At 33.1% G+C, this 276,237-nt stretch overlaps 14 protein-coding genes and 2 non-coding genes across 24 annotated transcripts; 11 read left to right on the plus strand and 5 right to left on the minus strand.

Moving 5' to 3' along the window:
* The first annotated feature begins 1,066 nt into the window (after positions 1-1,066).
* LOC144844220 (uncharacterized) lies at positions 1,067-36,424 on the plus strand. Of its 2 annotated transcripts, none has more exons than XM_078701014.1 (26): positions 1,067-1,545; positions 10,193-10,312; positions 12,725-12,900; positions 13,122-13,194; positions 14,121-14,248; positions 14,436-14,539; positions 14,689-14,845; positions 15,443-15,537; positions 16,021-16,084; positions 16,613-16,798; positions 17,751-18,002; positions 18,716-18,956; positions 19,434-19,633; positions 19,875-20,017; positions 21,703-21,794; positions 22,238-22,570; positions 22,860-22,928; positions 23,285-23,401; positions 24,499-24,716; positions 25,441-25,562; positions 29,255-31,998; positions 33,114-33,189; positions 34,647-34,707; positions 34,981-35,058; positions 35,764-35,822; positions 36,059-36,424. In XM_078701014.1, exons 1-21 carry the CDS (start codon positions 1,242-1,244, stop codon positions 29,391-29,393), a joined length of 3,333 nt encoding a protein of 1,110 aa, XP_078557140.1. In that variant the 5' UTR covers positions 1,067-1,241; the 3' UTR covers positions 29,394-31,998; positions 33,114-33,189; positions 34,647-34,707; positions 34,981-35,058; positions 35,764-35,822; positions 36,059-36,424. The 2 variants fall into 2 exon arrangements, with proteins under 2 accessions (XP_078557140.1, XP_078557130.1); XM_078701004.1 differs by having other exon boundaries at positions 36,077-36,424.
* Positions 36,425-37,746: 1,322 nt separating this feature from the next.
* Positions 37,747-54,706, plus strand: LOC144844787 (uncharacterized). 2 transcript variants are annotated; one of them, XM_078701861.1, is made up of 10 exons: positions 37,747-37,762; positions 38,714-38,914; positions 39,095-39,154; positions 45,561-45,704; positions 45,921-45,992; positions 46,278-46,395; positions 47,298-47,431; positions 48,028-48,245; positions 49,986-50,168; positions 54,371-54,704. In XM_078701861.1, exons 3-10 carry the CDS (start codon positions 39,103-39,105, stop codon positions 54,575-54,577), a joined length of 1,128 nt encoding a protein of 375 aa, XP_078557987.1. In that variant the 5' UTR covers positions 37,747-37,762; positions 38,714-38,914; positions 39,095-39,102; the 3' UTR covers positions 54,578-54,704. The 2 variants fall into 2 exon arrangements, with proteins under 2 accessions (XP_078557987.1, XP_078557979.1); XM_078701853.1 differs by lacking the exons at positions 37,747-37,762; positions 38,714-38,914; positions 39,095-39,154 and adding exons at positions 44,020-44,259; positions 44,810-45,017 and having other exon boundaries at positions 54,371-54,706.
* Positions 54,707-57,981: 3,275 nt separating this feature from the next.
* Positions 57,982-73,366, minus strand: LOC144844230 (uncharacterized). Of its 3 annotated transcripts, none has more exons than XR_013612404.1 (5): positions 72,120-73,366; positions 65,164-65,299; positions 64,508-64,611; positions 60,176-62,594; positions 57,982-59,850 (listed from the first exon to the last, which is right to left on the minus strand). XR_013612404.1 is itself a non-coding variant. In XM_078701026.1 (4 exons), the coding sequence occupies exons 1-4, from the start codon at positions 72,990-72,992 to the stop codon at positions 62,082-62,084; spliced, it is 1,626 nt and encodes a 541-aa protein (XP_078557152.1). In that variant the 5' UTR covers positions 72,993-73,366; the 3' UTR covers positions 57,982-62,081. The 3 variants fall into 3 exon arrangements, 1 of the variants encoding a protein (XP_078557152.1); XR_013612403.1 differs by having other exon boundaries at positions 60,107-62,594; XM_078701026.1 differs by having other exon boundaries at positions 57,982-62,594.
* Positions 73,367-77,105: 3,739 nt separating this feature from the next.
* LOC144852607 (MAM domain-containing glycosylphosphatidylinositol anchor protein 2-like) lies at positions 77,106-84,661 on the plus strand. The gene is made up of 9 exons (XM_078710520.1): positions 77,106-77,160; positions 80,005-80,163; positions 80,828-81,114; positions 81,215-81,284; positions 81,473-81,538; positions 82,395-82,508; positions 83,097-83,210; positions 83,627-83,685; positions 84,238-84,661. Exons 1-9 carry the CDS (start codon positions 77,106-77,108, stop codon positions 84,289-84,291), a joined length of 978 nt encoding a protein of 325 aa, XP_078566646.1. The 3' UTR covers positions 84,292-84,661.
* Positions 84,662-85,950: 1,289 nt separating this feature from the next.
* LOC144844241 (zonadhesin-like) lies at positions 85,951-94,054 on the plus strand. Of its 2 annotated transcripts, XM_078701047.1 has the most exons (9): positions 85,951-86,162; positions 88,393-88,551; positions 88,942-89,228; positions 89,915-89,984; positions 90,277-90,390; positions 91,788-91,901; positions 92,490-92,603; positions 92,959-93,078; positions 93,631-94,054. In XM_078701047.1, exons 1-9 carry the CDS (start codon positions 86,102-86,104, stop codon positions 93,660-93,662), a joined length of 1,071 nt encoding a protein of 356 aa, XP_078557173.1. In that variant the 5' UTR covers positions 85,951-86,101; the 3' UTR covers positions 93,663-94,054. The 2 variants fall into 2 exon arrangements, with proteins under 2 accessions (XP_078557173.1, XP_078557182.1); XM_078701056.1 differs by lacking the exons at positions 85,951-86,162; positions 88,393-88,551 and adding an exon at positions 88,714-88,822.
* A 1,650-nt stretch (positions 94,055-95,704) lies between these two features.
* On the minus strand, positions 95,705-100,530 carry LOC144852622 (uncharacterized). The gene has a single exon (XM_078710545.1). It carries the CDS (start codon positions 100,349-100,351, stop codon positions 95,705-95,707), a length of 4,647 nt encoding a protein of 1,548 aa, XP_078566671.1. The 5' UTR covers positions 100,352-100,530.
* Positions 100,531-103,014: 2,484 nt separating this feature from the next.
* LOC144852630 (uncharacterized) lies at positions 103,015-121,799 on the plus strand. The gene is made up of 14 exons (XM_078710557.1): positions 103,015-103,075; positions 105,310-105,468; positions 105,859-106,145; positions 106,837-106,906; positions 107,206-107,319; positions 110,190-110,303; positions 110,489-110,602; positions 110,952-111,065; positions 111,759-111,872; positions 117,203-117,313; positions 117,494-117,766; positions 117,803-118,252; positions 119,133-119,235; positions 120,024-121,799. Exons 1-14 carry the CDS (start codon positions 103,015-103,017, stop codon positions 120,448-120,450), a joined length of 2,511 nt encoding a protein of 836 aa, XP_078566683.1. The 3' UTR covers positions 120,451-121,799.
* Positions 121,800-124,386: 2,587 nt separating this feature from the next.
* LOC144844251 (uncharacterized) lies at positions 124,387-134,907 on the minus strand. Of its 2 annotated transcripts, none has more exons than XM_078701079.1 (2): positions 126,186-126,202; positions 124,387-125,440 (listed from the first exon to the last, which is right to left on the minus strand). In XM_078701079.1, the coding sequence occupies exons 1-2, from the start codon at positions 126,200-126,202 to the stop codon at positions 125,101-125,103; spliced, it is 357 nt and encodes a 118-aa protein (XP_078557205.1). In that variant the 3' UTR covers positions 124,387-125,100. The 2 variants fall into 2 exon arrangements, with proteins under 2 accessions (XP_078557205.1, XP_078557196.1); XM_078701070.1 differs by lacking the exon at positions 126,186-126,202 and adding an exon at positions 134,799-134,907 and having other exon boundaries at positions 124,390-125,440.
* Positions 134,908-150,842: 15,935 nt separating this feature from the next.
* LOC144844920 (neuronal acetylcholine receptor subunit alpha-7-like) lies at positions 150,843-155,319 on the plus strand. The gene is made up of 4 exons (XM_078702033.1): positions 150,843-150,862; positions 151,237-151,343; positions 152,833-153,356; positions 154,253-155,319. The coding sequence occupies exons 1-4, from the start codon at positions 150,860-150,862 to the stop codon at positions 154,789-154,791; spliced, it is 1,173 nt and encodes a 390-aa protein (XP_078558159.1). The 5' UTR covers positions 150,843-150,859; the 3' UTR covers positions 154,792-155,319.
* A 96-nt stretch (positions 155,320-155,415) lies between these two features.
* On the minus strand, positions 155,416-177,423 carry LOC144844673 (2-oxoglutarate and iron-dependent oxygenase JMJD4-like). The gene is made up of 6 exons (XM_078701697.1): positions 177,082-177,423; positions 175,240-175,405; positions 172,936-173,076; positions 163,343-163,610; positions 157,912-158,055; positions 155,416-157,003 (listed from the first exon to the last, which is right to left on the minus strand). The coding sequence occupies exons 1-6, from the start codon at positions 177,296-177,298 to the stop codon at positions 156,308-156,310; spliced, it is 1,632 nt and encodes a 543-aa protein (XP_078557823.1). The 5' UTR covers positions 177,299-177,423; the 3' UTR covers positions 155,416-156,307.
* A 4,331-nt stretch (positions 177,424-181,754) lies between these two features.
* Positions 181,755-197,943, plus strand: LOC144844682 (nucleolar protein 58-like). The gene is made up of 14 exons (XM_078701710.1): positions 181,755-181,915; positions 185,397-185,473; positions 185,922-185,974; positions 186,485-186,609; positions 187,126-187,262; positions 187,877-187,941; positions 191,385-191,519; positions 192,777-192,922; positions 193,286-193,412; positions 193,833-193,996; positions 194,403-194,537; positions 194,854-195,121; positions 195,491-195,573; positions 197,167-197,943. The coding sequence occupies exons 1-14, from the start codon at positions 181,871-181,873 to the stop codon at positions 197,224-197,226; spliced, it is 1,620 nt and encodes a 539-aa protein (XP_078557836.1). The 5' UTR covers positions 181,755-181,870; the 3' UTR covers positions 197,227-197,943.
* LOC144854345 (small nucleolar RNA SNORD70) lies at positions 186,801-186,892 on the plus strand. Its single transcript, XR_013614570.1, has one exon. It is a non-coding gene; the product is annotated as a small nucleolar RNA SNORD70 (small nucleolar RNA).
* LOC144854339 (small nucleolar RNA SNORD70) lies at positions 192,530-192,619 on the plus strand. The gene has a single exon (XR_013614569.1). It is a non-coding gene; the product is annotated as a small nucleolar RNA SNORD70 (small nucleolar RNA).
* Positions 197,944-201,704: 3,761 nt separating the features above from the next.
* LOC144844502 (uncharacterized) lies at positions 201,705-210,602 on the minus strand. The gene is made up of 6 exons (XM_078701445.1): positions 210,470-210,602; positions 208,812-209,674; positions 208,385-208,642; positions 208,049-208,117; positions 205,290-207,182; positions 201,705-204,668 (listed from the first exon to the last, which is right to left on the minus strand). Exons 2-6 carry the CDS (start codon positions 209,627-209,629, stop codon positions 204,623-204,625), a joined length of 3,084 nt encoding a protein of 1,027 aa, XP_078557571.1. The 5' UTR covers positions 209,630-209,674; positions 210,470-210,602; the 3' UTR covers positions 201,705-204,622.
* Positions 210,603-214,955: 4,353 nt separating this feature from the next.
* On the plus strand, positions 214,956-245,616 carry LOC144844938 (nuclear receptor subfamily 1 group D member 2-like). 2 transcript variants are annotated; one of them, XM_078702056.1, is made up of 6 exons: positions 214,956-215,089; positions 236,848-236,955; positions 237,697-237,841; positions 238,160-238,371; positions 239,239-239,629; positions 242,063-245,616. In XM_078702056.1, the coding sequence occupies exons 2-6, from the start codon at positions 236,854-236,856 to the stop codon at positions 242,266-242,268; spliced, it is 1,056 nt and encodes a 351-aa protein (XP_078558182.1). In that variant the 5' UTR covers positions 214,956-215,089; positions 236,848-236,853; the 3' UTR covers positions 242,269-245,616. The 2 variants fall into 2 exon arrangements, with proteins under 2 accessions (XP_078558182.1, XP_078558189.1); XM_078702063.1 differs by lacking the exon at positions 214,956-215,089 and adding an exon at positions 224,404-224,532.
* Positions 245,617-250,052: 4,436 nt separating this feature from the next.
* Positions 250,053-265,300, plus strand: LOC144844966 (iron-sulfur cluster assembly factor IBA57, mitochondrial-like). Of its 2 annotated transcripts, none has more exons than XM_078702085.1 (8): positions 250,053-250,184; positions 256,137-256,486; positions 257,898-258,035; positions 258,976-259,135; positions 261,172-261,318; positions 262,342-262,441; positions 264,176-264,289; positions 264,837-265,300. In XM_078702085.1, the coding sequence occupies exons 2-8, from the start codon at positions 256,208-256,210 to the stop codon at positions 264,940-264,942; spliced, it is 1,044 nt and encodes a 347-aa protein (XP_078558211.1). In that variant the 5' UTR covers positions 250,053-250,184; positions 256,137-256,207; the 3' UTR covers positions 264,943-265,300. The 2 variants fall into 2 exon arrangements, with proteins under 2 accessions (XP_078558211.1, XP_078558219.1); XM_078702093.1 differs by lacking the exon at positions 250,053-250,184 and adding an exon at positions 252,860-252,877.
* The last annotated feature ends 10,937 nt before the right edge of the window (positions 265,301-276,237 follow it).

The following is a 276,237-nucleotide window of genomic DNA, read 5'->3' on the forward strand; positions in this document are numbered from 1 at the left end:
GAAGAACATATTTTATGTAGGCCTAGCTAGTGTAAATACAGTTCAGTCAGTGGTGGTAGCCAGCCCAGCAAGGTGAGTTATCTCAGCAGCTAGAGAGTTTGTAAGGAAGCCATTATACAGTAGCATGTACACTCTAGCTACATAGCTGTAGTAGGCCTAGGCCTTGATTAATTTTTATCCATTCATGCCGCATAACATAAAAAACAACTTTGAATTTGTCGTTACGGGTTGTATCCCGCCTATCATTTTTTTTAGATTTCAGATTTATTATGTGTCTAATCATTTCACGCCAGTCAATAAGATAAATAATATTAATATTATAAAATACTGTATATTTAAAAAACCCTAGCTTTTTATTGATTGATATTTATTTATACCTAATTGTAAAAATTTGTAATGGTAAATTCTAAACTTTAAAAAGAAACCTTTTAAATAGTTTTATTTACTGTACTATTAACTGTCCTAACTAAGTTTACACCTTTATGGTTTTTTAACTAGTTTTATAAAGTTTTAATTAATATTTTTTAACTAATTGTTTTATATTGTACTACTGTACGCCTATAGAAAATTTTAATGTATATATGGCGCATTTAATTTATGCTTTTATTGTTGTTAATATTGTTATTTAAGGGGACGAAATCTTTGAAACCAAACAAAGTGTTTCAATAAAAATGTTGGTTAAAAGTTTTAGTGTTAGACATTGCCCCTCAATCGTTTTATTGGAATGAGTCCCCTTTTCTCTTGAAAGGGACCCAAAAGAAGGGTTCTTCTGTAATTAATATGAATTATTGGCATTCGATTGAAAACACTACTAACTGACATACAGTATTTCTATTTTATTTTGAGTTAAATGAGTTTAAAAAAAAAACATTATACTACTGTACTCAACTAAAAATCCGATCAGATAAGCCATATTTTCCTTAACAAGAGGCCAGAAATACACACATTTACAAGCTTAATATATAATAAAATCAACATTTTCCATTTACAATTTATCATTTTTTCAGGATGTGTCGGTTTTTTTTCATCAGTTGCTGTCATACAACGTTCTCAGGATGACTAATGTACACATGCTTAGCTAACTACAGGAGATGCTCAAAACCAAAAGTTATATAATTGCTATATTTTTACAATGGTGAAATATTTAATCAATGAAATGCTATTCAAACTAACTACCAGGAGTTACCCTGTATATTGTTTTATCATCGTTGCTGTCTAATTCTGTATCTGTGGCAAGCAACATGAATGTCAGAACAGTATCATTGGAATCTATTGACATTTATCAGACCTCACCAGTACAGAAGAATGCAGACATCAACATCTGCAATGCATTCTGGCGACCAAGTCTCAAGTGCCATCCATTCCAATATGGAGACCAACTGGTTTCTTTTGAGTCGCTTTGGCCAGATGATGAGCGCCTTAAGGCCTTAGTGGAAGTGTTTAGGGAACCAGAGATGCGTGCGTTCCTGCCGGAATGCTGCAAACTGGTCACAAAATGCGGACCAACCAGGCTGCTTAAACAACTCGTTAAACAGAAAATTATAGGTAAGTAACTTCTCGTATCATTTAAAAAGTATATTAATACAGTAAAAAGCCCTGCGGGACCAAACAAAATGTCCCCTTAATAAAGATTCTCCTGAATAGGGTAAAGCCTATATTTTCCATCATTCGTTTCATGCCTTCATTCTTTGAATAAGAGTGTCCCAAAAGTGTATTCAGATAAAGATACCAAATAAGGTATATACAAATTGTTACATGGTACAATATGAACGTGTGAAAGCACTTCAAAGTTATACCTCGATGTAAAATCTTGGAGCGATTCGGAAATCTTTACATGCCAGCATGTTATGGCTAAATCGATCAGTCTACGCGATACACACATTTATCCTTCATATGAGTTTTTACAATGTGAAACCGTTCTACATAAACGATACCAAAACAAATCAGTTATTAAAACTGTACATGTTTCAGCAAGGCCTATATGTAAAGATTACATGAAACATCAATGTAACACAGTGGTGGTGCGCTGTATGCATATGTGAACGAATCTTCCTTGTAAATCATACGGTGACAAAACTACTGTGTGATTATCCTGGAAGATACTGTAACCATGTAACAATTTACATTTTGTACAATATGTGATACAGTATATGTGTGAATATTTTTGCTATTGACCCATATTGGAAATTATTTAAAACCTTTTTATCAAAGTTATCCAATAAAGATTATTTATAGTGTGAACCGTTTTAACATCTGTTTCTAAAGTTGACAGATTTAGAAGTGACTTTAATTTCCTGTTAGATGTCTGGTGACTATATATTTCATAATCTTTGAAATCCTTGTGAACAACAAGCCTACAAATATTACTTTCAGTTCAATATTATATCATTATTACTATATCATGTCTATTTTTAATAATTTGTAATATTTATTAATTTATTTATTTAAGTAAAGTTAAGAGATAAATTACTGAATTATAATACAAATTATACTTAGTATTAGTAAATAAAATGATGACAGTAGTACGTAGTAACGTTCCCACATGAGAGCGTAGTTGCAGACTAGTCCATTACGGTACAGGGCTGGTTCTAAGAACTTTTTGTATCTTAGCCCTCCCTCTGGAGAACATAGGCTATTGTCGGTTTATCCTGGTAAGCAGCACTCATTATCACTATTGGTTTCATGTAAATTCTGTACAAATAAGTCCTAAACAATTGTAAAATTTAGCAAGACTGTTTATGAAGAGTATAGAATACATCTCAGTCCATACAGCAGGGCCTACTGCACAGTAGAATGAAAGACTACTTTCAAAGGTAAAAAAAAGTGGATTCGGGAATAAAAAAAGTGGAATCGGGAACAAAAAATGTGGAATTTGGAACAAACAAAATTGAATTAGATCCAATGTATAGAAAAAAAACAAAATATAAATACTTTTCTTCTAGGCCATTTACAATTTCATTAGAGAAATAAAAAGTTATAATTTTTTATTGAGGAAGAGAAAAATAAGTGAAATATTAAAACTACCCTTTCTAAGCATGAGATAATTTCTTTTGTTGCGAAATTTGCCCTCATGTCGCTTTAATTCCCCAATGCTAACACTTTTCTTTTATCTTGAACTTAACCATTTGTATGTAATTCTTTTTTTATGGATCAGTACACAAAACATTTGTTAAGAGACGGTTTTTGTCTGACACATTCCATGTATCAAAGGTTTGATAAAAAGTTTATTACAGTACTGTACATTATATAATAATACAATCTTTTTGGTTCTTACAATGTTTTTCACTAAATAAAAAATAATATTTATAATTATTATAATACAAATTACAAATAATATTCAAAAGATTGAAATTACTATCAAGCAAAAGTTTAATTAGGCCAAAAAAAAAAAATTATTGTGTTGGCCACGTTTTGGGTAAATCCTAAAAATGGGTAGGTCGGTAGGAAAAGTTTTTTTTTTTTTTTTTTTTTTTTTTCAGACCAAAAATGTGTTGCCGGCAAAATAATAAACAATTTACACAATTGATACAAAAAGACTTTTAAACACTTTTCATAGCACCCTAGGCTCACGCTAGCTATAATTGTTTCAACAAAAGTTTAAAAAAGGTTTATTAAATAAACGTAGGCCTAGCTTTTGAAGGCAAAAATGCCTAGGCTAGCCCTACCCCTAGCTACCATTTTTAAAGCCAACAAAAACAATCAAGATCGAAATAAACTATTTCCGTGTTAATGCTACATTACGCAAGTTAACATTATTCTAGATGAAAAATATTGAGTTTTATATTGTTTTATCCATACGTAATTACACTGGCATTAAAGATATAACAATAACATTAAAATGTAGGCCGTTTTATGAGCCATATTTCGCCGATTTCTTATCGCGGGGAAATTCCCCACCACCAGCGACATCGATCGATCGATCGGGGTCCTCCTAAATACCAAGACCTACCAAGAACTACCAAGACCTACCAAGAACTACCAAGACCTGTCAATTTAAAGTGTTAATTTAACGAAATATGATATATATAGACTTCTAATAGCATTTCCAACAATAAAACCTTAATTTTAGCGCGATATAGACACCAAAAATGTTAAATAATCGACAAGCTTCGCGTTCGCGAAACGAACTGAGTTGATGCATACATTGCGTCACAAATGTCCGTATTGCGTCAACTAGTATGACCTACCAAGAACTACCAAGACCTGTCAATTTAAAGTGTTATTTTAACGAAATATGATATATATAGACTTCTAATAACATTTCCAACAATTAAACCTCAATTTCAGCGCGATATAGACACCAAAAATGTTACGAAAATGTTAAATAATCGACAAGCTTCGTGAAATGAACTGAGTTGTTGATGCATACATTGCGTCACAAATGTCCGTATTGCGTCAACTAGTATGGCTCACTGACACTCGACGCAGTTCTCCTGTCATAGGCCTACTGGGTCGTAGGCCTACATTTACCATTTTTGGTGTCTATATCGCGCTACAATTGAGGTGTTATTGTTTGAAAAGCTATTAGAAGTCTATATATATTATATTTCGTTAAAATAACACTTTAAATTGACAGGTCTTGGTAGTTCTTGGTAGGTCATACTAGTTGACGCAATACGGACATTTGTGACGCAATGTATGCATCAACTCAGTTCGTTTCGCGAACGCGAAGCTTGTCGATTATTTAACATTTTTGGTGTCTATATAGCGCTAAAATTTAGGTTTTATTGTTGGAAATGCTATTAGAAGTCTATATATATCATATTTCGTTAAATTAACACTTTAAATTGACAGGTCTTGGTAGGTCTTGGTAGTTCTTGGGGTTCAGGGACGATTCGGCCCTGAGACGATTCGGCCCGGGACTATTCGGCCCACTTTTGGTGGGACGATTCGGCCCACTTTTGGGCCGAAACATCCCACTTTGTGGGCCGAAACGTCTCACTTTAGACCAAATTCATATTCATTTTTTTTTTATTTATCAAGTTTTTAAAGGTGTTTAACAATCCGTATTTTATTGATATTGACAAAGTTGATATAATATATATAATAAATTACTAAAAAAACGTAATTTTATATTCAATTTATTACTTCGAAAACCTTGTTTATTTCGTGCATTCGCCAAGCGGCCAACAGAGGGCGTAACTTGTTTACATCGTTCGCGTGACTAAAAAATGATTATTTTCGACAATGTTTTCAAAATGTTTGCTTTATTGCATCTTTATCCCTAGTAGTGCTACCCCATAGTCTCTCTGAAAATAAAGTTTGGGGAAAAAAGCTTATTTTATGCTTATAAATGCTTATCAAAGCCGATAAATGTAAGTGTGCCGAATCGTCTCAGGGCCGAATCGTCCCGGGCCGAATAGTCCCGGGCCGAATCGTCCCAGGGCCGAATCGTCCCGGGCCGAATCGTCTCAGGGCCGAATCGTCCCGTTACCCATTCTTGGTAGGTCTTGGTATTTAGGAGGACCCATCGATCGAGGCTAGAGGTCCGGCTAGAAGCCTAGCGTGCATGCCGGAACGGATGGATTATCGCTATATAAATAACAAGTTTGAACAAAAGAGCTTACGACAATCTTAGGTACATTTTTATTAAACGTATATAGGCCTACTTGCTTGGCGAACCCATGCCTTTTAAATCATTTAACAAGTCCGTAATCAGATCGTAGTACTGTACAGTAAAACCAAAAAACACCGCATCAACAACCTCGTGCGATGTACGATCTGTTGTTCTTTTGCTGCTGCAGATCAACATTGGTAGAGTCCATTAATTATGAGGGTGTTTAAAAATGTTATAACTATTAAAAACCAGTCTCAACCACTGTGTAATCAAAGTGTTTATTTAATTTAAACTTGGATCCCCCAAAAATTAATAATCGCGTATTCCGGTTATCACGTGATGGATTCACGGTTGGTTGCACGCTTCTTTTTTACACGTCCGGCGGAGGTGAAATATGTTCGCCAATTTGGCTAATAAGACAATATTTTTTCACCATTTGGTTTCAAAATTGCTGTTTGGCTCAAAAAAAAAAAAAAAAAAAAAAAAAAAAAGCCGACCTTCATTTTCGGCAGTTTAGGGTCGGTCGGGCGTGGCCAACACAATAATTTTTTTTTTTGGCCTTATTATAACATAAATTATGTTTAAATTGCTAACATTATATTTGATATTATTAACTGCCTACGTTTGAAAAACATTTTGATGTAAAAAACTGTCAAAATACTGATGTCCTCTGTGATAAGTGATGTTTTGTTGTTGTTGACGCATTGTGATGAATAAAAAGTTTAATAATATTTTACCTGATTTTAACTTGTTTCTGGAAAGAAAAATATTTTAAGTTTAATTTTTATTTTAGTTTAAAAACCACTAAAGCAGAAAAACATTTACTTGACATCATTTTCATAAAACCCTACCTGGCGATACTGGGCCTACCAGGGTAAGATAGAATGACCATTTTATGTAACAATTGTAACAGTTAAAATTCTTATCTACTGTACTGTTTTACATGTAATGATACTATAGTAACTATGCACTGCATTCAGAGATTGCTTGATCCTGGTTCAAAGTACAGAATTTGATAAACAGCTACACTGTATGGCTAACGCTCACCTAAAAGACTACAATCTTTTGAATCTTTTCACATCCAAAGCGGTATATTCTCATGCCAAACTCTTTTCCCTGACAAATTCTTGAGGTTTTCACTTCAGCAAAACAGTTTCTGAAATGAATTAATTATCTATATATAAACTTACGTAAGGGTAAAATTCGGTAAATCGCGCGTTATTTCTAGAATGTTTACTTGATGGTATATAAAGTTGGTTCATACTTTCTATACTGATTTTAACCACCTGGTGTAACCCTGTTTACTAATTAAATTGAGTTCGATAATTAGTTATTGACAATTAAAACAAATTTAGGTTCAACGATTTGCCCCAAATGGGGTGTTTTCCGATCGTGGTATACACTGTCTAATGCGTGTCCATCTTGAAAAATACCTGCATACGAGGATAATTCGCATTTTCCTATCTCCTCCTACGATAATTGTTTTTAATGGCTGAAAACTGGTTGAACAGCTCGAGTACAGTATCATAATGTTGAATCCGATTTTCTTTAAAAAATACTATTTTGATAGATTTAATATACGTTTATACAAATGTATTGATTTGCAATGAATGGAACATTCTAAATTATTTGGTTTAACCATGCTTGCATACTGTACCTCCATGGTTTAACACAAGTACTGTTAGGTAAATTTATGGGCCCTTGGAGAATAAACATCAATAAATAGTATTGTAATGCTATACAATACTGTAAATAGGTATTAACCACTTTTGATCGCCATTTTAATCTCAAATTTCTTATTGTGTTTAGATATAATATAAATAAATATACAAATAAACTTTATTACTGTGAGTGTGGGTAGCCCCTACTTTTAGATTATAAACACATAATAATATAATACTTTATTACTGACAGTTGCTTCTCAACGTTTGTATTAATTAATAATTACAAAAAATATAAACGTTGTAGTGGTCGTTACATGTACTTTACTATGAGTACAGTATCATAATGTTGAATCCGATTTTCTTTAAAAAATACTATTTTGATAGATTTAATATACGTTTATACAAATGTATTGATTTGCAATGAATGGAACATTCTAAATTATTTGGTTTAACCATGCTTGCATACTGTACCTCCATGGTTTAACACAAGTACTGTAGGTAAATTTATGGGCCCTTGGAGAATAAACATCAATAAATAGTATTGTAATGCTATACAATACTGTAAATAGGTATTAACCACTTTTGATCGCCATTTTAATCTCAAATTTCTTATTGTGTTTAGATATAATATAAATAAATATACAAATAAACTTTATTACTGTGAGTGTGGGTAGCCCCTACTTTTAGATTATAAACACATAATAATATAATACTTTATTACTGACAGTTGCTTCTCAACGTTTGTATTAATTAATAATTACAAAAAATATAAACGTTGTAGTGGTCGTTACATGTACTTTACTATGACAGTGACAATTTTAACAGTTATTAATTCTTTAAATGTTTTACTCTATTTAGTGTTATATTATTTATAGGCCTATAAAAAATATTATGTTACTTAGTGGATAATAAAGAAATATAAAGAATAATTTAATATAAAGAATATATTAAAAAATTGTTCCTCTATGTATCTATCCTCATCCTCAACCCTAATGTTAGATACAAAACACAAATTGGGTTTGTTTAAATGAGTCTTAATCAAACATTTGGCTCATTTTGTGACAAGTTTCTCTTTTGGAAGTAATTCGCAGGGTGCTAATTTTGGCTGACTACATAAATCATCGTGTCTATTTATTTGTTTTTTGTATTAAAACGACAATGTTTTATTGTCATGCAGTACATACATTTGAAATCGGAAATTACTATGTATTCGAGAACTATCTGTGGACACGACCTAGATAATACGCAAGCGAAGCGAGCGTACCATATAGTAAGACAAATTTCAACTATTTGCTGTACAATGTCATGCACACCACCATCAATCAAATACTACATGCACACATGATTGAATTGAATGATAAAAATAATATAAAATTGTAATATATCCATACATAACATTAACAAAAATGTTACGGATGGACACTTAATTTAATTTTGACAGGGAGAGCCTACCAAAATAATTATAATTTGTATGTTTTTGTAATTTTATACTATGGTCAAATAACACTTTTTTATGACAGACGGACATAGCCATTTGGAACATTTGGGTTAAAATTATTTTTATTATTAAAGTGTTTTAACTTATATCTAATTTAAAGTCTTCATGAAATCTTCATATCCATCTGTCACGTACACTATGCACTGGAATGCAAAAAGTGCGCAGCAAAAAAGAACAGCACTCTGCATGTAAATTACAGATCACTGATCACGCTAGACACTGCACAATTTACAAGTAAAAAAAACAGTCGTTTGTGCCGCAGCAAGGTCTCATGACTATTAATAAATGGTGCCCAAAAACATAGTACACTTAATTATAATATTTTTATACTGTAGGTGTGTTTGGCACTTCCCAATACAGTTTTCTTCATCCTGTTTTGTAAGCCAATTTGAAAAACAACAACCTTGAAACGTGATAATAAATGTAGGTCAGTAATGGTAAAATTCATAAATATATTTATAGTAAATGCATCAGGAATCCCTGGACTCCATTTTGGATGTCCCTATTCAGAACAGGGACACTCTTCAGGGATATACCCTTCGTTAGAGGACACTTTCCTGATAACAAACAGAGCGAAATACAGTAATCCCCTATCTGGGACAATTTCTTCAAGTCCCAAGGAGTTGTTCTCTTAATTCAGACTTACTGATATAAGCAGAATTATTTGCATTACATTACCCTTTTTATTTCATCTTCATCTTGGAGAAACTATTAAAAACTAAACTTGGCTAATTTTTTGCCTAATAGTAATACCTTGTTATACAAACCACACGGTCCAATTATATGCTAATAACATATTAAAATCCAACCAACTACAGTATACAGTATATCTACACTAATACATTACTATAGTATTTTATAGTTTTAATAATAACTATGTTTTTGTAAAATACTCGGGAATCATGAGCTGATGACATCACACCATGTGTACTCAGAAAATAAGGATGTTTTCAAAAATCTGTAATCGTTTATCAATGTGTTTACTTTAAACTAATATTTGTAAATAATACAGTACTTAGAAATTGTGTTTCTTTACGAAATAATCAAGGATATTACCAATGTTGATGCTTGACCACAATTATAGGCAAAGGTCACTATATTTTTTACAATTTTTTTTATTTTACAATAATGAAATACTAACAAGTTGAGAGTAATTTGTCCTGTGGGATATTTGTTCATGGGATATTTTGTACGCAGGCAGGGCCGCAATTTTCACCATCCTACCCTTAATTTCCCTAAACAGCTTTTCATATTTTATATTAATCATATTTAAAGCCTCTTTGCCTCGTCTGTTTTTAAACGCTCACTCCTAAAGGGGCCTTCCAACGCTGGATAGTTGCATTGGACTGATCATGCTCTGAGGCCCTTGAGCTCTGGACCCCTTAGCAGCTACTGTTGTCCTGGATAGTGGTGGATATGGTACTGTAAAGTAAATTATCATTAAAAGTTCTATTATTTCTTTCTTTTTTAAAGATGTAAATCACAAACTGGATGGTTCAACGTTGCTGCATTTATCATGTCTGGCAGGAAACCACAAAGCAGTTTCTTTTCTTCAATCTGCAAATGCCTCCAACAAAAAAAAGGATAAAAATGGTAAATGCTCATTGCTTTATATTTCAGATGTTTGTCTCCTATATGTGCAACAATAATTAATGTAGTACTGTACATGGACCTCTGAGTGACGAGTTTGTAAAGAGAAATCGAGATTCCATATGGCGATTTTAAAAAAAGAATTTTTACACATGTGTAAAAATTTATAATATATTTGTATCTGATAAAGAAAAATTGAATCTCTTGAGACATAAATTCACTGGCACTTACAGGTTTGGAAACTTGCCAAAATGCATAAATATAATATTATTAAAAAATATAAAAGTGAAAATAAAACACATTTCCAAAGTGCATGGAGCTTTTCAATTGACTTATTCCTGGGACCTTTGTGCTCATCAGAAAATATATTTGAATGGTAAATATTAATTTGTACTTTTTTTGTTTTAACTTTAATGTTCGAAATACTCTCTAATACCTAAATCATAACTGGATAGCTATAGGCCGTGCTGTGTCTCGTGTTATTCTTTACTCCATGCCTAAATGTTCAACAGAAAAATACTCAATGAAAATACAATACTCAAATTTTTCTTTTAATAATTATATGATGCACTATTTAATTTAAAATCATTAAAAAAAGTTTTATAGAACAGAAAAGTTCCAAAATCGCGTATTGTATTAAGTGCTATACATACATCACATGTATACTTTCAAAACATCATGTGATGGTTTCTGTTGATTATCTACTTTTTGTTAAAAATATTGAAATTGAAAAAGAATAAACCTTATAATAGTGTTCTGGTGAAATATAGCTGATAACATCCAATTGGAACTGATCAATCCATAAGCTTGGTTCCTAGAACGCAATGACGTAAGCGCAATACAAGTAATTTGACTAATCATGACAGTTATCATTCATCGTATGAATCATGAAGCGATGGACTGGTTCAAATTAATTACTTTACATACTTACATTGCTTTAGCGGTAGTTTTTACTATCGATTAGATTCTTCAGGCCTCTACAGAGGTTGGTTTCGTACATGGATTACAACTCTATAGCACTAACCTAGGAAAAGATGACCGATTAATAACGATAGTGTACTATGCTTACAATATGAAAGTCTCAACGCTGTTGACCTCCAGTCATATTATATTTAGTCTTGCATACTGCTAGATTGTCACCCTGATTGGTGCTCAAAGTGGGTACTCAAAGTGTATATTAATCAAGTGTGATAATAATGTGACCTTGCTTAATACAAAATAATAGCAGTATATGTAGACACCCAGAAGATGAGTAGGAATGAGCCCCTTGCCTGGATCTTGAAATTTCAATGAAGGCATTATACACATAAACATTCTAATTTACTGCTGGAAATAATTAAAAGAGTAAACTATATCTAATTACATGTTATGAACAAAGGCATGACACCTAATAAGTAAGTAAGTAAATTCTATCCAGAGAGAACTTAGTTTTCAGAATAACAAACCTTCCTATATATTTCATATTGCCATTAAAGTCTAAATTTTTATAAAAAAGTTAAAATTAAAGTGTATACCAGGGGCGGATCGAGAACATTTTTTAGGTGGGGGTGGGGGGGGGGGGAGCCTTGCGAGCTGTGACTTTTTAGAGTAGTTTACAGTAGGTCATTTGATTCACTTTACGGGCACACAAATCTCGCCAATATTGGTATAAATTTTTAGTAAGAATTTGATAAGAGACTAAAAAAATATGATTAACCAAGTAGGTTAGGTTTATCTTCTCCGGTCTTTCCGTGAATTTGTAACGCAATTGTTTGAAGTAAATAATTGACAACAAAGTACGTCATTTTTTAGGAACATTAAAAATGAGAATACATCAGCAATGATAGGTCTAAAATTAAAGCAGCTTACCTGCCATAGGCATAATAACTATCTAGGCCTTTTGTTAAAATAAGAAAATAATGTAATTTGTAGCTGCTTTGTTTTATTTGGTTATGGCTCCATGTTGTCAACTCACGAGGAACAATACGGTGCCATGCGGTGAATGCGAATGCGGTTACTTAGAAACAGTAGATAAAAGAATCAGGCAGAACTGCTGCATATAATGTTTACATCAGATTTAACGCAAAGCGATACGCTAGAGCGTATTAACGCACGAGTGTAAGGTATATGCGGGCATCAGTACTATTAAATTGGTACATCATTTAACAATAACAACGTATATTGATTGTGCAATTTTTGTTTATACCTGGTTTGTGGGGGGGGGGGGGGGGGGGAGGGGGACTGTATACAGTAGCATGGTATCAACTTAGATCTTGAGTAACACCTGTAGTGAAGTCAACTGATACTGTTATGTATTTGTCAATGATGGCCATATGTCTTCAGAAGAAGAGTAACAGTAAAAGTTATTGTTTACCACTGATGACTATTATTAACTGTGATGTTTATTAACAACTATTACAATTATCAATATCACAGGTAATACGCCAGATCAAGTGTGTTTCTGCGCCCACACAAGAACATTTTTAGGAAAAAGTTACAGCACACCATCGAAGCTTCCTAAAAGAAAGCAATGTACAATGCAAGACCATAAAACCATATTTGAACTGGTTCGAACGCCAAAGAATGCAGATGATCTACTATTTAAATTACAGGTTTGCAAAGCACATAAATCATTTTGTGATTATTTATATGTACATTGATGAAAAAAGTTCAATGAGGCGAAGTTGAATAGGCTTTCAACTAAAAATCTATTATTCTTTTTAAAGCACACATGTGTTCTGTATTTAACTTGAATTTTGAATGCTATAAAGTCATGTAAACATTCAGTAATTATGATATTTTATTTATACTTCATTTACCATACATAACTTAGATGTTTCAGTTTGATGTAAATAATGAAAAAGATGCAAGAGGAGAATTGCTCATACATTACATAACGAGAGGAGGTAAGTGCTTCTTTATAAGAACACTCTTTATACAATACTGTATATTAGAATACTCTTATTTATAAAGAACACTCTTTTATGAGAACAATCTTTTATAATAACACTCTTTACAAGACCACTCATAATACAAGAATGCTCTTTATAACAGCATTTTCTTTTGTTAATAACAAACATTCGAAAAGTTTTTAGAAGAACAATCTTTTTAAGAACACTATAGAAGAACACTCTTAAATTTAACACTATTGAGATAACACATTTTATTAAAGAATGCTCTTAAAGTTATTACACTATTTGTAAGAACACTTTCACAAGAACAATCATTAGAAGAAACACTCTTTGCAAAAACACTCTTTATAAGAGAACATTTTTACATGAACACTCTTTAGAAGTACCATTTTTAGGACAATTTTTAGAAGAACATCCTTTACAAGAACACTCCTTGCAAGCTAGACGAAACATTTTTATATAGATAGATATAGAATATTTTTAAGAACACTCTTAAAGAGTAGACTTTTTTACAAGAAAACTCTTTAGAAGGACAAACTTTAGAGGAACAATCATTACAAGAACACTCTTTATAAGAGAACACAATTAAAGAGAACACTCTTTTTACAAGATCACTCTTAATACAAGAACAGTCTTTACAAGACACTCTTTAAAAGAACAACCTTTAGAATGACAACGTTTAGAAGGACAATCTTTAGAAGAACAATCTTGATGAACACTCTTTAGAAGCACATTTTTTAGAAGAACACTGATGCTTTTTTTACAGTTGGTGTATATTTATTTTAGTGTTGAAGGCTAATTGAATATTGAATATCTGTATAAACGAGTATTGCTAAATGAAATATAATTCAGGAGTGGGTAAACATAAATCGCCAATCACCAATCTCAATATAATTGATGTATTGAATTCTTTTTCGTAGGTTTACCACAAATAGGTTTATTAATCTGTATTGTAAATTTACTTGGTGCAAATGTGGAATCTGTTAACAGCAAAGGACTTACACCACTCTGTCTGGCAGCCAAGTTGGGCCTAGAAGTTGTTATGGAGGTAAATGTTTATAAAAGAAAAAGGCTATACTATTATGTTACGTTTCAGATCAAAGCAATTGGATGGTGGAGGATAAAGATTTGACTTAGTCACCATTAGATTGCTATGGCCCTACATATTTCTTTTCAGTTTTAATAAAATAGATGAGATTTGTTCTATTTAATAAAAGTTAATAATTTTCTTCCAGATTTTGATTTGCGTCCTTGGTGCAAACCCAAATGCATACAACCCGATTACTAAATGGACTCCTCTCCACTACGCTGCCAAGTACAATCATATAGACATCATAAGGTTTGTTGTATATGTTTTAACACTATACAGTACCTCCAATCTCTAATCAGGGGACAACGCTATTAAGGAGACACTTTGTTGATCCTCAGGTGTCCCCTTTTCAATCTATTGTACAATAAATATAATTCAACAATGTTTTTCTGTTACAGTTGTCTTTTGAGAAGGGGTGCTGACATGAACTTAGAGTGCGGGTTTGGTTATCGTTGTGATGATATAGCATCCAGCTTAGGTCACGATGAATGTAGAGATCTCATTGAGACAATGAGGCAAAACAGAGTTGAAGAGATTTCTAAAATTGCTAAAACGGTAAGTAAATTCTGGTACCTATTTATTACTGTAGTACAAAGTTTATAATTTATGCGCAAGTTAATATTTTGTATAGCTTAATTACTCCCTCCATTTGTTAACTGTTCTGATATTTTGAGCAAGTGAGTGGCGAGGGGTTAAGACAGTGGAACCGTAATATGTAATCATGTTAACATCAGCAAGGGTTCGGAGGCTCACTTGCTCCATGGTGGTAAAACCAGTCTTCTCGGATAAGGACTATATAAACTGTAGGTCGAATGTACAGTTCTAGCTCATGTACACTTTAACCTATTACATCTTCCTTTAGGGGTTACACACACAGCCACTGTCACACACAGCTACTGGGCCTTCTGAGAGACTTTGATTGAAGAGGTCACCCAGATGGAAAAAACAAACCCTTGCTTTTTATTATGTTTCTGAACAATTTAGGTCATAGGTCTAAATCCTAGTGACACCATCATTATTTTTATAAGAAAATTTTTTTCTCAACAAATACATATGGATATACATTTACAGTATGTATTTTACTAATTCAAAATCTACCTGTTTTTGTTTTGACTGTATTTGAAATTGATAATAAATGTTACCTATTTATAGGGTAATCTATGCGCACAGCATATTCAACGCTCTGATCTCTTTAATATTGATGAAGATGGAAACACACTGATCATGGCTGCAGCACTTGCTAACAGGTAAACATCTCAACTGTTTCTATAATCCTTTTTGGTCTTTTAGCGCTGTCAGACATTAGTAACATTATTTTAAAAAATCAGGATGTTCAGACACATTTCTTTACCAATATCCTGGTTGATACATTATGAGAATGCTCCCTGATTCACTATGCATTACATAGTACAGCTAAATGTTTTATAACAACCAGGAGGTACAAAATACTAATAACTTACTGTGTAATGTTACACTGTGTAATGTTACACTGCCAAGAAGTACTATAATAGAAACAATATTTTGGAGAAAGGTTAAATTTAAATTTGGCAAAAGTATGGTTTGTATGTCCTTGTTTTATAATAATAATTTTCTTATAATAATACGCTCTCAGTTTCTTCTCTTTATCTTTGCTATTCCTGGATAAATTGTCTGCAAAGTGTATTTTTATACCTGCATGTTTCATTTGGTTTGTACACATCAATTGTAATTTACTGTTGTTTGTGTCATAGATCAGATAATCTGACCATTCTTCTTAAGATGAGACATTGCCCCATTGATGCTCAACATGTTAAAGTAAGTTGACACTTTAGTATAATTTCAATTCAGTATCAAATCACCACCATCATTTTCACTATCCTAATCATCACCACAAAACACATCAGCATCAGATCATCATCATCATACCACTAACATCATTACCATCACCATACCACCAACCTCATCAATATCACCATGCCGCCACCGTCTCACCTTCACCATATCACCATCATTGTCATCATATCACCATTCCATCACCATACCACCATCATCACCATACCACAATCATAATCACCATACCACCATTATCATCACTTTCATAATCACCATACCACCATCATTATCACCATCATAATCACCATACCACCATCATCATACCACCATACCACCACCATCCTAAACATTATCATCACAACAAGCAACAACATTATCAACAATACCATCATTATTGTCATCATCATAACACTTCTGTTGTCATCATCACCATAAACACCATCATCATCATTGTCACCATCATCATTATAATAATTCCTGTACTATGTTCTATATTTTGCTTATTTGTAGACTGGCCGAACAGCTCTTACAATAGCAACAGTTAACAATTGTCGCAATGCAATTCAGACGTTACTGCACTACAATGCCAATCCAGTCATCAAAGACGTGAATGGGATGACACCTTTACAGTATGCTTGCAAACTACAACATCTTGAAATTGCAACCGTCCTTGCCACAGAGACTAGAGGCCTTACAGTATGTCAATTTTTACATTTATATAAAGCCATCATAATTGGGTGTTATACCTGAGAATCGAAAAAAAAAAAACATTTTTATGAATTTCTTCTTTCAGGAGGAAATCTGGAGTGAATCTACATAAATTCAGACTGCTTAAAATATACTCTCCTGTCATTGTATTTCTATCTCTGAATTTTTTCAAACCATTTTTCCAATTTTTGGTCCCTCTTAAGTTTTTTATCTTTCTCTAGTGGTGGTTTATGGTTTGGACAAATTCCCATTAAATTAAATACAAAAATGATTGTTCGTAGATAAATCCAAGTACCTTGCTGTTTTTGGTTTTAAGTGTACAATAAGATTAAGAAGTAAACATAAAAGCATTTGTAATATAAGCCTTTCCAGCCCTCTGGATGCCACAAACTCCCTGTCATGGAATTCTGCCTACAGCCCTTTTAACAGAAGAAACAGCTTTTTTAACAATGTTAGATCTTGTTTTCTGTATCAAATTATTGAAAACTTGTGAAAAAATATATGTTTCACTTTACACAATGGGTTGTAGAAATTGTTACTCACTATTGGTACTTTTAATAAAGAGGATCTGGATGCAAATTGTTTAATATATCTAGTACCAGGTCAGGCAGGAAACTTGCTGTTTCTATTGAATATCAGAATCCAAAACATATTTTGTTGTCCTGGATGGAGTTTGCTATTTCACTTTCATCAAAGTTATTGTTCCTATCAAATGTATATATGCTGGCAGACTATCCAAAGTAATTTTTTATTTTCTATTTTAATCTTGGCATTTATGATATATGGTTTTTTTTTTTTGGATTATATATTTATTTATACAGTATTTTTGAACAGATAAAGTTCCTGCCCTGTTTGTATCATTTCACTGTTGCCTAGTTGTCTCTCCAGTAGTTTAATAGTATCTCTATGATTATAAATGTTAAATCGTCATTCTTTTCAGGGTTTGCAACAGATTTTGTCATATCCATTAAATGAAGAAGTTAAAGATCTGCTTATCGTGATTCGACAGCGTAGGCAGACAGAAATTGTCAATCCAACTTTATTTGAATGCGCCATCACAGGTGATGTTAAACGCCTATTTTGCACATTGGAAGAAGGAGATAATGTTAACCCTATCACAGGCTCAGGGGACTGGCCAATGTACATGGCCTGTGGCAACGGTCACCTTGAAGTGGTCAAATTATTACATGAGGTAGTGTACACTTAAATTATGTTTGTTGGTAATGTTGTAGTATGAGTAATTGTTTTTAATTGATCTGGTATTGTTAATGTATTTATATAGTGCATTCTACAAAAAAATGTTGTCTCAATGCGCTGTGGTTCTTTAAAGTGCACATGAGCATTTTGTGTATACTGGACCTACTCGATCTGGCCACCAGAACCAAAGAGCAAGTTAGCCTTGGACCCTTGTAATAAGACTATGGATTACGGTTCCTACTGTCTTAATCGCTCGACCATCACTCCTGATATAGAGGATCTTAATAAATAAGATAGACTCCCGATCTCAAGACAAAACAGCATTGTATCCAAATCTAAACAATGTTGTCTCTTACCACACAATCTTAGTAACAAAAACATACCTGATCACACACGCAATAGTGGAATTGAGAGCCACATTGTATGAATATGCACATATCTTTGATGTCAAAATCATTTTGTTAATTTCTTGATGTATATTTCAAATTCTTGAGACACAAATTACAATTACAATATTATGAATAGAAAATGGTTGACCAGATCAGAAGTTGTTTGTCTAACCAATAGAAGTCTGGGTAGCAATGCTTGATTTTAACAGCACAATGTTTCTCAGCCGATCTTCTTGCTTTTCTTGATTCTGTAGTTCATACTTCAAATGTTGAAATTTCCACCCACTCACTCTGAACTTTATTCATAATTGTTTAATAGAATGGTGGGGACATATCTAGTCAGCATCCAACAACTAAATCCACAGTGCTTCACGTAGCATGTGCAAGAGGTTTAGTAGACATAGTCAAGTATTTGATTGAATTTTGTGGTGATGATCGTAACTTGGGCCTAACACCGAGCCAAGATAGTCAATCGAGCCAAGGTACCACATGGGATAAGTTAGACATTGATGCAGTCAACAAACAGGGTTTAACTGCATTACAGATTTCGGCCTCAAAGGGTAGGTGATGTCATTCATGATTTTCTTTTAAACATAGCCTAAACTCTATCTACACTATCAAATCTTATGTAACAATAAATGAATATAATATAGATATGATGATGTCATATCACTACCATATTTGGGCACATTACACTTGTTTTGTAGTTTCCCACAAAAACATAAACAATTCAAGTTAATAAAATCAAACTTTGAATAGCCCACTTTGTATTTAATCACGTTGTCCACTTTTGGAAAAAAAAACACAAAATAGTTATTAGAATTGTAAAAAATGAAGTTAATGATAAATGTAAACATTCTGTTGTCAAATGGGCTTCTAGTTGACTTTTCCCCCTTTAAAATTAAGGTTTTATCAGATCATATTTTTTAGTCGAAGTGAATAACTGTTATGTGACATTAAAATAACTTATTCAATTAAACATCTAAAACAATTATTACATCTTTAATGCTCTTATATAAATTGAATTGTTTTTTTAGGTTACAGTAGATTAGTTAGAAAACTTTTTCAAAGAGGCGCAAGTTCTGCAGTCCTGGATTTACGCGGAAAACTTTACACGTGCCGAGAGTTTGAAGGTGTTCAAGTATTGATCGAGACGCACAGAAAAAACAGAACAGATAGAATTATGTTAGCAATTAAGGTGGACAAGAAACTCAAAGAGCTAAGGAAATTATGGCAGGTATGATATTGAAATCATTAAAAATAATATAATTATTTAGAAAATGTGCTCGACTTATTAAAAAGAATGACTCATCAAAACAAATTTGATAGATACTGTACTACTGTATATTATAACACACCTTCTACTGTATATATTTCTTTGAGAGAACCTAAACAAGCTATTATTATGGTCATGCTATTATTTGTGCTGAATTAATAATACTTTTCTTTGTTAAATATATGTTTTAATTTTTCATTAGGGAAAATTTGATCATAATCTTCGTGATCGTAGTGGCAATACCCCTTTGATGGTTGCTTGTTTGTATGGAAAACTTGAAGCCTTAAAATTCTTATTAAAGACTGGAATACAATTCCTAGAAGAGAATGCAGAGGATTTTGAAAGGTATCAGTATTTTAACAGCTTTCATTAAAGATCCCAATTCATTCACACTATATATGCGAGTGAGTGGCTGAACGGAAGACAGTGGGACCGTAAGCAGTGGCATAATGACTATGAACTCTCACTGGCTAAACCTAGAGGCTTGAACAGCCCCAATGCAACTACCCAGCATTTGAGGGATCCTTAGGAGTGCTAAACCAGGGGCCTTTGCCCCATGTGTTACGTCATCCACTGACCGTACAGTAAGTCATCATTAGATGCACATCCTTCAGGTGACAGTGGGTTCCCTGCTTTTGGGACTCCCTAGACGGCATACCAAATGAATACAATAAAATGATTAAGTTTAGTATTGTCACTTCATTTAAATTGCATCATATTTAGTGGATGTTTTTCAATCTCGGTCTCTATTCTGAAAATCATTTGTAGTACTAGAAAGTATCGCTTGTTTTAACACATATTCTTGTAATGCATATTAAGTAAACAGATTTGAAACTTGGAGTTGAGAACAACTAATAAACCATTCTCTTAAAATCACTAGTACAAGAAACAAGATATATTTGTTGTCACTTTTGGAAATACAAAAGTAAAATTCTTTTTTCTCATGCTAAAACAGATGATAAAAACAGACAAAAATTGAAACAAGTTAAACATTAGGTATTGCACAAGGAATCATTATTAATCATCTGACCCTTTAATACTTCAGAATCAACTCAATATCAATCTAAACAAAATTATAGAATGGTTTGACCATAATCAACTCACACTAAATCTTAATAAGACCAAGCTTATGGTTTTCAGCACAAATCAGAAAACGGCAACATTTAAGAATATATCTTTACTTCATAATAACGACACTATTGAAAGAGTATTTAGGTGTCATTTTTGATCCTCAACTAAATTGGAAGGAACATATAGACAAAATGTCTTGTAAAATAGCTAAACGTATCGGTGTGATTCGTCGTATTAAGATGTATCTTCCTATGTATACTTTAAAAATGTTAGCAAATGCTTTAATTATTCCATTATTTGATTATTGTTGCTGTGTTTGGTCCAATTGTAACATAAGTTTTTCAGATTCTCTTCAGGTTTTAATCAAAAGATTAGGTAGAATATTGTTATCTGTAGACAAGTACTCTTGGATGGAGTAGACTTACAGAAAAATGGAATGAAAATATTCTTATAATGCTATTTAAATGTTTAAAAGAAATAGCTCCAAGATACTTAACAATATTATTTCAATTTACTGTAGATAACCATAATAAATGCACTCGCTCCCAAAGTAATAATGACTTATATTACTTATTTATTATGGAATAACTCTCAAGGTAAAAGAACTTTTGTTTATAGATCAACAAAACTATGGAATTCTCTACCAAATAACATAAAATCAGAACTCCATAATATGTCTTTGGCAACTTTTATATCTTCACTATAGAAAACATATATGAATTAACCTTTTTGCCTTCACAATTGTAAATAGTTTTATATCTCTTTTCTTTCTTTTTGTTTTTCTTTTATATTTTATTTTTTGTTATAAATATGTTTACTGAACCACTTTGGAAATCAGTACATTTGTATTGAAAGTGTATTTCAGTTTAAAGAAAGAACAAATAAAAGCTATAAATAATTATAAATATATACTGAGTTGTGAGTGAAGTTTATAATGTTATTTTCCTTGTAAAATGTAGGTCAATGCAGGTGGATCGTTTTTCTGACAGTGACTCGGGAACGTTTGTTGAATCCACTCCAGGTGTTCCAGCACGTTCACCCTACTTATTTGGTTAGTTTACAATTTCTGAATTCAGATGTTATTATTTAACTTTGATATGTGAGAAAATTCATTATTTTTTTCAAATTAGTTTTAAAAATGGTTTGGGCTATACGATTTATTACTATTAACACTGATTCATACGATAGAAAATGTAGTAGTAAAGTAAAGTAAGTAGAAAGAAAGAGTGTTCATAAACTGAGCAAAATACTTGGCAAAATGCAGTGAGCAACAGAGGGTATGCTATTTATTATTTCAGCATATATTGAAGACTGGGAAAGATACTGTATTGTCCCAGGGTAGTTACCCCACTCCCCAAATTTGTATTTATTACTAAATTCAAAAACAACCAAAATCTAAATTCTTCATTCAGATTTGTTTGTCCCATTTTGTGTTCAAAGTTCATTACTGGGATAATTTTCTAATTTAGTTTATTTTATTTTTTGCTTTAAAAGATACCAGTTATGGTGAAACATCAAACACAGACTTTAGTGATCATGAAACCAAAGAAACCTTCTTTGAGCAAGGCCCACTGTTTACCAGTACACAAACCGTCTCTCACGAACACTTACGAGGAAGTTTCTATAATATTGCTGGCCCATTATCTAGAATTCACGAAGGAACATCATCTACCTTTACTTCAAATAGGCCGCTTGCTCAGAGGAGGAGGAGGAACGGCTCAAGCCAGAAACCTTACATGACGGATACTGAGCTCCTATTTGAACAGTCGGCAGACCATACGCAAGTCACCTCTCAAGATATTTATGAGAGGCTTGCGACCCCAACTGGTAAGAGAAAAAAACTGCTAAAGTAACATTAGTAACCATGAAGGAAAAATAATATAATAATAAACTGATATTTTGTCCTCCTATACTGTGGCATTGTTTCACTCCAACATTATTCATAATAATTCCCATCTGACTAATTTTAAGTTCCTCTACCTACCTACAGTATTTATAATAATTGTCAGATGATTAGCTTTAAATGAAGGCTACCCAGTAAAAAAACTAAATGGAAAATTAACATTGTCACACAGAGAGTTTACTTAAATTCTTTATCTGTTGTATCTATATTTAGGTTCTATGTATCAACCTTCTCCAGCATCTGTTAGAACAGCTTCTGCATATGGAAGAAACTTTAGACAAGGTAAAAGCACATGTCATAATTACAGGGACCGATAAATGATGCTGTCAAAGGGTTCCTTAACATGGTTTAGTGTGGGGCTGGGGGTTTCATTGGGGTGGGGTTAGTGTGGGATCCACCTCTTTCCCATCTAATGAAATATTTTTTTAGAAAGGCTAAATATGTATTTCAATTAACTAGAATTCTCACCTGACATTTCTAATTGCTGTTTTTTTTTTACTAACCAAAAACAAATAGTACAATGTTTCTGTTTCATGCAACTTTTCTTTTGCATTTGAATAAAGAAAAAAGTATTAATAATACATAATGTAGTAGTCATTCAGCTTTGATCCTTTTACATGTTGTTTCTTTTAAACCAGGATTTGCTCCTAGCATTGGAAATCAGAGTGTAGTGGGAGGATTTCAAGGAAGTGTAGCAGATAACTTAAGTGAGATGTACTTTGGAATAACACAGAATGGGCCTGGCATATACCAAGGTATAAGATTTATGTTTTTATTTCCAATTGTTTTGAACATCATACTAATGATAATCTTTATTTGACTCATTAAAAAGATTAATTCGGTTGGTATTCCAAATAAAATATAATAGTTAATTATATCTCAACCGTAATAATAATGGTAAATAACGATTATTTTATTTACCTGACGTTTCGCCAACTATCAGTTGCCAAAAAGCCAACTGATAGTTGGCGAAACGTCAGGTAAATAAAATAATCGTTATTTACCATTATTATTACGGTTGAGATATAATTAACTATTCTATTTTAATCTTTATTTGGTTTATATTTTCAAAGAGTACAATGAACCAGTCGCTTATGAGTTGTAGATATCATTTCATGCATAATTATGACTGATGATATTATCATGACAATGTCAATTGAATTGTTATCTCATTTATTCTTTTTTATTCCATTCTCATATTGTTATGGATGATAATATTTTCTTTCCGGAAAATTATCATGTAAAAAAAAATTATCAAACATAGGATATGATAAACAAAATTGAATTTAACCCTAGCAATCAGCTTGGTGGATTAGAAGCTAGACAAGACTAGTGGTCTCTATTGGCAAAAATTTAATTTTCAATTGTGATATTCAATTCTCATGTTAAAAAAATTAAACGTGGGATACCAAACTTTGTCGTATGAGGTTCATTTTTTCAAGTTTAGGATGTATTGTCCACCAAGAACATGAAAAAAAGATTAAGAAAAAATAAGACAGTTTTAATAAAGTAAATCACTAAAAAAAATTACTTATAAAAGTCAAAATTAACAGTGGAGACAACATATCTTTAAGAAATGATATGATATTACCTTTAACCTCTTCTGAAATTATATAGCTGTCGACTTATGTGCTTTTTATGTTAGTGAATTCTTTGCAATATTATATTCTGCTAGCGTATCAACTAATTCTTCTGAATTTTGTTATAGTTTTATTTTATTATTGGAACTTAACTCACTGAATAATAGAAGCAAATTAAAGCTTCTTTTGTAATGAAAATATAAAATAAAAAGAAATGTCTGAATGAAACGTAATATACCACTATTAAATTAGTAATGTTGGCAAAATCTTAGGCAGTATGGTCAATCATTTATGTGCAAGAAACTTACAAGAAGGTTCAACATGTGTGCATCGTGCCGTTGAATGTGCGGATCAGAAACGTGGTCTTAAGTCTCTTGAGTTGCTTCTGGACACAGACAAACTGGTGGCAAACATCCAGAATAATGCTGGTCTAACTCCTTTACATCTGGCATGTCAACTCGAAAGGCGACTGATTGTCAAAAAGTTAATTGTAAGTATGTTTTGATCAAGTCAACTAAGGCAGAGCTGTCCCACACCGTAGCCATAAAATCAGCACAGGTTCATGGCTATTCTCAACCATACAGTTCTGGTAGTAGAACTAATTGTGTTCTCAAATAAGGATTTAAAATGATGTAGGTCCTGTGTGTACATCTAGCTTGTGTGTACTTTAATAAACCCAGTGCATCCTCCAGAGAAGTAAGGTGTATCACCCCAGCCCACACCCTTGTCCAGCCCCTGTTATTGTAGACATATGAATTAGCACCGTTTGTTGGCAGATCGACACAAAGAGAATCTTAGGGTAGATGAAAGTAGTTTAAGTTTAAGTTGTGTTTAAGTTTAAGTTTAGTTTAAGTTGTATCACAGCCCAGTTAACCTGAAAGGTTATTTCCTTAAATGTCTACCAACATTTCTATGTCCTTCTATGTGGGGTAGGACCATCCTAAAACATTCATGAGGTTAGCCCTACAAAGTATTTAATTACTTAAAATACAGGAGGTGGTTCATTATTATTGGTAATCAGATTTAGAGCTAATTGTTTTTTATGGTTAATTACAGCAATTACAGCTGTAGCGATGTATCTTTAGGCTATGGTTGTTTTTGGTTGTCAATAAACAAGCACTTTCGTGGTCATCGTTTTTTCCAAAGTGATATACTAAACATAAGTAAACTAATTGAAATATTCTATTATCTGTCTCTTCATTTTACCTCCATAGAAACTTCGCTACGTAGACTTAGACTTAAGAACTCTAGATGGAAGCTTGCCAGAAGATCTTACCACTAATCCTAAGATCCAAAAGTTGGTTTACAGTGCCAGAGAAGAACAAGATTTCCATAGGTAAATATTAGCCACAACATAACAATCATTCCAATTTACAATTTATGTGAGAGCATTTTGTATGAAAGAATTAATTGTATTAAAAGAGAAAATGTTTGGTTATTGTACCAGGGACGACTGGTTATACACATTTGAGCTATTCCACGCATCTATACACATGGTGTATCAAATTACCGCAATTGTACTGAGAAAGTTTTAAAGTACATTTGAAAATTAAATTATCCACCTTCTTGTATCCAATGTCATGACTACAACAATGTTAGAAATTCTCACTTTTCACTGCTTATGCTGCTTTTGTTCGATTGTATAGTGTATCAAAATTGCTGGAATTGTACTGGGAAGGTTTTAAACTACATTTGAAAATTGTTCTTCTTACCTTCTTGGATCTAATAATGGTTGTCAAAATGGCATCTGAAATGGCCCACTTGTCACCACGGATGTTGAGAAGGTTTACTACATTTGAATAGCTTAGTCTTTCCTAGTATTTCATAATTTTAATGTTAATGTTTATTCTCAAGCATTCAGTAACTACAAAGAATCTGGAGATAACCAGTTTAATGTAAAAAATAATGGGTTGTGAAATAGGACAATTGGTGTATACCTTTAATTTGGTCAACATACCTTTTTAGGTCCATCAATTGTATGTTCAGTGCATTGGGAAAACTATGAGAAAAAAACTTGTTTTTTCAATCTGTGTGTGTTTCCAATGCACATCAGCATTCATTACAATTTTGTAGGACAAAACATCAGCTGGATTTTAGGATAGCTCTCTGTCGCAAAGCTATTACCTTAATACAACTATGTAACACACAAATCGATGAAATCTCACATAACTTACAAATGAAGGGAAAGAAACTTACCTAATGGGGGACCTAAACTTTGATCTAAACTCATATGAAACAAACATCAATGTCAGAATACATGTTGACAGCCTACTATCCAACTCATTCATTCCGCTCATAAACAAACCAACACGTATCACTAACCAATCAGCTACATTACTAGACAACATATTTACTAACTCTATATCCACCCAATCAATAAAATCCGGAATTTAAATATCAGACTTATCAGATCACTTTCCAGTATTTTGTATAAACAAGATAGAAATATTTAAAACAACAGAGAAACAAAAATATATTTTTAAACGACAAAACACAATACAATGTTCACAAACTTTTAGAACAGAACTCCTGAATGAGCAATGGGAAGATACCCTAACGTATTCAAATGCTAATGAGGCATACCATTCATTTGCAAATAAATTAACTGCTACAATAGACAGGTGTTTCCCACTTAAACAAGTTAGAATAAAAACAGATAAGTTAAGATCACCGTGGATGACTAGTGGTATACAAAAATCTATCCTAACAAAACAAAAATTGTATAAAAGATACAAAACGAAACCAACACACAATAATAAATTAAAATACAACTGATTCCGAAACTGTCTAACAACAACTATTAGAAATAGGAAAATAGAATATTATGACAATGAAATCAAAAGAAACGGTAATAATGTAAAAAATACATGGAAAGTAATAAATAAAATATTATGTAGAAATAGAAAAATAAATATTCCAAATCATATTAAGATGTACACTCAAACATATAGCACGTCTACTGACATAGCAAATGCTTTTAACACATACTTTGTTAATATTGGTTATGAAATGGCAAGAAATATTGGAAGTAGTCAGAACAGCCACAGAATGTACGGCTGTCACTGAACATGATATTATGAAATATATAAGTAAATTAGATAAGAATAAGTCATGTGGTCATGATGATATAATGATAAAATAGATTGTAAGTAATTATGACCTACTTTCAAAACCAATTGCTCATATTGTTAACAAATCACTGGAGAGTGGTATATTTCCAGATCAATTAAAAATAGCAAAAACTGTGCCTGTGTATAAAAAGGTTAATAAAGATGAGGTTAGCAATTACAGACCGATATCTTACCATGTCTATCTCAGATCTATGAGAGGGTAGTATACGATCAAACAATGTCATTTTTACTTAAACATAATATACTTAGCAAGTCGCAATATGGGTTTAGGGAGGGACACTCAACCGAACAAGCACTTCTTCAAACAATAGACACATTGACCAAAGCAATTGATAATAAAAAAATCGTAATACTGTAGGGGTCTTTCTAGATCTGTCAAAAGCATTTGACTCTATGAATCATGACATATTGCTTGATAAACTAAGGTATTATGGTGAGGCATTGCTCTAGAATGGTTTGTAAGCTACTTAAGTAATAGGAAACAGTATGTAGAAATCTGATTACACAGAGATAACACACGGAGTGCCCCAGAGTTCGATATTGGGGCCGTTATTGTTTCTATTGTATGTTAATGATATGCCTGGTGTATGTACGCAAACAGAAACAATAATGTTCGCAGATGACACCAACGTTTTCTTAGAACATGATGATATTGATACTGCATTTAATATAATGAATAATGAAATACATCGTCTAAGTATGTGGTTCAAAGCAAACATGCTTACTGTAAATGTAACAAAAACGAAATACATATTGTTTAAAGGCAAAACTAAACCAATTGATATTGGCCTAAATAAGCTCAAAATAAACGATGATGTACTAGAACGTGTAGAAAGCATACGATTTCTTGGTATTGAATTGGACCTAATCCGGACGTTCTCGTATTATGTACATGGCATAGCCACCAAAATTTCTATTATGATTGGTTCCCTAAATAAACTTTTTAATAAAAATCCTTCCCTATAAAGTCTTATTAACTATATACAACTCACTGATCTTACCAAATATATCATATTGTATAACAGTCTGAGAAAACTACTGATGCCAAAAATATGAAACGTATCCATGTACTTCAAAAAAAGGCTTTAAGAATTATATGTAAAACAAACTACTACCATCCATCTTTACCATACCACTATTTATTAAAACTAATTCCCTTACCGTTTATGATCTATATAAAAAATGTGTTTCACTTTTTATGTTTAAATACAATAAAAATCAACTGCCATCAAATTTTCATTCTTTTTTTTCAAACATATGACTCTATTCATGTACATGATACGAGAAACAATAAAAATTTGTATATCATCAAAAAGAACACAAACCTGGGACAAAGGGGAATATCTTATGAAGGGCCAAGAATATGGAACAATATTAGTAACGAAATTAGAATGAGTAATAATTTGTATAATTTCAAAAGGAAAATTAAAATTGTATATATTATTGAATACAGGAACAATGTAAATAGGTGTTTATGTTATGAAAATTGTTTAATTTGTAATCGCATATAACTGAATTATCAATTGTTTTTTTTATAATAATTAATATCAATATTTTAAAACGTTAAAGTTTAAGTTGTTTCACTATTGAGATGGGCGCCCAAATTTAAGCTTGCTTGCTGTGGCGTCCCTTTTCCACTTACCAACTTCTTTTCTTGCATTATATTATTTATGTTCATTATCAGTTGTATATTTACAGTATTATGCTACTCTGTATTTTGCTTTATTATTTGTGGAAATAAATATTATTATTATTATTAATATAAACACTGCCATAGAAATCCACTCTTCAGTAATAGAGTATCGTTGATATTTTCTTACAATCAATAACCGACTCAACTCAAGAATGTATTTTTTATACAACATTTTTGAATTTACTTCATTTTCACTTTGTCTAGGTCCACAACATCAACTTTGACAGGAGGGATAAAGGCACCATCACAGGCAGCTAGCACAATAGGACCGTCGAGTATTGATTTTGATAAGTTATTCGATCTCTATGAAAAACATAAAAGTGAACTCACCTACCCTAATTGAGATGTTATTTGATACAGTACTTAAATGTTAATCATATTATGTTATTTTCCCCATCCTTTTGAAATATTAGATAAAAAGTGAATTTTCAAGACACACGCTGACATTGATAGCACAGCAATACATTACTTTTCTACTTAAAAATGTTTTTTTTTTTTACTGTACTTACTTACTTTATACTTACTCTACTTACTTATTTACTTACTCTCCCATCCACTCACTCCTCTACTTACACACTTACTTACGTACAGTACTTACACGTACATGAAAATTAAATTAATTATTATTTTTTCAATTTTATATTTTTGTATATATCACTGATGAAGGGCTAGTGTTGCCCGAAAGCTCTGCTAACTTTTCTGGCTGTTTACTTTATCGTTTTGATTTAGCTTTTCGCTTTTTTTTTATTTGTATCTCCATTGAGATCCAGCCACTGATACCCACAGCATTGTCATTTTTTTCAGTAATTTGCCTTTGGATTTATATATATATATATATATCTTTAAGTACTTTATAGCAGGTTAAAATGCTTATAACATGTTAATTGTTTACATATCTACCTTCAATATAATTTGTATATAATTAATTTATTCAGTACACGTTTAGTATATTTACTCATAGACTATTCATCAATATGTTAAAAATAATTTAATTATTATCGCGTGTCACATACTAAAGGGTTACACTATTGTGTATATCGGTGGTATTTATATTGTGTCGTTATGACGTCACAAATATATCGATTTTCCTAAAACCAATAGGCATGGTCTGTTATATAGCTATTATTGCAACAACAAATAATGAAACTGAAGCATCTTGCCTAAGGATACAATCAATATGGTACAAACAGGCTCGAAACCCACCTCTCGCATGCTAGCCCGATTACCATTCACACTTTGTTCTTTAGACTAAAGCACCCGATATTCCCAGACGATCGGCCTACCATCATTCCCCAGATCTATACTGGGCCCAGTGTTGCTTAACTTGGGTGGTGGTGGTGGTAGTGTTGGTGATCTGAGGAGACCTGGTGTTTGCGCATGTTATAGCTGTATAATTCACTGAATTCTACCTTTTAGTTGTCATTATTGATGTCTTGTCTTTTCTTGTGATGTCTTTAGTAAATCCAGTTTTTTTTATAATACTACATCTACTGTCCTTATGTCGCAAACTAAATTTAATTTAGTAGGTTGATTGATTTTTTTATGTGATGTATTAATTCTCGTTATCATTTGTCCATGTTTTTTATTCATGCTTAATTAAAATTGACTACTGTCCTAGTTTGCCACACAATCAATTTAATTTAATTTGAGTGTTGTTTAGTTTTATGAATATAGATAACAAGGACGTTTATATTTAGAAATGTTGTGTTATAGGAAATCAATATATCTAATAATTAAATTTACTAAAGATTATCTGGAATACAGTATAGACAATACAGTGCAAATGGAATATAGAGTTAAATTGCTCATTGTCGAAGCGGATCTAGAATTTATAAGGAGCCAAATATGAACATAAACATGAGTTTAGAAAACGTCTGTACTTACGCACTTTGTAATATTACAATCGCACCAGTTGTGAAAAATATTGTTGACAGTTTGTTGTTGCACTTTGTAATGGATATCGTTATACAAACTGTTATTACAAAGTGCGATAACTGTTATTACAAAGTGCGATAACTGTTATTACAAAGTGCGATAACTGTTATTACAAAGTGCGATAACTGTTATTACAAAATGCGATAACTGTTATTACAAAGTGCGATAACTGTTATTACAAAGTGCGATAACTGTCATTACAAAGTGCGATAACTGTTATTACAAAGTGCGATAACTGTTATTACAAAGTTCGATAACTGTTATTACAAAGTGCGATAACTGTTATTACAAAGTGCGATAACTTTTATTATTAATCGCACCACTTGTGAAAAATATTGTTGACAGTTTGTTGTTGCACTTTGTAATGGATATCGTTATACAAACTGTTATTACAAAGTGCGATAACTGTTATTACAAAGTGCGATAACTGTTATTACAAAGTGCGATAACTGTCATTACAAAGTCCGATAAATATTATTACAAAGTGCGATAACTGTTATTACAAAGTGCGATAATTATTATTACAAAGGGCGATAACTGTTATTACAATATTACAAAGTGCGATAATTATTATTATTACAAAGTGCGATAACTGTCATTACAAAGTCCGATAAATATTATTACAAAGTGCGATAAAGTATGTTGATTGGTGCGGTTTGTTTGTTTGTTTGTTTGTCATCACTCTAGCGCTCACAGTTTTGATTCAAATGACTCCAAATTACTACCAGACATGTCACCTGGTGCAAAGACGACACTGCCCAATTTTGGTTAAAATCCGGACTACGGTTCCAATTCTCACCCGATTCTCGTACTGTTTATGTCTAACAACAAGAAACTGCTGTGCTGTTCCATGTCAAGCGACCATAACAGGCCCATCCATATCACGCATGTGTCACTGTTGCATGTCCCAGTACTGTACTACTGTAAAACTTCATTCATCTAACGTGAAATTGTCCGCCGGCAACCAGACTGAATGCCAATTGATATTATTAATTGTTACCATTATCATTTTTGTAAATATATTGTAATATCAGTTACATGGACATTTCATTTACAATTTAATTAAATGCATTATTATATTTTTGTACTTGCCTGACATATTATTTATTATCTATTAATTTTTTATTGACAGATTAAAAGTGATATTTTATTTTTAAAATCGCGTATCAAAAGGTCATCTTTTGACATAAATTAAAAATAATACTTACGTATAAACTATTTAAATTAAGTATAAAAAATATCAAGTGATGCATTATCCTGCCTATAATATTATATAAGCTTAGTTATATTAAAACTTAATTATATAGTAGATACTGTATATTATATCGATGTAAAACTGTGTTAACAAGTTGTCGCGCCTGCTGGCCGGATGGCCAACCAGCTACCACATATTACGTACGTGCCGTGTGCACCTAGACCAATTGCTGAATTGAATCGGTCTGGTCAATTCGTCCCTCATTCGTATGAATGTTGTTAGTTAGGATCTATCTGGTTGATCAATTCCCACTTGGTTTTCTTTGTCCCTTAAAATTCTATTAGATGTACATTAAATATTGAATAAACTGACCATCTAGTAGTAGGTTATGATAGGCCTCTAGAATCCCCTCTAGGTAGTCTACTAGCCTAGGCTAGTACTACTATACTACTACTCTAGGCTAGGCCTTGTTGTTTAGGTAGGCCAGGCCTAGCCTACTACTAGACCCTCTAGCCTACCACCACATAGGCCCTATGCCATAGCCTCAAGAAGGTTAGTAGGAAGGATGCTGGTCAACCCGTAACCATGCCAACTCGTACCCAAATTGGTCAATTTGTACTCAATTCGGCTAACCCGTACCCATGCAAACCCGTACTACCTAATTATTTGGCTTACTCGTAACGGATCCTATTAAACCTATGCCTAGTGGGGGATAGCCGGTTGTCAAACTATTAATCGGGTTCACAGATGATGAGGGTCATTTCAAGACGATCAGGACAAACTAATGTACTTTTAGGACGTTTGGGCCGCAAATTTGTTTTTTTAATGGGAAAAGACAATCGGTGATCGGTTCATTCATAATAACAACATTTTATAAAACAGATGAATTTGTACTACTGTATTAAACAAATTTGCACTTTTTTTTCCCCTCAGTTTTGAAAAATAGGTCAAATGATGTTCTACGTAACGCAGTACTCAACTAAATTGAAGATTGCAAATGTAAAATTAGGTAAAAAATGAATATTATTATTATAACGATAAACTTAAGTTTTATATCTCTTTATTATCCATGGCATGTTAAAAAGTAGGTATAAGAACTCAATATAAAACAGTTGATCATGGAATATTGGTTATTTAAAATATTGAAAAAGATTTTCAAACCAGAATATAAAACAACCAAGCCCAGCTAAACATTAGAACTATCAGACCCAACGGTAAGACTATTGTGCCCAACGCCTATGACTGACCCAAAACTGAAGATGATGGGCCGGCAGGCCCACAGTTCATGTGGTGCAGATTTTAATAATGTACATTTTTTTCGATGTTTGGACTGTGGTCCAAAAGTATATTTCAGCCAGTCAAAAAAAAAAAAATTTTATGTTCTTGAAATTTGTAAAGTAAGTAAAAATCATTCACAAGTTATGACAGTTTTACTGTTTTTCCCCACTGTCCAGGTTTACACTTGCCAAACTTTCGTGTTGGCTGATGTCTGATGTCAACTATCTTGTTTAATTATAAGCCAGCAAATTTGATTCACATAATCTGACCGGATATTTTTGATTTAATATTTAAATGTATGAAACATTTGTTAGACCTACCAACTTACTTGCTGCTAAGGCTTTCTGCTAAACTTTTTGAGGTTACAGTTATGTTTAACACGCAAAAAATACACAGATTACGTGTAATGAAAATCTGAAAAAAGGTAATCTGAAAAAAAGGCTAGTAGAAGAATCATAAATTTAGCCGATACCGTGTTGATGTGTTCTCAGGCTATAGTTTGACCTCTTGTTAAACAGTAATTATTGACAGTTAATATATGGTAGGGTTGATGTGTAGTTTTTAAAACAAATCGCGGGAAGGCTTTATTGAATTTGCGTCTTATAAAATACTGTATTGTTATGAATATTATACAAGCATAGGCCTAGTGAGTATAAAATTTCGCTAAAATGCTTTGAAAACTAGGCAGGCTATGGCTGTTAAGCTAGCCCCCCAATAAGCTAGCCCTAGCCAAATAATAATTTTAATACTAAGCAAAACATGTTGGTTAAAACTTAGCATTATGGTTTTGCTACAATTATTAAGTGTATGTTGAAAAACTTATGGACGAAAAACGCTCCATTATGAAAATCAAAATGGCGAAATGCTTGAAATCATGAAATTGCAAAAATTTAGTGCCATGAAAATAAAAGATTTTACAGTATATCATTGTAACTGTACACTGAGTTTTATTTTATATTAGTACAGTGCCAGTACAACTTTTTGTACATGCCATGTAACTAACAAAATGATTAGATGGTTTGTCAACAAGCTATAAATTGCTGGGTTTTTAATACTAGTTGCATTGTCAGTACAACTTGTTGAAGATAAAATACTAGCTCTAAAATACTAGTCTACTAGCTGTCTATTTTAGACTTCATAGTTTACACATGTCTTAATTAGGCATTATCATTTTGTTTCTGTCCACAGTTTGTTCCTATTGAACTTGCAGCATTTCCAGAGAAATATCATGAGGATGTTGATATTAAAAGTAAGTTGTGATTTTACTAAACAGCCATGTACAGCCCAATTTGCCTCTATTCACTGTTTGTGCTTTGTAGTTTTATATTAGTTGCATTGCCAGTACAACTTGATGTTGGCCTACATAGCATATCAACTAACATAATATCATTAGATGATTTGTGTACTAGCTGTCTATTTTAACTTGATAATTTAACCATCGACCTATAAATTAATCTAATTTATAGGTCCATGATTTAACTATGAAATATGTCCTAATCAGTCATTGCGCTTCTATCCACAGGTTGTCATGCATGCTATTGGACTTGCAAAATTTTCCCATAGAAATGTCATGAGGATGTTGATATTGTGCACATTAAAAGTAAGTTATGAGTCTACAGCACAGTCTAGTTTAAAGCCAAATTATTCACTTTGTGGTATTGTGCACAGTCAGGTAGACAGCCCAATTTGCCTCTATTCAATGTTTGTGCTGTGTAGTTGTATTGGTATTGATGCCAGTGTTTTCTATTCGTTGCATTGCCAGTGCAACTTGCTGTACATATTAACTAACATAATGATTACATGGTTTGTCTACTAGCTGTCGATTTTAAGTTTCTTGGACTCTGTTTTTAATCCTTTTTGGTTTTTTTCAATGTAATTAATAAAGAACCTACTTATGTTTTAGACCTGATTTGTTGCAATAAGGATATTTCTAATAGTGTTAATTGTAATGATGACATTTTTAATTCTTATCATTCTTCTTTAACCGTACTTATACATAGTTTTTGCTCATCTTAAGTCCAAAGAAAAATCCTTAAATTCAAGAAGAAGTATCTTACTGATTCTGTATTACTGCTCGTGCAAATTTCAAAAAACTTTGTAGGAGCAAGTACTACTCTTACTTACAAGCACTTGCTAATGAAATGAAAAATAACAACAACAAATTTTGGTCTTGGATGAAGAAGTCTTATAAATCTAATTACTCTTAACCGTCAGCCTTAAATCTTGGAGGTACTTCTGTTTTTAAGCTGAGATGCTTAACAAAAGGCTGATATGTTTAACAATTATTTTCAATCAATCTTTAAAGCTACAGTAGTGGTCCATATGAAATATTAGAGGATGAGGATATTTTTGTGCAGATTAAAAGTAAGTCTACAATACAGCCTAGTACAAAGCCAGATTTTCCCCTATCCACTGTTTGTGTTAATGTGTAGTTACACTTGTATTCATTTCTGTGTTTTTATTTAGTTGCAATGGCAACATTGTACATGGCATATTACACAATTTAATAGTTGGTTTGTTTAACATTAACATTTTTACTCATCCTTATATGTTATGTTGTATGTTATTAATGAGTTGTTTCGGTGATCATGTAATTACAGTTGTATTTATTGTTACAGGATAAAATACAGGATCGTGTGAATACATAAACAGACATATGAAGAAATAGGGTTTGAGGATGAAATGACACTGTTAGGACCATCACCCGTCCAAGACAGAATTTAGCACCTAAAAATATTCCTTAATTATGAAAAAGCATTATCAAATAAACATTTAAAAATAAATATCAAATAATTTTAGTTGTATGTGATATTTTAGTGTGACAAAGAAATTACTGTTAATAAAAGATGTTTTAGATATTTATAGTACAAATTAGTATTTTGTTTTATTTAACAGTACAATAAATTACATGTCTTGTTGTTACTATTGGTTTATATGGTATTGCAATAAAATGTATACATACAACACTCCTAATTTCCTAGTTTCTTCTTGAGAGTATATTTTGCAACAGAGCATTATTAAAGGCCTACTTTTAGTAATGTTCACTTTGTTCATAATACACATGTACCAATTGATGGAAGTTGCACATATTATGCGAAATAATAATTGTTATAATAATCATTATTAGTCATGTTACTGTTAAATATTCCACTAAAAGGCTGAAATGAAGAAATTTAGTTCATGAAAAATGTTGTGACGTCATCATAATGGCCACTCGAATATTCATTCATTCATATTCACATTTATTTCAACAAATGGGTTCCACCCACTTTTTTTTTCTTAAGTGCCCTTTTCACACAGAGACCATCAGCGAAATTGCTAGTAAATGCCTAACTCATGAGAATTATGGCCAATTCTCCTAGCCAGCAGACTTTTTTTCATCTAATAGGTAGACTTAAATATATTTTTTCTTCAGTTGCTTGCATTTGCCCCTTTTTAAAGAAAAAAAACTGGCTACGGGTGCACTTGCCATGTAGGGTGTTACTGGTTTTGATAACATCCTCTTCCCATGTACCCGTATTTATGTGTAATTAATAAAATGATATTAAGTAGTTCATTTAGATGTGTAGTAGCTACACCTGAAAGAGTCAATTTCAATCAACTAAGTTTAATACATTTTAAAATAAGGCATTAGACCTAATAATAGTAACATTATTTTAAAGAAAAATACTCTGTCTCCGTAAAAAAAAAGTTTGTGTCACTTCAAGTTGTAAGATTTGCCTTCACCTATTATTAATGTAAAAGAATAATACTGTGTCATTCTTTTTGTTGTACATTATTAATAGGAGCATTTTCACTAAATGAGTTCAAGTTGCATATGTGTTCATAGGCATCATATTTTGAAACTACAAATGGTCCAAACAATCTAAAATCTTAGTAAATTACCCAATTTTTCTACCAAAGATGAACAAATACATATAAAATGCTTGTACCAGATTTGAACAAAATTGCAAATGATTAAGTATTTTTCCGCGATAGTTTTTGAATGCTGTTTTACAGTGTTTTATTATTAGTCCAAATAATAAATTTCAATTACCAATACAAATCTAACTTTCCAATATAATTGTATTACAATTTTGGAATTAAATGCTGTTTTATGTGTGGAACAAACTTACACTATTAAATATTAAGTGTGTGTAATAATTAGTCATTAATTAGCTATTATTTGACATTTATTTTTTCGTTATTTAAAATCTACGCGAAAAAATCGGAGAGGACGCTGTTTTGCTGGTAAATAGATTAGGTTAGTGTGTGTGTTATTCTTCCGCTCGAGTATTCTTTAACTCACAGACTTCATCGCACAGGTACGGAGCTCCCAATTATTTTTGTATTCTTATACTACAGGAAAGGTTATTCCATTTTGCTAAAGGAACCTTTAATTAATACAATATGTTTATTTATTTTCAATTCATTCAATCAAGGAAGGAAACTAACGTCTAAAAAAATAAAGTATGAAACATAATGAATTAAAATAATAAGTACTTCCAATATGAGAAAATGTATTATCAATGTGTAAAATATCTAGCAATGCATGCCTTAATAGTAAATTGACGAGTCTCACTAAATATTGTAGGCTAGCTAGAGTGGTGGTTCAGTGTATGGAACCGGGAAGAGATTCGCTCTAGCCGCGTATGCTTATTAGTCACTCCGCGAGAGAGGTCGGCCTACGGGTAGGCCTTGGTCTTCTTTAATGGGGGCCTAGCTCGTGTCTACCAGAGTGCCTCGGCGGGCTCTACCTTCTACCTATACCCAGTAGAAGGCAAGGCCGATGCTAGACAAGACAATTTTTAAATAGGGAAGTTACTAGTAGTTCCATTTATTTCTAGTTTAATAAATCAAATAATGTACACTTATACTACCTAAACAAAAACAAATTATGAAATGTGATGAAATGAAATAATAGTTACTGTTACAGGAAAATATGTTATCGACGATGGAGTAATAAAATATCAACAATAAATTGACGAGTCTCTGGCCAGCAACTAACTAACTAACTCTTATACTTACAGCAAAGTTGTCTCAAAGAAAGCTTGAGTTGAAATAATTTCTTTGAATACTAAAAACAGGACCTAATGATGAAGGCTGCCTAGCCTACTACATACTACTAGCACTAGTATGCGCTATACAAATTTAAAACCATCCATTATATTATATTCTATACCTGTACGACCACTGTAAAAGCCATGTTACAGTTTATGAAATGTTTAATATTAATAAACAAAAATTTACTGTCCGTCTCAATTTCTACATTGCAGTCAACGGAAGATGGTAGCAGCCAATATTATTAAGCATCTTTATTAGTGTATCAAATCAAATTTCTCAATACTGTACTATACTAGAAGGTCTCTTGAAAAACTTGGAATGGTTTAGCACCACTCGCAGGAGAGCGGCATGATTTAGAGGTACAGTACCACCAAAGCAAAGCAATTTTTATCAGTTCACATCATTTGTGTGTGGTAAGTAGCTTCTCAGAGATTATACCTTAATTTCTCATCCTAAAAAGTACTTATTACACTTAACAACAAATTCTGTGAGAAATATATATATATTTTGTTTGCTGCATGGTAACATTAAAAGCTAATTTTATTGTATCATTACTAAAATATCTAATGCAGTGACGTATTTATATTTTTCAGCTACAGATATGGACAATTTATGTAAAAGTGTGGGTGTACCCATCAATGAGAATAAACCAGGTAATGTGTTTGTATATGTAGAGTAACATATATGTAGAATAACATATACATAACTGTACAATAGCATCATCCAAATCAATCTACTATAAAACCAATGCATCTTTCGGATAGGTAGAATCAGTTATTGGTGTGCCACCACCCTTTACCAAATCAGTCAATAATGAAATATTTGGCCCTTTTGTAAATTGTGAAGTTGATCAACAATAAAATAATCTGGTCATTGTTATTGATATGAGCATTAATTTTTTTATTGATGTCTGGGCTCATGTACATTAATAATTTGACTTCATCAGGCTGGGTGAGTTGGTATGATTGCTGCACATTAATACTCGCAAAAGCCTGTGTAATTAACTCATATAGTCATAGTGTATGTAATATTTTTAAATCCTTATTGTATATAACTGTATGTAAATGGTATTTTAAATGAATAACTATCTAGAACAATTAAACTTGGCTTGTTGTACATCCTATTACTGTATTCTTCTCGTCTAGCGCGTTTACCAGTGGCATATTCTGTATACTGGAAATTCTTCCTTTATATGGTAGCCGAACAAGTGTACCATCATAAAATTACCTGTTATGGCTGACTGACTGCAGTTTGGTGTTAGTGTAAATGTTGTTGATAATTAATTAAAGCAAACAAGTCAAATACATTATTAGTGCTTTAATATAGTTTAATTTCACGGATCGCAACATGTATTAAATTTTATTTCAGTTGGTTACTAATTAACATATTTAATAAAAAACAAAAGATACTATTGTAAAGTAAATGATCAAATCAAAATTAATAAAATAATATTTATTATGTATAGTCAATCAATTAAAATCTTTTGAAATTATATTATAGAGGTAAAACATTTTGCATAAACATTGTGTAAATGTACATTTATAGTTGCATTATTATTATACATTAAAATATAGGTCCGATATCATTTGGGTAATGGAATGTACACACAATTGAGATACTATGGGGAACTACATATTTTTATTGAGTACAGTCTCCCCTAACTTTATGAACGTAAAATAATTCATAGTTAATATTTTTACTTGAAAAAGCATTTTTAATTTTTAAGGGTGCTATTTTGTTACAATTGTAACTTCTATGCTTTGGCAGTGTCACTCTAGATTTAAAAAAGATTTGCACACATGGACAATACATAAAGTTAAAGTTGTACAAGATATTTGTTCAATCATATACGAACCAAGTACCATATTATATTTGATATGAAACAACAAACAACTTTCTATTTTGTATTTGCATTATTAATATGTGACATTAATGGTGACTTTTTCTAACCCCAGTTAAAACTTCATTTTTGAAAATAAACAAACCAAACTTGGCATAGAACGACCCTACTGTCTAATATTTTTGTGCACAATGTACAGTACATCTGAATAATGGTGGACATCATTTCAACAAATTTGTTCTATCCTCTTTTATTGTATTTGAATCACTTCGATTTCCACAATGAATCATGTATTTCTTCAAATAACTGTAAAAAATATTATTAAATCACATTATTAGTTGATAATAGGGTTAGTGTAACTACTGTATGTGCAAATCATTATCTGATGACATTGCCCAGATCCAAGTAGTAGTATCAAATTCTAGGAGGTACGAGGGTGGGAAAAATTCATGACGATATCTTTTATTTCTGAAAGCACAGCTACAACCATCTGGAAATAGAAATGTTTTAAATTTAAATACAGAACTGTAAGCCTACTGTATTTGGTTTGAAACATACGTACAAATATAAATTTAATCACACTAACCAATTAGATGTTTTTTTAAAAAAAATTGTTATCTAGAAGAATACGAAATCCTAAAGTCTATCATAGGATTTATAGATCGACCACAGAAGAGCGAGAAAAATGCCGTGAAGTGGGTAGAGGGTCCCATTTCAAGAAATAATAAATGTTTTACATAGCATTCAACTTTACTTGGATACGCATCAGCTGTCATGGATATGAGTTGGTATGGGTACGGGACGGGGTTGACCGGACATATTTAGTAGTTTAGTGCTGTAGTTTGTAGCAAAAATGTAGTTAAACATCATTAGTTTAATTTTATCTCAAGAAGACCGGGAAATGGATGATACTACTGGGCCTAGCCATGCCATAGGTGGATCGCCATTGGTTAGCCTAGCTAAGGGGGTGGGGGAGGGGATACTGGCTCACCCGTACCATAACAAACTCGTACCATAACAAACTCGTACCCATGCCACTCTTACCCATGCCAAATTGTATATATTTTGGTCAGTTCATACCCGAATCGAACATTATACTACTAGGCATTTAGCATTTAATTAAACTTGGGTATGAATCATATATAAAATGTGTTAGGGTATAATGAGGCCTGGCCTCATAGAGCAATCAGCTAGAGCATCCTGAGGCGGATGCATGGGTAAATAATCACGGCTAGCCTAGCCTACTAGATAGGTCTAGCTAGGCCTACTACAGGCCACCACTAGGCTAGGCCTAGCTTACATATATTTATATATACTTTTATATCTATATTTATTTATACTTATCTTGGCACAAAACTGCACGGTCTCCTTAGGCAGGCTAGAAAGGGTTGACATACGATCGGTCGGGTCGGTTCAAGCATGGTTCAAGAGGGTCCTCCAAGTTATAATTATTGATAGGGGGGCTTGGTATTTAGGAGGACTCGTCCAAGGCGATATCGGACCCATTTTAGAGACGATCAGGTCAACCCGTACCAAATTTGGCGAACTTGTACAGACATTTCGCTAACTAATTCTTGGTGGAAAATCATCGACATTTTTACTGAAATATCCTGATAGTTTGCTTAAACAGAAATCTAAATCCTAGAATTGCATACACTGTTCGAAACATACACAAATCTAGGGCCTTGGCCTCCTAGTTTAACCCAGGTCTATAATAATGTTCACCAATCACGAGCGAGTTCCATTGTTTGGTTGGGCCTACGACTCGACTCTGGTTGCCGGCGGACAATTTCACATTAGATGAATGAAGTTTTACAGTAGTACAGTACTGGGACATGCAACAGTGACACATGCGTGATATGGACGGGCCTGTTATGGTCGCTTGACATGAAACAGCGCAGCAGTTTCTTGTTGTTAGACATGAACCGTACGAGAATCGGGTGCAATTCTGGACTACTTTTAAAAATTATCAAAAGCCGGTGAGCAGTCTTAAATTAACAAGTAAACTTAAATTGCATTTTCTCGAGAACTACTTGTCCAAAAAACTTCATTTTTGTACAAGAGGCAAGAGTTATAATTTGCGATTTGTAATTTTAAAACTTAATTAGATTTAATATAGAGGTTTTTTGATGCGAGTAGTTTACAAAACCTATTTCTTTTCAAATTCACCCGTGTGTTTTTCGCGTTGCTGTTCTATTGTTAGCCGACTGAAGCTATTGTTCGTTTAAAGGCTGGTTACATAACCTGTACACCAAACACGTATACACATGATTGTAGTGAAATTAGCCTAAATCACACAGCATAAGACACACACTTTTGGTGAAAATTGGGTCAATTTCAGGAGGCCAATTTTGATTTGGCCAAGTATCGCGCTATGCGCGAGGGCTAGTTTGTTTGTTAGCAGGATTACTCAAAAAGTAATTACAAGATCTTTACTAAAATGAATATACAGATAGATATGTGGTCAAGGACCATTCCATTAAATTGTGGGACCATTTGGGACCATGGTCCCAATTCTGGACCACTTTTTAATATACTTTTCAGACCTGCTAGTGTTAAAAGATAGGACAGAATTTTTCAAAAGCCGGCGAGCAGTCTTAAAGTGACAAATAAACTTAAATTGCATTTTCTCTCGAGAACTACCTGTCCAAAAAATTTACAAGAGGCAAGAGTTATAATTTGTGATTTGTAACTTTAAAACATAATTTGATTTAATGTACACGTTTTTTGATGCGAGTAGTTTAAAAAACCTATTTCTTTTCAAATTCACTCGTTTGATTTTCGCGTTGCTGTTCTATTGTTAGTCAACTGAAGCTATTGTTAATTGAAAGACTTGTTACATAACCATTACACCAAACTCGCATACACACATGCTTGTAGTGAAATTAGCCTAAATCACAAACAGCATTAAGACGCACACAAATATATATATATTTTTTTTTACCGGAGAAATCATATGTAGGAGGTATGCACTCTCGGAGTGGCTTTCTAGTTTCTGATGTATTCATAATTTGTTTAAAAATATGTGTATTTTCGTTAAATTATTTTGATGGGATGGAAAGGAAGGGAGTGAACTCGCATCAGGCGGTCTCTGGTTTCAAACAATACCACCACCAAAATCGATCATTTTTTATTGACTTTATTTTTCAAAGTCTGAATACATAATTTAATGGTGGCTCATCGTTGAATTTATATTGCAGCAATTCTTTGGTATGCTACCTGGCGTTTCAATCAATAGTTAAATTTGAAATATATATATAGTTATTGATTTTGATTGAGTGTGCATGGTTGTGCATGCATAATTCCAACACAACTATTTTCTATTTTGTATTGAATTACTTTTTTCAATTGCGGTATTTGTAAAATATCATCGCGGTCTTCAAAGCAGTCGACATTGTATTCCTCTTCTCTGTTCCTTCCTCGCTCTCGGTCAAACAATGTAACAAAACACACAATTAAAACAATAGGCCTAAGATATCGATACTTTATTGGGAGTAAGCATACTGTGTATGCATTTTCTTAGCACGGCTTATATTGTGTGCGCGGCGCGTACATTAGAGGCTAATTTTTATCAAAAACACGCGTGCGCCTGGTTACGAAGACGGTTGTTATCGTTACGCGCTCTACACATACAATACATTCCTCAAACACCTGCATGCGATAACGTCTAGCAATGGGCCCTCGTTAGAAGGATGTCTAAAGATTATACCTATTAAATCATTTAGTGTCTTGGAATATCTATTGATGTCTTCAGAAGGCACCCAACGAAGAGGAGCTGTGTTTCTGCATGCTAATCAGGTTGAGCAGACAAGAATGAGTGATTCTCCGAAAGGATCAGTAAATGTCGATACACCTAATCGACAAAATTCTTTTGTCAAATCCAACGTCAAACGAAAAATGTCCTTAAAGAACGCCAAGGTTTGTGCATGAAATGTTTCAATGGCGTATTTGAAGATTAAAAAGCACAGAGCTTTATTTTATGGGGGATAATCACATAAACAGGGCCCGGGAGAGACGCATATTAATTTATGCCAACAATATTTTTTAAAGAAATGTTAAACGACTTGAATTTAATATGCGATCAAACGCTAAATTTGTATATGTAATCACTTGTATTGTGTTGTATCACAATTACGCACATTTTGTGTATTTTTGTCTTCCCTGTTATTTAAGCACTTTTTATGGTTATTTAGTTATAAAATCGCAACAACAGCCTAGGCCTAACCCCTCTTTCTTTGGGGCACCCATACAGAATGATCGAGGGGAAATAGGCCTATGTTTTAATCCCTATTGAATGGACACCCATATCAATGGGACACTTTCTTGTGTCCTTCGTTTGTGCATATTGTTCTTTTATAATCTTATCTTTCAAATCATAATTCTGATTACCATTTATTTGGTTTGTCTTCATCTTTAACGTGGATATTACGCAGTTTACTTCTTTGATCACAATTGGTGTTTCTAATAGGCCAACCGCCGCCGCACCAGTATCAGTATATATGCTCACGAACTCAACCGAGGACGTCGCATGAGCACCAGTGGTGGTGGTCGACGGAAAAGCGTTTCTCCGTTTGGAACGCCAACTGCTGCCTCAGGACATCGACGTCGAGGAAGTGTACAGGCACCAAAACAGAAAAAATTAGAAGAGCCTTCCCTCACCAGCAAGCAAATTGAAGGTTAGATATTGGAAGTCGATAGACTTAAGGCAAACTCTCGTCCGAGAAAGTTCTCCTGACGACCTAAAAACTACGCCCGACGCTACACTATCTCAAGATGACTCGTCTCGTCAGGAATCAACTCAGACAGCACCGACGAGTCAAGACATTTCGTCGGGCCTCGTCGTACGATGCTGTCTGAGTTGGCCTTTACTACTATCAAGCTTTATATCATATCTACTTAATAATGTAAATCTGTAGCGTAACTGAATTGCACACAGGCGTGAAGGACAAACACAATTTCTTCTTCCTAAAGGTTTCTTCGTGTCGTAAATATCTGAACCAAACAGCGTTATTCGTCTATAAAAAACTACATGGTTGAAAATAAACCAATACACCGGCGTAACCCCTACTCAATCTTAACATGAGAAGCCATTGCCTAAATTAAACAAAACGATCTCTGTTGTTAAAATTAACTTTACTTTACTGCAGTTTAGATGACTAAAGAAAAGACTTGAACTATTTCAATATATTTCAAATTACTCTCTTCTTATCTTCATACAGCTTTCCAGGAAGTATTTGATTTGTTCGATACTAATGGCGAAGGATCTATCGACGCAGATGAGCTGCATTCTGCACTAGCATCGGTAGATATCTACATCTCACATAAGGAAATCGAAGATGTTCTTTCCCAAATTGATGTCGACGGTAAGATAATGAAACATTGTCGTATAAAAATAAACATTTTGTATTGAGAATATCGATAAATAGCGGATCGGAATCGTTATACCGTAGATTATGGTTTTATATTATAGTATATATTAATACAAATACGATGAAAATTCAATTATTTATTGAATTAATTGATATCTTAAAATCAGACAAATAAAGGCTTTTTAATTAATGATTTTTTTGTTTTTGTAGGTAACGGAGAAATTGACTTTCAGGAGTTTCTTACATTGATGACCAATACAGAAAAATTTCTGGAAATGTTTGGTAAGGTTACAATAAATTGACTAACTAATTAATCAAAGCGGCCTTATCAAGAGTGAATTGCTAGCAAGGTTTGGCAACCCTTTGCAAACACCCTCCCTACCTCAATCCTGGTTGACATATCCACTGACACCATCCTCACTAGGAGCATTTCCTAAATATAAAAAAGGTTCTTGATTCCCGTATCTGTTTTTACTGTAATAGATACGTAAACTTATAATTAAAAAAATATAGGCCCTATATGTTAATTGTTGACTGAAATGTAATGTCATCGTTTATTTTTAAAAGCCGCTCAGAATGACGAGGAACTGCCGAAGCAAGACTCTGGTCAAGAGCATCTTCTCTTTGATGCACTGACACAATTTATGAAGAAGTCTGCTCTTAAACAGATGGATGAGCTTGTCGGGTAAAAAAAATAATATCTTCTTTCTGTGATTGCTTTTTTTTTGTAACCTTACACGACCACATCTATTTGTAATAATTTATTCATCTACACCTTTAACATTCCTCCATATATTCTCTCATCATGTCATCCATACGTACTGTCCAGTATGGCATACTATACTGTAATGGTAAGGGATATCGTACACTCGTGTGTGAGAGGCATATATTAGGACCCGTCTGCGTAATGCTTCATCCTAGTTAGATACACTTGTCCCAACTACTCCAAGTTTATCATTCTTCGCCGACAACATAATGCATTGCTATTTTTGCAGCTTGAGTTAGTCAAGTTGACAAGTTAACCTAGTATAAAAGAAATATCGTTTTTTTAAATCAATCATCTTTTCTTCTAAATCATTATATACACAACTCATAACGCATATTCATCCATTCTTAATACTATCCATTCATTCATTCTTCATCTCATTCGTTTGGGCTTTCACATTCTTAAACATGATCATTGATTTAAATGTAATCGCTGATGACCGTCAAAGAAATGGAAGTGAATGGTAAAACGGGGAAATGAACGGGTGATTATGGCCGGTTAAATTCCTATATTTCACAGTATCGGGTTATGGGTTTTTGATAGCTTAGTTCATCCGATTCTCAGTACTGTATCTATTTCCCAGTATCATAGGAAATGGCAGCATCACATATCACATAGTATCATAGATCATCAACCTACCATAGGCCTACATGGTACAGGCACCATGTCATGGAGATGGTATCTGGATACAGCACTGATAATCGGTATATATTTCCCTTTCCTGAATCTAGTATTAAAAACAAACATACTAGATGACGTTGTTGGTGTTATTGAAATGATCATATTGATAATTGCATTTCTTAAACGTTTTCTTTATTTAGCTATTTCCATAAGAAATACAAAAGAATGAATGCGCCACACGTTGTGAGTCACTACGCGGCCGGTGCACGATTAATAGGCCTGACAGAGAAACAGTTGCAGGAGCATTTAGACAGAATCCGACAAAGCAATCGAGGTAAATTATTGATATTAATAAAAATGTGCCCGCCTTATAATTGGAATTTACGTCATATACGGTAGTAGAAAGAAAACATTGAATTTCCGACACTAATATAATCGATTAAAATTACGCCATTGCCATCAATAAATAGAATTTTAACGAGTGCCTTTGTATAGTGTATAGTGCCTTCAATTCAAATACTGAAACCCGTCCTGTTCTCAGGGTTCTCATTGGTCGACGTCTACACAAAGCATTGTTATTGATTCTTCCTCTATTTAAATTGATGTCATCACTCGAGTATTACAATTTCACTTTTAAATGTTAACCACGAATTAAAGTACAAAAGAATAATATATAATGATAAAACTACTTTTATGATATTATGTAGCAGGCTTTTAAACAAATTGCTCAGCTCGATATGAACGTAGAAAAGAAAATGAATAACGTAAAATGTTAATGAAATCCGGTTGTCATTATGTGCCGGAGAAATTACAATTTTCGGTCGATGTATTTTGTCCAATACGTGATTCATTAATAGGCATATTAATCTTTACTATATAATTCATGTATTATGCAGTAATTGAAAAAAAAAACACCTTTTTTTTACACAGATAACAACTACCATAGTCCTTATGCCGAGCCGCTTTACTTATTGCATTCATTGAAAACGGCCCGACGCGCGGTCACCAAGAAAGAAAAGCCAATCGCAACGGATTTGCCTAAAGGTCGAACCGGTAAGATTCGATTGATATTCAATATGCATCGATCCAGAGAATCGCTCCAGAAAGAGGAAGAACAGGAAAATAAGAAGGAAGCTGTTGAATCAACGGTAACTATTGAATTGTATCTCCGTATAATGGCGGCTGACCTGACCTTTCAGATATGATAATACAATATTCAATGAGCGCTTAAAACACCTTACCGATACTGATGGTCAGACCCGCGATTTCTGAAACGGAAGAAAACTAATAATACACCGGGCCCATCACACGTACCCTCGAAACAACGGGAATTTTTAGTCTAGTTCCTTGACCTTAGATTCTTCTTCCCTACTGTATCAAGTATGTTAAATTCTCTTAGTGGTGGTTATGCTTTACATGGCTTATTGTTATCTTTGGTCACAGTTTTGCTTTATTTTACTTCTACAAATAAGCGTTATAGGTATACCGAATTCATTCGCACGAATTAGCGTACCTTCGACGAGTAAATCCACTACTGGTTCATACATAACCCGCCCTCCCGTCAACACACCTCCTCAATTCCACCTCTAAATTGGAAACAAGTCCGACTGGTGGACTGCGCCTAAAAACATCCCATATTGAAGGATAACTTGAACATTATGAAGTTATTTTTGCAAGCATTTTGCCAAGTAGTAATTAGGCCCCGACTCTTGAACATTGATTGATCTGTTTATTTGTTGGTGAATCAGAGCGCTACTATCGTCTATCCAAGATTATACTCATGGCATACTCAATCATAATACAAGTCTAATTGTACTTTATGAAATAGTTCCCGTTTAATAGCCCAACGTTGTTCATTTTAAAATAAATCAATTTTTGTAGTATAATACGGTAAGTGTAAGTATGACGTCATTCGATTGATAATAATATTAATAATGGTAGTCTCAGATTTACCAAAACATGTCACTCGAGACATATCGATATTTTCAATTAACCTTATTAAAATGTGTTATTATTAGATCGTCATCCATACGATAATGGTAATTTACAGCAAACCACTATAATTTATTGTATTCTTGTTATGACCCCTCATACGAAGTTACAACTTATTACCACCATCTCTAGTAGAAGTAGTGATCACCTTTTGGCAGTGATCAATAGTGCTAGTCACTTCTTGCACAGGCAGTGGCAGTATAGGAACTACTTTTTCACACAGTGGGCGGTGGCTACCTCAAGTATTTAAGCAGTGCCATATCTTTTGTATAGACAGTGATGATTTTTAGGACGTCATGCATATGTCAGCTTTTGCTGTTTTTTAAGTAACCCTCATTAGACAATAGATGGACTTCGCTAATGACATCATGGAGACCGATGGATGGGAGTAGAAATAGAGGAAGACAAAGAGTGAGATGGCGAGATGAAATAGACAAGTATTGGGGTACAGTGCAGTGGCAGGGAGCAGCTAGAGATCGTGCACTGTGGCAGAAACATGCTGAGGCTTTCGTCCAGCAATGGACTGACAACGGCTGATGATGATGATGATTAAACAAAGCTTAATAATAAAGAAACAGAAATAAAGGATGGTTACTTTCTTCTTATAGACAGTGGCGGCCACCGCTTATGAACAGTGTAGTGGCCATTTCATGTATAGGCAGTGGTGGCCATTTCTTGTATGGCAGTGGCCACAATCAAAATGTGCGATGTGCCCAAATATGGTAGTGATATGACATCATCGTGTCCGTGTATTGGCACATCACTTTTTTTTTGTCACATGAAGTTTGATAGTGTAGACAGAGCTTTACGAATTTCCCTCAAACTATTCGCGTATGTTGTAAAGTTTTAAACAATTTATAACATTAATATCTTACTTATTGTCTTTATTTTAATAGCATTCCAAATTGAATTCAAGTGTAATTAACAATCCAAACGCCTTAGCAGGAGGAGGCGAGCTTCACACACCTCGTTTAGGATGGGTTAGCCACAGGGCTAAAAGTATTGCTGAACGACTTATATTCTTAGGAAAGAAAAATACTGCCTTAACAATGGAAGATCTGCCAAAAATCCGTAAAAATGTAAGTACGATTTATTCTAAACATTGTAATTAAATTTACTTTTATTTATTAACAAAATTACAATCTAATTACAAGTACAGTGCAAGATCGGTTACCCCTATTTTTTACGTCGTTGCGTTGCGTCAATGTAACACCGTCGTCTAGTGGCCCGTACCGATATCATTATTAACAATGTTCATTATTAACAATGTTCATACTGTCCCTGGTTAATACAATGTACGATCTTGGGTTTCTTAATGTCAGCCTCAGAAATAAGTTTTTAAGATTAAATTATGTTCACAAAATTCGCTATAACTTTAATACACCTTCTTTTCTTAAGGATAACTTTTTGTTAATTTCTGATCATCATAACCATTTCACCAGGGGTACAACATTTAATTTTGTCACTCCTAAGGCTACTGGCGTTAATGATTCGACTTTTTATTTCTTAGGTATCCGTGACTGGAACAGGCTCCCCAATTCACTCAAATCAATACAAAATAATGCAACCTTCAAAATAAAACTTAAAGAATATTTTAATAATGAACAGCTTGGAATATCAGTTTAATTAAGTTATTTTTTAATATTGTTTTTTGATGTTATCTTGTCTTATATGTATTTTCTTGTTTTTCCAATTTTACTGCGTCCAACTTAATGATATATTGTACTAGGCCCAACCACTCACCTTTTCAGTTAATACGGATTGGACCCCATTGGAAATAAGTTTATTTGTCGACTTAATGGGTTATCCTGGTTTTCTTTTTGTACATTGTATATTTTAACTTTTGTGTATGAATATCGAATAAAATAAATCAACCAATCAATCAGTCTCGTAACGCCGTCGTCTAGTGGCCCGTACCGATGTAAACCACACAATCGATTATAAACACGAACTTTGTAGTTCGTTGCTATGTATATCGATATACAAATGAGTGTCAAATTAGGGTTAGAAATATTGTAGATGGATTAATTAATAATATAATTATAGAATTTACAGTCAACATTATCAATAGTTAATTAAAAGTTAACATAGAAGATGATTTACCTCTAAAAATAGATATCGACTATTTTAAATTACGGTAATAAAACAACAAATTAACTTTTTTCTAATCGAATATTATTTTTATGATATTAATGTCAGTCTATGAAAAGTTAGTTCCATTACAATTTGTTTTATGTACCCAAAAATCCGGGCGATTTCCGCTAAACGGCACGAAATCACCAAAAAACAGCTATTTTTTGAAAGTTTTTTCAATGTAACTTTGTTATTAATTGACCGATTTTTATGGCTGTTTCGACATTGTAATGCCTAATTAAGTACCTACAATGTCATGTTTTTTTTAATTTAAAAAAACCTAAAACGTCGTCGGCATTGATTTTTAAAGTTAGACGATTTGAAAATTGCCCTGTGTTAAAGAATAGGCTTGTTTTGCAAATTTGTTGAGATCTTTACAAAAACGTTCATAACGTTTGACCTAGTTATCCAATGATATTGGCTGTTCCACCATGCAAAAGCTAATCAATCAAGCTTTCTAATGACCTAAATTAAAATTTGATTGGTTCAGATACTTCGTCGGCACAGCCCCTTTTTTGAAGCAGTGTTTTAGTTTGTCAGTGACCGGCTAGTGTTAAAGGATAGGCGAACATTTTCGAAGTCGACAAAGCTTTCCTTAACAGTCAGAACGTAACGTTAAAACTAAAATTACAGTTGCTGAAAAACTACTTATCCAAAACGCTTAATTTTTTCACGAAAGTTAAGAGTTATTATCCCTTATTTGTAATATGTAAATATATTTAAGATTAGGGTACAGGATTTTTTACATAAATAGTTTTAAAACACTTGGTTTATTTGAAAACCACCAGCGTGGTTTTGCCGTATTGGCGGACTCGTCCATTTTACTAATAGGACAAGGATTGTAGCACATATAAAACGTTGAATTTGACCTATGTGGTTTCCATTTCTGTTTTCTAATGTAAAATTAATATTATATTATTAGTATCTCTATGTAATATATTATATATTCATATTGTACTAGTTAGCATACATACTGTTATACTGCACTTTGTTTTGATGATTTTTCAACACAGGGAGTTGGTATACCCTTAGTTCTACTAAAATTATTATTACTTTTATTTGTTTGTGCAATATTTGAAGATTGCTATAAAAATAGAAATAATTTAAATATAATATATTTAACAGATTAAGTGTACGCACTATGCCTATGGAACAGATTACCTATTGGGCGTAGTTCAGTATGACACATCTGATGTTCTATTATTACCTTCTGTATCAGCCTCCGCCCTTTTGGGATTTTTTTCTATACAATACTTATTGTTAATGTACCATAGTTATTTTAAGGGGAATAGTCTCCTAATAAATAGTTCTTAACACTCTAACATTGTTCTTTTGTACCTATTGTATTGCTTTGTTTTCTTGTATTAAAAACTTGTGTTAACTGTCTGAAAGTTACCTCCTAGCAAAGTGGGACGACCCAACATGCTTCATTACCCACCACTGTATTAGGGAGCAGATTGAGATCAACTGATAAGAACCCAACGCACTAAAATTAAATAGGCCAAAAAAACAAAACAAATTGTAATGATACCCTGCAGTATACAGTGTTTATCATCATCTTTTCAAAACATTTCAAAAAAACTATAAATGCTCCCGTATACGAGTGCAATTGTAATCTGAAGGAGATTTGTACCACTGTAATGGGTGGGGGGAGGTGGGGGGGGGTGGTGGTGTATAACCTGCGAGTTGCAGCCTACTCGGCCGAATTGCGCATACCACAACTGCCATCAAACGGCGCCCGTTCGTCTGTCCACAACGACAGTGGCTGAATGGACCAATACACCCGGGGAACCTCCTACTCTTCCGAAAGATGTACTGGGTTCTTTAAAGTGCACACGAGCCAGATGAACATGTCAACTGTCTACTTCCAACTAAACTTTCTTGCAGCTTTATAAAAAAGAATAGTATTCATACCCATAAAACTAGATCCTCCTGTAACCTTCACCATCCCCCTACCAAATTAACATTAATGCAACATAATATCCGTTATAGTGGCACCAAATTATTTAATGATCTCCCCGACGAAATTAAAATGGCACTTTAAAAAAAATATTTTCTTTTAAACTTAAACAAATTCTACTCCATAAATAACTTATAATAATAAATAATAAAAGAATATATTTATTCTAGTTTTTCTGTGCTTCCATAGTATTTTATTATTATTAACTTGTCGTTGTCTTGTTTTACTTGTTTGTTTGTCTTGTTTTGTTTCTGTTTGTTCAAACTTCAATATGACTACAACTTCTTAACTGGCTACCCGTCACAAGTTTTTTTGGAGGGAGTCCTCCAAATGTTATTACTTTCTGGGTTTTGCCTCTTAATTATTTATATTTAAATTGTTATTTTGTTTACTTTGAAAGATAATAAATAAATCTTATTATGAATGAAAAAAGATGTGTACACTAGACTTCCAGTTATAGACTTATAGACTTATCCGAGAAGACTATTCTGTAATAACTCATTCCTTTTTTTTATCCCTAACTTAATTGCCATAAGGCCAACAAATATTGTTATTGACTACGTTTTGGGTAAATTAAAATTATTCAAATGACTATGGCAACTAATGTTATAATTATCAACAAGTTACGAGTGATAGGCCTAATATTATTAACTCTGTATTTGAGAATACATAGGAAGGAGTTTTATCCCTCCATGGTATAATTATGACCCGTGAAATTTTCGAATAACTCATGCCATAAGATTGTACTTAACTGGCTACACCGTACTCAACTCTTAACCTTTTAAGTATGGTGTCAATCATCCAACCAAAACAACAAATATTATTGAAGTCACATTTTACTGTACATCCATAAAGGAATGGAATAAACTTCCAAGTGTTTTTAAAAGCATATTTTTTGGTAAAACAGCATTCATCGACCCAAGGGAAAGTTTTACTAACTATGGTTTTATTTCTCTTGAATTCTACATTTTTATTACAATTTTTATTACTGTTTAATTTCAGGACCCAACGTAAATAAACCGGTGTGATGAAATGAATGTATTTTCTCATGATTTTCTACTTTTTATTGTTTGATTACAGTTGTAGACCATTGTAACTATGGTTTGCGGCTCCCTGTCTTTAACAGCTCGGCCATTTGACTCGACTGAATTTGTAAACTATTATTGTTTATTTTTCATTTATTTTCAGATCCAGCATGCTACGAAGGCTTTTAATAAAGAAATGAGTGACGCGAAAGCGCAGGAAACCATTAAATATTGGCGTAAATTAAAGCCAAATCACATAAACTCAAAACTGCTTCAGACCCGTTTCCAGAAAGTTTTCTGTGCATATTCATCCGCTGTCCGCTACGGATACAGTTGTCAACCAAAAGAGATTCCATATAAAATGCATTAATTAATACTTGTATTATGACAATATAGATTATGTAAATATTATTATGTAAATTAATAAATTATGATGGGCATATAAAGTAAGAATTTATATTATTCAAATGAATAAAAATTATATCAATATATAGTTGTATCAACTAAATTGGTTGTTAAGAATGTTATTTTTTTTAAATTATAATAATAAAATTATTTTTATACATTTTTAATCAAATTTCGCCAAACAACTGAAACCCTTTCTACAATTTCTGTTATTGCTATTTTCCTTAGTTCATATTATTTTCTTTACCCGAAGTACTTTAAATAACGAGTACTTTAACCACACAATTAATTTTTTAATCGAAATTCAAACGTATTTAAATGGATGACAACACTTCAGTAACAATAAAATAAATTGGTAATAATAAATGTTATTGTTATATTTTTCTCTGCGCCAATTCTGTAATTGTAACGCAATTAAAATGATAACTCGTCGCCATGGATTGTCCATGGCTATTTCTGCAATTAATGTTTGTTATGGTTACAAGTTATTTCAATATTATTGTGTAACTATACATTATAATAATGATTTAAATTGCGGGAATTAGGCAGTGCTAACAAGCCTTTGCATTCATTACAAAGATCATAGTCTCATAATTTAGTACCTTCATTTTATATAAAGTTTAGGGAAAGTAAGTTATAATTTTATATCGAAAATAAGCTTTATCAATTATAAGACGATGTTTTTAAACTAAATTAATGCGTACTTTATTTACAACATATCTGGCTTGTTACACTAACATCATGAAGCATACCACAGGACTCTCCCGTACTCGCAATGAACCACGAGTACAAAATCTTCCTCCCTATTAATGTATGCCCGTTTATGCATACGCCATAACGGATTGTACACCATCACATACAAAAAATCCTAAATAGACCACTTATTATTTTAACAACGAATATGGAGTGTGATATTTTTCATCCATCGGTATAATAATGTCATGTGTTGAAAGATTAACCGTTCTATTCAAAGAGGCCAAGTAACATAATACAAAAGTGTCGCGCACATTGTATGTCTCACTTAGCATCAAAAGTGTCGTATGTTGTACGTCGCACTTAGCATCAAAAGTGTCGCACTTTGTACGTCGCACTTAGCATCAAAAGTGTCACACTTTGTACGTCGCACTTAGCATCAAAAGTGTCGCACTTTGTATGTCGCACTTAGTATCAAAAGTGTCACACTTTGTATGTCGCACTTAGCATCAAAAGTGTCGCACTTTGTATGTTGCACTTAGTATCAAAAGTGTCACACTTTGTATGTCGCACTTAGCATCAAAAGTGTCACACTTTGTATGTCGCACTTAGTATCAAAAGTGTCACACTTTGTATGTCGCACTTAGTATCAAAAGTGTCACACTTTGTATGTCGCACTTAGCATCAAAAGTGTCACACTTTGTATGTCGCACTTAGCATCAAAAGTGTCGCATTTTGTACGTCGCACTTAGCATCAAAAGTGTCACACTTTGTACGTCGCACTTAACATCAAAAGTGTCACACTTTGTACGTCGCACTTAGCATCAAAAGTGTCGCGCACATTGTATGTCGCACTTAGCATCAAAAGTGTCACACTTTGTACGTCGCACTTAGCATCAAAAGTGTCGCGCACATTGTATGTCGCACTTAGCATCAAAAGTGTCGCGCACATTGTATGTCGCACTTAGCATCAAAAGTGTCGCGCACATTGTATGTCGCACTTAGCATCAAAAGTGTCACACTTTGTACGTCGCACTTAGCATCAAAAGTGTCGCGCACATTGTATGTCGCACTTAGCATCAAAAGTGTCGCGCACATTGTATGTCGCACTTAGCATCAAAAGTGTCGCGCGCATTGTATGTCGCACTTAGCATCAAAAGTGTCGCACTTTGTATGTCGCACTTAGCATCAAAAGTGTCGCACTTTGTATGTCGCACTTATCATCAAAAGTGTCTCACTTTGTAATAAACAAGTTGTCAGTGTCTTTAAATATGTTTTGTCTTTATAGCTGCCATTTTTTTAGAAAAATCCTTGCACAACAGGTGGATTTTATTATCTAAAAAAATTGCCATATTGATGTAAAAATTTAATTATTATACCATAGTAAGCAGTTATGTAGACCTACAAACATTTTTCCATTTTAAAAAAATCTTTGCTTATATTGAAATATAGACTTTTAACAATATGTTTAGGTAATATGCGCAGAACACATTAATCTGCGCATGTCAATTATAATAATAATAATCCGTTAAGTAAACAAATTAATATAAAAAAATATTAATATCGAGAAGTAATAAAATACAGTAAAAACTGTATAAAATTGCTTGGTAAATTGTAGCTCATGTCAATGAATTCTACTAAAAATGGAAAATTAATATTGTGTATAATATGCATGTGGCGGGGAGTTTATTTGAGGAAATAAATAAAGGCCCCTATGAGACTATGAGACGCTCTGCGCATGTCAATTATGATAATAGTAGTCCGTTATGCCAAGAAACAAAACGTTCAACATTTAGCAATTTCTTCAAAAATATCCCTGTACTATTAGTAGACATACAGGGATTTTTCTGGCCAAAACACAGACTTCTTAAAGTATGTTGACGTAATATGCGCAGAACACATATATGATTTGCGCATGTCAATTATGATATAGTAACCACTTATGTCAAAAAATAAAAGGGTCGAAATTTGGCAATTTTTAAAAAATGAAAATAAAAATGTTTACATGGCCATGTTGAGGTAACACGCGCAGACTACATTAGTATTCCATTTGTATAATATACTATACGCCTAATACAGGGAATTTCTGTTAACAAAAATGGTCATATTGTTGAAGTAACATGCGCATGTCGCATTATATTATAATATAGTAACCATTTATGTCAACAAAATAAAAGGATCGAAATATTTAGGTAGCATATTATTCGATTATGCACATGTCCATTATGATACAATAATAACACGTAGGCCTATGTCAAAAATTAAAAAGTCGAAATTTGACCATTAAAATAAATATTATGATAGTACAGGAATTGTTTTTTTCCTTTAAAAAATGGCCATATTGCGCAGACAATATTATTCGATTAAAGTAAAAATATGGATAAAATTACTATGCGATAATATTTGCATATTGTGTCATTATCTTGAAACGAGTTACAGTATGTCGGAAAACTAGCCCGTTTAATGTAAGCGATTTTGTCCAAAAATGACAAAATTCATTCGATTACTATATAATTTTAAGATTATATAGTAACGAGTTATGGCGAAAATAAAAAGGTCGAAATTTGCCCGTTTTTTTCAATTTTGCTTTCAGAAGTAGTGATATCGTCCGTAATATCTCCGCTCTGGGTGTACTGTACGTAAACATCCATCCAAATTAATAACAACGAATAACAGTTTAAATTGTAAACACGTTTATTTGCACGTAAACGTCTACTCTGTCTTACTGCATAGATTTATGTTATCATTATAACGTCATTGTTTCATTATCTATCAAGTTTACAAATCGCTGAAACACACACTAGCCAAGCATACTGAACATTATTTGTTTAAAACGCAGTAGTAGCTAAATCTATTTTCAAATAAATTAGCGATGACTAATATCTATAATATGGGCCGCATCAACGACATATTGTTGCATGTCTCAGATTGCGCCCCATACTGGTGGACATATAAACCACTCAAACCATCAATCAACTGTATCTATACTGTTGTGACAATAATGTTTTATCTTATCGTAATAAATATAATATATCATAAATAATATAAAATTAATGAAATTCTCGTCGTTGTAAAATAAAATCTAATAACACAGATATGTTATAAATATAATTATATAGGACATATGACATTATATAGGACATATGACATTATATAGGACATATGACATTATATAGGACATATGACATTATATAGTACATATGACATTATATAGGACATATGACATTATATAGGACATATGACCAACTTATAATTATGTCGTGTCGTCAAATAATATCATTGTATTTAAAAAAAAAATATATATAACTAAATACTGTATTTATAAGTGATATACAAAACGTTACAAAAACATTATTTTGATTTTTACACATAAAGTAAAAATTATCAGAACTAAGTTATATACACATTTTTTTTTATTGAATGATCTCTTCCTCCTGGAACAAATTAATTATTTCTCTTTCTCCCAAATTTCGAGTTAATCAATAATAAAAGATAGTTTTAGTCCTAAACCTCGATCGCACTGAACTTAATTTGGTCAAATTAACCGATTAAATAAACCAACTCCAATAGAAAAAAGTGAATTTCAATTTAGAGGTGAGGGTGGGGCGACCCTGAACAACACCATACTGCTTATGTGTTAGGCCCTATATGTTAATCATTGTGTAGGCCTACATCATGAAATACACGGTCCGGTAACATAGTGCTAACTTGCACATTTTTTTTTTTTTTTTGCAATTCATTGCTAATTTACACAACATAACAAAAGCGTTATTCATATTATATATATATATATAACAAAAACAGTTTAATAACAGGATGATAAACTACCTCTAACGTTTACCTTTTATCACCATGGTTACTCTTATAAACAGCCGATTGCATAAAATCTTGACTTAAATTTGGAAAAGGATATTAAAGAATTTTTATTTCATTTCTCTGATAATGGTCGCCTAATTACTTTATATAACGTTTTGTTACATCATTAAATTCGACTTTAACTAACATTATGTCTAGTACGGTACTCTTCAGTAGCACGCACAATTAGTGTACATTTTTCATAAGGCCTACGTGAATTTACATACTGATTCTAGAGAATTATATAATTCCACGATAATCTACAGAATTCCCTGTAAGGTGTAGGTTTACATGATCGGAATATCTCAGAAACTCCACCTTTATTTAAATGTTCACATTATAAATTGCCCAATGATAATATTGAACCAGGAAACAGATAAGAATACTTCTAACTTTAGTCACACACAGGTGGCGTCAAGAGTACCCAATACCACTGAGAGGTTTACTGTTTGCGTGGTATGTTAGCACACATGTGACGTCAAATCGTAACCACGCCAAGGCTTCCGTTAGCATGGTATAGGCGACTAAACGTAACGCAACCTACGCAACATAAGAAAATGCCCTTCCAATAATTGTGTATTGTTCCTCTTGTGATTACGCAATACAGCGCTTTGCGTCTTTACGTCGCTGCGTTACGTTGCGTTCTAGTGGGAACCACACCTAACCAATACCGCACAGATGATTACCGTTCTAAAGCTTGGTTCCCACTTGCGACGCAACGTAACGCAACATAAGCAAATGCCCTTCCAATAATTGTGTTTTCCCCCGCCTGCGTGAAATCAAACTTGCGATTTCTGCAGCACTGTTGCGTCGTCGGTTCCCACTTGTGATTACGCAATACATCACTTGGCGTCAATACGTCTCTGCGTTGCGCTCTAGTGGGAGCCACGCTTAAGGCGTCAAAGAGTAACAAATACCGCACAGATGTTTACCGTTAGCGGTACACCTGACGCCACGCATATGGCGTCAAAGCGTAACCAATATCGCACAGATGTTTACCGTTAGCTTTGTATACCTTACGCCACACATATGGCGTCAAAGCGTAACCAATACCGCACAGATGTTTACCGTTAGCATTGTACACCTGACGCCACACATATGGCGTCAAAGCGTAACCAATATCGCACAGATGTTTACCGTTAGCATTGTACACCTGACGCCACACATATGGCGTCAAAGCGTAACCAATACCGCACAGATGTTTACCGTTAGCATTGTACACCTGACGCCACACATATGGCGTCAAAGCGTAACCAATACCGCACAGATGTTTACCGTTAGCATTGTACACCTGACGCCACACATATGGCGTCAAAGCGTAACCAATACCGCATAGATGTTTACCGTTAGCATTGTACACCTGACGCCACACATATAGCGTCAAAGCGTAACCAATACCGCACAGATGTTTACCGTTAGCATTGTACACCTGACGCCACACATATGGCGTCAAAGCGTAACCAATACCGCATAGATGTTCATCATTAGCATGGTATGTCACACCTGACGAAACAAATGCAATAATAGAAACCGTGAACAGAATTATTAACAACAATATTTCATTGAATTAAATCTTAAAACTAATTATTAATAATAATAATAATAATACCATATTTTGGTTATACTGTCACACTACCATAACCAATATTATTTACTAAATTATTGAACGGATAATAAAAGCATTCAGTTCCTTTAACGGATTGAAAAAATATAAAAATAGCTATAAGGTGAAGCAATGTACTAATATTATAATGCAGTTTGTTATTTCTTTTTTAGATTATCGATCAGCCAATATGACAAAGCGTTCCCTGACGACAATAATGATTAATTCGTAATATATATTGCACAACGAAGAGAACGGTAAGCTAGAACAACGTAATTGGTCCTAAAGACCAAATACAAAATGGCTAATAATAAGAAATAAGTATTGTATATTTTATTATAAAAATACAGATATTATTTAAATATTAACATATATAGTTTATCGACAGTTACACCTCATCCATCCATCATAGTATATACATTCATAAACAGAAATATATTAAATTAACCAATGAATTAGTCAAGAAATCCGGAGGTGGGCCTTATACACACGCACGCCAAGAAAATCTATTAGCGCCTTGCTTAGCATCAAACAAATATTGCTTTAAAAACACCCCGCAAAATAATAAGAAAGTGTTCAGCGCTTGAAATTCAAATTACAAATATCTGGAGGGTAAATTTGCCTGATATTCCTACCATGTAATGTTTAACTATATTGACATAAACATTTAGCTAAACAAACATGGAGACACATTTCTAATCTATTCACCAATTACTTAGGACGGGGACACATTTTAAGAATTCCCCATATTTAAATGAATACCACTTTAAAGAAGGAAATATTTTACTTAAGTGTGATTGGAAAGTACGACCAAATGTGCATGACAACTAAAAAAGGCCCACGCCATTTTGAGTGCTCATACTGTTCATGATCACACAGAAAACCGGTGTGACGCATACGTAGTTTGGTATTGTGGCAGGTTGAATACTTTTTGTATTTGTTGTCAATGTTAGCGCCTTTGGCACTTCTGTTGGATGTGTGTGCTTTATAAATAATCTTAGCTGTGGTACTGCAAACCATCTTCTTCATCTTTATTAGGTGTAAAATACAACTTAAGCAATAATAAAAATGAACACTGTTAAATAGGCCTACATATTAATAAATTTTAACGCCTTTCAGTGCTTTTGTGAGTTGCATAAAAGTTATTTTTTTCTGCATTTTGATCGGAAGCTAACACTCCGTATGAATTTGATTTATGATAAAACACATTGTAAAATCAAATATTTCTACAATTTGTACATATTTATCTGTAATATTATAACTCTAACACAAATTAATTTTTTGTCTAAAATACTTTTTAACGTAGTTTTGTTAATTATTAATCTTGCATATTTTTGTCAATATTTTCTACTTCTTTGTCTAATTCCTCATCAGAAAAGTCGTCGAGTTCATCAAGAACGTCATCATCTTCGTTGTCCGCTTTCACACTGTCCTTCTTTTCACTTGCCATACTGGATTCATCATCACCTTTCTCATTTTTCTCAAAATTGTTTTTCTCTTGTAAACTTTCCTTTTCTTCTTTATTGTCTTCGATGTTTTCTTCTTCTGTCGATTTTTGTTTTTCTTCTTCATTTTTCTCATTATTGTTAGTTACCAGTTGTTTTTGTTGTTGTTTCTTCTTTTCTTCTTTTGCTTTCTTTTTCTCTTCTTTTTCTTTCGCTTTCTTTTCTTTCTTTTCTTGTTTCTTTTTCTCCTTTTCTAAACGTTTCTTCTCTTTTTCTTCATCGTCGTCATCATCGCCTACTCCAAGGTTTTCGATCTTGAGATCAGAGCAGTCCCAGATTCGAACCTCTCCATCATGGGATGCCGTATATAAACGCTTGTCAATAATCTGAATAACCAAATAAATATATTCAGTCAATTTTTAAATGCATGGCAACATTTTATAATGTTTTTATTAGTGTCAATATAAGTTTTGGTTTTTAATAACGTAAGTTTAGCATGCAAATATGACTTTTCTATACTGATTTTCCTTTAAGAAATCATTTATTTAAAGCTACACAAATTACAAAGAATAGATAAAGAATAACTGTTAAAGAATAGATGGATTGATGGATAGATTGATAAATCGCTAGACTGATTGAAATATCGATGTATGGACTGAGTGTTGAATTAAAGGGTGGATTGATATACAGTATCAATGGATTGAAATATCAATGTATGGACTAAGTGTTGAATTAAAGGGTGGATTGATATATCAATGGATTGAAATATCGATGTATGGACTGAGTGTTGAATTAACGAGTGGATAGATATATCAATGAATTGAAATATCGATGTATAGACTGAGTGTGGAATTAATGACGGACTGATAATATAGATGGATTGATTTGATACCAATGGATGGATTGGTGAATTGATATATTGTATTAACATAATTATCGATAGAAGGATTGATGGGTGGATGGACTGATTTTTTGAATAAAAGATTGATCAAAATATAGAGGATCGATTAATAAATTAATTGATATCACGACGAATATATTTATAAAAGCATTATGGTCAAAACAAATATAAAAAGTATTATAATTATTATTGCAGCCGAGGTCAAATTTCATTATGAAGAGCCTGTTATTCATATAGAGTACAAAAGAGATGTAGAGGACTTCTTAGTTGCCAAGGAAAATAATTTGCCGCTTTTGTCGTGCACTCAGCTTGTTAATGCGTCGCCATATATTACAATCGTAAACGAGAAAAAATACCCTTTGAAATAATGCATTTCCTATTATAAAATAGGCTAAGTTCAATCAATTAAAATAATGTTGAATTGCGTCCACCTATAATATTTCCAAAATAATTATAATTTGTAGATATATTGTATTGATGATATCGATTAATATGATGATGATTCTGCTGATAACGATGATAATTTCTTTTTATCTTCTCTGTACGATGAATTTAAAAATGACAATATAAAAAAATTAATAAAAATATTGTTTTTAACAAAAGAATTTGGAAAATTTTTTAAAAATGTTAAAAATATATCAATTTTATTAAATATGAAAACCAAAAAATACAGGATTTGAAAGATTTAATCTATCTAATATAATGATAACAAAATAAAGATTAGAATAAAATAAAAACAGGTATCTAGAAAATTCAGATCTAGAAAACTCAGATCTCGGAGTTTTCTAGACACCTAATAAAAGCATCAGAAAAATAAATTTTGCTTTGAACCGACACTTAATTATATCCTTCGTATTTGATTGGTTAATTTCGTATCACGTGCAGGTGTTATTTAAGTTTATTGTATGATGGAAAAGTAATTGTGTTATAAAACAAATAATATGCATAGTGAATGTTCAACGAAATACAAAACATTAATTGTTATTTTATATTAGAACTGCTAACTAATTTAAACATTTACAGTATTCAATTAATCCGTCGATTCCATCTTGCATCAAATTTTGAAGGCTAGGCCATAAAAAAGGAAGATCTCCGATTTTTGCCGAGAAGTGGACCGCGCAGACACATGCATGGTATGGGCAACGGTCACCAGCACCATGTTCCTTAACATTCTAAAATCGTTATTGATTTTTCTTAAAAAGTTTCCATGTAATAGAAACATTAAAATAGCACTGTTCCCGTGTAATTAGAACTTATACTCTCATCATGTGATACGAAATTAACCAATCAAATGACAAGGATAATCAGGTGTTTTATAATAACTTATATTTTTACCATTTCAATTGTTTCAAAGTTGAAAATGTGTTTTGTGTCTTTTGTAAAGTAATATTTACTCACCGCTATAGCATTGATGGCGAATTCATGACCCTTGAAAGTGCGTTTTAACGTCCCTGATTTAGCATCGAACACCCTGGCTTGATTGTCTCCACTTCCGGTGTAAACTATATTAAATTCATAAGAAAAAAAACATATTGCACTTTAGCACATATTGAACGTGGTATTAAATGCGTGTAGAAGATAATGAACGTTGATAATGAATTATGTTAGTAGAGGTTTTATGTCTGTTTGTTGTAAATGAATAAAATAATGCATAACGTGTTCACCAGACACGTATTAACAAATTCTACGCATGCTCAGATACATCGAGATTTCTAAAGTATGGCTGTACAACCATAATCAAAGTTGAGGGTTCGATTAAGAGAAGATTAGCAATAAAGTGTACTGAACTTATCACTTTACAAAATCTTGCAAGCATTTGCAAGTTTATTACTTGCTTTGTATGCATTTTGTTTGTTAAAATCGATGTATTGTTGACTTCACGAACGCTTAATACAATCTCGAGTTATTAGTATCTTCAATATGGGCCGATATAGTAAATAGCACGCCCTCTGTCGTCTTGCATTTTACCACGTATTTTGCTCAATTTCCGAGCACTTTTGATTTATATAATAATATTATTATTTCTAGGTTTATTTCATGTAATACTGACTTACATAAACCATCGTAAAACTTGATAGCGCTAACAGTGTGTTTATGACCAATGTATGTACGTGTGCAGTCGCCAAATTCTGTCACCCAACATTTGGCGAACTGGTCAGAACTCCCTGAATACATCAGCTTACTAAATACCTGAAAAACAGAAAGAAACAGAATGTTGCAAAGTAATTTCATGTATTTACATTGATATAAAGCTGCAATATTAATAACAAATAAATCTAACAAATGTAAAGTTAGTTATTATACTTTACTGAAGATAATCGAACATAATAAACTAACTAAACAAATTAATTTATATAATGATTGGTAATATCTGGAACGTTTTTGCCAAAAGCAAAATCCTGTTGCGAGAATTCATGCGATAATATGAGTCAGAATTTAAACAGTGTGAACACTATGTAATTAAGCCACATTATCTCACATACATAGGATTTTCTCCATTTAAAACATTTTAAATATGTCATTCTTTAAATTTTTTTATAATTTTATTTTATCTTTACCCTAGAGTGACCACAAGTAACAATCTACAGGGTTGAAATACATAGAAATATAAACAATCATTAAATATACAAATTAGTAAAAAGACGATAAAACAAATTAGATGGACGAAAAATGAATATGCATATATAAGCGCCGTCGTGACGCCTCGTTGTCATTTTGTAAAACGAGCGCCGTGAATCAATACTTCTTGTTACGCTTTCCTTTAAGCCAGACACTGAAATAACTACCTTATTACCAGACGCAATTGAGCCTAATAAACAGAATAGCGTGATTGTCTTGTGGTTTTTACTACCCATACTCAAATAGATATGATGCAGACCAATAAGCCCATATAGTAAATGAATTACTGCAGATGAATACGCACCGCAGCAATTTGAACACTGTAGTCCGTAGTATCTGCACATTTATCATGCAGGTCTGGTGCGCAATAATTATTAATAATATAATTATTAATTATTGCAGAAATGTCATCTGTGCTAAAGATGCACTGTTTCTCTTACTGTAAAATCAGCCTCCAGACTGATGTGGCAATCCGTTTCAAAATGCAGAACAACGGGTACTCTATAGGCAACATTAGGTCTTTTGAAGAGGAGATCAACATGTCGCAAAAACAAAAAAACATCAACTTCTTAAAGGAGGTGAATTCAGGATCCGAGAGCGGTTGCCGAGCATGAAAACTACCAAGCTCCATAAATGTTAATACATCAAGTCTTCATTATTAATTAAAAAATGATTTTTTAATTGAATGCTTAAAGCAATAATGTACTAATTAATTTCATTTGGTAGGCCTAAGTTTGACCAATAATAGATATATTATTTATTTCTTTAGATTGAATGATTATTGTCATTTCTATGGTCTGCATGTTTTTATTCCCGATTATTTTTAGCGATGATGAAATGATAAAGGTGAATTATGAAATAGTGTAATATTTCCTATATTTTAGCCATGACTCCATTCATTAATATTGCTATTTTAATTCTGTGATTTACAAAGTTAGTCCTAAAACTATGCGTTTTGATTTTATTGATCTACGATCTACGGCAAGAACAACAAAAACTTGAGGAGGACAAGAAACAAGAAACCAGTTTAGAAATTCATCTATTAAAGGTTACATAATCATTCACAAATCAATCACGTACACTGAAATTAAAACAATTCACCACCTTCCAATAAATATATTTTGTATTCAACGTTTCTTTCATTTCCTTCAAAGTAACATTTGCATTAAAAACATGTACAATGACTTTGTTGTAGGCCTATACCAGTTTCTGCCTATAGCAGTAATGCTGCATAGATATTATGTACGAAAACAAAAAATAACAATCTTTCACAAAATAGATTCACGTATGGTAAAACACAAACGAGCTGCAATATGTACTGGATCGATACTAAATTCAATCGTGAACGCAGTAGGTGGACGTAACTTCGTAAGCAAAACCCAATTGAAATGAAAAAAAGATCAATTACTCAAGAAACGAGATCGCTCTGAATCTAAGTTCTACAATGTTCTTTGATTGAAAGTAATCGCACAAACCGTATCGTAAATTGACATAAGTTTATAATTACAAATCAATTTATTATAATTTGCCCTTGGCATAATGGCCAAACTCCATTGTTGTTAATTTGGTAACAAAAATATACACACTCAAATAATATGTTATCAATTTGTAAGGATTGATGTAATTTATCTTGATCGTAAATTTAACAAACAAAAAAGGTTTATAAAGATATTGATTTGGGCGCTTAATGGAATGTGACACATTCTGACCAGTGATGACCATGACAACAGTTGAATTAGTGAATTGATGTAGAAAATATTACAAATGTAAATTTTTTTACATTTTTTTTTAATATGCCATTGTAATATAGTTATCCACTTTGACCAAAAATTGGATCGAAAAAAAAAATGTATTTACCTGAAAAAACTGTAATTTAAAGCGAAAATGGTCAAATTGGCTGCCAGCCTATGGATTTTTTATTGAATTTAACCATTTATTTTATCATTTTATAAGTGAAAATATTTTTTTTTCTACGGAAGTAATTAAAATTACAAAATAACATATTCGAAGTTTGTATTAAATAATCTTCATTTTTCATGTTTTGGGGGGACAATACATTTTAACGTTTATGAGTAGGTATAAGGTAAATAACTGAGCCTTAGCGAAAGTTATTTTATAAAATATATCTCTAAATTGATGTTTTCTAAATTTCTATACATTCGATAAACTTAGTAATATAAACAATTCATTTTATTCTAAATCATCTTCTTAAAGTCGTTTATTAAAACTAGTATTATAATCATTTTTTATTATCTGATTTTTAAAGTTTCTTTATTGCTCCTATTTTGATTAGGCCTAATATCCTTTAATTATTACGGTATTGCTATTTTTTCTGTATAAGCCTTGTGAGTAGAATCGTCGTACCTACAAACTTCTGTATTGAACATTTGTGGTTGTGTCTACAACATCAAACAAAAGTTATGGTTGTTAAAGATGTAACAGCCTAATAAGCCAGCATTTAGTCGATCAACCCCATTTCTAAGGCTCAATTTACACAGCAGAGTGGTAACGGTAGGCGAAACAAAATGAATCCATGTTATTTCTTATGACCATTCTACGTGAGACAATCACGCGGTTTTCCGCTTATCGTTACCGCTCATCTGTAAATTGGCCATTAAGCATACCAGAAAGGTGCCCGATAGATTGCTGTACGTCTTCAACCTTATTTGTGACTTATTATTATATGCTTTTCATACGAGAGCAAACATGGTCAACCCTGTTGGTCGATCAAATTACGGGATTTATTGATAGACGACATTGTTTATCTTCATGCAGAGTAATTTTATATTTTATTTTTGGTTAGATGGTAGTATATTCAATTTAATGAGGTGTAAAGAAGTTAACGTAGATTGTAGGTTTAACCCATAGAACCCATGAGTAAACAAGATTTCGCCAATATAATAAAGCCTCTCACTGCGAAACCCTCTTTTAAGCAACTAACTCACACATTAGCGTTTATGAAGACCACCTCGTAAACGTGGAGACGTTATTGAATATATATTTATATATATTCACATTTTCAGCATAGATCGGAATCGATCGTGTAGGTAATTATGCATGCGTTTCCTACCGATTGTTTAACGATCAAATTGAAACATGATAATATACAAACAGACAAAAGTTTCCATAGTGAATATATTTTCTATCAACAAATATCATAATGATTATGAAAATTTCATTGTCCTTTTAAATTCTAATTAGGTTGTGATCAATACAATTATCACCGGTCGTGATGGCCATGGTATGTTCAATAATATATTTTGAAAGTTAAAAAGCTGTTAAACACACCACTAGCAACCGCAGTATTTTGTATAATAGTTCATTGTTAAAGCACATACAAACAAGGTTATTAATACGGTGTATAATATAAATATAAATTAAAGTAAAATCAGGATCGTAAAAGTGTCCAAAGTACTTGATAATAATAGTAAAAGTTAATTATGGCATATAAAAATGGGCGATAAACTTGTAGTGGAGCTTTTAGCTTAGGTTCAATCCTGACCTACAGTAGTGCCAGGGTTGCCTGGTCCCTACGGCTCAAATGAGAATAAAATATATAATAGCTGTTTATCCATCCTGTAATCGGCGAGTTACTCGGCAATGGCAAAATTGTTAAATACATAAAAAGCTTGTTCTTAAACGAACGAACAAACTAAAATTGTCAAATGATGAGAAGATACAAATTGAAAGGACACATACTAAGACTTTTGATGGATACTTCGGCGAAACTAGCTCTAATTTTTACGGAAAGCTAAAAGACAAGTTGGCAGACCAAAAAACTAATTGGATAGGAAACATAAACAAAGAAATAAATGTAAATATAATTTGCAAAATCAAACTAGCAAATGAAATTAGAAAAATGTTCGTTTTTAATTGATTTAAAACTATGAATATGAAGAAATTGATAGATTTGAGCAGAAAGAGAATCATGGACATGATTAGCGAACGTAATGTCTACCAAAGACGAATAGCGTAATAGATGATGATGAAAACTGTTCAAAGCACTTAAAACTAATAGTGAATTTCACAACGTTGTAGTCTTTGGATCCACTTATATGACATTAGAATTCCTAATTAGTTATAGTATTATTTCTATATGTATATGCTGAGAACAAACTGAATCAATGTTTTGAGAAAAATTATTCTCCAAGTATTTCTGTAGTAAATTGTGGATTTGTAAAAATTAAATAAATGCACAAGATAAACTAATATATAAAGATGTAATATGATTGAAAAATACAGATTAAGAATATAGATGTGTCCTTCTCCAGACAAAATAATTGTTTAATGGATTTAATGGCCTTCGTTATCAACGTCAATAAAATAATCTGGTTAGTGACAATACAGACAAGCCAGCACATTATGATTATCTATAACACACCTGAATGTACACGTCCGCTCGGTATTACTATTGCACATTAAAGATTCCATTCAATGGTTACACAGCAGCTTCTTTTTCTGAAGAATTTTTTAATCTATGACTTTTGTAATCCGTAGCCACTCGTGATTCTCCTTGGTAAACTTCATGGGATGATGTAGTGTGTCCAGCAGGTACTTGTTTACTTGCTTTGATAGCATTTGCATATTGGGGATAGCTATTAACATAATCTAATTTGCATATTAATTGACAGGTTTAGTAAAGGGAACGGGTGGCATATTTTATGTCTAGTTTCTATGTGATGTTGCAATTACCTTAATGAATTATGTAATCATGAACAAACAACTAAATATAAAAATAAGAAACTAAAGCTACCAAAACTGCTGGCATTTCTTAATAATATTAAGTGGTTTCGGTTTTCTTTAAATTTGAATTATATGTTATTTATGTTGATATCCACCGTGATTTTGGCCAATTAGGCTTATATTATTCCACGATATGTTACACTTTTAGTTACAGTATAATTAATTTGTGTTTATAGGTGGCAACAAGTTTGTACGAGTATTGCTTTTCTAAATCTCCTTCCACTACGCTGTTATTTTGTTCTATTCTATATATATTTTAAATGGAGAATAAACTGAAACTGAAAAATGAAAATATTTGTGTTTATAATAACATAAAAATAAAATAAAATAAAAACACATTTTTTATTTAATACAGGGCGCATACTTCGCTATTTATGCTATATTTTTCTGTTTTTTAGCCAGGTGTATTACAAACTGCAAATATTCCATTCATATTGCGGAACAATTTACGTTGCGCATAACAAAAAGGATAAAAGGTCTACAATAGGAGAGATCCAAATTACAACATTTGAGAATACTGTTGTATAAAAACAACTCTAATGGAAATTCCAGAAATAATCATTACGGAGAATGTCAACATCTGATTCAAACTCGAAATTATATTTAAAATATTGTTTGTAGAGGATAGGCCTATATAAAAACGAAGTAGACCGATAACGGAATAAAAGCATTGTCACATTATAAGACCAATTTACACAGACGAGCGGTAACGGCGAGCGGTAACGGCGAGCGGTAAGCGGAAAAAGAACAAGGCCATATACATGGCTGCAGTCGCGTGCGCAAATTTGAGTTAGTGTTTACCGACCGACCGACCGACCGACTACCGACCGACCAACCCATCGACCGACATAGTGAGCTATAGAGTTGCGTTTGCACGCGACTAAAAATCAAGAATCTATGTTATTTCTAATGATCATTTAGACAAAACGCGGAGCGGACGGGCGAAAACAAACCAACTCAGGATAAATACAGATTCAATGCGAGACAAGCTACGCTTTTTTCACTCGTCTCTGAGTAAATTGGCCTTAAATTGGATAATGATATTATATTGTGGATTAGCTTTGCGTCAGGGAGTTGGCCAGATGTTTGCCATACTCTGACGTGTTGTACTTTATACTAAGTAAATTAAGAAGACTTAGTAATTCTGTGGTGGTGAGACTCGCTGATGGCTCCCTGACGCAAAGCTACAATTACCATCCTGTTGATGCAGTACTCGCTGCTTACTTGGGCTCGAATCTAACCGCACTGTATCCAAACAAGGTGGTTAATATGTTTACTATAATGCAGTACAATGAATAATACATCTATAAACGACAATTAACCAAACATTTGTCAAACATCAATAATTTTATGGTTGTGAAAACAATGATGCATATAATGGAAACTATCTTAGTTTAAACAATTGTAGTTATAGCAACGAAAACGTTGGTGTTTGAATAAGAAAAATTGAAATTATGAAAGCAACATTATATGTATACTAATATATTTTGTGATATGGACAAAGAAAGATCTGTAAGCAAACATATGACGGTGTATTAAGTAATCATGATAAAAGTATATTGATGATGAACGATGTTATTATGACAATTTCTTAAACTTGTTATGTCTTGGTGTATTCATATAGAAGAGACTGCAAAAATTAGATTACCTGTATGCATAGTACGGATCCTTGGTGCCCCTCGAATGTTTTGTATATCTCACCAGTATAGATATTCCAACTTTTTATTGTATAGTCCGTACTTCCAGTATACAATACTGAACCAGCTGGGTCAGAATTTAAACACAATACTGCTCCTTTATGACCTTTGAATGTAGCCAAACAATCTCCAGAGTCCATGCTCCACGATTTGGCTAGGCCGTCAGCTGCCCCAGTGATCAAAATGTCTTTGTTGCTTTCGATGTCCACAACGTCATCATTAAGGGCATCTTCGGCGGGAATGTACATCATGGGAGTAACACCTCTGCGATGACCTCGGAAAATGTGCAACAGTTCACCATCGTCCGGGTCCCAACACATCGCCGTTCTGTCGTACGAACTTGTGAATAGAAAATCCCCTGTACATATGAGACGATTTATAGGGGCACCATGACCCTCAATAACCACTTGACATTCGCCTGATTTTACTGACCATTTTCGCACTGTCTTATCGGCACTACCTGTATACGCACTTCCTTCTAAAATTTGACAACATGTAACATATGCTTTATGTCCTTTAAGTGTGTGATGAAGCTTAACTTGTTCTACTGACCACACTCGGGCTGTATGGTCCTCACTACCGGTAATAACATATTTTTTATCATCGCTTACACCCATGCAATTTATTCCTTTCTGGTGTCCAGTAAGAGTTTTTATTAAATATGTTTTCTCCTTTTTCTTCTTTTTCTTCTTTCCAGTTTTTTCATCAATCACCTCTTCTTCTTCATCACTTCCATCATCGCCGTTTTTCTTTTTCTTTATATCTGCTCTCTCCTTCTCCTCTTTTTCAATTTGTTTCATTTTCTTTGATGAACCGCTTCCCATTTTAGATTCGTCGTCTGCTCCGCAGGAAAAATAGTTTCGTGCATATGCCAGCGTTGGTTATTTCTATCAATATATACGTGCTCTATTTGAAAAATGTAGGCGAGATTTTCGTCTTAGTTTATAAGCAAACAGTTGAACTTATCCGTAGCAATAAACCGCCATTATTCAATTTACTGCAACAACAAAATAATATACTTTAATTATCAAACAGTAAATATATCCAACAGTATAATCTAAAATAAAATGTTAATGTTTTTCTCGCGTTTTCTTGTTGTTACGTTGGTCTTCTTAGCGTTCACACTCGACTAGGAGAAGACAAACATATTTACGTCAGTGTTGAAAGAAACATCGCTCGATACATCCTCAATCGAATACCATACCATACCAACCCTTCACAACAAACACAAAAGAAGAATATATATTATGAATATTCATTAGTTCAGCTACAAGACCCGTATGAAGATTTGAAATTAGAAATCGCTCAAGTAGCAATGAACAATGGAAGATTGCTACAGGATGCGACCGGCTGAATTGCCCGTGAAGCCTAATCGATAAGTGAATGATGACGAATACTAGGCCTAACAAGAGTTTTAGGAGTTCATTAAGAAATGCCAAACCATTTTACTGCATATAACACAAGTAACAATGCATGCAGATAGAAATCGAGTTGGATAAAATTGGATCGTACTTATCATGCGAACAATATAATAGCAGCATTTCTTTATTGATCGCTAACTCTAATTGGCATAACGTTCTTTATCAATATCTCTCAATTTACTAATTTACATACTACTTGTTGACAGTCAGTTTGTAGCGCAAAGCATAATTGCCTTTGTTTGTAGTATTTTTCTTAACTGGTACATAATATTTTAATGAGAATGTGCGTAACGGCGAACCAGGAGTGCGGATAAGCCGATAACGCAAGCTATTTGACTTTGTAAGTGAAATTGGATAATTATAACAGGGCAGTCATACTTGAATTATTTTTCTAAATGTGATTGCCGGTTTAATTATTCGTGATAAGTACAGTATCCTTTGAACTGGTACTAATCGACCTACTTTTACCATAATTATTTAAAAGTAGCCGTCATGTAATTTGAGTCTGAAATCGCCCCTCAACATGGATTTCTACAACCTAGAAGTAGACGCAACTTAAGAAACTAAAGCTTGGTCTACTAGCTAGGACACAACGCAAGGACGTAAAGGCACCGTTGGTAATTTGAAAAATCACGACCCGATGGATCATCCAAACTTTCGCTTGTGATTGGTCAACTTGCTTGCGTTGCGCTTACGTAATTGCGTTACGCCCTAGTGGAAACAAAGCTTAATATCATTACAAGTGATACATTATTCGTAATTTCTGTTTTTGATGAACGCGACAAGGGAGCAACATCTATAGCTTACAACTGCCAGAACACGTCGCGGAATTTCAAACGTTTCTAATTCAGTACGAATACTCCTTTCAATTAGGCCTGCAATCTAAATTCTCTATCTCATATGTTATAACACCTAAATAAATTCATGTAATTTGATTGACTGTGGGTCACATGGCGTGCAATAGTACGCACAATTCAACGGTCGTTCAATAGTACTTTTTTCGCGTACGTAAACAAATCTTTTCTCGTTTGGAAAATATAATATGTTTTTTATACTATTACTTTTGAAATACAACAACGCCGCCTATTTTGTACTTTCGCCGCAAATATTGAGTGTGATGACTGGTAAAAGTACATTTTTGGAGAGATATAATGTACCAATTTAGACAAAAAAGCATTTAAATTAGCTTTTGATCGTTTGTATGATTTTGATTAAATAATAGGAAAATCTCTACAAGATGTAAAATCGTTGGAAAAAAACAGAATTATGCTAGATGAGTTCCAGTTGCCTGTCGAAGTTTCGTAATGGTATCGCTGCCTTTCTAGCCTAGCTAGGCCTGTTAGTATTAGGCTTGGCCTAGGATCGTTTGGTCGTTTATAAAATCCAAATAAATATAATATTTAATATATTATTAAAAACCAAATAAAATGTTACTGTTACTAATGTGAATAAAATGTCTTTTATCCAATCTAATTCAAATGACAGGAATGTATTTATATTTTATATAAAACAAACAATTAATGTTTTATATTCGTGTAATGGTAACAATAATGAAACGAGGTGAATGATGAAACTATTGCATCTCGCATAACACTCAATCTCCTTACCACAATACTATACAAGAATGATATGCCATTATATGTATTATTAATTAAAGGACTGACGCATATTATTATAGGCTAGTATTTTTTGGCCAAGCTCTACCTTTTTGTTGATTTTTTATTTAATCCTATTTACTTTCTATAGGCCTAATAACATACGGTACAGAAACACACACATACACCCACCCATCCTCACACATATTTATGAATCATTAAAATATTATGAATAATATACAGTCATGTTTGAAGTTATGCTATCTATATATAAGTTATGCTTAATTCTGCCGACATAGGCGAGCACAATGGAAAAACTTCGGGTCAAATCTCTGCCTTGGATACATACCTCATCTATCTCAGATGTACCGCGAAACGTAGATTTGATAACATCAGTTCTCACTATTACGATATTGTTCCATATATTTCTATCTTAGAAAGATATTATAAAGGGTTTTGAAAACAAACTTCCTGATTTCATTGGTACATTTTCAACCGTGCGCGGTAGAAGTAATTTCCGGGTTCACGGTGAGTTTTACGGGTTCACTTTGCAACTCCTGGTTTCAATTAAGTTGGTCGTTGGTGGCCATTTTAGATTTTGTTTATTTTCGGACCGTGCGTGTGAAGGGGTCAATAGTTATCAGAATAAAAATTATACTGCAAATTAATAAAGATCAAATTAAATATATTCATAAAGCATCGGAGTATATTGTTGTTGGGAATAGTATATACAATTACATCGGGAGAACTAATGATAAGACCCATTGTTTTAAATCGGGGGAAACACCGATATCCGAGTTGTTGAGGCTCAGAATAACGGTGGGCTATCACGGTCCCGTTAGGACCCTGGGATACTTCTTCCAATGTTGCAAGCCGTCTAAAACGTCTTCCTTATTGGGACGAAACGGCCCACTGTGTCGCGGAAGTTAGTTTCAAAAGATGTTTAAACTAAATAATGTATTAATTATACGAATTAGGATTAGTATTTATTTGAATAAACGCCCAACACCTTCCCAATAAAACATCACTTAAATCATGGAGAAATAAGTTAACTTATTTCTCCATGCTTAAATAATCGCTGTATATTCACAATATTGTATTATATTTATAACACAATTATATTGTAGTAGAATTCATCGGACTGTTATATGCAATTTACCAAGCATTTGTTTTCTTTTTTACCACTGTTCATATATATTAGAGGATTTTATTTGATTATAAATGTTACCATATTATTAAAACTAACCAATTTATCGTATCCCATCGCCTCCCCACCTCCGCCCTATAAGGGCCCTACCAAAACCGTCCAAGCGAGCCAGAACGTCCTTCTAACACCTTTTTTACCCGAGTCATTATCATTCCGAGAACCATCGTCTACACTTCCTAGAGGGGGAGCGAGAGAATCGAGCTAACACTCTGGTATAATAAATATAAATAAATGAGTTTATTGTTGTGGTTTTGTCGTGGTACTCTTAAATAGTATAGACCTACAAATAATAAATATTTATGAGTGGAATGGTACAAATAATATAATGAGTGGAATGGTACAAATAATATAATGAGTGGAATGGTACAAATAATATAATAAGTGGAATGGTACAAATAATAGTGGAAATATAACCTTTCACCATGACGTGTTGGTACAGATATACTTACAGGAAATGTTCGTAATTGTTCTTTATATAACGAAGTTAATTTAGTGTGCTGGCATTTTCCTTTGTTTGCTGCGCATGCGTCGCATGAAGCGATTCACACTACAAAAATTAATAAAAACTGTTGACTGAATACCACTTCCCGATCTCTTTAGAGATATGTGTACTTTAAAGCAGTAGGCCTATTATGCGTGATAAGTAAAGAAAAGCTTAATTGTGATTATTTTTAAACACTATTTTATTGTTTTTACAAACCGAGAAGATTAATAATGGAAAGGAAAGTGTTGTTTGTGGTTCAATATTTATTGGTTTCATCATCAAAAGGTAAGTTAATAGTTCAATCAAAGATTGTTTTTTAGATCTAATTTAAGATCACAAACTATATTTAATGTAAAAATAATACTATATGGTCCTATTGCGATAACTTTTTTCGTCTTTAAACGGTTAAAAATGTGAAAAATAAGTCGATTCTAATAATTATAGCGGCCCGCTATAAATCCCAAAATGCATTGCGCGCGGATTGATATTTTTGTTTTTCACCTGTAATTCGCCCACTTTTCGATCGATCGTGAGGCCAAAACAAATGGAAGACTCCTAACTTTTCAGCGAAAATACCGGGTTTTCCCCAATTTGTATCAACGGAGTCTGGCAAAAATAGAAAGACAATTAATGCAGCAACTATACAACGTCAGGCTAGGTATATAGCTAGCGTACGATGTTCGTACGTTACCGATGTTTACCATCTAGGCCTACAAAACTAAGCCTAGCTAGGCTAGGCCTAAGAACGTCCACGAGAGGTCGATCGCCGCGAGCTACTTAGGTAGTGCATTGTTTCTCACTTTTTATCATAATTTACCATAAAACGTACATTTAAGACAAGGAATGACATGGTTTAATGTTTTTAAAGTGATATATATGTATTATTTTCCAAAAAAACGTCCAAAATTGCAGGGAAGGGGTCTTTAATAATAGCAATGACCTTTATATCGGTGGCACACATCAATTAATGGTGCATCAATTTTACAAAATAAAAAAGATGAACGAAAAATTACATTATAGAAAAGAAAAACAAAGTTCTAAATACTAATACATAGCATCAAAACAATATATAAGTTAATTAATTACAGATGCTAAGATTAATACATTAAATTATGAAATACAATAAAATCATGTTGATAATTAAATTTCATCTTGTAAAAGTTTATTCGATATGCTAGTCTAGTACAAGCATGTATCGGCTCTCATCTTGATTTGGTAGGTGTAGAAATGGTCAAATCACCGCAAAGTAAGCCTGGGTAAACCATTTCATTTTCTGGTGGTTGGTGGGGAGGGGACTGGGCGGTACAAACAGTTATTTACATGAGCATTTCCACCACAGTACAGTGGCAATTAAACTCCTTTTTACAGACATCCCATACATTTGTTTTTGTCTTGTGTGGGTTCGTCCCACTTTTATTATGATACTCTGTTATAGAGAGTGTTAAAGAGTCGCTATCCAATCGAGCTTGAACAATACCATGAAAGTCCCGGTGGTCTAATGGTTAGGACACCTGCATATCAGGCAGAAGGTTCCGGGTTCGAATCTCGGTTTCTCATTCTCACAGATTTCTTTATCGTTTCAAATTAATTAAATTTCAGTATATCACCGGCCGGTTTAGAATTCATGTTCTAATATTTTGTTTTCTCTCATTTATATGATCAGTGTTTAAAAGTAGGTCCAATAAATTAATATAACTTATACTGTATATAAATAAGATGATTGATTTCGATGTTAAAACCACATTTGCCTTCATTTACATTTAAAAAAAACCAATTAATTAAAATATATAAATGGTCACTATTCTATTCTGTTTGTGTTCGGGTAGAGAGGCTATAATAAACTCAGGAGAGGAATATAGAGTACCTTCCCATTTCACCAAGACAAAAATAGTGAGATGAATGCAAAAGTTTGAAAATAATAATATAATAATATAATAAATTATTATTCGATACAACTGGAATTACTAAAACAGGAAAGATATTTGTTCACAAGAAGCTAATGTTACAAGGACAATTGTAAAGCACGAATCTATTATTTTATTATTTATCAACTATTCATTCGGTTGTTTAGTTTAATCGTTGAAACCATAAGAGGTGCATCTGTTGATTCTAGTCGATCAAACATTTTAAATTGTTAGATTTTTACACTGACTGGCTTCGAGCTTCGGGATGTAATTAAGCATAGCAGATTGAACATTAACATCCTCATATTATTACTAGTCATAGCCGAACCTGATGACCGTAGTAACAACAATGCATTTTTTGAATATTGTCATTTCTTTTAAGTTTCTCTTAAAGTTTATGGCCTCTAATTTTTACATCGGATATTCTTCCTGAATCCAATAATAATGCTTTATTTCCAAGTTGAGGAAAAATTAGTTATTGTTAATGTACCAGGCTATAACATAATGGATACCAATTATACTGAATGAATGAGTAAGTAAGAACAAGACCAAGCTTTATTTGCGTTTTGTGATTTCGGTTCACTGGTATGCCACATAAGGTACCGTGTGCAACCTTGCACTAGGTTGTATTTTGCTACATTTGTAGATGTGGAAGTGTTTTGTTACTGTAATATTCATCATGGCTATCAAAGTGGCCGGGGAACACCAAACATTCCTAATAAACGTACCTCTCAACCGTGTCACATTGGGTTAGGGGTTGAAAACTGTTACTCTAATAGTCCGAATTCCTGACCCGTCAAAATATCCTGTCTCACTAACAAACAAAATCAATACAACAATTTGTTGGTTTATCGGTAATAAATTTCGTAGCTAAAGATAAATAATCAAGTTCACATAAAGTCAGCTTAGTTTGGTATAGACGTTTTCAAAATTAATTGATAATGATTAAAACATTTTGAATATCTGGTGAACTAGAAGTTGGGTGGAACAGTGGGGCCTAACATAAAAAAAGCGAGTCAATCTCGCCGAAAGCGGGACAGGTGTATGCTACAGTTGTCATAGCTAGAAAGTGTAATTGATTTAATACTATTGATGATTATTAAGGTACAGTATAACATCACCATACATTGATTTAACATTTAAAGTAGAAATTTAAAACAGAAAGTAAAAGCATGAACAACAATCGATTATTTTGTCCCTTTAAAAAACAGTTTTGTTTTTAAAGTGGTTGGTGATGTAACGTGTGATTTCGGACAGGACAACTGCGGGTACACTGATGACCCGGAAGCTGATGTTGCCTGGTTTCGAAACTTTGGAACAAATGTTCTTCGATTCGGCGGGACGGAGACGGGTCCTACTGCGGACAATACACAATCGGTGGACTGTAAGTATCAGCTTATTCTTTAAATTAATCCTCATTGATGCCATAATGTATTGTTATTACATAGCTTATTATTAGCATAGCATCGTCTCTCCTTCCTCCCAAGGGGCATACGAGACTATAATGAAAGATTCCAAAGATAGGGGAATTTATTACGAATACACTATTTTTGTTATTATTATTATTATCACACTTATGTATTAGGCCTATAATTTCTCTTTTCTTTACGGCATTGTAATAAGACAGCAACACAATTTCCCAAGTTGGGATGAATAAAGTTTCCTTGTATCCTTGTATCCTTGTAATTTAAATACGAGAAAGTGATTGAAATTGAAACTTGACTACCTCTCCAATGATCTAAAACGTAATATTTTCCTTGCATTTCTACAGTAATTTTCACTGAAGAGGTAAGATAAGAGGAGAACAATATCAATAAAACAATAAACCTATGCCGACTAATACACATTTTATCTTGGCTATGTAATAACATAAAATATTGCCTTTTCTACCGGTGTAATAACAACAATTGATAATACCGGTGTACTATAATACCGGTATAATATAAAATGTTACTTCTTTAAGGACTATATTTTCCATCTGCAAATCTTCAACATAAGCGTCTGCTAGACGTGGAAACATTAGTAGCAATATTCAATTTTACTTACAGCACCTCCATTCTACATGGTATTTATGGACATACCAGGTAGTCAGGATTTAACTACAGGGAACACAGGCCGTCTTATCTCACCTTGCTATTCAATACCCAACTCCCTAGAAATGACTTTTTACTACCACATGTACGGGGCTGATATGTGTACTCTCAGAGTATACGTTGTTCGCTGTGAGGTCACTAGCTTTAGTGGCGCTCAATTTACAAAATCGGGGAACCAAGGCGACCAGTGGAATGAAGGAACGATTAGTTATGATGTATCAGGTATAGAAGGTGACATTAAGGTAATGTACTGTTACAATACACATCGCACAAAATAATAAATGAACCGATAAATTATTCAAGTATTGATAATATTTTTTAATGTTTAATTTTAATGTTTAGATTGTGTTTGAGGCGATACGAGGTGCATCTGTTACTAGTGTTATCGCTCTTGATGACATAGCGATTGTTGGTACGTTTTACTGTTTTAAATAGTTTACAACTAATGTTTGTGGAATGAACAAAACAAGCTGATACATACGGTAAAAACCGATTGAACTGTGAAACACAACATTTTACCAATCCCGCCGCGTCCATGATGATCACGATAACGTTAACCAATGTATATACAGTAGTGTACTAATTTTATTTTCATAACAGATGACGATGATTGTGTTGATATCGTATGCCAGAATGAAGGTGTTTGTGTTGACAACTTCCACTCAAGTAAGACCTAAGTTTTTTCCATTATATGACATTGGATTTCAAAAATCTATCTCTCCACCGCCCCTCTCTCTTTTCCCGGTAATTATTTCTCGAAACAAATAAGAAAGGGTATATTTTCCATTACGTGCAGTTGTTTCAAGAGAATTCCAACAACTCCACCAATCGTATAACTAATTAAGGTTTTATCAAGAACTTTGGCTGATGCATTATTAAAAAAATAAATCAATATGATATTACAATGTTACAGAGAGCTAACTTGCGGTTTGGACGTGATTTTGCTACAATATCAATGTCCGGTCAAGATTTGTTTTACGAAAAATCAACTCTTTCGCAAAGTCATTTTAAGTTTTAAGGCAACTAAAGCGTTTCTAAATTTTGATTGATTGAGCTTGAAGATTATAATGTGTAGTCTGTGTAGAGACAGAGGTGAGGTCTTCAAAATAAATTGGGATATAATAGCTTTATAATTTGTTCACTCTGGCATTGAGTTTGTAAATACCGTGACTCTGTTTGAAATACGAATACGAATATGAATCATTTTTATTATATATTATATAATAATATTGATAAGTTTAACAATCATACAATATTGGACACATAGACAAAACAGAAGCAAAAAGTAGATTACATACACAAACACTTAAGTACAACAATTAGAGCAATTACCTAATCGTTTAAGCAGGATTACCACACATCAATCACATAACTGATGTTTGTTGATATCTGAATTTCTGTAAGTTGGTTAAATAGGAGTGGTGTTGGCTTATTGTATACAGCTGCATACGTTACACATTATTAACAGTGTGCATGTAAAAAAAAGACAATAATTTACGTGATCCGTGATATTATCTTTTAGATACTGATGAATGTGTAAGTGCACCTTGTATTAATGGCGGTGCTTGTACGGATCTGGTTAATAAGTATGAATGCGCATGCGTAGGAGGATATGGAGGCACCACATGCGAAATAGGTTAGTTAAACCTACTATCATAGCCATAGATTGTAGTCCTACAATTTAATCCAACGTCCGTTCCGCAACCTAATTAGGAATTCTCGCCCAACATTGCGTATTTGAGTCACAGGACGCCGGAAATGGTACGCTCGCACGTAAAAATCATGATGAATGTCACATATAATTGGCCGGAAATGATACTCTAATAATAGCGTACTCGCAATTGGCAAAACGCGATTAAGGATAATATTTGCGTTCAATGCTAACGTCAAGGGGTTCTCCCGAACCATAACAAGTTCCCCTGGCTAGGGCCTGAATAACATCACTATGAGTGTAACTTATATATACTTTAACAACTAGTTTCTAACATATCAACATACAGCGATCAATTAAAAACAAACATGTGCATCGCTTAACTATTCAAAAACCAATCATGCATAACAAATTGGTTACCAGCTCTGGAGCAGTATGAGTGAGAGACTAGCTCTTGACTGAAGTGATTAGTGTACGTACAAGAGGTTTTAATCATGAATAATTCATGATCTCTTATTTTAACGCGTATAACAAAGTATGTCATATTGAAATAACTTGAAATCACTCTACTAGATATTGATGAGTGCGCCTCTGTTCCATGTGTAAATGGTGGTGTTTGTATCGATGACGTCAACATGTTCAGTTGTGAATGCTTGGAAGGATATGATGGACTAATTTGTCAAAATGGTAAATACAATACACTATACTATTACTACAATACATTATTACAGACGCTTACCTATATTCAAAGGTATACATTAACGAAATCATCGTGAAAAACATAGTTGCTGACGTCTGAAATCTTTATCTTTCATAATTTATCAAATTATCATAATATATAATAAAGACGACATTTTATTGTTACAAGAGTGCAAACGTACTATTGATTACATTTTAGTTTCTGTAATTTTACTTTGTGCACCAGTTAGAATGTATTTACTAAACAAAGATCAGTGGTGTTATCTAGATTCTAGGGACTGGTTCCTTGTTTAGGGACCACTGCATAATCATTATAGATAATGAAAAAAACACACATACTTAGATTTTACAGACTCAGTGTGTGATCGAGAATGCAAAAACAACGGTACTTGTATATTTAATAGTGATTCGACAATGGGATGTTCGTGTCCCCGTGGGTTTTCTGGACCAGATTGCAACAAAAGTAAGTTCAACTCGTATTCAGTTCAAACTTCACGATTGGTTGTTTATTAATACATACCGTAACCGTATATTCAACTCGGATTCATCGGCAAGTTACATTTCACAATATATATGTATAATATGCCTATATATTCATTTTTTTCTTCTTTTTTTTTATTGTGATTTTGTAAATGTTATTTTTTTGTAATGCTGCAGACAGTATATTTTTCTGTATTAGTATCAATTGTTGTGCTACTGTAATAATGTTGCTTTATTTTTTAGCAATCATTCCTTTTATTCAATTCAACTTTATTTCAAAAAAACTTTCCATACGAAAAATACAATAAAAAAAGAGAAAGAAATACAAAGCATTATGTGACAAACGTCCTAGAAAAGATCTTTTGACATATAGAACCTCTCTCCACTTAAAATACATTTTGGAATCAAACAATAAATATTCCTATTTATCTTCTTTCTAAAGTTTTGTATAGATAATATGTTTCCAGCAACTTTCATACTTTGATTATGTACACAATATTTACCATTGTTTTATTGTATTACTTTCTGTTTAAAGGTAAGAGATACTGTAATTGCGGTGACCTTTGATGTTGCTCTAATCAAGAATTAGAACTTCCTGTATAGAAAATATAATTGATGTAACCATATAACAACCTCTACAACCAGAATCAAAAACCAATGTAAATGCAGGGCTACAAAATAACATGATGTTTTCACTCTGTGTAGCATAGTTCTTAGAAGATTTACTTTAAATTGGAAAGAAGTCTGATCTTGCTGATGAGGAAATGCGGCGTTTGGAAACACTATAGACCTAGTAGAGATACGTTGGTTATAAAAGTGAATTGTAATAGACCGTTTTAAAGGTTATCAAAACTAATGAATTAAAAGCTATGAAAATGTTTGTACCTACAGTAGGTAGTCTGAGCAACTGAATATATGTATTCATTTGATTGTTTATTTTAGAAAAAAGTATTTAATAAAATAATAATAATATTAACAAATGATATCTCTTTGTTTTTTTATTATTGACTTTTGGTCAGATCAAGTAATTATTCAGTTCTGTTCGATTTATGTCAATGCAGCTCTCATACATCTAGAAATATATTGATTTGATAATTGAAGCAATGCAATAAATCACTAACACAATGTCATGTGGGTGAGATGTAGGGTGTTTACCCACTTTGTTTCCTTTTATTAGTAGACCTGGCCACATATAGACGCGTAATCAAAAGCCTAAGCATACCGGTCGAGTAGGATAAGGTAATTATAGCTGCTAACCCTGGCTTATCCAACATAGATTGGTGCAGATCCATGAAGAAACTAGAAGCGCCCTCAAGTTGACGAATTTTTGCATGGTTTGCTTATTTTAGCATGGTTTGCGTATTTTGCAAAAATATAGCGCCCTCAATTCGCCTATTTTGATTTGCGAATTTTGGCAAAGCACAGCACCTTCAATTTTGGCAATTTATTTTCCGTATTTTAGCATGATGCTCACCAACCCCACTCGGATAAATAGATAAGCATACATTTTTACTACGTAAAACAAGAGTAATTCGAAAAGTTTTCATTCGAGAACTATTCGATAAACATTTATGCTGTCTTTGATAAACATAATATATTTTTAATCCAATCAGATGACGTCATGATCAATACGAACAAGAAAAATGTTATATAGTCACGATATTATTGATCTTACTACCATGACGTCATTTGATTGGACGTGTGAAAATATTATTTTCATCAAAGGCAGCATAATTATGTTTATCCTATAGTTCTAGGATGAAAACTGTTCAATTTCTTTTGTCTTAGTGTTATCGTTGATGAGACAGAATTAATTAATAGTGGACCTAATTAATCTTCTTTGTTAAGAAATTAAAAGATAGCTGACCCATTTTGTAACTAAACCCAACCCTCTTATAAATCTCTCTCTCCAATATGGATGATGTTATATTACCAGCAATTTAAGATTGAAATATTCACATGTGTTCTCAGTTATTTGAGCATTTAACTACCCACATACATTGCAAAAAGCATTCTTTACACAAGTTTCAGAATTGTTATGGGAAAACTTCTAGTTGACGTAATGGATGTAAGAGGGCGGTGTATTAATCATCTATGCATGGAATGAAACAATCACAGACAGCGCTGTATGAATTCGATACCATCGATTATGACTAGAATTAGGCTCGTGACGTAAAGATCGATTTTCACACTTTTTGTTCAACTTTCTATTGCAAATCATACATTGTTGTTGGGAAATTGTATCAGATAAACCTGTGATTACTGCGTTTCGTTAATTTTGTGATATTCTGCACAATTTTCAATATTTCTAAATGTGTGTTTTCAGCAGATGTCGTTGATAATTAGAACATTTGAGTTATTGTATACATTAAAAAAAATGAAAAGTTCGTAGTGTAACAATGAAGAGAGGTAACATAGTTCGGTTAGTGGTTCTATGTCTGTTCTTATCGTCACCAGAAGGTAGGCTAAATAAATTATTCTCTATTTTACTGCAGCAGGTTTCCGACTACTTTTAATAGAAATATAATCATAATTCAATAAATTCCCACATATATGTTTTTTTTTAAAATAAATTCTAAAATTAGAATGAGTTATTGAACATATAAATAATTGTATTATTTCAAATGAGTGCATGAATAAGAACAATAACACATTATTATATGTAGGGGCCTATTATGTTGATCTTTTTAGTCCGTATTTTTGAGAGATTAAGAAAAAGATCAAACGGTATTTTAACGGTAAATAAGAACAAAAAGTAGATGAAAAGAAAAGTGAATAAAATATTATCATTTTAAGATATTTTTTTTCTTTTAAAAAGTTTGTTTTTTAGAATCGTTTTACTAAAAGTTTAAACTGCAATAATTTAGTCTCGGAGTAACACAAGTATTATTATTTTTAAATCAAAAGGTAAATTACAATGATGTGAGTATCGGTGGCTGGGTCTTAATGAAAATACAATAAGAAAAAGATAAATCAAAACAATATAGTTGAACAGCCAGAAAGAAATCATTGCAGAGCGTTCAGATAAATCTAATCTCTCCTTCTGAGGGTTCTTAGAGAACAGTTTATAAGGTATGCATGAGCTGCCCGAGTGGATTCGAATTGAAAAGAAAGTATTACTATTATCACAATTGTTTGCTACTCTATGGTATTTTAACGGTAAATGGTAACACAATGTAGATTCAATAAACTATTATCAAAGTAATAAAATACCATCTCTCTAAATATCTTTTGAAGATTTTATATACATTTTATTATTTAGTGAATTATATTTATGTCTTGTTAGACTCTATTGTTATGAGGGTCCCTATGATCAGCTTCGCCTGAATGGACCATCCACATAAATATTGTTGGATACGAAATGAATGAATACATAAATTAAATTAATCGATTGAATCGTTGTTGTTACACGCCCATTGCCATGGCTAACGCTTGATACCGTTTTCTGTATACGACAATATGCGTATAACAAAAAAGTAAAAATATACTCTGGTGAATTTGTTTGTGGTGATTCTTTCATTCAATTATTTTCTGTAGCTAAGGCATTTGACTGCACCACTGTTATGCCAGTATCATTTTTGGTTACATTTCTTATCTAATAACTGTATTACATATTAAAATATCACTAGTGTAGTATTAAACTTGGAGAGAGCATAAAAAAACTTAAAAACTAACATAACTACTTAAATTAAATGCAGCTTATTTTTTGTAAGAGTAAGTTTTTAAAAAAGTATTGGTTTTCACCTTGACAAGGTAATTTTAAACAAAATCTATTCTTTTATTTTTTTTATTTATTCGGTAAATATGCTGAGTGGGCCAGTTTCATGTCACATCAGTCATTCAATCTGACCAAGAATTGGATCGAAAACAAAATATTGACTTTATAAAACCGTAATTAAAAACCGGTTTCTAATTCAATCTAACTGTTTTTTTCTTTTTTAATAAACATAATAATTTTTGTGAAAGTTCAATGATAAGTGAAAGTTTGATTTTATCCATCTTATTTTTTTACCTCTTGAATGATATTATTTGTTTATTCTCAAAATTTGCTTATTTATTAAAGCTAAGTCGAAAGAACCAAATAAACATTGTTTAAACAAGTTGACAACACGTGACCTGTCGCCACCCGCTCATCCGCCCAGATTACGCGGTCAATATTTCATATAAGCTTATATGTATTATGTTTTGCTAACGAGCCGTAATATGTACAAGATTGTATTCGATAGAAATCGATATGTAATACATATATACAATAAAACTAAATACGTGTATTGATTATCACAATAGAAAACGTGTATCATTCTAAGTATGTGATAAAAACTTGAATGACGCATATAGTACGGTATGAATTGTGTAATAATCATAGAGGTATTATACAATTAGTGAATCAACTAGAGGCGAAAAGGATATGGACTCCTCGAAATGAAATGAATAATTATAAATATCATGAAACCCATATAAGGTACCCTAAATTCTTATAAAACCAAAGCATGCAAAAGTAGAATATTCCAATCAAAAGACACGAATTGTAATCAACGTTACTATTTTTCATAGAATGTGGACATACGTACATTTTTTGTAGTTCATTAACTATTGTCCAGAGAATTTCCATTTTGACGGTGGCAATCATCTTGAATAAAATGGAAAGTCAACAATGTTTCTACCATTTATCAAATATGTTTCATTTAAGTTTGTGGTGATGTAACGTGTGATTTCGGACTGGACAACTGCGGGTACACTGATGACCCGGAAGCTGATGTTGCCTGGTTTCGAAACTTTGGAACAAATGTTCTTAGATTCGGCGGGACAGAGACGGGTCCTACTGCGGACAATACACAATCGGTGGACTGTAAGTAGGCCTACTAGATTATTTATCAAATAAATACAATTCATCATTAGCCTCATTATAATTTAAGCAGTTAATAAGACATCTAAATACACCCTAGCCTTTGATTCGTTGGTTACATATCACCTGGTATTATGATTGTTTCGTTCCATTCAATGGAAAAGCGAAGACAGTAGGGAGATATCACACTTTCTATATTTGTGCAAAGCAAACGGACGCAAGTGGAAAGCGGCGCGTCATTGCTGAATTTAAATGGTGGTAACATTTAAAGTAGGTAAATGCAAAGGATGTCGTGTGGCAAATAGAATTATGCGGCGGCAAATAAAGAGTATCGTATTTGTGTAATGTAGTATTTTGATTATTAGGAATTATTTTCATTAATTTTATTTACAGCACCCCCATTCTACATGGTATTTATGGACATACCAGATAGTCAGGATTTAACAGAAGGGAACACGGGCCGTATTGTCTCACCTTGCTATTCAATACCCAACTCCCTAGAAATGACTTTTTACTACCACATGTACGGGGCTGATATGGGTACTCTCAGAGTATACGTTGTTCGCTGTGAGGTCACTAGCTTTAGTGGCCCTCAATTTACAAGATCGGGGAACCAAGGCGACCAGTGGAATGAAGGAACGATTAGTTATGATGTATCAGGTATAGAAGGTGACATTAAGGTAATGTACTGTTACAAATAAAAACTGTACAAAATAATAACTCTATTTTGTGTTATTCTTGCCATTTTGTTGGTTGATATTATATCACGTGTCGTTCTATATTAGTTTTATAGTACGATGAAAGCTCTATTAAATGTTAAATTACAGGTCCTATTGAACGTAATGTTTTTTTTAAATATTTTGATAATTTTGCCCAACGGGAAGGCTGCTGGACGTTCGAAACCCGACATGCAATGGGCGCCGTCCAAAATTAGAGCGCTTTCTATCCTTCATTGAGTTAAATTGCAACAAGTGAATTACTGTAAGAATAACATCTTCAGATGGTAATGTTTTGCATTCATTGAAAGCATGGCTGTCCTACTAGGGCTTCGCCATGTTAAATCCCAATCCTCATTTTGTATACTACTATAATTGATAAACTTAATGTAATTTAAGACGATAATGCAATTTTTAAATAGTTATACTTTTTTTACTTTTTATCTTGTATTTTATCTGTTTAGTTCTGCACGTTTTAAATTGTTGCAATATTGTTGTTTTAATCTACTAAGCAAAGTGAATTTCCATTTTTATGGACAAATAAAATTTCTTGAATCTTGAATCTTGAAACTTGTATGCATATCGATTATTGAATACTGGGTTAAACATTTAGTTCTTGGTAAATTGATATATATTTTTTAAATGTTTAGATTGTGTTTGAGGCGATACGAGGTTCATCTATTACTAGTGTTATCGCTATTGATGACATTGCGATTACCGGTGAGTTTGATCATCCTTTTTATTTCAATCATTTAAAATTTAGAAAGTATATTTTTCCCCCATCAATAGACCGACGTAGCAGACAATAATTCTTCCAAAACCCATACTGGCAAAAGTGTGACACGCACTGCTACCCATAATAATGTTGCAAACACTGTCAGTAATAATCATTGAATTGTTTTATCTTTTTGGAGTTTGTTAATGTGGTATTTTAGTTCAAGTTTAGGTAACCACCGATTCATCTCGGTAACACAATAACACTAACCAAAATGTCTTTTTACTTCGAATAAAGACGACGATGATTGTGTTGATATCGTATGCCAGAATGAAGGTGTTTGTGTTGACAACTTCCACTCATGGTCCTGTACGTGTGGGGACGGTTATGAAGGAACTAATTGTGAAACAAGTAAGAACTAAGTTTTTCTCATTTTGTTAGTTAATGTTTGAAACTTTTGTTAAAATATCTCACATGGCAGAGGATTTTTTTTCCAATACTGCAGTATTTACAGTACATCTAATAAACATCAATCGCTTTGGTGATTGTGAGGTACTTTCTACGATGCTTCACATGTCATGACTCTGACTATGCAAAACTACAAACATTCAATATCAAGATTTTTTCACACGTCAAAGAGTAGATTATAAGACTTTGCGTGACTGGATATTAGTGTCAAACTCTATCATCTACACAATAAAACTTTATGTTTAAAGTCAAGTCAAGTCAAGTCAAGTATCATTTATTATCATTTGTTTTTAGGAAAAAAACATAGAAATTCTGTTTGCTCTGTTGGCGGAGCACAATATCCAACGGACACAACACGAACTCAAAAACAAAAACATTACAAAAAAGTGTCTACATCATGTTTAAGGCTCTAATAGATCCTGGAAAGAAACTATTTGTAAATCGTGCCTTATTGGCCTTAATAGAACGAAATCGCCGACCGCTGCGCATCAACTGGAACATACTAGAGGCCGGATGAAATTGATCATCTTTGATAGCCACTGCCATAAACAAATATGATGTGCCCATTATAAGACACGATGATGTCATATCAATACCATATTTGGGCACATTACACCTTTTTTGTCAAACCAATTTGATAGTGTAGACAGCGCTTTATACTACTACTGTTATGTTATGAAATCTGCAAGCGTCATCATGATTGTGATTTTGTAAAGCGAGGGACGGTGTTACTTGTGATTTTGAAGCCTCCAATATGCATCCCATGATATGGATGAACGTCAATTAGCCTTCCTTTCTGACTATGTAGACTACAACTACCAAACAAATCAACCGCTGGTGATTTTGAAGTCTGCAAGATGCATTCCATGATCATCTCAATACTTTACCTTTCTTTCTGACTATGTACTACAAAAAATATTAATCGAACTACTGGTTATTGGAAAATGTAAGATGTACGTCGTATCTTAATATAATAAAAGAATAAACATTAATATTATACTTCCACTAAAATAATTCACATATCATGTTATTTTTCTCCTAATACGTACGAAGGTTTGTAAAATCGCCATAAAATATCAATCGAATTACTGGTGATTGGGAGGTCTCAAATATCGCATCCTGATATGAATGAACGTTCCACTATAAAACTGATTGTGTAACAGCTACATTACGTTAGGATTGCGTGTTTCATTTTAATGTAGAACGATACACATTAACCGTATTTGATGACTGCCGTTTAATGGTTTCTCCAAAATTGTTTTAAGATTGTAAGGAACTATCAATGTTCGATACTGTGAAATCCTAAAGTATAACATGTTGTGTGTGATATTATCTTTTAGATACTGATGAATGTGTAAGTGCACCTTGTATTAATGGCGGTGCTTGTACGGATCTGGTTAATAAGTATGAATGCGCATGCGTAGGAGGATATGGAGGCACCACATGCGAAATAGGTTAGTTAAACCTACTATCATAGCCATAGATTGTAGTCCTACAATTTAATCCAACGTCCGTTCCGCAACCTAATTAGGAATTCTCGCCCAACATTGCGTATTTGAGTCACAGGACGCCGGAAATGGTACGCTCGCACGTAAAAATCATGATGAATGTCACATATAATTGGCCGGAAATGATACTCTAATAATAGGGTACTCGCAATTGGCAAAACGCGATTAAGGATAATATTTGCGTTCAATGCTAACGTCAAGGGGTTCTCCCGAACCATAACAAGTTCCCCTGGCTAGGGCCTGAATAACATCACTATGAGTGTAACTTATATATACTTTAACAACTAGTTTCTAACATATCAACATACAGCGATCAATTAAAAACAAACATGTGCATCGCTTAACTATTCAAAAACCAATCATGCATAACAAATTGGTTACCAGCTCTGGAACAGTATGAGTGAGAGACTAGCTCTTGACTGAAGTGATTAGTGTACGTACAAGAGGTTTTAATCATGAATAATTCATGATCTCTTATTTTAACGCGTATAACAAAGTATGTCATATTGAAATAACTTGAAATCACTCTACTAGATATTGATGAGTGCGCCTCTGTTCCATGTGTAAATGGTGGTGTTTGTATCGATGACGTCAACATGTTCAGTTGTGAATGCTTGGAAGGATATGATGGACTAATTTGTCAAAATGGTAAATACAATACACTATACTATTACTACAATACATTATTACAGACGCTTACCTATATTCAAAGGTATACATTAACGAAATCATCGTGAAAAACATAGTTGCTGACGTCTGAAATCTTTATCTTTCATAATTTATCAAATTATCATAATATATAATAAAGACGACATTTTATTGTTACAAGAGTGCAAACGTACTATTGATTACATTTTAGTTTCTGTAATTTTACTTTGTGCACCAGTTAGAATGTATTTACTAAACAAAGATCAGTGGTGTTATCTAGATTCTAGGGACTGGTTCCTTGTTTAGGGACCACTGCATAATCATTATAGATAATGAAAAAAACACACATACTTAGATTTTACAGACTCAGTGTGTGATCGAGAATGCAAAAACAACGGTACTTGTATATTTAATAGTGATTCGACAATGGGATGTTCGTGTCCCCGTGGGTTTTCTGGACCAGATTGCAACAAAAGTAAGTTCAACTCGTATTCAGTTCAAACTTCACGATTGGTTGTTTATTAATACATACCGTAACCGTATATTCAACTCGGATTCATCGGCAAGTTACATTTCACAATATATATGTATAATATGCCTATATATTCATTTTTTTCTTCTTTTTTTTTATTGTGATTTTGTAAATGTTATTTTTTTGTAATGCTGCAGACAGTATATTTTTCTGTATTAGTCTCAATTGTTGTGCTACTGTAATAATGTTGCTTTATTTTTTAGCAATCATTCCTTTTATTCAATTCAACTTTATTTCAAAAAAACTTTCCATACGAAAAATACAATAAAAAAAGAGAAAGAAATACAAAGCATTATTTGACAAACGTCCTAGAAAAGATCTTTTGACATATAGAACCTCTCTCCACTTAAAATACATTTTGGAATCAAACAATAAATATTCCTATTTATCTTCTTTCTAAAGTTTTGTATAGATAATATGTTTCCAGCAACTTTCATTCTTTGATTATGTACACAATATTTACCATTGTTTTATTGTATTACTTTCTGTTTAAAGGTAAGAGATACTGTAATTGCGGTGACCTTTGATGTTGCTCTAATCAAGAATTAGAACTTCCTGTATAGAAAATATAATTGATGTAACCATATAACAACCTCTACAACCAGAATCAAAAACCAATGTAAATGCAGGGCTACAAAATAACATGATGTTTTCACTCTGTGTAGCATAGTTCTTAGAAGATTTACTTTAAATTGGAAAGAAGTCTGATCTTGCTGATGAGGAAATGCGGCGTTTGGAAACACTATAGACCTAGTAGAGATACGTTGGTTATAAAAGTGAATTGTAATAGACCGTTTTAAAGGTTATCAAAACTAATGAATTAAAAGCTATGAAAATGTTTGTACCTACAGTAGGTAGTCTGAGCAACTGAATATATGTATTCATTTGATTGTTTATTTTAGAAAAAAGTATTTAATAAAATAATAATAATATTAACAAATGATATCTCTTTGTTTTTTTATTATTGACTTTTGGTCAGATCAAGTAATTATTCAGTTCTGTTCGATTTATGTCAATGCAGCTCTCATACATCTAGAAATATATTGATTTGATAATTGAAGCAATGCAATAAATCACTAACACAATGTCATGTGGGTAAGATGTAGGGTGTTTACCCACTTTGTTTCCTTTTATTAGTAGACCTGGCCACATATAGACGCGTAATCAAAAGCCTAAGCATACCGGTTGTCACACAGCCGCAATTACGGCTCTTTCGGACATGTAATTGCTGGTAACCAACGATGAACAACGGTAAATAGCCACAACTGTACACATATAAATGTAACAAGTAAAATTTAATAATAATCTTTGACAACCAATTCTTTCTTTTATAATTCAAACCCCCAAAAAAAAAAACCCAAAAAAAAAACCCAACCAATTCTCAAACAATGATACCGTATTCCTATTCCCCACAACCTTTATGCAATTCCCCAAATTTCCCAATCCTTCCAAACAAAATATCAACAATCTTCTTATTTTTAAATAAATCCCCGAAACCCCCCTTTCAAATACAATAATATCACAAGATGAATAATTAAACAATAATAAATGTCCACAATATCGTTCCTTCTTGCCTTCTCTCCTACGCTGACACAAAACAAATTAGAAAGATAAAAGTTAAAACGATTCTGCAAATAAACAACTCCCACGCCTCTGCTCCCGTTCTGCTTGTATTATATTATCAATTATAATTCTTCCTATTTTCTGACATATAAATAAATCAAATATAAAGTTAAAATGTTTCTTGATGTCGTTCTGCCCTGCAATCCGCTCCCCGACCAATTATTTCTTCCTCCTTTTCCCCGTAAAATAATATCAGTATCAATCCAGTTACTCTTCAATATTTCCAAACAATTCTTTACATGCAACAACTTCTGCTGTTTCCAACAGTTATTTCTTCCGTCAATTTACATTCACAATTTAAATTAATCCTCAGTAATCTCAACAATTAACAGTTCTACATTTAAGTACAGCCTTATAGTATTACTTCCAACTCACAATTTATTAACTTCATGTATATCACTTTATTTCCTTTCTGCTTCAGCTCTATGTCACCATAATTATCTCCAACTCACAATTTATTAACTTCATGTATATCTCTTTATTTCCTTTCTGCTTCAGCTCTATATCACCATAATTCAATTACTTCTTCTCCTGTACGTCTTAGTTTCTCATATCAATATTCACCTATCCCTTTCTGGCTTAACATAACATAGCCCTCCTTCTCTGTCTCCTCTCAATTTCCATCTACCTCAAAATTCCCTCAATTATCCACATATCACCACCTCATCCTTCTCCACCAATCAGCAACTCACACACTAACTTAACTCTTATACCTCTCCTCCAATCAGCAAACACCACACAATCCTTCTCTGCAACACAAAAACTCTGCTCCACTGGCTTCACACAATAGCTTCCTAAAACAAAAGAAAGGTTCAAATAGTGAAAACAAAAGGAAAAGTAAGAATGACTTGCAAAATATATACACAACTTTATGTCACTTGTGACATTTACTCCCCTCTAAAAGAATAATGTATCAACATTTTCTCCATACCGTGACGGGTCCTATTTACACTCGACTTAAATAATCAGCTCCTACATTTTCACTGCCTTTAATCGCCTCTATTCGGAACTTGTACGGTTGTAGAGCCAGGGCCCATCTCATAATTCGCCCATTGGACAATTTCGCTCTGTGCATAAACACAAGCGGCTGGTGATCAGTTTCCAACGTGAAGTTTCGTCCATATAAATAAGACTCAAATTTTCGTACACTCCATACAATGGCTAAGCATTCTTTTTCCATCACTGAATATGCTTTTTCTCGAGGAAGCAGTTTCTTGCTAGCGTACGCCACGGGAAACTTCACGTCACCATACTGCTGCATTAGAACCGCTCCCACTCCATATTCGGACGCATCTGTTCTCAAAATAAAATCTTTGTTTAAATTAGGAAGGCATAAAATTGGAGTACTGTTTAATTTTTCCTTAAGTTTAACAAACGCACTTTCCTGGGCCTTCTCCCAACATATTCGGTTAGGTTCCCGATTCTTCGTTTTGTCGGTTAATGGACAAGCAATCACAGAGTAATTAGGAATGAACTTTCTATAGTAGTTGGTCATCCCAAGGAATGACCGGAGTTGTTTCTTTGTTTCTGGTTGTTTGGCTGACAAGATGCTTTGTCTCTTCTCCACTCGAGGTTGAACATGTCCTTTCCCTACCACATGGCCAAGAAACTCGATTGTTTCATAACCAATGAAACATTTGCTTGGTCGAGCAGTTAGATTGGCCCTGCGGAGACGTCCAAACAATTCAGACAAACATTTCATATGTTGATCCCAAGAAGCTGTGTGAATTAGAATGTCATCAATATAATTAAGTGTATTATCCATCCCTTTGAGTAATTTTCTCATGATACGACTGAAAGTAGCCGGTGCATTGACTAAGCCGAACGGCATGACATTAAATTGAAACAAACCATCTGGTGTTAGAAAGGCTGTTAAAGGTTTTGACGCTTCATCCATGGGAACTTGCCAATACCCTTTACTTAAATCTATCTTAGTAAAATAATGATCATGGGCCAACTTTGTGAACAGTTCCTCTTGGTCCGGAATCGGTTCGGCGTCAAAAACTGTAACCTGATTAAGTTTTCGAAAGTCCACGCAGAATCGATTTGACCCATCCGGTTTCTTTACCAATACTATTGGAGAGGCAAACGGTGCCCCTGAAGGCTCCACTACACCCAGATTTAACATCATATTTACCTCATCCTTAATGGTACCTCGCAACGCATGTGGAAGTGGATAGGGCTTGGAACGGATTGCATCGTCAGTTTCCAGCTTGATTTCATGCTGCCCAAGTGTAGTCTTACCCGGTAAATCCGTCAGTACATCTTTGTAGTTTCCGATAAGTCGGTGCACCTCATGCTTTAGTGTATCATCCAGGCTTTCGTTGATGTGGATGTCGGCTGTTGTTTCTTTTGCTAGTAGAGGGTGGAGCTGTAAAAGATTCTCATTAGATAGATGATAATTTTGGTTATTTGTAAATGTTTCATTAGGTTCGCATTCAATAACAGCGGTGCTAGCTAATTCAAGGATACCAGAAGGCTCGGATACCCCTAAGGCAGCACTAATGTCTGCGGTTCGCTCATAATACTTTTTCAAGAGATTGGCGTGAAATATTTTGAATTTCCCGTTAAGGTCAATTTGGTAGTCTAGATACCCAAATTTCTTTACAACCTTAAAAGGACCTTTCCATTGAAGCAATAGTTTGTTTTTGTCTGTGGGTAATAAAAGTAGTACCTTATCCCCAACCTCAAATTCCCGGGACTTACTCTTTTTGTCATAATATTGTTTGTACCTGACCTTAGATTTTTGTAGATTCTTCTGAGCCATCTGACAGGTTTCATGTAGTCGTTCCCGTAAATCCATAACGTACTGGTAGGTGGTTTTTGTTTCTGGTGTTTCGATTTCTTCGGTCCACAATTCCCTTAGGATGGACATGGGTCCTCGTACGGTACGGCCATATAACAGTTCAAAAGGAGAAAACCCTAAACTTTCTTGTGAAGATTCCCTAACCGCAAAAAGTAGTGGGTCAATGTAACGATCCCAATCAGTAGGCCTTTCTGCACACATACGTTTCAGCATTTGTTTGAGTGTTCCATTGAACCGTTCGACCAAACCATTACAAGCTGGGTGATATAGAGATGTCATTACCTGACGTATAGACAACAACTTACTAACTTGCCTCATGACTTCAGATGTAAATTGTGATCCCCTATCGGTAAGCATTTCTTTCGGGATACCAAGTCTAGAGAAAACACCAACCAAGGCCTCAGCAACCCGTTCAGCTTCAATATTTGGTAGAGGCACTGCCTCTGAATAACGAGTAGCAAAATCTATTATTGTGAGTATATAACGATTACGACCTTTAGACATGGGGAAAATGGGACCAACTATATCAACGGCAATCCGTTCAAACGGCACCTCGATCAAAGGCATGCTTCCTAGAGGCACTTTCGTAACTCTACCTTTTTGTACAGTTCTCTGACAAATGTCACAGGATCGACAATATCGAGTAATATCTGCAGTTACCCCAGGCCACCAAAATGTTGTCAACACTTTATCTGTCGTCTTTTTTACCCCTTGGTGTCCTCCTAATAAGGTTTCATGGGCTTGGCGCATTACCTGGCGTCGATAGTCAGCTGGCACTACTAGTTGGGTAAACTTATCCCCGTGTTCAATATTAGGAGAGGAAAATTGCCTATATAATAGGTCTTTATGATAAATAAACCTAGCCTCGGCTTGTTTGTTACTCACAGTTGTAGTTTGTTTCTCTGCAAGATCCTTGAATTTTGCAAGGCTGATATCTTGTTGCTGGGCGGTTTTCATAATTCCCGCTGTGATGATTTGCTTGTGTATTTCTGTAGTTTTAAGTGTTCTGAATGGTTTATCCATAGTGTTAGCTTGAGACCGGGTAACAACAGAACATCCTTGAAGATTTCGCTCTGTCCATGTGGGATCTGGATTTCCTGGTGCTCGTACTCCTGCAATATTACCTAATATCAAGTCATAAATAGGGTTGTTCATACATAGTGCATACGTCTTTCCTGAAAAAAATGGAGTATTAACATGTATTAATGCAACCGGTAAGTTGCGGACCGTGCCATCAATCAGCACACAGGTTTTCTCCTTACCAGTAAGTTGTTCGGCTGATACAAGATCTTTCTTCACAACCACCCCACTACAGCCACTGTCACGAAGAACAGAGACGCAGCGTGACCCAACACAACCTGTATAAACGGGCATTTTACTAATTGAATTATTTAGAGCCGCTGTCATAATTGGAAGACAGTGCCCACATTGAAGAGTGACCTTATCACCATCATTATTGATACAACATTGATTTAAAGACTCTGACATTTTCGTAACCATACTGGCACCCACATCGGGAATTTCTTCTTTGGCTTTACATTCGTGTTGTTTTGTACATTTCTGGCAATCAGACTCTGTTTGTGGTGAAGTAGACAACCCAGCGCAACTGTTGGCGTCCTGTCTACAATTTCTGGCAATATGTCCTGTTTTTAAGCATCGGTAACATTTTGGAGGAGAGTTTGGCTTATGCATAGTTGAGGCTCTGCAATTTCTAGCTAGGTGACCTACACGATGACATATAAAACAAGTTGGACTACGGAAACTAGAAGGGCTTTGTGATGAGGATGTACTGGGAACATTATTAGAGGAGAGTTGAGGAGAATTTTGCTCTTTTTGTTTAAACTCTATTGGTTTACCAAATAATCCCCCACGAGCTTCCAAATATTGCTCCGCAATTTCAGCCATCGCTTGTATCGTTTTCGGTTGACGTTCCCTTAGGAACAGAGCTAGGTCCTTCCCACACCCATCGGTAAACTGCTCTCGCAGCAATAAATCTTTTAACCCCTGAAAGGTTTTTTCCCCCTCTGCTAGGTCAATCCACCTATCAAGATAATTGCTTATCCTCGCAGCAAATTGCGGGCCGCTTTCTCCGTATTCGGGCTTAGCTGTTCGTAACTTATGTCGAAATCCATCGGCGGTTAACTGAAACCGTTTTAGAAGAGCCAATTTCAACAGTTTGTAATCGTTAGCTTCAGCTGACGACAACCTGGAATAAACCTCGAGAGCCTTCCCAGTTAGTAGGGCACTTAAGTTAACCGGCCACTCAATTTCTTTCCACTCCTGACTAGTCGCATACCGTTCAAACCTTTTCAGATAGGCATCTAGGTCATCTGTTCGATCATGGAAAGGGGGTAATTTAGGTTTACTGGCCTTAACCCGTGACTCAGGATTGGGTAATACTCTACCACCCGGCCGTGCCCGATTCTTTTCTTGTTCTAATTGGATTTCTAACCTTCGCATTTCTATAAGATAGGCCTGATTCTCAGCTTCTTTCGCCCTTTCGTTTTCTCTCTCTTTTTCTTCACTCGCTCTTTTTCTCTCTGCTTCGTCCCTCTCTAATACCTCTCTTCTCTCTCTCTCTTCCTTCTCTAGTGCCTCTCTTCTCTCTCTCTCTTCCCTGTCTCTGTTTCGCTCCATTTCTTCTCTCTCCCTGTTTCTCTCTTCTCTCTCTAGTGCTCTCTCTTCTCTCTCTCTGGCAGCTTCCTCTCTCTTTTCCACAAACTCTCTTAATTCCACTCCATCTAACCCCAACGCTTTTCCTGCGTCAACAATTTTAGTGAGATCCATTTCTTAAGGAAAAAAAAAATATATATATATATATAAGTATCCAATATAAGTATACAGTATGCCAATAATATGGCAAATAGACAATCCAAGAATCACGTACAATTGTTTCATCTACCAATGTTCACGCTAGGTTACAAAGTTTCCCGGACGAGCCCCCATAAATGTCACACAGCCGCAATTACGGCTCTTTCGGACATGTAATTGCTGGTAACCAACGATGAACAACGGTAAATAGCCACAACTGTACACATATAAATGTAACAAGTAAAATTTAATAATAATCTTTGACAACCAATTCTTTCTTTTATAATTCAAACCCCCAAAAAAAAAACCCCACAAAAAAACCCCAACCAATTCTCAAACAATGATACCGTATTCCTATTCCCCACAACCTTTATGCAATTCCCCAAATTTCCCAATCCTTCCAAACAAAATATCAACAATCTTCTTATTTTTAAATAAATCCCCGAAACCCCCCTTTCAAATACAATAATATCACAAGATGAATAATTAAACAATAATAAATGTCCACAATATCGTTCCTTCTTGCCTTCTCTCCTACGCTGACACAAAACAAATTAGAAAGATAAAAGTTAAAACGATTCTGCAAATAAACAACTCCCACGCCTCTGCTCCCGTTCTGCTTGTATTATATTATCAATTATAATTCTTCCTATTTTCTGACATATAAATAAATCAAATATAAAGTTAAAATGTTTCTTGATGTCGTTCTGCCCTGCAATCCGCTCCCCGACCAATTATTTCTTCCTCCTTTTCCCCGTAAAATAATATCAGTATCAATCCAGTTACTCTTCAATATTTCCAAACAATTCTTTACATGCAACAACTTCTGCTGTTTCCAACAGTTATTTCTTCCGTCAATTTACATTCACAATTTAAATTAATCCTCAGTAATCTCAACAATTAACAGTTCTACATTTAAGTACAGCCTTATAGTATTACTTCCAACTCACAATTTATTAACTTCATGTATATCACTTTATTTCCTTTCTGCTTCAGCTCTATGTCACCATAATTATCTCCAACTCACAATTTATTAACTTCATGTATATCTCTTTATTTCCTTTCTGCTTCAGCTCTATATCACCATAATTCAATTACTTCTTCTCCTGTACGTCTTAGTTTCTCATATCAATATTCACCTATCCCTTTCTGGCTTAACATAACATAGCCCTCCTTCTCTGTCTCCTCTCAATTTCCATCTACCTCAAAATTCCCTCAATTATCCACATATCACCACCTCATCCTTCTCCACCAATCAGCAACTCACACACTAACTTAACTCTTATACCTCTCCTCCAATCAGCAAACACCACACAATCCTTCTCTGCAACACAAAAACTCTGCTCCACTGGCTTCACACAATAGCTTCCAAAAACAAAAGAAAGGTTCAAATAGTGAAAACAAAAGGAAAAGTAAGAATGACTTGCAAAATATATACACAACTTTATGTCACTTGTGACACCGGTCGAGTAGGATAAGGTAATTATAGCTGCTAACCCTGGCTTATCCAACATAGATTGGTGCAGATCCATGAAGAAACTAGAAGCGCCCTCAAGTTGACGAATTTTTGCATGGTTTGCTTATTTTAGCATGGTTTGCGTATTTTGCAAAAATATAGCGCCCTCAATTCGCCTATTTTGATTTGCGAATTTTGGCAAAGCACAGCACCTTCAATTTTGGCAATTTATTTTCCGTATTTTAGCATGATGCTCACCAACCCCACTCCGATAAATAGATAAGCATACATTTTTACTACGTAAAACAAGAGTAATTCGAAAAGTTTTCATTCGAGAACTATTCGATAAACATTTATGCTGTCTTTGATAAACATAATATATTTTTAATCCAATCAGATGACGTCATGATCAATACGAACAAGAAAAATGTTATATAGTCACGATATTATTGATCTTACTACCATGACGTCATTTGATTGGACGTGTGAAAATATTATTTTCATCAAAGGCAGCATAATTATGTTTATCCTATAGTTCTAGGATGAAAACTGTTCAATTTCTTTTGTCTTAGTGTTATCGTTGATGAGACAGAATTAATTAATAGTGGACCTAATTAATCTTCTTTGTTAAGAAATTAAAAGATAGCTGACCCATTTTGTAACTAAACCCAACCCTCTTATAAATCTCTCTCTCCAATATGGATGATGTTATATTACCAGCAATTTAAGATTGAAATATTCACATGTGTTCTCAGTTATTTGAGCATTTAACTACCCACATACATTGCAAAAAGCATTCTTTACACAAGTTTCAGAATTGTTATGGGAAAACTTCTAGTTGACGTAATGGATGTAAGAGGGCGGTGTATTAATCATCTATGCATGGAATGAAACAATCACAGACAGCGCTGTATGAATTCGATACCATCGATTATGACTAGAATTAGGCTCGTGACGTAAAGATCGATTTTCACACTTTTTGTTCAACTTTCTATTGCAAATCATACATTGTTGTTGGGAAATTGTATCAGATAAACCTGTGATTACTGCGTTTCGTTAATTTTGTGATATTCTGCACAATTTTCAATATTTCTAAATGTGTGTTTTCAGCAGATGTCGTTGATAATTAGAACATTTGAGTTATTGTATACATTAAAAAAAATGAAAAGTTCGTAGTGTAACAATGAAGAGAGGTAACATAGTTCGGTTAGTGGTTCTATGTCTGTTCTTATCGTCGCCAGAAGGTAGGCTAAATAAATTATTCTCTATTTTACTGCAGCAGGTTTCCGACTACTTTTAATAGAAATATAATCATAATTCAATAAATTCCCACATATATGTTTTTTTTTAAAATAAATTCTAAAATTAGAATGAGTTATTGAACATATAAATAATTGTATTATTTCAAATGAGTGCATGAATAAGAACAATAACACATTATTATATGTAGGGGCCTATTATGTTGATCTTTTTAGTCCGTATTTTTGAGAGATTAAGAAAAAGATCAAACGGTATTTTAACGGTAAATAAGAACAAAAAGTAGATGAAAAGAAAAGTGAATAAAATATTATCATTTTAAGATATTTTTTTTCTTTTAAAAAGTTTGTTTTTTAGAATCGTTTTACTAAAAGTTTAAACTGCAATAATTTAGTCTCGGAGTAACACAAGTATTATTATTTTTAAATCAAAAGGTAAATTACAATGATGTGAGTATCGGTGGCTGGGTCTTAATGAAAATACAATAAGAAAAAGATAAATCAAAATAATATAGTTGAACAGCCAGAAAGAAATCATTGCAGAGCGTTCAGATAAATCTAATCTCTCCTTCTGAGGGTTCTTAGAGAACAGTTTATAAGGTATGCATGAGCTGCCCGAGTGGATTCGAATTGAAAAGAAAGTATTACTATTATCACAATTGTTTGCTACTCTATGGTATTTTAACGGTAAATGGTAACACAATGTAGATTCAATAAACTATTATCAAAGTAATAAAATACCATCTCTCTAAATATCTTTTGAAGATTTTATATACATTTTATTATTTAGTGAATTATATTTATGTCTTGTTAGACTCTATTGTTATGAGGGTCCCTATGATCAGCTTCGCCTGAATGGACCATCCACATAAATATTGTTGGATACGAAATGAATGAATACATAAATTAAATTAATCGATTGAATCGTTGTTGTTACACGCCCATTGCCATGGCTAACGCTTGATACCGTTTTCTGTATACGACAATATGCGTATAACAAAAAAGTAAAAATATACTCTGGTGAATTTGTTTGTGGTGATTCTTTCATTCAATTATTTTCTGTAGCTAAGGCATTTGACTGCACCACTGTTATGCCAGTATCATTTTTGGTTACATTTCTTATCTAATAACTGTATTACATATTAAAATATCACTAGTGTAGTATTAAACTTGGAGAGAGCATAAAAAAACTTAAAAACTAACATAACTACTTAAATTAAATGCAGCTTATTTTTTGTAAGAGTAAGTTTTTAAAAAAGTATTGGTTTTCACCTTGACAAGGTAATTTTAAACAAAATCTATTCTTTTATTTTTTTTTATTTATTCGGTAAATATGCTGAGTGGGCCAGTTTCATGTCACATCAGTCATTCAATCTGACCAAGAATTGGATCGAAAACAAAATATTGACTTTATAAAACCGTAATTAAAAACCGGTTTCTAATTCAATCTAACTGTTTTTTTCTTTTTTAATAAACATAATAATTTTTGTGAAAGTTCAATGATAAGTGAAAGTTTGATTTTATCCATCTTATTTTTTACCTCTTAAAAAAATGATATTATTTGTTTATTCTCAAAATTTGCTTATTTATTAAAGCTAAGTCGAAAGAACCAAATAAACATTGTTTAAACAAGTTGACAACACGTGACCTGTCGCCACCCGCTCATCCGCCCAGATTACGCGGTCAATATTTCATATAAGCTTATATGTATTATGTTTTGCTAACGAGCCGTAATATGTACAAGATTGTATTCGATAGAAATCGATATGTAATACATATATACAATAAAACTAAATACGTGTATTGATTATCACAATAGAAAACGTGTATCATTCTAAGTATGTGATAAAAACTTGAATGACGCATATAGTACGGTATGAATTGTGTAATAATCATAGAGGTATTATACAATTAGTGAATCAACTAGAGGCGAAAAGGATATGGACTCCTCGAAATGAAATGAATAATTATAAATATCATGAAACCCATATAAGGTACCCTAAATTCTTATAAAACCAAAGCATGCAAAAGTAGAATATTCCAATCAAAAGACACGAATTGTAATCAACGTTACTATTTTTCATAGAATGTGGACATACGTACATTTTTTGTAGTTCATTAACTATTGTCCAGAGAATTTCCATTTTGACGGTGGCAATCATCTTGAATAAAATGGAAAGTCAACAATGTTTCTACCATTTATCAAATATGTTTCATTTAAGTTTGTGGTGATGTAACGTGTGATTTCGGACTGGACAACTGCGGGTACACTGATGACCCGGAAGCTGATGTTGCCTGGTTTCGAAACTTTGGAACAAATGTTCTTAGATTCGGCGGGACAGAGACGGGTCCTACTGCGGACAATACACAATCGGTGGACTGTAAGTAGGCCTACTAGATTATTTATCAAATAAATACAATTCATCATTAGCCTCATTATAATTTAAGCAGTTAATAAGACATCTAAATACACCCTAGCCTTTGATTCGTTGGTTACATATCACCTGGTATTATGATTGTTTCGTTCCATTCAATGGAAAAGCGAAGACAGTAGGGAGATATCACACTTTCTATATTTGTGCAAAGCAAACGGACGCAAGTGGAAAGCGGCGCGTCATTGCTGAATTTAAATGGTGGTAACATTTAAAGTAGGTAAATGCAAAGGATGTCGTGTGGCAAATAGAATTATGCGGCGGCAAATAAAGAGTATCGTATTTGTGTAATGTAGTATTTTGATTATTAGGAATTATTTTCATTAATTTTATTTACAGCACCCCCATTCTACATGGTATTTATGGACATACCAGATAGTCAGGATTTAACAGAAGGGAACACGGGCCGTATTGTCTCACCTTGCTATTCAATACCCAACTCCCTAGAAATGACTTTTTACTACCACATGTACGGGGCTGATATGGGTACTCTCAGAGTATACGTTGTTCGCTGTGAGGTCACTAGCTTTAGTGGCCCTCAATTTACAAGATCGGGGAACCAAGGCGACCAGTGGAATGAAGGAACGATTAGTTATGATGTATCAGGTATAGAAGGTGACATTAAGGTAATGTACTGTTACAAATAAAAACTGTACAAAATAATAACTCTATTTTGTGTTATTCTTGCCATTTTGTTGGTTGATATTATATCACGTGTCGTTCTATATTAGTTTTATAGTACGATGAAAGCTCTATTAAATGTTAAATTACAGGTCCTATTGAACGTAATGTTTTTTTAAATATTTTGATAATTTTGCCCAACGGGAAGGCTGCTGGACGTTCGAAACCCGACATGCAATGGGCGCCGTCCAAAATTAGAGCGCTTTCTATCCTTCATTGAGTTAAATTGCAACAAGTGAATTACTGTAAGAATAACATCTTCAGATGGTAATGTTTTGCATTCATTGAAAGCATGGCTGTCCTATAACTAGGGCTTCGCCATGTTAAATCCCAATCCTCATTTTGTATACTACTATAATTGATAAACTTAATGTAATGTAAGACGATAATGCAATTTTTAAATAGTTTTACATTTTTAACTTTTTATCTTGTATTTTATCTGTTTAGTTCTGCACGTTTTAAATTGTTGCAATATTGTTGTTTTAATCTACCAAGCAAAGTGAATTTCCATTTTTATGGACAAATAAAATTTCTTGAATCTTGAATCTTGAAACTTGTATGCATATCGATTATTGAATACTGGGTTAAACATTTAGTTCTTGGTAAATTGATATATATATTACTTTAAATGTTTAGATTGTGTTTGAGGCGATACGAGGTTCATCTATTACTAGTGTTATCGCTATTGATGACATTGCGATTACCGGTGAGTTTGATCATCCTTTTTATTTCAATCATTTAAAATTTAGAAAGTATATTTTTCCCCCATCAATAGACCGACGTAGCAGACAATAATTCTTCCAAAACCCATACTGGGTTTTAGCAAAAGTGTGACACGCACTGCTACCCATAATAATGTTGCAAACACTGTCAGTAATAATCATTGAATTGTTTTATCTTTTTGGAGTTTGTTAATGTGGTATTTTAGTTCAAGTTTAGGTAACCACCGATTCATCTCGGTAACACAATAACACTAACCAAAATGTCTTTTTACTTCGAATAAAGACGACGATGATTGTGTTGATATCGTATGCCAGAATGAAGGTGTTTGTGTTGACAACTTCCACTCATGGTCCTGTACGTGTGGGGACGGTTATGAAGGAACTAATTGTGAAACAAGTAAGAACTAAGTTTTTCTCATTTTGTTAGTTAATGTTTGAAACTTTTGTTAAAATATCTCACATGGCAGAGGATTTTTTTTTCCAATACTGCAGTATTTACAGTACATCTAATAAACATCAATCGCTTTGGTGATTGTGAGGTACTTTCTACGATGCTTCACATGTCATGACTCTGACTATGCAAAACTACAAACATTCAATATCAAGATTTTTTCACACGTCAAAGAGTAGATTATAAGACTTTGCGTGACTGGATATTAGTGTCAAACTCTATCATCTACACAATAAAACTTTATGTTTAAAGTCAAGTCAAGTCAAGTCAAGTATCATTTATTAGGTTATATGCATTATCATGCATATAACCTCTTGATTCTGTCAAAATCTTTATTTGTTTATTTATTCTTTCCTTAGCACTATTTTGTCCGTGAATTATCTTGATATCAGTTTCATCTAGCTAGATCAATTTTTCAGAGTATATTCCTTATGGCCAGGAATCGATGTGGTTAAGTTTTCACGGTGCGCAATCAAACATTACGTGGTCTACGCGCGATTTAATGAAATCACGTTTGTAATCATATCTTCACAAGCATGAATCATTTTTAAACAAAATTTGGTACTCATAAATTTCAGGTCATATTTCATCATATGGCAATACAATTACGTGCGTAGCGCATATAACGCATGCGTACGCGCGCTTAAAATGTTCAAAATTGTCAGAATTTATTTTCGATGAAATTAGAGTACGTTTCAGGCAATTTTAAGCGTTTAAAAAATTACTATGAGTGCGCAGATTTTTGCACGCGCACTGCGCGTCAAACGTTAATGCGCACTTTTTTTGTCCGATTACTGTTGTATAACCTTTCTTTAATAATATCATCATATTTTATTCACTTTTCAACGCGAAACAGCGTTATACGAGCACGTCTAATGTGACAGTCTACGCACGTGTAAGTTAACAAAATGGTGAAAATATGCTAAATTTTAAAATTAATATATATCGTTAGAATGCTCGGGAACACCTATTTTTTATTTCATTTTCTTGAAGTGTATGTATCATATGTATGATTTATTATGAAATTAGGAGAAAAAAAGTTGATTAAGTCATCATTAATGGCATATTAAATTAAAAAAAATTAATTATGACAATCAATCAAATTATAACATTTTCTTAGGCCGAAATAACAAACTTAACATTAACTTTCTTCCTTAAGAAGTTCATATATTAAAGTTAAAAGTATATAGTTTGACAGTGCATCATTTTTTTAAATTTTTAAAGATGTCATCATAGTAAAACATTATAATTCATTGCGGTATGTAATAATCTATCTGCACCAAAGTGGCTACTGCATAGTAAATACACGGAGGAATCTTTCCATAACTTTAGTCAGTTGTGTATGGCTCGATGGTCTTTGCTCGTGTCTATGGCATTCAAGGTACCGAGATCGAGTGTCACCTTGGGAAACGAAATAAGATTTTTTTTTATTATCTGTATTGTTTGTTCAAATTTATTTCTTAGTGTATAGATTATACACATGATTTATAATGAAATCTAGATAAAAAGTAACTTATGTCTTTATTAATATATGTAACAACAAATGTGGTTTATGACATTATACGCAGAGGGATCTTTGATCGGATTGTGATACCGGCTATTGTATTCGCGTTAGCAAGGTCCTATCATATATTATAAATAATTAAAGATTCTGAGAAAAACAATCAATCAATATATCTTTAAAAAATCAATTATCTTTATTTAAATCAATGCATATAACCTATAATTCGTCATAGTGACGAATTAAATCTAGTTATCATTTGTTTTTAGGAAAAAAACATAGAAATTCTGTTTGCTCTGTTGGCGGAGCACAATATCCAACGGACACAACACGAACTCAAAAACAAAAACATTACAAAAAAGTGTCTACATCATGTTTAAGGCTCTAATAGATCCTGGAAAGAAACTATTTGTAAATCGTGCCTTATTGGCCTTAATAGAACGAAATCGCCGACCGCTGCGCATCAACTGGAACATACTAGAGGCCGGATGAAATTGATCATCTTTGATAGCCACTGCCATAAACAAATATGATGTGCCCATTATAAGACACGATGATGTCATATCAATACCATATTTGGGCACATTACACCTTTTTTGTCAAACCAATTTGATAGTGTAGACAGCGCTTTATACTACTACTGTTATGTTATGAAATCTGCAAGCTTCATCATGATTGTGATTTTGTAAAGCGAGGGACGGTGTTACTTGTGATTTTGAAGCCTCCAATATGCATCCCATGATATGGATGAACGTCAATTAGCCTTCCTTTCTGACTATGTAGACTACAACTACCAAACAAATCAACCGCTGGTGATTTTGAAGTCTGCAATATGCATTCCATGATCATCTCAATACTTTACCTTTCTTTCTGACTATGTACTACAAAAAATATTAATCGAACTACTGGTTATTGGAAAATGTAAGATGTACGTCGTATCTTAATATAATAAAAGAATAAACATTAATATTATACTTCCACTGAAATAATTCACATATCATGTTATTTTTCTCCTAATACGTACGAAGGTTTGTAAAATCGCCATAAAATATCAATCGAATTACTGGTGATTGGGAGGTCTCAAATATCGCATCCTGATATGAATGAACGTTCCACTATAAAACTGATTGTGTAACAGCTACATTACGTTAGGATTGCGTGTTTCATTTTAATGTAGAACGATACACATTAACCGTATTTGATGACTGCCGTTTAATGGTTTCTCCAAAATTGTTTTAAGATTGTAAGGAACTATCAATGTTCGATACTGTGAAATCCTAAAGTATAACATGTTGTGTGTGATATTCTCTTTTAGATACTGATGAATGTGTAAGTGCACCTTGTATTAATGGCGGTGCTTGTACGGATCTGGTTAATATGTATGAATGCACATGCGTAGGAGGATATGGAGGCACCACATGTGAAATAGGTTAGTTAAACGAGGGAAGAGTGAACTTCCCTAGTTGAACCTACTATTATATGTTGTAGGCCTACTATTTAATCTACATGGAAGTGCATTGTTATTCATAAATATGTAGTTGATTACTATGGTTAGATTTACGTTAATACTAAGTTTGTTGTAGCATTTTAAAATTTGCATTTGTTTAATTGTAGATGTGGATGATTGCGCAGCAACTCCTTGTCAAAACAGTGGCCAATGCTCTGACGCCCTCAACGGTTATAATTGCCAGTGCACGTCTGGTTATACAGGAAATGATTGTCAGATTGGTGCGTTAATTATTATAATTGCTTTGTTTGATTTTATCCCTTTAATGTTTTTTAGACAATGGAAAACTACTATGACTCATTTTCGCATGTAGTTTTTTTTCTGCAATATAAACTCATATACTGCAATAAGCATAATAGCCAAATATAACAATACTAACTTCATAAATTGTTAAGGTAATTAGGTGATAATCTGGTTTTATGAAAGTTTAAAATCTAAATAGCAGTACGCGGTTGGAGCGATTAGGATAGTGCACGAGTTTTAATTATAAATAATTCATGAGTTATCCTTATTTGAAAGTGTATAACCATAAGAATATCATATTTAATTACCTTGAAATCACTTTAATAGATATTGATGAGTGCGCATCTATTCCATGTGTAAATGGTGGTGTTTGTATCGATGATGTCAACATGTTCAGCTGTGAATGCTTGGAAGGATATGAAGGAATAATTTGTCAAAGCGGTAAACACATTTGATTCATTTGATAAATATTACGTACGCTTTTCTATAATCATAATTGTAATGTATACTTTAACGGAAAACTTTCTTGTTTAGCAGTTTTAAATTAAAAAAAATATAACACAAGCAGAAATAAATAAGTAAATAACCAAACAAACTAACCAAAAAAACTTAATAAAGAGACAAAGGAAATTAGGAAGGTACACATTTATCCCTGCTTGGTTTTATTTAATTTCAGAAACCTTTTAAAACTAAAGCAGTCAACTATTAATAGACTTTCAAAAAAATGCTACTGGGATGCGGTGTTCATAGAAAAAATACACATTCAACTTTCACCAACATTTTTCTTTCTAACCAATAGGCCTGTATTAAGAATTAGGTTTTCCGCAAATTAAAAAAACTTGTTTATTATTTCGCATTTATTTTATTTTTAGATAATTATTAACATAATTGTTTTCACATCATAACATTTGCTATTTTACAATAAAAAAATCTATTAAGGGGACACCTTAGGGACCCAAAGAAATTTCCTCTTAATAGGAATGTGCTAAATAAAACATGGCCGCGGTGTTAAAACATATACTATTCCCCCACACAGTATTACTATCTCTGACACTTATCCCTATAGATAGAATTTTGTGAAACCTAAATAAATTTATATTAATTATTACTAATTGTACACAACTTTTTCGACAGACGTTAATGAATGTGTATCATCTCCATGCCAAAACGGTGGAACCTGTGTTGATAATATAAACATGTTTGTTTGCGAATGTCCCGATGGTTTTTCAGGGTCGGTGTGTGAGATTGGTGAGAACAACCAGTCCCTTCCCAGAATCCATTCCACATCCCTTAACCCTTTGACCTATTCAATCTAATAAATGTTTTTACATATTTATGGAACAATCAAATTTTCCTGGTTCAACATTAAATATGTCAACATTTTAGAAATTATTTTAATTCTGTATTCCTTTTTTCATCTTACCCTCAATATATTTTGTTTGTAATGCTTTATTAAATATCTCAGTTTCTAATGTAATTTACCTGCTAAACCCTGCAGATTTGGTCAGACCAAAAATAAAGTTTATACAGAGATAAAAAAGATTTTTAGGTTTGCGCGTATTCCTTTTACTCGTCTGACCACAGAATGCTCTGACGTGTTTGATTGACATCGAGTAAATCGGCGGGGTTTTAGCAGAAAGATTTATGAATATTATGTTTTTCCTATCAGCATTTCTTTTTATGGAATATTATGATTGAAATTCTAAACGTTTATACTTTGATCCTTAGATTATATTTATTATTGAAATATTATCCTTCTTTTCTCGTGTAAAACGTTTAGACTTTGATGAGTGTGCATCATCGCCGTGCGCGAATAACGGCGTCTGCGCAGACGGAGCGAACAAGTATGCTTGCGCATGCCCAAATGGCATCGAAGGAGAAACTTGTGAAACGGGTGAGAAATGTAAAACAGTCTGGCGGCAAACGCATTTATGTATTTCCTTATTCTTATTTTGTTGTTTTAGTTTCTTGTCAACTGCAAGAAGTGATCATAATCAATTTATGGGCTTTTGTCATTATTATGTTATATACTTTGTCATATTTTGTCATATTGTTATTACCATAATATTAAAAAAACTGTTTAATTTTAATCGTTTGTGTAAATTGTAATAACTGTTTATTTTGTTGGGTATATACGTATGTAAGATACTTTGTTATATTAAAATAAACGTTCTCATGTTTAAAACTGCAAAAAATCTCGATATTTCGGTCAATTAACACCGTCTTGACATAAAAAGACGATGAACTCTTTCTTCAGATATTTATATATGACGCTTTTTATATTCTTTATGTTTTTGTAATTTAATCGCAAGCAATAATATGTATCCAGTTTGATTTATTTGTTTGTGTCATGTTTAACAAAGAGTAAGATATCCCTTGTGTTAGATACAGCATAATTATTATATACCAACTGTTCACCGTTCAATATGTTGCGGCAAGATACATTCATTCCCTCCTTGATTTATTCAGTGCTCAGTTGTTTGATTTATACTATGTTATGTTGGTTTTCGAACCGATATTTAGAAATTGACGAGTGTGCGTCATCTCCTTGCTTAAATAATGGAGCGTGTTCAGATCTTTTGAATGCGTTCTTCTGCGCATGTCCAGGAGGCTTCACGGGCGATCAATGTGAAACAGGTAAGGGTAAAGGGTAAACTAGTCTTTACTAGTCATAACTATATTATGAACCTATACTGAACTAATTATTATATAGATTGTGATAATACTTATTATGTAATTCAAATTGTAAATTTACTGTATTACATTAGGTAGGCCTGAATTGCTTATATTACATAGCCTATGTAAATACGTGAACGTGATTGGTTGAAACTGCGTCACATGACTACCGCTGCGAGGATCGTAAATCGTATATATCCTCGAGAACGATGATATTGACCGATTAATTTTCGCGTAATTATCGTGTCCCCTGTCATTAAACATATACATTCTCGAGTTCGATGATATTGACTGTGTAATTTTCGTGTGGCAACACTCGCGTTTGCCGATAAATAAACAAAAGTCATCTACTGGATTTGAACTCGGGTGGAATTGTCACTCCATCGCAAGACAACGCTTCCACCGTTGCGCCACGCAGCTTGCTTGAAGAAATTATTCATCTAAACTATTTAAACTATGCATACATAGCGCCCTCATTTGTTATTAGTCCTCCCTAAATGTGATGAAACACCGTTTGTGATTGGTCAATACTCACGGTAGTAACCTAGTAACTAGTACGCGCTGAACATCCGGAGATTCGGCTCCTCGCGAGAGAAGACGATGAATTGTTTATTCGGCCTACCTGATTATAATATTATTATTAATAGGCTTATTGATGGAAATTCTTCTGTTAATTTAAACGACCTAGGCCTAAGTGAATATTTTATTGCCAAGGAATCATTAATTAGTAATTATCTGTATATTATTCTTCGCAAGGTAAGGTGTCTTTCTAGGCAGGAGGCTTGTTTACATACAATACAAATACTATAGAATAGGAGGCCTAGCCTAGCTTCACCCAACCCAGCAGACTTGTTCTTGGCTATATAATATAACATATATCGCCTTTTATATCGGTAAAATATAAGATTTAACATCCCCTCGGGATGATATTATGTTCTCGGGGAATTATATATCCCTCAGCTGCCGCTTCGGGATATATATATTCCCTCGAACATAATATCATTCCCTCGGGGATGTCAAATCTTATATTTCACCTCTAAGCAGGCAATATCTGTATAATGTTTTGTGATTTTATTTTGCATTATTTTATTCATATTTAATGTGCTCGTAATTTATTCTCAGATATAAACGAATGTAATTCTGAACCATGTCAAAATAATGGCATTTGTAACAACGCAATAAACGAGTTTATATGCGCATGCGCAGATGGCTACCAGGGAGATACTTGTGAAATTGGTGAGAATTTAAGTATCTTTTACGCAACAATGCATCATTTTTGGCAAATAGTTTTTTTATTTGAACGCGATAACGTCCATCTTTGTTATCTTGATATTTCGAAATCAATAGTTATATGTTTCAGGAAAGGATATTATTGATGACGTCACAGGGATTAATACAATGTCGTGTTATCTGTATCTGCAATATGATCCGAACCGTTGTATAGCACGCCCTATGTTTTATTAATATCTCTCTGACCGCTGCTTTTGCTGTAATTTTTTCTCAAAAAGGAGACAACCAAGCACGGGCTACCATTTTTTATTTGCCACATAACAAGTCTTTCTTTTAGACATAAACGAATGTGAATCAGCGCCATGTTTAAATAATGGCGTTTGCAATGACGCAGTAAACAGGTTTATATGCACATGCGCAGATGGCTTCCAAGGCGGTACTTGTGAAGTTGGTGAGAAATTGGCCAATCTTCTTTTCTAACATAACGCAATGTGTGACATCATAGATTTCGTTAGGCCTACTAACATTATTAACTAGGTCCAATTCCTAATTCTGCTACTTTGCCATGTATTAATCTAAAACTAAACCTAATTCAGTATTTCCAAACACAGAGTGTGGCCTAATTGTAACTATTTTTACAATACGACTTAATAAGGGTATTATTTTATGCATAGACATAAACGAATGCGAGTCATCTCCATGCACAAATGACGGCGTATGTGCAGATGCAACAAACAGTTTCATATGCGCATGCGCAGATGGCTACATAGGTGAAACTTGTGAAGCTGGTAGTATAGCCTATCATATTAGTTCTGAAAAGAACTGTTGAGTTTCTCGACGTTTCGATCAATATGCTTTGATCATCCTCACTCCTGAGGACGATCAAAGCATATAGATCGAAACGTCGAGAAACTCAACAGTTCTTTTCAGAACTAATATACGTGGTGTACCGCAAACTTTATATCAAATTTGAATTCGCCATGCAAACCTTCAAACAATATATAGCCTATCATTTATTGTAAAAATAACATCTATAATCCATAACATGCATCACATTATATAGACACAAAATCATCCTGCCCATAACCGAGTAAAATTCCATAAAGTAGTGTCATGTCACAAGATTAGAGGCGTAATGACATCATCTAGTCATTATGTTAGATATGTTATTCATAGGCCTACATTATAGGTTATGATGTGATCAAACCAGTTATGTAATCAGATGTTTGTTTTTATCTATTAGGCTTACGATTTTAGACCAGATTATTTCTTGTTGAATAATAAGATTATTGCTTGTTCTTAGACATGAATGAATGCGACCCAGCGCCATGTTTAAACAATGGAGTCTGCACCGACGCAGTAAATGGTTTTATATGCACATGCGCAGATGGATACCAAGGAACATCATGTGAAATTGGTATGAGGCATAGATAAAGTTGCTTAATGTCTTATTCAGTAGAGTAGTGTAGTACCCATCACAACTACATCTTTTATCTGTATTCAGAATAGCAATTAGGTTGTTCCCAGTACGGTAGTGTTTCATGATAGTTTTGCCTTTTTTTTTACCCCGCCCTTCCTCATCACATAATTTAACTTTTCGATTTTACGACGCGCCAGTAGACTACGAAGCTTGTTCTCTGCACACATCGTCTGCACAGGATCATGCGTAGAATATGTGTTAGATTCTACAGCTGCGTGGTCTATTGGCTTAATAACATCAATTGATTTTTTTTCCCAAATCAAAGTTTTAGGCCTACATCACATTCATTATGAAACTAAAAGTGTAATGCTTATGCGATTAGACATGTAAGTCTACATGCAGTAAACGGGCTAACGTCATGTAAATGCGCAAACTAATACATAGGCCTACTGAATGCCAAGGTATAAATAGCGTTTGGTTACAATTTTACAATCAACTTTCAATAAATAACTATACGTATCATTGATTTTTCTCTTTTGACAAAAAAAGTTTCTTCTCATCAATCATAAACAGATTTATCTTGATCAGGGTTTTATAAATGAGTTTGAACCTTACCAACCTGACGTCACACAGGGACAGCTTCTGTAGAATAGGGAGATGCTATATGATGAGTCAAGTTGTTTCATTTGTCATTTTTCTAAATATTCGCTTGAGGTACCGGTATAAGTGCGTCTTTGGTTTGTATTTTACATTATGTAGAAAACATTAATATATTGTTTTTTTTAAACTTACCATTCAAATGCTTACAATCAACCCGTCACTCCCATGCTTAGTTACTGTAGTGGTATGGTGTTAATTGTATTTTCATTATTGAGCTTCTTATCTTTGTTGTTTTTATTAATGTCAATGTGTATGTATAAAGTAAAATGTTGTGTTTATCAGTAAACTTGGAAACAATTGCCGCCAGACATGTTATGCGGCCGGGAGTTCAATTAATCTGCAATAGAGAGGCCTAGGATATCAGTTACAGTATACCGCGTTGTCAAAACTAAATTAAATTCCTTGCAGTTTATGAGAGTAAAATTCGAGTGTTCAAACCGGAATAGCCTTATTAGGTCTACTAGCATGAAAATATTTTGGGCAAATTCGCGAGCATAGCCGGTCGGTTTCGCTCTTGCTTCATGTAAATGATAGTATAGGTATTAAACAAAACCATCTTTTGTATTAATGTAATGATATTATTCGAATCCAGATATAGACGACTGCCAGAGCCAACCATGCCTGAACGGTGAATGTATGGATGGTCTATTGAGCTTTACTTGTGATTGTCCAGACGGATTTACGGGTGTTACGTGTGAAACGTGTAGGTATATTTTAATTGTTATAATAACCTAACCTGCATACCTACCACAGTTTAATTATGTATTATATTATACCTACTTTATGCTTTACGAGCACATACGTACGGTAGACGTTACGACTGTACTGCATTCCATCTTAAACATTAAATGTTGTAGACTCAATTAATAAATCTATCATATAGTTGAAGACGGTAATGATGATGGTACTGATTCGGGTGATAGTACTGACGATGGTACAGATGACGGCACAGATGGTGGTACGGGTGACGGCACAGATGATGATACTGGTGACGGTACCGGTGACGGTACGGGCGACGGCACAAATGATGGTACGGGCGACGGCACAGTTGATGGAACAGGGGACGGTACCGGCGACGGTACTGACGACGGCACAGGTGATGGTACGGACGACGGTACAGATGGTGGTACGGGTGATGGTACAGATGATGGTACAGGTGATGGTACGGGCGACGGAACAGATGGTGGTACAGGTGACGGCACTGGTGATGGTACGGTTGATGGCACAGATGATGGAACAGTGGACGGTACCGGTGACGGTACGGGCGACGGCACAGATGATGGTACAGGTGATGGTACTGGCGACGGAACAGGTGATGGTACGGGCGGTGGTACAGATGATGGTACAGGGGATGGTACTGGTGACGGTACGGGCGACGGCGCAGAAGACGGTGCGGGCGACGGTACAGATGATGGTACTGGAGATGGAACGGGGGACGGCACGGATGATGGAGCAAGTGACGGAACAGATGACGGTACGGATAGTGGTACTGACGGTGATGGAACTGACGATGGTACAGATGACGGAACAGGTGGAGACGGTGGAGGTACAGACGATGACGGAGATGACGGAGAGGAAGGGAATGACACTAATCTCTATTCAAATTCAAGTAGTTTAACAAATACATCAAAAGAAGACAAGAGTAAGTTGAAATCAATTATAAACAATAAAAACTTTCTTAACATACAGTAAGGACATCATTTATTTAATTGGGCGATAACAATTCGCATATGTTTTTCGTTTTCCACTACAGTACGTAGCCGATTGTCGGTACTGCATTTACAGTACATAATTCCAACAGTACCGTAGGCAAATTATTTAATACAGTGTCACATTTGTATCATATGTGACGCCTGTACCATAGACAACAATTCTAACCATAACCTTATAGAGACATGTAATATTGTATTTTATATAACACCTAAATAAATTCCTGTCATTTGATTGGACGAATGTGGGTCACATGGCGTGCAATAGTACGCACTATTAAACAATCGTTTAATAGTACTTTTTTTTGTGTACGAAAAAAAAATCTTTTCGCGTTTGGAAAATATTTTTATTTTATACTATTGCTTTTGAAATACAACAGCGCCACCTATTGTGTACTTTTGCCGCGATTTGAATGTTATGACTGGTTTAGCGATGGGAGTACATTTTTGGAGAATTATATATGTACTAATTTAAATCAAAAAGTCATTTAACTTAGCTTTAGATCGTTTGTAGGATTTTGATTAATTAATGGGAACATCTCTACAAGACGTGGAATCGTTGGAAAACCCATAATTAGCCGAGATGAGTTCCAATTGTCTGTCGAAGTTTTGCCTTTCAGACAAGCTAGTACTACTACTAGGTCTAGCCCAGGCCTAGGCCTGTTAGTAATAGGCGTTTAGCCACTAACCCACTAGACGTAAGCAACCAGGGAAATTTCATAATTTAATATTTATCAAACCACAATGTATTCAAAGATTAGATTATTGTGAAATACTACTTTGCAATATTACCGAATATATATTTGATCTTAGGTGCAGCAGACTACCTATCTGTCATCATAGCAGGCTGTATTTTTGGAACACTACTAATAATAATAATACTTGCTTTTATTATGGCTTATCTGCGTCGTAAACGGTAAGTAAAAATGGCCGAACATCCTTTTAACTAATTATTTCTAAGAAAAAAGTTAACTTTACAAATACCAAATAACCAACTAAAGTTCATTTACACCAGTACATCTCCAAACTAGGCCTGTAGCAAAGCCTCTCCTTTGGTATATCATTAATGGTATACTTTACTTTACTTTACTTAACAAACATGTGGAAATAATATTTTAACACAACGACCACCAATACTATTCAGAAGACTCTCATATTTAAGAGAACATTTGTCCCGAATGTGTCCACTAAATGGGGGTTCTACTGTAGGCCTATCTTCCCCGATGTCTAAAGTTAGTATTTTATGGCCAACCTCTGTCGCGAACGACAATGTCAGAATAATGTAGGCTTACATTCATCCTAAATGATGGATGAAACTAAACCTGCCATATTTGTCCTATCATGGATCAGAGGCTTCGCTCATTCAGTGCCCACCATTACAAAGGGAAATGCATGTGCCAATACGTCTGAGACAGATACTAGATGCAGTGCTGTCATGAGAGTCAGCAATGATTTCGAATGCCTGATTGGACCCCAGCTCCATTTTATATACAGCACCAGATATTCCCAGGTATTCCAAGCTGTAACCGGGCCCAACGTTGCTTAACTTCGGTGATCAGGTGAGAACCGGTATTTCAACGTGGCAAGGCGTCTTAAAGTTATAGGTTCACCGTATATAACTACAAACTATAAACCATATAGTCATAATGTACGTGTTCGTCTTAAATAGTAAATATACTAACAAAGAAATATGTCGTGTAACAGGTACCAAAGGCAACGAGAAGACGCTTTATGGAACCAAGTGATGGGTAAAAATGTTAAAAATGGCGGATTATCTAATCCAGCAATGGAACCGCCACCACCGGCACCTGTACCAATAATTCCTCCATCAGCTCCACCAGCTATTCCTGCATCAGCACCAGTAGTTCCAATATCAACACCAGTACCAAGTGCACCACAGCCTTCTAAAGAGCCGACGCCGCCACAAGCATCACCTCCTGAAAAACCAGAGTCTCCTCCTAAAGAGCTTCCTAAAGAATCGTCTCCAATGGCAAAAGATCCACCTTCAGCTGAAAATGGCAAACCGCCAAATGTTGTTGAGAACAGCGAAGATCTAAAATTACCTGGAACAGGTGCTGATGAACCATTGGTAGACTTTAAAAAACTACCATGTTCAGAAGTGATTTCTTAAATTGTAAATCTCTAGTGGATAAATACAAAAACCAATAGTAATGAGACACTATGACGACTAGTATCTGAGTGTGCGTGAACTAAAAGGAAAATAGTCAGGAACAAAACAAAAAAAGAAGGGGGATGGGGTGGGGAATCGAGGTTTCAGATTTGAAGAAATGAAAAAAATAATAATCTAGCATTTTATTTGGGCCAAACCTTTTTGGTGGGAAATTTCCTTTCTCAAACAATAGTGTAAACACTATAGGCTTATACTTTTACAACTTCATATTACAGTCAATAGCGATGTCATGTAGCCTACCGCCCCTGGGTGACGTTACATCATTTTGCCGAATAGTAGTTAGCTTGAATGCTATGCTTCGAAATTCCACTAGGATAATAGAATAATAAACCTTAGATGTTTTATGGATCTTGGATTTTATGGATGCACAAATTGACTCCGCCTTCTCACATGTTCAGTAAGAATGTTAATACTCTATACAATTTCCAATTGCAGCATTAATTTTAAAAAAAACCGTTATGAACCCACTTTTATAGACTGTATAAATATACATTTGACAATTGGAATTACTAACATACCTATTTAGTTCAGCCGTACTGTACATACGAACGCACTTATTACTAATCGAGTGTAAAGAGGCTACTATTACAGGCTATACCTAAAAGCAACTTAGCTAGACTAAGTAGGCCTAGATTATAGTCTTTTATAGATGATCATAAAGCTTAAGTAAAATTACTTACCGATTTTGGCTAGATCTTTGGTAAACAAAAGCAAGGTTTTTAATTGTTTAAGTCAATCAATTAACATCTTATTCGAGGTTCGTGATCTCCAGAAGAACTTCCATGTTGACTAAATTGTGTACAGTAATTGGTTCCTACGATTGAACTTGGTCAATCACCACCTTTGGAGTTCATTTTAACTTTTACATTACTACATCCGATCGCAATGCGATGTATTTCCGAGTTTGATAAAATAATATTTTCAACTACTAAAATATGTACATAGGTTATATTACACTATGATTAATTATTGGTGATAAAGGGAGAATATAAAATGCCTTATCGATATTGTAGAGAATTTTATACAACAAACAAATTGATATTTGTAAATAATTATAAGGTGTTGTTTAAAATAAGTACAAACTGTTCTACGGGATCTGTGGTTCTATAAAAAATATGTTTCTGTATAAAATTGTAATTGAAAATAACAAATTAATAAAAAAAAATTACAAATTGCAGATTGTGCATTATTTATTGTGCATTACAGTACAAATTTAACTTAACATTATAGACGAAAAAGCAACATTATCATGGAATTTATATTGTCTATAATATAATAAAGAAGTATAACCAACGAGTCATACCATTTTCCCAACATTCTCAAATGTATCCTGTTCGATGAAAACAAGAAATGTCTACAATAAATTAGAAAAAAATATTTTAGAAGTTTAATTATAGTTGTTTTTCCATAAAGATCTGGTCTTGTGATATGTTGGGTTTGATCATCAGTACTCTCTGTATCACTTTAAAGTGTATAACATTATATTGTATAGTATAATGTCTTTATGATTTCTCTATGGCATGTCATAATATAATTAAAAGTGACATACTTGTCTAAATTTGACACAGCAATGTACTAGGCCGGTAAGTTGTCAGATGAACATTTCCATATATTAGCTGGTAATGGTATCGTATCAGAATAAAAACTTACTGATTACAACCTAGTGCTTGCAACTATCGGTTTCTAACTTCGTGTTGTTCTTTTGCATTGGTTGTATAGACATGAATTACAGTATGAAATATTAATCTTTGATATGGTATTTCTCAATAGAGCTAAAATGTGTGTGTATTCTGTCAACCATTAACCACGCCTTCTTAATGTTGTTACATTTTAATGAAACTCTAAACAATGGCGTTGTACATCCGGTCCAGAATCGTGTTTTCAATTCAATGTAAATTAAAAGAAAGAATTTTAGTGACATTAATCATCCTTTAAAAAAAGTAATAGCCCGATCCAAAGGCTTATATTTGTAATGCAAACGGTTATAATGTACTGTAACAATCTTACAGACTGCAGATAAGCCTGTGGTCGCAGAATAATATACTTCATAATGACTAACACATTTAAGATTACTAAAAAAATAACGAATAGGGTAAACTGGGGTAAGTGGTCCGGTGGGGCAGCCGGACCACTTTGCATTTAAACAGGATTATATCCCTCTATTGTTAAAGCAGAGAACACAATCAAATTTGCACAAACAAACAGATTTTGTTAGCTTTCGAATGAGGTATTGCATGCTGTGTTCCCGTTAAGAAAAATTGCTTAATTTTACAAAATATTGATTCTAAGTTAGATTTTATTTCATCTAAAATCAATCATTAGTATTTCTAGATTTGTGTGTTTTTAGTTCCTTTTATATTTGTACGATTTTAGCCTTATTTTTGGCCGATTCTAATAGTTTTTTCGTCCACTGTGTGTCGGGCATGTGTGGGCTTGCTTGCTGTTCATTTAACAAGGCCTAGGGGTAAGTTATATTTTCATAATTTTATTTTAAAATTAGGGTTAAGTTTCAAAATCATAGTTATTGACATTGTAAATGTTGTGTCTTCATATAAGTGACAGATTTTATTTTGATAATTTAAACGTAAATAATCGTGATATTAAAAAAAAAATAGTTTCCACACATTTTAATATAAATATAACAAAAATATAAATGCATTCCCTTAAGATTTAATGTTAATATTATTTCAAATTTTATGTAATATTTTGGTGGTAATTTATACATTTTCCGGCGCCATCTTGGATTAGGATTATTTTAGTGGAGTAATTTTAAATTTTATTTTAATTTTAGTTAAAAACATAAATTTAAACAGCCATGTATCTAGTTGTATTTTAGATACATATTTTTAACATAAAATTGTTTTGAAAATGATTTCAGATATTTTTTCAATTATTTAATTGTATTATAAATAAGGCGTCCCAGTTACCCCACGTTAGTGGGGTAGGTGGACCAGTATTAAATTCTTATATATGTGTATACATTTTCTATGTTTTTTCTTGAACACCAAGTGTTTTATCACAACAACAGTAGTTTACACATTACACATTTGATGAAATATAATTTGTTTTGGTTCTAAAAGTAATGTTTGGTAATTGAAAGTCAGTTTTTATTATCATATTACTTTTTAAATATTTTTTAATAATAATATTTTTCAATGTTATCTATAGTAATTGCAAGGGACAAAAATTCTTAGAAAAATGAAAGAGAAGAAAAAAGAAAATAAAAAGATCAAGAAAAAACAGACAAAAGATTGAAAAGACAAGAGCACATGGAAAAGAAAAAGAAAGAAAAAGGCGAAAAATGCAAAAACAGACCGACCCGTGTCTCCTGAAAATAATGATCCATCCGAATACTGTGGCCACTGCAATGGCTTTTATTGGGACGATAATGAAGATGATGATTGGTGGCAATGTATTGGAGGTTGTAGTTTATGGTTTCATGAATCTTGCACTGGGTTGTATGGAAAAAATAAAGAACTTGCTACGTATGTTTGTAATGTATGTCGAAATTAGGAAAAATTGTGAAATCGGCCAAAATAACAATCAAATGAATAATTTGAGTTCATCAATTGTTGGTTTGAGCACATATTAAAGTTAAACAATTGAAGTACTGATTAAAAGGTTCTTAAGTGAACACTAAAATGTTGTATATAGTGTGTTTTATTATGGTTTACTTTGAAAGTTAAAGCCGGTCCACTTACCCCAACTCGCTGGGGTATGTGGACCGATGACACACCCATAGTTACCTAACACCCCTCCCATAATGCATTACTCTATGAAATTTTTTTTTTTTTAATAATGTGCTAGGGTACCTGTTCTTGCATTGTGAGTAATTTCAAACATTTCCAGCTTAAATTATGGACATTCTGAATGAATAAATGCTTATGTGTCCCACTTACCCCAGTTTACCCTAATCACAGTTTTAATATTTGTTACACTAAATTTTAAAAAAAGACGTATATAGCATCGAATGGCTCTTCACTACCAAGAAGGAGATCATATTTTAAAAAAAAAATTTAAACGGAGAATGGATCTTGGTAAAAAATAGTTAAGAGTGTTTTAACCCCGCCACAACACAGTCCACAGTTTATACATTAATCACATTCATTTTTCAGTGACCATAAGAAAAGAAGATTTCTTGACAATGTTAACAAAGGAGTTGTTGAAAGAATGTCCAGGAATTTAGATGTACACAAAGCAGGCCTCCATCTGATGTTTCTTTATTCTGTTGATAGTCCGTAATTGTTTAAAAGATATTTCCATCTCCATTAATAACTCTTGATCCATCTTGGTAAAATTAAATGACGTTGCACCAACACTAAATATAATAACTATCGTAAATGATAACGTTTTTTCAAGGTGTCATACTTAAGCAAAGGCAACGTGTTGCTTAAATAACAGCAATGTTAAACTAGCCAATTAAAAGTGCCATTCATGTGCATTTGTGTATTGGTCAGGACAAAAGAATACGCTGACGTCAACAATACTCAGAATAGTAATGCGATTTTTTTTGTTTTATTCAAACAGTTATTTATGTGTAAAATTCTATCTTTTTTTTCAGGGAAGTATCATATTATAACAAATTTATCTTCATAAATGATCGTCATCTAATAAATCAACCCATGCGTTTTCTGGTGATCGCTTTCCAAACATCATTCCCATGCCGTAATCGTCAAGGCCTGGATCACGGATCTGTTTTGGTCCGACTATCTGGTCTTTTATCGCGGCTACATCCATTGTTCCACTGTTTTGTGCGTCTCTGGCTTGGTGAATCGTTGCAACTACCGCCATTTCTATGTTATGTTTTAGCTCGGAGATAATGTCGAATTGTTTTCTGGTGTGTACCTTTGGTAAAGGTGATGAAAACACATTATTGCTGATTAGCCCAATACTGACTACCACCAGGATTGTGAACTCTGCTTTAACCATTCTGAAATCAAAGTAAAATATATACTGTAAGATCAGTACTTGAGCAATTACTACTTTTCGAAACGCCAACTGGTGTACTAACACAAAAACCAACCAAGCTAGGTCAGGTCAGTTGATGTGTGGTAGTCGCTTGGACCTAGACACCATCAAACATGTGTCGAGGTAAGAGACAAACGTCCTATTATCTCCACATGCGCATAATGAACTAAACATGACGTAGACGTAAATCGAAAGCTTCCTTTGTATATTGGTTTCTAATTCTAAAGAAAAATGGATCAACTCTAAAGCTGAAAATAATTAATACAAAACGGTAAAAGATAATTTCCATAATCGCGATTCCTTTTTGGTTCCTTTACTGTTATGTTTAAATGATACCCTTGCTATAATTAACTAGCAAATATACCTCAGACGGGTTTTCACGAGATAATAACGTTTTTTTGTTATTGTTTTGCACTTTCATTTCCAAGTATGTATGTATGCGAAACTCAAGTAAGTTTGGACAATATGTAATGTCAGAAATGTAATGATCGATGTCCTTCATTGAAAGATTTCAACTCTACAAATTCAAATTAAGTTTTTGTTACATTTTATGTAAATTGTAATTAATTATCGTTAAGGGACTGATACTATCAATTTCAAGCACATGTATACGATCTAGTGTAAGTGTTATGTAATCATTTCAGCTGTGAAACAATTAGTTTTTCGCTACTACTGTCTTTCTCCATGATAAATACTTACGAATACACTTAATATTTGACAACATTGAGAACAGCAGGGACACATACTGGAAATTGTCTGTTTACCTAGTTAATTAAACCATTGAGGAAATATAGTATATATTTCCTCCATGATTGAACTAGTTCAATAAAAATAATATTGTAATAATTTCTTTGTTGCAGTGATAATCTAGTGTTTTTTTTTGTCTTTTATGGGCTCGTCCCACTTTTATTTCAGTTTACAATACAAATTATTTTAATATATACAAGTTCACTATAATAAGGCATATAATATGTGTATTCTCTTGTATTATTAAAATTAAAAACAAAGGTCATGCTCTCCATTTTTTTTCTTGTCACATGCAAGTGACGCGTACATATTTCTGATTATTGGTAAAACGTGTTTTTTTAATGACATATATATATATATATGTTTAAAAATAAATTTAAAAAAAATTTACAATTATTAAAAACATTTACTTATGACTACAATATAATATATACAGACATGTTGAATATTGCGGATTTCATATATTATTAAAATTGTCTAAAAATATAATCAAGGGTTACATTTAAAATCACTTGAAATAAAAAAGGGCTACACATTTATATTAAAACTTATACAGCATATGTCAAACTAATATAAAATACAATTGTAAAACGTAGGGAGAGAGATTTTCCATTTCTGATCAGCAGTATAAAAGTTATACGAATACTCATTATTTATGAGGTTTATAATTTCATTTTTAAATAGACTCCAAATATTTGCAGATTCTTTTCTGTCGTTTGTAGTTCTTTATTTATTATATTATGGAGGATTTATATATACAAAAAGTAAAAACTGAAATTAATTCGTTTACAAGTTTGTTTGTTGTTCCCAAAATTACATTAACCCACTTTAGGAAGTCTTGCTGATAATCTAGTGTTTATGTAATTATTTTACATTTGTCTAAAACGATGATATTTTATTTTTTATTTTATTCGATAAACTAACAGCGATAACAGCATTAAAAATTATCCTTATTATCAACAAATTCTTATAATATTCCTATTTTATAAAAGTTAAAAGAATAATTTTTCATAAATAATACATTGAATTTTTATATTACATAATAGTTTTACGTTTTAATAAATTGATATCGGCGTCTTGCTGAGTCGTACAAACCATTTACAAACTTGTTTGTGAATGTAGGCCTACTGGTCAGGTGAAGTGATTCCCTCAGCGGCGCGGGAACGATTTTTTAAGTGGGGTAAGGAGTGTATCCTTGATTTTTTTTAATAGCGATGGGGCTTAGGCACCAAATATTTTGGCAAATCACACCCTTAGATGGTCGGAAATGGTACTCTTGCACAACAAATTAATGATAATTTACTAATAATTAATCAATTTATCTGGTTCCGAATTACCAATTGTGTATGCATTTGTTTGGTTCAACAAAAAGTAATAACTTTCCTGATAATTCACTAGTCTAGTTGGCTCTGGATCCGTCCCGTAGTTCTTTGATATATTTAAATTATATTATTTTTGTGTTCCCTTTAAATGTCATCTTAATTTCAAATTATATAATATCAATAAAGTAATATTGTTTACTTAAGTGTGCCAGTTATTCAGCACTGAAGAAAACAAAATTTTAACACAAAGCTCACGGTTGTACACTATCAACGAACACTATGTGACAAAAGCATGTGATGTGCACATTTGACTTGGTCATATCACTACCATATTTGGGCACTGGTTTGGTAGTGTGAACAGAGCTTAAAGATTACACTTTCAAATCTATCGCCAAATAATATGTCGTTACTTCTCAGACGCCGATATCAATTTCTTTAAAAAATAATATATTATTGCTACGGTGTACTCACAATAAATTTGCTGAAAATAAATGTCAGTTTTATCTACTTTCTACAAATATATAGTGTGGTTTTTTTTAAACTGAGAGAGATAAGAAAATGTACACAGAATGTCTGGATCTGTCTCAGAAAACGTTTACTATGGTTTTACGTTGTTTAGTATTCCTTTGCGAGCGCCATCGGGCATTTCGATTTTTTGTTTCTAACAAACTTTCATTTTAAGTATTACATGACATTTAGAAAAAAAAACATGACATATGTCAAAACTATAATTTAATGAATTGCATATGCTATAGCTCCCGTGAAAAACCGTTCGTTGAATATGCCACTTTTACAATACTGTATTCATTCACTTTAACCAAAAATTGGATTAAAACAAATTATAAACCGGTAACTTAAAAAAATGTAAATTAAACTGGAAGTCAAGTCGATTTTAACTGATAAGCGAAATAATTTTATTTTTCATTTTTTTGGGACAATACATCATTAAAGAATGTTAGTTTGTTCAATTGTTTCGTTAAATTGTAAAAGTATTTCTCTATGAATAGCGTTCATTCATTGATTATTAATCTCATACTCAGATAAAAATACTAGGGCTACATTTGACTGAGGTATCGAAAACCAAGTACATTTTTTAAATGAACATACAGTAGAACCCTTTGGAACATCATAAATAGGAATACACGTATTAGGAGACTTTTTTCGGAATGTGGTTTGAGTTCTTTGCTATCCGGAAAAAAACAAGGTAGAAGCAGTTGCTCGTAATTAATAGGCTACAGTAAGTAATTTTAAACCCGGAGGTACTCTTTAAATGGCGTTTAAATATTTACATACACTTTGTTGTCAGAATAGCAGTCTGTGTAAAAGTACACCATAAAGATGTTGAAAACTAAACATTCCCTCACAGTTAACAAGCACTCAGGAAGTGAATTGATTCATCAGTTGCACTAATCGTATGCCTAATTAATAAAAAGTCTCCAAGCATTTCAAACAGCACATGTTGAAAATATTTACGTTACGTCGGACAGATAATCGGTCACAATTTATTGTCGTTGGGACATTTATTCATATAAATCAAACCGTGATGTTGAAATGGTTCAAAGTCTGAACTGCGAATGATAATCATCAAACGCATTGATCTACTCTGCTACGCAATGATTTTAGACGTCTAGATGTGATTGATTGAGCTTTATCAATAAAGCGGCTTCGGTGTCATATTTATATTACCGTGTCCAAATTTAACACTTAAGTATGATATTTGAATTCTAAAATGCCTGCATACAAATATATATATATATATATATGCATAATGTATGTAGAAACATTATCAATCAATCTAATTATAACCAATGAAGCTCTGTCTACAAACTAGTTTGACAATAAAAGTTAATGTGCCCAATATGGTAGTGATATGACATCATCATGTCCATATATGGGTGCATCACATTTTTTTGTCACATAAAGTTGGATAGTGTAGACTAGTTTAATTCTATTAAGTGTTTACACTATTTCTATTATATGGACATGATGATGTCAAATCACTACCACATTTGGGCATATCACTACCATATTGGGCACATCACACTTTTTTTTCAAACTGTCTTCTGCCTATTAAAAAAATCCCTGTTAGTTCAATATTTCTTGTTGATTACCGATTCAATTCACCCCTTAATTATGTATTTGAGGTACACATGGCGGTAGACGTCACCGGTCTAACATTTCTCGTAGGTAGGTGTTAAGCAAGAAATTGTTATTCGTTATTTATTTTAAAAGTATCCATCGTATTTGTGTTTATCGTATTAGAAAATGGAAATAAATGAGTAGATGCTGCATGTATCAATCAATCATTGTTTTGTCCGATTATCTCTAATAAATGTTTGCTTATACATCTTCATTAAAATTATATCATTAAACCGGTTTGGCACAGGACTAGGTAAAGTTCGATAGTTAAACAGTACAATCATCACATACTACCTGTATACGAGTATAAATATACATGAATTAATAATTACACAATAATTACCAGTCAATTAGTCTTTAGTTCTACCCTATCTGTTGAGGAAAAGACAAAGGGTTTAAATTCAACGTTAAGGCGAACTTAGATTTAGACCAGCGTTAAGGTGAACTTAGATTTAGACCAGCGTCAAGGCGAAAAATGCACCAAAAGAATTTCACCCTAAATGCATAATTAGTAAGTATGTAATTATACAATTGGAAACTAAAAGAAAATTATAATATCATAATACCATTTATAAGTCGGACGTAATAACATTTACAATTTATTTTCTTTTTTGCCGACTTCAGACTAAACTGTTCTTATTTTGTTTGTATAATACAGGTAATTTTACACACCTTACTGTGCGTATTATGAGTGACCTTTTACATAGTTATTTATAAAACATGTATTTATCCCCTGATTTATTTTTATCCTACATAGATATATAGATTTTGTTATTGCCTTAAATGTGTAGGCCTAATCTGTATTAAGGACAATTACATAGAATAGATGGTCGCTACGCTCACGTACCATCTAGGTCGTGCCCACAGGTGACAGATGGTTCTAGAATACACAGTAATTTCAGCATAAAAAAACTGGCGATTTCAAATGTACGTACCACAGGACTATAATACATGTCGTTTGCAGGAACGAATAAATAGACACGGTTTATGTAGTCAACTAAAATTAGCACCATGAGAATTCCTTGAGTCAAATTTAAACAAACCCAATTTGTGTTTTTTATGTAACATTAGGGTTGAGGGATGGTGAAGAGGATGGGTGCAAAGAGGAACCATTTTAAAATATATATTTGTTTTATGTTTTATAAATAATATACCACTAAACACAGTAAAACATTTGCGATATAATACTTTGTTGAAACTGTCACTGTCATAGTCGATTGAAATAGTAAAGTACATGTAACGATACATCACTACGACGTTTATATTTTTTGTAATTATTAATTAATACAATTAACGTTGAGAAGAAACTGTCAGTAATAAAGTTTATTTGTATAATTATGTGCTTAAACAGTACCCACACTCACAGTACAGTACACACTCATTTGCGCTTCAAGTGGCGACAAAAAGTGGTTTATGTATTTAGTGTTAAAGGTTTTAAGTTTATCCCCCAAGGGACCATACATTTACTTGTGTTATACCAAATAATTATACTGGGACACTGAGGGATTGGAATGTTCCATTCATCGCCATGCAATACGTTTGTATAAACGTATATTAAATCTATCAAAAAAGTATGTTCTTAAGAAAATCAGATTGTCTTCAACATTATGATGAATTTTCGTAGAAGGAGATAGGAAAATGCGAATCATCCTCGTATTATTGTGTGTGGGTATTGTTCAGCATCTAGGCCTACACGATCGGAAAACACCCCTATTTGGGGCAAATCGTTAAACCTAAATTCGTTTTAATCGTCAATAAATAATTATCTAATTCAACGTAATTATAATAAGTAAAGGGTTACATTAGGTGGTTAAAATCAGTGCCGAACGTATGAACCAACTTTATATACCATCGAGTAATACAAATTCTAGAAGTAACGCGCGATTTACCAAATTTTGCCCTTACGTAAATGTATGTATAGATAAGCAATGACGGTAAACGGCAAACGAAAAATATATCTATGTTATTTCTTATGACCATTTATACACAAAACGCGGGGGAGAACGGACGGGCGGTGGGACTTTCAGTTACCGTTACCTCTCGTCTGTGTAAATTGGCCTTTAGTATAAAAACAAAGATGTACTGGATAACAATGCTATTTTACCGGTAGGTGGCTGCTAAATATTCGATCACGTTGTAAAAAAATCACTTATCCATCACCTGCTGTGTATTTACTTGCCTTTAATTAGTAACAAGATGAAGTAAGCCGATTAAGTACATGATTAAACACAACCATTGCATGCTAGGCTAATGCTTATGCGTGTAAAAATTGATGTATCCAACCTGCCAGGTTCTACCATTCAATTAGATATTGATAGTTCTTTACCTAAAATTAACTTGATGTACAGTAGTACTGCTAAGCAACCAACTTTAGTCGATTATGTAAACAAATTTGTACTAACATTACGAAACACGAGCAGATTTCTTACTTTTGCCTTTAGTGCGTGAATGTGTAATCAAACATGGTTGTCATAGTAATCAAAATCATTACCAGATCTATTCGTACTCTTGCCAATTTTAAATACCAGTATGGAATTTCAAGTTCGGTGGTGTTGCAAAAAGTTGAAATATGGGAAAGTTAACCATAATTGTTCTCCTATCTTTTGCATTTCATTGTTCGAAATATTTGCGTGGTAAAACTTATATTGTCCTTCGTTGTTTTACGAGAATGGATCCCACAACAGGGGTGTCATCTGAACAGGGATGCCCAAATGGAGAGGTTGTATCGTATGTATGAATTACTAGCTTGGTCTTTGTACAATGGAATATAAATACAGTAGATTCTTTTAAGAGGAAATTTCGGCACCCGACAAACTGTCCTCATTAACATGGGCTGGCCATTAGTAAACACAAGTTTCCCTCATTCGTTTTACGGGAAAGTATTCCATTAATAAGGATGTCCCAAAGGCGCTCTCTAACTGTTTATACAGCAGTCATATATCTGGCTCCTGTGTACTTTGGAGAATTCATCTTTCGGAGTAGGATGTTACCCCAGTTTACTGGTCCATCTCGGGCCCGTGTTGGTAGAACCAGTCTTCTCAGAAAGGACTTAAAACTGGTTCACCAAGTCTATATATCTGGCTCATGTGTACTTTAAAGAATTTACCCTTCGGAGTATCTTTCGGAGTAGGGTGTTACTGGTATATCTCAGCCTTTATCGTTCTGTACAAACGAATGAACGCTGTTTGACACGAATGGATTCGTGGGGGAGAGGAAAGCTGATGTTGTGTCGTTCACACCTGTGCGCACACTGGGTTGGCCCAGTAGGCTGCGAGTCACATTATTCCTTCACATTTACATTTATGGCTTTGTATACGCATGTTTTTTTTTGCGCCGGAATGCTAATGATTTATTTTGATATTCCGATTATTCCGTAATAGTAATAACGGTAAAATAATTGAATCAAATAAGCTATGCGCTTAATAATTATAAATACCAATAAATATTAGAAAACAGAATGCAATTTGTCAACGATTAAACAAGAAGTTCGAATAAAACCGTAAAATATTGCTTTTCTATTAATAGATATGTGCACTTAAAAACAATTTGCAAATATCGTATTTTCGTATATCATTACGTCATTAATAATGATAATTTCTAAATAAATTTCTGGCAGAAATAATATTTTCCAGAACAATATGGGTTTATTAAAAAAATATTCATATTTAATCTAATGAAATCTATAAAAATAAAAAGGATAGGATAATGGCATCGCAAATGCCAATATTCAATAATGGCCTATATTAACTAACTTCTGTGTACTTTGCCTATCAACATTACCGGTATATTCTGTATCAATTTTATCAATGATTTGATTCCTGTTAAACGTTATTATGTGGTGTATTATGTTACGGCTAAGGCATCACATGTGATACATATACTACACTGCATTATATAATTTGCCTAGATTCTAGATACATTATAAATACGGTATCAGCAACTATACTGAAATACTGTAATGTTTAGAGGAGATAGTTTGTCTAAAATGATTAATGTATCAATATGTAACAATACACATCTGAGAGATAAATCTATTAGCGCTACTCTTGGCATTGCAAAACTTTATATCTTTTCTAAATGTTTACTCGGAATGCATACCGGTTTAACGAGTAACCTCATATTAAAATTAACAAGCCATTATATATAATTTTCATTATTATCTAAAGTATTTTATAAAAGCTACATTTGATATGGTTTCTTAAATACTGTTTTAGAGTACTGTTGGCCTACTCATTAAGAACGTTCCAACTTCTAAACAAATTAGCAATACATTTTGTTCAAAAGTCAAAATGCTTTTAAACACTTTATATTTAACCAACTGTTACACAGCAAGTTCCTGTTAATATTTTAGGAAATATTAATACGCCCTACATACTTATTGCAACCACGTAATGTAGACTAATGTACAGAAATAAACTATTACCATTTAGTGAGTATGCTTTTAGTTTAACTGGGATTAATTTGAAACGTTAGCATGTCAATGCTCCGTGTTTTACAAAGCATTATTTTATAATTGTATATTTTATTAGATTTCGTCTATGGAATGTTATCAAGTAAAATATAATTGTCGAAACTGAGCCTGTGATTTTGTTTGCTCTTTTCAGCCGATTAATTTTGGGAGAAATTTACAAGGTTTATATATAATAATATTTCATTTGTTATATACATGTTAATTATCCTTATATGGTAATTTTAAATAGTCTAAATTGAAGGTGACGTCCGTCTCCAGTGTCTTTAAAAATGTAGGTGGCGCTGAATGTAATTTAGAAAAAAGTTCTGCAGAATTTGGAAAATGTTCAGGCTACTATATACTACTATAGTATAATACTATATGTCGTGTGGTAATGTCAACATATTGATTCTAATACTTAAGTTGATTCATTCACTTTAGAAACTTTGTACCGTACTGTCAGCGTATAATATTCAATATACACAATAAAAAGCGCCGTACACATTTTTACAGTAAATTTCCTTGATTAAAATCAATAGGCTAAAATTTAAAAACTAAAAAAAAAAAGAATAATTTGTCTAATAACTAAAAGATAATAATACTGTAGCTTCCTTAGGCAAAGCTACCCCACAATCTGTTTGAGAAAGAAATAACGTTCTTACCTCTCTGTGTAATTTTTGCTGCGGCGAACAATTACCGTCCAAACTATCTTGTCGTCTCGTTTCAATGTTTGTGAATATCAATCGTCGATATCATTTGTTGCGTGAGTGACTTACGGGTTCTCTTAATTCATCGAACATCGACGAAGCCTTATTTATACTCCGAGTCTGGAGAATTAGATTTGCCAATCGTTCGCTCATGACGTCATCATGTTACCAATCATTTGTTAAAAGTAGGATCTTGGACAAGTCAACAACTGATTAGTATGGCAAGCCAAGAATGTCAAAATACCACTGCCACTTGAAGATAACACATCTTTCACGCAAACTGATTCGACAAAAGGTGCGTTCCATGCTGATGGAGTATCACTGCTGCATTGAACGGTATAAGAAGGCGTGTTAGTTTAATGTGATTTTGATGTGAATACGTCAACTTCCACGCAACTTTTCCATTAAAATATAAGAGGATCGTATAAAGCAGGTTTTAGGTCATTTATTTTGCATCAAATTAACAATGTGATCGTGTAAATAGTCCTCGAGATTCAAATGATGCTATCGCGCTTGTTGCTAGGATCTCAAGAGTTTTAACCAGGAATGGAAATTGACTCAATTAATTACTAATAATTAAACATGTATTATAGCTTTGGAATAATTTTTACGAGAACTTAATAACAGTAATTTTAATGATAATTTTGGAGTTAGATAATGGACATTGTTCTACCTCAATAGTTGTGAGCTCAAACAAGATATAGGGCCTATAGGACCGGGACAAATCAATACTACGTCTAGTATTTCATTTAGAACACAATTTTGTCAAAGACTAATAATAACTCATTTTGATGTTTAGTTTTCGATAAAAATGTGTGTATACTCTTAAATTACTGATTTCATATAATTTAGACATATTAATAATTCCAGGGATTTATTTCATTAGTATGTAATTTTGTTTAAAGTTTTGCTTTCTCTATTGTTCAGCAGAAATGATATACGTAATTTAACTTTTATTTATAGACCAAAACAATTTTGTCTTTATTGTCTATTATGTATATAGGCCTATAAGAAAGAAAGACAATAAAGATTGTTATTATATAATAAAGTAATGTTTTGGTGGAACACATAATCCTGATGATGTCATTACATTTTCATAAAAGCGTAACAGTTGCGCTTAATGTTTTTTTTTCTATAGACGACAGAGCGTTTTGTAAAGTAAAGTATCGCGTATTTTACTCTTACGATAGAGGATAGAGTTCATTTACTTGCATTTGATAACTAATATTCTTTCTGTTGACTAAAACAAAAGTAGAACATTTTTCGTATAATATATGTTGCAATAATTCAAGAAATTAAACGGTTGACGTTTTTTATTTGATGTAAGTTGTAAATATGAACATAACTGAGGTTTCCGTAATACCACGCAGGCGCAGATCGATATGTTTATCAAATGGGCGGAACTTGCGCGTTGCATGTTGGGATATATCGTTAAGGTTTACGTAATTCGTTCAAAAACACCCTATTTAAACCTCCTTAATTATATTTAATATACATTACAATACACACCATGACAAACACTGTCACCTCATGCACTTATCCGCGTACAGTATTACTTAGGCCCAGAGGTTATACATTATAAAGAATGTTTGATAATCAATGAGTCTGAGACGACGTATTGCTTTCATTATATAAATGTAAATTTTAATGATTAATTGTGTTAATATAATTGCACAAAAACAAGGTCATGGAAGTGTACTTTTTAAAGCATAGTGTGTGATAGTTAATTTACCTCAAATGTATAATATAACGTAATAGCATTTCGCACTGTGACACTACAAATAAAGAGTGTTGGCCTATTAGCTTACAAAATTGGAAACATTACAAAATTATATTCCAAATTCCAATATCTGAATATAAAAAAAATAAAGTAAAATTATTTTGGAAAATTTACATTTAGATTAGTGAATATAATGTCGTAAGATCAAGTAATACGATCACATCACCACATTGATTGTTATTCCTGGTTATAATGTTTAATTCAGCAGATACATACACTTGCTATAGGCAAATTGTCTCCATACCCTATAGAAAAAAAATAACTTCTACGATAAAACTTTGTCACAACAGCAGAAATCCGTTATGTGATATGGTTGTTTAGGTACTTGAGTTGAGAATATCAATATATTGTGGGTGGGAGAGGGTTTGTGGTGAAATGTTTTATGATTCACTACTCTTTATAATGCACTCCTCCTCAATCCCTTAATCCATACGTTCATTCAACAGTTTTACACAATCTTGAAAATGTAACAAATCAGTTCATCAATTTGAATTTAAGATGCGAACACTGACTGGAAACCTAGATTTACACAGCAAACTAAATCGGCGTACGTGACTAGGCAAAAGGTCTTAGTAGTTTACTCGGCACCACAAGTAATATTTGGTAATTAAATTCAAATGACTGGAATTATTAACAATTGGTATTAAAGTGTTGACACGATTAGCAATTACAAAGAGGTAGCGATTTTGTAATATGTACTGAATTTTGGAATAATCAACTGAAGCACGGTAACAATTTAGTAATTCAATGAGATTAATTAATCACTAAAAGTGTACTAAAGGAATTTGATAACCAAAGCTACTTTATATACATACCATACGACGTTTCTTAGTACAATATGAGGTTTTTGCATTATAATATGTAACATGCATTCCAATTATTGTTTATTTCACTCCCTTCACTTAACCTCTTACTGAGCCCGGAATCGGTAAGATAGTCGGAGACAGTGCCGGGTTACGTTAAGTTTTTCGACTCACATACGTTTCGAACAGAATCTGGAATGAGAGTTAAGTGAACGGCTTTATTCCAAACACTACATCCCGTTTTTATCCGGCCACCTTGCTTAGAGTGAACCTTTTTTGCCTTTTGTGAGGTTCAAACACCTTTATTTCTATTTCAAAACATAATTTTGTTATAATCCTTTTGATAAATAACTTTCTTTGCAATCGAATTGTTGTTTTTGTATATATATTTAAATATGTTATTGTTTTATTAGTAAAAAGAAACACATTTAAGAACGTGATCATAAATTGCATTGATTTCATTGTCCACTGAGACGCTATTATTTTTATTTTTATTGAGTGGGTTTAAACTTGAATGACTATATTATTCTTAGATGTTTTTAATGTATCAAATAATAGTGACCTTTGGTCAACAAGAAACATGTTTTTTATGGTATGTTAAGATTGGATTTTAAAAATATACGTTTAGGCCTAAGTTTCGTGGATGTGATGACGTAGGCTTGAGTTTTTCCACATCCACGCACGCGTAAACATGTAATCTCATTAAACGTGATGCTGCTACGCGCTACAACATATCTAATTCCATAAACAATTCGGACTCTTGCAATAATTTCATCGAATACATTTCAACAGATTTTCTCACTAACAAACGGAAGCGTGCGTTGTTGACCAATCGAGCGGGAAACGCGGATTTTTTACGGTTTTTTGAATAATGACACTCAATATTGACAACATACGACTCAATAGACATCATTCATGCATAGGAATATGGTACGGATTCTACGTTTCCCTTTCCTGGTTCAATTCTATTGTGGTATATATCTATCTATCAAACAGTCGTAAAAATAGGTTGCTTGCTTCAAAGATTACAAGTTAAAATAACAATCAACAAGATGACAACGCTTCGTGTCCGCCGGAAGCTTAGCATATACGGCCGAAATGATTGACATTTTAAAAACAGTACACATGATTTCAATCAGCAATGTGCCTACTTCGATGATGCAATTAAAGTAAACACTATTACTTTCCTGCAAATAATGTAATTATAAGAGTGTGACGTCATCAATATGCAGGCAATCAAAGTGGTTGTAAAGTCGCACATTTTATCCATAATGTTCTTTCAGTCGGATCGTTCTTTCATCCATTTTCTCTGTATTATTGTTCAAATGATATCAGACCAAATTTGCATTTCATCCAAAGTTTTGAAAAAATGTTTCAACATATTTATTTCTTAGCAATAATGGCGACGATCACATCCTATAATTGAGATTTTGTGTAACGCGGGGATTTAAAATGTAGGCTACCTTTGAAAACTAAATTTCAAGAAATTATGCATTAATATGAAAGTCAAGCCAGGTGTATGCACAATGTGGTCGCATTGTTGACATACTTGGTGTTATATTATTTAAAGATAAATCTGTGTAATATCGCTCACATTAAACAATTGAGTTTATAACACACATGATTAGATTTTTGTCATTAGATTGGAGGATTAATGGGTCACATGATATCCAATACACTTCTCCAATGAATCCTTACGTCATCAAGAATGCAATTTCGTTACATGCGAGTTGAATTTCGTTATATGTCTGTTGCGTGTGCCGTCTGTGATTGTTCTACTCCGTGCTCACTTTTCAATTGGCTGGTCTAATTGTTTTAGCGAATTAATTAAACAAATAATTAATGTTTTTATATTCGTGCAATGGAACAAATAACTTAACGAGGCGAGGAAGATGAAATGCTCTATTTTCACTCCAAATTATTTGTACAATTGTAAATTCATTATTTGTTGTATATTGCTATATAAAGATAGGTAGTGTATTTTGATTGATTAATTTCGCATCACGTGCTGTTCAGTATAAGTTCTATTGCACAGTAAAGTTCTATTTAATGGTTCTATTGCACGTTCAGCATTTTTATATATTTTGTTAATGTTTCGCAACTGTTGCACAATAAAAAATCGACTGTGTGCGCAGTGTGCGCTGTCTATAACACTGTTCTACTCCACGGCCTACTGTATACAATTATATTATGATTGTGGCTTTTATTACAGCCATGAAGGTGTGAATATCACTTACAGAGTGATTGAATAAAATAATACCACAATTAATCTTAATTGAACATTATAACTTGCCCAAATGCTCCAATTAATGTACTGCCTGTCGTGTAAACCATTGGATACATTAGTTTACATTATCATGTATTCGAATTTGATAACATTATTATTGTAAATGAATCAGTAGTGATTTGTATCATGTTTGGTATCTTGATGTTTTGACGCACCTTTCATAGTATTGAATGTTAATGATGTATTATGTAGTGGTGTATTATGTGAATAAAGGATTATTATGTTTTTATACTCAGTTATCAAAAGTACGGCGAATAAAAAGTTCAAATAGGACTGCCTTTTAAATAGTGCTACGAAGATGATGTAGGCCTACTCACGAGATGGAATTATCAATATTTTAAACATAGTTGAAAATTACGTACTTAAGTGAAAAAATGAGGATTAATTTATCAAACCAGGTATTATTATTTTGAAAATCATTTGTTAAGTTTGTTTATTACAACATAATATTTATATTATTTGACTTTTTAGTAGCAGTAGTGTTAATGATTATCACCGAAAGGTGTGCAGAACAGTTGTAAATAATTAAAAATGTGCGTAAACGAGAAACAACGTTTACGTCAAAAGAATATTGTGAAAGGATGTAGTCGGTCATTCTCGGATGGCTATTACGTGACGCGAATGATAATTCTCCGACTATATTCAATTGATAGCTCTTACAGTGGAGGAACGAGAACAAGCATTAATGTTGAACATCAATGATATAAAACAATCTCCGACTACAAATAGATTATATGTAAACAATCAGCAGTCATGTTTTTATCGATTGATAAAGACAACAACTAGAAATATAATAAAATACATTAGCTTAATCAAAATGTAATCAGAAGTGTAAAACGACACCACTAAAGCTTGGTATCCCACTATCTAGGACGCAACGCAACCACGTAACGGCAACGCAAGATAGTGAGCAAGAAGCAAGAAGATGGAACGATAAAGTAAAACAGCCAGAAACAAGGCCAACAGTCATAAGTCGCGTGCTCTCAGAAAAAAATGAACTTTCAAAAAGTAATGTACTTTAAAACTTTTCTGTACATCAAAACAGTTCAAAAAGTACAGAAAAGCGATCAAACGCATAGTGATACCGGACTGACAGACAGACCGACAGACAGACCGACAGACCGACCGACATAGTGAACTATAGAGTCGCGTCCACGCGACTAGAAAGTAGCAGAGCTTTTGGGCAACACTTCATCATTACAAGTGAGCGTACTTGGACAAAGTAGATAGTATAATAAGCAGACAAGCGATGCCTGAGTGAACTAAAAGAAATAAAAACAAAGGAGGCACAGGCTGGTGAATAGAGGGTGGAGAGAGTAAAAGTATTAAATAAAGAAGATGGCTTGGTATATATAAACAATTTTGAAATAGAACTTTAAAAATATAAATCGACTGCCTCAGGAATTTATTGCCGCGTCCAATAGCGCTACTTAGGCCTATAAAAAAAAAACTGTCAATTAACAACGGAGTCAATTCTGTAATGAGAAAGTGGCCTAATGGAGTGGAGGCTTATAACTCGACGGATAAATACTAATATATAACTTGCCATAGGCCAATAAAATGTATTTTATTTTTGAATCAATGTACGTATAAACATTTTGTCTACATTTATATCATTTCTAAAGCTTACATTAAGCTCACTGACTGTTTTCATGTAAATATATTGTATACATAGCAGCTTTCAATATAAACACCCATATTATATTCATTGCCTCTTAATTATTTATATTTCAATTGTTTACTTTGAAAGAGAAAGAAATAAATGTTATTATTATGAATGAACAGAAACGCTGGATTAAAATTAAAGTTAATAGCGTATGAGAATCCTGTGAATTATTCGGCTCGGTTTTGTCTTTTTAGTGTTTTCCAATTTGTATTTCTTTGGTCGTTCATATGCCATCGTTTAATACTGGAATAAAACGATAGCTATAATAGTTTAATGATTTTTTTCTTTAATAATAAAACTCCCGATAAAAAAAAAATGCTTTAAAAAAAATTATTGCTCAATGTCAATAAAACATAAAAACAATTCAGAATATTATTTTTTAAAATGCCTATTTGCAGGTAAATGTGGATAAAAATAATATTATATTGAGCTAATTGAAACAAATGCTATACAAATAATAAATCCTCAGACAAAGTGAAAGGATAAGGGTAACGTGTAGTTATTATTAGCCTTGAGAAATATTAAGATCATTGCGGATAATGTCATTACACATTTATTTTTAAAAGAATCTATACCGTAAATAAAAAAGGATTATAATGTTTTGTTCTAGTTTGGAAGTTCATAAGCTTTCGTTCAAAATTATAGGCCTACATACATTTAACTTTCTCGATAACACACTTCATAAGGTTATTCTACTTTTAAACAAAACAAAAAAAGAGAGAAAAACGTAGGGTAGCTTAAGCCGCTGAAAAATCAATAAGATGTATCAATAAATTAATTTTCGTCTCAATAAGATATATACAATAACAAGTTAAAATAAACAATTTTCTAATTGGTAACAAGCACAACTATATTAACAGAACGGTATAACGTGGCAGGGAGATGAATGTACTCACATGAATATGAATTTTTATTGCGGGAATGGCACGTGCATGGAGGAATAATTAAACGCATTCCTTCATGGTACGACGAGTGCGCCATTTTTAGAGCATATCGATTAATGGTACGTGACAAGTAAAACAATTTATTTACGCATTTACCATGTTAAATGAATGGTACTTTAATATTAAGAATCATTAACCCATGGCCCGCTTGCGTCATGGGAGATATGTAATGGGTTTACAACATAGGTATAAAATAATTCCCACGGCGCAGCAAAATAATAGTATTTTTTCTCTCTTTCGTGGCGTGAAAACCACTTTTGTTAATGTCATAGAATAATAATATTGAGCTATTTTCATATTATTTCGAATTTTTATCTTATAGCTATTTTCTAATGTTTTCTGTCATTTATATAGTTTGATAAAACAAATATCATCATTAATATTTACATTTTTTAATTTTGTATAATATTTCAATATAATATTCCATATTATCTACTTTTTAAAAATTATTTTCTTATATTTTTCAATACTATTATAAACATATCAAAAGTAAAGGCAAAATAATAGTTGACATAATAATTAATTTGATATTATTGCATACCTTATTCGTGGATCGAACAGTCAATGAAAAGCCATCCGGGCACTGACCCGATGTCTACCATAGACAAATAGCAAAACAGATTGTAATTATTCTTTATTTTTTCTAAAATTTTCTAAATTACACACACAGCACTAAAATTATAGGATTTTAAATTATGAATTTTGTGTCTTTTGCATGCAGTTTTTTTATACATAAATGTCACATCCCCAAAAGAGTAAAACAGACAACAAAATATAGCTTTTTACTTACTTATACACGTAATACGGTAATCAAACTAGTTCCTATTAGTGATACAATCTGTATCAACATTATCAGTCTGATTTGTTTTATTATGGCAGTTTAACATTTTTTAATACATTTTAAAATTGAAATTCTGATGAAAGCATTGTTAACGTCTTGTAACACCTTTGTAAATCATTCATGTAATGACTTTTATAGCCTAGTCGGTTTACTTTAAAATTTGTAAATAAGACATGATTGTATTGCTAGCTTTAAAATAAAACAATTGGTGAAAATGAAAATTCAATATCTTGCATCTTAACACGTGTATCATACTTATGTCAGTCTTACTCAATCGATAGATTAGATTGTAGACGGCAATATAGGGGGCAGATTAATAGATAACAATCGAACCTAATGTAAATTTGTTTCACACAGTCATGAGCAAGTGAACTTAAACATTTAGAAGGAATGAGAACATCATGTGGTACATTCTGTCATATTATTGTTATGCGTGTTTGATGTGTTTCCTATTATACTGTTTGTTGTGATTGTCTATGCTGTTTATGGGCTATTCTTGGTTTCTAATATTTAATGTACACTATTGCTTGTATTCGTATTGTCAGGGAAGAGTTAAATTACATGGAAAACCAGGGAAGAGTAAAATTATAAATGTAATGTAACTCTTCCCAGATATTGTATTGTAATCTTATGTTGAAACCGAATAAAATAAAATCAAATCATTATCATTAGGATTGTACACCGATTTAATCACTCCCCTAATAAGAGAAAATTATAAGCTTAAACATATCATTACAAAGTGGTTTTTTTTCAACGAGTAGAGTTGTTTTGTCAGAGGAATAAATCCTGAATTTTAAGCCTATGATTATTGGTAGCGATTCGTCTTAACCACCCTCAATAGATGCCTCAATATCAAAACCGGAAAAAAAGGTCTTCAACTTTCACCTGGAAGAGATACTGTTTTAGTTTCAAACATCACAATTCAATTAACTGTCCAATATCAATAATTGTAATTGTTAATTAATTATATTATACCAACAGAGTGACCGGTGGTCACAAGAAAATACTTGTAAATTAGCACGTTCGGGATAGAGTTCATTAAAACGCGCACTCTCTAGGGATAAAGAAACGCTTTAGGAAAATCCTTGCTAGGCTTTGCTAAAGTCTCGCTGTATAAACATCTTCATTAGGTTACATAGACGTGTGATCAAACACAAGCTATAAATCCTATTACGAATACTTTATCGCAATTTTAATGACAAATGTACACAGCTATACTTTCAATAATGGTGTAGAATAACGGCTTTGTATTTGTTTGATTACAGAATGAATAGTTTTCAAATAAACACTGTAAACCTAACCCATCTAAATAGACTATCAATCACAGACATTATATGATTTTGTTACGTATGCGCGATTACGGTACGTATCCTAAAATCTACTGTACTTAATATCAAGGTCTAGCAACTCAGTTTGATCATAGACCTATTATTAATATGATTATTACTGTAATGATTATATAAAAGTGCACTCTGAAATTTATAAAGATTTGTATATCAAGATCAGTGTTTACATAATAAAACAATAGCTGTAATATAAATATATATTATAATATCATAGAAAATATTTTGAACGCCTCTTACAATACTCCTAATGTAAGTAGCCTATATGTATATCTGAACAAATTTAAGTTAGGCCTAAATGTGTATTATTTATCGTCAATTAGATATACGACTATAGCTTTTTCACTGTGGGCAAAATCGTGCATACTTGGTCTAGGCCTACACATATTTTCTGTCTGTAACACATATTTTCTTTCAATCGAATCTGCCTGAAAAACTTTTAGAAAATTGAACTAGTGCTTGAAATTATAAATCCGACATAATTTAGCTGTAGAACATTGAGAAGGTGTATCCTAAGCATAGGGAAATCAGCGCCCCCAAGCGGTTTATTATGATTTTATACCTAACTCGATAGACGTCTGTTTGCCATTTCCCTCTATTACGCCATAGTTGAGAAGACATCTGACTATTAATTCTCTGACGCAAAAACTAATTATACTCTTGCATAGGCGTATATTCCACTACGCAAAAATGAATATTTCAAAGAGAAAATAACATTCGTAATTATCCAACGTAAATAGTGCATGCTGTTTGTTGATTATACTACGCGCTGTACACAATTTACCCAATACTCAAACACTAGACCTATAACTAATTGTAGGTCCATGCTTACATATTTTTATATAAATACAATGTCCAAATATACGCCACGCTGCTTCATAGTATTAACAATATTATCATAATCATGAACAGGTTAACAATTGAATCAAATCAAAGACACAGTTATTCTCTTCATTCTTAGTAATGTACAATTTTTTTTAAATGTATTTCTTACTTTACAAAGAAATAGTAATATAAAAAAATCAGATAAGAAAGGATAAAAGCAAACTATGGTGGCATCCTCCGTTATGGGTGATTAATTAATAGAATGACGTAATTAATAAACGGCATAAATACGGAGAACGATTGGTACTCGTTGTACATTGCGCCGTTACGGGAGGGCAGTGTACGTTATGCTAGTGTAACAAAGCATATGTTTAATTTTTAATTTAGCCGATTGTCGTTGTTTTTAGAAGATTATTGACCGACATCATAATACTGCATGTTTTATTGATACAAGGCAATCAAACAACAGGATACTACGCTTTCCTAGATCAAACAGAAATGTTTGGCGCCTGATACGATTATGCTCCTTGGTAAATTGGCTTCCACAAAATGTCATTAGGATCTACGTGACTGGTAGTACCAAAACGGTATCATCCATAATAAAATTCAAAACCCTTCCCAATTAATGCCTATCTTGGCAAGCGAGCTCAGCGTCTTTTGTTTATTACCGTACCTTTAATGATGCTAGACATACTTTATACTCATTATTGAAAAATTGATTTAAAGACTGTTATATGTGTTATTGATTGATATTGAATTATGACGCATAAAACTACGTGATGTAATGTAATGTTGTTCGATTTATATAGCGCTTATACAATCAAAAGATTGTCTCAAAGCGCTGAGAGAAAAAACAGAAAGAAATTACAAAGAAAAAAGATGGGTTTTTAAGAGTGTTTTGAAAACTATGATAGATACTGGAACTGTTGGTTTAAAAGTTTTATTTATTTATTTATTTATTTAACTTTTCACTAACTCTGTTAGTGAAGGATCGGGACCAACATGTGGTAAACACCTCTAAAAACGGTCCAGTCTCAATTGCACAGTGGCTGTGTGTGGCAGTGGCTGTGTTTGTGTGGACTAGTACACCAGGGTAACCCCTACTCGCCTCGAAAGATGTACTAGGTTCTTTAAAGTGCACATATGCTATGTTTACACTGGACATACGGTTTATAGTCCTTATCCGAGAAGACTCGTTCTACCACCAGAACCAGTGAGCTTCGAACCCTTGCCGATGTTATGGCTACGTAATTACGGTTCCACTGTCTTAACCGCTCGGCCACTCACTCTTAAATCCTTTACATGTGCAATTTTGCTTTGACATACTCGTGCACAATTAACACACCATGTAGAATGTTCTGCATACCTTAAAATTTAAAAATGCCCACACTAGCAATTGCTAATCTCAAGAGTTAAGAGGTATGAATGTTTGTGGTAGAAAATGTAACATGTCGACGCAACAATTTTACTAATGAAACTCGCTAATTAACTAGGCCGAATGTTCCGGATATTGAACACTTCTAGTCGAATCCCTCAAGTCCTGTTGTGGTCAATGGATAATGGGAGCTACGGTTATTTCTAATGCTCCTACATGTACATACATGATCAATAAAAACAGACAGACGTAAAGAATGTAAAAATATTCTACTTAATAGCGGCTTAAAAACTTTATATTTCCGCCATAATACCAAGTGTCTGTTTTACTTACTTAGTTTTGGTGACACACTCTCGGAGTATAGTAAAGAGCAGTATACACCGGCATTGGATTTGGGATAGGAACTGTTCGAACATAAACGTAAGCCTACTCAACCTTAGGCGAATACCTTACCCTTCAGACAACAGAGAGGAAATCACAGCCAAACCGACTGAGGCTGGAAAGATTTTTAGCTGGTGACGTAGATGGCCTCGTAGCACTACTACTAGGTCTACTACCAGGCACTACAAATAAATTCTCGTATACAAAACTACAGCCTAGCCATAATATGAAATACAACCACAATTCATGGATTGCACGCCACTGCACAAAATTAATTTAAAATATAAAAATAGCATGTTGATAATATTTTAAAATACTTAAAACTACAGTCGTAAGAAAATGATGAACTTTCCGTAGATAAAATTAATGACAAATTCTCGACGCATACACGTTATTAGAGCACTCCGACTGCGCATACGATTTATTCATGGCGACGCATGCGCAACAAACAAATGCAAGGATGGAACAATACATTAAATTCCGTTATGTAAAAAAAAACCAATTCATGACAATTCCTGTAGGCCTATCTCTTGTCTGACAGTTGACACGTCACACTATACATTGCAGTGAAGGGAGATGTCCTATCACTGGTCATTTCCATATCAAATTTACGCCGAAATTGTGTTTCTTTATTTGTTTTGGCCCTATTTAAAAATGTAATTTTTTTCGGGTGTGACGTCACTTACAACAATGGCCACCAAATAAGGATACGCATATCAAATCACGTCATAGTTATTTTAAGACAACGAAGAAGCAACTGGAACGAATACTACTTTCAATTACAAGCTAAGTAATAAACATGATAGGCCTGATTCTGATTTAGGTGTAGTATAGTAGATACAAAAATTACGACATTATGTATGTATTATTTATTTAACAAAAAACATGAGGCAGCATTGTCTGGCATTATTGCCAGAATTTCTGTCTCTCATTCCTTATATTCGTCCAGAACTCATTAATAAACCCTACAGGCATCATCGTGACGTGGTCGTCTAACAAATCCCCATCTAATCAGACACCTCACAAACATTACCCACTATCCAAGAGCACAACTTGTCACATTAACCTCATAGCATAACTTCCGTACATTAGTCACAATTTTGTAACAATTTATTGTGTAGGCCTACTAGGACCACCACTAAAATGTCGTTTTCATGACCGCCCGCCTATTAGGCCTATATAATTCTAAATTCTGAATATCGCACCCCACCATCATCAAGTTCCGTTTAAACTCAGTTTCGTTGTTGATATTTACATATGTAGTACCAATTGTAGTAGTAGTACCACCAACTATGTACATTTTAAAAACTAGTCCTACAATTATGAAGGGTTTAACGGTCGGTAACGAAACTTCTACGCTTCCCTGCACAGCAGCATTGTTTGTCATCAATCGAAGATGTCTTCCGTATCGTGAAAAAGGCCTATGCATTTATATGTTGCAATTGCGTTCAGATTGAAGTCATGAGATCACATGGTCGGAAAAATAGTTGCCTTATTATAGCCCAGCATTTTCTATTTAAGTCATTATAATATCCTGATTTACTTTGAGTTTGTTCAGGTTTTGTAAGGTAGGTCTATCTGTGACATTTTTATTATGATTTTAGGCCTATAGACATATTGACATAGATCAACTTTATTCGTGAAAATTGTAACATAATTTTTTGAAAATCGTCTTCCTTGGAAAGATAGGATATTAAAATATATTGTAAATAATTTTATATGACGTTTAAAATACTTCTAAAATACATTTAAAAATACGATAAAACATACAAATATTGCAACATTTAACAAACTGCTCGAAATAAATGTGGGTATTGTGTTTTGAACAAAAGATAATTTAAAACGTGAATTGTTTAATTTCAGTCGTCTAATTCTCCCTGATATATATAAAAAACATTAATTTTGTAATGAATGAGAACGCTGCGCGAGTGGACTGGAATAAAAGAAAGGAAGTAGTACATGCCATGTATATTGTAATATAAATATACATAGCATCTGCATACTATACTATACTACGAGTAAAAGATAACTAGATCTTCTGGTTACATTGGTAGAGCTAGATAATATGTAGGCCTATCACAAATAAAAATAAACTTGGTTACTTCATGGTACTTTATTGACTACAAATTTGTTTCGTATACTAGCTATGCTTTGCTAGCATACGAAACAAATTTGTAGTCAATAAAGTACCATAAAGTAACCAAGTTTATTTTTATTTTGTGATACTATACTATAATACTATATTATAGTATGTGTAGACTGTGAATTCACTTCTAGCATCCTCGTACGCCTCTTTAATTGTTTTTGTTCTTTTAGTCATTGAGAAGAAGTATATATAAAATACCCAACTATGCCAAATTGCTTGAATGTGGTGTCTTTGCAAATACTTATAACGTTTCTACTTGTAACGGCACTTCTACAAAATACCGGTACGTTTTTATGTTTTCATCATCGGTAATACACTCACTGTAGTAGCGATATTTCCATTTAGTTGGGAGACAGAACGCGAATTGAAGTTATACATTTTACAAGGTTAGGGCAAAGCCAACATATTTCTCTGGGTTAGGGAAAACAACAAATAATTTTTCTCCGTATAGGTCGATGTAAAAAAATATATATTATTTGATTGTATTCACCATAGCACTAAAATGACAATTTTTATAATGATAAACAAATATTTTTATTTGTTTTATTGTTTTGTATATCTTTTGTTCAAATTTTATATTTCAAATATTGTAATTTAAATTTGATAAAAAGGGCCCATGGTTATCAGTCCCTTCAAAAGAACTAGAAGGGACACCCTTTGTAAATAATGTTGAAAAAAAAAATATATATATATATATATAATATTTCAATAATGGTATCTGTAACGTTTATTATGTTAGTATTGGTCTGTAAATTATTTCTACTTTTGTATTAAAAAGCGTTATTAGACTAGTTAAATATTTTATAATAAATAGATTTATCTATGTTTTGAATTTTTTAAATTATTGCATAACTTTCACTAAAAGTTGTATGTCTTCCATGAATGTTTGAAAACAATTTTATCTTTAGTAAATGGCGAGACGAGCGTGCACGTCGTGAATAATTCGAGTAAAACGGCACAGCTTACAGAAGAGCTTGCTGAAACATATCCTAAACCCCCAACAACCCGTCCAGTACTTAACACTGATAATATCACCGAGATTGCGTTTACTTTTGTGTTAACTCATATTATTGAACTGGTGAGTACCATATACAAAAAGACAATGTTTTATTGACACTCCTGAATGTATCCTATTGGATAAATTCGTCTCATCATATGGTAGTCTATATTGTTTTGACAGTGCTGATTTTTTTTTACACAGAATAATAATAAAAATATAAAATCTATGTTATTCCTTATGATTATTTATACACAACGCGGAGCCGACGGGTGGTTTCCGCTCAGGACAGATACAGATTCTACGCGGGACAATCTAATATAGCCTAAGCGGTTTTCCGCTTACCGTTACCTCTCGTCTGTGTAAATTGGCCTTAATTATGTAGGCCTATACGTTTTTACACATTTTTGCTCTAACGCTTCACTTGCACCCAATCCCAATGTAGCTTTGTTTTGAGTTGCAAAAAGATCAATGCATTATGTACCAAGTAATGTCTCTCGTTTTACAAGATTTCACTTGTGCCACAACCTCCAATAACAGTTAAAACAACAATTACATTACGATACATAATTGTGACTTATTGTAGGATTATGCAAACCAAATCCTTGAATCGTCTGGGTGGATTACTATGGTAAGTTTCGAGAAATTTAGCTTCTAAACCTCTCTTTAGCAAATGTCATAATAAGTGCACAATAAGTTTCAGTTCCATGAGTGATTATGCAAAAAAGTTGTCTTTAAATATCTTATCAAAGGTTCACCAAACAAGAGCAGAGCCTGTACACTTTTGGATATAGAACTTAAAAAAATAAAATTAACAAAAAACTAGTAGACTAGTAAAAAATGTGACATCATCTAGCTAGTAAGTATTCAGCATACTCAGATTACCCTAACAAATGTGTTGCCAACGTTGAGCATATGACTTGCCGCTTGCATCGATATTTTCAATTTGTGTGCCTTGTCTAAAATGCATATTCCCACAATTGTATTAATTTTGCGTAAACGTAGATTTGGACAGACGAATTCATTGCCTGGAACCTAACCGAAACGGGAGTTGAATGCCTACAACTGCCACAGAGTACAATCTGGACACCCGATATTGTACTTCTAAAAAAGTATGTACAGTTACTAAGGCATAGTTAAAATAATGTCACAATTGTTTTTCTTTGGGATACTGCATGAGACAGGACACTTGTTTTCTTCTTTCACAGGATCCTCAATAATGCCTTAATTATACTACTATATATATATTATTATTATTTTGCCATTATTGAAACTTAAAAAAAAGAAACAGAAAATAACTAATAAAAAGATAGGAAGTTATGCGGATTCTAGTCATAGGCAAGAGATCATATTAATATAATTATAAACGCCTTATCGTTGTAGTGCCATCATAAAAGAAATCTTTGAGAGATATAATTTAAAACAAAAAGAATATTTAATGGAGGTACTCAATTTACATAACGTATTATCTAATCACGCTTTTATTTCAGAAATCGTCTTAAGATAATCGTAACGAGAATTGTTCAGTTAAATAATCTATCGGCTAGATATAATAGCAAAAATGGGATTGATGTAGGCCGAATGCGCCTGTATGCACACAGACTTAGCCAATGTAATACACAATGGTTTATATATTTCCGGAGAATGTGTGTTTAATTCTTATAATTTCTATTCAACAAAATAATATATCTTCCATATGTTATTCCTTGCAGTACTGTACACCATGTGATTCCTATAGGGAAGTAAATTAGAGTTGAGAATGTTGTTATACTACAACCGAAACTATACGACTAGGAATTGTTCTGTCTTGTCATTTGCGTAACAAGCCGAGTTGGCACGTTCGTTTACAAATCAAGAGTCATAATGCAATAAGAATATATACTTTTTGATACTTATACTGTACATTATTCTGAACGAAGCGAAACTTATAGTATTTTCAGCATTTTTAATTTTATTAAAGATATATTTCCTCCAAAAACATTATAAACGAAGACTCATAAAATCAGTATTTGAAAGTTATTAATTTCCATAGAAAAACGGGGAAAAATGATTTCACTAACTATTTTGTGAAACTAATTCAAATATCCAAAAATTAATATAAATACAATTAAAAAATGGAAAATGACAAAAAAACTATATGCTGAATGCCAAGAAGCATAAAAAACTCGCGAAGAGAAATTGCACAGAATCATTAAGAAGTTTGGGAAGGAAGGGGATAGCACTGTTGGCATATCGTTCAGTTTGAGCGGGTGGGGTGGGGGTGTTGGAATAAGGAATTCGTTGGGTTTTCTAAGACCCTTACCGTGGGTACGAGAATTGATTCTTTAAATGTATTGGAACGGACGCATCGCTGTGCAAATTTTTGTATTGTATTGTATTCTTCTCGTATCAGGTTAGTAATATTAATCTGATGGGTGTTTCATCATTGAATTGTTATTTGAAAACTACAAAAAAGAATGTCGCAACTTTATTTTATTTCTTTTTAGAAATCACATGATGTAGCCTAAATTCTATTTTAATGTTTTTTTTCGCCATACAAACAATATCGTTTTGTTATATGCTAAAATAATGTTATTTTAATTTTTTTTTATTATAAATTAGTACAGACAAAGATCACAGGTATTTCATGGAAAGTGTTCCTGTTAAAGTATGCTACAACGGCAGCGTTAGCCTTTCAAGCATAACTTTATTTAGAACATATTGTCATATTGACATCGAAAATTATCCTGAAGATAGTCAAACATGTTTATTGGAATTTATTTCCTCGACACTTGATGAAAGCCAAGTAGACTTTGAGCCGATTGAAGCTAAGTGTAAATTTGTTGGCGATGGAATTTGGGAATTGGTCAGCTTTACAGGAAATCGATCCGACTATAATTATTCATCTACTTTATATGCATCGTCAAACTTTTCGATCACATTACACCGACGAGGCCAATTTCAAAAAACCTTTTATATTTTTCCATACTATCTTTGTTCATTTCTGATGCCCTTTATGTTTCTTATACCGTACGATTCTGCAGGAAGATTAGATTATGGAATAACTGTACTTCTTGCGCAGATTGTCTTTCAACAGCTAATCGTCTTGTCTCTGCCTCCAGTAGCAGATAAAAGTCCAAAAATTGGTAATTTTCATTAACTTCGATACAAAAATATAGCTTAAGATAAGTTTTGTCTTGCCATTAATATGCCCGTATGTATAAGAGCGCATTTCGTTTCGACGACGCGGTCAGACTACTACAAATTTACAGAGCGTGATGGCGTCAGCAAATTGCTGTTCGTTTTTCAGGCGTGGACTACGACGGCACCGTATACCCACGCGTTTGGATATCTTCAGATGACCGTAGTCTCTTCTTAGCTCATAAGAAGAGACTACCTGTTATTTGAAGATCACCAAACGCGTGGGTATAGGCCTACTGTGTTGTCATACTCTACGCCACCGAAAAACGAAAACGTTGCAGGAATACGCGAACAGCAATTTGCCTAGCTATAGCTAGTCTTTAATACGTAACGTAGACTTATTATTTGTAGACCCAAATGTCCGGCTATCTTCAATCATGCAATTATTTTCATATAATACAAATTCTAAAAAATACATAAATCAAATAGAGTACGAAACGAAACAATATAAATAAAGGGAGGATTTAATTATAAAGGCCTAACTGACTTAACTAAAAAGTATACGTTATTTTAAAATTAATTCATAATATAGGGTCTAATAAAAATTTAAAAACACTTTGCGCAATACTGTTTTCCTAAGCCTTGCATTGTTTTACGAAACGTAGCTTTCTCTTTCTAAGATTTCATGTGATTTTTAACTGCAGCGTAATCGGGACATTTCACGCTATTCAGATTTCTGCCAGGGCTTATTATGTTGTTATAGACTGGCCACGTCGTCAGAAAAGGTGCCTACATGTTAATATACTGAATTGAAATGAGTTAAAATGACGTCATTTTATTGTCTCCCTAAACACAAAATCTTTTCGTTTTATTTATCTGAAGTATTTTTCTTGTTCGATAGGACAATTTTTTTTAGCAGTCATCGCGATTAGCGTGTTATGTCTCATAATTGATGTAATAAACGAACGTGTTTCAGAGACGATGATGAAGAATGAGAAGGATGATAGACTACTACAGAATCGACTACATGAACAATTAGATAAACAACTAGCACTAAATCAACAACTACGGCAACAACTAGATAAATTGGAAACACAGCAGCAACTAAACCTACATAGACAACTAAATCAACAACTAGCACTAAATGAACCAGAACAGCAACAAGCAGAATTACAAGAACAGCAACAAGCAGAATTAGAAGAACAGCAACAAGCAGAATTACAAGAACAGCAACAAGCAGAATTAGAAGAACAGCAACAAGCAGAATTAGAAGAACAGCAACTAGAACAAGTACAACTACTCCAACAACCTATATCAGAACCGAAACAGCTACCAGTTTGGTGTTCAACAAATAAATCCTTAATTTTTGACATAGGAATGTTTGTTCTGGTATTTGTAATCATTTTCATATTACTATTAGTACTGTGTATAAATAAATAAATAAATAAATAAATAATAGTATCTAAAAAGGGCCAATCTGGGGAAAAAAAATTAGAAACAAGTGTTTTGTATTATATGAGGTCTATATATCCACACTAAGTTCCAGCTCATCTGGCCTGGGGAAAGCCGCCATTTTGGATTTTCAAAATGGCCGACATAAAATACAGGCTTTGCTTATCTTCTTTTCTATATCATGTATGTAAGTGATTTTGGTGGCAACGTTTATGTTTTGAGAGTCAAGGAATCAAGATACAGCATTTTGAAGTTCACCTAATGGCCGCCAGTTTGTTTTTTTAAAATGGCCGCCTTAAAATACAGATGTGTGCCCATATCTCAGTTTCTACAGCATGTATAGACCTGATTTTGGTGGAAAAATGTAGGTTTTGAGGGTCAAGGAATATAAATACAGAATTAATTTAAGCTCATCCAATGGTCGACATTTAAAAAATCAAAATGGCTGCCCAAAAAAAACATGAACTTTACATTATATTTCCACTGTTCCTATATGAGACATACATCTTAACTTAATTTGAAAATGTAATACTTTTTCAATTTTTTTGGTATTTTTGACAATAAAGAGATGCATTTCAAACAATGCAACAGCGTTACAAAATATAGGCCTATGCTATGTAAATATTAATTAAAATTTAAATATTGATGGACATAATTGATCTATTAAAAATAAAAAATTAAAAATCAATATTTAATCATTAACTTAGTTAATTCATTGAGATATTACAGTGAACTATAATTCATTTCCTGAATTGATTTATATGCTTATGTATTTAATTACTCTAAGTGTATGTTAATTAATATCATACTTTTTTATGGCCCAATCTAGGCCTTTTGTCAAACATTTATGAAAAAAATACATTAGAGTCTGGTCTCTTAATATTCACCTTACAGTTAAAAATGTATTGTTTACAATGTAGAATAAAACTCATGTTTACTGGGTTATAGGTATCTTGTGCTTTACCAAAAACAACTCTTCCTTTGAGAGGACAAACTGTCTCCCAAAGAATAGTTGTTCGCAATCTAAAATAAAACTTGAGGTTACATTGTATGACCAAAATAAGTGTTCTATTGTCTCTATTTCTGTGTGGCATATATATACCCAAGTAGTATTAGTACCCAATTGACGGTGCGAAAACCAAAATTAAAAGTACTTTATCTTGGCCTCGGTAACAGTACGAAATGGAGTCACAAATATATTTGTCCAATTTCCTTGCATGATTTTAAAACGTTGACAATATGATTAATAAGTTTATATTTGAAGAAAATTGGAAACTGTGATATTCTGTAGTAATAATTCGTTGAACAATATAAATTCGATTACTAAGTTTCAAATAGGAAACGAATGTCACAACGATTTGTTAAACAAGGTACGTACAGCTATCCTTTTAGACAGCAATTAAACAAACAATAACAACTAAAATGATCGTTTAAAGGAAGTTTAAGAATAGTACAATCCTAAAAGCAGTCATTGAAAAATATTAAGAAATTACACCACTTTGATTTATAAACGTAAGCTTAATCCCGAATGTTCTACCTTTGCGAGTATACTTTTTACTTTATCCAAAATCTCGACTGGATATACAATCAATCTCTCAAGTTTGACAAACTTAAACTCTGGTTCCATTAAAAGCTTATCCATAACATTTTTCAATCTTAGTAGATCAAACAGAAGGTGACGCCGATCGTTTGACAGTAAACATCGTCTCGGATCAATCTTAGAAGTCATCTCGCAATCAACTTCATCATTAGAACGTTTATATGTAATTCTACAACCGTGACCTTTATTCATTTCTAACTTCAAAATGTTCTCTTCTTCCGCTTTCAGTAATCTGTCAGGAGAATTACTTCTGAAAATAATCGATTTCTGTGATTGATTTTCCGAGTAAAAACCGCCGTCGTTTGCTTGAATATTTTTATCAAAAACTTTCAAATCTGAATTGTTCTCAGGAGAAACGTCACCAGAATGGTTCTCTATGGGGCGGTTCACTTGTAAATAATGCTTAGTTTGTATGTCATCTTCATCAATAAAGTTTTCGTGTTGATCTATTTTATATTCAGGGTTGACAGCTGACTTAGGCATACTCGATTCATGTTGCGTCACGATTTCTAAAATTAATCGCATTCTTGGTGTCGCGATAGTTGTGAGAAAGTTAAAGAATTCTGCATAATCAATTGCAGTATTGGCTTTCATTATAAGCTACAAAACAATAAATAGATACAGTTGTCATTACAATTTATGACTGATGATTCAATAAAACATTAGGCATATGTCATGTCATTGCAACGGCCTATTTCATGTGTGCACCACATGCACACATTCCCTTAAATTAAAAAGAGATTTTAAGGGTAAGTGATTCCCTTATTCCAAGTGTGAATGGTGAATACGGCCACACGCATGCGTGTAATATAGGGGAACATGAGATTATTACAAAGATAGTAATTGTTTTCAGATTGTGCAATCGAAACGAAATACTGCAATCCAGAATCCGGTATACTTTGAACGAGAGATTTTCGGGGAATTCCCATGCAGTATTACGTACGATATTAGTATATTCTTAAATCCATTGTGACGATACTTTCAAAATAATTATTACTAACAAAACTTGTATTTATATATTGTATTGTTTCTTTTTTACGAAATTTTCTTTTCTAAAAGCATGGTTCGGCAAGAAATAGTATTTTAGTGTGTTTAGGACATCTATAATCAGGTTCACTTTATTTTCAGCACATTTTAGATAAACACACTAGCAAATAATGTAGGAATGGGAGTATGCAAGTCGTTCGTATGTCGTATGGACAACACTTTGTAATCCCACAATGAACCTAATGGATTCTCTATTTAAGTTACTTAATTTTTACGACCTACATTAATTCTCACATGTTGTATAATAGATTAGCTTTATCGTGGTCTATCACATAACATGGCTTGAAATTCTCCTTGCTTGACACATCAGATACAAAATTTAAAAAAAAATCCAAAATGATCAATATAAAAAATAGACAAAATACTGACAGTACATTACAATAAAAATAAGGTAAACATACAAATGCAGCATAATCATTATAATAAAAGGGTGAAAATAAAATAATATTGTGAATCTATACCTGGCACTGTTCGTCCCATTCATCCATGTCTTTGCAGTCGTCAATGGATCGTTGTACCGCTAACAGTTCGCTTTTCAAAAATTCCCAGACTATATTGACATTGCAGCCGTTAAACCAGTTGTGATTGATCGATATTGTATCTTCCTAAAATATTAAATGTTATCATTTTATTATAAATGTTTTGTCATATAGAATAGTAGAACCTTTGTTTATACTATTAATTCTTATATAACATATTAGATATTGTCCACATAAAAAAACATTTACATTTTTGTTGTTTTGTTGAATATGACATTTTTCACATAATGGTTATCCACAAATTGCATATAAAAAAAATTACATGAAAAAGGTGTTATTTCAAGCAAAATAGTCAAATTATCTGTCAGACAATGTTTTTTATGCGCTAGTTTGTCTTATTATAAGTGAAATCTTTATTTTTTGTTGTTTTTTTTATACGGAAGTGAAATTTTCTACTAAAAATGGAAATATTGCATATATAATATTCAAAGTCTAATTTCATTAATCTTCATTTTCATGTTTTTGGGGGACAATAAATCGTTAAAATAAATAAATGTATTGTTATCATGGAGCATATTGTTGTTCAAAGTATGGCAAGGTTTGGGGAAAAAAATTAAAAGACCGAACAGTGAAATACATTATACGTTTTTTTTATATATTCATGTTTACTTTGGCCATTAGCAAGTATTGAGATAAGTAACATTCGCCTAGCCTGTACATTACTAGACATCCATACAATACATTATTGTGTTTATCTTGTGGTAGATTAACGTAATAAAACGTTAATGCTATCATAGTAAATGTTTACTACTACTAGGGGAATATAGTACTCATCTGACGGTATACAGCATGTCATGCGTAGTAATTACACATTATATTTAGCTTTTATACTGTATGAATGTACGTAAGTGGTTCAATGCTTTCCCACACCGTAACGTCTTGAAAAATATGTCGGAGTTCTTTGTGACGGTATGCCTAATTCACCTGTAAAGCTTGGTCCAATACAACGCAAGGGGTTTGTCCAATGGCAAACGACAGTTCGAATAATTCATCGCTTGTGATTGGTCAAATAACTTTGCATTATACATCCTAAGGTATGACAGACTCAGAAGAAGTTTAAAAAAAAAATATTTCTATCATCCTGTTTGCAGACATTTCAAATTAGATTTCCAGAAGCAAAAATATGAAACTGATCGCATCGACTTATTGACAGGGTTATACATAATAATACATTACATTAATAAAATTAAGTAAATTGTAACTTTATAATGTGCTAAAAAGGAACATTTTGACACATCATATTTTATCATTATGGTTGTTGAGAGGGTATACGTGAATTATATTCAAGGCACGGTAGTTCGATGTGAACATGCCGGTAACGAGACAGGCATTCGGCATTTTGCAGGAACGCCTGTGATAAATGACGTATGAATCTCTCTACTAACCTTCTATTTTTCGAAGGCATTTGTGCTCTGAAATATGGCCTGGCCATTTATTAAAAAGCATACTATTATACATTTATAAATAGATAAAATAGCTTCGGATATCGGCCTAATTATTGTGAAAAACATATCATGAAAGGAATCATGAAAAGAAAATGATTTTTATGAATAGGCACCTATTATGGAAATGAGAATAACAAAGGTGTGTGAGACAACAAAGATCAGAAGAATGAGCAATCCGCGATTTTTGCTTGGAAATTTGTAGAACTACTTTTATGGGTGCTCGACCTCACACGAGTGGATGTATACACAGACTAAAGAAGAATTGATTTAAATAGATACATGTAACATTATGATAATATATTGTGCAATTACATAACAGAACACCCCTACCACCATGCTAAATTAGTTCACAAATAAAGGCTTAACAGCAACAACAAAAATCAACGATGCGTTACCAGCATGGTCTATTCCTTGTCATTGCCTACATACTATCTATGTTAAATTTAATTTTTTTTTTACCAGAAATCAGTTAAATATTGAAACATTATATTACACCTAATAAATCCCTATTATTTGATTGAATGATTGTGGGTCACATGGCGTGAAATAGTACGCACTATTGAACGGTCGTTCAATAGTACTTTTGTTCGTGTACGAAAAAAAAATCTTTTCTAGTCACCTATTTTTTACTTCCGCCGCGAAGATTTAATGTTATTACTGGTTTCGCGATGGAAAAAGTACATTAATTTGGAGAGATATATCTACTAATTTTAAACCAAAAAGGCATTTAAATTAGATTTAGATCGTTTGTATGATTTTTATTATTAATGGAAAGATATCTATAAGACGTGGAATTGTTGGGGGAAAAAACAGAATTAGCCTAGCAGATGAGTTCCAATTGCCTGTAATAGTATCGCTGCCTTTCTAGCCTAGCTAGACCTGTTAGTATTAGGCTAGGCCTAGGATTGTTTGGTCGACTATTTACATAATTAACACTACAGTGGGTGTGTTTATAAAATTCAAATCAATATAATATTTAATATATTATTAAAAACCAAATGTTACTTTTTCAATCAATGTTTATGAGTTTAATGGTACAACTAATGGTATTTGGTGAATGATGAAAGGTTATATTTCAACATTCACCTCATGTCATTATTTGTACCATTACACTAATAAACATTCATTATTTGTATATTATTCAACTATCCTTCGTGAAAACGTGTCAACAACAACGCGCCCGGTAGTTGACGCGAACAGTTTTTTTAGTAAATAAATTGTGTAAAACGAATAATTAAATATCTCAATAGCAATAAACATGATGTTAGCATGTAGTTAAATAAACCTTTCCGGTTGTCCGGGCTTAGATTATTATGACGAACACAAAAAGATACCCGTAGAAAACATTAATGTTGCATGCAGGAAAATCGTGGATTGCTCATTCTCCTGATATATACGCTTTGGCGATTCCCACAAGAGAGAAAAAAGTACAATTTTAGTTTGATAATATTGTACGGTACGTAATACCTCAAATAAAGCAATGTATTTAATACAGAAGCTAAATAATAAAGAAAATAGGTTTAGAATACGGGTTTTCTTTTTTAAAAAAGGAAAAGAAACTAACATAATGTAAAATTGGATCTGCCGGGTACCGCAGTAAAATTGTCTTATTATTTATTGCCGACCTATTGGCAAAATAGTCTTATTGTAAACGAGTGAAAATTCTTCACGTTGTTTAGAGTGAAACTCCATAATAGGGCAATTTGTGACAGTAGTTAAAATGGTCAGAAATGATGCAAACGCTTGAAGTAGGCCTACTAACATTCAGTGCTCAAATGACACAGATAAAAACGAATACGAAACTTATTTATACGAGAGGTTATTGACCGGGAGCTTCTGTTGCTGCTAAGAACTTCAAAAACATAGTGCATTGGATGAGTTGATTCCTGTATAATTGAAAGTGTTTCTCTTATTTTAAAAAAATGGATTCAATTGAGCTTTGCTAAATTCCAATAATACGTGAAGGACAGTACGTTGGAATGTGGTCCCGGTAAACATGTCACATAGTGCAAGGTTTAACTTCAACAGATTTAAGAAAAGAGTGACATAGTTAACCAGTGACATTTTGTAAGAGTGGACCTTACGCGCACTCCTCGAATACAAATCATTCTAAAAGTCTAAAAAAAGTATTTAACATATATTAATATTTGTGGCTTCTCTCTACAATTTCAATTTACTCAAAGAGTATTGCATAGGCCTATAAACTATACAGACTGGTATGTTTTATAATTAATATCTGTGAAAAGGGACAACTAAGTAAAAAAAAATGTAATGCAGTGTGTTCTAATTGTCTTATATTAAAACTTCAATGTTGTTACGAGTTATTTGTCAACAAGGACTAGTAATTTTAATTAAACTTTGTAACAAATTCATTCTTGATTTATATTTATTGACTGGAAAGGCTGTAAAGAAAAGGTGATTTTCTTTAACACGTAAACTATGCGAGGTGTTAATATTGATGGATGTAACATCAATCCTGAATTTATTGATTTTAAACCTTTAATTATCTATCATGTTATCCTCATCTACTGTCAGTAAGCGCAAACATGCAAATTAACTTGTCTATAGCAATAAGCGAATACTACTTCACAAGACGTTATGTATCTGTCTCTTCACCTATCCATTGGTTAATCAATGAATGATTTGTTCATATATACGTTATCATCAAAGTTCATCGTTTGCTAATTACCACAGCTCAGTCATCGTATAGTAAATGTAATCATTGCTCAATCATGTAATCAATTAAACATTTCTTTTCTTGTAATTTTTTTAGTATTCAAAGTCTACTAGATGGAAATTAGTAAGCACAGTGTTTTTTTAACTGTATACGCTAGCTAGGTTTAGTCAATTTAGCCGACGACTCGGTTAAGTCTATACCAGTGCGATCGAGGCTTTAGACTTCCGACGCACGTATTCTTAAATCAAACATAAGTTAGTATTTTTCAAGTCCTATTTCGAACTAGGACTACAGGTCACTTTCAGAATACGAGCGTTAAATTTAAAAACATTTCAATACAAAACGCAATCATGTGTTTGATGTGTAAACATTGCTGAACTTATTCTTGTCGAGTGAAATTTCCTTTTTGGACTTTTAAATATCACATAGGAAGATAAAGACTCGATCCTGAAAAAAATGTCCTGATTTACTAACATTTTCTAGTATTCTAGTAACATTTTCTAGTATTCAAGTAACATTTTCTAGTATTCAAGTAACATTTTCTAGTATTCAAGTAACATTTTCTACTATTCAAGTAACATTTTCTAGTATTCAAGTAACTTTTTCTAGTATTTTTAAATACTAGAAAAAGTTACTTGAATACTTAAAAGTAACATTTTCTAGTATTCAAGTAACTTTTTCTAGTATTCTAGTAACATTTTCTAGTATTCAAGTAACATTTTCTAGTATTCAAGTAACATTTTCTAGTATTCTAGTAACATTTTCTAGTATTCTAGTAACATTTTCTAGTATTCAAGTAACATTTTCTAGTATTCAAGTAAAATTTTCTAGTATTCAAGTAACATTTTCTAGTATTCAAGTAACTTTTTCTAGTATTCAAGTAACATTTTCTAGTATTCAAGTAACTTTTTCTAGTATTCTAGTAACATTTTCTAGTATTCAAGTAACATTTTCTAGTATTCTAGTAAAAAGTATACCATTTATTAATTTTAAGAACAAGAAGAAAAATAGATTCGTCTTAATAGGTTTGTTTTAATTACGTGCCTAAAAGTGATTAATGGCCGAACGGTTCTATATGAGGAGCTTTGTTTCTTTGTTTTATGACCTATTACAGTAGGAGGGATGTTTTAACTCTAAGGGCAAAATATATGCAGGACCATCCTGTCAAGGGGACATTGGTTCTGGTGGGTAGAACATCACACAATTTCTACGAGCTTGAACAATTACTTACTAAATTGAACACTTGGTGATGCCAACCACTTGGAATGAATATTACTTCCCCGGCTCTCTGAATCACTTCAATGCACTGCTTCAGTTGAGAAAATTTTGGAAACTTTGTCTTGTCATTCATTTCAGATGAAGTGACATCAAATGGTAGGTTGCCATACTTATCCCTGAGAAATTCCTCTTCGCCAGGAGGATAAATGAGCCAACGTTTACTGCCACAAATATTAGCCGACCAACTGAAAGATCGGAACACATCCGCATGCAACGGAGTCCTGAATTCAAAACACAAATTTTAAGTCAATAAAAAGTACCCAATTTCCATTTTGGAGAAACTTTATTTTGTCACATCTCAATCGTACAGGGCTATTTGAACACTCTGAAAAAATGCTCTGTACTGGAGCATTTTGGCCCACATGTAGGTCTTCAGCAGTCCATATTCCCAACATTTCCGCACATCACTCACTCCCAAACATGATTACCCTGAGATGGATGAATATTCACAATCTAATCCCAAACATTCAATCAGCCTCAATAGTTAACAACATCTTTGTTTACATTGTTCGGTCCTCCGCGCCATTTCAAAACTTCTAGGCCCTAATTTTTCTTTGATGAACAACTTTAGTACTGGACTAAACCTGGAATTTTGTCCAGGGCTATCTTAAAACGGTATTCTTCTAAAAGAGAACTATCTTTATTCTGGACTAAACCTTGGATCTTGTTCAGGGGACTATATAAATGGTATTCTATGTTTAGTCTGGAATAAATGGCTGCACTTAACCCGTACTAAAATCACCAAAAGACTACCACCGAAATCGTACCGGTACTGAGATTTTTAGTGTATCACTAATTATTTACTATTACTATTAGAGGTAGGGTCCGATGCACCCAATCCTTGCGAAGTTGGTAATTAAACTTCTCAGAATGTTAATGTTTTTAATGATTTATGCCGTGTTGCCTATAACACAACATTTATTTAACCAATCAAATACGTAATAGAAAAATAAAGTGCGCATTATCAATCATTATCACAATTTTTCTTTCAGGTCAAATGTTAAAAATTGTCAATTTTATTTAATAATTATCTGATTTGAATGCGATAATTATCGGTTAATTTTTCTATAGGAATATAATATATAGGAACTTTATGGGTTAATTTTCGCCTGCGGAGAGAAACACGGCCATAGATAATATTTTTTTGTCCAATTTTAATGATTGATTGCAGGATCTCAATTAAAATACGTTAGTGCAAATTCTATGATTGTTTAGGTTGTTTTTGTGGAAGATGTGGTACTTTGAATTTGTTTTCTTTTGTATGTTTTGTAGGCCTACTGAAATAAAAGAAATGAATGAACAATTGCAATCAAAGTTTTTTTTGTGCTACATTTGAATCGTTGTTTGCATTATGTATTGTTCAATTCTGATAGCTAAATCAAAGTCAAATCCAAAAAAAATTTACGAACTATAATGTCGCCTGAACTCTAATAAAGATATGGCTTGTCAATCCGCGGGATTTTGCCAGAGCGCGTAATATATTTCAAAGGGAATTATGGGATTGCAATACGCGTGCGTTTCATTGTGCGATTTCATTTCGAACATTTTAAAGATATTCACGCTCATGTTCACCAAAGGAAAGAGGAAGAAATCATTATTTATTAAAATAATACATTTTAAGAAAAAGCAAAAAATAGACAACTGAGCCAAAATGATTAAAAGAAAAATATTTCCATCTTACGACGGCGTTCAAAGAAGGTGGTATAGTCCCATAATTTGCGCGGCAAGTGCGTGTTCTATCTATGCTTAGCAACACATTGTTGTAGCGACAGTCATGGTCATCAACTCATTCACTTCATGAAATTCAAAAGGTTAGTATCACTAACAAAATTCTCTATAATTTAACATATTTTTTGCCGGTTATTTTGCAAAATCGACTTCAGAATGTGCAAACCAAACGTTTAAATATAATGGCATCTTAAATTTAGGCTTACCCCGGTCCATTTTGATGTAAACGATACTTCATTGCATGCTATTGTGACGACAACTACTACTAGACTACCCCTGAATACTACTCTCGGGGACACCTACGTCTTAATAATAATAATAACTGGTACTTGATATAGCGCATTATGCTGAAAGCCTCAATGCGCTTTACATAGACGGAAAAATGTTGAAAATTAAAAATTCAAAAGGTGGGTTTTGAGGAGAGATTTGAAGACACTGGTGGAAGTTGCCTGACGGATTTCAATAGGCAACGCATTCCAAAGAGAAATGGATGCCGAAGAAAATGAACGATTTCCATAAAACTTAGTGGAAGGATGAAATAATAATATATGGGCAAGAAGAGACTTAGATCCTGATCCCAGAGACCGCTTAGGAACATAAGGTTAAATAAGTTCAGAAATGAACTTAGATGAAGAATTATGAAGAGCTTTGAAAACAAATAGCAGGATCTTGAAGGTAATTCTTTGTGTCACCGGAAGCCAATGAAGTTGTCTCAGCACAGGTGTGATATGTTGCCTTATGGGGCTTTGAACGACCAATCGGGCAGCTGTGTTCTGCACTCACTGAAATTTAGAGATATCATTTGCTGGTAAGCTATAAAGAAATGAGTTACAACAGTCTAGCCTTGATGTAAAAAAGGCGTAAACAAGAATCTCAGTTGATCTTGAATCCAGTCCTTCCCAGATTCAGATTCAGATTCAGATTCGATTTATTAAGTCATTCATACAAAAGTATAATGATAATTGTTTTCTTGGCAGAAAAAACACAAGCAAAACAATACATACATAATATTTACATTCGTGATCAACTTGGAACTAACAACAACAACAACAACAACAAATGATCAGCAATAAAAAATACAACAGACCTAATGACCTATCTTTGAAACTCACTGTTGTATAGTCTAATAGCGCTAGGTAAGAATGAAAATTTATGTCTATTTGTTTTTACTGAAATTGTTGTTAATCTTCCAGATCTGGTAACTACTAACGTATTGTTGAGAATATGAGATTCATCAGCTAAAATACTATTTAATTTAGATATCATTCCATCATTACACATTTGTGTGATACCTTTAATTTCGACACCAGTAATTTTGCTTGCATTCCTAACTATTCTGTTTAACTTACTCAAATTTTTCTTTGTTAGACCATTTACCCAAGTAACACAGCAAAAGTTTAAAACAGATTGAATAAAACTTTGATAAAAAAGAAATAAAGAATCACGGCCTATATTATATTGTTTCAACTTCCTTAAGGAATACAGTCGTTGAACACCTTTAGCATACACTTTCCCCTATGTACCTGATTGGACATACTAAACGTTGAATCCATGACAACTCCAAGGTTTCTACAGGATGACGAAGGTTGAATGAAAGAATTACCAATCTTAACAGATGCAGTCCAACAGACAGGCTTAGCATAATTATCTTCCTTTAGGATAGTCTAAGGAAAGTATTCACATAGGCTTAGCATAAACTACAACGCTATATGAAGAATGTTTCCAGAGCATGCAGAACCCTCAACTAAGTAAAACCTGAACACTCAACTAAGTAAAACCTGAACACTCAACTAAGTAAAACCTGAACACTCAACTAAGTAAAACCTGAACACTCAACTAAGTAAAACCTGAACCCTCAACTATATAAAACCTGAACACTCAACTAAGTAAAACCTGAACACTCAACTAAGTAAAACCTGAACACTCAACTATGTAAAACCTGAACACTCAACTAAGTAAAACCTGAACACTCAACTAAGTAAAACCTGAACACACAACTAAGTAAAACCTGAACACTCAACTAAGTAAAACCTGAACCCTCAACTAAGTAAAACCTGAACACTCAACTAAGTAAAACCGGAACACTCAACTAAGTAAAACCTAAACACTCAACTAAGTAAAACCTGAACCCTCAACTAAGTAAAACCTGAACCCTCAACTAAGTAAAACCTGAACCCTCAACTAAGTAAAACCTGAACACTCAACTAAGTAAAACCTGAACACTCAACTAAGTAAAACCTGAACACTCAACTAAGTAAAACCTGAACACTCAACTAAGTAAAACCTGAACACTCAACTAAGTAAAACCTGAACACTCAACTAAGTAAAACCTGAACACTCAACTAAGTAAAACCTGAACACTCAACTAAGTAAAACCGGAACACTCAACTAAGTAAAACCTGAACACTCAACTAAGTAAAACCTGAACACTCAACTAAGTAAAACCTGAACACTCAACTAAGTAAAACCTGAACCCTCAACTATATAAAACCTGAACACTCAACTAAGTAAAACCTGAACACTCAACTAAGTAAAACCTGAACACTCAACTATGTAAAACCTGAACACACAACTAAGTAAAACCTGAACACTCAACTAAGTAAAACCTGAACCCTCAACTAAGTAAAACCTAAACACTCAACTAAGTAAAACCTGAACCCTCAACTAAGTAAAACCTGAACCCTCAACTAAGTAAAACCTGAACCCTCAACTAAGTAAAACCTGAACACTCAACTAAGTAAAACCTGAACACTCAACTAAGTAAAACCTGAACACTCAACTAAGTAAAACCTGAACACTCAACTAAGTAAAACCTGAACACTCAACTAAGTAAAACCTGAACACTCAACTAAGTAAAACCTGAACACTCAACTAAGTAAAACCGGAACACTCAACTAAGTAAAACCTGAACACTCAACTAAGTAAAACCTGAACACTCAACTAAGTAAAGTCATAACCATGTGATAGTTATACTGGTTAGTAGTCCTGTGGGCCAGTTGTACCAAGGGGAGAGTAATTGTCATTATAATTATGCATCATTTTATTTTCATATTATTTGCATTTATTATAGAAATTTCAAGTTCAATAAGTAATGAGAAAACTGATTTTTAGTACATTTTAAAGTTATTATTTATTTTCATGATCATCAAACTATTATACAAAATATTATTTTCATGTACCATTTGACCATTTATATATATTGTTCTAGATTATACCCAAATTAAAAATATATATAAAAGAAGCAAAAAACGTAATTATATATAAAATACAAATTATTACTATGGTATGTAAACATTTATAATGACAATTAATAAAGATATTAAGTTAAAACACCTTTATCTAAACACTGGGTATTTAATCAACAGACTCTCTCATATACTTATACTTTCTTGAAAAAATATTTTCGATGTTGTTGTTTCGTAAAACATGATACTGATAGTTCCTACAACTACATGCTACCAGGTTTTGCATGCGGCACTAACCATCAATCGAAAGTGCTTCTCCATAAACGCAATCAACTCTATTCCAGCTCTAATGCAGCCAATTGTTGTTGAGGGATGGTATTCGCAAAAGCTGTACTGAAAACCCATTGTGCTATTCACAAACACCAGATGATCAACGTGTCTTCCAATGGCATTGAAGAATGGTTCCTTGGAAACTCTCAACGATTCTTCACTTCCGATTGGTTTGAAGACCCGATCACACAAAGTCCGTATGTCATTAGTGGCAAAAATATCGAGATAGTTCTCTCTCAACGACAAGCTGTTACAGGGGCCTCTACAATACAATGATGCGCTTCAGACAGGAGAACAAGCCACTGTAAACCAACAAGATACAAATTATATGGAATATCAATGAGGCCAATGGTGATCTGAAGAAAGACACGGATGAATAATGTTTCGTTGAGCGAAAGTATTATCAACAATATCAAAGATATGAGGTAAATAATAGTCGAAGTCTAAGACAGTTGCTGGGTACGGAACCACTGAGGGTAGTGGCGCCAGCGGAAAATGCAAACAAGATGCTGGAGAGATTAAATGAGAGGTATGGCAGTAAGACAAAGTTGGTAGACGCTATTGTACTGTAGGAGATCTGGTCAAAAGGAAGGAGAAGCAAGGAAATTAGTAGAGTTGATTGACGTTGTGGAGAGTAGCCTCAGATGTTTAGAAAAGGACGGATTGTATTTCGTCGATGGATACGGTATATGCACAACGTGAATAAAAACATCCGAGACGACCACAGATTGGGAGGAGGAGACAAAAAGAAGAGCATAGAATATACTATGGAAATTTAAAAGGACAAGCCAGAGCACTGCTAAATCACAGAAGACTTCCGTTTTCAGCACTAGCGTAGCACCAGCTCCAACACAATGGGGCTCGCCATAAGACAGGAGAATGCAAAGTTTATCAATCTTGGAAAGTAGAGGAAAGAATCAATCTATTGAAAGACAGACGAGACACGGAGTATTCAAGTGTCGGGACAAGCAGGCAGGCATGTTTAGAATCATTGACCATACCAAGATGCTATCAACCATCCAAGTTTGGGAAAGTGGCGAATTGCATTGCTCTTCTTTGTGCTTGGAAAATCAGTCGCACCGCTCAAAAAATTACCATTCCCCGAATGGAATTGACTGGAATGGACTGGACTTTGTACTATAATAGAACAAGAATTAGAACTCAATGTGGACTGTGCTCGGATACATTTCAAATGAAAGTACTGTGCCAATAGAGTTAATTTAATCAGGGAGGCCACAAAACCAATTCAATGGAGGTATGTTGAATCTAAAGTTAATCCAGCAGATGTAGCTAGCTTCCAGGGGCACTAATCCTAACTTCATGCTTTAGTGTCCTGATTTTCTTTGGCGAAACGAGATGGATTGGCCCAAACGAATTACGGAACTGCCTTTAGATGAATCTGAACCTAAAGTTAAATCAGTATTTCTTACCAGTTGCCATCTAGACGAACAGCCAATTACTAAGTTGATTTATTTCTACTCATCGTGGTTCAAATTGATAAAAGCAGTAGCTTATTATTTTGATGAAGGCCTTTTCTTTTCTTCGCAACAAGACGAAATATACTCAGCTGATTGTTGCAAATTTGAATAAATCAGAGAACTTTATACTTCAACACTTCCAACAAATAATAATATTGCTCAGCTCGGAGAATTATACCCAGTGAACATACGCTAGGTATAAAGTGTGACTAAGAGAACGAAGTGAGTTAAGCTATGTGACAACAATACCCATGGACCAGAAGACACTTGTCCGTAATGAGTTCGGTAATGACCCAATGGGGTTAATGTCACCAGTTCCAGTACTACCAGCAAAAAGACATTTTTCAAAGATAGCATAGAAAGATATCTCATTTGTAAAAAGAATTTTTGAATCCACAAAGTGATAGAATGAGCTGTAACTAGGTTGTTAGGGACTTGCTGAAGTTGCAAATCCAAGAGATCTTTGGTACACATTTGATCCAAAGTTACCTATTCCAAGGTTGGAATTGATCATTGTGAAGGTTGGTTTAAAGAGTGCCGACAAGTGCAAGACATCATGTGTGCCATGTACTATGACATTGGCCGACTTTCTTAATCTTAGTTTCAGCGTTTAATTAATTAATAGGCGGCCTAGTATTAAATGTGTACAACTTGTAAGGAATGTTAACATCTACTGGACAACTTAATCATGCCTGATCATCTCTTGATGTTGGATTCCATCTTACCAACAAATCTTCCAATGAAAGCAGCGGAAGATTTATACTCATTACAGGTAAACTTTTTAACTTTTCCATCAATGATATTATTTATAAATCTTGAAAATAAACCAGAAGATGACACTGAAAAAGGTTCCAGCTTCGGCGAAGTATCGTTAAATCGACTAGATTCTTCAGATAGCCTTCCTGTTGGGGCAAATCTAAGCAATTGATGAACAAGTATTTAGTTACACTTGAAGAGAAAGCAGAATGTCCTTTTATGTACAGAATTTGCAAGAAAGCTTTATTAAAATCAAGAAAAAGAATCGTCATCCAGTATGTTGGACATCCAAAGCGTTTTGAGTTTGTGACTCTATTTAAAGCCATCTAATCTAAAGACTCACAACAGATTGAAATTTTACATACTGCCAACACTTTACTCGTGCTTAAATGACATACAAAGACTCCATTTAAAGAATGGCTATCACAAAATACCACAGAATGGAGATTTAATCTCTCTGCCCACTATGATTATGATGATGTATGGGAGCAGTTCATAAGAACTGGTGTGTTGCAAAAACTGGTGTGTTGTAATTGCCAAGAAATCTTATGTACCTCGTACCAGAGCATTGGCCAGCATAGCGAAACATCAGGCTATATGTGAGAATGGCAAGACATCATGTGTGCCTTGTACTATGACATTGGCCGACTTTCTCTTAGTTTCAGCGTTTCATTTATAGGTGGCCTAGTAGTAAACGTGTACAACTTGTGTACCTCGTACCAGGACCTTGGAATGTTAACATCTACTGGACAACTTAATCCTGCCTGATCATCTCTTGATGTTGGATTCCATCTTACCAACAAATCTTCCAATGAAAGCAGTGGAATATTTATACCCATTACAGGTAAACTTTTTAATTTTCCATCAATGATATTATTTATAAATCTTGAAAATAAACCAGAAGAAATCTCATTGTTTTTATTTCTCAGATGACACTGACAAAGTTTCCAGCTACGGCGAAGTATCGTTAAATCGACTAAATTCTTCAGATAGCCCTCTTGTTGGGGCAAATTTAAGCAATTGATGTACAAGTATTTAGTTACACTTGAAGAGAAAGCAAACTATCTCCTTTTATGTACAGAATTTGCAAGAAAGCTTTATTCAAAGAAAAGAATCGTCATTCAGTATGTTGGACATCCAGAGCGGGTTGAGTTTGTGACTCTATTTAAAGCATCTAAAGACTCACAACTTACTCTTTCAGAAGGTCTCCACATAGCACTAGAAATAGCAGGGGCAGTCCAAATAATGCATGCAAACAGGATCATTCACATATGATATCTCTATAAGAAATCTTCTTGTACATTATAATGGTGAAAGATGGTTTACAAAAATTATTGACTTTGGTACAGTCTGTCACGTAAATACACCATTTGACATCTTTAAGCTGAACAACACTCCTGCTGCTAAGAGAGAATGTGCCATTTCATCTCACAGAGAATAGTCACCAGAGTTTTTTTTTCTCAAATCAGACAATCATAGCCTTGGCATCATTTTCGTGGTATGAAACATCTTCATGGTTGATATGAGCGACATGTTGATAAACAATATCACTTAGTTATTCACTGCCATAAAGAAATTACAATATTTTAATCAATCTAAAATAATAATTTTAATTGTTATGAAATATCACAATGTACATTTTTAATATCAGAAAAATTTAAAAAATAAAAATAAATTGATTATTTTTATAACTAATTACACAAATTAGAAATGCTCGTCTCCTACAAGCAATGCTTATCTTTATCATCTTATTTTATATTATGTTTTATGGTGCTTATGACAGCTAACGGCAATCCTGTTGCAAAGATAGAATGGCTCATTAATGGCAGAAAAAGGAAACCAAAGCTTCATTTCCCAAATTCACCACCATCTTATAAATCAGACATTCATAGCCATGGCATTATTTTCATGGACATGGGTGCTTTTTAGATATGACATTTATTTTTGATGGGCAAGCAATGCACTCACAATGATCACTGTCATTAGTTAGTTGACAAACAACATCAATACTTTGTAATTCAACACAATTTCATCTAGACACATATTTGAACAATACTACAGAAACTTACCATGAATTTTTTGGGCCCATATAAACAAAGCGATAATCGTCACATGATTTGCTGTCTTGCCTTGTACAATCCCAGAATTCATTCAACCAGTCAGACGTAAAATACACAGGTGTTTCATAAGCATTATAGTCAGGAAATATCCTATAAAGGAAAATATAAAGTTGAAGGCAAATTGAAATGTTACAGAAAAAACAGACAATTTGTGAGCTGCACGATTATAGTGTTACTGTTTGGCAGTGGAATATGCTTTACAAGAGGATAACGTACATAAGTCTCTTTTCTTGTGTGTACAACTAATGCTATGCCACCTCTCTCCACCTACTGTAGGTGTACAAATTGGTATCTGGTATAGGTCAAAACACAACAGCGTTGATTACTGGCTGTAACATTATGTGAGTATGTTTCCAGACGTGTTTGATCCAAAACATTACTGGGGTAATAATGTGAAATGCTTAGTTAGAGGCTTTGTGCATTAAGCACTATATTATAAGATCGACATATTATTATTGCAATTGGTGGTGGGTTTACCTCTAAATATATCTAGACTGACTGGACTATTATATTACTAATGCAAAACTTCAATAATAAATATCAAGAAGAAAATTTTCAAAGAGTCATGAATGAATGAAAGTAATGAATGAATCTATCTGTCATTATCATAAAGCAGAATTGGGAAAAGTCACAAGAATTCCATAAAATAAGACATTCTTCTAAGTTTACATGCCCCTTGTAAGATTAATGATGCAGTCTCATTAACAAAAGACAAATGCCGACTACAAGTCCACCACTCTTAATTCACCTACTAATGAAGGGATAAACAGTTGTCTTGTATTCAAGTTTACTACCACAATCAATCTCGGATACCACATCATCATCTCGTTTACTGATGTCTGATTGAATGCTCTCAGAAATAATCACTTATCATGCAAGTGACGATACATTTATTATAGAAGTTTTGACCTTTAATTGTATGATTATACATGTTGGTCTATTATAGGTAAATAAACGTTAAATTAAGTGAGAAAAGACCATTCTTTTTCAACAGGATGTGAATGAATAATAAATAAAACAAAAAAATGTGAAAAATAAACAATTACTGTATAACCAGGGCTGAAAGGGCCAGTTGAAGTTAAAGGATGGTCGCCCTTATTCAAAATTGCTGGCCCTTATAATTTAATAACTTTTATAATTTTTTTTTGGCCAGGGAAGGGGGAGCGCGGGTGTGGTTAAGGGAGGTACATTTACCCCCATCCCCTCCCACTTATATGATTTATATACTATTACTAAATTGTGATCTTTTCTTTTCTGAATTATGTTATCCTGCTTAAATATGTTTTAATAAAATAAAATAAAATAAAATTACATGATTATATCATATGCAATATTATTTATTCCATCACAAAGAGAAAAAGGCTTTCATTTCAATTCCATTCTCTTAAAAGAGTGGTCACTTAAAATATTTTAAATTTAACATAATGAAACTGGAATTCAATAAAGCTTGTATAATTAACATCACTATTTTGGTACCAGGGTTTATCAAGACAGAGGGATTTAGAGGGCTTTCCTTAATACCACAACACATGGGGACCCTTACACTCTAAAGTTGTTATCTTTAACCTAAAAGCACATCAAGAGTTTTCTACTATAATTGCTGTGAGACTTTAATACAAGAGGGCGCTGTCACTGTTCATATACATTTCTTTTTCTTTTATTTTTTTTAATAATTACTAAAATAATATTAAAAAATAAAAAATGATGTATTTTATCCAAATTGTTTGTGTATTTGAAAAACAATCAATTGTGTAAATAACTACTGCCGGGCCCGTTTAATATTATTTAATAACCATTATCAATAAATTACCCCAATTTCTTGGCAGAAGAAATAGGACAAATTTCAAATAACCCATAAGTCATTTAAAAATGCCATGTTAAATGGTTAAAAAACACCCAATTGAATGTTAGATTTAGAATGCCATTCCACCAATAATACCCCACTGTACAACTTTTAGCTCTTATAAAGCAAAATGATGGTTATTATTATTGATCACCTTTAACCTTGGATCAAGTAAAACTGTAGCATCTTAAATGTTGTTCTTTTTGGGTAATGTTATCATTTTTCAACGACCCCACTGATTTTGAAACATTTTTAGGGAGGGCAAACTCAGCAGAAATGCGGTCCATAAATATTAACACTTTTGTTTTTTAATATCAATGTTGTTTTGATTTGTATAATTTCATAATAAACAATGCGAATTTAAAGCATGAAGCTACTGTACCCTCTAACAAATAACTTTAGAAACCTACTTGGTGAAATGCCAATCTTTAAGATAGAGACATCTTTTGTTCTCATTGTAATCTTCTTCAATATATTCCTGCCAGTATTTAATAAAGTCCCTCATTAGCATGTCTGCTTTTGGTTGAGAACCATACTGTTCTTTCCTACAGTTGGCAACTGGGACTGTGGTATCACCTAGAAAAAATGACAATTTGCAAAAGTGTATTATTGAAAAGAGTAGGACTTATAATACCCTTTCACACCTGCAAAAAGTAACAACTTGTAACAAATTGTAATCAGGAAGACAATTTTCTTGAAAAAGCACACCGACGAGAGGCCTGATTTTTTTCTGAGATTTCCCGAGTTGTTATTGCCCGTGCATGTATTGCCCTGGTATTAAACTGACCAATCATAGTAATCAAATATACTTTTCTCCCGAGATTTCTCACAATTTGCTATGCATGTATCAACACATGTAATAAAGCGGAAGATCAAACAAAATTTATGCAGATGTGAAAAGGGTATAAGTTAATAGTCCCACTGGGTCTGAGTACAATTTAAGAGGTGGGATCGTAATCAGGTAACAATTTCAACTTTCGACCAAAGTCTTATCCAAATTTAGCCTAGATGGTGGGGTTATCAGTATTATTTATCACACATGCTACAGTAAGTTGATCCTATTTTGTGTAATGTGAATGTATCCTTGTTGCAATTTGATTGGTTAATTTCCTATTATCATATTAGTTCTATTGCATGGTAAACATTTTATTTAATGGTTCTATTACATAGTAAATTCAACAAATGTATTATTGTGAAAACATTTTCCTCTGGTTTCGATTAGTATACATATCAATTGTATTATTATTTAACACACCTACTTTTCTAAATTAAACTTTATTCAATTCAATTAATCCACTGCTCCATTTTTTTTGGATTTATTATTATTCAAATTGACTTTGTCTTTGTACAGACATGCTTAAATGGACAGAGTAAATGTTAGCTGATTATTATATAGATCAGCATTACCTCATTTAAGTACTGTAACTCTACTACTACTACACATTGTCAGTCTGTGCAAAAGTCAATTGGGTTGAAGCGTTCAATTGGAGAATGTTAGCAATTGTCTATTTCATATTTTTTAATTAAACCAAATTTGTACTGTACTGGTTAATAATAATATTGCAATCCTGCAATTTGTGCATACAAATAATAAATGCTTATTAATTACAATGGAGGTAACATTATACTATGCTACCATGTAAAGTTGAAAGATGTATTGAGTTGAAAGATTGACTACATTCCAGTGAAAATATGCAGTATGTGTCATTAACAGTGGTTTGATTGTAAAGATAACAGGTACACAGTCATAGCAGAGATTCTACACTGTTTGCATTGATTGTAGTAGTTACATATCATTTGTGTAAACATGATGCATGTATCAATTGATTTAATTGGAAAGATTCATTAGTAACAAACTATCATAATTATTACAGTACTTTCTGAAAAAAGTAGTCATAATTAGAACTTTGTAAGGTATCAAGAAATCTCCCAATACCAAAAACATGGATGGTTTTAAAATTTGATATGCATTTTTATTGGTGAAAAATAATTGGACCTCAAGAATGATCAATTTTTTTAGAAAGTTTATGGTTTTCAGAGAGTCTGGTATTGCTAACAATGATTTAACAGAATTAAAAAGGCTCCGGCCAAACTGGAACTAAAAACATATTAACAATGATTTTGTCAAGTACTTAGTAGGCTAACCATTAAAAATAACCTATCTATCAGAGAACCCATGGCACTTTCTAACAAGCATTCTAAATGTGTAGTACAGTATAAATATAGGTATTGGGTGTTGTAATTGTACATACCAAAATGTTGGGATAAGTATTGAAAATTTGGCCTGCCATTACTGTCCACCCATTCCTTTATGCTTCGCCATTGGTTAATGATACCTTTGAACAAGCAAGGTTGATTAGCAATCATAAACTTCTCAAAGAACTCATCATATGAGATGCTGTCATCAAGAACGGGGAGATTGTCTGCTCTTTGTGAGCACGCTCGGTGTTCACCATCCTGATTGTTCATTATTTTGGCCACATGCACATGTAGAGTACTCTTGATTCAGACAGTACTGTATTACAAGGTATAAGCCTAAATTTGTTTATTAGTGTTCACTTCTCTTGCTCATATTTCTTGATATTCCCAGTTTCCTAGAAAAACACAAGAAGTACTGTATAAACATGTAAGTAACAGATGTACAGTATGATGGCGTACTGTAGAGGGCATTACTGTATTTAAATGGTTTATCAAATTATCGGAAGAGAGTTCTAACTTGACATGCACTGGTGTAGGATTTGCATGACAGAACAGATTGCATGCTTCTTAGTTCTATGATTTTTAAATAGGCCTAACAATTGTGAAATATGTGAAAAGTGCTGTTTTATCTTTTGTACCTGCCAATGTGATCATGTAGCGGATAATGAGTAGAAGTAGAACTTAAGTAGCAGCAGTGCAGTAGAGGGGAATGTGAATGTGCCGTGCCAAGTAACTGTAGAAATGTCTTGAGGATTAGGTACCATGAAAAGAGATAGTGGCTTAAAATATGAGCACAAAGGACATATACATAGGCGGATCTAAGGGGTGGGGGCTATGTTGGCGCACGCCGCGTGAGGCGAAGGAGAGAGCACACATGACCATGTACTGTACCAAAGTGAACTTGCCTCTGCTGATGTCAAGACGATGTTTAAAAAAACATTACCTAAATAATCTACAATAAAATTTAATGACAAAAAACAAGAAGATCGACGTTTCGGAACCATCATGGAACCATTTTCAAGATCAAGTGATCAAATTATACAAACACAAACACCAATGGGTGACAGGAAACACTAATTGATTGGTTAATTAACATCAAAGAAGGCCTACAATACTAAGAACTTAAGTATTAAGCTCCTCCTTCTTAATTAATAAACAATTTAGCTTTGACTGAATCGGTTTGTTTATTAAGTGTAGGTTTCAGTTCTTTGATCCAAAGCATTTCCTTAATTAAACAATCAAATTTGGATTTGCACTTAGACAATATCCTGAAATGATTAGAAGTTTCAATAGGACTTATATTATGTTGCTTTAAATGCTCTCCTATGGTGCCTTTACTGTGTTCATCCATGGAGAAATAAGTTATTTCTCCATGGTTCATCAATACGTTGATAAAGGTGCCGACAAGTATAGCCAACATAGTTTGCATCGCACAAACCACATTGAAATTTATATACAACGCATTGCTGATTTACAATCATGGGTTTTCTTTCCTTAGATTTAAGAATTTCACCTAACTTTCTACTAGTAAAAACTGGCATTATATTATTGTTTAACTTGCAACTAAGTTGTTTGAGTTGTTTCGTCACAGTATTAGAGCAGGTTTGATCCTTAAAAGGAAGAACAATTCTAATTATAGGCTGTTCAGCACTACCTTGACTAGTAGTAGTAATATGGTTATCATTGTTATGAAGATTAACAATAGATTCTTTAAAATCTTTAATTATCCTACTAGTTAGTTCAACAGGATACCTTAATTTGTTAAACATCTTTACAAATTTCTTTAACTTCTTCAAGAAAGATGTCATTAGTAGATGACAACTTGTATGCTCGATTAAGCATAGTATGTACAAGATTTTTCTTATGTTTGTTATCGACATGGCTATCGTAATGCAGAAGAAGTCCCTTGTTTGTAGGTTTCCTATACACTTTAGTTTCTAATAAACTATCAGACGTTTTGGAAATGATCATTCCTAAGAAATTTATAGAGTTATTATGGGCAATTTCCATTGTAAAGTCAATCGCAATGTGTGTGTTATTTAAAGTGTCAAGAAACTTGTGTGCCTTTTTAGCTCAAATGAGAAATGTTTTATTGTTAGCGATTCGGTTATGTATTGGGTAAGTTGTTCCAATATTCTGGCCTTGAAAACTGAATGTTATGTTGGAAAGATACTGTTTTGTGTAATGGAATATGTATTTTATTTGAGGTTCTTGTGTTATGGCTATGATAATTGGTTATCCGCACTTTGGCGGATAACCCCTTGTTATTGTCAGGATCTTTTTTTTTTTTTCTTTTTCTTTTTTTTCTTTTTTCTTCTTTCTTTCCCAGAATTTTGTTGCGCGTGTATCTCAAAATCTTCCTAACATAACATTGTATAACTTTATCAGAAGATTGACCTCTATCTGAAGATGTCGTAATAAGGTTTTCGGTCCAGTCCGAGTTGCGCAGCGTAAGTTACGCGCGATTTTATGAATTTCAATGATTGATCATAGATTAAAAACCAAAAGTCATTTTGTATTGAAACTTGGTGAAAATTTAAGTCATATCAAGCGCAAACTTTCTATGGATTAAAAATGGCAGGTTGCGCAGAAAGTTACGCGCGCACGCGCGTTTAAAATTTCAAATTGCGAAAAATCCATTTCTAATCAACTTTCTACGCGTTTCATGTCATTTTGAGCATTTCAAAAATTCCCACGCGTGCGCAATGTTTTTACGCGCGCAGGGCAAAAACATGTTTTTTTTGCTTGATTTTTGTTTTTTCAGCCTTTTCTAGTAATTTTACCAACTTTCAAACAATTTCGACTTAAAATCACGTCATACGAGCACGTAGAATTGAACAATTTGCGCGCGTTTTTGATAAACAATTTCAAAAATTTGTCAAAATTATACCTTTTTTTAAACAGTCATAGATTCTAAACTACATGGTCAATTTTATTTTTTTTTACATATTCTGAAAGTAGATGAGTTGTAGATATAGAATCATGCATCCATTTGGCTAACCGGATATTGTGACGTCGTCGTATGGCCACTCCAATATCAAATATAGGATTTTTGTCTCTTTCGTCATAGCTCATCACATTTAATTGAGCGCATCTCTACTTATCCATATTCCATTTTCCTCAATTTTGTAATATTGTCTAGGTCAATTAATTATCTTTTACATGATTTACCATTTTTAAAATTGTGATGACGTCATCATGTTCAAAAGCGTCAATAACTTTGGTCACTTATTTTCACCTATTCTGAACTGTATGTAGTACGTATACAGTATATAGTGTATACCGTATATACTTTGACGTGAAGCAAAATAGAGAGCGCACTAACATTTTTTCAATAGCATAATCGTTTTTCTGTGCGCAATATTCTAACGTATGACGTGCGCGTGGCTTTTGGGCTGCGGATAACCTAACTCGTACGTAGTGACGAGTTCAAATCTAGTTGAAATTGAATTTGAACAAGGTTTGAAATTGAGTGGGATGAGCGGTCTTATCCAAGAGTAAATAAAATTATATTGTTGGGGGCAATTTATATCATATATTTTCAAAAGGGAAAGAGATGAAAACAATGGATCTGACTGGGCTCTTGAATTGTTTATTAATTAAGAAGGAGGAGCTTAATACTTAAGTTCTTAGTATTGTAGGCCTTCTTTGATGTTAATTAACCAATCAATTAGTATTTCCTGTCACCCATTGGTATTTGTTGTTTTTGTATAATTTGATCACTTGATCTTGAAAATGGTTCCATGATGGTTCCGAAACGTCGACTCGATCTTCTTGTTTTTTGTCATTAAATAATCTACTCAATAATATTAATAAAAACACTCCACAATCCATATCATCTACCATTGAGATACAGATTTTTAAATGTCATATAAAAATCATATTAAATATGACATGACTGAAAGACACCTTCCCTACAATTTGTGACGTTTTGTAACTACCCTGCTAGGTTGGTAGTTAAGTAAGGCCTCTAGCTACTAGCTAGGTCCTCTACTGTGTTTTTATGTCTATTATTGCGTTTTTCGTACTATTAGTTGGGAAAGCCACTCGACAGTGCAGTTCTTTTGAACTGATCCACTTTTGGTTACCCGCAGGTGCTGATAGTACTTTTGTTCTGTTTTGTCTATTCTAGACTACCTAGAATTAGATGTATATGTGTAGGCTAGTAGTAGGGCCTACTAGTAGGCTGGTTAGCACGTAGTAGTACTAGCCTAGCCCTAGAGCCTAAGCCTAGCCTACTAGCCCTAGAACTAGGCCCTAGTACTAGCCTAGGCCTAGATGTAGGCCTAGACTAGCCCTCTTCTAGAGAGGGGCTAGTAGGCTAGGCGCGGCCTAGTAGTAGTAGAGTAGCCAGCAGGCGTAGTACTAGGCCTAGCCTAGGCCTAGTAGTAGGCCTCCTACCTAGGCTAGTAGGCTTTAGGTAGGGCCTAGCTAGGCCTAGGCCTTGGTTAGGGCCTAGATATCTCCGCTTTGCCTTTAGCATAGGCCTACCTTATTTTTTAAAAGATGATAAAGTGATTGATATTTTATTATTATGAAAGTTTCAAAGATTTAATTTCCTCCCCTGGAAAAGTTTACAAAAAACTTGCAACTAGGCCTAGCCCTCTTGAGAGCTGAGAGGAGTAAGTAATTTGATGATAGACTTTTTCTACAGACGCTTAGTAACCACAAGTCGTTTTGCACATGCGCACTTATGTGAATAGAATAAACATGTGGAGTCGCGATTTTTCGACAAACCGCGTGGTCACAAATCACAATTCCCTTTCATCGCTTGGTTGTTGTCGAAGCGAGTTGGGGCCAACAACTGTTTTTAAAATACGGTAAAATAAATATAACAATAAGATGTTGGTGTTGTTCGAATCGCCGGCAGGATACGCTGTATTTAAGGTAAATATAATAAATATAAAAATTATGTTTAAACAGCTTTGATTAAATATTATAGTTATTTGACTAGGCTAGGCTTGCTAGGGATTGACATGAGTGAGGGACGCTGCTGTTTGGGATGAGGCACACGTGGTTGGGCCGGATTCCCATCATGGGATGATTCCCATAAAGTAAAGGGCCAAATTTAGAAATATTTTATTGAGTGAAATGATGAAATTTATTTTCTTGATAGGAAAAGCCGTCTGATGCGTAATTGATTGTTCAAGTGGATTTCTGATCACTCATTTTTAAATTGTGAAATTATTAATTTAAAATAATATTATGGCTCTGCTCTAACTGGCTGGAATCTATTAATATTATATCAAATGGATTTTTGTCTGCATTTTTCATGACTCTAGACTAGGGCTAGGCCTAACACTTTGTTTATTTTCCACAGATGCAGCAAAACCATGGTGTTTGATCATTTCTGATGATCATAAATTAATCATTTACTTGCCATATTTCCTACAACGGAATATGCTGACTTTACTTTGCCCTTTACTTGCCATTGCCCAAATTTGAGCCACAAAACATTTTTAAAGGTGGCTTGAGAAATTGAAAAAAAAAGATACCTTGTCGAGATATGATTTACGAAATTTGAAATTGCAGGATTTTCATCACATTCATTTCATTTATTTATTTGACCAACAAAACATAATATACAATGTACAAAGATGAATTGGTCAGGGACTGCTAAAGTAATACGATTACTGTAACTACAAGAGTCGGCAGTCGGCAGAATGTTTTGATATTTTTGTTGTATTTCGATCAACCAAACCTTGATTAGGGATACCGAGAGCTGACTCCATTTTCATTACCATGATTAAACAGCGCACACGTTACTATGCGCGCAATGTCATTGACGCGGTGTTTTTTGACTTTGGTAAACATTTTTTATTAGGTAATTATTCTGAAAATAAATTAATTATGAAAATATCCTTTTGAGTAAATATTTATTTACCTATTATTCTATAAGATCAAGTATTTTTTATTTCCATTTCATTCAACCAAAAATGTGAATATAGTGGTTAAAAGATCGTTATCGCCTAGCGCGTATAGCTTTTGTTTACTACGAAACCCTCGGAAGGCTCAATGACCTACCATTTTCAACCTGATTTTTGTAGTTGAGCCTCTTATGACCTCAAAATGTTTTTTATTCCTACACCAAGATAATATAGTTCCACATACCATGTGCTTGTTACTAAGAAAAATATTAATTTTAAGTGCTAAAAAAACAGTTTTATTCCGATATGAGGCCTTTATGATTCGAATATTTCATAGTAACAACCCATATACCATGAAAAATATCCATTTTGTCCATTTTTAAAATAATTTTTGGAAAATTCCGAGGGGCTCAACTACAAAAACGCCATTTTGTGGTATGATGTCATTGCAAGCCAATCAAACCTCTGCATTCGACCGCTCCGCAGGTCTCACGGTTGAACGATTTTGGATTCTCGCCCTTTGATTGGTTGACGCGAATCAACACACAGTGGAATAATTTTCTCGCGAGTGCCGTGAAGTCACATGGTCTAAGGCCTGTCCAATTACACGTGAAAATAATGCATTGAAATTCTTCGAATAAGGTTAAATTAACACTTTTTTTTATATAATAAATAAGTAATATCATATTTTATTGAATTTTACAATGTTGATATACAAATTATATTACTTAAAACCGTGATTTTATTTAATTATTTTTACGAAAAATGACTAGTTCATACAATTGTCGACTGAGGGCGCAATTTGTTTACATCGTTCGTGGCTAAAAACGATCATTTTCGACGATGTTTTAAACCCTATATTTCGAAAACTACAAGTCATATTTTCATAATTCTTTCTTTATTATAATATTGATACAAAATACTAGCAGGCAATGTATAATTTGTTTGAAAAATATTAACTTTTAATTTTACATCGTTATCCCTACCTTGATATAATTTATTTATTTTATTTATTTACCTCAACCAAGGAGGTATGTAGTCGATCACGTCTGTTTGTTTGTTAGCAGGATTACTCAAAAAGTAATTACAAGATCTTTACCAAAATGAAAATTCAGATAGATATGTGGTCAAGGACCATTCCATTAAATTTTGGGACCACGGTCCCAATTCTGGACCACTTTTTAGTAGAATTTTTAGACCTGTTAGTGTTAAAAGATAGGACAGAATTTTCAAAAGCCGGCAAGCAGTCTTAAAGTAACAAGTAAATTGAAATTGCTTTTTCTCGAACTACTTGTCCAAAAAATTTTTTTGCAAGAGTTATATTTTGTGATTTGTAATTTTAAAACATAATTTGATTTAATGTGCACGTTTTTTGATGCGAGTAGTTTTAAAAAAAACATATTTCTTTTAAAATTCACCCGTTTGTTTTTACTGTTCTATTGTTAGTCAACTGATATTGTTAGTTGAAAGGCTGGTTACATAACCATTACATCAAATTCGTATACACATGCTTGTAGTGAAATTAGCCTAAATCACACACAGCATTAAGACACACACAAATATATATTTCCGCTCCGGAGAAATCTTATGTAGGAGAATTTTACAATAGGTAGAGGTATGCACTCTCGGAGTGGCTTTTCTTGTTCAAGATCCAACAGTGTATAAAGAAATAAAATATACATTTGATTTACATAAAAAAGGAAAACAAACAGGTTTATATATTATTAAAAATGACATTTAAGACAGAAGTATAACTAAAAATATCGATGTAAGGAAACATTTGAACTAAAAAAAAATACTGTTTTTACATGCATTGACACGAGAAAACTGTACTTTTAACAAATTAATAATACGAAGTTTACGCACATGGACACGAATATGAAATTGAGAGACAAATTTACAATCAAACTTTGAATACAAGTAACATTAGTAACTTGACAGAATAATGGTAAAGACACTACACCTATATTTTACCTAATTTAAGGTCACACACTATATTTTATGTAAAAATAAATACGTACAATGTTTGTATCGCTCTTTACCAGCTACAAAACTAAGCATAACTAAGGTAGGCCTAGAAATGTCTATGATAGAACTTTCGATGCAAGCTACTTGGGTAGTGCATTGTTCTCTTTTTATCATAATTAACCTTAGAACGAACATTTAAGACGAAAGAAATGACCTGGGTTAATGTTTTTAAATTTATATATTATGCATTATTTTTACAAAACATCAATAATTGCAGGTCTAGTGTCTACGGTATAAAAAATTATACAACAAATAAAACGATGTTTTAATCACAGTCGAAAAATTAGATGGCAAAAATACTGTAGGCCTAGCTTGCCTAAGTGAATAACCGCGATCCTCTTGCTGTGGGGATATGTTTAATGATGGGCTACTGTACTGTTGCCAAGGTAGTGCGACTAAGACAAGGCTTCCTCTTTTATGCTATGTTATTTTGTGTTCAAATTATATACAGTATATATTATTTTTATTTTCAGCTTCTAGATGAAAAAAAGTTAAAAGAAGTAGATAACCTGTACAAAAGTTTTCAAACAATTGACGATGCAAACCAAGTGTAAGTGATTTACCATCATGCATTTCTGTGAAGCTTTTTTTTTTAAAGTAACTCTGGTGGTAGATTGAAATGATGAGTCAATTTTCTTGATAGGAAAAGCCGTCTGATGCGCAATTGATTATAAACTATCCGCTCTGAATATCTACTTTGAGTTAAAAGAAAACTAATAAATGTGATTTCTATCAATATAGTAGAACCTATATTTAAGAACGAATTAATTACGAATTTAATCATAGGGGTATCCTATGAATACAGGTTAGGTTATTTCTCCACGTTCGTTTTACTTTTAAAAAAATTTCCCTTAACAAGGGGTTCTACTGTATGTGGAATATATTTGTAATAAATTGTTACTTGTCACATTTTGTCAGTTTGAAATCATCAAACAATATTTTAAATTTTCAATATTTAGTTTTACAGTAATTATGCATGTATTTTTCTAATTTTTTAGAGTCAAACTCAAACATTTCCAGAAATTTGATGACACTCGGGAGGCATTGGCAGGTACAGTAAAAAAAAATAGTCAGCTAGGCCCCTATGAATGTATTTAGGAATAGCCCAAGTCTAACAATCTACAGAAAGAAACGTGCATGAAGCTAAATTATTAGATCACAAATTGTTTCCATTCTAATGCTAAAATTGTCAAATCTATAAATTAATCCGGGTTCTCACCAGCATGTCATGGGTAGTACCCAGCCTTTGCAGTTTTGCAAACAATGCTAAGCTAGGGCTGGGCAACAACAACGGAGATGCAAATTTAAACCTTTTGTCTGATCATTTTGTGGCTAGCATGCTTATTGTCTAGCCAGTGACAATTGTAATTCAACCCCATAGTGTCTTTTAATTATACTGTGTGCATAACTAAAATATGATAAGTTTTGTAGACAAAAAAATTGTTGGTGGTCAGCATCATGAAAGTGGTGATCCCGAGTGGTGGATGCTAAGAACCGTGATAAATAATGAGATTGAAAGAGAAAACGCATGGAATACAGGTTTTATTTTTTCTATTTTTAGCTGCCACGGCTGCTGTCGAGGGTAAACTTGGTAAAGGATTGAAGAAAATGTTAAAAAAGATGGCAGCAAAAGAGGCCATTGATAAGCTGGCTGTCGCCGATGCCAAACTAGGCAATATAATAAAGGTAAATGATGTGTAAAGACTTCCATTATAAGTTTCAATTTGCATCCAGATCTAGCCAGAACAAGCATGCTTTTCACAGTGTACATTCAAGATACTTGAGTGTCCTTTTATTAGCCATTATTTACCATTACAGTTAAGACAGAATGTAGACACTGTTCACTATCGTGTGATATGATTGAATAAGTGTTCTTGTAAGGGTTTATCAGTGATGTATATTCTGTTGACTGATTTTAGCTATGATGTTAGAAAAAGAGATTCGTCACTACCACTGAGATAAATCCGCATTTTCTCGCACATACTTGTTCCCGAAAGGGTGTTTGGGGCCTTCAATATAAATTGCATGCACGAGTGAAATTCCTATAGTACCCTCTATTTTTACCCTAGTAGTTTTTCAGCAATTTATGTTGACACTGCTTTGGCAACAATTTGTTTGGCCCATATTTTAGGCTATTATATCTCCTTTACAACTTTATCATTGGGTTATCTATGACTTGTAATTTTTTCTTTCAATGACCAGGAAAAATTTGATTTGAATTGTGTTTACAATAACAGTGTACAGGAGCTAATGCGAGGTATTCGCTCACAATTTGAAGGCCTTGTGACAGGTCTACCAGAGAAAGAATTAACAGCTATGACGTTGGGGTTAGCACATAGGTAAGTAAACATATAGCCATTCATATCTAAACAATGACTGGGCTAAGGTCTCTTAGTTGCATAGTTCGGCCTTCTTCTGTTCAAAGACCTATATACCAATAATGAACTACAGTACACTACATTAAAGCCAACATTAATTTCTGAATACCCACCACATTTAATTACATTTGTGACAGGCATTAAAAATAAAGCTTTTGATCGCGTACTACCCTTGGCGATCTTTCAAAACTGTGTGCGATGCGCAACCTGGCATGCAATTTACAGCATGCATACTGATAAAATAAACTTCCAGGATTTGTCATTGCCTGGAGGCAGTTTATGTAGGCACTTTTGACCGTGTTGCAAAGACCATTGTGTCCTTTAATATTGAAACAGTTAATTTTCGAGACGCAGAAGGCATCCAACTGCATGTATAGTTGACGTACTTGCATCCTTGTATCACTATTTCGAAAGCTCCTCTTGTGGGAACCAATGTCCAAAGTTTTGAAGGAACTACTAGGGACAGATGATTTAAATGAGAATACTGGATTGAAGGTTAAATAATGATCTTTCTTCATTAAGACCTATTCATCCATCACTGCCATTCTCATGATGTCCTCTTTCTCTTCAAATAGTCTATCCAGATACAAGTTGAAGTTCTCTCCTGACAAAGTAGATACCATGATTGTTCAAGCCATTTGTAAGTGTATAAACCTAAATGATAGCTATCATTATTATTATTATCATATTTCATTGGGTATAAATCTTTAGAATGACAAAAAAACTTTGTAGGTTTATAACATTAATAATAACTAGAATTTAATTTCGTCACTTTGACGAATTATAGGTGATCATTTTTATAATTTTATTGACATTAATATTGTTTAAACATGCACGTATGTCAACATACGATCGGAAAATGTTGATGTATGCCATCCTATTATACGCTTATAGTGCTGAGTTGTGCCTATTATATGCCATATTCATTATGTACAGTATATACTGTATTTCTATATACAGTGTAGCATTGGTAGAATTACGGAAACACATCATGTTCTAATTTTTTAGCACTGATGACATTATCAAAATAATTTGTGGATAACAATATCGAAAGATAATGAATTGAGCAATAAAATATAACACTTGGAAGAAAATTTGGCACGTAGAAGCGCGGTGCGTGCTCTTTAAAATTTGTATAACTTTGACGAAAGAGATGAAAAAACTACTCTTTAACTTCAACTGGCCATATGATAACGTCACAAAATCCGATCTTAATCTTAATTTTTATATGAATTCATATCTACATTTCACCAGCTCTCACAATAAGTTATAAACATCAAGGTCAACTTTAATTAGGGATACCGAGAGCTGACTCCATTTTCATTACCACGATTAAACAGCGCGCACGTTACTATGCGCGCAATGTCATTGACGTGGTGTTTTTTTACGTTGGTAAACACTTTTTATTAGGTCATTATTCTGAAAATAAATTAATTATGAAAATATCCTTTTGAGTAAATATTTATTTACCTATTATTCTATAAGATAAAGTATTTTTTATTTCCATTTCATTCAACCAAAAATGTGAATATAGTGGTTAAAAGATCGTTATCGCCTAGCGCGTATAGACTTTGTTTACTACGAAACCCACCACCGTTATTCAAATTTTAAGACATGATGACGCCATTAAAATGAAAATATTGCAACTCATAAGTAACATAATTGGTTGAGGTAGAATATATTAAAAATTAAAAAAAAATCGATCACAGATAAGCGAGTTGCACTATGTTGAATATGGTGGTATATGACAAAAGGGGAAAAAACCCTATTTTAAAAATTCATGTGGCCCAATGATGACGTCATACCCTTTTGTACGTCTAATGTGAATATACAGTACAGAAAGAAATTACTGCTTCGTATCTACGCGTAGCCTACGCGTAGGTAGATCGTAGGTCATTGTTCTGTCCTACGATGTATTGTTCGTAGCCTACGATGTATTGTTTGTAACCTACGATGTATTGTTTGTAGCCTACGATGTATTGTTCGTAGCCTACGATGTATTGTTCTCTCCTACGATGTATTGTTCTCTCCTACGATGTATTGTTATGATAATTATCTAGGCGCGCCTACGTAGGGTGGTTCGTAGGGTTAGTAAACACCATTGTCATCGCCTTTAAAAGCATTGACAATGCAAACAAACGATGTATTGTTTGCTAATTAAAATCCTATCTAAAGATAGTAGACGTCAATTTTTGTAGCCGCCCTACGCATCGGTTATCCTAATTTGGACGGAAATCCGCCGACGAAATGACATCGGGCCGGTGGACCTCAGCTCACGTAGAGAGAGTCGAGGCTAGCCTGTTTCGGCGGCCTAGGCTAGGCCTACACTAAAAATTATTTAATCCTACCTTGGAATTCCTACGAATTATAAAAACGACACCTAACCCAACAAAATATATGCAAAACAAATATATATTCCATATTAAGATTTAACATAGGCCTGGCATAGGCCTTTTAAAATGATTACGACATGTGTGTGTATAGAAAAAAGCCCGACCAGAATTTGGAGTGGAAAAAACATGTGAGCAGTTTCAGAGAGAGAGAGTATTATGTTTCATGTCATGTGACACAAAATCCAGGTACACCATCTTATTAATCGTCGTCAGACCGGCAGCCACCCTCTCGTACTAAGTTAAAAAAAACATGTGAACGATTGCGGTAAAGCAGAGAGTATCGCGTTTCATGCCATGTGACCAAAAAAACTAGGTCTGTATTAATTACGGTCTTCTGTCGGCAGTCTTTTTGAGCGACCGATTGAACGTTCTGATACTATATTTAGAATGAATTGTTTACGATCTTTTTTTCTCGGCATCGTTTCTGGATGGACTAGACGTTCGCTATATTAGTTGCGGTTCACCTGTGTAAGTGTTGGATCGTGTCTCTACGTTTACATCGTGGGAAATGGAATTCCATTTTACCAAAGAACTTATAACACAAGAATCTCCTGTTCTTCAATTTGCATTCAAAACACAGTATCGGAAGTACAGGGTTAAAAGGTCAAACTGGGCGACGCCATTTCACAGCATCCCCTCCAAACTAGGAAGTCAATTACTCTATCCCCCTAGAGTATTAGCAGATCCCCTCTATGATTTTGACTTTCTAATTTGATGCGGGCTCCCTACTCCCTGGCTCACAATGGCGCCACCCATTAGCTCTATTCTATCCCACAATGCCTTTCGAAATTGTTACGCGCTTCGGACGAACAGGAGATTCTTGTGTTATAAGTTCTTTGATTTTACTTGCTGTCCACACACCACACATACAGTACATAGTAGCTTAAAAATGTAAATATTTGCGGTCCACAACGGATTTGATATTATTACTTCAAGAACAAGTTCGTAAATTACAGTTTGTATCAAAATATGCAATAATAAAAAGTAAACGATGGAAATATCAATCTTTTTGGCAGTTAAGGTGTTAATTTACATGTTAAATTTAATTGTTTTATACTGTATTTTTAATACTGTTTGTTCTTTTACTGTACTAATGCACAGTAAGTTTTACATAGGGAATTTGTTTGGACATGTTTTTACCACTGATTTTAATAGAGGGCGCTTTTTTCCCGAACCTTCTCATTTACGAACTTTTTCATTTACGAACGCCTCTCAGACCAAGGGGTACGTAAATGAGAAGGTCGACTGTATAGGGCTTTAAGTACAAAGCTTCTTAAGTGCTTCATATTATTACCCCATTCATTTTTTATGAAACATATTCCAATAATCTTGCAGCCTCAGCAGAGTTCTGTCTTGTCTAAGGATACAAACTCACCATGCGACTTTATGATTAAGTAGTATTAAAACTAGCTGTATTTTTCACCACCATTCTGTATCCAGGATGACTGTAGCTTAAAGCTGCCTCCAATTAATGTATCAAATCTTTATCTATTTAAATGTTACTCTAACTTGGGACAAAATTTGTCTTAGTATTAAAGTAGTATTTATTTGGAATGAGGTTTTTATTCATTACCATTTTTATGTTGGAAAACAGACTTTATTGTTAGTACAGTACAAATTTTAATTGCATCAAATAAAATAACATGCCATTTACCATTTGTTTTGACTTAATTTCATATTCATCTTTTAGCATTACTTGATGATCTAGACAAAGAGTTGAACAACTATATTATGCGTTGTCGAGAATGGTATGGATGGCATTTTCCTGAACTTGGAAAAATTGTCACTGATAACTTGGCTTACTCAAAGACTGTCAAAACAATAGGTACGTTGATGGTTTCATGTGTGATCACCATGCATGTTAGTCACAGGGGTATAAATTGTAGGAATTCAAACAATGCCAACATATTCTTTGTCTACTACAGCAACAATTTTTGCCGACATCAACATTTTCTAGGCTAAAACAAACAAATTCCAGGCCGGGATAATAAGCATAGCATATTAAATAAAATAATAAGCTCTGTTAGGTTATGACAATGATTACCTTTACCTTTTTAAACAAATGAAATATAAGTGCATTTACCAATAATGTTCTATTCTATATTGTGGAAAAAACAGGGTTATCTACAAAATGCTACATGTAAGTAAGTGATCATATAAAAAAAAGTAGTATTCTATTTAACAATGTATAGTTTTTAGAAGGATGTACAATAAAAATTATCCTATGTATAGTAAATAAGTAAAATGCTACTTTTGCTTAAAGATGTATTGTCCCTTGAAACACAAAAAAATAAAGGTCAAAATATTCTAAATTTAAACTGGCCATATCAAAGTAATATTAAAGTTATTCACTTTAAGTCGAAAATTCCAGCCAAAAGCAACAAGTTTACATAATTAACAGGTAAATTAGTTTGATTACATTTCGTCTGGAAAATCGTCGCGAGCGAAAGTAAACAAAGATTTCAAACCATGAGTACGCATTATGCATATGCTAATTAGGATTGTTTACAACGGTTGAGAAGGTATTTTCACACAGATCGTGAGGAAGTTTTATGATTATGCATACAGAGTAGCCAAACAAGCGCGTTTCATTATGGGATATGTTTTGATCGAAAACTTTGACTGGAAGTCAAAGTTATTTTTTTAACAAAAAAACGTCTGTATTTCAGTTAAATGATTTTTTTTTTTCGACAAATTTTTGGTGATAGTTAATAACTATTATGATACTTCAAAATGACCCACCTTTTTTCGAAATCTGTTATTTTTTATTTTTTTGGAATTAGTCAAAGGGACAATACATCTTTAAAAATACATTGCTTTTATTTGTTGATTGATAATGATCTATCAATGATGCATATTCTGTCGACTGACTTAAATGTGATGTTAGAAAAAGAGATTCGTCACTACCACTGAGATAGATTCATTTTAAATCGTGCAACAAATTCCCTTTTTAAAATTCCTTCTTGCTCAGTTTACTTCCATCAACCTTTGTTGCCAAGCAGTGAATGAATACATATTTTACTCTAAATAAGGAAGGCACTAAATGGTTACAAATAAACAAATATATTTATTTCATTCTCAGGTGATCGTACAAACACTGCAACCACAGACCTTTCAAAGATCTTACCAGAAGAGGTTGAAGAGCAGGTTAAATCTGCAGCAGAGATATCAATGGGTACAGAGATCTCTGAGCATGACATCATCAACATACTTTACCTATGTGATCAGGTTAGTTGTTCAAATTTGTTTTTGTACCAGTATTATTAAACCAAATATTTCTCTCGGTACTAATGTAAATTATATTGTTTTAATTGTTATCAGCAACCGCTTTTTGTATGTTGAAAATGATCGTAGTACTGTACCAAACTTGTTGTCAATCTTGTAATCACACTGGTTGTGCTGGACTTGTATGACCCTAAAACAATTTTAGAGGAAGAACATACATAAATTTGTTGCAGAAATGAATTTCAGGCTTGATCTGAGCCTAAAATAATTGCAAATTGCATTAACTTATGTTTTATATATTTTGGAAAATATAACAATTTTGCATGCCACAGTAAATCAATAATATTTACTTTTTTCTTTTTATAGATTATTGAAATCTCGGAATATCGAGCACAACTTTATGATTACCTGAAGAATCGTATGACAGCCATTGCACCGAATCTGACTACACTGGTTGGTGAGCTGGTTGGTGCCAGACTTATTTCACATGCAGGTAAGTTGGTTAGGTCAAACTTTATTATTGACCTTAAGGTCAACTGACCACTGTTAAACCACCTTGTCTGGGTGCCTCTCATACCTCCAGTAGTTGGATGTGGCCACTTTGTAAGCATGTAATATTAAATTTATTTAAAACTTGATATCTCCCATCAACTTCCACTCAAAAAAATAAAAAAAAACCTTAACATTTAACAACAAATAAAATTCTATAGAAAATACTGAACATCATTATGTTCAGAACAGATGATCTTGCATAACTAAATGCATAATAAATAAGGTTTAAATAATTTACAATGCCTAGAAAAGTTGATGCCCTTTACCACAATATAAAATGTCAATTTCGGAAACATATCCACATTTTACTAGATTTGTTACATGTGTAAATTATCTGATTATTTTATTATTTGTCAATTAGGTTCCTTGATGAATCTTGCTAAACATCCAGCATCAACGGTACAAATTCTTGGAGCTGAGAAGGCATTGTTTAGAGCTCTCAAAACAAAGAAAGATACGCCTAAATATGGTCTGATCTATCATGCATCGCTGGTAGGACAATCTAATCAAAGAAACAAAGGAAAGGTATGTTTATTAAGAAAGATGATGCTATAATACATCATGATCCAAACAATTGTATAAGCCACAAAATCTATTCACGAAGTACAATCTTTAGGCAAAATATAAGAGCGTGTGGTGCTGTGCTCAGCATTAAGCACTATATTATAAGAATTTTAAAGAAGTTTTAAACTTTTTATGCCTGACAACACCCACCCCTGAAGAATACCAATCTTGTGGTGGTTTATACAGGCTATATTAAACTATTTCTAACCTTACGGTCGTCGGCTGTCTTATTTCATGACATGCTGGCACATACCCAGGTTAGAAACAAACTGTTTGGTGACTACACAAAGTTTTACATCGGTCAGTTTTGTTTTTGTATATATGACAAATTGATAATGGTATAATACAACCGCTTTTTTTTATACAGATGTCCAGAATGTTGGCAGCGAAGGCATCCTTGGCAATTCGTGTTGATGCCCTTTCAGATGAAACGTCCACAGAGATCGGTATTAATTGTCGAGCCAAGTTGGAAAGCAGAATGCGGGAGTTAGAAGATGGCAATGTACGTTGACCCTGAATTTTTGTGTGAGCTAGTAAACCGGTGTAACCCCCTATTTGTTTCGAAAGATGTACTAGGTTCTTTAAAGTGCACACTAGAATTTTTGTGTACACTGGACCTACGGTTTATAGTCCTTATCCGAGAATACTCATTCTACCACTAGAACCATGGAGCTAGTGAGCCTTGAACCTTTTACATAAGGCAATAGATTACGGTTCCACTGTCTTAACTGCTCTGCCATTTGTTAAACGGTAGTAAGATTAAATCTTCAATATATTTAAATAAATGTTTTAACACCAGTTTCTATTTATAATTTCAGATGAGGAGAATAAGTGGAACCGGAAAAGCTAAAGCAAAGTTTGACAAATATGAAAACAGAAGCGAAGTGAAGACATACAACCCCGCTCTTGACTCAACCTTGCCGTCCAGTGCGACAAAGAAACGTAAAATTGAAGAGGTTGATGATGATGATGATGATGATGAAGAAGATGATGGTGGTACGAAACGTGTGAAAGTGAAACTTGAAAATGGTTCCAGTGAAGAAGGAAGCACAAAGAAAAAAAAGAAAGTGAAAGAAGAAGCTGAAGGTAATTTAAAAGCATTCATTTATTCGTGCAGATAAGTGTGGCTACATTAAATAGAGATGCATGCAAAATCATGTGCCTCTCATTGCAACTGAACTCGCGGACCCTTTTCCTCAACTTTCAGTGGTTATATGCATTTTTCATTCGCTATCTCACTGGTTATCTTGTTTTGAAGTCATTAAAAATGAGAAAAGTAAAATAGCAGCACAGAAGACATTGAAATTTAACGTTCCAATCTATAGGAATAATGGTCAAATATGCATTCCATGTCTTAATTTCATGTTAGTCTTTACTTTGATTTGATTTATCTGAAATTAGTGGAACTGGTGTTTGCATTTCATCCTATCAATTGCATTAACATTTGTTTTTCAGAAGAGACGCCAAAGAAGAAAAAGAAAAAGAAAGCAGCGAAAGAAGAGGAGGAGGTGGAGGAGGAAGAAGAAGAACCAGCACCAGTAAGTTATATTCTTTTTTTGCAGCAACATTAGGGCGACATTTAAGACCATAATAGATTTGATTCTTGCTTTCATAATCATAATAAAACAAATCTGTAAAATAAAAGCTCCTTGTTTAGCATAGCAGGTGATAAATTGCCTATTGTCAATTTAAATTTTGACCTGTAATCTGGTTGAATTGCTTGAATGTTCTATTGAACTTGAGTTGTTTCTCTTTTTTTAACATTATTTATAGTAAACGTACTTTACTTTAGTAGTAGAAAGTATTATTATAGTCATTGAACTAACTGGGTACGGTAAACAACTCTATCAGATTTTTTCTGGTTGATTACTATTTGCTTACAACATTACTTGCTCACTAACATTTACACACAAAACAAACAATTTTAAAATGCTGATATCCGTCAAACTTTGATTAGCGAAAGCTATTTTATTGGCTCTTCACATTGTATTGTATGTGAATAAAGTTAAAGACCCATTCCCTACAATTTGTGACGTTTTGTAACAATATATATCTTATATATATATCTTTATATATATACACAGTAGGCAAAGAACATTAATTCTAAACCGCCCGGTGATATACTGAAATTTAATTAATTAATTTGAAACGATAAAGATGAGGAAATCTGTGAGAATGAGAAAAAGTCGCCCCAACCGAGACTCGAACTCGGACCGCCTGCTTGATATGCAGATGTCCTAACCATTAGACCACTGGGGCTTTCATGGTATTGTTCGAACTCGATTGGATAGCGACTCTTTAACATTCTCGGCGTGGTACGGCGGAACAGCACTAGTCCTCAGTTGTACACACGCGCAACAGAGATCAAATTGATACGCCCTCATCTTACAGTATTTTTATTCACAGTATATTTATATATCTTTATATATATATATATATATATTACTTTAAAAACATTAAACCAGGTCTTAAATGTACGTTTTATGGTAAATTATAATAAAAAGAGAGAAACAATGCACTACCTAAGTAGTTTGCGATGAATGTCCTCTCGCTGGCCGTCTTTAGGCCTAGCTGGTAAACATTGGTAACGTACGAACACCGTACGCTAGCTATAGGACTAGCCTGACGTTGTATAGTTGATGCATTAATTATCTTTCTGTATTTGCCAGACTCTGTTGATACAAATTGGAGGAAACCATTTGTTTTGGCCTCGCGATAGAAAAGTGGGTAAATTACGGAAGAAAAAAAATATCAATCTGTGCGCAATGCATGTTGGGATTTATAGCAGGCCGCTAAAATTATTTGAATCTTTATTTTGTACATTTGTAACCATTTATAGACGAAGAAAGTTATGTCAATAGGACCATATAATATTTATTTTTACATTAAATGTAGTTTGTGACCTTAAATTAGATCTAAAAAACTTAGGTAATGGGACTTTAAGTAATCGGGTGTAAAAAAGATATATACCTGAATATGACATTAGGATTATTTATAGCTCGATGGAAAAAGTGTATTATACTACTAAATTATAATGGAATTTGTTTTTGGGGATCTAGCTTAAATGATTTGTAATATTACAAAAAACCTTGATTTAATGTTGACAATGTTTCATCATTTTTATACTTCAGGTCAGCACTGAAAAGAAAAAGAAGAAAAAGAAAAAGAAGGCACTAGAAGAGGAAGATTAAATATCAGAATATATATCATGGCAACCTGAATGAATGAGTGGCGGTAGTAAGGCGATGCTTGTCAATCATGTGATGAATTTAAGTAATACCTAGACTCTAAAGACTTATTATTATTCACTTTATTTTCATTAAAAAACAACACAGTAGTTGCAAGAAGTTACAACTTGTGAAAACAGCAAAATCACATGGAAAATATACAAAATTATAATTTAATAATAATAATAATCAAACTTTAAACAGGCCGATGAAGTAGGTTACTGATACTTTGTTACTAATACTGAGCAATCCCCTGTGATATTCAAACCGTGTCATGTTATATTTGTCAGAAAAATAATTATAATGGTAGTCGCCCAATACAATGTTTCCAAGTGCTTTACATACAAAAATATCCTAAGATAAACAAAAAGGAATGAACCGTCTTAGATATTCCCCAGTAAATTCAAGACCGAGCTGTTCTCCTTGATTATAGTATTTTGAATGCAATCATTTCAAGTTTCCACGATCTTGTCTGGGTTAAATTTGTTCCATGCCCATAAATAAATTGTTGCTATGGTTAACACAGGATAAAGAAGTCTCAACCTTTAAAAATAAAAAAAGTTCACGATGTTACCTTCACTGGCAAAAAGACATCAATTGTAAGAATTATTTTTTGTTTGTATGCAGATGGTTTGTCAAGACCCCTGTTGATTTTAATTAAACGTTTCTAAACTTTAAAAAGCTGTTGTCATTGTGTGTTTATTTGATTCTAGGCTGGTTTTTTTATTCCCAGTTTGCCGACTAACAATGAAAATGAGTTTGATCACATTTAAGTCTGAATCCGTTATTGCCAACTGTAAGAAAACTTTCATGTGTTTAATGATGTATGTGTAGCATAATTTAATTTCTGTTGGTATTGTGATTGCGATTTAAAACTGGTCTGACAAAAAAAAATATTTCCCCGGACCATATTCGTCTAGTTATTTTCTGTTTGGGTTTCACCATGGAGGAAATATAAATATATATATATTTCCTCCATGGTTTCACTAGGCTACATAGGTGACTAACAATTGAACCTTCAAACCAAGGTACCTTGGGTAATGTGACTTTATGTCATTAATACAGTAACGTTAATCGCATGAAATAAAAAAACTAAAGAAAATTAAAATTTTATTTGCTTACCCTCAAAAGAATTGCCTCTTTTCATCAGAATTACTGTTACCGTAAAATTTTGCAAACTTTTCGAAATTAATGTTATTTTGTGAATTGCTACTATAATAATAGGATTTGTTAAACATTACCTACCAATTTTACATGTTTGTTCTCTAACAACTGTTACTAACAACTTAGAATACCAAAATACATGTATGGGCACAAAACAAGCAATTAAATAATCAAATAAATAATAATAATAAATTATGTTAATGTGACGTGAATACTGTAATGCAATTTGGCCAAATGCTCTGTATTGAGACACACTAGTTAAGTCTGTTTCCAGTCGACACTGAGCTGCGTCGAGCTGATTTCAATTATGTTGAAAACTTTTGCTCTGATTTTTTTTTCTTTTTTGAATGGCAATCGTTAATAACGCAACATTTTTCGCTGAGGCTTATGTATTTTAAATTTTAATTACAGAAGTCTGTTAAATCATGGATCATTAATTCATGGTTAAATAGTCAAGAGAAAATAACAATATAATAGGTCTACGGAAAAATCCCAAAAATCGAATGCCAAATATTCTATTCAAATAATCGACACATTGCATTATTATTAATCTGAAATCAAACATCTACACAGGCTAATTGGATGCAAGAATACAAATGTGTTTTACAGAATATGCTTAAATTCAATAGGTAAAAATATTCAAATTCAAGATAAAAGATTAATAAAAAAAATGGGGTTTTATAACCAGCATAGGCCTACTGTAAATATTCATCAATTTTTACACTTGTTTTACACATGATTTGCACTTTTTTGACATTTGAAAAACTTATACTTTAGGGCCGTACTTCCCTTTGAAAAAAGGAACTAAAGAAATTTAATATAATATACTTGATTATAACTTTGCAAAGAATCAACTGCATTGACTATCAAGTTCAAGGTATGTATAATATTTTATTCAAAACTTGTACTACATTCCCAGCGACCGTCCCAGCATTGTGGTTTTTTTTATATATTATTAAATTGTGCATGTTTTTGGCTAGTTTATTGTATCAGTGTCTTGTATTTTCAGCTGAGACTTAGTAGGACAGAGGCAACAATGTCAAACAGGAAATGGAAATACAGCGCTTTACTTATTGTCTACCTACTATGTTGCCAGAAAGGTATTGCGTTGAAGTTTGTTTACCAACCAATGGACCATTCAGCAGTAGAAGGAAGTGAAGCACATATTACTTGTATTTTTAGAGATATCCCCGAAGAAATGAAACAAAATTATAAAATCATCTGGACCAAAGATTCTTACGTAATCAGCCAGCCAAGCAATGGATTTGATCTGGAACGTATTACTATTCACAATCGATATAATAATGCAAGACACTATTTGAGGATTAATCCAGTAAAGAGAGAAGATGCAGGAGGTTATCGTTGTCATTTAAAATACAATGGCAATGTTCTTCTTGTTTCCAGCGTTGCTAAGTTTACTGTGCGCGAAATACCATCAAAAGCTTATCCAATTATTCAGTTTACAAAGTCATCTTACAAGATAGGAGAAGATGCTGTTGCTGTTTGAGTGAAAAGACAAATCCTGAACCTGAACTAGTGTGGGAGGAAATATCAGGCTTTATTTTTTCACATGATACTTGGCCAATTAAATCAAATACTACACATATTTGGATTGATGAATCGGAAACAGCATCTACCATTAAAAATGGCTCTCGCTACTAACAGTACAAGATGAAGTTGCTCCAAGATATGCTGAAAGCGAACCACTTTACGTTATAAGTGAACATTTTAAGAAGACAACTAGTACGCCTTTTGTGACTTCACTAGAAAGAACAAAATCCGTTGCTTCTCGTTTGACAACTTCAAATCAAAAGGTTTCAAACACAAATTTTGAGCATAACATCTATGTTCTTGTAGGTATATTCGTAGGCCTACTCATTGTAGTAGTACTACTGCTCATGATAACTATCTTACTCGGTTACAGTATAAAGAGCACAAGGAAGGTCAACAAAACTGCATTAGAACCGGTTAATTACATGGCAATATCAGAGGTATCCAGTGGTTTGGAAGATGAAAACCCCAAAAACATCACACATAGGCGAGTTCACTGATCTATCGTTTTTTTCACGTTTCCGTGTATTGAATGTATGTTTGAATGCAGTCACCTCTACATATTTTCTCTTAACAATGTAGATTTGAATGTTTTACCAATACAGTACATAGAACTTTTAACTTTGCTATGCTGGTTGCAACTCGATGTTTCATGAAACTGATGATGGGCATACCAATCCAATATGAAGGGCCAAGAATTAGTAACGAAATTAGAATGAGTAATAATTTGTATAATTTCAAAAGGAAAATTAAAAGTTTATATATCATTGAATACAGGAACAATGTAAATAGGTGTTTATGTGAAAATTGTTTAATTTGTAATATAACTGAATTATCAATTGTTGTTTTTATAATAATTAATATCAATATTTTAAAATGTTAAAGTTTAAGTTGTTTCACTATTGAGAGGGGCGCCCAAATTAAAGCTTGCTTGGTGTGGCGTCCCTTTTTCACTTACCAACTTCTTTTCTTGCATTATATTATTTATGTTCATTATCAGTTGTATATTTACAGTTTTATGCTACTCTGTATTTTGCTTTATTATTTGTGGAAATAAATATTATTATTATTATATAGCATACTACAGTTTCCTTTCTCATGAACGTAATAATACAAACATTACGTTGTAAGTGAAAATTTTAAGAAGAAAACTTGTACTCATTTTGTGACTTCACTAAAAACAAGGCCAACAGCCATAAGTCGCGTGCTCTCAGAAAAAAATGAACTTTCAAAAAGTAATGTACTTTAAAACTTTTCTGTACATCAAAACAGTTCAAAAAGTACAGAAAAGCGATAAAACGCATAGTGATACCGGACCGACAGACAGAGCGACCGACCGACATAGTGAACTATAGAGTCGCGTCCACTAAAAACACAATACGTCCCACCTCGTTTGTTAACAACTGCAAATCACAAAGTTTCAGACATTGATCGTACTACTACTCACACTAGCTGTCTTAATCGGTAGTATATTAAAGGGCAGAATAAAGGTCAACGAAAACACATTGTAAATTGTTTCGGAAGACGGCAGTCAAAATAACATGAGCGCCGTATAAATTCACCTATGATGAGTGATTAAGAAATCGTTATATAAATAATGTCTATGGAAAGTAAAACAATCGTACATGAACAAGTTGCGTAATTAGGCGATCAGCATTTGGAAGAGATTTTACAGAAAATACAAACATTACAATAAATGTATGATTTAATCATTAAAGCATGTTATATTTTATATGATAGGTTCAAAGCTCGATATGAAATTCATAATTACAATTATGCAGGATAAATACTAGTTGCTATAAATACTACTGTAGGATAAACTTCACAAGATATTGATACAATTTCTTATTAAAAACGCCATCACTTAAATGCCATGAAGAAGAAATATTCATGTAAAGTGTAAGAATTGGTAGAATTGCAAACATGATTACATTGGAAATATTACATTCATAAAAAAATGTTCAAATCATTTATGGTATTTCATTTTTAAGCAAAATACAAAGATCAAACACTAAGTAAGCCAATTTACATGCATGTATAAAATTCAACCAAACAAATGTTATATAAAATCTATAGAAATGTACAGTACATAGTATTATTTCTACTACATTCAAATTTATGATGAATTACCAAGAAATTTAAAATAAATTGATTAAGTTTAAGTTTTTTTTGGAGTTTGTGAAGTTTAAAACTTATAAATTTCCTTGCACTCAGAAAAAGGTTTAAATCAAGGAGTTTAATCAATCCTAGGTTGAATGTTTTTTAATTTAAACGCTTTACTAGCTACTTCACTAAAAAATGTATATAATACTAAATATTAAAAATCTTAAGCTACTGTCAAGATACAAATTGCACGATTCATAGGATAAAATAACACTTTCAGCACCTTTCAATGCAAAATTAAATAATGAAATCTATATATATATATATATATATATATATATTTACTAGATTTATACTTTAAACTACAAATTATGATAATACAAAAGATAGCATAGCAATATAGTCTGATACTGTATATAAAATTGCTTCATTTTTAACAATATTGTTTCCTACACAAAAAAAGGGAGTCAATCATAATGGTACTTACTACGTTTCACAAACATTCTGTGTGCATTTTCAACAAAAATTAAATTTAATCCTATTATTATTTGATTCCAAATGAAAGTTTTTTAAATACAAATTCCTAAAACAAATTGTTAAGAAATCAAACATCTACCTGTATATGCTACAGTAATTGGATGCAAGAATACAAATGTATTTAGTTACATAATATGACCATAAGCTATATTGAATAATAGTACATTGTACAAAATGGTTCAGCCTGTGTCTATAGTAGAATCTCTATAAGTGTACACATTTCAGTTTTGACTGCCTTGTATACACTGTATTTTGCCTAGTAGTATACTGTATACCTTGAGTAATTTAATGGGGTTTTGTCATTACGTTAAAATAATTCATTTAATAACCCTCATTCATTTTATCTTGTTTGAAACTTTCAAAATGCAAATCAAATTATTTTTTAATTTAAATTGTTTGCTTAAAAGAAAATTACTTTTTGGTAGCATTTCTTCTCTTTGGCTATTTTCTTCAAGTTAATCCAATATTTCACAAAGAGTTCAACTTACATTTTAATTTGTACATTAACAGCTGTTTTTCTATAAATAAGGTGAAATATTGATGTAAAAATCATAACCATTTTAGATAAAACAAAAATTAATACATTTGAAATTTAGTGCAACATTTTTAAAAGAAACCAATAAATTTATACTTATTTTTCAAGTCATCGGTTTACCCTCTAATGTACAATAAGTGGAGAATTTATGTTGATATGTAGAGAAAATAGCAGGAATTACTAAACTCTGCATCCGAAATTGGTCTAAAAACATTTGCTGTTTTAACATAGCAGAAAGGCTAAATGGGAATTAAAAGGTGGCCTAGCTCAAACAGCATGAGAGGAGAGGAGATAGAGTAACAAACTGAGCTATCATAATACATAAATAGATTACATTAATTGTTGATACAGTACTAAAATAATTTACTTTATAAAAAAAAATATGCTTGGCAAGTCCAGAATAAAGTATAGCAGCCTACTGTGTCGGAAATAAATAACAGCACCGCTATTGGATAAATTATTACAACTTCAAAACAGGGAGGTATAAAAATAAGTACCTCCCTGATAAGAGTATTGTTGTTTTAAACTAACTAAAAATATTGCTACTACTGTAATTATCTTATAAACAGGTTACTCACAATAAATGTAGTTACCTCCACCAAGGAGGTTATATTTTCACCCCTGTATGTTTGTGTGTGTGTTTGTGTGTCTGTGAACAGCCTGGAGGCCACAGTTTTTATCCGATTCTCACCAAATTTGGCCACAATGATCTATACCCCAAAAGCTCGGACGAGTTCGAATTTGAGGGGAAAAGGTCATAGGTCAAGGTCACAACTAACAAAATACTATTTTACTGCCTAGAGACCACAGTTTTTATTCGATTCTCACCAAACTTAGCCACAATGGTCAATGACTCATCATATAATTTTGGTTAAATTTTGAAGGGTCAGGGTCAAAGATCAAGGTCCACAAAAAAAAAGAAAAAAAAAAAAAAAAAACCCTCAGCGGGACTTGAACCAGCGATCTCAACTGTGAGAGGCTGGATACATAACCATTACACCAAACTCTCATCCACAACTTTGTAGTGTGCAGTTAGCCTTTTTACACTTAGAACTAATAAAAACAATTTTAAAAAATATATATATATTTTCCAGAGACATTTCATGTAGGGGAATTTTACAGTAGGCGGAGGTTTGTACTCTCGGAGTACCCTCTAGTTATTGTATATAAAAGCAATATTACTGTCAGTTTTCAATACTAAAGAAGACTTCGGTATTCCCACTAAATTCTGGGAACCACACGTTACTTTCTTCATGATTCTATGGATCATGTTACACACATGAGGTCATTGGAACTTGATTGACCTTTACTGTGCATTGTCTTCGATATTACCTGTGGACATGTTTCCGCATTGGCACTTCAAAGCAGGTGTATACATCAGTTGCAGATTGTGGCCATTGCTAAAGTGGTTGTAGGATGACCAGCAACGTTAACAATCGTTGATGTTTCTATATTGATTGGAGAAGCTCTTCACCAGCTATAATTGCCAGGTGCTGCCCATGACTGATGGAAGGGCCTGTTGGAATATAAATAAAATGATCAAAATTATGGTATTAAAAGGGAATAGTTTAAGTCTTTATCACAATTACTTATTGAAATGAATATTAACTTTAAAAAAAAAGAATTCTGTTTATAAATAAGCAAGTAGGCATTTGAAAAAACAAAACATAGTGTCAAGTTTACTGTTTCTGGTTGGGATACTATTACTGTATGTATTATATGCCATGGAAATAGACCAGCCGCTCATGTGTGATATTTGGCCTCGCATCAAAAACACCTTTCGTCTTTTTTTTTAAATGTTTAAAGGAATACTGAAATCTAAAGTTAGTTCAAGAATCTAAAAGTTTAGGACTAACTGCATGTAGACGTTACTAGGTTGCCACACACTTACGACCTATGTGACATCAAGGTTATGCAACACTGTAAGTGTTTGCGTAGCTGGTGATGAAAGATCACCAAATTTAAAATCCTGCAAACAAAATTTTGATCGGCCAATATATATTTTATTTTAAAAACAAAAAGTACAGTACTAATTAAATATTAACATTCACAGATATTATTTTGTTATTGGCTAGTACTGTAAATTGTTCATGACATCATGTTTCTATCGCTTATGTAACTGAAATTATTAACTTACATATTCTCAATAAAACTTGAAGATCTCCAGATTTCCTGCTGCATGTCAGGGTTCCCACGCACAACAGGCAGTGCCCTATCATCGAGTGTCCTGGGATCTATGCGTGGGTCAATTCTTGGATCCATTCGAAGATCTGATCTTGAGTTGAGGCGTAGATTCTGAGGTTGCATCATGCGATAGTCCATTCTTTGCTCCGATCTAGGATCAAGATTAAGTGACTCTATTCTTTGAGGTAATCTTCTGTCACCTGCCATGCGATGTTGATCCGTCATTTGCTCCGTCCCTGGTTCCTGACATATCAGGTTGTCTCCACTAGAACCTGAAGAGTGGGTAATCACAGATTCTGATCCCCTATTCTGCATTGGGTACTCCACCATCTGGCTTTTATTTTCTTCAGATCTACCTTCCATAACATTCAATGGAGGTTGAAGCATCTGGTCCACAGCCAAAGACATCACCTGAGGAGGAAGGTTTGCTCGGTTGGCATTGTCTGGCTCAGAGTATCGTGTGCTTGGTTCACTGCTGCTACTCATCCTGTTACGCTGTCTAGGGCGAGGAGATTTTAATTTGGCAGAAGGTTTTCGCTCGACACCATTATCAGCCCACCAATCATAACCGTGAACAGATTTCTTGTGTGTTTTCAAGCTGACATTATGCGCGAAACTAGCAGGACAATCTGAGCATTGGAAAGGTTTCTCACCAGTGTGGACGCGCATGTGGGCAACCATACTATGCTTCTGAACAAATCCTTTGTTACAAACTGTGCAATGGTAAGGTTTATCATTCAAGTGTATTAATTTGTGGCGTTCTAGACGATGGCTAACGGTAAACGTTTTTCCACACTCTTCACAGATAAAGCTACGTTCGCCATGGCTTTTCCGTGTATGATTTCGAAGGTTTTGCTCAGTCCAAAATTCGCGTTGACAAACTGTGCAAGCAAACGTTTTCCCACTTTCCGAATTCTCATGCCACTTTTTATGCTGATTAAATCCAGAATGAAAAGTAAATGTTTTTGAACATTTTTCACACTTAAATGGTTTATCTGGAAGATGTCGTACACGATGACGTTGCAGTTGGTGCAGATGAGAGAAACCTTTCCCACAAAACTCACAAACACATCGTACAAATGGTACGCCATGAACTGTTTTTAAATGTTTCTCAAACACAGGATGTGTTTGAAACTCTTTCTCACAATGTTCGCATTTATATGACTTTCTGAAAAGGCCATTATCGTGCAATGCCATGTGATCTTTGAACTCTTTCTTTTTTATGAATTGTTCCTGACATTTGTCACAAAAGTTCTGTTTTTGGTGTGTAAGTTTATGCTTTTCTAATGAATCTTCTGATCTACATCTTCTTGGACACACATCACAGCCAAATTTAGCAGGTGGCCTACCACACCTAGAAGTCATTCTCTTTCGCGTTGTGTTCTTCTTTCGTAATTTATTCACTGGACCACCAGACAAATTTCTTAACGGCTGTTTACGTTTTCTTTTTTTAAAGCTGTCACATTTTTTTTCATGAGTTTCTAATAAATCTGGATCACCAAATACCTTTCCACATTCTCCACACACCAAGTTGAAATCATCATCGTCGTCGTCAATGCACTCATCCACAGTGTAATCTTCGGTTTCCTCTTGATAATCATAGTTCTCTACAACAACTGAAGCAACTCTCCGTGTCGGTAAAGACTTTCTGCGATTCAGCTTTTTCTTTCCTACAGTGATGCTACTGTTGATGGTGTCTGAAATTGCCTTCTCACTTGTTTCTGCTCCATTATCATCAGATGTTCTTTCAGAATTGAAGCCTATCACTTTGTCAAGCATGCCTTTTCCATCCAAGTTCCTGCCATACATCTTGTTATCTTGGTTCTCGATACCTAGTCTGTTAATTCTGAAATGGCAACATTTAAATGATTTACAATTGTAATAACTACAGTTACTACTACTATAACTTTTTTTTAATTTATTATTTCTTTATACTGACCTCTTCAGTCAAAGACTGGTCTCCCAGAGGGCCTAGTTAGATGAGAAGCTATGTGTGACAGTGGCTGTGTGTGTAATAGTATACCCTACTTGTCTCGAAAGATGTACTAGGTTCCTTAAAGTTAACATGAACTACTTGTAGATGTGTAAACTGGACCTACTGTACAGTTTATAGCCCTTACCCGAGAAGATTACCACCAGAACCATGGAGCAAGTGAGCCTCTTACCCTTGCCAATGTTATGGCTAGGGATTACAGTTCCACTGTCTCAACCGCTCAGCCACTCCCTTTAGAGGATATTTTTCAAGTTTAGAGAATTTTTAAATTTGCCTTCTTAACATCAATGTGTCTTTTATTCAATCTTAACTCTTTTCTCTAATGCAGCATATAGGAGATTTAAAATTTGATTAAAAAATATAGATGTAATGCAGATGAACATTTGAAATCACATTCTTTTTGTGATGACCCTTAATCACAGCTAAGCCTACCAAATTAGTGATTAAGACACAGCAAACCAGAGTCATAAAATCGAGATAGGTTCAAGGCTATCCTCAGCTATTTAGATGAACAAGTCTTCTTCTCGGATAAGTCCAGTGATCACATCTCTCAGTTCAGAAATAACAGTGGGTTAATCATGTTTTCTGTTTCATTTCAGCCTCCAACCCTAATCCTATTTACCATAAATTCTAATAATTCAGTATTGTATGACTTTGCCAGGTAAAAATACTGCAAACAATTTGATAGTAATACTGCTACAAGAGAATTAAATACATACCCAGTTCCATTTCTTCTTAGGCGCATTCTACTTGTTGAGGGCGGTCTAGTTCGGTGTGGACTTTCATAACTTAAAAGTGAATATTTTATAATGGAAATTAATTAATTAGAATTTAATTTAAAAACGATATAGTATATTCATTGTTGTACATGTACTGTAGGACAGGCCTCTTCTCCTCAAAGGAGAGGGCATAACTGGTTAGGTATAAATAGGCAGGAGTCCCTATACACTATCTTTGAGGGATGTTCAAAGTTTTTGTTAATTTTCGAGATGTACTCCGCTCAGAGGGGAAAAGGCCTGTCAGTTGACCCAGAACACAAAATAGACAATACTCACTAATCAATAAGAAAAACAGCAAGCTCTTCAAGATTACTCATGCGTAAAGCTGAGGCAAGGTTATGCCATCGCTGCCAGGCCTTTCCAAGAACAAGTTTCTCTGCAGCAAACAATGCATGATTCACCTCACTTTCTTCATCTTCTGATTCTCCATCATCATTGTCTTCATCCTCTGTGTCTTCCATCATCTCCTTTTCCTCAATAAGATTGTCAGTGTCCTCCTCCTCTTTTATGTTCTTTTGTAATTGCTTATTTTCACTATAGTATGGAAAAAAAAATTATCATCATCAAACAAGTACTGTATAATAAACCTGTAAGTGTAAAATACCATTAATGTAATAATATTGCTATGTGTTCAAGTGACAGCTTTTAGTATACTATAAACAATTTTTGGTTGAATTGACCAATAAACAAATTAAAAGCTTACCAATCATGGTCAACAACCGGACCAGAATCGTGCATCACAGCATCATAAAATCTTTTCTTTAGAGGGTGTTGTGATGTTCTACTACCAGCCGAAGATAATCCAGATGTTTCCCTTTGTTGGCCAAGTATATCCAACCTAACACTGACATTAGCTGGTTCAACCTTGGGCAAAATTACACTAGAATCTGTTTTCCCAGTATCAGTCAAAGAATTCAATGTGTTGTCTTTATGTATGTAATTAGAATTGGTCTCTGAGTAACTATTAGCTTCAGTGACCAGGTTTGTGGATGACGGATACTTCTTATTTACAATCTCTTCTTCCTGTTCTTCATCATCCTCTTCCTCCTCCTCACTTGATTCTTTATCACTACTGCTACCATCTGATTCTGAACCATCGTCTTCATTTTGTTGTATGGCTGTATTCTTGTCTGATATCATTTTTGACATTGGCTGACATGCTTCCTCATTGTAGCTATTTTTAATATCATCCTCCTCTTCATCACTATCCTCAGACTCTGATGTTTCTTCTTCATCCGAGGATCCTAAGGATTCATGGCTTGCCTTTCTATGTAAGTTTCTGGAAGTGTTTATTTTATTGTTATATCCAGCATTATGTCCGTGTCTCAATGCTGCCTCCTTTTTGACTACTGGTGTAATCAAAGTAAATTCCTCTGCAGATTCAATAACATTAGTACCTAAACCAGGTTCAGAATCAAATAGTTGGTGTGACATATCATCTGTTTGTGCAAGACTGCTGTGACCTGCTAAGTTATTGGTTTCGGTAGAGGTACCATAGTTAGCTGCTTTGGCATCCTCCATGATAACATGAAGATCTACATTGAGTCGACAACTTTTAACCAATGCCTTAAAATGTAAAGCAAAAAGAATTATTATCTGAAAACATTGTATTTCATTACAAAATGAATGCACATTAGTTTTAATTTAGTAAGATGGTGGTCGTAAATGTATTCAAAAACATTATTTAATATAAAAAATAATAAACTAATATAATACATTTAAGACCACATAAATTACAACATATATTCTTGTTAAATCATTTCTTGGTAATCTAGCATTTTTTGTATATGAAGATCATATAGAATGTGTTCGCGTTTATGCACTTAACACTCTGCGTTGCATATTGTTCTCACACAAATAGGCTCAACACAACAGTTCATAATGCGTAGGGCGTAACTGATTGGTTGATACCAGCTGCCATCGTTGGTTCCCTCTCCATCATTTGAGCTTGCAATCTAGCCTTCGGCTATATAAAATCTTTGGTATTACATTACTAAGAGTAAGACAAAGTTTATTTAATTTAAATGTACAGTAAGAGTAGACAAGTGAGAGGAATGTTTATGGCAACAAACTTGCATGAGAATAATCTTTTTCTTCTTTTGACAATAAGTCATTACTTAAATATCTTAATAATTAGGCCTAGTAGTAGGCTACAAACAGGACTAATTAATACTGGCTGTCGTTTGGACGGTCAGGATAGTCTCTAGGCCTAAGCCTAGTCTACACAATACAGTACATTTGGTGAAACCAACAGCAGCAGCAGCTACTCCGAGGCTGCTCCTGAGGCTGCTCCTGAGCCTGCCCCCTGCATGCTGCAGCATCACACAGAAGAAATCAAATGAAAACAAACAAACTACGTACTCGGCCTTTACAACCCGAAGCCTATAACATGATATAGAATAACTTGCAGTGGTTCCACCATTCATTCAATGATGCACTATATGTTTTACCATATATATAATTGTCTTTAAATACTACATTTTACGTTGCTCATCTTCTTTCTTATACTCATTATCATAATAAAACCAACACATTTCTCGCGAACCTCGACAGCCAACCTATGCCCCACTGACAATCCCTGGCCAGGTATGCATTTGCATTTAGCCCAAATTTCGTCTCAGGTCTCAACTTATTCTAAATAATACCGGCTATGGTTTTTTCTAATAATTAGTGAATATTTACTTACATTAACAATAAAAATGCTAACAATTTATAATATCCAGATGCTAGATCATCAATTTATGTTACTAGTGTCATTCTTTTGCTTTTGCAATATTTTATTTGAATGTAATATTAAGGTTCATAATTATTATTCATTGAATTTTTATTTTCACTAATTTGCCATAGAGGTATATTACTATAGACGTGAACCTATAAATTAATTTATTAATTTATAGGTCCATGCTATAGCTTATATGCATATCAATAATTATTTTATTATTACAATATTATTGCAAATGTGATCCGTTGTATACACTATATTAAAAGTTGAAACGTTTTAGTGTGTGGTAGGCTATTATATAATATATATTATATCGGGGGAAAAGTAAGTTGTACCTATTTAGACGTAGCGGCCTATTGTTATTTATACATCTTTTTTTATTCATGTCACGTCAACATATTGTAGGCGCGCCTACTGGAGCATACACCAGGAACCAACAATTATGCGACACTAAATTCATTCTTTATTGGTCCAGACACTTTTTGGACAACAGAAAGCCTATCAATTATTTATTTATTTAAGAGACTTTATAAATGCCTACTACGTGTTTTTACTATTGTTAATAAAAATCGGTTTAATGTTGAGGATTATTTGAAGAATCGATTCCGTATACTACAATGAACGATAAAAAAAATGATTTCAGCATTGTTAAAGTTACTTATAATTATGCGCAAATCAAAAATATGGTTTAATGTATTCCTATTGAGTTTATTATTAGTTATTTCCTTCAATTTTCTACTTTTTCGTTTCTTTTACGTTCTTGAACCTAGTTTTGATTTGATTCCGATTGGCAATGCAAAAAATTGTGATTGTGATTGATGATGCGAGTAAGATATTCAATAGCGCCATCTATCAGTTAAAATATATTAGTAAGAGTAGCTACTTGCGTATTATTTCACGTACAGTACGTGTTTCTTGAAAGGTTTTTTTAGGGACGACTGCAGTTTTTTAAAATCTTGACTATTATTACCGTATCGTAAATTGTCAAATTTCGCAAAATCTTTTTTTGAACTATGATTTTACTGTATAACTCCGATGTATAGGTCTAAATTGCATTTAAATAAATCGTATATTTTTTATTTATTTTTATAAAGATCAGAATTAGTATACAGTATACACATCTACGACACCACGAGGACGACTGCTCGCGTATCTCCACATCTACGACACCACGAGGACGACTGCTCGCGCATCTCCTTTAAGGCAAGGCAACCCCATCTAATAAAGTACTCCTATGAAACCCTGTTTATGGTAATTCTATAACCTTTAGAATTTGTTGCGCTTGTGTGGATAATACCTGTGATTTTTGTAGGCCTATATTATAACTCCACTTCTATTTTTATCAATCAAAAAGGTCACCTATAGTTCGTCAAAATGACGATAATTAAACTCTATAGTTTACAGTAAAAAGTGTTTTGGCCTCCTAGTCCTATGTTCTTTTCTATCTCATAATCCCGTATGGCTATCGGCTGTATTGAGAAAAATATCTAGCTTTAATCATTACATTTTTCCTTTTTTTCCCCTGTGTATTTTATATGTTATATTGTCATTTCGAAGAGTGCACCTTTGTAGTGTGCCACTGATCTAAAGGTGTAAATCCAAACATTTTTCATACGGAAAAAGAAGTCTACTGCCCTCAATTCACCTGCTGAGCTAATAAATTCCCGGTCGCGATTTTCGCGCCGCTCTTTCATTTTGTCTCCTTAAAGGGTCTTTCACACCTGTTCCGGCACGGTTCCGGTCCGGCGAATCGAACATTAATGTTTCGTTTTCACGACGCTGCATGCGGCTACGTGCCAATCGATATGCGCGTAGCCGCGTGAAAATGAAACATTTACGTTCGATTGGATTTTCCGGCGCCGTGCCGGAACAGGTGTGAAAGACCCTTTAAGCTAGCTTGGTTCCCACTATAACGCAACGCACGTAACTTGCAACGCAAGCGAATTGACCAATCCAAGCGAGATAATTCGAACCGTTCCTTGCGAATTGACCAATCACAAGGAACGGTTCGAATGATCTCGCTTGGATTGGCCAATTCGCTTGCGTTGCGGCTTACCTCCTTGCGTTGAGTGCTAGTGGGAAACTCGGACTGCTGGGCTTGCTCAAACCCCAAAGTACGTCTGGAAGAAGAGAGTCTATGATATGTGTCTGTAGGCCTATGTCTAGTATTATAAGCCATGTTCTTCAATAAACAATGTTTTTGTTTGGCTGTCAACGTAGTCATTTATCATTGATATAATGGTCAAATCCTTCTTCTATGGTAAATAATATATAAATCATACTGAGAAACAGTGCTCATATTCGGAACATGATCTCATAATCGCGTCGAGCAAAGTTCCGTATTTATTTAGTTGTATGAAAAAATGTCTCTGACGGGATTCGAACTGCGACCTATCCCTTACAGGGCGAGTATCATACCACTAGACCACAGTGTGATATGGTATATCACAGATTTTTACCCACAAGATACATTCTCTCATACAACAAACGCCCTCACAATCAGTGGAGGCCTAACTAAATTCCAACTATGGTAAATAGTTTTGGCCAACGTGTGTGTGTGTGTGTGTGTATCCTAGTGTGTATAGATGAAGAATAATAATGTTTGATTGGTGAATAATACGTTTATCGGCGGATGCACGAAGGTTCTAGGAAATTAGAAATTTTGTTTACACTAATGCTGGGGTATGTGGGTCACTACGACCACTACAGATTAACACCCCTACCCCGGAATGTGCACAGTACTATGTTTAGTTTTAAATTATATTTTTGTTCTATACATCAGCAGGCCATGGACTTTGTTCTGAAATAAAATTGTTTGATTAGGCCCTGTTTATAATTATAGAACATTTCATACTAAACATATCTTATGTTACACTAATGTTTACTAGGCCTATTGATTGTTAAACAAATAAAAATGATAATAAATCATTATTTCTTAAATTATTAAATAGAATATCAATTAAAAAAAACTTCATTTTTAATGACGAAAGAAGAAAGAAAGAAATAGTTAAAACTGTAAGAAATATTTCTTGTTTTATTCCTCGACGTCTCCGCAGGCAGAAATCATAATAATGTCGCTTCCCGGTCTTCAATAATTCGCTGAATAAACATTATGATCTACCAAAAAAACCGTTTTCATTAATTAAGGGGAGAAGGATTGAATTCCTAATAAGGTGCAATTGTACACACCAATTGACCTTCTTGTTTAAAGGTCGGGTACCGGACATTTTTAACTTCCAAAAAGTGAGCGCGCGCCTCCAGCTATCGGGCCTGGGTCCGACCTGGTGACTCCACATCCCCACCCATACGATTAAAAAGCGACCTAGCAGTATATTGTCAAATCTGATTCTTACAAAATGATCTAAAATAAAAATCGTCTGTCCGTCATTCGATTCTACTAATCTCCCGAACCACCCATGTTAGGGGGAGGGTGTGGGGTAACCACGCCGAAATGATAAATACAAATAAATTGGATTGGATAAAGTTAAAACAACACAATTTAAATTTCTCATTAAATTATAAATCTACAACGCTGCAAGTTAATTTACGGAAATACAATTACAAATTGAATAGACCTAATAAATAAATTTCAAAGGTAAAACTGATTTTAATTTCAATATTAAAATTATTGTGCATCATCAACAAGCAAGAAGAAAATATCTATATATAAATAATAAAATAGCATTGTAAACATTGTTTAAAAACTGAGAGAATCGATAATTCTGGGTCACTAGAAATTAGGCTACCTCGACATCCGGTATTCAAAAGGCTGAAACCAGACTTGACAACACTATTAGCATAATAAACGATTAGTCCATTGTAATGACAGGATCCCGATTAATATTAATGTAAATAGATGTAACTAAAACAAAGCACATTAGGTTAGAGTCAGGTAAAATAGCAAATAGAAATTTATTTTATGTGTTTGAAGAATAAAAGAATCTATTGCGTATTTTGAAAATATTGGTAAGCATTATACAACAATAATATCACACCCTAAATATACAATAGGTTTGGACCAAAAGCACGAGCCAGCAAACAACGTCACTAGTTTAAACGCCTGTCAGGCTGCAACAGAAAAATAATGCCTGACGACCTAATTTTGTCTGAACTGAGGGGGAAGAACTAGCGAGCGCACATGCGTATGATGCTTGTGGACATCTCTCATTCACAATTCATTTAGATCTAGACGAAGAAGCACCCTTTGCAGATTCAAGCTTCCGCAATTATCAGCTCAGAAACTCATTTTTTCATAATTGGTAAGATTTGATAAATTATATTCAAAATTTAAGTACAGCGCGCTCTATTCTAAGTACCCAAATTTGCCACGAATGACGTGCGCGCGTAAGTGCATGTCAGCGTGAACCCTGTGATGTTGCGTAAGAGCATCCTTCAGCCTGCGGCAAAATTGTAATTTTAAATAAATATACATCTAGTCATACAGAAACTGTAGATTCAATTGGAATAACCCTATTATAATTAGAAGGGCCTATAGGCCTATGCTTTTTCCTTTTTTGTGTTGTTTATAGGCAAATCTGATTTGTAGTCTAGCTAGAGATCGTGTGCCTGCAAACTTGTTTCACTCTCATCAATTGGACACTCACCCAAAAGTTTAATAATATTAAACCATTTATTTTGCATTATTTTTTTCTAGCTGTATTCTAGTTTCTACTTTTATGTTAGTATTAAAAGTTGCAACATTGTTAAAATTTAATTACATTTCATTTTTAAAAAATCAAAAGAAATGAATAGGTATTTTTTATGGAAAATGTTTACACCTAAGCTGTATTAAATGAGGCCTACAATATGGAGGCCAAATGTTAACATGTAAAAGTTGAAGATTCAAAAGATAAAGAGCCTATCCATACTGTCTATATGGAAACAATGAGTTTCCTCTTTAAAAGATGTTATTTGAAGTAACACTTTAATATACCTAAGTAGACAACGTTTACATGATATAATTTGAAGGTAAAAGTTGAGAAAGAAAATGTACTTAAAACTCAAGTGCAGGTTTATTATACCCAATAATTAGGATACCCTTGATGATAACAAAGCAGTAGCATTAATCAATACATTTTTTTCATTGTTTTACTATCTCATTTCCGGCTGGCAATCTAAACACAACAAAGTCTGAAGATTGGCTATATCCTCAAAATTAATAATCGTGTTTAGATGAGCAGTGCTATAAATGCCTGTGCACAAAAACAATTTTGTAGAATATTTACCAAACTGATTACTTACAGTGTACATATAGTCAGATTTTTGTTGATGAATTGATCTGCGTCATACTGCAGACGTCCTGCATTGAATTAATGAATGTAAATGTTTTTAAAATGCGATTGATATTTTTTGGAGAAAGAAAATATGGCCATCATTTTTTTTCACACTTTTATTTTCCTTCTTTATTATTCGGGCATTATTAATATTACTTAATTTCTTTAATTTAACCTTCAAAATGCATTCAAATGGTATGTAGGAGCATGGATATCGCCATGGTAGGGCGGGTTCCAGGATGTTGCAAAAAGTGGGACTAAACAGGGGGGTGTGTCCTCCCCTAAAAATAAATGTCCTAGAAAACATATTTCCTTTTCTTACAAATGTGAATCATTTATGAGAGAGTAAAGACTGTTATTCTACCTATGTTGTCAATTATTTTTTATCTTGTCGTAATTATGTGTAAAACAAAAAACACTTTTATGTTTATCTGACACAGTAATATGGTAAAACAAATACTAATAATTATAGTTTAATACATATTACAATTATGTTTAGGCCAGTGGAAATGCATTGTTTGGTTCTCTTCAGCACCTCTCAAAATGTTGGTGCTTCATTTTCTTCTTTCATCTTCAGATTCAATAGTCTTGTGTGCAACTTAAGATTAAGGTCACAAGTATAGCCTAACCAGTCGTGCTCTGTATAGCCAGACCTACATTTAACATTTAACAGCCATGTTTTGTGATTTAAATACAGTATATCGACAGAAAAGATTAAATATATCGCCAGTTTCATTTTTTAGGTCTCAGTTTATTTCTTTGAACAAAAAAACAAGATGAAAGATGAAATTGTTACAATGTTTAATAGATTTTCACATGAACCATGGCTTCATTAATACCTAAATAGATTTTTGTTTTTATATTAGAATACTGTATCTTAATTTATATTTTATTTCTATTTAAATGAATATCAAATTTAATTGTAAATATTTCTGTCTATAATTTTTTTTGTGTGTGTAAATGACTGTACTGAATACATATAAAACACATACCAGTAAATATTAATCTAACTGAAAATATTTATATTAATAAATATTAAAAAAAGAAATTATTAATTACTTATGACTTTCTTTCATTTAATTATTATTATGTTTTCCGCTGTTTATTTTTCTTGCAGGGAATTATGAATGAAAACAAACTATTTAAAACTTATTTAGCAGTATTTGTGAATTTAAAAGCGAAACACATATCCTCTTATGAATCTTAAGGGAATTAAATTGTTTAAATTTAGTTGAGAAAACCTAATAATAGCAATATACTACTTTAATTTTAAGATAAACAGTTTCCCTTCTGGATATTTATTAATTACAAGGTTCTGAATGGGTTCTCTTGAATCAGGATGTTGTGAATTAATTCCGTTGAAATGTTACAAATCTATTTATATAAACCTTTCCTACAGACAGCACTTTATTTTCTAACCTCATTTACTAGTCTAGTTAAATAGTTTCTGTTTTCTACACAAACATCTATTTAAATAGAAATTATATCATCCTGTTTACTATGAGAAGCATTTGCATTATTATTGTTTTAGCAAGTCTGAGTGTTAAGGTAACAAGTTTCAGCATCATCAGAATACCATAACAAACAAAAATATTGTAGTATTATGACACAGAACTTTTATAATATGCTGAATTTGTGTTGTTTTTCCCCTGAATTTTGTTGGTATAGGCCATGCTAAATGTTTTGTTTTTCATGCATAACAGAAAATAGACTTTCCTGTTTTTGTTTTGAAATTGCCAACTGATTTTTAGTATATGCATTATTTTTATCCTAAAAGAGAAAACAATATCTTATATGCCTTTGTAATGATAATAAATTATGATTCATAATTGAAAAATAAATAATTAATAAATTATAACTACTGTATGTTTACATTAAAACACGGAAGTTTTCATTGAGCATGTGTGTCTTTTTTTTATTTTTTTTAATTTTTATATAAATGAATTTAAAATAAAAAAAATTATAAAATAAAATTTAAATAATTTAAAATCAAAAAATTATGAAATAAAATTAAAGTATTATAATTAATTCATATATAATAATATTTTTAAACCAATACCAGTTATCTTCTCTAGTCAAACTATAAAATTCCTGACTGATTGTGCATTTTATTTTATATTTATTTATATTGTGAATGCATACCCAACATTTTTTATTAGCCCATTCAATTAAATTTGCCTAGAAAATAGGTTAAATAGGGCCAATCACACTCTACTAAACAGATGAAAATAAGATGTGAAATTAACCACTAGAATAAATTAAAATTATTACATGAATATATAATTATTGTTTGTATCTTTGTGGTTGTAAATATTATTGAACATGTTTGTTCCATGTACAAAAGCAATTTATGCTTAAACTGTTGTTGAAATCTAGGCAGCATCTGTATATCACCTGCGTTTTTAGATTATATATATAAGTTTACAGATAATTTTTGCTTTTACTGGACTTGATTGGTTATAATAGAATAGGTTGTATATTGTTGCTATTTTTTTCCAAAACCTTGACACATAATTATCTCTATTTTTTGCTTGAATTTATTTAGAATATATTGTCAGGGGTACAAATGGTAGCTATATTTTCAGTTAGCCAATCATAAAGCAGAAAATTATATTTGTTTTTTTTTACATAATTATACAACCATGGTTTACTTAAATTCCTAGGAATGAAAAGCAAAACATTGTATATCATTTTTCAATGTGAAATAATTCAAAACACTGACATCATTTTTTAATACATTTATTTTTATTATTTTTTGGAATTATTTATTCCAAATCATTTCACAAAGCAAAATATATAAATCATAGACAAAGTGATATTATGCCCTGTAAAATTATATTGAGGTTTTCAAAATAATTTCAAACCAAATTGAATTTTTTTTAACTAGCAATTTCAAAGGGATATATAATTATTAATTATTTGATGAAAATACTGTTATTAAAAATAGAAACAGCATTTACAGTATAAACAACACGAGTAAACAATATTGAAAATAAATCATAAATTGGGAAAAAATATGTCTAATTGAATTATATGCACAGCAACAGTATAGTTCTCATTAGTTTCATTTTTAATATTGTAAAATAATTAGTTTTAAAAGAAAAGTTCAACAAAATGAATTAAAAAATTAATCTCTAAATCCTGCTTATATTTGTTTATGTATTATTTTTTCAGCTATATATTTAGAAATATTAATGAAATTGGAAATAAAATTACCATTTGATGAGAAAAACAATATAGTTTCCATAAATAGTCATGAAATACTAGGTTTGTTGTTTGTAGAATGTATGAGCAAAATGTTACATATTTATTATGCGCAAAAAATTAATGTTGATTTGTGAACAATTTATGATAGGGTTACATTCATTAGATTGCTGATCAGCTTCCAGTTGTGTAACCAGCAACGAACTGTCCCAATTTCTAGTGCCTTCGTGCAAAGCTTAGAGGTGAACGATCTGGTAGTGTAGAACTAGGACGAGAATCCACACTGTTTCACTTAACTGCTATTTTTAACGCTCTCTGGAGGCTGTGATAGGAGTCAAATAAGTACGAACTGCCAAATGTAAGCAGAGTGACCTTGAGCCCATTTACACTATCCAATCACAGTAAAGCTTTTTACCATTGCGTGACCCATTTCTATTAGTGATGTCAAGCCTACAGCAGTTTTCCTGGAGTATGTATTAATGTGTTTATTTTGTCTGTGGATGCTTCGGTCAATTCCAGTTCGGTCTCTAACCTTGTCCAAGGCCAGCCTATTTCCAACTATTTATCCTTTTTCAGTTCCTACTAGACTATTTTTGACCTAATTTTGAGTGGTCTTTGTTCAAAGAGTTTATAAGGGGAAATGAAAAAGTGGTGTTTACATACCTCTCTAACAAAAAAAAAAAGTGTGCTCAAAATCATTGTTATAATTGTCACGTTCTAGTCCTATTTGATGGTGATAATGTAAACAACTATTATATTGAAAACAGCCTCCTTAACAAGTGTATTTGAATCATATGTCTACTTAACTAAATATTTATTAATCAACTTGATATTAAAATATAAATAATGATAGTTGGACCACGGAGCTATAAATCTTATAGCTCGATGACATTTCTCAGTGATATTAACCTATACTCTAATAATTTTAATTTTCCAAAAGAACTACTGCAAACATAAATAAATGAGTATAAATTAGTGATAATATTATAGCTAAATTATGAATATGTAAAATGTGTAAATTATGTAATTAAATGTCCTCTATGAATTTAGTCATACCTAAATTCAAATTTAAACCTTTGATATAAATATTAGGGATATCAAAATTAGATTTTTAGCATATTATATAGAGAAAACTTTAAACTGCCCATTGATATAAAATAAACAATTATAACACTTTGGATAAGTTATTTTAGGTGAGTGTAGAAAGATTAATACTGTACTGAATTTAAATTATAAATAATCAAGTAGAAAAGGAAAGATTGAGCCAATATGTTTTTTATTAGGAGATGATATTATTTATATCCTCATGTGCAAATATTTTTATATATATTCTAAGAATTTTGTTTTGTCTCTTTGTAGATTTAGGTTTTCTGTTGTGAATCCATTTGCCTATGTGAGTGCTACAGGAAGTTCTCTAGTGCACTTTCCTCATTGCTTGGTAGATTTTGACTTGTGTACTTGACCTGTTGTGGAGTTCCCTATAGATTTGATGGGGACTACAAACAGAGTTGATTAAAGCAACATCAGGGTTAACCTGGGCCTCCAGTGAGCTATTAATTGTGTTAGACTTAATGGTCGGCCAATGGCCTATACCCCTGGAGAGAGCAACCTTGGTTAGGGCCTTGCTCTGCTTTGTCTACTGTATGCATATTAGGAAGATGAGCAGAGGATGAACATTTAAAATAATATAAAAACATGTTGAGAGAAACATCTCCATTTCTCCAAAATGTAAATAATTTCTATACAGTACATACATAGAGGTGTTGATATGATTTGATGTGTTTATACTTGCCAAACAAAATTATTGTCAATATTTACAAAGCAATTGTATACAACCTGAAAAGTACAACCAACCTTTATAACCTTTAACCTCCACGCTCCTAAACATATATATTTTTTAATAATAAATAATATTTGATAATATCAAATATAATATATTTCTGATTTCCCCAAATTTTTGCTTTTTAATAAAATAAATTATTCATTATCGTACTCTACATCAAATTGTAATGACTTTCTCATAAATAATAATTATAATTGATTGATGTTTTGTTAATAATTATTTAAGCAAATTTTAGCTGCCTGAAACTAGAACATTTCTAGGTTAAGCAAATACGACAATCGAAATAGGTCGTTCGATTTGTATTTCTGAAATTTGCATTTCGCATCTACGCATTTGAATGCATAACAAATGACATATTAACTGCACTAAATTCACATTTGAAATAATTATTGTACAAGGTCATTTTAAAAGTCTGTTGTTCAATTAATCTTGGCAAATAGAAAAATCTTTTAAGAAAATGAATCTTATTTTATTCTATTATTTTCTGTATCCATCTTTTATAGGATTGTTTCTGCTAAATGCTGAATAAACTGTAATGAAAAAATTACCACATTTCATTTTGTCCTCCCAAATAATGGTTTGGGACTCGTCAGAGAATCAACTATAAAATTTCAACTACCCAAAATGCAATGCGGAAAAACGGTCAAGATGTTACTCTAGTTGACTCAATAGTGGGCAACCGAATAATCAATATTTTGCATGGAATAGCATCAAGTTGAATGGCATTAACAGGTTAAAATGGCATTCACATACTTAATCAATTGGGTTTTTAAAATTTCATCAGAGATGTTCGCAGTTGGTCTTGAGATTTCTTTTTTCGTACAGAAAAAAATGAAAAAAAGTTTATCACAAATAATTAATGTTTATGAGTGTAATAGTACAAACAATGGCATGAGTTGAATGATGAAAGTTTATATTTCAACAAAGCCATTATTTACTAAGCCGGGGAGGGCCCAGGCTGGTTTCCAATATCCCCACCCATGGAGCTCCAACTAATAGTGCTCACTGCTGGTCTTGAATATAATGATTAAAAAATGAATTTGTACCAGTTCATACATACAATAGACATGTACTCAAGTCATATATCTGTTTTATCATACAGACATTTTGAAGATGACACTTTGATTGATAATCCAATTACTAAGTAAAATAAATGTGTCTGCAATTTCTCTACATTAATTTAAACTTTTGATTCCTTGTTCTAGACAATTTATCTAATTGATGAGTTATATTTATAGACTAAGGGAAAGTTTTTAAGTAATCTTTTTTTTTTTTATGTTTGTAATGAATTTGTCTTGTTTTATAAAGACCACTTCATATATTTTCTCCAACTTTCACATCACACATGCATTCAAGTTCTTATATAATAATAATAATAGTACGAATTTGTAACGCGCCAATTCCAGCAGTAAGTGATCAAAGGCTCAATCTGAAAGAAAAGGATGAGTTTTCAAGGCAGATTTAAAGGCGATAGTAGACGAACATGATCTAATAGAGGCGGGTAGGTCATTCCATAAGCGAGAGGCAGCAGAAGTGAAGGTGCTTAAGCCATACGTTTTATATATATATATATAAGAACAGCACAATTTTATAACACTGTATATTGAAAACTTAACCAAACTTATAAGGTACAATCAACTCTTAAACATAGAGTTACCGTATTCATAAATTGTGAATACGTCTCAATTTGACCAACGCATAGTTACATGTCTGGCATGCATATCTACGCAGTCAACTTTTAACCATAACGTTAAGTCGCAACTGGACCGACATGTTTCTGTAACAGTTTTCTTTCAGGTTTTTAAAAACCAATCAATAGAAGATGCTATAACATTAAACCTATTTTATAGTAGAAAAGAGCTGAGCAGCAGAAATGTTCAGCTTAAAACACTGAGCGACATACTGATAGTGTTGTTAAGAGATGTAGCTAAAGACCATAAGTGATGGTTGACCTTTGTGTTGGACAGATGATGTTTTTCATACATGAACTAACAGACTCTGTACCCATATAATAATATGGATTTTGTGTGTTGGGAAGTTTATATATAACATTATTATGTAACATTATTATATAACATTATTACGAAATAAAAACGTAGATTATCATGCATCTTCCATCAGAAGGTTAGAAGGTACTATATTTACTGACAATGAAGATTGTTTTATTTAGTTTTAATAAATCTTAAATCAAAAATCTAAAACCAAAGCTGTTAAACCTATTAATTAATTAAAAGCCCATGTGGAAAACCTATGCATTTATGCCTCAAACCTACCAACTGTCCCCATTTGAAATGCCTCAAACATTCAACCCATGTCCATTTAGCATTTTTGACCTACTTCCAAAATCATGATGACTGCCCTGCCTTGTTAAATAGAACAGTCAATCTTTCAACTCATGATATATTCTCACCATTCCACTCATAAACATTCATTATTTGTATACCTCACCAAGTATTCTAAGGTAACTTTTTATTCAATCAATCTGCTGCTTGCATTTTGAATGTCAAAGGCTAGACAGAAGACTAGGCCATCAAATGGTGTCTTATAAAGGCCTTAACAAATAATGTTGCAATAAAGTATAGCAATGAATACTTGATTTTATGTGGAAATGAAAGAATTCTCAATTAAGAAAGTCTTTAAATAGCATCCTAAAATAGTCTACAAACATCCTCCGCCTCCACCTTATTTGTTTTCCCCTGTTGTATGATGTTGTTTGTTTTAAACTTAACTGGCTGTTAAAGTACACTCAGAGGCTAGGTATCTGACCTAATTTCAAATCTTAATTGTGTGTTCTCTAGAGACAATGTGGGCAATTAACCACTGGGAAATATTCAATGTGGATGTGATGTAGGAAACATAATTGTATGTGATAACTTGATTTTATTTTAATTGCCATATAGTGATAGTATAAATTAATTTTATGTACTAAAAACAGATACAAACCCGAGCCTAATTTTTGTTATCACACATTTTTTCCAATTAATTTTTAATATTTTGATGACCGGTCATGGTTACAGACTTTCTTTTTCATATTGTTCCTATTAAAACAGATTAGGAGTTTGCAGACAAGTTATTTCTGGTTATTTATAATTAACTTTAGTAAACTTCCTGTTCTGACTTTTTCCACACTATTACTACTAAGCATTTGGATTATTTCCTGGAAAATATCAGGGGAATTGTATGGAAATAGTTTTTCTCTTAAGTGTCCAGTATTAAACAAGTTTCAATTCGGGAAACAAGTCAAATACATTGTTTTTGGCATATGATCAATACAGAAAACATTGTTGCTCCGAGTCTGTGATACTACTTTATTTATGCTGTATATTCCAACTGATATTTTAAGCCAAGTTAACATAAGAAATTTACAGGGTAACCGAAACAGGTAAGATGTAGATTTGTTTAGTTTATAAAATATCAATTATTTTGTTAAAAACTATTTTTTTTAAACAATTTACACTATTTATCATTGAAATACTAATTTTCAGTGATAAAGTGCCTATGAATGGTTAAAGTTCCTTTTAATAGACCATATAAGATAGTCCTTTTGGAAATTGAGTTATTGCTTTTAGCAAGCTTGTTTAGGGAGTACCATAGGGATATTATACAATATCTTTAAAAAGTACCCAATAAGACATATAAATCACTTTGAAGATATTAGAATTGTGAATTTAAATTCCCATTAATTTTGTTTAGCTTGTCATTAAAATGTAGTCAATTCAGGTAAGTTTTACCTTGGAAAAAATTAATAACCAAGTTTGTTTAAACTTATGATATTTAATTAAAGCAGGACAGTAGGTTGGTAAGGGTTCGATGATGACGATTGATGATGACTTTTTCACATAGGCCTTTGACAACCCACTGGCTTGAACAGAGATTTTTCCCTTTTCTTGTGACAACCACTAGAAAGTGTAGAAAGTGTATACGTTTTATACTGTTATATAGGATGATCATTTATCAGAACATTTCTAATGGGTACTGTTGGTTTTATAGGTCAATGCTCATATAAAGGCTATAAATGTGAATACAAGTTGACAGCTACATAAAATAAACAAAGACATTCTTTTTAAATTTCATTGTAAAAGTTTATTATTTCAGGACTGGTTAATAATAACCTATATCCCCTTAGCCAGCAAAAAATAGAAACATTAACAATACTGTTAGAACAGTATGTTATTAAATTTACAGATGACACTGACATGACCTGACCAATTTTTTATTTCTATGGAAGTGATTAACTTTATTAAAACTACAAAATAACATTTCAAAGTCTGATTTAATTAATCTTAATTGTTCATGTTTTTGGGGGACAATACATCTTTAAGTCTAAATGCCAAATGTTTATAATGCATAATAATGAAAATTAACAATTGAAAATACTAAAACTATTGGTGCTGAAAAATAGACTTTCAAAAACATGGTATTTTTGTTTTTACTTTCTAAATCTTATTTTAATATAGATGTTATTTTGTATTAATTTAATGTCTAAGTAGTTTATTTATAAATAAATTTATATTTATAATGCAAAAAGCTCATTCAGAATTAGATAACTCCACAAATACTTCGGACAAAATCAGGAATTACTACATGGCCCCGGAGCAAACACTCATGGATCTGGGAAAACTTTATGGGAGTGTGCAGATAGGGTCATGCCTTATGTTATGCTACTTGTCGAATTTGGTTATTTCTAGATATTTTTAGCTGCTAATTGTCAAAACATGATGTGAAGATATGGGATAATTCACAAGAAGCCAGTTTTGAAAAGCCAAATCAAAAAGAAGATTTTCTGTATAGTATTATTTATAGTAATAATAATAGTAATAATGATATAAATAAAAACTGTAATCAATTTATTTAACATTCAATGTTTTTTAGGCCTAAACCTTGACTACTGTTTTAAATATTATAGGTATTGTGCCAGCGATTATAAATTACAGCAACCATGAGCTAGATCATTAATTACAGCAACCATGAGCTAGATCATTAATTATAGCAACCATGAGCTAGATCATTAATTACAGCAACCATGAGCTAGATCATTAATTACAGCAACCATGAGCTAGATCATTAATTATAGCAACCATGAGCTAGATCATTAATTACAGCAACCATGAGCTAGATCATTAATTACAGCAACCATGAGCTAGATCATTAATTACAGCAACCATGAGCTAGATCATTAATTACAGCAACCATGAGCTAGATCATTAATTACAGCAACCATGAGCTAGATCATTAATTACAGCAACCATGAGCTAGATCATTAATTACAGCAACCATGAGCTAGATCATTAATTACAGCAACCATGAGCTAGATCATTAATTACAGCAACCATGAGCTAGATCATTAATTACAGCAACCATGAGCTAGATCATTAATTACAGCAACCATGAGCTAGATCATTAATTACAGCAACCATGAGCTAGATCATTAATTACAGCAACCATGAGCTAGATCATTAATTACAGCAACCATGAGCTAGATCATTAATTACAGCAACCATGAGCTAGATCATTAATTACAGCAACCATGAACTAGATCATTAATTACAGCAACCATGAGCTAGATCATTAATTACAGCAACCATGAGCTAGATCATTAATTACAGCAACCATGAGCTAGATCATTAATTACAGCAACCATGAGCTAGATCATTAATTACAGCAACCATGAGCTAGATCATTAATTACAGCAACCATGAGCTAGATCATTAATTACAGCAACCATGAGCTAGATCATTAATTACAGCAACCATGAGCTAGATCATTAATTACAGCAACCATGAGCTAGATCATTAATTACAGCAACCATGAGCTAGATCATTAATTACAGCAACCATGAGCTAGATCATTAATTACAGCAACCATGAGCTAGATCATTAATTACAGCAACCATGAGCTAGATCATTAATTACAGCAACCATGAGCTAGATCATTAATTACAGCAACCATGAGCTAGATCATTAATTACAGCAACCATGAGCTAGATCATTAATTACAGCAACCATGAGCTAGATCATTAATTACAGCAACCATGAGCTAGATCATTAATTACAGCAACCATGAGCTAGATCATTAATTACAGCAACCATGAGCTAGATCATTAATTACAGCAACCATGAGCTAGATCATTAATTACAGCAACCATGAGCTAGATCATTAATTACAGCAACCATGAGCTAGATCATTAATTACAGCAACCATGAGCTAGATCATTAAACTTTTTATAAGAACCAGGACTTTTAATACTGTAGTACACAATATTTGATTATTTTAAATATAAATTGGAAATAGTACATACATGTATATGATAAATAGTGACTTTGGTAATTGATTCGATGTAATTTGGCCTAAAAAATTGATGTGGTCTAGCTTCTTTAAATCAGTTAAGTACATAATTTTTAGCATGGAGTAAAGGTTTAAGCCGGAAATTTACTTTTACGATGGTTCAGCTTACACAGTGAATCGCGTACGCTTTAACAGTTAATTGATGGCCATGTAAAGTTGGTAGAGACTTCCGTCTACTTCCGTGTTATCAGTCCTGGTGATGCGTGATCTACAAGCTGTAGTAGACCAGCTAGCCACGAGGCAGCTATTCAACAGAGAAAAAGTGCTGTTGTCGTGATAGGCCTACTGTCTGATATAGGCAGAAAAAAGGATAGTTTGATTTGGAATTCATTAATACCACTATAACAAAATCCTATAATGCTTTATCCCACATGTGGAGTTATAGTACTAAGAACCATTAGCAATTTACCATTGGTAACCAAATATTCATTTTACATACAAGCCATTGACCACTACAGTAGATCCTATATATCGATCATTGTACAATAGATCATATTCAGTAGGCCTACATATTTCAGTAATGGCAATGATTATAGCCAATGGGTTAAAAAAAAAAACAAAGTGGATTTAGAATAGTAACCTCAGTAAGGCAACAAAAAATGAAAATCAGTGTGTAAACTATCAAATTAAATCGTCACATAAAGTATTGGCCACAAATTTTTGAAAGCAGTGCTTTATAGTATGATGTGATTGGTGTACCCTTATAAAACTACAACCTTTTGGTCTTGCTAGAACAACTCAGAAGTATTTGATCCAACAACAGCAAGTAGATTGATTATGCAATCTTAAAATTGTTTGGGTTCACATCCTTGCATTGCATGTAGGGAAACAGGTTTCAGCGAAGTAGTACTTTATCCATTGTTATGTTAGTAAAACCAACATAAAATCTAATATAATAAGGAGTTAATATACCTGTATGTTAGGATGTATTTTCAAGCTGAATATCTGGCAGTTTGATATCGGAAATAGTAAATTTGAGTTTTAATAACGTCTAATGTTTTAATATATCGAGTTTCTGTTAGTTATGGGTATTATACAAGTCATTACATTGCATTAAAAAAATTGTAGACCATACCACACCGTCTGAAAATTGGATTTATTTATTTTTTTTACAACAGGTGATGATTTTTTGTTGTAAGTGTCTGCGTAATTACTGTTGTTGGTTTGCTGCTACCTTCTTGTCACGAAATATATGTTGTATTCTCTCTAGATATTGCTAACTTGGAAATTGCCTTAACTAGGTCACCACGACAATGAACCTCAAGGGATGATGCCATGAAATCTCTATAGAATTCATGTTGTATTTATTGCTAGTATAAATGACTGCGCCAGTGCAAAATCTATGGGATTGTTGCCAGTGCATGTTCTTAGATAATTCTATTCTTGGCATTTAAGATGAGTTTGTGCTAACTAGACTTCATAACAAAAATAACTTTAATGAATAACCTAGTACTAGTTCTAATAAAAAAAGTAAAGTAAATTTTCATTTTAAATGTTAAATCATTATAATGATTGTCATACCAACTACCTAAGTATATATCACTTGTTTTATTCTCGATAATTTTTAACAAATAAAATAAACCATCAGCCATTTGCTGACAATTTTTCTTTACATATAAAATATATGTAATAAATAAAATGAATTGTATATCAATTAAAAAATATATAAAAGCAGATTAATCAATTTCTTTAAATTAATCGTTATTTAAGGGTGACCCAAAACGGAAAGGCTGAAATGCATGAGACCCTCAAACAGTTACAAAAAAACAGTATACACATGAAACCTAACAAATTTTTCTAGAGAGGCGTAGATCTATGTGACAAAAAGCTATATAAGCTACTATAATCAATTACAGTATACATCCCATTATATAAATGTCTGTTTCTGGTACAGTAAAAACATTACCATTTTTGTACGTACTTGACTGGATCTCAATATGACTATAATATGAGTACCATTGTGTTTCATGAGAAGAACTTTATATAAAAGATATGTTCAAATTAATGATTACTATTTTTGATAATGGACATTTTTTTTTGCATCCATGAAAAAAAAACATAAATAACAAATTTTGTGTACACAAATTCCTGATATTTATACAGTAGGCCTAACAATAGCTATACTTTATAGTACAGTAATAATTAATGTTGAATAAATACTGGTACTCCAATAGTGTACTCTCATATTTAGTATTATAGAATTTAAATATACAGTATATAATAATAATATATAAAACAAGCTTGTTCTATTTAGCAATACTTTGTCCATTGTCTTGAGGAATTAGGTTAATTTAGACAAAGGTTGAGAATACAGTCTATGGCTGTTAAAGTACCATATGATGTATACTGTTTAATTGCAGTACATTTATAAAGGCCTACCATCACCTATTATACTATTTTCCGGTTTAAGGGTACATTCACCCATATTTCACCTTAAATATTTAGGTCATTACACAATTTCCTTCAACTAATCCAGTGGCCTTGATAGAGCTTTCATGTTGAAAGCATCAAAATAGAAAATAGGTGTTATTGCTATTTCGATCAGTCTATTGTTATCTTAGTTTATTGAATAGTTCTATATTTAGTTCAACTTTATTGTTGTTTTTGTAGATAAAGTGGAAAACCCATTTCTGTTTTTATACTATGCTTTTACTTTTTTTATTGTCATACTATAAAATTAAACATCATTGATACTGTATCTTCAAAGACATTATAACTGGGTCAAATCTTTCTCATTTTCTCTCTATCAATATATTTTATATTTTCAAGTGCAAACGAAATGAAAATCGTTTCTACCTCTATTCCCTTGTGTTTTGTATTGCGTATCTTAGTATCCGAATTCAAAAGAAAAGAAATATTATATATTATTTTTCCAAACGAAAAAAGTGATACTATAGAAATGAGAATCCATATTTCAACATCATACTTTACACATTTTTATCTCAAAATCCTTGATGCAATTCTCTTTAATAATAACTATATATCGACTGAAACATTGCTGGCACCACGTCTCTTCTATAGTTAATGGATCTTGCTTGAACGAGCAATCTGCATAAATAATGGAAGAATGAACTAGGTTAGCTAGATTTCAAGGGCATCGACCTACATATTGTTTTCTCTCAGGGTGTTTTCGTAGTTGATCGCTATTGCGATTGGAAGGTGTAGTACTTCTATGTGTTTACCAAGAGGAAACGTATCCTCACTATATCTTGATTATCCTTTTGAAAGGCTGTTACAGAGTCATTCACGTCTAATTTACTCACTTATTGAGGTTCTGCTGTATATACAAGTTATGAGTTTATTATTATTTAAAATACCTGTGATGAAGAATATGAATGCCTGTAAATATAATCTAATATTATTTATTACTGTGTGCATGAAATATATATTAATAATTGTTTACAATTAGAATTATAAATTATTTTAGAATATCAATCAGACATGCAGGGCAGATCCAGAATGTTGAACTACAGTATAACAGCATGCCAGGCTACAACATGTTAACACATTAGAAGTACATAGTCTAAAGTTGGCCAACCAAATTAGAGTGCTGGCAAACATTGCACGCTACTTTTCAACAAGCAGGATATGTGCGTGCAAACACATCTAGTATTAAATATTATGACACTCTCTGCGTAATGCTCAACTACAATACACTACAACATTTTTAATGATCTACCTATAAAAATAAGAACTGAACTACAGTAGAAAATACATTTTTATATTTGTATACACATGAATGAAATATTTGTAAAAAAATAACCTGGTAAAATACGGTATATTATTAATATAATAAACAATTTTGAAACAGTAGGTTTTGTGAAAAGTTTAATGCGTCCAGAATGAGTTAACTAAATTAATAAACAAGAAAATTAAAGATTTGAAAGTCAGTATTTTTAAATATTGACTTTAATACTATAAAAATAAAATATTAAGTAATGTACACATTGCCTGTTACAGAACCTCTTGAATATTTTCCATTGACAGAAACAAGCAGACATCACCAAAGATCTGATGACGAATATTTTAAAAATACATTTTAGTCGACTATTCACGCTATAATGAGTTATGAAAATTAATATATTCATAGGTAATAACTAGTATATGATGATCATTATATTTCACTCATTAAAAGTGTGCTAACCTAGATCATGGCCTAGTTAACATCTTACTTTTGCATACTGGATTGAAATGATTTGTATGGTTATAGGGACAAGCAGAATTGCAAAATATAGATTTTTATAAGTTTAGGCTTTATAACCATTGGTAAAACTATAGCTATATAGAATAACATGTCACATTCTTTTAAAAACAATTTCTAATTGTTTAGCATATGTTTGGCTATTCAATATTTCAGTAAACATTTTGGTGGTGGTGGGAGGTGGGAGGAGCGGGCCAGGGGAAGTTCTAATAATAAAGTACTTATTATTTTATTTTATTATAGGAACATATGTATTGTATGTTATTATTATTAAAGCAACAATGTTGGTGTTATTTTTTCCTTGTTGAGTTAAACAGTAGTGCCACCATTGTGACAGTCAGTGATATCAGTGTAGGATACTACATACAGAACTGTTCTAGAACAATTATATGTATATAGGCCTAATATTGTGTAGCATAACTATTTATTTTTAGAACTTTTAGCAGGTTGGTGTTCTATATTTCTTTAGACAGTTAGAAGTTTGAATTGTAGAAATGCAGGACATGATAAAATAGATGCTTTCCAATCATCTATAGAAGTTGCCATTTGAACTCCTCTTATTATTCAATGTCAAAATCAAGATGTTTTCTTTTTAAAAGACAACCCTGATTTATCTCTTGTTTGACCTGATTTGAGTATCTAAAAATACACTCAAAGATTGTTGGCATCATCCATTTATTATGTAACTTGACTTGATTGCATAAAAAAGGAGGGATGTTTTTAAATGAGGAATAGTGTAGGTACATTCGATTCCTTGTAAATATTATGAATTCAATCAATATTTATTATATTTTTTATTATTTTTTTTTAACCATTGTGCTTACACCAAAATAACTTGGTCGGTGTTGACCAAAAATGATTCTTTATGTGTGGAAATTGTGCATTTTGTGTAGGGTTTGGTACTGTATTATATTATGGCTTCCATTGATTTTCTTCTGGCTTGATTTATATAATATAAGATTTTACAATGTGTGAGTTTAATGTAACTTAAAATATGCTTAACCAAGTCAATCATTTCCATGTAAAGAACTCACTAGATTACATAATATACAGTATAAAATGTATTCTCATACTGTAAGTGCAATTATTCTCAAATAAATGAGCTTTAGCTAAAATTGGCACTCACGAAGCCTATCCTAACCTATCACAATATCCTATTAACCATATTCCACCGGCTTTAGGCCAAATAAAAAAATACACATCAACCTCTGAGTACTTTTCAGGAGAGGGAGGGCGTTTTTTTTCCCCTTAAAGTACTATAGGACATTGATATATGCTACCAATACCATTTTAAAATAAACTGACACTGTCTCTTTAAAACATGAACATACATACAGTACATTTTCAACTTCAACAATAACCATAATGTAATAAAATAAAAACTAAAAAAACAGAGGCAGCTCAAAAATCAGGTGGGGGCGGTGAAGCTTAAAGACCCCTTCCCTGCAATTTTGGCCGTTTTTTGGAAAATAATACATATATCACTTTAAAAACATTAAACCATGTCATTCCTTGTCTTAAATGTACGTTTTATGGTAAATTATGATAAAAAGTGAGAAACAATGCACTACCTAAGTAGCTCGCGGCGATCGACCTCTCGTGGACGGTCTTAGGCCTAGCCTAGCTAGGCTTAGTTTTGTAGGCCTAGCTGGTAAACATCGGTAACGTACGAACATCGTACGCTAGCTATATACCTAGCCTGACGTTGTATAGTTGCTGCATTAATTGTCTTTCTATTTTTGCCAGACTCCGTTGATACAAATTGGGGAAAACCCGGTATTTTCGCTGAAAAGTTAGGAGTCTTCCATTTGTTTTGGCCTCACGATCGATCGAAAAGTGGGCGAATTACAGGTGAAAAACAAACATATCAATCCGCGCGCAATGCATTTTGGGATTTATAGCGGGCCGCTATAATTATTAGAATCGACTTATTTTTCACATTTTTAACCGTTTAAAGACGAAAAAAGTTATCGCAATAGGACCATATAGTATTATTTTTACATTAAATATAGTTTGTGATCTTAAATTAGATCTAAAAAACGTAGGGAAGGGGGCTTTAACAATATTTTGTTGGCCTTTATTGCATGGGAAGATCACCTAACTTGTCATAGGACCAGTTCAAAATCTAGTTCTGACATTTTTACCTTACTTATTAATAGTTACTTTGTGTAGGCATTGACCTTTTCATGACCTTTTAATGTTTAAACACATAAATTTCAAGTTATGTTTATAGTTCTGACACCAGAATCTAGGCCTGTTTATAATGTTGTGAATGCATGTGACAAATTGCTTTCACACATAATTGTGTATACTGTATTTGTACTACTAGTGCTGCTGTGCTAACTGTACCATTTATTAGTTCGGAATTGTTTTGTTGTAAATATGGCAGAATTTACATAATATGTGAAAAGGTATATTATTTGTACTGTATATACTTTATTATTTAATATGAATTAAAGCTGAACAAATGTTTTTCACTTTTTGTATTCTTTTCTTATTAAAATGTGCATGTTTGCTTAATATAAGTTATATGTCATTTCAATTAAAAATTAAAAATATTAAATATAAAATTACTCTAGTGCATAATATCCAGTGATGGGGATAGATCCAATCCTCACCTTTCCTTTACCACCACCATCTAGACTTCAACCTGCCATTAGAAAATCTTTCACGTTTCCAAGTTGGAAACTCTGAATTGTGATTAATATAGTACTTGATTTTATTTGAATTTATTAGTTAATAGGTAAATTATCAAAAAAATACATACAAAGTGATAACATAAATTACTGAAATTACAAATAAATACATTTATAAAAGTTTATTAGCTTATTAGCTCGTTGGGATCTTTACTTACTTTATACGTTAATATTTTTCATATACATATGTTTTTATTTTTATGCACTGCGAAAATCAGATATGTAAAGTGATAAAACCAATAGTGTAACAAACTGTTTTAATAAACTTGTACCAATTTTTTTAATGCAATATTACCAGTGTTAGTTTTCTTGTATCATTAGTCTAAAAAACTTGCCTGAGGTACTTCACACAAAGCTGGTGATGTTAGATGTATCATCATTAAACATACAGTACGTGCATACACAATAATGAAAAATTATTACAAAATGGTTTGTTAACTGTCTAGAGTTGTTGACTGTATGGAATATGTAGTACCGGGTCATCAAATTAACCTAGATGTATAAGGACCCCTTTTCCCTCGTTTTTCATTTTGATATGTACTGTACAAAACATTTCTATTTTGATTAATTGATCATTACTCCAAACAAATTTCTCAACTGTGTTTGTTGAAAATGCAATAAATAATTATCTTAAAGAAATATTCCAAGCTGTGTTTGGTAAATATTTTTTACATATTTGCTTGTGATAACAAGTCATAAAGTTATATTTTATCTTTTTGTGTCATCAGCAAAAATATCTGTCCAAAAATAAATTGTATTTTCTCAGTGACAATATCTTGAAAATATCTTGCCTACTGATGTGCATACTGTAAATCATAAAGGAAAAACAAAAATTGGTGACATATTGCATCTTAATGTAACATTAGATATGCTGCACTAGGCCTACTTTGTTTATTTTTTCCAAGTAGTAAGTGATTTTCATTTTTTCACTTATCCTTGGAAAATATGGCCTATGTCATGCGGATAAAAATCACTTGCCCGAACAAAAAAATGATTGTCTCATTATTGGAAATGGCTTACCTATTGTTATCCGGTAGAACATTAACATTACTTGTATTGAAGTGCCATTTTATACCCATAACCACTTATCTAGGCCATTTTGCACAAGTAGAGACCTTTCACAAGATGTACTGGAAAGCTACAGTAAATAAGTTAAACTATAAATAAACATCTATATTGCCAAATGGCAAAAGTATATAGAAATAATTTTTCACACATAAGTCTTGTATTTTCGATACTTTATTTTATAGCTAAAGAACCTTGGAAATGTTAAAATTGAAAGTGTAATTTTAACATTATGGTATATCAGGTCATATCAATTTCCTCATGATGTTGTACTCCGTTCCCATGTTGGGTTTTAATTATATATTGGAAAATGATATAAAATTCATCACATTTAGTGAGTAAGTTAAATGGTAGTTAATGTTTAATATCATGTCCCATTTTCCTACTCTATTTATTTTGTTCCCTTTTACATTATTATGGCATAAATGTCTATGTTTAGACTACAAAATAGTTGGGAAATAGAACAGAACCATATTAGATAATAAATGTGAATATGAAACTTGATAGGACTACTGTATAGTAAACATTTAGGACAATATTGTCTACTGTATGTCTACTTGACAAGATTATTGAACCCTACTTGGAAATCTCCTCCCATTGGACCATCACAAGTGTTGGACCAAGTCCAGTGGGTATTAGCTGGGGAGACTTAAATTTATTTCATGCTATCATTAAAGTGAGAAATTTAATCAGGCCTGACAATTTTGCTTTAGCCTGGCCTTGGATTATTCCCAATTTAGTTTTAAAATGTTCCTTCTTAAAGTGCACAAAACTGCTTGTATATTATTTCTAAGAATTGAGAATTCCAAGGAGAGGGATGGGGGTGTAAGTAGATCAATATGCATGAACTTTTAATCTGCATAACTTGACCTTGTTGCATTATAATCACTGTAATGTAATCTTCTTGCACAGAGTATTTTTATAACATACTTTTCTTTCAATGGCCCTGTTTCTGCTGCCAAGCATATACCTTATATATATGGTATATTTTATATACGGTATATTTTTGTGGCACCATACCGTATATTTGTTTATCCATGACACAAGGTTTGTTGTGCATAATTTGAACAACAGCTAAAACGTCACGGTAGACAGGAAATATTACGATTGCTATTCACATCATATATTGTGGATGAGGGGGGGGGGGGGGGTGGGGAGGAGAGGTTACAGGGTAACATAAGGTTTGGGGTTTGGTTGTCGCCAAAGCAATAATCATAAAAAAATGCACTTTTATGGCATAATATGATGACCACTTATAATATTATTTATTTTTAAAAATCTATCATTTGAACTTTTAATTCCTTGTCTTCCTGCCTTTTGGATTACATTTGACCACATTTCTATTAAAAAAAATTGATTTACTATAGCCTACCACATTTTGTTTTTCTAGATCGAAATGAGTGTAGCAACTTCGAACGGATATCCGGTCCTATGTCGTGTTTGTGGTGACCGTGCATCCGGGTTCCACTATGGCGTGCACGCCTGCGAGGGCTGCAAGGTAAGATTATGTACCACTATAAGCGTACATTCATTTAGATAGCAAGTTTCATGTAAAATAATCCATGCAAATGTTACTTGGTACCACGATCATCCTATACATTCCTAAGTAAGACCTCCTAAATACGACACGATTTAATGTTCATCAGAGAGACATTCAATATTTAAAATTCAAGATTCTTTATTTGTTCGAAATTTGACTTTCATTTGGCATTTATACAATTATTAAATTAATTTTATTGACTTTCATTGAACATTACAGTATTGTCATAACTAGAACACATAAATATATGAGCAAATGAAATACATATAAAATAGATTAAAACAGCATACAGTATATGGGAATTAACTAGTTCATATGATTTGTAAATTGACGATAAACCCTTACAATAATAGAACAGAATAAAAATTCCATCAACTTATTTTCCACTTAATTGCTCTCACTTTGCTGTCATGCAATCCTCCACCCTCTAACTTTACCCATTTATGTATGATTTTCTTTTTAAATAAAACAAAATACTGCTGGTTAATTTTACACAAAAACAATTCATTGTAGTTAGATTTGACTAGCGCACATCATTTACTTATAGACTTTTATTAGCTGTTGAATTATTATGTAGCATCTGCCTACAGACACAAAAGAAGATGGCAACCCACAACATGGCATGATGGGCTAGTGCTCAACCATATGTCTTACCAGCCCTGCATTACCACATAAAAACAATTTTGTTTTCTTTTGTAGGGTTTTTTCCGTCGCAGTATTCAACATAATGTGAAGTACAGAATATGTAACAAGGGAGATGAATGTCTAATTATGAGAATCAATCGCAACAGATGCCAGTATTGTCGACTTAAAAAATGTTTATCTGTTGGCATGTCAAAAGATGGTAAGTTTTCCAACTAATAAATTAAGAATCATTTGTCTGGACTTCAGGTTGTGGAGGTGAAACCCAGGGTTCGAATCCCATCAAAATCTTTGATGCTTTTTTTAATAGTTAAGAAAGATTATTTAGAGGGTTAGGTATATTTAGGAAGTAGGTTGGCTATTTAGGAAGTAGACCTCATGCATTATTCATGATTTCTGCCCGAGGAATAAAAATAAAACCTGCTCAATTATTCACCCATATTATATAATATTCACAGTAGTACTGTACATAAAAAAACATGTTTATGCTAAAATATATTTCTCTTGTTTTCTCAACTAGCTGTGCGTCTTGGTCGTTGTCCAAAAAAGTGCAAACCTCAAGGTACACCCGTTCCATCTCCTCCACGCTCTCCACATGGCGATAACCAATCAAATCCAGAAGACTCGCAAATGCGTATGGAACAGCTGATATTAAGCATTCATGAAGCTCAGAAAAAAACATCATGGGATGGTGGAATTCTAGGCAGGTGGAACGAGAATATTCAAAATAAGGTAAATAAAGAAATAGACATTCAATCAAATAAATAATATTCTATTCAATGCATTTGTAAAATCACAATAACCAAACAATATTCTAGAATCAATATTTCATGTCGTTGCTATATATGACCGTTTCATATGAAACCATACAAATGCGGTTCAAATGATATATTTTGGTACCAGAACTTGGCTCAGTGCAAAATAGGTTTAAAATTACCAACAACATTCGAAACTGCAAGTGACGTACAGAGAAAAAAACATAGCATCTGACATAACACTTTGGAGAAACTTCATAGCAGAAATAAGCAGAGTGGCCGAGATTATTCGGCGAAACGGTGTTAAATAATAAAAATAAATGCAGTAAATGAAAAATACAGGTTTATTCATTGATTTTCTTCATATTTTAAATGTTTTCTATTCGTAACCTTTTGTCTTGCTTCATCTCAATATTGAACTGATTACTAAAGTATTTCTGACCAGTGTTTCACCTCTACATTAAGTAAAGGTTTCATAAAATTGATAACAATGGATTATATCGAAAATCCGCTCCTGACAGCTAATGAAAGAATTGTAGGATGGTTAGCCAAGTAGTTTTCACTTTCACAGTGCCCTATATAATTTATATTCTCCTCTAGAAGTGGCAACCGGTGCATCAACCTCTTAATACCTTTTTTTATCTTTTCATCAACGTCAGTCTTGTATTAGAACGATTTTGTTTTTGTCTTATTAGTAGGTTTTGAACTTAAACAAATGTTTTTAGTATTTTTAGTTTATATAATTTTCTGTTGCAAAATAGATTCATTTTTTCAAGCATACAAATACTATTATTAATTATTTATTATTAAAAAATAACACTGCATTTTGTTTCATATTTTTCAGGCTTATTTTGATAGCAATAATAACAGTGCTCTGAAAAGTACTGTTCTACTTGAGGTCATCACGAATAACTTCACGCCTTCTATAACGAAAATCATAACATTTGCAAAAATGATTCCTGGGTTTACATCACTTCACAAAGATGACCAGGTGACGTTGCTGAAGTCTGCGTCACTTGAAGTATTACTCGTTCGTATATCCCATTGGCTAAACGTTAAGGACGACCAATTTATATTCGCCAAATACAAACAAATGTTTAGCATAGTCGATTTCAAAGGAACGCCTATGTACGAAATTGCTTGTGACGTTTTAGACTTTGCCGCAAAATTCAAGGCAATGCAGTTGACAAACTGTGAGGTCGCCCTCTTTACCTGCGTCATACTTCTAAGTTCAGGTAAGACAAAATAAATTAATGGTTAATATCATTGTCAAGATGTATAAAAATATCATGGGTAACATCATTACATAACCCTTGAGAATTTTCAATGTCTTGATTGCTTGGTTGACATTTTGTTTAACTTTATACAACAGATCCCAGCGGAAACATACATGTTATGTAGCATAACTCAGCCAAAGTGAATTGATATTATAATACCACATTATATAATGTATACTGGATTAAATTTGCTACAACCTATATTAAAAATGAAGAAAATGATTAATTACACACTTACCAGTAGTGGTAGGCCTATAGCCATTAAAGACATAGACAAAAGCTATATTTTATCAATCAACAATATCATATGACTTTTGTATTTAGTATGCATCTTATATATAAATAATTTGATTTTTAAATTGGGGTTTGAAAACTTTAAAACAAATTAGAACCATTTAAACTTAAATGATGTTTATAAAACTGAACATTTGTATTAGTTACTTTAAAGAAGCAAAATATAAGTTAAGATTACAAACTAAATTAAAAAACATTCTAAAAATTCTAAAAATAAATGACATTTGTTTTTCTTTTTGCAATTTGAAACGTTTTTTATATACTTGAATTTAGAACTGGCGTCTATTTGGCATCAATCGAAAAAACTTCACATCAAAATTGTGCCAAGACTGGTCAATTTCTGTTCCAAAATTAGTTTCTGTTTCTATTCTGAAATCATCAATTAATAGATTAATATTTCACTTAAAACGTTTTCCTTTTATATGGCGCCGTTTGAACATTGCATGTTCGATTATCCGCTGCAGTTATAATTAACTAAAATAAACAGAAAAATTGAGTGCTATATCCGAATGCTAGATATAGGTCAGACAGTTCTTTGCTGATTGCTTGATTTAGAAAGACTGTCTTTTTTTAGCATTTGTGTGTATAAATATATCTATATAGATAAATAAAAAAATATCAAATTTTTGTATTGATGTAATATCTTAAGATCAGTAGCATACTGTTGAGATACATTTAGCATAGGTCACTAAAGTAGGACAGAAATTCTTATTTTGATTACTTTCTCAGGACTTAAAGTTGGTATATGAATGTTTAAAATATCCTAATAAAAATATTTAACAAATTCAATCCAAATTAATAATCAACAATAGTTTTGATTTATGTCAAAATGAAATTCAATAACTAAATCAATAACTTTACATTTCAACCGCTATGACCAAAAGCATGTTTCTACATTTATTTTTTACACTTCTGTCACTATTAAATTAATTTACCAAATTTAAGGTATTTGGTGAAGTGTAAATATAATGCTATATTACTACATTTTGAGCAAGTTAAGTACATAAAATATTGTATTATTCTCTATTAAAATGAAAACGAAAACACCATCATTGTAAATTTGTACTAGTAGTAGTACTGTATAACTTTACGTGAATACAATTTTATTAAATTTCACAATTATAATTAAAACTACTTTAAGAAATTGTAATAACCTTTTAGAGCGTTGCTCTCTATTAGAAACACTAAAAAATGAAGGTCATCAAAACAGTGGTCCAGAATTAGAGATACCTGTTATTTTATGAATAAATATGCAGGTAGCCTGCTGTAGGAGTTTAATTCAGGTTACTGTCCTTACAGTGTATTTTCCATTTGTCCTTCATAGGTGGATCATAGTGGATTTAGTAAAGCATGTAGTATCCTGTACCATATATAACAGCAGAGAATCTACTTAACCTATGTACTACTTGTTTTACATTCATTACAGCATTTTTTAAACTTTACCTGAACTCGCATAAACACAGATTTATATCAACATCATTAAAATTCTTAGCTTTTATTTCGTTTGTGTTAAAAAGTTGTTTTTTCAAATGTAATTTTGAAAATGTTGATTTTTGTTGTTGGTCAGTGGTTCCTCTTTGTCATTGACTATATATTTTGGTTTTTTTTTACATTTACAAACAATGAATGTTTATGAGTTGAATGGGCAGAATATTTTCATGACATTAAGATCATGATATCTTTTGCCAGTCCTACCTAGTTGTGTAACAATCTTGGCTCTGGTCTTCTATTGGAGGTCTACTCTATATTCCATAACACTTTAATGATAACAAAATGCCTTTCTATCCATGAACCATCTCTATGTTTGCTATTTTCATAATCTTCAATCAGAAATATTAATAGACCATAACAAAGCACATTTGATGCGTTCCTTGACATACAGTACAGGTATTTTTAATCTCAACCAATTTGTTAACAACTAAGATGGATGGAATTATATACATGATAAGACGGCTATAAACACTATGATCGGCTAACACAATATTCTAAAGTCAATTAAATATTGTGCCAACGGGTTCGGTTGAATGTTTCCTTAATTGCTTATAAGATGATAAAGGTGAATGTAAATTGACCTTTGAATCTGTTTCTTGTTGTTAGATCGTGCTGGATTGATGCTTCCTCATCACGTGGAAGAGTTGCAACTTCAAGTTGTCGCTGCTTTACAATCGCAGATACTGTTAAATCACCCGTTGGACCGTGCAGTCTTCCCGCGACTAATGACCAAGCTTTCGGACATCCGTCAATTTAGCGTCGTTAACTCGGACAAAATGTTAAACGTGTTTGACGGACATCAACCTTCATAATGTCTTCAATTTAGTTACAATATTATGGCAATTAGCATTAAAGTATATTATTGTATGAAATATTTAAGTTTAAGATTAAGTATATAAAAAGTGTGACAAATTTGTGCTAAAATGGAAAATATATCTTCTCTGAATTGAAAAAAAATTCTAAACAATATTTATATATAATTTCAAGATGGAGGTATGTTTTTTTACAGTTGTTTACCATAATGTAATACTTATTACTCGATGCTAATAATAACAAATATTATTTAGTTTACCAGCCTGTTTAGAATATGTTTGAAGTGATTCATTTTTTAAATGCAGTAAATATTGTTTATGCAGTATAATATTTGTTATTTATTCATCGTCATTAAATTCATGTTTTTTTTAGTCAGTTAATCAGTTTTGATGATGCTAATGGTTTAGGTCGTAATGATATAGTGTATATGCCTATTTTAAATATATAGAGCAATTATTCATTGAAATGGCTAATTTAAAATCAATTATTCACAATGTTGTAAATTATCTTCATGCATTTATTCATGAGCCAATTATCTGCAGTATCATGGCTAGCAACAATAAACAGCCAGCAGTATCATGTCTGCTGGCATCTTACTAACCCATTAACGTAATCCCTCTAAATAATAAAAATGGCATCGATTAAGGTCCAAAGTTATTCAGCTGGATTGAAAAACCGATTTTGAGAAAACAATATTGTATAATTTAAGGAGACGCTATACAGTAACCCAATTTAGGACCAAAGTTTCTGCCATGAGACACGATACAGGCAGGCTGTTTATTGTCAGTAGACATGATACCGTAAATTTATAGGGTGCATTAATCAAGGTATTTCAAATATTCCAGGAAAGTAAAGGATCAGTATCACATAGCCATTCAAGTTCCAGTTTATCCCACCATAATTATAGTACATTTCCAAAATTAAAATATAATTATATAATTACATAATAATATGTAATACTGTATAATTATTACTTATTGTAATACACTGTGGATTTAAAACATGAAACACAAAACATTATATTTTTATTATATTTCATAAATATAATAAAATCATTAACTATGTTTTAATTTGTCGCATTGTCGAATTATAAAGATCATTTTTCAGAAAATAAATTTTAAAATATAATTAATAGGTCATGAAAGAGAGACGATTGTTTTTTCAATAACATATTGAACTTTAGAAGAAAATGATAAATGATGAGAGAGATTAAAATCCAATTTTTTAAATACAGATGGCTATATGATGACATCACAACATTCAAGGCTAAAATTGTACATGAATTCATATATATATATATATAACTTATAATTAAATACAATTCTATCTTCCTTCAAGCACAATGATAAAATATCTGTATGCAATTCAAGTGATGGGCCAGCATATAGCTAGCGGCCAATATAATCAAGCTAATAGTAGGCCTATATATAGAAATGTCTTCTTTTTTTTGTGTTAACGTACATACATCACTAATGGATGTTATTGTAGGCATAAATAATTATTCATTTGATGAAAAATCTAGAATTAACAACAGTACGGTAATTTACCTTTGGAATTGCATCCGAATCTCATGATGTATTTTGTACAGTCTCGTAGATACATTCTGTGATACAGCATGCTGTAACATAGGATTACAGTTAAATACTGGATAACATGTGACATTTTTGGTATTACCGTATACAGATCACATGTAGTATGTGCTGTATCTTGGAATTTGTCTATGATACTGTATAATGTACATATACAGTAGGTGAATTTGATAAAACACATGTGTTAAAACAGAAATACTGTAAAAACTGCTGGGCATGGGAAAGTACTAAATAACATGTTGTTTTAAGTTTTCAGTGTTTAATGTTTTGTAAAATAATTAAGTGTTTAGATACTAGGTAAAGACTTTTTTTTAATTGACTTGCATACATTGGTTCCTAACTCCAGAATAAATGATAACTTTTTGTATTTTAAATTGTTGGAAAATAAAACAAAATTAAACTAAAATCATAAACAAAATATAATGTCAAAGGATACTGTTATATTTAGAATGATATTGTAGTTATTGAATTTGCTATTGTAAATTACTGTCTTAAAATAATATTTGCAATGTGCTTTATATATTTTTTAATATATTAATAATATTAAACCGTTGTGTAATTGTTCTATTTTTGGAACAACATGACTGTAAAGTTAAGATGTCAGCTTGTTTTAATCAGCTCTGAATTAAAAACAGAATCTAGACAGGTTAAACCATTAAGTATTGGATAGTTTTTTAAATTACATTTTTCTTATTGAAAAAAAAATGATGTAGGGGCCTTTTTAAAATGTATTAAATCTTTTTGAAAATTACGAAATGAGAATGTCATTGTAATATCATTTTCTCTTCATTTTTTGATTGTTTGTTTATTTTAAAATCGTAATGACTCTGCATTTGTTTGTTTTGAACCTTCACTGGATACATTCATTGTGAACAGTCCAAAGGTGTATGGCCAACATTATCCTCTAAAGCTCTGTCTACACTATCAAACTAGACCAAAAAAGTGTTATGTGCCCAAATATGGCAATGATGTCCATGGGCAAATCACATTATTTTGTCACATAAAGTTTGTTAGTGTAGACAGAGCTTTAAATCTTTTCTATTCTGTAAGCTATAGTACATTCATATTATTATATATATTTACTTAAAATCAAGATAAATATTTTAAGTTATATAAAAGCAGTGAATTACCCCTGCTACAGTATAGTATGTATGACACATTTTGAAGTTGCAAAAATAAAATGATAAATATATTATATAGATATTATTTTCCCATATTGCTCAATGGTTTCTCTCTATGCCTGTAAATTTACATATATATTAATTTATGTACATATTGAGTTGAAGTTTTTAATATATGTTGTGCTTTATTTTATTTTAGGCTGGTAAAAACATTCCTTTTGCTTTTATAATAATATGTTAGGCCTATTGCAGCTGGTATCTGAACTGTGCTTATCTGTTACTATGTTTAATTCCCCTCGAAATGTATGTAGACATAGACCTACTGTTATATAAATATTGTTATTAAAATGAATGGTATTAATTACCTTACAATACTGTGTACAATTATTTAAATCAAAAATATTTAATTATTATAGATTATTAGGTATAAATTGCTTTATTTAAGTTGAAAAAAAATAAATACAATCAAGATTTCAATCCAGACAAATGGAAACTGTTCATAAATGTATAGTGAATTCATAAAAACCCTGTAGAAAGAATAAGACCACTGTATCTTCTGTTGTAAATACAAAAAAAAGGTGTGTTTGTTGAATATTAATGACATGTTTTTACATTAAATTATTTAATCAAGTCGAAATCTTTTTCATTTGCGTTGTATTTTGTATACATCCTTCCTTTAATAAAGGTTGGACACTTCCTGCACCACTCCTCAAATCTTCAAACCTAAAAAATAATGATTCCTTTTATCAACAAAAATAAATAAATAAATGGCCAAAAGTGTATTTACCATAAAACAGTCATGCACTGTCTCTCTTCAACTAATATAACGTATATAGCCAAATAGTCCTCCATGGGTCAACTCTAAAAAAATTGTATCAAATATTCAATAATTCGTAAATCTGCTACCAGCCGTTTCGTCGACATACGGACAACACCTAACCATACTGTTCAATTCGATATAACATGTATTTCTTTTTTGATTGAAAACAATAATGGGAAAAAAATTATATACAGTACAGTATAATAAACAGTGGAACACTTCCTTCGGGACACCTCTGTTAAGGGGACATTTTTCCATGGAATGAAAGAGAGGAAGTATATTTAACATTTTGCCCAAAAGGGGAGACACATTTGTTTGGTCCTGAAGGTGTTCCCTTAGAGGTTTCACTGTAACTAAGTAATAGAATACTTGTAAGAGAATAAAAAGAAAGATACGTCATGACGATGAAGATGACAATGAAATAACACAATAGGAGTTCTGGACCTCGAAGTTGAAAAGGGTAGATGGAACTTCTATTGTTCTATTCCAAGAGCGTTTATGTAAAGTTTAAAATTTAAGTTTAATAGATAATGAAGTTCATTTTATGTTACTTTGTTCTTTCTGTAGAAATCTCAGAACCAAATATATCCCTAAGTTTTATTGTACATTTCCTTATAAAGTTAAGCTCAAATTATTAATTAATAACAAAAACATTACACAAAGGGTCGTACATTTCGTTTTTTTGGCCAACAAAAAAAGACAAAAAAAATATTATGCAACACAATCATGTAGAAATTACCTTATTAATATTAGAAAGCGAGTATTTTTTTTGTTTGCATTATTTGGAGTATATTACCCGCCCACTATCCCCTGGGACAATTTACTCAGGACAATGTACAGTGTTGTTAGGCCTATTAATGTTTTGATTAGTTGGGATGATTGTTTTGTAAAAAATAAGGGCGGATTCAGATATGATGGAGCGCTAGGGACATTTGACAGCTGAAATGAAAACTACATTTTGACATCTGTTTTTGATAGACTATTTTAATAGTTAGGCTAATAATAATAATAAAAATAATATTAAAATATTATATATTAGCGCTCCCTGGATCCGACCGTGAGGTAGTTGATGACCAGGGGGTAGTTTTCCAAGGAGTAGTTCTTCTCCTCGAGGAGTTGTCTGGGTGTAAATCGTATTGCATTTCATGATAGGCGATCATCCGGCGACGCGTACGGTGCATTGTTCTTTAATATTGTAGAGAAACTTGTAACTAACCTGTCTTCCACCCCTGCCCCCAAAAGACGTTAATGTTCCGGTCAGGAACAACTGTTGTGAAAACTGGTATTATGTTAGTTCTTTACATATCGTGATAATTCATCGGGGGAATAAAGACATATTTTATTAAGTAACAAAGCATGTAAACGATTCCTTCTTTAATAACTTTTTTGATTCGGTTTGGAAATTCGCCACAAATAGAACACTTTGAAATGTGCTCAATAGACAGCAGTAATGTTTTCCATGCCATTGCAAAGCATCAAAATATGTTTTTCTCTTAAAATAGCAAAGACATTGTGACGATCTGCATCAAAGTTGCTGATTCATCATCACTAGTCATCTGTTGTAGTTTACAGTTTGTTTTGCTTGATTAGTTCAAGTCTTAATAGCAATCTCAGGCGATGACCGAATGTTGCCCCTGGAATAGCCAATTACGCGTATCGAAAACGTTAGGCTTGGCATTGATCATACCCGACGCGTTGTGTGTTTCAATCGCGACAGCAATTGTCTATTACGCATCTGATCTTCGTAAATTGTCAATTACGCATCATTTATTCAAATACGCGTAATAGGCCTACCTATAAATCGCACTTAAATATAAAAATGGACCCATAGTACACATTTTTAGTCTATCGTGGCAGAAATAGACCGAGTACCATGTTATAACCACTGTTTATTTTTTAGCATGTGTTGATTAATCTAGACGCATTGCGTCAATTGCACGCACACAAAGCAAGCAAAATTATAACTACTGTAGGCCTGATACACATCTCGAATTACGCCAAACCAGCAAAACATACGGCACTGTATAGTAGGCCTATGCATTGTTTATGCAGAGACAAAAATGTATGTCAGTTACGCGCATCGTGTATACGTCAATGGAATCAGACATGCATTAATCAGTAGGCCTATAACCTTCAATTTTAAATCATCAGTGTGATTGGTTGAAAGTTTCATTAGGTTTATCAATAGCTCAGAAACCGCAGACTAGCACGGAGACGACAAATCATATGATCGTACAACCAACTATTCAAGAGGGCAATGTTGCTCAATAAAATCTCCTCCTTATCTAAATGTAAGCAAAGATCGTATACGATATTTGATATAAATTAAGTGGATACTTTCCTGTGAAACGAACGCCGGAAAAATGTTGAATTTTACATTGAATTCTGTCGACGCATTTTAATGTTTGTTTCAATTTTCGTCATTGTTAACCTGTTTAACACAGATATGTTGCTTAATGATTATAATGTATTTAGGTCAATATATAGCCTACATACAATAAATACCAATCAATTACCCATATTAAAATAATGTAATGTTAAATTGTATATAATTATTGCCCTGCGGGAAAAAATGCTATAATTTGTGTTTGTGTGATAGTAAGAGTAACATTTATACTGGTACAAAATATAAACACAGCTCAGTCGTGTATGTTATAGGGCATCAGTCTCCAACGGGTTTTCATATAGTAATATAATAAAATTAGTTTAATTAAGTATTTTTTATTTGTTTATAATTAATTTATAGAACTTAGGACAAAGAGGTGAATGAACAGCAATGTGATGTCATCTATGTACAAATGAACTTTAAATGAAATTTAAATCTAAGATAATCCATTTATTGATCACATGCATCTAACTTTTCACTGCCGTCGTCTTATAGCGTACTGTATTTTGTAGAAACGACCCCGTTAACTGTGATAATCCTATACGGTATTTCGATATAAAATATAGCAATAATGACCGAAATATTACTTAATATAGGATGCGATAACACACGAAGGTTATTCGACATATTCTTCCTCGGTTTTCATTAGTGTAAAATGATTTCCGTTTGAACCAGACATTGAACTTTGGATGACACTGGATCCGTGGATTGCTTCGCAACACAGTGCGCATGCTCGGCAGTATGTAGCAATGGCACGCTTCCATTGCTTTCACATTAATCAAGTGATTCAATCAAGTTGTAGTAAAAATATATTGATAAAATATTACAATGATATGTTATTTTGTTTCCTTTGTAAAAGCATTTATTTATTTATTATGTAGCTTGAAGGCCCATTTACACTAGAACGATAACGATCGACAATAAATAGATAAACATATGTTTTTTAAACAAAATAAGTATAGGATAACCATCATAGACGGTTATCGCAGGTAAGAGTGTAATTTCACTCTTTCCTGGTTATCCTATAGGTCTAGGAAGAACAATTTTTAGATTTCTTTTGTTTTATGTAATAAACTTGCATGTTTATCTATTTATCGTCGATCGTTATTTAGTGTAAATGGGCCTTTAGAGTGGTTCATAAGACTATACTAATCTATGTCGTTAGAGAACAATACTCCTCCAAAATTAAAACATTTGTTATGATTCATGAATTATTATTTTGATATAGGCCTACTAAAATATCTTGAATGTATTATATAGATGTATGTTAAATATATAGTATTAGGCCTATATATGTAAAAATATCAAGTGACGGAATTTACTCTATTCGGGGTGGTTGTTATTAAGCACACTCCATTCAATCTAAGAGTGTATCGCTCTTTACGCTAATAGTAATAGAGTTTAACGTAAAATCCACTCGTTTAGAGTGATGGTCACTCTTTTAAGGAGTGTGATTAACTTTTCAGAGCCACTAAAAGAGTACAAGTTACTTAAATTATTTCACATGATTTTGATTAACCAGTGAGTGCTCTTAGAGCGTTACATCTCGCTCATTAGAGTGAAAGTTTCACTCTTAACAACGTGAAATGTCCACTCGTTTATAAGGTAGTTGTGTAGGCCTATAACCAGTTGAAGTCATTCAAACGTTGATCATTGTGATTTTCCTGGTAAAGATATATTTGTTGCTTTTCCTACTTAATGGAGAAATATAAAAAGACAACTTTCTATAATTCAGTCGTAATTTCTGAACTCTACTGAGTCGATGACTCACTTACCTCGAGTCTCCTCCTCGCGGACGGTTTTTTGAAAGGAAAAAAGTTCCGCTATCAACAAAAATAGAGGGCGACAGAGCTTTTTTTGAAACGTCGTAACAACAACAGCATGCAGCAGACAGACACACGGCCGGCAGCTACTCCAGAGCGCACCAAAAGTTGCACGGGAACTTTTTGCAGCAGCAGCAGCACGCGGCAGTTAAATTTTACATCAACAACAGTAAAAAGTAGGTGGTGCTCGTTTTTGGATCCTACATTATACATTAAGTGTACTACACAAAATACACACATTAATTTATATATTTTTCCTGTCATGTAATTGTTTATTAACTGCATAGCCTAGGCCTAGGCTAGGCTAGTAGGTGGGGATCAAAATACTAAATAAAAATAGGCCTAGGCCTAGGCCTAGCTAGGCCCCTAGGCCTAGCCTTCTTTCTAGGCTAGGCCCTAGCCTACACCGTAAGGAATACAGGTCAACCCGTACCCATGCCAACTCGTACCCAAATTTTGGCTTACTCGTACCCAAAATTTTGGCTGACCCGTACCCATCATTGGCTGGCCCGTACCCATCATTGGCTGGCCCGTACCCAAGTTTAATGCTATTTAAAGTATATTTATATTATGCACTTGTCAATTGTATGACCCACTATACGACCCCCGGGAGAGGTGCGTCATGGGTGCGTCATTTTCAAATAATTACTGACGCAGGGGTGCGTCAAAAAACCTAGATGGTACGTCATATCAATGAACAAGGTGTGTCAATGTCCGTCACTTTACCACCCACCATATCATAAACAACATGGTCACAGTGCGTCAAAATGGGTGCGTCATGGTCACCTAAAGGTAAGTCACATTTTTGACGCACGGGTGCGTCATGGTATTCAATGGTATGACGCACATCGGACAAATGACGCACCTCTCCCGGGGGTCATATAGTGGGTCATACAATTGACAAGTGCATTACGTTTAAACTCGGTTTTATTACATTTTTAGATACCAATCATATGTTCGATATTATAATGGCAAAAACTATTGACCTAAAAAGTATAATAATATGTACAGACTCGTACGAAAAAAGCACAGCTTTCATTGTATTTGGTACGTCGTATTAGGTCAAGTTAATACTTGAGGGCGCTGTTTTACATTGAAGATCAGAGCCATATATATGGCTCTGTTGAAGATGTCAGTGGTCGGCTGTGCTGCATTCTATTTTTTTTCATTTATGAATAGTTATTAATCTATTATTTAGAATAGTAGTACACGGAAATTGAAATACCCACTAGTCTGTGATGATGACAACTTGAATTATTAAAAGTAAACATGAATATTTTTTATACATAATTTGTATTTTCATTTTATTTTACAGATAATGAAGTAGGCCTAATGTGCTTTTTGAAAATCGTTTTAAAAATGGTTTTTGTTGTTTTGTTTTGCAAGTTTTGGAAAATATTCGAAAATATTTAATACATTTTCAAGTAGTCACTCGTATTTTAAAATCACAAAACTATTTAAGTGGATACCAGCCTCATTTTTGCTGCTAAGTAGATTAGGCCTATTGCCGTTTATAAAACAAATCCCCTAGTATACAATGACGGATGTGAGAATTAATAATAAAAGGTAACCTCTAATAATTTAACATTTAATTACAAACGACGTACGACATTTGCTGTTATTTCTGTTTATTTTAGTTTTCATTTTATAATGATTATTACTGTATTATTATGACTAAAAAAACGAAATACATACTACTAAAACTAAAAAAAATCATCTTATCGCTGACAGATACGTAGGCCTAAGTATACTCAGACACGTGTAGGTAGGCCTTCAGAACGTTTATATTATTTTAGTAAATAATACGACATCCGTTGCCATGGAAAAACGGTCGTAGGTCATTAATTTGTCTTATTTGACACATTATAGAATGCGTATTTTTTTTTAAAAAAGGGAATCCCTCGTCAGCAAAAACACGTAGCTAGCTGTTATTGAGGAAACATCTACCAAAAATGTTTAATTGCCGTAAACAAACAGATCATTTTACTGAATTATTTTAAGAAAAAAAATAAATAGAAAACGATCATACGCCACATTGCGTTGTCTATTTTTTGACACACTACAAATCCGTTTTTTTAATATAAAAACACAAAAACACGTAACACGAAATCTAAGAGTGATTCGACCCCATAGCCCTGTGGGCTTTTTGCTTAAAACAGGGCGTTGTTAATTCAACCAATTTTAAATTACCAATACAATAGAAATTACTTAATCGAATCTAATCAGGGACGATAATTAGGTGATAAAAATTGATAAGTATAAAAATTATACGTTGTTGGTAGGCCTACTTTACCTGGGCTTAATTGAGAATTGTAATACTATACAACAGTTAAAGTATTTTTTTATTAATTAATGTTCTCTTACGTAAATTAAAAAGACACATCAAACATACGTTTATAAAACTATAATACTATTCAATAAATTTTAACAAATATATGCCTAATTAAACAAAGTTTACAATCAAATCAATGGTCATTTTTATTAGCACACATTTCACCGACACCTGTAAAATAAAAAAACAATTTAAATATAAACAATATTCATACGGCAAAAGCATACCACTAGTTTTGCGCCGATCAAATCATTACAAGTAATTATTCAAATTGGGTACGAGTAGGCCAAATAATGTGTACGAGTAAGCCAAAAATGGGTACGGGTAAGCCAAATAATGGGTACGAGTAAGCCAAATACTTGGGTACGAGTAAGCCAAATATTTAGGTACGAGTTGGCATGGGTACGGTTTGGTTTGGGTACGGGTTAGCCAAAGTGGGTATGAGTTGACCAATTATTTGGGTACGGGTTAGCCAAGTTGTGTACGAGTTGGCATGGGTACGGGTTGGTTTGGGTACAGCTTGACCAGCACCCCATCGTAAGTAGTAGGCCTAGTAGGGCCTAGCTTGGGTGTGTAGAAAGCGACGACCTCGAATTGGACGACCCCAACGACCCGGGCGACCTCGAATTGGACGACCTAGAATTGGACGACCCATAACACGAAACCGACGACCCCTATAGCCTAGCCTAGCCTAGCCTAGGCCTAAGTGTGGTATTAACATCCCGAAGCCGAACATAGCCAAAGATCTTTAAACCATACGAAATATCATAAACATGGCAAACCGGGTAAAAAAACGGCCCCTTTTTCAGCGGCGGGTAAGGTTTGCTCAGTGGATTGGACATCGCTAACCCAAATAATCAAATCAAATCAAATCACCTTACCCGCCGCTGAAAAAGGGGCCGTTTTGACCTGATTTCCCATGTTTATGATATTTTGTGTGCTAATCGAGTCGAATGCAGTTTTAATAATGCACTCTTGGTGTTCCATATCTGTTCGTTTGTTCGTGTCGACACATTCAGTATCAAATGGCGATATTTCTGTATTTTTTCAATCAATTGCTTGCTTACGAGTATTATATAAGGTATGGTTTAAAGATCTTTGGCTATGTTCGGCTTCGGGATGTTATACCACACTTAGGCCTAGGCTAGGCTAGGCTATAGGGGTCGTCGGTTTCGTGTTATGGGTCGTCCAATTCTAGGTCGTCCAATTCGAGGTCGCCCGGGTCGTTGGGGTCGTCCAATTCGAGGTCGTCGCTTTCTACACACCCGGCCTAGCTTGGATCTTGGTTAGCCTAGGCCTAGCTGTCTTTTGTGTAGGCTATCCTGCTTCGTCTAGTTGGCATATGACCGTTTCGGCCACAACAGATTTCTATGGCGCGCCATTCACGCATATATTAGGCCTATAATATAGGGCCTAGACTGCTATTGAGTATTGTTTTTAAAGCATCGCATGCTTTGTTGTACAGGACTATAAGTATAATATTACATTACAGTGTTTTCATTCTTAACTTTATTCTACTACAATTTGCATTTATTAGATTTGTTGTTTCCAGTATAATAGGCCTAGGGCCTAGTTGTATTTAATTAGTTTGCTGGACGAGATAAATTTCTTATTATATTTTGTTTTAAGGTTCTGGTGGGGTTTCTGGACTGCAGCACAGTTTATGACTGTATTTTAATAAATACTCGTCACAATGATCGCTTGTGCTTCAGACATCAAGCATCAAGGACACAGGCTTTTTTCCATTCTATAGCAATCAGGTTACACCGTGTCTGGGACCAGCTTCCCAGACCGTTGACAGATGTTGCAGTCCTAGAAAGCCCATCAGCCTTCATTAGAAAAGTTCATATTCATTTTGATTCGCTGTAACTGTATTTTGTCTTTATGTCTTCTATGTGTAAACTGACTTTGGGGTTGGGTCAACTGGCTCAGCTACAGTGATTAAGTTCACTTAGGTTGACCCTGGTATCCCCAATTTCAGTTTTTTTTTGTTTTGTATATACTTAAATAGACCAAATAAATAATGAAATGAAATGGACGAAATAGTTAGAGATTCCATAGGCCTAGTCGTCGATCCAAGGAAATGGCAGCTATAGTTCGTCGTGATAGTCGTTGACGTTGGCCCATCTTGGCGCAAATCGAATTCAACTGTCAGTGACACATTTAAATACCCTCTTAGTTAGTACAGTATTAATAGTTTGGATTGAAAGAAGAAATGCTAAGGAAAAAAAAAAATTAATTAAAACGTTTTTCCTTCCATTGCGTAGGTGAACTCACATCAATACAAGCAGAATCAAGAAAAAAATTTAATGAAACTTTGTCATCTTCTTCTTGATTGGTTTTTAATACAATACAGGAGTAATTCAATGTTTTATCATGAAGCTCAAATGTCTTCAGAACACATGTGCATAAATAAAACGAACATATCAGACCCAACATAAAATAATAATTGAGTAATTTGCGGCGATATGCAATTGAAAGAGTCATTCATTAAATCAATAATCCTTTATTATATTGTTGTGTCTCATTGTTCCCCTATCAACGGCACTACGGGCGTTCCATAGATATTGTAGTATTATTGTCTGTGGCCGAATCCGTCTAGTCTAGGCCTAGGCCTTTTTTAGCTGCTAGAGGTAGGCTATTCCATGTCATGATAAGTATGTTTTGAAGGTGGTTTCAAAACAGGTCGTTTCGTAACTTATACTTTCTTACTTACTTGTTTGGAAGCTATCTAGGCTATGCCTATCTAAGCCCCTCTTGAAAATAACATCAAATCTCAAATACGGCGCACATTTTAGAGGGTGGTTGGACCATGCCTGTTCAAGACCTGACTTGAATTGATTAGTTGATCTTGAAGATACTACATCCTCCGGTAACGAATTCCATAGTATAATAGTTTTTCGACCAAACGAGTCTCTCATCCAATTTGTGCGTGAAACTTAAATTTTAATTTGAAAGAATGACCACGTGTTCTGACATCTTCATCAAGCTAAAAAAAAAAAAAGGCTGAAATATTTTTTATTATTATACAGTATACTGTATGCCTTTTTAGGGCTGGCCCTAGCTAGGCTAGTGTGCAATTTAAACATTTTTCAAATTTTTTTGGTTGCTGTCCTGTAGTAATGCTATGCTCCTTTTCCCACATTCACAAATTTTGCTAAGATTAAGAATGAACACAAATTAGAAATTTACAAAAATCGTAGCCATTCGTAGTCATACTAAAAACTATGTTATGATTATTCTGTTATGACAGTCGCACAATGGAGATACGATGATATTGTTGCGATAAATTCATGACAGTATTATGAATTATATTGCGACATTGCTACATGTATCAGCATTGTACATCTTCCGTATAGTGTTATATAGGCGCCACACATTTTTTCGAACGAGTATAAATGTACTAGAAGATGTCACGACAACACTGAGACTGTGATACGATGCCGCCGGACTACGAATGATTTCACCGACAACACTGAGACTGTGATACGATGCTGCCGGACTATGAATGATTTCACAGTACAAAGTTTTTTAACATTCGAAAAAAAATCGTGCGGCTTCACGATGACGATGTGATACACACATTTGTGAGGCCTATAATTGAATTAATTAATAACTAGTTTAATTAAAATAATTTAATTCAACAAGTTACAATACATTTATTATAATTAACACAATGTTGTTGCAGTCTAGATAATATTGATTCTTACATAAACTACATGCCGACCCTAGCTAAGCCTATATGTATTTTTGAAATGTAAAATGTATTTTTTAAACAATTTTTTTTATCTTTTAGATTGAAATTTGATTGCAAATGAAATTATTCATTTGTATATTTAATGAATTAAAACACTTATTACTATCAGTATGAGGAGACATCTGCAAACCGGTGTGAGAATGCTCTCACTACTAAACAAATCACAGCTTTTTCAAAAGTCTTTCTGTATGAATTTATTGAGAGCTGTACAAACAAGCGGTATTTCACAAAAAGCGGATCCTTTTAGTTGTGCTAAACTAAATGGACGTTCATTGGTACGAGTATCTGGACGAGATGCAAAGGATCTCTTACAAGGACTTACAACTAATGATATAGAACTCCTAACAGATGAACATAGAGCATTATATACTATGTTTCTTAATAATCAGGTAATTGTTGCACATGTTTATTATCCTTCAGGAAACTATATATCAACAATTCTGGACAACTACCCTCCAGACAACAGTCTTCCGGACAAGTATCCAAATAATTATCCTCCAGAAATCTACTCTCGGAGACTAACTATCTAAAAAACTATCCTCTTGAAAACCTTCAAACTACTATCAGTATCCTCCAGGCAGCTATCCTCCAAATGACTATCCTCCCAACAACTATCCTCTCAGACAACTATCCTCCGGACAACTATTCTCAGACAACTATCCTATGGACAACTATCCTCCAGACAATTATCCTCTGATACAACTATCCTCTCGTACAACTATCCTCTCAGACAACTACATGTATCTTCTCAGACAACTATCCTCTCGGACAACTAGCCTCTCGGACAACTATCCTCTCAGACAACCTCCAAGCAACTATCCTCTCAGACGACTATCCTCTCCGACAACTATCCTCTCAGACAACTATCCTCTCAGACAACTATCCTCATAGACAACTATCCTCATAGACAACTATCCTCTGGACAACTGTCCTCTGGACAACTATCCTCAGACAACTACATGTATCCTCTCAGACAACTATCCTCTCGGACAACTATCTTCTCGGACAACTATCCTCTCAGACAACTATCCTCTCAGACAACTATCCTCCAGACAACTATCCTCTCAGACAACCTCCAAGCAACTATCCTCTCAGACAACTATCCTCTCAGAAAACTATCCTCTCGGACAACTATCCTCTTGGACAACTATCCTCTCGGATAACTATCCTCTTGGACAACTATCCTCTCGGACAACTATCCTCTCGGACAACTATCCTCTCGGACAACTATCCAACTATCCTCTCATACAACTATCCTCTCAGACAACTACATGTATCCTCTCGGACAACTATCCTCTCGGACAACTAACCTCTCGGACAGCTATCCTTTTGGACAACTATCCTCTCGGACAACTATCCTCTTGGACAACTATCCTCTCAGACAACTATCATCTCAGACAACTATCCTATGGACAACTATTCTCCAGACAACTATCCTCTCAGACAACTATCCTCTGGACAATTATCCTCTCAGACAACTATCCTCTCGGACAACTATCCTCCAGACAACTATTCTCTCACAACTATCCTCTGGACAACTATCCTCTCAGACAACTACATTATCCTCTCAGACAACTATGCTCACGGACAACTGTCCTCTCAGACAACTATCCTCCAGACAACTATCCTCTTGACAACTATCCTCCAGACATCTATCAAAATAACTATCTCCCGATCTTTTTCTTCCGTAGTACTATCCGTCCTTCGAACATCTATCTAGACAACTGCACATGGTGTTAATTTAAGTTTATAACAACATTTTAAAGATGTGATTTGTTTATTTTGAAAACATATTTCTAGGGGCGTATTCTTTATGATGTTATATGCTATTGGCATGATCCAGGCTATTGTGATAAGGACTGCTACATCCTGGAATGCGATACAGAAACTTGTAAAGGCCTAGAAAAACATCTCAAAATGTACAGACTTAGGAAAAAGGTTAGTTTTTACAAGGCAACTTATTAAAGCATGTAGTAGAAACCCAATGTCTCCTAAAGAATAGTGGTTGGACATTGTGTTAAAAACATATATTGCCGTGTATTAATAGGAGGGGTATATAATAGTTTACATCATTTTGTAATGTAAATTGGAAAAACATTGCAATTCGCATTGTAATAAATACCTGTATCAAGTGTATACGTAATACTAGGATTTATATTTTATACGTTACGGTTGTGTAAAAGCATGGAAACCTAAACCATAAACGTCCTCCAGTGCACACATATGGCCTACATCCACTTTAGAACTCATGGCATCTTTTGTGAAAAGGTTTACCTTTGTGTTCTGGTTCAAATTCAGCACCTTTTGATGTTATGGTGGCCTCATGGTCTGAAGAATTTTTCTGTTAGAACAATTAGAATTTGACCTCACCCATTACTCTGTACAGTAGGTCTGAACATTCCCTTATACTTTCAATTATTTTCATGTGAAATTATCAAGACTATTATTTTATTTATGCTACAGTCTGCATCCTTCAATCAATTTAATTCAATATTCAATTCAATAAACTTTATTGTCAAACTCATGAATGGCTTAAAACTTTGGCTGAAAGTACACACATTAAAATTGTCTAAAAACATAGTTGCACAAACAGTAAAAAAGAATAAAATCATATAAAACAGAGAACAAGATGTTATATAAAAAAGTTAAAAGAGGACACAAAAAGTACAAATTGAGTTAAAAATACAGCTAAGATACTTATTGCGGTTATCGTTTCCACAATTTAATTGAATTTGTTCACATTTGACCAAGTGCTAATTACTCACACTATACAGCTTTGAACAATTTAAACATAATTTCAATTAACCCCAGTTTAAGAAAGTGTCTGTTAAACCTAGCATTTATTCAAGCAGTATATGTTCTTTTCTCATCTCAATAGGTTGATATAGCCTTATATGATGAAGCTGAAACGTGGGCAATATATAACAGTAATACGACAGAAGTAAAAGCTGATCTTGTTGACAAGAAATCTATAGTAGTGTTGGACCCTAGAATATCAGGCTTTGCTTCACGTCTGCTATTGCACCAATCAGAAAATAGTGAGTTATTGGGATTAAAACTGTTAATGTTTTTTTTTAATATAAGGTAACCAATATCAGATTTTAAATCAAACCCCATAGCGTAACATTGTGAAACAGTGTACAGTACATACAGACAGAGAGAAACAAAATAAAAATAATGCCGAAAGACACTCCTTCATTGCTAACCAGAGTTTGGTCTAATAGAACCTTAATCAGTACCAGTTGTTTCTTCATCATTTGTCTCGAGCCTCCTGCCCTAGTAAAAAAACAAAAGACTCGGTATGAGTTTTAAGAAGGATGATGGGTCAGACACTGTGCATCTTAACACGGTCTGAAGGAGAATTTCAAAGTGACAGCATTGCATGAGAGAATGCAAGTGACCATATGATAACAACTTTCGCATGAACAAGACAGTTTTGGAAGACACTGAAATGAGAGTGATGTAGGGCCATCATAAAAGTGATTTGAGATGTTTGAGACATTAGTACATTTTCATATTATTTCTGCTGTGCACCCATATCTTTCAAATTGTCATAATTAAATTACAATGGTAATTATAAAATTGTACTTGATTTGTTCACCTGGTAATCAATCCTGTAAATTGATTGTAAATACTGTATAACATTTCTTTGTAAGAAATCTTTATATTATTCATTACTTGTACCAGATTATGTCCATAATTGATTTGATATTCAATAGGTAGTATATTTTTTTTTAAACAATAATAAATTGAATTGAAAAAAAAAAAAATTTAATTTAAAACAAAAAGACTGCAATAAGTGTACTATTCACTGTAAAGGTTTTATGAAATAACATTATGAATGTGGTACAAATAATTTGATGATGACGAATATAAAACATTCATTATTTTATAACACACCAACTTTTGATGAGCCAAGGCCTAAACCGTTCGAAGAAACAGCGTTCTGATTGTGGACGCGGAGTAGAACAATTATTAACGGTGCACACTTCAGGATAGATCAAACGTCCTGGTTGCTAATTCACTGTGTAACAACAAGGAACACGCAAAACAAAATTACAGTATTCGATTTTAAATAACGACAAGGCACGATCGAGTGTGCTATATCACATTATGTTTACTTTTCATGTGACCAACAATTGTCCAATCAAATGGCAAGAATCTACTTAAAGGCCAGGTGCGGGCAAAAAATTTCTATTGATCATACATTCCAATAATTATCGATCGATAGTTTCCCCTATGTTTCATAATTTTTGGGATTTTATTTGTGTTACACAAGCTTGTTGAAAATAAGCACTTTCTTATCAGTGGGGGGATAGTTCAAATTACACAGTAAAATCTCTATTCTTTTGTACACAAATTTTGTAAATAGAGAGGCATTTTAAAAAGCTATGAAAAATAAACGGTGTGGTAAAAAATGTTATCAGATAACTAAATATAGGTAATATAACTTGAATATTACATTTCTGGTATTTTTATTCAACTTCAGCATTTTATTTTCATGCTATAGCAAAAATTATCCACCGTATATCCACCATCTTTTTTCACCTTCTAGGGAGTCACCAGACATGTTATTACATTAGGTTAACTACCTAACTACTGAAAAAAAGTCTTCCTGGTTTTTATGGAAGAACTTTGCCAAATTTTGTATTTGGCCATATTAAGGGGAAATTCATGTTTTTTCGTCTTGATTTCTGTTACAAATATTTGATTTATGTACAATTAACCAAATATTATATTTAAAATTCATGCCTGTACCTGAGCTTTAAATTAAATAATGCTAAAACAATGTTTAATGTATGGATATTTATGTTCGTTTGTAATGCAATTTTTTAACACTGCCTAATAGTGAGTGGTTTATTTCAAAATGATTTGTAATGTAATGATTTTTGTATTGCTCCTTTTATTTTACTTTTTAAAAGTATTTTATACAAGAAATCATTTTGTCATTAACGAAACATTGTCAAATACCTGACCTACCAACCCCGTAGTTTTCAAGTTTCATTGATTTATAGCTTTGCAACAATGTTTAGGCCTGATCATCAATGCTGTCAATAACTTTTTTTATTTTCAGTTAGTGAATTATTTACAAACTGCAATATTGTTGATGAATCTGATTACCGAAGACGTCGTTACCTCTGGGGAGTCAGTGAAGGGGTTACAGATATGCCTGTTGGAGATTCATTTCCCCTCGAGTCAAATTTAGCTTTTATGAATGGAGGTAAGTGATTAAATGTGAATAACTTATATATTAAATCATTTATTAAAGCCCCCTTCCCTACGTTTTTTAGATCTAATTTAAGATCACAAACTATATTTAATGTAAAAATAATACTATATGGTCCTATTGCGATAACTTTTTTCGTCTTTAAACAGTTAAAAATGTGAAAAATAAGTCGATTCTAATAATTATAGCGGCCCGCTATAAATCCCAAAATGCATTGCGCGCGGATTGATATTTTTGTTTTTCACCTGTAATTCGCCCACTTTTCGATCGATCGTGAGGCCAAAACAAATGGAAGACTCCTAACTTTTCAGCGAAAATACCAGGTTTCCCCAATTTGTATCAACGGAGTCTGGCAAAAATAGAAAGACAATTAATGCAGCAACTATACAATGTCAGGCTAGGTATATAGCTAGCGTACGATGTTCGTACGTTACCGATTTTTACCAGCTAGGCCTACAAAACTAAGCCTAGCTAGGCTAGGCCTAAGACCGTCCACGAGAGGTCGATCGCCGCGAGCTACTTAGGTAGTGCATTGTTTCTCACTTTTTATCATAATTTACCATAAAACGTACATTTAAGACAAGGAATGGCATGGTTTAATGTTTTTAAAGTGATATATATGTATTATTTTCCAAAAAACGTCCAAAATTGCAGGGAAGGGGTCTTTAAGCTTTTTTTTTTTAGATTAAACTAAAGTAAAGTTTTTAAATAAACACTTAACATTTTTTGAATTGCATTACATTACTTCAGAAAATGGTTTGTAGATATGTACCAGACCATAATGTTGAGAAAGTCTAAACTCTACAGCACCTTTTAAGGAATGGTGTACCACATACCTTTAATATTGTTCTATTACACATGATATAATATACAGTATAACAGAAAAGTTGAGATATTCTCAACTTTACTTTTTAAAAACTGGTGTACAGCAAACTTATGTTTGTTCTTTAAACTTAATATAAAATTTTGCAATATAAAATATTTATATGTTGCCTTGTCTGCATCTATATTTTGCAGTAAGTTTCAGCAAAGGTTGTTATTTGGGGCAAGAATTAACTGCAAGAACTCACTACACAGGTGTAATAAGAAAACGACTAATGCCAGTAGATATTGCAAGGTAAGAAAGTCTAACTAATAATTTTAATATATCATTATATAAATCAAACTCTGAAAAAAGTAAGGCAAGCCATATTGATGTTTAAAATATTGAATCATAATGTCTCTTTTTTTTTAAAGATTGTTTTAAAAGGTAAAATGTTATTACAAGAGCAAAATAGAGAGTACATTTTTTAAATTATTATCCTTTATATCATATCTCTCCATAATGCATGCTTAGCTATATTAATAAAATACTGTAGTAGGTAAAAATAAAAGATGTTTCAGATACATTTCTTGACTAATAATTTATTATCAATATTTATCCTACACTGAAATATTTTTTTTTTGACCTTGTAAATTCTAAATTTATTGGTAACCTGTAATCCAATACTACTTGTTGCAGGGTCAGGCCGCCGGCGACTAACCTGGTATCCCCATTAACTCCTTTAAGAGCATGGTGTCGGTTTAGGAAAACCAACGACGGCCATCCAGTAAAACCCCTCCAGCCCGGAAAGGAGATAGGCACCACTGGGAGATATAGCTTATGCCTGTGTATCGTATCATGATGATTACTAATTCCCATATGGAGGGACTTGGTGCACTGTATCTCATCTGCTCTGCCCCTACGATCCTCTAGGTCATGGGACAACTGGAACTAGAAATTATAAATGTTTTTGACAATGACATCAGGGGACTGACATAAAAATCGTGGGTGTTTATTGTCATACAGCAACTACAGCATACTGTGAATTGTAACAATTTTTCAACTGTATATATATATATATACTGTATACTGTTCCATGGCCTTGATTATCGTACTGTTTATTCAAGATATATTCATTTCATTAAAATTACAAAATTTACAGGAAATCAATCCGTTAAAATCAAACAGACTGAAATGAATGTTCTGAATATATGACCCTACATTTATTCTTTGTTTGTTGAATAGTTTGAGTGAAAGCAATATTGTGAACATATACTCAATTCCAATATCAAGTTACTAGCAAATTCATTAACTTTAAACAAACAAGTTAGAGAAATACTTTATAATATACCCGATTCACATAAACAAAAAAAATCATATCATTTTAACAAATTGTTACCATTTAATTGGTAAAGAGTGTGAAAGCATTTACCATCATGTTTACTTTGTAAAATCGAAACAAGTTAGGAATCTTTACAAGCCTCGGATATCTATTTAATGTTAACAAAAGGGCTAAAAAATAAAAAGGATCGTCCTTCTTTTTTGTGATTGCATTAGTTTTTCATTAGTTTTCTTTTAAAATTGTAATGTAAGTATTTATGACAAATCTATTTAATATGACAAATGGAAGTAAGACATTATATAATGCACCCGAGCAGATTCTTGTCATTTGATTGGATGATTGTGGGTCAACTGATATTCAATAAATACTCCATTGAACCCATGTCATCAATAGTGCAAGTAAAATTGTGTTATACTGTGCGTTCATTCTTCAATGAGCAACAACCATGCGTAACACAAGGCTGGGCTGTTGAAGAAATCAACCTGTCCACATCAAAAATTGGAGTTTCGAATGTTTTAGCCTAACCTCTCGTTGAAGTAGGTGTGCTATAAAACAAATAATAATTATATGTTTATATTCATGCTATGGAACAAATAATTAATTTGCTGAAGAATGAAATGTTATTTTTACCTTGAAATATTTTGTATAATTCTATTCACCACTTAATACACAGATATTTGGAATAATCAAATATTATTTTATTCAAGTTTAACTCTTATTGACAATGGCGTCTCTGTGAAAAACGAAGATGGAAAAAATACTGGAAAACTTCGAAGTCATATTGGAAATAATGGTCTTGCATTGCTTAGAGTTTCCTTGAGGTTTGTTTACCCATTTTATTCAAGTGTTTAATTAACTTGAATTTTCTGAAAGCTTTTGTAGTAAGCTATACATTTTATAGCCAAAACATAAAAAGGTACAAATACATAATTTACAACGAAAATACAAAATATTTAACAATGGAATGATAATAAAAGTCGAATGAGAAAGATAACAATAAATCTGTCACTGAGATGTTTCATTCAAGCGCTCAAAACGTTCATAAATAGAAAATGTTTATTACATTCTATTGTCATTTTTCATTGATAGGAGTTTTCATATCAACAGATATAAATAATCCTGCCTACCATAGTCTATTTCGTAAAAGTGAGGTTCATTTGAAGATATGGACCTGTTTCACTCAAAGTGGAAGATGTTCATTTTATCTTTGTTGTTACTTTTTCCATCCTAGTGTCATCATTTCATTGATGGGAGTTTTCATATCACAAACCTATCTACTGTATTCTATTGTGTAAAATTTGAGGGTCATTTGAAGGTACAATAATTATTGAATGTTCGTTATCTTTTTTCTTTTTGTTAAATGTTTAGTCAGAACAAGAAACTGATAGTAAATGATAAGGATGGCAATGATATAGAAATGACAGCAAGAATACCAGAATGGTGGCCAAATAAGGAAAATTTACTTATTCAGTGACCTGATGCTACCAAATGACATGGGCACATCTGTGGTATCTATAAAATGTGTATGTATATCAATCAATCTTGAAAATATAAAGCACTAGAGAAAGAAGACAACTTCAATGTTCAGCTAAGTCCTTGTCAACCTTTTATTTTATTCCGTAATTCGTGGAATAGATTCTATGAGATTTTGTTGTAATAGCATGTTTTAAAGAAGATCTGAATTTGTTTTAAGCGATGACACTCCCTCTGCCTCTAATAACTAACTGAAAACATCTTTTCCAGCAGTCTTGATTTAATCTATTTGTCAACATAAATTTAAGGTTTCATAAGATCATAAAATAATTGAATAAATGAGGATTAGTTAAAATGTATGCAAGCAATTCTGGAAACTAAACCGTCTTTCATTTTGCCATCTTATCCAGCTGATGCACGGTTTCCAAAAAGTTGATTTTTCTGAATTTAACTATCTTTAATTTAAAGTTTGTTTCATTACATGTTTCGAACAGTTTGTCCATCCTATCGATAAGAGTAACAGTATGAATGGCTACTGGTTTAATTTTTCGTAGTGATGTATATATTACTATGCCCGATGCAACACTGAGACTTCGTATTTGCGCAGCTAAGCATAGCCTCATTGGTGTGAAGGGTGAAGGTACAGTAGATATGTTCTGATTGAAAGGATAGGATATAACTAGCTGGACTGCTTTCAATGTTTCATACTGTCTTGACATTTTGACTACATAAAAACCTGCATCGTACAGCTTTAATTGCTTAACTAAAGTGTGATTCTCTCCTTTTTCTTCCCTTTCACCCTAACCCTGGAGAAATGACCTCTATGCAATAAACATCCCACAATAACCCTCTTTGATGTGATGACAAACTTTTATTTGCAGTTTGAAGAACTTGTTCTGTGATTCCTATTCTCTTTTGTACTGATCCTCATTGTCCAGGAAGCGAGTAATTGTTTTCCAACATCCCATAAATTCTTCGATTTACACATAAAAATGTAATACTATTATTTTGAATTTTTTTTATTGTAGACAATTAAAAAATTGGTGTCGATCGGAAATTCAGAGTGCCCCGGCGTGGTTAGAACCCGTCAATTGAGCCGGCCTCTGTGGTTGTCTCTCATATTTAATATTAATAACGATGTAGAATAACTTTGAATACTGTACAGTAGTAGCCTACGGTACTGTACAACGAATTAGTAGAAATTAAGACAATGTACAATGTATTTATCAATCATGCAATATCAACAATATATTTATTATACAACATATTTAAAGGTTATTTATTCAGTCGGCCGCTCTTCCCTTCTTTTATTAAAAAATCTGACATATCGGCATTAGCCATTAACATCTTCTTTGATAGCTTTTTCTTCCGTTATGGAATTCGGAAAGATGACATCGACCTCTATGAATACAAACTGCAGAACATGGCATAACACACAATAAATGGACCATCTACTCTATTTAATAAATAATAATAATAAAAATAATAATGGCTTCCTAAATTTGCCTCCAAGACCCCTTGATTTTCCTTCCTGTATATAGGCGCTTGTTTGTCCTTCTTTTGTTGTGAAACTAGCACTTTTCCGCTTGTAATGTACCACATCCAATGTGGCTTCGTAGTCTTTTCCATTGAGTTTAAATCAATACTTATTATACTAGTAGGTTTCATGCAGCTAAGTTATAAAATAATGTCTTGGCAGTTTTAAGTTCACCTGTTGTTATTTCTTCATGCAGTCAAATGTGTAACACAGTTGCAAACATTGCAAAATGTGTAAAATAATCATCAGGAATTAATCATCAGGTAGTATACCTTTAATACCACGAAAACATAATACAACTGTCTCATAATGATATGTCAATGCCTCAGTTTTTAATTCCTTTAAAACCCCAATTGCATTGTTCAACCCTAACTAAGTTAGAATTCGCTTTAAAGGATCCATTGATGAGAAAAACAATAACAAAGTGATATTGTTGTCAACATGTCGGTGATATCAGTAACTAGGTGGGGGGAGGGGGTTCTGGATCATGGGGTGACACTAAGTGCCAATTCCTTGAAGATGTTTCAAATCAAGGAGTGTTGTTCAGCTTAAATATGTCATAATCATAAAGTCAATAATTTTTGCTGACCATCTTTAACCATTATAATGTACAAAAACATAAAACATTTCTTATAGCAATATCATATGTGAATGATCCTGTGTGTTTATGCAGTATTTGGACTGCCCCTGCTATTTCTAGTGCTATGTGGAGACCTTCTGAAAGAGTAAGTTGTGAGATTAGATGGCTTTAAATCGTTTAAAACATGTTTTACTCCTCACTTGTTTTTGTTTATGAGATGAATAAAGAGATTTATGTTAGTCACAAACTCAACATTCTCTGGATGTCCAACATACTGGATGACAATTCTCTTTCTTGATTTGAATAAAACTTTCTTCCAATTTTGTACATAAAAGGAGATAGTTTGCTTTCTCTTCAAGTGTAACTAAATACTTGTACATCAATTGCTTAGATTTGCCCAAACAAGAGGGCCGTATCTGAAGAATTTAGTCGATTTAATGATAGCTGGATCCTTTTTCAGTGTCATCTGAGAAATAAAAAACAATGAGATTACTTCTGGTTTATTTTCAAGATTATAAATAATATCATTGATGGAAAAGTTTAAAAGTTTACCTGTAATGGGTATAAATCTTCCACTGCTTTCACTGGAAGATTCGTTGGTAAGATGGAATCCAACATCAAGAGATGATCAGTCAGGATAAAGTTGTCCAGTAGATGTTAACATTCCAAGGTCCTGGTACATTTACTACTTAGGCCGCCTGTTAAAAAAATGCTGAAACTAAGATTAAGAAAGTCGGCCAGTGTCATAGTACAAGGCCATTCTTCACATATAGCCTGATGTTTCGCTATGCTGGCCAATGCTGTGGTACGAGGTACACAAGATTTCTTGCCAATCTCTGGTGAATAAATCTTCCGAAGTCATGATGTCGCCATCATAAACATTCATATCAGTAAGGGCCAATTCCGTTTTTTTATTTGCTGGTAAGGTGATGACGATTTCTTAGGACTCGTGGATTACATCATGTTGAGATGAATTGATGACATGGACAGCATGTCTATAGTGTCTATAGCATGACACGTTTCGATATTGAAATTATTCAAGCTGCAGGATCAGTTTGAGCTGAATTGATGACATGTCTATAGTGACTAAGCATGACATGTTTCGATATTGAAATTATTCAAGCTGCAGGATCAGTTTGAGCTGAATTGATGACATGGATGACATGTCTATAGTGTCTATATCATGACACGTTTCAATCTTTAAATTAATGCTGTATTTTAGAAAGCAACGTATTCTTTAAAAGATTGTTTGGCCTTGTCATTGCTGCAATTTAAAATTTCATGTGATAATCGTTTCCACATTGAATCTTTGAGTTCTAAAAAAGTGTCTCTTTTTCAAAGCATCAGTTTGGGATATTTCATCATGGTTGGACGATACGATGAGAATACTCAGTTCTATAGGCAAGAGAATGGGGTGACATTTCATGGATTTGTGCTCTGATGTTTTGTAGGAAAACAACAACAGGGAAGTTGTATATCCCCAGTTATTGTGGTTGGCGTTGGTCAGTGTTGTGAGAATTGTACAAAGTGTTCTCTTTGCCTGCCTGTATGTATGGTGAGGCAACTGTGTTTTAATTATACGAAATACAACTTTACTTTGGTTTCATGATTTAAATCACGTCTAGCATCAACTAATTCATGCAGAATCATTATACATTGTACGCAGCAAGCAATAGTAGTATATTTCTATCCTAAAAATTAGATTATAAATATTTCACACAACTATTACAGACCTTCTAGCAATGAGGCAACTCTATATCCCCTTCAGCTTACAGAAGCTGTCATTCAGTTCATTACAGAACTCTCTACCCTTGTCTGTAATCAATATGGAAGGTGTTCAATGTCTGCAGACAAAATCAATGAAAGAACTACACCATTTAGCTAATTTAAATCTGGAATGAGGTGAGGTAATCCATAAATATGGTATAGCATATGCATAGCGTACTCGATTGCTTTCATTTCTTTGGAAGCGGATACTACATTTTTTTTAGATTTGGTGGTTGGCAATGAACTGTAGGAGGTTGTTTTATATCATATAACACATTTCCATCCGTTTCTTTCCTACATAAATTACATTATTTATGTAGTGGGTGTTCACTCCTCTTAGCAAGCGTTTTACGCAATGCTAGCACCGCAAACTACAAATAATATATCTACTCGGACCTGGTCTCCACCCATATAAGTCGACTCATTTGTCTTGATTGGTGTCACATCACCTTCACCTCGGTGAAAGCAAATTGGACCACTGGACAGCAACACTTGTTTATAGTAACTCCCATTAGAAATCCCATTAGAGCAATTACAGATTCCACAATATACCAACTTTAGTGAACAGTAATAATAGATTATCATATTTTCTCCAGATGTTATAAACCAAGGAATTGGGAGTCCTAACTATAAACTAAGGCTTTAGACCGTTTTAGCGTACAACGTTACTAGCAAGGTCACACTACAAACCGCAGAGAAAAAAATGAGGTGTTCAGACCCATAGCGTACAATTATCGTTACAATGGAAGTGCGTCATTCAGGTTGTTTCTAGTTGGATATTCTTGTGCTCTTACCCACGTGTTTCATAATTATTTTCACTGTATATAGGCCTAGATCTTAGCCCAACAAAATTTGCAGTTAATAAAACATACCTCAGCATTTATTTTTTTTAAATATAGTAAGCCAAATTTCTGTTTCTATTGGTTTTATTTTTGTTATAATAAGTGCTAGCCTGCTATAAAATAAACTCTTAACGTGTCAATGTCAAAACAATAAATTTAATATGCCATCAAAATTAACTTACCTTGATTTAGTCTGAAATTTCTCCAATGAACGCTCTCTAACCTCTTCACCTGCAGCACATGCTGCAACTGCTTCACTGGTCTCGGATTTTATATTTGTGGCGTCTTTTTCCCGACCCATCAACTCTTCTATAGCACTCTCTGTTTCCGATAAAGGTGGTGGAGCGATACCCGACCCTCTAAGCTCGCGATTCAACTTTGTCTTTAATTTATCCTTCAGAAGATTCCAGCGATCCCTCACATTTCTTCCATCTAAGTTGAAGTCAACTATTGAAAGATTACTCTCAATGTCTTTCCATACTTTGCCACGTTGCTGCGTTCTTTCCCTAAACTGGAAAGGATCCAGTGTAATCATCTCCTTCATCTTCATCTTTTTCTGAAGACCACTTCTTGGTCGGAGATAGTTTTTTTGCTAAAAAAGGATAAAAAAATTTTTTTTAGGTAGGCCTTCAACCAAGTCTAGGCCTAGTAGTAGTAGGCTAGTAATACTAGCCTAGGCCTAGTATTATTAGGCTAGTAGTAAGTAGGCTAGTAGTAAGTAGCCTCCCTAGGCCGGCTACTACTACTACTAGGCCCCTCCTAGGCACTTTTATTTTGGCTGATGTTAAGTAGTAGTATTATCCTACTACTAGCCTCGTACTAGGCTAGGTGAAGTAGGCCCTTCGTTTGTAGCTAGCTAGGCGGCTGCCTAGGTAGGCCCTATCTAGGTATTCCTAGGCTTGTAGGCAGGGGGTAGCCTAGGTAGTAGTAGGCAGCAGGGGGAACATTATTTAGTTAGGCCTAGGCCTACCTAAGGCCTAAATAAAAGTGATAATTGTAGGCTATCCTAGGCCCCCTATATATTATTAAGTTAGGCCTAGGCCTTAAAAATCAATGCAAACCCTACAGTATTTAGGATCCCACTATTTAGTTGCTAAAAAATGTTAAATGTAAACATAACAAATATTACATACTTTGGGCATACATTGTTTTTGTTTTCGGGTACACTGTGAACAGCAAAACAGCAATTTCATGGTCGTCTTCGGGCAGACAACAATGAGTAAAATAACTGACGCACGCGCAGTGTCACAAGTGCGCGGGGCTATCGTTGCCAATCACTCGTTGTCCTAGCTCTCGTCGTGTTTTGTAAACTCTCTAGTATCTTCAACAGAACAGGACACTGCAGAGCATGACATAACACATGCAATAAATGGACCATCTACTTTATGTAATAAATAATAATAATGTCTTCCTAAATTTGCCTCCAAAACCCCTTGATTTTTCATTCATGTATATAGGCGCTTGTTTGTCCTTCTTTTGTTGTGAAACTAGCACTTTCCGCTTGTAATGTGGCTTTGTAGTCTTTTCCATGAAGTTTAAATCAATACTTATTATACTAGTAGGTTTCATACAGCTAAGTTATAAAGTAATGTCTTAGCAGTTTTCAGTTCACTTGCTGTTATTTCTTCACGCAGTCAAATGTGTAACACAGTTGCAAACATTGCAAAATGTGTAAAATAATCATCAGGTAATAACCTTTAATACCATGAAAACATAATAACAACATAACTATCTCAGAACGATATTATGTCTTTGAATCAATTTTGCATTTCCTTTAAAACCCCAATTGCATTGTTCAACCTTAACTAAGTTAGAATTCGCTTTAAAGGATCCATTGATGAGAAAAACAATAACAAAGTGATATTGTTGTCAACATGTCGGTGAAATCAGTAATGACCGGGAGGCGGTCTGAATCATGGGGTGACACTAAGTGCCAATTCCTTGAAGATGTTTCAAATCAAGAAAGTACCCATGTCCACGAAAATGATGCCAAGGCTATGATTGTCTGATTTGGGAAATTAAACTCTGGTGACTATTCTCTGTGAGATGACATGGCACATTCTCTCTTAGCAGCAGGAGTGTTGTTCAGCTTAAAGATGTCAAATGGTGTATTTACGTGACAGACTGTACCAAAGTCAATAATTTTTGCAGACCATCTTTCACCATTATAATGTTCAAGAACATTTCTTATAGCGATATCATATGTGTGCATGCATTATTTGGACTGCCCCTGCTATTTCTAGTGCTATGTGGAGACCTTCTGAAAGAGTAAGTTGTGAGTCTTTAGATGCTTTAAATAGAGTCACAAACTCAATGCGCTCTGGATGTCCAACATACTGGATGACAATTCTCTTCTTTAATTTGAATAAAGCTTTCTGTACATAAAAGGAGATAGTTTGCTTTCTCTTCAAGTGTAATAACTAAATACTATAAATATACTAAATACTTGTACATCAATTGCTTCGATGTGCCCCAACAAGAGGGCTATCTGAAGAATTTATTTGATTTAACGATACTTCGCCGTAGCTGGAAACTTTGTCAGTGTCATCTGAGAAATAAAAACAATGAGATTACTTCTGGTTTATTTTCAAGATTATAAATAATATCATTGATGGAAAAGTTAAAAAGTTTACCGGTAATGGGTATAAATCTTCCACTGCTTTCATTGGAAGATTCGTTGAAATGATAATAATAACATTCCAAGGTCCTGGTACGTTTACTACTTAGGCCGCCTGTAAATGCTGAAACTAAGATTAAGAAAGTCGGCCAGTGTCATAGTACAAGGCAATTCTTCACATATAGCCTGATGTTTCGCTATGCTGGCCAATGCTGTGGTACGAGGTACACAAGATTTCTTGCCAATCTCAGGTGAATAAATCTTCCGAAGTCATGATGTCGCCATCATAAATATTCATATCAATAAGGGCCAATTTCGTTTTTTTATTTACTGGTAAGGTGATGACGATTTCTTAAGACTCGTGGATGACATGTCTATAGTGTCTATAGCATGACACGTTTCGATCTTTAAATTAATCTAGCTGCAGGATCAGGTTGAGCTGAATTGATAACATGGATGACATGGCTATAGCATGACTCGTTTCGATATTGAAATTATTCTAGCTGCAGAATCAGGTTGAGTTGAATTGATGACATGTCTATAGTGACTAAGCATGACATGTTTCGATATTGAAACTATTCAAGCTGCATGATCAGTTTGAGCTGAATTGATGACATGGATGACATGTCTATAGTGTCTATATCATGACACATTTCGATCTTTAAATTAATGCTGTATTTTAGATAGCAACGTATTCTTTAAAAGATTGTTTAGCCTTGTCATTGCTGCAATTTAAAATTTCATGTGATAATCGTTTCCACATTGAATCTTTGAGTTCTAAAAAAGTGTCTCTTTTTCAAAGCATCAGTTTGGGATATTTCATCATGGTTGGACAATACGATGGGAATACTCAGTTCTATAGGCAAGAGAATGGGGTGACATTTCATGGATTTGTGCTCTGATGTTTTGTAGGAAAACAACAACAGGGAAGTTGTATATCCCCAGTTATTGTGGTTGGCGTTGGTCAGTGTTGTGAGAATTGTACAAAGTGTTCTCTTTGCCTGCCTGTATGTATGGTGAGGCAACTGTGTTTTAATTATACGAAATACAACTTTACTTTGGTTCATGATTTAAATCACGTCTAGCATCAACTAATTCATGCAGAATCGGACCATTGTATGCAGCAAGCAATAGTAGTATATTTCTATCCTAAAAATTGGATTATAAATATTGCACACAACTATTACAGACCTTCAGTAGCAATATAACATAGGCCGTAATGTTCTCTTTAGTAAATATGTCCCAATTTATACCCAATATGGTGTCCAAAGTGCCAAGATTATTGTTTTTGTACGAGTACTTCACTGAACTCTTTCCATCTTCTATCCCAAGAACTGTGTTGTCTACACCTGGTGTTGGTAGGCCTAGCATGAACTGGTTAAGCTCGTTGGCGTCTCCTAAGTACAGTGCCAACTTCGCTTTTGAAAGCAGTGGCCAACTGCATCTTTCGAAATTGAAATCTGTATGCCAGATTGGACAAATTTGTGATGGTGTTCTGTTTGGCATTTCTTTTGATTTCGTCAAGATATTGTATATTATCTAAACCACTAACAATGATATTCATCAGCTCTAACCTGCAGAGTTCAGTAGTTATGATGGAGCCAAAGTCCAAGTTCTTGCAGCAAAGAATTCCTCTGACTTGCCATGTGAAAACATCAATACCTGTTACTGCCAAATGAATATTACTATGATCCATCTGTAAAAAAGTAACAAATTGCAAATGTAAGTCTCTGCAGACAAAAACATTTTAATAAGTGGGGATATACCAGTTACATAAAAGGTGCAAAAGTAAGACTTACTCAGGCAAGTTAAATTAAAATAGGGCAAGCAAAAAAAATTCTTCCCCAATCGCCCAAAATATTTATGCGAAAATTCCTTTAAAAAAATCCTGGCTTGTTGTAAAATACTGTGAAACTGAGTTCACTGGTATTCATAAATTTTGTGATGGCTTGGGCAAGTGAATTTGAAAATTGTGAATTTGTTTACAATTTACACCAGGGTAGAGAAAAGTTACAACTGAAGTGCGTCTTTAAAACCCCAATTGCACTAAGTTAGGATTTCCTTTAAAGGATCCATTGATGAGAAAAACAATAACAAAGTGATATTGTTGTCAACATGTCGGTGATATCAGTAACGAGGTGGTGGGGCGGGGAGGTTCTGGATCATGGGGTGACACTAAGTGCCAATTCCTTGAAGATGTTTCAAATCAAGAAAATACCCATGTCCATGAAAATGATGCCAAGGCTATGATTGTCTGATTTGGGAAATTAAACTCTGGTGACTATTCTCTGTGAGATGACATGGCACATTCTCTCTTAGCAGCAGGAGTGTTGTTCAGCTTAAATATGTCATAATCATAAAGTCAATAATTTTTGCAGACCATCTTTCACCATTATAATGTACAAAAACATTTCTTATAGCGATATCATATGTGAATGATCCTGTGTGTATGCATTATTTGGTCTGCCCCTGCTATTTCTAGTTCTATGTGGAGACCTTCTGAAAGAGTAAGTTGTGAGATTAGATGGCTTTAAATAGAGTCACAAGCTCAACATGCTCTGGATGTCCAAAATACTGGATGACAATTCTCTTTCTTGATTTGAATAAAACTTTCTTGCAAATTTTGTACATAAAAGGAGATAGTTTGCTTTCTCTTCAAGTGTAACTAAATACATCAATTGCTTAGATTTGCCCAAACAAGAGGGCTATCTGAAGAATTTAGTCGATTTAATGATAGCTGGATCCGTTTCAGTGTCATCTGAGAAATAAAAAACAATGAGATTACTTCTGGTTTATTTTCAAGATTATAAATAATATCATTGATGAAAAAGTTAAAAAGTTTACCGGTAATGGGTATAAATCTTCCACTGCTTTCATTGGAAAATTCGTCATCATCATCGTAAGATGGAATCCAACATCAAGAGATGATCAGACAGGATGAAGTTGTTTAGTAGATGTTAACATTCCAAGGTTCTGGTACATTTACTACTTGGGCCGCCTGTAAATAAAATGCTGAAACTAAGATTAGGAAAGTCGGCCAGTGTCATAGTACAAGGCAATTCTTCACATATAGCCAGATGTTTCGCTATGCTGGCCAATGCTGTGGTACGAGGTACACAAGATTTGTTTGCCAATCTCTGGTGAATAAATCTTCCGAAGTCATGATGTCGGCCAAAAATGGCCAATTCCGTGTTTTCATTTGGTGGTAAGGTGATGACGATTTCTTAAGACTCATGGATGACATGTCTATAGCATGACACGTTTCAATCTTTAAGTTAATCAAGCTGCATGATCAGGTTGAGCTGAATTGATGACATGGATAACATGTCTATAGTGTCTATAGCGTGACACGTTTCGATATTGAAATTATTCTAGCTACAGGATCAGGTTGAGCTGAATTGATGACATGGATGTCTAATTGTGTCTATAGCATGACATTCGATATTGGCATTATTTTAGCTGCACAATCAGATTGAGCTGAATTGATGACATGGATGATAAGTTGTATAGCAATTGTGAAGTAAAAAAATAAATATTAGTCTTCTCTTCTAACAACAATGCAATGAAGTTTCGTCACAGTTCCGTTCTCCATTTTAGCATTGTACTGTACATGTTTAAAAGTACATGTAGTTTTGTTACTTCTGGAAAAATGAATTTGTTCTTCTTGGTAGTGTTAATATACAGTATCATTGCTTTTGTTGATAACAGTTTAAGTTCAGTAGACAGTTTACCGAGTTGAGTGGACAGTTTCCTCGGTTAAATAACATTTCCAGAAAAAGGTTCTTTGCAAAATCAACTTCAGTGTTTAACCACCAAATTAGATAGATTATTTATAACTTTTCGTGTTGCATCTGAGGAATTTCAGTGAAACCTGATTTTGACATTATAAACAATTTAAAACAATGCCGTAGTGCGTTCATGTAATATATTGCTTTCCAAACCGATGAGACCAA

Source organism: Antedon bifida, chromosome 1 (genome assembly GCF_963402885.1).
Source record: "Antedon bifida chromosome 1, ecAntBifi1.1, whole genome shotgun sequence".
Lineage (NCBI taxonomy): Eukaryota > Metazoa > Echinodermata > Crinoidea > Comatulida > Antedonidae > Antedon > Antedon bifida.

What these genes read in the sequence shown, in the direction of transcription:
- LOC144844220 (XM_078701014.1), top strand. Translation starts at nt 1,242, where the DNA reads ATGAATGTCAGAACAGTATCATTGGAATCTATTGACATTTATCAGACC. An exon ending in ATCTACTATTTAAATTACAG is followed by an intron (nt 12,901 to 13,121) that starts GTTTGCAAAGCA and finishes TACATAACTTAG; the next exon opens with ATGTTTCAGTTTGATGTAAA. An exon ending in TGATTGTCAAAAAGTTAATT is followed by an intron (nt 24,717 to 25,440) that starts GTAAGTATGTTT and finishes TTACCTCCATAG; the next exon opens with AAACTTCGCTACGTAGACTT.
- LOC144844787 (XM_078701853.1), top strand. Translation starts at nt 44,086, where the DNA reads ATGTCTTCAGAAGGCACCCAACGAAGAGGAGCTGTGTTTCTGCATGCT. An exon ending in TTCCCAAATTGATGTCGACG is followed by an intron (nt 45,705 to 45,920) that starts GTAAGATAATGA and finishes TTGTTTTTGTAG; the next exon opens with GTAACGGAGAAATTGACTTT. An exon ending in CAGATGGATGAGCTTGTCGG is followed by an intron (nt 46,396 to 47,297) that starts GTAAAAAAAATA and finishes TTCTTTATTTAG; the next exon opens with CTATTTCCATAAGAAATACA.
- LOC144844230 (XM_078701026.1), bottom strand. Translation starts at nt 72,992, where the DNA reads ATGGGAAGCGGTTCATCAAAGAAAATGAAACAAATTGAAAAAGAGGAG. An exon ending in GATCCGTACTATGCATACAG is followed by an intron (nt 65,300 to 72,119) that starts GTAATCTAATTT and finishes TCTGTTTTTCAG; the next exon opens with GTATTTAGTAAGCTGATGTA. An exon ending in CAAGTTTTACGATGGTTTAT is followed by an intron (nt 64,612 to 65,163) that starts GTAAGTCAGTAT and finishes AATTTAATATAG; the next exon opens with TTTACACCGGAAGTGGAGAC.
- LOC144852607 (XM_078710520.1), top strand. Translation starts at nt 77,106, where the DNA reads ATGGAAAGGAAAGTGTTGTTTGTGGTTCAATATTTATTGGTTTCATCA. An exon ending in TGATGACATAGCGATTGTTG is followed by an intron (nt 81,285 to 81,472) that starts GTACGTTTTACT and finishes TTTTCATAACAG; the next exon opens with ATGACGATGATTGTGTTGAT. An exon ending in TGTTGACAACTTCCACTCAA is followed by an intron (nt 81,539 to 82,394) that starts GTAAGACCTAAG and finishes ATTATCTTTTAG; the next exon opens with ATACTGATGAATGTGTAAGT.
- LOC144844241 (XM_078701047.1), top strand. Translation starts at nt 86,102, where the DNA reads ATGAAGAGAGGTAACATAGTTCGGTTAGTGGTTCTATGTCTGTTCTTA. An exon ending in GTTCTTATCGTCACCAGAAG is followed by an intron (nt 86,163 to 88,392) that starts GTAGGCTAAATA and finishes GTTTCATTTAAG; the next exon opens with TTTGTGGTGATGTAACGTGT. An exon ending in GTATAGAAGGTGACATTAAG is followed by an intron (nt 89,229 to 89,914) that starts GTAATGTACTGT and finishes TTAAATGTTTAG; the next exon opens with ATTGTGTTTGAGGCGATACG.
- LOC144852622 (XM_078710545.1), bottom strand. Translation starts at nt 100,351, where the DNA reads ATGGATCTCACTAAAATTGTTGACGCAGGAAAAGCGTTGGGGTTAGAT.
- LOC144852630 (XM_078710557.1), top strand. Translation starts at nt 103,015, where the DNA reads ATGAAGAGAGGTAACATAGTTCGGTTAGTGGTTCTATGTCTGTTCTTA. An exon ending in GTTCTTATCGTCGCCAGAAG is followed by an intron (nt 103,076 to 105,309) that starts GTAGGCTAAATA and finishes GTTTCATTTAAG; the next exon opens with TTTGTGGTGATGTAACGTGT. An exon ending in AGGAATAATTTGTCAAAGCG is followed by an intron (nt 111,066 to 111,758) that starts GTAAACACATTT and finishes CTTTTTCGACAG; the next exon opens with ACGTTAATGAATGTGTATCA.
- LOC144844920 (XM_078702033.1), top strand. An exon ending in GATATTGTACTTCTAAAAAA is followed by an intron (nt 151,344 to 152,832) that starts GTATGTACAGTT and finishes ATTATAAATTAG; the next exon opens with TACAGACAAAGATCACAGGT. An exon ending in AGATAAAAGTCCAAAAATTG is followed by an intron (nt 153,357 to 154,252) that starts GTAATTTTCATT and finishes CTTGTTCGATAG; the next exon opens with GACAATTTTTTTTAGCAGTC.
- LOC144844673 (XM_078701697.1), bottom strand. Translation starts at nt 177,298, where the DNA reads ATGAACAATCAGGATGGTGAACACCGAGCGTGCTCACAAAGAGCAGAC. An exon ending in ATGGGCCCAAAAAATTCATG is followed by an intron (nt 163,611 to 172,935) that starts GTAAGTTTCTGT and finishes TTTTGAATTCAG; the next exon opens with GACTCCGTTGCATGCGGATG. An exon ending in AATGGGACGAACAGTGCCAG is followed by an intron (nt 157,004 to 157,911) that starts GTATAGATTCAC and finishes ATTGTTTTGTAG; the next exon opens with CTTATAATGAAAGCCAATAC.
- LOC144844682 (XM_078701710.1), top strand. Translation starts at nt 181,871, where the DNA reads ATGTTGGTGTTGTTCGAATCGCCGGCAGGATACGCTGTATTTAAG. An exon ending in AAAGACTGTCAAAACAATAG is followed by an intron (nt 191,520 to 192,776) that starts GTACGTTGATGG and finishes TTTCATTCTCAG; the next exon opens with GTGATCGTACAAACACTGCA. An exon ending in GGGAGTTAGAAGATGGCAAT is followed by an intron (nt 194,538 to 194,853) that starts GTACGTTGACCC and finishes TTATAATTTCAG; the next exon opens with ATGAGGAGAATAAGTGGAAC.
- LOC144844502 (XM_078701445.1), bottom strand. Translation starts at nt 209,629, where the DNA reads ATGGAGGATGCCAAAGCAGCTAACTATGGTACCTCTACCGAAACCAAT. An exon ending in CCGGTTGTTGACCATGATTG is followed by an intron (nt 208,643 to 208,811) that starts GTAAGCTTTTAA and finishes TCCATACTATAG; the next exon opens with TGAAAATAAGCAATTACAAA. An exon ending in TCAAGTTTTATTGAGAATAT is followed by an intron (nt 204,669 to 205,289) that starts GTAAGTTAATAA and finishes ATATTCCAACAG; the next exon opens with GCCCTTCCATCAGTCATGGG.
- LOC144844938 (XM_078702056.1), top strand. Translation starts at nt 236,854, where the DNA reads ATGAGTGTAGCAACTTCGAACGGATATCCGGTCCTATGTCGTGTTTGT. An exon ending in TGTTGGCATGTCAAAAGATG is followed by an intron (nt 237,842 to 238,159) that starts GTAAGTTTTCCA and finishes TTTCTCAACTAG; the next exon opens with CTGTGCGTCTTGGTCGTTGT. An exon ending in ACGAGAATATTCAAAATAAG is followed by an intron (nt 238,372 to 239,238) that starts GTAAATAAAGAA and finishes CATATTTTTCAG; the next exon opens with GCTTATTTTGATAGCAATAA.
- LOC144844966 (XM_078702085.1), top strand. Translation starts at nt 256,208, where the DNA reads ATGAGGAGACATCTGCAAACCGGTGTGAGAATGCTCTCACTACTAAAC. An exon ending in TGTACAGACTTAGGAAAAAG is followed by an intron (nt 258,036 to 258,975) that starts GTTAGTTTTTAC and finishes TCATCTCAATAG; the next exon opens with GTTGATATAGCCTTATATGA. An exon ending in TTGCTTAGAGTTTCCTTGAG is followed by an intron (nt 264,290 to 264,836) that starts GTTTGTTTACCC and finishes TTAAATGTTTAG; the next exon opens with TCAGAACAAGAAACTGATAG.